The sequence below is a fragment of the Anomalospiza imberbis genome, chromosome 4 (genome assembly GCF_031753505.1).
Source record: "Anomalospiza imberbis isolate Cuckoo-Finch-1a 21T00152 chromosome 4, ASM3175350v1, whole genome shotgun sequence".
NCBI classification, from domain to species: domain Eukaryota; kingdom Metazoa; phylum Chordata; class Aves; order Passeriformes; family Viduidae; genus Anomalospiza; species Anomalospiza imberbis.
Window position 1 is genome coordinate 51322531 of NC_089684.1, and position 240887 is coordinate 51563417.

The 240887-nt window shown below is 39.5% G+C and overlaps 3 protein-coding genes and 3 long non-coding RNA genes across 10 annotated transcripts; 2 read left to right on the forward strand and 4 right to left on the reverse strand.

Annotated features, from left to right (window-relative positions):
- Positions 1–6223: 6223 nt before the first annotated feature.
- ZFYVE28 (zinc finger FYVE-type containing 28) lies at positions 6224–152643 on the reverse strand. Of its 3 annotated transcripts, XM_068188510.1 has the most exons (14): positions 152558–152643; positions 86433–86573; positions 67931–68068; positions 65211–65413; positions 63338–63427; positions 60848–60937; positions 58068–58169; positions 48767–50131; positions 37228–37332; positions 22947–23101; positions 22263–22379; positions 20616–20720; positions 9428–9531; positions 6224–8526 (listed from the first exon to the last, which is right to left on the reverse strand). In XM_068188510.1, exons 1-14 carry the CDS (start codon positions 152618–152620, stop codon positions 8395–8397), a joined length of 2910 nt encoding a protein of 969 aa, XP_068044611.1. In that variant the 5' UTR covers positions 152621–152643; the 3' UTR covers positions 6224–8394. The 3 variants fall into 3 exon arrangements, with proteins under 3 accessions (XP_068044611.1, XP_068044609.1, XP_068044610.1); XM_068188508.1 differs by lacking the exons at positions 6224–8526; positions 9428–9531; positions 20616–20720; ... (3 more) ...; positions 48767–50131; positions 152558–152643 and adding an exon at positions 152018–152287 and having other exon boundaries at positions 56908–58169; XM_068188509.1 differs by lacking the exons at positions 6224–8526; positions 9428–9531; positions 20616–20720; ... (3 more) ...; positions 48767–50131; positions 152558–152643 and adding an exon at positions 122310–122463 and having other exon boundaries at positions 56908–58169.
- On the forward strand, positions 151944–205132 carry CFAP99 (cilia and flagella associated protein 99). 3 transcript variants are annotated; one of them, XM_068188505.1, is made up of 16 exons: positions 151944–152022; positions 155573–155700; positions 166550–166694; positions 168902–168996; positions 174888–175000; positions 177159–177339; positions 181535–181615; positions 184642–184707; positions 185640–185699; positions 189567–189655; positions 191898–192102; positions 193849–193990; positions 194770–194921; positions 197082–197287; positions 203833–203992; positions 204599–205132. In XM_068188505.1, the coding sequence occupies exons 2-16, from the start codon at positions 155590–155592 to the stop codon at positions 204764–204766; spliced, it is 1974 nt and encodes a 657-aa protein (XP_068044606.1). In that variant the 5' UTR covers positions 151944–152022; positions 155573–155589; the 3' UTR covers positions 204767–205132. The 3 variants fall into 3 exon arrangements, with proteins under 3 accessions (XP_068044606.1, XP_068044608.1, XP_068044605.1); XM_068188504.1 differs by lacking the exon at positions 151944–152022 and adding an exon at positions 152813–152970; XM_068188507.1 differs by lacking the exons at positions 151944–152022; positions 203833–203992; positions 204599–205132 and adding exons at positions 152693–152970; positions 201697–201968.
- Positions 161249–176491, reverse strand: LOC137472957 (uncharacterized). Its single transcript, XR_010998529.1, has 3 exons — positions 175157–176491; positions 166037–166173; positions 161249–165680 (listed from the first exon to the last, which is right to left on the reverse strand). It is a non-coding gene; the product is annotated as an uncharacterized lncRNA (long non-coding RNA).
- LOC137472958 (uncharacterized) lies at positions 177156–183323 on the reverse strand. Its single transcript, XR_010998530.1, has 2 exons — positions 180154–183323; positions 177156–179255 (listed from the first exon to the last, which is right to left on the reverse strand). It is a non-coding gene; the product is annotated as an uncharacterized lncRNA (long non-coding RNA).
- Positions 204627–207350, reverse strand: LOC137472956 (uncharacterized). The gene is made up of 3 exons (XR_010998528.1): positions 207245–207350; positions 205992–206162; positions 204627–204757 (listed from the first exon to the last, which is right to left on the reverse strand). It is a non-coding gene; the product is annotated as an uncharacterized lncRNA (long non-coding RNA).
- Positions 207351–209929: 2579 nt separating this feature from the next.
- Positions 209930–225641, forward strand: RNF4 (ring finger protein 4). The gene is made up of 9 exons (XM_068189209.1): positions 209930–209975; positions 210040–210069; positions 215790–215950; positions 216429–216549; positions 217275–217354; positions 218598–218607; positions 219737–219902; positions 222492–222540; positions 222871–225641. The coding sequence occupies exons 1-9, from the start codon at positions 209930–209932 to the stop codon at positions 223018–223020; spliced, it is 813 nt and encodes a 270-aa protein (XP_068045310.1). The 3' UTR covers positions 223021–225641.
- Positions 225642–240887: the final 15246 nt, after the last annotated feature.

The following is a 240887-nucleotide window of genomic DNA, read 5'->3' on the forward strand; positions in this document are numbered from 1 at the left end:
GGCCACTGTGGTTCCATGCCTGGTTCCTCAGGCAAACCTGCTGTTCCGTGTCCAGTATTTGTGAAGGAAAACAAAGCAGAAGGATCATTTCTTCTCTAGCTACAGGCAGGGCGTGAGGAAGCAGCGATTCTACACAGCCATGCTCACCTCCCACACGTGGCACATTGATGGTACCCAGAGCCCAGCCTGGCCTGTGCAGGAGCGATGTGTTAGCATGACACCAGTATTAATGAGCACTGCAGGAAGTCACAGCCAGCTCACAAGGACAGGAGAACTGTTCTTGGCGAACTGGGAAGTGATTGCTGTAGCTGATTAGGAACTGCACACAGGGAGATTGATGTGGTCAGGGATTTCCCTTCCCTTCCTTTAGATATTGGGCTCCTAAATGGGAGCATATTCCCCCCTGTGTCTCTCTTCCTTGTGTTTGATCTATTACCTTTCTTTTCCTGCTGCTTCTAACAGCCCAATGCCAGTGTGACTCCAGCCCTGGTGCAGGATTAGCTCTGGGGTGAAACAGGAAGATGGAGAGCACTGGGTGGCTTTGCCTGTGCTGCTGCATCCCTCCTGCACATCAGCCCACAGAGTCTTGGTAACTTCCTGGACCAATTTATAAACTGAGGCCACCAGGACCCTGATCTCTGTCACAGGACAGCCCCACTGAGTGCTTATTTCTGCCTTAGTCCCAGCATGGGTGGCCACACCACTGTGCCTGTAAGAAACACCTGATGTTGTTTGTTAAAAATGCTTGTGCTCATAGGTATAGAATTCACAACAATCAGCTCAGTGTTCAACAGCTGGTTATGCACAGGAGATTTAACCTCTTCTTTCTCACCTGTGTTTGTTCTAGTTGACTCAGCTTCTGGCCACTGGTTCCCATTAGACCCCTGCCATGAGGAGCCCAGCCTCCCAGACCTGCGCACCCAGTGTAGGCATTTACTGATGGTGTCTGCAACCCTCTTTGATACATTCAATAGATTGCAACTCTGTGGGCTTTTCCCTCACAGCAAAACACACCAGGAACATTTCTAGCAGGACTCTTGCTCAGCACCTTCCCCCATTCAGTTCCATCCTCCTTTGTGCCAGGTGCTTTATCCATTTTATAAATACCACAAATAAATGCAACGCTGCAGAGGCTGACGGAGCTGAACACCAGCAGCACAAAAGCACAGAGCAGCCAAGAAGATAGGATTTGGCAGGAACAGGCTTCCTCTGGCAGCTAATGCTGTGACAACATCTAAACCTTGGGAAGGCACTGGAAAGGCTCCAGGAGCAGCACATGGGGCAGAGGGTTTTATCACATGGTGCTGGTGCTCTCGGCAGCTTCTGAGCTGTTTGTTCTCAGAGGAAGTGCTTTCATAATTGCTTGATTTGGGGTTAATGATTTTTCTGTTTAAAAACAAGCTAATATTAATTCATGATTGGTAGTTATTTGCACTCTGCAATTAGATAACACTATGAGAATTATTTGTTGCATGAATGGGAATTTGAGATTTTCAAGAAGTGAACACCATTTTTTCATTTTTTACTGCAGCATGTAAAAATAGAATCAACAAGCAAAAAGACAACAGCCTCTCTATCCCTTCCACCTGCCAAGAAAGTGTTTCTTCAACACTGGGTGGGAATAGACAAGTAGCACTCCCAATGGGTTTTTCTCCAAGCTCACTGGAAATACCCTTAATGCAGTAGGTAAGACAACATCTTGCATTTCTCTTAGGAGTTGCTTTTAGCAAAACAGCCTGTGTAAAAAACCCTTTGGGCAGTGGCCCTTGGGCTGTCAGCTCCTTGACTTCTTTCTCCCTCCAGCCTGGACAGGTCCCAGGTCCCCAGCTCAGGGCTGCAGCACCTGCGGCCTCTTGCCTGGCGGTGGCAGAGGCTGGCACTTGTGTTGGGTATTTTCAGTAAGCACTCAAGATACCCTTAAGCTTTCACACTTTACACCAGCCTAAATTTTGGATTCTTTACTGCTGCTTTACTTTGGAGTCTTTACTTTTTCTTGTTCCAGTGTAAGTTAAAGTTGCGTGGAGGCAGCATCTGGATGCAAGTCTGCATCCTCAGGTTTTCATGAAGCACCTTTTGAGACAGACACTAGACACAGCCATATTTCAAATGCTCCCTACAGGAAAGAAATATGGAAACATTTTCCCCGAGTCTCAGTTCAGACTCTAACTCCAATATCATTCCTTTTAAGAGAAAAAAGCAAGAGAAAGGGCAGAAAGCAGAATGTGAGGAACAAACGTGACAGAGAAGAACACCTGTCAGGTGTACAGGTGGGCAAGGTTTTCCTGCTTTGTTCTCCGAGCAAGGCTGATGTTCTGTCCTAAAAGAAACTCTAAAAGACAAGGCAATGAGAGGGTATAAAAGAGGTCACTGAATTCATTAGTGGTAGCTTTATATTTTGTTCCAAGACACTTGGACCAAGTTGAATTTTCTGCTTTGAACAGAGGTTCTTTACATGGGAAGTATAGCAATTTCCTTCATTATTTTTTTTTTAATTAAGGAAGAGTTATTTCTAGACAAAGAAGTCACAATCACTGGCTCGAACCTGTAAGTTTTCATCCTCAAAACTTGTAGCTTTCCAGCAGCTACAAGTCCTCCTAGACAAAAGCATGTGGTTCAGAGATGGACACCCAGGACTTTTTGGACTACTTGGGGTTCAGTTTTTACTGCATAATTTTCCAGTATTTGAGAGCATCATGGAGTAGTTTCTTTTAAATATATTTATGAACTTGAAGTGATTATTTTTCTGTTTATATCTTCAATTATTAATCTCCAGCTTTCTGCAGATAAGCCAAAGAAATTGAAATCAATTTAAAAAACCAAAACAACCCGAAACCAGCAGGCTTTACTGTTGCATAATAAACAGAAAAGCTGCTAGTGAAGCAGCAATCACAAATGATCTTGACCAGAAAAAATAATTATCAGGTGCTTCAAAATTTGATCTCAGAGGCTCCCCAAACACAGAGGAAGATGGCATGTTACAGGTCCTTTGGTAATAAACCCAGGATAATCTTACTGTTCTGTACCTACCAGAGAGTGACTTCTCATGACCAAGGATCTGACTGGGACAATCCATGCAGAGCCATTGCCCCAGCCCTGGAATGCTGAGGGACAGATTTCTTCAAATTGTCCAAAAAGACTGAGGCACTTGCACATAATTTTCAGACACACCTCTTAAGAATGATAGATATTTTTAACATGTTTTACAGGACATCAGCAGAGAGGCTACCAAATGCCATTCAGGACTCGTTCTTACCATCATCTTCCACTGTACTGAGAAGCCCATTGGAACCACAGCCTAATTCCAGCTAAAAACCTGAAAGCTGGCCATTGCTGAAATATTATATGGAAAGCAGTCACCTCAAACACCCTCCCTGCTGCTGTTTTATATCATTTTTATTAACTCAGTGAATAAAAAACTCATGGCAGTAACACCAACATTTTATTGCCCTGTGAAGAACTATGTAAAAGTGCAGAAATACATAAATAAGACTTTCTAGAGTAAGACATGAGTTTAAGTGCTTGCTTAAGTGGTGTGAGTGCCTGGCCTGGGGTTATTTTCAGAAAATAAAATCTCTGTATTATGTGAGGTAGTTACAGTTCAGTGCTTGCTGGCTCTGCCATTCCCAGCAGAGTGGTCCCTCACACCCTGGGCTGTGTCACACACCTCATGCTCCTGAGAAAGAGCAGATGGGAGCATCACTCAGCAGCTGGGCACGAGCAGCAGCCCCTCTGCAGTCACTCGTGCCCACAGGCACCTCTCACTGCTCCCCAGGGGTGGGAGGCTGAGAGGGTCCCACTGTTGGCTGCTTTGGACACAGGATTTCCCTTTTGCAGACAAGTTCAGTCAGAGCCCTAACAGGCTGGTGGTTGTTTGCAGAGAAAAACTGAGAAGAAAAATCAGCTTCATACCTTAGAGTGAAACATGAGGGAAAATCGTTCTTTACACTTCAGAACCTTCATGTTTAGTGAAAACAAGAAATGAAATGAGTTCATGAAAGACTAATTGCCCAGTTTGTTTTATGCATGAGCCCCAGCATTCCTAGCACATGCAGTTACAGCTTGTTTTCAAAGAGACCAATTACTTCATTAAAACATCATCTTCACACTTCCAGAGCTGCATTAGCAAGTCTTCTCCTCTTCATCCTTCTGGCCTATTATTTTACCATTTTTTTGTTTAAGAGCAAAGGAAAAAAGAGCCAAATGGCATTATCTATAATTTACTAACAGCTATTAACACCTGAGAATTAGGATCTATCCTTTCTCCACCACAAAGTAAAGGAATACTGCAGAACTTTAAACACCTTGGTGCAAGACCCATGGCATCTCAGGCAGCCAGGAAGGACCTGTGTGGCAGCATGCTACTGCAGGTACAAGGACACCAAGTGGTTTGAAACAAGCCTGTTCCTGGGAACTTGAAGGGTAAGATCAGGAAACAATAAAGATGAAAGCTTCTTGAGTTGTCTTAGTATTTCACTATGGCTAAGATATTCATGGAGGCCACAAAGTAAGTCTAGTTTATACACAGCAGAAACTGAAAGCTGAGTGAGGGGTGAGGTAAAGGGTGAAAGAGGAGAAGGAAAAAGAGCTAAAGAAGTCAAAAGGATGCCTACAGAGATGATTTCTTCCAGACAAGCAGCATAAAGCATAATTCAGTGAAATGTTGTCATTAAAAAATAGAGCTCACAGTAAGCTTTTGACTGCAGCACAAACCTTGGTTACAAATGAAGATATTTGAGCCATCACAGTCCCTCTGACGAAGCAGAAAGCAGGAGTCTCCATGCCTGCATGTGCAGGAGCAGAGTGCTGCAGTCTTGGCACTGGCAGAGAGATGCTATCGGGGGTTGCCACGGAAACCAGCAGCCCCAGCAGCTGTGACTTTGCATGAACTGAGAGTTCAGTGAAGCTCTGAGAGCTGGTTCCTCCAGCTACAGGCAGGACTGTGATAGGGCTGTGTTTGAGGCTTTCCTACAGTCAATCTCCTGCTCCCACAACCCCATCTCCCCACCTGAGTACAGGCACAACCATACACAGGCTGTTTCCCTCCTCCTTCCTTTCAGCTCAGACAACGCACACAAAGGTCACTCCTCACCCATCACTTCCATCCAGGTTGCCTCTCACTGAGATGCTGTGTGACAGCTTTTCAGTCTGTTTGAATGTTCTGGACAGGGATATTCTCTGGAAGCAGAGGTGTGAAGTTCCTTTCACTGCAGAGGAAGCCTTGATATCCACCTGCTTTTACAAACCCAGAGAGAGCTGGAAACGCTGTACGATTTGTACAGACCTTGAAAGGATCACTCCAGAGTTTACAGTAATTACTCTTTTCCCCCTAGAAACAGGCGTGATTCAGAAGGGAACTGCCACAGAGGAGAGTCCAGCACCAGGTGAATTATTGCTGCCTTTGGCAAAGCTGCTCTTACCTTATTATCCTCTTCACTCCCATTGTGATATCCCCAACAGGAAAACCGCTGTGAAACATGTTGTATTCTGGAGAAATCCCCTTTTTGATTAAAAAGTCCCTTTAGGATAAATTTATACTGTTCAGCTATTCATACACACCTGAAGGCAGCATTATTTGCCCATAAACATTATGCATGTTAATTCAAATACAATCTTACATTTGTGTGCAGGTTTCCCATCAAGTTTTCCCATTGTTGCACCACTGAAGCTGAGACCCCAATGTAATGGAGCTGTAGCATGTTTTCTGTTCAGTGAAATGGCATCCCAAGGCATGCAACATTAGGTCCTCTGGAAATGAAAATTAATTCCCATAAAACCTTTAACAGCTGTATCTCATACAGGGGGCAGAACAAAGCAGCACTGGGTATTTATAATAACCCAAGGATAACTGTGCACAGAGATCCAAGGAGCACTGTCTTCACTGAAGATTTGTATCCCCCACAGGAAAGATTATTCAGATGTGACACAGGCAGATCAAACATGCCTGATGACTGAAGTGGCCATTGACACAAGATATTTTGGGAAGGGAGATTTTCAGCTGGTGGCAAGAGATAGCACGAGACAATGCTAAGTGACAGGCTGGTATTCCAGCTTTGATTTACTACCCCTTCACTGTATGGGTGACTTCTATTTTCAAATGTAAGCTAATTTCTTTCATGTTATTTGCAAAGTGATAAAGAGTTAAGGCCGATTTGTTTGACAGGATGGCAGCTGTCACTCCATGTAAACAAGCCCCAAAATGAAAGAGCAATCCAGCACATGGAAGTAGAAAGTCCTGACACTTTAATTATCTGAAGAGATTACAAGATGAAAGTCTTTCTTGAGGCAAATGTATATTAGTATTGATATAGTCATTGTGCTTTTCAGTAAGAGAAATAGGAGTCTGTATTTACATAAGAAACTATAGTGTCTGAGATCTTTAAATATCATATTTATGGAAATGATTCTGAATTACAGCATTTACAAAATAAAAACAAGCTTAAATAAATATTCAGTGCATTAAATAAGATTTTTTCCACAGAAGCAAATTTTTGTGCATATTTATTTCACAATTGAAGTTTCTTGCAATTTTTTTGTCCTATAAAAGAAGCATTAAATTTCTTATGTGTTTTTCTGGTTTTTTTTTCCTAAAAATAAAACTGCAATAATCATTGCAATGTGAAGCCTGAGATTTAAGCCTGAATAAGTATCATTGCTTGCACCACATCACCCATCTCCCACCAATCACCCAACCCCATGCCTTTCCAAACTCTGGTGAATGTAGACACTCCAACCCAAGGATTTCATGAGAAGGATTTCAGGGATGTAATAATAATAAAAAATATAAATAAGTGAGGATAACACATCAGAGCTGACATATTGTCTACAAACAGCATCCTAAGGCTTGTGCATTACACATAAACTAAGTGAAGCTGTTTCATCTGAATCAAAATGACAGTAGTGCCAAACTGCAGCACCCTTACATGGCTCATTAGCACTGAACAGTAAACCACTGAGCAAAGGGAATGTCCCCCCCAAAAAAATAAAATAAAAAAATTAACACTGGCCAGTTTTGCCTTATCATTTTGAGTGATGATCTTTCTCAAGCGTGATACCGCAAACAACTTCCTCACCCATTTTTGTATTTATCACTTTGAAACACAGTGTGTAACGCCACGAGTCAGGAAAGGGGGCACAGCAAAGAGCTCTTGATCTCGTTTCCTCTGTAACCACAGCACACACTGCCTTGCTTTTCATGTGGCCAACTCAAAGCAGGTCCAAATGCCTTTGAAACCTCAGTGCTCAGGGAGCTCCTACTGCAAACAGTTTGTGCAAGATCATAGCATGAATCCCTGTGAATCTTATTTCTTTCCTCTCTGAGTGGAGATAACAATTATTCCCTGGTGTTTCAAATAACTACACATGTCTTCTGAGTTGTTAGCATGAGTGAAGTACCAGTATGCACTATTTCACATGGTTACTCTGCCAAATGTGGACAACAAGTACGCTTCTCTGGCTGACCATTCTGTAAGACCTTTTGGATATCTCATATATTTGCCTTTTAAAAAAACCTCAGTATGAGAGAAATAATTTGTCTTGTCTCCTAAATTTTGCTGCCAAACTGTCAAAAATATCTATTTCAATATGAATTCATTTATTTGGTAACCACTTCCTTTGAAGTTTGTTACATTTTATATGCTGATATAGAAACCAAACTTCTGTGTCAGACTTTTATTAACAAGATTTAGCATAAATTATTCAGATTATAAATACTTGCAAAACTCCAAACTATGGAACTGGTAGTTGGAAAAAAATTTAGAAGACAACTTGGAGATATTGCTCTGCTTGGTAAATAAGAGGCAACTGAAATATACTGTTGTAGGGCCTTCAGGGCTTCCTATGGGATTCACTGAAAATTTTGCCTTTGTAAATATTGAATACAGATCTGAAACAGATTAGCTTTTATTAATCCTAGCATAGGTAGCAAAAATCTAGACATGGGGAAGTTAAACGGCAGCAGGTGGGAGGGTGCTGATGCCCACAGCCATGCTGGGATTCCAGTGGGCACAGGAGTGTCTGAGCTTTGGGACTGACCCACTGGGGATGGATGAATTAACTGGCTACTCTGTGCCTAGCATGTAAGATAAGCAGCAATGTCTGTTCAACACTCTGAGCCCTATTTCCTTCCACACAGTGCATTTGTTCTGCATATGGCATCGTAACATTAATGTTAGAAATTTATGGAAGACTGTACTGCAGCCTTAGAGCTACAGACGCCTCGTAGTTCCCTTTAGCAGCTTAGTAAAATGCAATAAAAACTGTCTGTACAAAATTTATAATAATGGATGTCAAAGCCTACGTGCCTTCACTGGGTCCCTCTTTCAAGTTAATTCTTGGCTTAGGTCAAATATATCAGTCCCTGTAAGACTCCAGAAGACACACCAGTAGTTTAATATCTCAGATACCAGCTCTGTCACTATAGAAAGGAGTGACATGGAACATGTAACAGTGTGTGCAAACACGGACAGGCTTCATCTGGCCATAACGAGGTAATGGAGCAGAGTGGGAGGAACAGCGGGAACAGAAGATCTGAAAAACAAGAGGGAAAATTCAGTTCCTCTGAGGAACAGGATGGGACAAAATTGATTTCAAGGGAGGGAAGAGAAGATTGTATGAGCTGGCACCAGCAGCATCCTCAGCACAGCAAAGGGCCCCAGCAGGCAATCCCTACCCAGTTTATCTGGCCAGGCTCAGTCCCTCTAGTGAGGGTGCCCAGCACTGACAATAGCCAAGGCTGGCCTATTCTCCCTCCTCTGCAGCTCACAGGGGAAAGCAGCTCCATCACAGGTGCAAAGAAGCATCTCTCCCTTGGTTTTAAAGAAAGACTAGAGGAATATTTGTGAATATCTCCGAATTTCATACTCCTGCAAGTCCTCTACATGGTTAAAGAAAGCAGCTTCTTCCTTTCTAACTTGTACACCAGCCAGCAAGTGAAATGGGATTGCAGATTTTTGGCTTCCTCCGGTACATGGCTGCTTTTTTCTCCCTCGCTCCCTCTTCCACCCCCACAAACTTGCAAAGCAGAAGCCCTACACACCAGAGTGATCCTCCAAAGGTTTGGAAAGAAAGCAAAGGGACACCCTGTCCCTGCAGCTGAGCTGTGTGTGCATCACCCCTGGCAGTGAAGGCTGCTCTGGCTCATTAGAGCTTACAGCAGTAGTCCAGAGTGACTCTGTTGGAGTGGGGAGTGTTCTAGGATGCCAACAGGGAATTCTGCCTTTAGCTTTATACAGCTTATTGCTGTATAGAAGTCAAACCCCTCCCCAACCCTTTGTAAACATAAGCTGAGAGCTGGCAGCCCAGGCACACAGAAGCACCTGTGAATTGAGAACCCTGGGGCACATTTTGCTGTGCAGCCAGGTTTCTGTGGTGCACGTGAATTTGCTGCTGTCTTTGGTGGGAGTTCTCACAGGTCTGACTGAGTCATTACCTTGCCACAGCTCCGACAGTGGTGCTTCCTGCGAATGACTGTGAAAGGAGCCTTGCATGCGGTGCAGTAGCTGCAAACTTCATCTGGAACCCAGTCAGGAGGATCTGTCAGAAACACAGCAACAAAAGGGAACATGAATCAAAAGGGAATAAAACCAAACATGTGATTACCAGATCCACAAGGAATTCGGGAGAATAAAATATAACAGTAGCTGCTTTCATCTGCATTTCTCCAGGTGCTTTGCAAACAGCTGAGTGAGTTCAGGATGCCCAGGAGGGCTGAACTCCCCTCTTCTCTGCCAGGCACCCACCTTTGGCCACAGCAGATCAGGCATTAAACTGGCCCATGATAGCTTTGGACTCAAAATAAAATCTATCTTCGTAAAACACAAGTGGCAGGGAAAAGGATTTAAGCAAAATAAAGTAAGAAGATGAGAGATTATTAAAGCAGAGGTGGATCACAAGTTTTTGTCAGTGCCATCCACCATCAAAACAAGCTTAGGGCTGAGATCATTCCCAGCCTCTTCAACCTTCCCTCCAGAAAGGCCAACTGCTTTTCGGCAATTAGGCAAGCAACTGTACAGGTAATAAACCTGAAGCTTGATTACCATCTGTTAAATTATTAGGACTCTTACTGGAAGTCACCAGTAACTACAGCAAAACCACAAAATCAAGTACACATGGCTTAGCAGAGAAAGAACTTGCCCATTATCACAGACAGCATGTTTCTGTTGTTTATGTCTCCCGAGCTCTCCAAGCTCCCATAAAAGACAAGCAGGGAAGTGATTTGGTTTTGGCAAGGCAGAAGGTATCGGGCTCCCTTCTGTTGAGCTGTTTCTGCTCACGACAGGCTGACATGACCTCAAAGAGTCTGGAGTTACAAGTGCAGAAATAATGAAGCTGACTGCTTAATTAATCTGGTAAAAATCTAATGAGTGCAAAGGAAGTTCTGTCCAGAAGGGATCCATGGACAGGGTGAACATGAACTGCTGGGTGTATTTATCCAAGTTTCCTGTGTGCAGCTTCTTTCTGAGTATTATTTACAGTTTGCAAGCCATGCAATTGCTGATTTATAAACCTGACAAGCAAAATCCCTGCCTCAGGGAGCATACTATCAAACAACAAAATATATGATGCAGTTAATGAAAAGGTTAAGAGGGGTATAGCTACAGGCAGAAAGATAATTAAATGAAAAATCCACTGTTTTGTTCCAACATAACTATGACCAGTTTTCAAGTGTTTGTCACATTGCAACATTTGTCAACTTTAAAGTACAAGGATATAGCATTCTATGTAAGAAATTGTTCAAAAAGCAGATTAGTAAAAACAAAGAGAACTTAGACTTTGACTCAGCTGTTACAGGCTTCTCTAAACTATTCTAGAGGTTGAATTATTTTAAGGAAGCTATCCTTCACTTAATGAGCACATCAGTCTGATAAAGGTTACACCTACAGGGCCAGTAACCAAACCCAGAAGTTGATGTGCAGAGAAATGACTGATGTGGTGGAAAAAAAGGAGATTGCACATAGAAGAGTTCACCTCAACCCTGAGAACAGTTCACCAGAAAATGTTCTGTGGGGACACAAGGCTACAAATTCCTGGTTCAAAGGCAGGGTTTACTTCAGCAGCAGGGAGATACAGGACTGCCAGCTTAAGTCAAGCATCAATAACAGTGGAGCCAAAAGATTTTTCTTTCCACTTATTTTACTTTTCTGCATTCTCCCTAGGCACTGTAGGAATCTTGCCCAGTGAAACTTAGTCCTAGTATCAGTTTATGATGTAGATTTTGAAAACTTTGTCACTTTCTCTGATCTGAAACCATGGCAAGCCTGATGGAAAATCCCCATGTTCTCCATCCAGGAGGCCCCTTGGGTTATCACATATGTCCAAAACAAAAAGCAAAAGTATGAACCAGTATCAATGTCCCTGTTTAAAATTTGTCTCTATATAGATTATGTTTTCAGGGATTTAACTATGCATTGATTCTCACTCATTTTGAAGACAGCAACATTCAGGAAGTTATTCAAGCTCTGTGCCACCAGGTCTCCCTCTGCAGATCTGCTGGAAGCAGGCTCGGTAAGCTGCTCAATTTGATACTGATGCTTTATAAACTGCATTGCAGTGTTGGCTCCCAGGTTCAGATAGTTATTGACTTCAATATTCACAGAAAAGCCACAAAGCACAGGCCTTTTCTGTACCCCTTGGAGCATCCCAATGTGATGTGCCACTTGTGCAGCAGCTGGAGCCATCATCACTCCTTCCCTCAGATCACAGGAAGGTCACACACATAATAAGCCAACACAAGCCCACCCCAAAGGCTCTGGAACTCATCAACAGAAAGCAGCTTTCTTATCAGCTGCTTAGTTTTTGGTTTGGGTTTCTTTGAGGGGCTTTTTTTGTTTGCTCTGTCTTTTGTGGGTGACCCTAAACTAATAATAATCATTAATCCATAATTCACAGTTACAGAATCACTTGACTAACAGATGAATTAATCTAAAAACTTTGTTTTTGTAACTTCGTTTTCATAAAAAATAATTCACAACTTATTGGCAACACACAGAAACAGTACAACCCTCTCCACAGAACACCCTCCCACGGCACAGGGACTCTCTCTGCCTCCACACTGGTGTCATGCCAGCTGATTCACTAAATCTGAGTGTCACTAGGGTGGCTAAAGGGCACATTTCCCCCAGACAGTGACTCTTCAGCAGGGGTGCACAGCCAGTCCCGCGCCACGATGCCTCAGGGGTTTCGTGCCCTCCCAAGCGCTCACACCGAGATCTGCTGCACTGCAGCACACCCCCAAATAGTAACACTTGGTTATGTAACAGCTTTTAACATTCAAAATGCTGTACAAATGTAATTGCTTTAATCCTCATCACCCAGCTACAGTTAGTGTGTGGGGAGAAATCAGGAGAGGGATGTCTTGCACAAAATCAAAGTGGTGCAGCACTGAAGTACATTAGGAATAGGGAACTTTGGGCCACTACCCCATGCCTTTCCTTCCAGCTGACTGAAAATGGCCTTACACTGACTACAAACACAGAGCTGTGAGACTGTGCATTTAGAAATAAAATGCAGTGGGAGTGGGGCTGAAGTGCTCACCCTGGCAGGAAGAATGAAGTCCTGATGACTGGGTCTTTCAGGGATCCCACCCCTTGGTTCCCTTCCCCAGCCCCAGGGGCTGAAGTGTCACCCTGACAGCAAGGATGAAGTCCTGATGACTGGGTCTTTCAGGGATCCCACCCCTTGGTTCCCTTCCCCAGCCCCAGGGGCTGAAGTGTCACCCTGACAGGAAGGATGAAGTCCTGATGACTGGGTCTTTCATGGATCCCACCCCTTGGTTCCCTTCCCCAGCCAGGTCTCACTCAACCCTGGGAGTGGCCTCTGACTTACACACCTCAATGATTGAGTCACTGGGCTTTTTATAGACCAGGCTACGTAAATACTCTCTGAAGAACTCTCTCATGAGGGGATAAAGCTTCCATGTGAGGAGCGGAGAGTGCGTTAAACCCCGAGCAGGAGCCTGGAGATGTGCTGGAAGCAGGGCAGCAGCACTGCACCCACAGGCTTTTTACTCCTGTTCCACTCCTTCTCCAGGCTATGCTGCTCCATTAGCTCTGCATGCTGCAGCAAACAGCAACATCCAGTCTCTAAAGCATTATCTGCCTGTGCTTCGGGGATTTGGACAAGGAAGGGAGGGAAAACCTTGTTCCTGGGCTAATTGGCCCAGTGCTTTATCATGCAATGAGAGTTTGGAGAAGTCTGCTGGGAAATGGATGAAGTCCACAGCACAAACATCAAAGAGGAGGAGGAAGGGAAGGAAGGGATTAATGAGACAGACTACAGATGTAAATTTTAGAAGAAAACATTAAAAGCATGCACAGAAAAAAAAAGGCAGAGAAATGAAGAGAAACAAGTATTTATATGAATAAGAAACAAGTTTAGAGAAAGGGAAAAGCACAAGATAAAATTAAATAGTGTTAAGACTGGAAAAGGCTCTTAACTATTCAAACATCTTGCATGATAATTTCTCATAAATCATGAAATTTTACAGTCTTTTTATTTATTCTGTAGCTTTTAGCATTCACCTTTACATGCCTATGCTATCTCATTAGCTAAGAACATTTTCTGCTCCTGAAGTTAAAAGTCAGATAAATCCAAGATGTTGGAGCTTTAAGAAAACCATAATCATGGACAAAAAAAAAATCACAGACACTGTAAACTGTCAAAAAGAACACATTAATTAATTTGGCATTAAATATGTGCATTAGACCTAATGCAGTCCCATCTAATCTTAGAAAACCAAGAAAATCATCTCTCTGTCTCAGAACACAAGAGGGACGAAACATGGACCTGGGTCTATGAACTGTGATGACTGAAACACTAGCCCAGAAAGCTGAAGTTTTTTCTGTGGTGCTAAGACACAAGAGACTGATGCAGAGAGAGAAACAACCCCAGAAGTTGTCGGAGCTTGCAGAAGGCCTAGGCCAGCAAATCTGTTCTCTGGTAGGAGACAAATCAGAAGCATGCACACCCCAGCTCCCTGCTAAAGAGCAGCTGCTACCCCTAAGCTTGTGGTGGTGTTTTTGTTACAGACAGACAATTCAGAGAAAAGACCCCTTTCTGCATCTTTTGTTTTTATCCATTATTCCTAATGCAGAACTCCAACAGAAAGCTCCTCCTGCACTGATGTGTGTTGGATTTCTGAGCACATCATGCAAAATAACCCTGGTTACACTTCCACCAAACTGACCTGCAGAGGGCTGCTCCCACAGCAGCCTGTGGAACTGACACCACTGCAGCCAGCACAGCATTACCCTCACAGCTGAAAAAAGGGTCAGATGGGCTTGCTGGAGCTCTTCTGATCAAAGCAGGACTGTAAATTCTCACCGTTTTAAGCACAGAAAGTTGAAATCTAAGGTGACTTGACTTTACCCCTCACTTCAACTGCCACAGTAAAATGAACCTTTTTTGTCCGTCATCACACCTGATTTTCCACATGTCATTCTGGGCAATCTCTGACTTTGATGTAAGATTTCTAACAGGCAATTGTACCAAAGTAATTTTTGTTCTTGCTCAGAAGATTCAGTGCTGATTACAGCCAGCTTGACATTTTTCAAAAAATATATTTTTATGCTTAATATAATTTGATGAAAATTTTGGGGCTAAGGGAGAAAAGAGGTACAGACTTCTTAGCTTCAGCTCTGGTCAAATAGCTTTCTTAGGATGGAATTTCTGTGCAAATCTAGAAAGCTTTACTGAAAACACAGAGCTTTGCAAACTTGGGCTCAAGCCTCTGCTTGAGCATCACCTTGAATGATGTCATCCAGTGTCCATTCTGTCCAGGTACATGATCAGCAACTCGGTCTTTGGGCAAATTAATTATTTATATAAAAATGGAGCAACTCTCATAGAAAACACTGGTTTCCATTGAGATATGGGCCAAATCTTTACTTTAAATCAGATGGAGCAGAGACTTGGATCATCCATCTAACAATTAGTAGCACTATTCTCTCACTAATCTTTATAATATAAAAAAGTTGATAATATAGATCTACATAAAACATACCAGAACACTCAAAACATGCATTTATTAGACAAAACCTAATCAAAATCCCAGTTATGATGTTACAGAGTTGAATAAGCCTGTTCTTTACAGTATTTAGTACGCACAGAAGTCTCAACAAGTTCCACATAGTGCCAACAAAGAGGGATAGTCTTTGAGAAGGGAAAAGGCTCTGAGCAAGTTCTTAAAACCTAAGTCACATTAAATTATTGCACTACAACCTAAAACTTGTAAGAATCCTGTAATTCTATATGCATGATTAAATATATTCAGTTGATTATAAAGCATGGCCTCCATATGGAAATTTGATGCTAGATTCCTCTCTCACACAGTGTAAGCAGACTGCTGAAAAAGGAAAAAGTGAGAAGTTATGTGGACAGAACATGTTTGGCCACTGAAGTGTTCAACAGTTTAACTTCTTTCATTTACAAGGCGTTGCTGGTCATCATAAATAACAGAGTAACCATAGGCACATAGAGGACAAAAGAAAAACTGAAGCATTCAGCTGGGGCTGACAGCTATCTCTAGAGCCATGGTGATTAGATTCTGCACATACAGGAGCATGGGTGGGTTCTTCTGACCCAGTGACTTCTAAATGCAACAAGAACAAGAGGCTGAGCCTGGGACTGTGAACTTCTGAGTTGTGCTAGTGCTGCTTGTGGTTAGAGAGCAGTCAGGGCCTGTGACTGAACAGGAGTGGGTGGGATGGCAAGGGATCAGGGAGAAAGTGTGCTGTGAAGCAAACAGACGCTAACACTATTTGGCACAAGCAGGTATTTGTACTGGCAGTCACAGCAAATCCATTATGTCTGCAGTTTTAAGTAGGTGGTAGCAAGGAAGGCAGTTCTGTACAGATGCTGGAGGGATAAGGAGTGAAAATGCATGTATGGCTGCAGAGACAGCTGAGATGCTACAGCAAATATTTGCATGAAGCACCAACAGCTTCATAATGCTTGCTGGTTTCCTTGAGAAAAATCTTCAGATTTCTAGGTATCTCATGCTTATTCTAGGACAAGACGTGTAACTCACTTTCTTAGCCTGCCTTTAACTTCATTAAATGGATAATACAAAATATTCACATTTCCCTCAGTTGTAACAGATCAGTCCTCCTGAGTAATAAGCTATGCCAAAATACAGGTACAGTAAAACTCAGATTTGCCAAACTTGAGTATTAAAATCATCAAGCTCACAAGGTAAATGCAATGCTCCCAAATATGGTGAGCAGGGTCACACTTATGCTTTATCCCATTAACAAATGGATAAATGCAAACATAAAAAGGCAATAATTTAGAAGTCAAAAAAGTTAAGAAGTTACTCTATGTGTGTGCACACCTATGTACATACACGGCTATCTGCTAGCAAATACAAAGCAAGTTTTCTGTTTTCTGTTAGAAATATGATGCCAGATGCATAAATGGCAGAAAGACACCAAACTTCTACTTCCCCAGTGTTTGGTCTTTCTACAGCTGTACTGAATATTAAGAATGACACAGCCCTGTCCTGATCAGGGATGCATTTACACTGCATTAATAAGAGCAATTTTCTTACATTTTCAAATGCAGAGGCTTCCTTTACCTAGTGTGTGACCCATGCTGCCCACTCTCAGTCAGCTCTCATCCAACAGTGGTTTGTCCAGTCTTGGAGGACGTCTTGGATGGGCGCTGACTGAGAACTCAGGAACTTCCCAATAAGGTTCTTCCTGTGCTGGTTTGTAGCTCACCAGGGCACAGGGAGAAAGGCAGTCCCATGGAAGTTCCCAGCACACAGGCCCTGTCTGCTGTTACTGCAATTCAGAGCAAGCAGCACTGCAGACAAGAGCCCAGCCTTTCTGCCCAGCTGTAGCCTGCCACTGCAATTTCCTTTGAGTTTATGCACAGAACTTCGCACCCCACTGGCCATCACTTCCATCATACAACTAGGACAAGAAATTTTACTATATTTAAAAATTACTTATTGAATATTGCATAAATTAATATTCTACCTTAGGAAAATAAAATTTTTACACTCTCTCCCTATAAATATATATAATTTTTAATACTCTATGAAGTATAAATGTATATACTTCCTTGACAATAATCTTGGAGCACTAGGACAACAAAGATTAACACACAGACCACAGGCTCATGCTTTTGTTTTGGAATACCAATTAATCTGTAGTTTATTGTATTTCAACCTTCAGAAGGTCACAGGATTTAACTCTTAAATCCTTGCCAATGTCAGTTGGCTCATAATAAACATTCATATTTGTTTTATGACACAGACCAGCTGGTGGGTTTTATATACAATAAGAATGAGAAATCTGACAAAAACAAGTGATTCATCTTCATAACGTGAGTAGAGGCTAAAACCTTCAGTACAATCTTAAGGCCATTTATTTGTTCAGGTTGCTGGGCTTGGTTTCCATTTTTGTTTTTTTTTTTTTTTTTTTAATACCAATGATTGAATACAATCTAAAATATTTGCTACATTTGTTTAGATGGGTTTATTTGATAACAGGGAAGAGCTTTCCTGGCAGGACCTTCTCAATTTGATACGTACTCTGCCACAATGGCAGAAGGGAAGAGCTGTGATGTGCTTCTTTGCTTTAAATTGTTTTCATTTTCAGTAGGAATAATTGAGTGACCTAAGGTATAGAATTGACATAGAAAAAAGGAATTAATTAACTTTGATGCAATGCTCTCAGTCTTTGAATTGAATCTATTTACAGTGATAACTGTGGTGTATTCCTGTACTCCTGCTGATGGCCCGTGGCCCAGATTTGGCCTGAAGGACAAACCCACCAGTCACGCTGCAAGAAATAGGGAACAATGTTCAAGCAGCAAAAGTTGCCTTATCCACCAGACATCTTCCACCTGCACCCAAACATCACCCAAAATCAGGGGCTGCTCCTTTCCCAGTGGCCAGTAAAAACAAGATACATGGGGAGGTGTTGTAAGGGGGAAAAGGCACATGGCTGCTGAGGTTAAAATCTTGGTGGAAGTTTATGCCTCATCCTGGATGCCTTAGGGATGGCAAAACCATGTATCCCATTAGCAGTCCCTGCATGTCTAGGCAGAAAAATATCTGTACAGTGTTGCTAGCAATGTCAACTTGCGACCTGAAGGGACAGGGATTTGGCATATATTGGAGGTGAGGGGTGTTTCTAAAGTTCCCATACATTCAGCAAACTGACCCACTTCAGATGCCCTTCTTAGTAGACTTTCTGTGATTTCTTGTGTTTTGGAAGGTTGAGCTCATCTCCATACTCCTCAGCATCCTTTGTCTCTTTGGGATACATAAAATTCCTGCCCATCAGGCCTGCAGCCAAGTTACAGCAGACTGCACTCTTCAGTTTACACAGTCAGAAGAGCAGCACTGGTTTGTAGGAGTAGATATTTACAGCATAGCCACTCACACATAAGCCAAGGGAAGGAGAAAGCCTTCAAGGAGACTGGTGCAGACATGGCCAAGCCTCCCAGTGAGCCTGTGTGAGCACCAAAAGCAGAGCACCTGCAGAGCACCTGCTAACTGGCTCTAGAGGATATGTCAGCATGGGACAACATTGGGCCAAGGCAGCCAAGCTCATCCTGGCATCCACGTCTACTTGTTCAAAAGGGACTTGCTTATCCCACAAAGATCTGCTTTCTGCCCTGCAGGCACACGTAAAACACCTGCTATTCTGGAACAAAGGTGCAGGCAGGGGATTGTTTTTGTTGAAGCTATCTGCACATGCTATAAATACTACAGATCTGGTTTTACCCTTCACTTAGGGCAGGGACATTCATGCTGCCTGGGTGCTGCAGGGCCTTTTGTACCTCCAAAGATTCCCCTTGACTGCATTGGCCATAACATCACCTAAGTACCCGTGGTCCTCTTACCTCAGTAAATAACATCCCAGCTCACTTCTCCAAACATGAAACATTGGCCACGCCAATAGCAGCTGCCATGAAAGGCTGAAGTACTTTAAAAGCTGAGCAACATGCCAGGGAAGAAAAATGACTTTGCTGTGACAAAATGTACATTCACTGTGAGAGAGTTATGTAGCATCCTGCAGTTCAGAATAACTGTCTTTCAAGTTCTGTAAGTCAAATTCACCAACAGCATCAGCATCGATCCAAAACAGAAGACAATGAATTGAAGTGGTAGAGAAGCAATAATCTTGCACTCTTTTGCAATATAGCCTATACATGGTAAGGATTTTGTTTAAAGATTTGTTCCTTCCTGCACCTTCTGTGACATTCTGAATTACAGCACAATAGAAAAATCAATTAAAATGACTAGTGAATAGTTCTTTATCAGCCTCCAAATCATCTTCCTCCAGAAGAGATAATATTTCTACAGTGCATTATACATGAATTAGCCCTGCTGTTTTAAATAGATTAGATCCCTTTAGCCTGCAGCTCCACAAGAAGGGCAAGCAAGCAAACCATGGGTTGTATATAAGCACAAAATAAGTTATAAATATGTAGTATTACTCTAAAATCTAATCTTTAAGAGTTCTTTTTTTTTCCTCAGTGATTTCTGATCTTTATTACAAATGACATGAACCAGTATTTCTTTTCTGTTGGTCACCACCCTTCACATATAAGCAGAGGCACACACTGCTTTATCACCCAGCTCTGTCATCCTGCATTCCAAACCTCTCACTGGAAGGACAGTAGTGTACATGAACAAATACATAACAATACATCAAAGTTTTAAAGCACAAGGAAATTTCTGCACACTTTTGTTTCTGGGAAGCTCAGAGACAGTTTCACAGCTGATGGTTGTCTTGTACTTCTCACTTGACCACAGACATATTATGGCTCTGGTAACTGGGCTCCTGGTGTGCTGAAACCACCACTTAGCCTTGAAGATCAAAGCTGATTGCTTTCTTGTTTGCTCCATCTCATATATCTCCTTTCTTATTCTTTGCAAGTGCTCTGATATCTTTTAATCCATTTTTTATACTGAGTTTGCCATAATAGGACTTCAGCCCATAACTAACTCTGAAGAAGCTCAGATTAATAAAAGAGAAACAACTTGTGAGCTTTCAGAATACTTGAACCTCAACCAAAACTTTGAGATTTACATACATTTTTTATTCTTACCATGTACTCAGTGAGATTTGAGCAACCTCAGCAGACTTATCTAAAACTATGATTTTCTTTGAAATAATACAGTGAAGAATTGTGAAAATATTAGCCAAAATATCTTGATCAAAGACCAAAGAAAATATGAAAGGTACTTCTACCTTGGGATAAAGCAGCACATCCACATGCAGCAAATGATACAAAAACCCTTTCAAGATTTGGCTGAGAAGACCTTACTTAGAGCTTTGCATCTCACATAGCCCTCAGAAACTCGTCAGATGTAACATCATGCACTGTATTAAAGCCTTTACTATACAAACCATTTCTGCACTGATACAGAGGAATTCATATTGAATATGACAATTTGTGGATAAGAGTTTCACAAGGCTGTTAGAAAAAAACCTGAAAGAAATATGCTTGGTTTACCTTCTGGCTTTGACTCCAAAACAGAATGACAACATTTTTTACTCACTTTCCAGAGCCAAACATTAAAAGACTCTTCATTTTAATGATCACTTTTTTTATACATCAGTGTTATCTCAATTTAATTCTTAGAAAAAAGAAAATACCTTCAAAGTCCCCATCTCTGGCTTTTGCTGCAAGTTCTGAGGATGATATACTTTCTTGACATAAAGCACAGTCTTCCAATGCTGCATTCCTTAAACCATGATTAACTGTAAAATAATTCAAAAAAATACTCATATTTTTCCAATTTTCACCTAAAAGATTCATGTTAGAACTTCTAGGATTAGACCACAGTAGCACCTTCTTGGACTTCTTGCTTCTTTTCTACCCTGACACAAACAGTGGTTTCCAAGTCTCCTATTCTTCTTTGGGATGACAACAGAAATGAAAGATGCTGTTATTACAGGACATGCAGTCTTCTTACTGCTGCTAGTTTAGCTGCATCTACATTTTACTTCCCAATTCTTAACTTGGATCCTTTAATACAAGTACATGTTGAGAACAATGAGAGATTCCCAAGGTGAATCACACATATCAAAGAGAAACTTCATCCCAAAACTCCCTTTTTTCATTTTGTTTATGCCTACTTTTGTCAATACCATCTTTCTTAATGCAAGAGTTCATTCATTAGAAATTACATCCAAGTACTATTAATTAATACATATTTCCCAGTGATAGCTCTTTACAGCTCCAGTTTTTTTATTACTCTTACATGAAATTTCAGGAGCTCTTGTGTTCTCTTTCTAGCAATTCTGTCTAACCCCATTTATTTATTTTTTTTTAACAATAAAAAAAAACCCAGTCTATTTTCCCATCATGACAGGCTGCCATCATAAAACTGTTGTGGAAGTTTCAACTAAAAGTAACAGAAGACTGTAATGCATGCCGTGCGTTATCCCACTGCAGAACTGGGACCGGAGTGTAGGTTTTTTCTGCTGACTTGATCCAACTTTTTAACTAAGTGTTTCACAAAAAAAGCTCAATGCTTTTAAATGAAACTGGGAGAAATAAAAAGTTTTCAGTCTGGAGGAAAGGAAGCAGGAAAAAAGAGCTCTGCTCACTTTCAGATGCTGGTAGTTCTAATGATAACAAAGGACAAAGGTAACTGCAGCCTTCCTGGGATGACACTGCTAGTCTTAGATAAGTTAGCAGACTTCCCACTTGGAAAAGAAATAATAAAAATGGTCATAGAGGAAAAAAAAAAAATCTTTCATTGGTTCATGATCTAGTTCTGGATCCATTACTTTAATTATCTAGAAGTGAATGTGGTATTTTTCTGTCTTGAAGCCAAATTCTACAATTTCTTCAAGACAGGACAGATTTCAGCATCTTACTGAGCATTCCCACCTTATAGTCTGTTGTTTGGTAACTTAAAATGTACCCAGTGTGAAACAAATGGTGGGGGGAGGGGAAAGAAGCATAAATCATGGGCTATAAACTATACGGGCTATAAACACTGCTATAAATGGGCTATAAATACAGGAATATGGAAACAGCAGATGAACTCTGAAGACTTTAACTCTTTAGCATTTGCCTTAAGACAAACTCCTTGTTATATACAGTGACTTCATCCTGTTTACAGTCTGTTTCCATGACTCCTTTAAACTGAGGTGAAATCACTGTACAGTGAATCCTGTCAAAAAGATAACAATATGTTAGGGGAATTTCTGTCAAATAGTTTATGGATTCCCACTGGGAATTCTGCTACCAGCAGAAATTCATTATAGAAAACAAATGTTTAGATCTTTTACCTTTCTTCTGCTTTTCCTTGTCTTCTGTTTCAGGTTTGGTTGCCATGACTTCAAACAAGGTCTTTAAGATACTTCTCAGATCACTAGCATAGTTTGTCTGCAGCTGGTCAGCAACACCTTAGAGTTTCAGAAAATGGGTAAATCAATTCTAGACTGTTACACCATCCTTTAAAAAAGGATTTAAATCTGCCTGTTAGTACCAGTAATGCCATCACTCATTTTTAGGGGATCACTTGCTCACGTTAGGAATAAAAATTGAACATTTGATTAAACTAATTCTGCTTAATGGCCAAGTTACATTCTGGTTTCTATGCTACCTGCAAGCCAATACATACATTCCATATTCTTTGGCAGGAAATACTGAGAGATTAATTTTGTATGAAAACAGAACTGCTAAGTCAAATTTCCATCCTTGAACACAACAGGGCATCACCAGGGAAAAATCAAACCTGATACAAGTCCAAATTCTTCAACACTACAGGTCTAAGATGTCAGCATTTCTGGTTCTGAAAGATCCAAACAGGTAACAGGTCCTTCTAAACCAGACTGCAACTCAGCCCCAAAACCAGAGTTCTCCTGAAACTTCATCTCTAGTCCTTTCTACCACAAATTGATGTGCAAAACTCCAAAAAATAAACCAAAAACCCCCTGAAAAATAGTTTAATGATTCAGTGATTCTCATACCTGAGATACAGACAAAAAGGCGGTGAATAAGATCGTTACTGCCATGAAATCTAGATCTGATCTTCTCTCGTGTGGCAATTTTGGCAGCCTGCAAAGCCAGCTGGATTTCTTCCTGATCAATGTCATCAGATGAACAAGAACTTGTCATTAAACTGCTGTCAGAGAAAAAAATAATGTAAAGGAAAGTAATGTAAATCTTCACTCAGTTGTTCAGGATGTTCAGCAAATACTAAAGGATTTATGACTCAGGCAAGACTCTATAGTACCAGATCTAATTGCTGTAAATTCTTGTTGAAGTTAATCAGCACACAACCAGTCACCATCACATTTGATTTTCACTCTGTGACAGCTGCAAAAAAACTTGAAGCAGAAAATAATTTGTCTGTATTTTACTGCATTTTTCCTTAGCTGTTACAAAGTGCTGTGCCATTTTTCACATTAACTTCTTCTAAAAGCTCAGTCCTGAGACCATAACTCCACCAAAAATACTGAAAGGGAATATCAAACTAAAAATGTGAAGGTCAGTTCTGAAGTCAACTTGGAAATTTACGAACATGGAAATTATCTGAAAAAAAAAAAAAGAAATTCTGAATTATGCTATCTTAATATAGCAAGAACAGAATCTAAATATAACTTCACCAAAAAAAATTGAAAGAGCAGCAATAAAATATGATTTACACAGTAGAGGTAGGTTAATTCCCTTATAAATGTAACATTAGAAATAGCTGAAATGTCAAACTACTGTGAAGAATGGCTCATCAACTCTAAAGAGATTTAAATGTGCCACCAAATGTCTACTCAAACATTAAATTTTTTGTTAAAATCCAGATGCCAGACATTCCCACACTTTCACCACCACCACCCCTATCACTTTTCTCTTAGAGAGAAAAAGCTTGAAACAACCTGAGACAGCAGGGAAGCCTTGGAGAGAACCTTCCAGGAATCAGGAATTAACTTAAATATCTGTAAATCAAGATGTTTAAAACAGCAAGTATTTATGGGAAAAGCAGCACTTTGCCCCTAAAAACCCTTAAATGGGTCTAGAGCACAGGACGTAACTACATTGAAGTCCTACGGATTCACTGTGTTGACCAAAGGAGGCAGGAGCCTTCTTACTCCACTACATTCAAGTCAGAGGGAACACGAAACCCTTCTTCTGCACATATTGGAAAGAAATTAATATTGCCAATTATTACAAAAAACTAGACTATTTTACTTAAAATCATACTTTTGCTGTCCAAAACTTCAACACTCTTCACTTTACAGACAACTACCGTGTTAAAAGAGTTACTAACTGCATGTGTAAGTAGTATGCATAACAAAAATGTAATTTCTAACACATTTTGAGTTCAATCTGCTTTTATCAGGTGCAGAAACATTCACCATCTTGCAGATCCCATCCTTATGGCAGTATGCATAAACAGTTATTTTGGGAAAAGGCACATAGGTAACATTATTATTTATAACAAGATTTTATAGGATATAGTTTTCAAATTCTACCTGTAGGCTCCACAGGTAATCCTTTGAAATATAAACGAGAAATAATTATGCCACCCAATCTTAAAAGCCCTAGGAAAAACAGACTGAAAATAAACAAGTACTGGAGATGAGTTATAGAAATATCAATGGAAGATGCAGCATGAGTACCTTAACTGGCCCTTCATTCTTTCAAACACAGAGTAAAGACTAGGCTTGCAGAAGACTCATTTTATTCATGTTATCTATTGCTAACAAAAGAAAATTCTTGTAGGGAGATGTTATTTCTATGTTTACAGTTCCAGCAGCACCATGACTGACTGGGCTTATCAAAGACTGTGAGAATGAAGTGAGAATTCTCTTTCAATTTTCCTTTGCCTTTCCATGGGGGATATAGTAGATATATTATAAGAGCAAGCCTGTCAGCATGGAAAGGCCTGTGTTCAAGACAATGAAAAGGTCATGTACAAATGTGGCTTACAAAACAATGAACTGAGAGGCAGCAAGAGCCAGGAAGTGATTCCTGACTCACAAGGGTGTGCAGTCGGAGGATGCCTGTTCACACAAACCCTCTCACACAGATAAAGGACTCTGCCTTGCAACTCGGCCAAACAGGCTCTACTTTTTTTTTTTTTTTTTTTATATAAGGACTTTCTCAGTGATACACACATATGCACCATAAATTGCTCACCAAGGCAAGCATGGACCTCCTGACAAAGCCAGATGCAGTATGTGTAATTATATAACCCCAATACAAGGGTCTCTTCAAAACTCCCAATACTCAGAAACTTTAGTGCAGGGCCACTGAATCAAGGATGACTTTTCCCTCCAAATCACAGCTGAAGAAATATTTCAAAGGAAGGTGTTAAGTGGGCAGAGAGCTGTGAAGAGTGCTTTTCAAGAATATAAACTACTTGGTCCTTTGCTGTTTTGCAGAAAGGAAGAAAGGCTCATCCCACAATCCTGACCAATTTTAATAATAATGGTTGCCTTTCTGAGCCTCCTCCAGCTGGGAGGAATGCAGTTTTACCTTCTTCATTCAGGAATGTGGTTTGACCTACTTCTGTTGCAGACTATTCTCTTAGATTTTGTGGTGTGTCATTAAGACTGGTCATGTCACCACAAGATTGGCTGGGACTCTTTTTTCCTCAAAATCCCCAGCAGAGAGCACATGTGAATTGCTCCAGCACTGTGGGATGGAAGGTCAGCATGTCTGCACACTCCCATTTGTGACATACTTTCATATGCACACTCCCACGTAAACTGTAGTATCCACATACAGGAGGTTCAGAAAAGAGGATATTTTGTACTTGGGATTGCTTGTGCTACTACAAAGCAAAAAAATAAATACTCCAGAAAAATTTAAAATTGGACCTAGGAATTGCTACGGAGTCAGAAACACTTACTCTGCCTTTACCAACACAACCAAGTCCAACTAAGACAAAAATTACTCTCAAATAACATCCAACAAGCATCAGTTCTTTACTTAAAAGTATACGAACTGTTAAAGAATGTAGCCAAAAATACAATATTGTAGAGACAGTAAGAAATACTGTAAGAACAGAAACACTGCAATTGTTTCAGATAAACAGCAAGAGAGACAGCTTTTGTTTTTTAATATTAGAGTATCCCAAACAGCAGTGACTGCATCCATGCAAACAGATACTCATGATTTTATAAATTGATATTATAGAAAACAAACCTGAAATGTGATCTATAGGGTGAAGCTTACCTTTTTTTCTTCCTATAAAGAATATCTTTCCTACTTGGCTTATCTAACATGGATCATTTGGATCAACATTTTCAGCCAATACCAGATGTTTAGGAAGGATTTCATTAATGTCAGACCACACTTGGGTCTAGAATGTTTCACAGCCAGGATCTACAGAATCAATTCTCATTGCACAATACAAACAGCCATACTACTGCTGGAGACAAGTCCTCATTTTCTCAACTATTTGGTTGAAAGGAACCATGAATAACCCAATGAATTAAGTTACAAAGAGTTAACACCAAAATACACACGGATCTCCCCTTGTGAATTATTGTCATATACACAATGCTTATCATGCATTAATTTTTCAGACTGTAAAAACATTGCAAAGGTGAATATAAAGTAGTAAGATGTTATGTCAAAGGTTGATTCCATACAGTAAATCTGCTTATACCTCATAAAGGAACAGATACCCTGTGGCAGATAAAATAAATTAGCTTTTTGTTTAACTTGGCTGCAGCCACCCATTTTAAAATTACACTTCATTTATTACATGAGAAGAGTTGTAAGACTCTTCCAACACTTTCAAGGTGTATCTCTAGAATGGTTGCCTGATCAAGGCTTTACTGTGAAATTTAGCCAAATATGTACAAGCAAACAAAAGCCAATAATGTAATTGTACACAATAAAATCTTTCACCAAGGTGCAATCTGCTTGATAGCTTTTGTGTTTCAAAGGACATTTCTGAGCCAGTTTAAGTAGCAGTACTCATACATAATGGAAAACAGGACTGTGGAACAAGAAGGTTATGACAGACATTTTCAGAAGTGGACAAACATTTTAGGTAACCATCTGTGATACTGTAGGCTTTGGGCTAGGTTTGTTGGTCATTGACACTCATCCAAAACCAGTGAAAGCAGCAAAGTCTAAAACCAAACAACCAAAGTCAACCGATTCAACATTGGTCCAAATTTAAATATTTTATGTTTGTGCTCAAAACATAGCAACAGCTGTAGAAATCTGTGTCCACTCACAGATGTCTCTTTTCAAATTTGTCTGGAAATGTTTGGTTCTTTAAACCTGAAATCTGCTCCGCATGAATGCAGAATGTATGAGATTCTCTGAAAGAATTTCTCATTATTCACAAACCAACCCCCAGAGTATCTTATAAATGCATTAAATATACAGCAGTGACAGACAAGAAGAATTTAAAAGCTCTATGTTTGAAATACAATGAATACAAAAAAATCAACTGAATTTTCATGTTTTCAAATTAATCACAAAAAACTTTTAAAAATACATGGTCTGGTTTTGTTTCTTTATCTTTAGAAATCTTAAATCAAAAGCAATAGTGGATCACTCCTTGCAAAGGAGAAAGCCCAACAGACCCATTGTACTCTATATCACAGGATCAGAGAATGGTTAGGGTTGGAAGAGAGCTTGAAAATGATCCAGCTGCAACAGAAATGTATGATGCAATTATGTCACCAAATTTAAAAGGAAATTAAGACAACCCTTTAAGTCTCTCATTTCAGGCAAGGTCTTGAATGACAACTGATTTTCAGGAAAATATCTCAGAAGATTGTCAGTGGTGCCTGTAAACAGACAGGGCTCAAGTTTCAGCCACAAAAACTCATCCCAACTAAGTCTAAGAATAAAACTCTGTAACAGTATTACAAATGTTTACTAGTAAAGTCTTAATACAGCATTCAGTGACTAACCTTACCACTTACGTTATCCAAATACCTGTGACATTAGGGATTCCCATTCACTTTCTCTGGGAATCTCCAGCAAACTACACAAGCATGGGGAGAAGTAAGATGGAACTCTCTGCAACAAAGCAGATAACACCTTCCTGCTGTAGTGGGAATTTACAGCTGGTGAATCCACTTCACAGTGAATTTAAAATCCATGCAAGAATTCAATCCTTTACATGGTATCATTCTGATGCAGAGCTTCACCCAGAGATGCATTTTAAGACCAAGGTGCTCTCGAGGAAAGTTTGGTAAGTGATGTACAGTAGCAGGTGAGACCCTTGACAGTACTGAAATGTGAAAACTTTGCAGAAAGTTTTCTGTAATTTCACACATTCCTAATGTTCTATACAGAAGGGCATGACACTTATAAACCTTGTTGGAAGTTTTAATAAAGGATCAATAGCCCAATTCTTAAATATAAATTAGTGTTCATTTAAAAATTGATGAGAGACTGTCTACAAATTATAAAGCAATGCAATTCTTTGGACTTAAATGATATCAACTCATTTGCACTAGTTGGCCTTAACAAATCTCTCATGTCCACTATTTAACACCACATGTATTGAATAACTAAAGATATATACATGTGTAGGTGTCTCATGTATGTGAATTTCCCCATATACAGAGGTACATTAAAAATATTCCAGTTCTTACAATATTTCTCAAAACACATTACCATGAGCTCCCCAACTTTCGTTTTTTTGCTCATCCAGAGTTTAGCATAATGGCCACCTTATGCTCTGTGTACAATATCAATAACATACACTTTTTATCAAATCTACAGTATTTAAGATGCTTGCCCATTTGAACTTTTTCATCCTTATGGTAAATGAAAAAAACCCCAAACCAAAATGTTTGCAGGCAAATCTATGTTATTGATTGCATACAATTTCTAAAACAACTTCAGCAAGTTGGTATGTTGCTCCCGCTGATAATTGTGTAGGCTGTAACTGGAAATCTCACCACGAACCTGTCAGCTAAGCTCTGACTCTTACGCTTCTACTTCAGAAGGCTGTAGTCAACTCTGGGTTCCAGTTTGCTAAAAAGAACAAACAGCAACTCCAAAGGCCATGTAAAAGTTCAAACTCAATAGTTCAGGGAAGACAAAGGTTGCATCCATGAGAAATGACAAGAGAAAAATGACAGGGGTTTAGGTAAGAGATATGTAATTCCTGTATCAATAATAAAAACCCCAACCTACTTCCCATCCTGCTTTTTGCAGTACCTCTAGTCTTTCTTTTTGGATACTCTCACAAGAAACACAATAAACAGTAGGCTAAAAGCTGTTGATTTCTAACATGTGCTAGTTTTGATATGGTTGGAAAAGAAACTCTGAGAATCATGGCTTCTTACAATTATTTTAAGTGAAGTGGGTGGCTACACACTCAATTTTAGAGTCACTTAAACCCAAGCCAGAACATTATATGCTATTATTTAGGTAATAGCATAGAGTTTTTTAGCTAAGGACTATGCTTTAAGGAATGACCCCAGAAGCCACATTTAAAGGAAACTAAAAAAAGCTTTAATGCAAGACTTTATTTCTTGTCTTTTAAACCCTAATATTTTTTAAGTCAAGAGTGCTTTAAAACATAACCAAATATAACCCCTTAGCTATTTCCTCTCTCTTTTAAGAGAAACAGGTCAAGAGGGTATAAGAAAACCCACCAATCAACCCACCCACTTTTAAAGCACACCAAGGCTTCAGAACTTCGTCTTGAGAAACAAATAATGTAACTGCTTGGAAATCCCTTCAGCTACAAATCACCAAAAGAGCTGGACTTGACCAGACAACAGTATTACCACATGTATGAACAATGCCCAGCTCCATTCACAGGACATGTGCTAGAAACCCCATCTGCTGTCAACCTTCTGAATTCCTCAACAGAGGGAATCACTTTTCCTATGCTGCAAGACTTGCAGAAGCCTGTCCTTAGCTTCTCTTGCCCCTGTAGATGTGGGCAGTCTCAGGCTGGCTCAGTAAAATAAGGAATTTGGCTAACAGGATTATCCCTATGGCCGAGGTGGTATCTTCAGTCAGGAAAATGTCCTGAGCATTGAACTCCATTGAATTTGAAATCAACAGCAAGATCTTCTGCTCCAGATCCCAGCAGCTTCTGTAGCTCCCCACTCTGCTGGAAGAACATTTTGAATCTTTCCTCAGCTGTTCAGACTGCAGAGCATCCTCACTTGGGCTTTGCAGAATCCACAGCTCTTAAAGCAGCATCCTTCTAAACAGATCCACTGTAAGAAACTCAGCCTAGGAGAACTTATGGCTTACTCAAACTCATTAACACTCTGGACTGGGTTTTCAGATGAATGCAAAGAAACAGTATTTCAAACGGAAATTAAAATAAACAACACTGCCAGTGCAGAATTTATCAACTTCAACAGTGCTCTCTCCTAAACAGCTTTTTTGATCATTACAGATAAAACTTCAGTAAGTGTGCATATGAAAAAATAACTAAAGAGCATTAGCAATCAACAGCGGTGCTTTCTAACCATCAAATTTAATGTCAGATACTTGCAAGGTACCACACTTACTGCTTTTCCTAAATTAAACCAAAAAGGGATAAAACCTGCAAGATAAAGTTAGGGCAAAATTCAAGAAAAAACAGAATGGAAAAACCAAGAAGGTAGAATATTATTTGGGTTCTTCTATGACTTTTTTCAATTCCACCATGACATTTTTTCCACCACTTTCTTGTAATCAAACTTGAATTTAAAGCTCTCAATCATTCACTGACACTGCAAAAGGATAAATAAAATGAGATTAGAGAACAGAAATATTTAAACTTTAAAAATATGTATTGAACTGGAAAAACTGAAAGTGAAAATCATAAATAGTATAGAGCTTATGATGAAATGGTTTCTAAAACCAGCTCTGGTATCCAAGACAGGGACAGAGATATATCAGTCCCAGCTTTTACACTTTATGCACAATTTTATAAAGGACAGGTAGAACTTGGATACCTGATACTAACAATTTCAGGGCAAAGAGTAATTTTATACAGCTCATTAGCAATGTCCTCTGCCATAGGCAAGCCACAGTTCTGCATGGCATCCCAAGTGAATTCATGCATTTAGCATCCAGTTCCTGCAGATCCACTCTTGACTTGCAGCTCCTTGTGTGGCAGAAATGCAGATAGAGACACAGCTTCAAAACCACTCCCCAGTACAAGGAGCTCAGGGATATGGAAACTTGTTAGCACAACATTTTCATATTGCTGCCATCAGTTCCCTCAAAAATACAAAAATGAGCAGCAGAAACATTAATGCATCCTGGGGTCAAGGAGAATCCCACAGAAATTCCATATCCAGGTGTGGTAGTCAACGCTGAAAAAAGCTAATGAAAGTATTAGGAAAAAGATAGCTTTCTCTTTATTTTTTACCTTCAATACAGCTGTAAGTATGAGGAAATCCTCTCTTTTTTCCTCCAATCTAATTGTGGTTTTACAATGTATCTTTAGACATGGACAAAAATGCTGCAAAAACTGCAGTTACTATAGTGATTTTAATTACACATAATCTGAAAACTCCCAAACATGCCATTCTGAGGGTTTTACTGGAGGAAGAAAACCCTAATCTGTAAAATAAAACCTAATTTCTGAAAGCTAGTAATTTTCTTCTATTACTAGCACAGGGAACACCAAGTGACATTCAACAGCAGATTTTTGACACATCACTAAAATGAAAATGATTATAATTGTGGCCAAATTACTAAAAATGAAAATTGCAACTGAGCTATGTAGAAACAAGAACACAAGCCCATTATGATCACTTTGTGTCAGTCTCCAGCCATATGGTATGTTTGATATGCCACTTGGAAAACAGCCCCCAAATGGCAAATTTGGAGTGCCTACCAATTCTGCCAGAACAGTCTTATTGCCTCTGCCACTGATGCTAGCCAGCCTAAAACACTGTCCTATTTTACTTGATTTACACAGATAGAAATATATTCTATATATTTATTCTATATATTTACTTCCACTACATTGAACATTTTAACACCTCTAAAATATGAAGTTTATCATTTTAATAGGGAAAGACCAAAAACTTGCAACAACTGAATTTTTACCTTCCCACTGTAAGAAGCACTTGTTAACATTAGCTGCCTGGGTTATTCCTGGAAAAAATAAAATCTGCATCCAGTTACTTGTTACTAAAGACAAAGACATGCATAAAATATAAAATACCCTGCAGAATGTCCTAGAAAGGAACACTATAACTTCAAAAATGCTGCACTGTTTGGAGATTTAATTTTTTTTGTCTTGCAGGGTGAAGAACAAGATAGGCATGAAACACATCAAGAAGAATCCTGGCGGTGAAAACCCAGAGACATCTGCTTCAGTCACATATGTCTCACCGACTAAAATCAGAAGCAAAAGCTGACAGACCTCATCAACGCTGACTTTTTGTTTTGCTGGTATTGCTCAGCTGGTTGTTGGGGCAAGGGATTTAGCAGCTGAACAAAAAGACTCTATACAGCAACCTATTTATGACTGCACTAATACTGCCCTCACACTGCTTGAGTGACAGAGCTGTGCAAAACAGCACAGACTCTCACTGCCTAAGAGACACACAAACACTTTGCTGCTCAAAATCATTAGGCAGGAATAGCATCTATAGTGGAAGTGATTCAGATTTGCTCAAGGTATAAAACCCCTTTCTCTTCCCAGAACTCTGCTCACCCAGCTCTTTATTTCCAGGACTCCAGTACAGTACATGTAAAGCCATTACTAACAGCCTTTTTCTGGTTGTGAGCAATCTCTCCATAAAGAGCAGCTCTACAGAAAAAAAGGAGACAGAAAATCTACACTAATGCACTGTTCAGACCAAAAATGACAGTAATAAACATTAATGCAGAATGAATCTGTCGTTTTGCATAGCTTCAATGTAACCTGACCACGTTAACAAAGGTAAAAGTGCAAGACAGAAGAAATGGAGAGAGAGCTGATCAGGTAGACTGGTCAGTCAGTTAAAGAGCATTGTTAATGTATTTGCTGTCCTCCATGTTATGATCTACAAGATCCCCAGAGTAGCTGTGGTCTCTGTTAAAACCTGCAGGCATGTAATTTGTGCTGTGGCTTTCATAGCTTAAGCTCTGGACCATGAGATGAAAGAACTTAATACTCCTACTATAATTCACAGTCCTGGAGAATAACCAAGTTCTTTTTCCTTCTTGAATCCTTTTCAAGGCACTGAGTTCTATTGAGGAGAAAGCACTGTATAAAACCTGCTTCTGTAAGAAACTGTCCACCCACGTGAATTTTGCGTGGTCTGAGATATGGGCAAGGAAGTGGCTCAGAGCTCACACTGAGAGTGCTGCTCAATGGTCTGTACTTGGGCTGGCAGCCTGCCACGAGTGGGAATCCCCAGGGATGGACATTGGGCCTCACTTGTTCAGCATCACCAACACAATCTGGATGACAAGATTGTGAGCAGTACTGCCAGGTTTGCTGGTGACACCACACTGGGTGGTGAGGTGGACACGTCAGCAGGGAAAGCCATCCCACAGACCGGGACAGGCTGGAACAGGGAGCTGCCAAGAGGAGTGTGGAGTTTAACAGAGACGAGTGCAATGTCCTGCAGCAGTGATGACACCGAAGAGCCTGGCACAGGCTGGGATCCTTGGCTGGGGGGGACCTGGGGGTCCCGGTGCATAATGAGAGCTGAACAGGGGTCAGCAGTGAAGCTCTGCAGCAATGAAAGCAAACCAGATGCTGGCATCACCCACAGGGGCACCACTAGCAGAGATGAGAGATGTGACCTTCCCAAACTACCAAGAGCTTGTCAGGCCACATCTGGAGTACTCCTGTGTCCAGCTGTGGTCTCCACAGTTCAAAAAAAGGAACAGATGGAGTGGAGAGCATCCAAAGGAGGGCCATGAAGATGATGGAGAACCAGTCCTAGGAGGAGAGACTGAAGGAATTCAGTATTTTATTCCCTGAAGAAGGCTCCAGGGGACCTCATCACTGTGCATAAGAGGGGCTGTAAAAAGAGCACGGAGGCTGACTCTCCACAAGGAGCCACATGGAGGGGACAAGTTGTACCAGGGGAGGTTTCATCTTGATATAACAAATATTTTACCCTAGGAATGATCAATGTCTGCCCACAGATACACAAATACAGATATTCTAACTGAAATAGGCAGATAAATATCCCACTCTAGTTGCTGGCAGAGTCTTGCTGTTTTGGCATAAACTTGAGTCACAATTCATTGCAGATACTGCCTTTTACAGAATCTAAACAATGTGCTAAAACTTCACCACCAATTTTTGTAAATGCCTAAAATAGTAGAAAAATATACCAAAAACCACCAGTAGTTAGGCTGCAATGACATATCTCAAAAATCCCCAACCTGTTGACTAGGGAAAGTATCAAGTGTAGCACTAACATTAGTTTTAAGAATTATTACTTTTATTTGAAGTTCGTATTTATTGGCTCTTTATAACCTTAAAATAAAGAAGTAGAGTTTACCATGTGAAGTTTACTCTAGGCAGACAAACACTCAAATACAGATTCATCAGTATTTCTTTCTCCCTGGCACTCTTACAACAAAAATCCAATGAGACTTGAAATCAACAAATTGTAACTAACCTGTGCTTCTGTTGTCTCACTTATTTTTTCGTATTATTCCCAAATCAACCTTTTTCTTGTATTTTCTAGCCCCAGTCTTTCAGAGAACTTAGGTCCAAACTTTGAGCATATCCTATTATTCTTTGCTGAGAAAGCCGACTACTGGTATGGGCATCTCAAGTAGGAATACTGCTTAATGAACATTTTGTAAAAAATTATCTTCTGAACTGGGCTGAACATTTAACTTCTTGACCACCAGACCTCAGAGACTAGAAAGAGGAACATTTTACATAGATCAGGTACCAATGAAATCAAATTTTCCTTAGCAAAACGATTTGAGAACCCAAACCACTGGTTCGAATAGTGCTTTGGGATCCAAAGAGTTGGAATTTTCTCCCTGGTTCTCCATTGGGAAAACAATATATCTACATTTATATAGAATTCCATATATTCAGTACTTTGTTGTTTCAAATCAATTCCATCTGTGCTATTTAATACATTATTAGTTCAACTTTACTACTGCAGTTAAACTGGTTTTGCTATCACAGCTAAATTTTCTGAAGATATTCCCAAAACATGCTGCAATCTGACAACATGGCAGTACTGATTATTTAATAGCACAAAGGAATTGTTTATGTTTCAAAGGAGGATGAACGACCTCATAAACCTATTTCAAGAATTCAAGAATTCTATCTTTAGCCAATTATTTTTCAGATAAAATTGCAAATGTTACATTTAATGCCTAATTGTTGTTAAGTGTAAACATCAAGAAATTAGATACATTAAAATTGCATATTTCAGATGAAAAAGAAACAAACTCCCAAATTAGGTATTATTTTGGATATGCATATGGCATAATGGAAAACTTAGTTATTTCAGAAAAGAACATTTGCAAGAAACATGTTTGTTGCAGTAAACAAATAATACAACTCTAAAGAAGCTGTTTAATGGCCAAATAAAACTCTCTAAAGAGAGAACAGAGGAGAAACGAAAAATAACATATTCTAAAAAATTATACAAACAGATGCACTGAATACTGCATTTCTATGCACAAAGATCTAGGAACATACTACTGTGAAGCAGTTGGACTTAAGAGTTGCGTTTTTTCTTTTATTTCATTAAAATGAGTCATTAAAAGAAGTTTTAGCTCTTTTTAAACTAAGTCCTTCAGAAGGGGAAACTCCTGTCATTATAGTCAAGCAGGCACTTCACTGGTTTGTTTTACTGGACCACAAACTACAATAGCAACATGTCTGGCAATATCCATCTGATTGCAGGAAAATAGACTACTTAGATTTCATCAAGTCACCCAGGGATGATGCAGTGCTGTTTTCCACTGGACAAGAGCACAAAGGCACATGTACAAATACTGCCTTAAAAATCAAACTTTCTTTCACCTACTCGTGTGGCAACTGCAACCCTAACACACAAAGGCAGTCCAGTAAGGCCTTCCAAAGTGGTGCTGCATCTAATCAAGACCTATTCTCACTGCTCCAGTAATTCCTGAAGGGTCACTGAGGCTACATCTACCATCCATTCAGACAGCCCTGTGTGAAACAGTCTTCAATGTATACAGTACTTGGAACAGGGCAACTGCTGCATGCAGGTAAATGGGGTTTTGTTTGAAGAACAGTCAAAAGGAAATGTATTTCAAAATTAAAACAATGAATAACAGTTTTTGTGGTGTCTTTCTGCCCTTATTTTAAAAATACAAAACTCTCAAAAATTGAACTTAAAGACAGGTACATCCTAAAAAACTCCAATTGTTATTTGTAGTATTGCATCTATCACTATTAGAAAAGTCATCTCTTCTCCTCTTTTTATCCCCAAACCTACATGAAATTTGAAATTCCTGAAGCTCAAATGAAGTTCTGGGGAGAGAAAAACAGATGAAAAAGAGAGGACAAGAAGCAGTGGAGGACGACCTACATCAGCTGAAGTAGTGGTATTTAAGTATGTCTGTACCAGATCAAAAGTGTTATTGCATACAGCGTATGCAATACATCTCATACATGTATGTTATGCAAACAGTGAAAAATGCAAAGATCTCATTTTTAAGTTTTAGTTACATTTTTCTGCCCTAACCTTAATTGCATTATCACTCTCATTTAAGCGCTTTCAGTAAAACTAAAGTTAAAACTCCCATGCAGTTTCAGAAGATGAGAATATAAAACAGTATTGCTAAGAACACCAAGGTCATGATTTCAATCCCTGTGTGGGCCATTCACTTAAAAACTGAGCCCCACGACGTCTGTGGGGCCCTTCCAACCCAGAATATTCTGTGAAGTCAGAAGCAGTTCTTCACTGTATTCTTACCAGTGTTGGTTAGCAACAGGGTGTAAGTTAAACTGTTAACTGGAACATCTTTTATTTTACAAGGCAAAACAAAATGGAAAAGACATTTTTTTAGAAAGCTAAGGGCTGGCTAAGAAAAACATTTGTAACTTGTCAAGCTACAATCTGAGGTGTCTTCTAAGAACTGCTATATGGATAAATAAAAGTGAGATCATGGACATATGTAAGTGATTCCTGCATGCATTAAAAACTTTTCCATAAATAGTTGCCTCATTTGTCACAGCACTGAAGAAAGCTGGCAGGTTAAAAAAAAAAAAAAAACCAAAAACACCAAAAAGCACCTGTTGTTCAAAAGGAAGAATACTCAGAAGTGTTGCTGTCACTTGATTAATTCAATGAAAATTTTTAACCAAGCAAAACTCAATACCATTCGTCAAATCTGACTGCAAAGTGATGTTATTACCTCAGAGCGTATATGCTGGAGAGACTACATGTAGTGACAGAAACACTCTCATAGTCACTGCTGGAGATGGAGCTGAGGGGGGAATCACGTAAGCCATCCTGAGAACTGGAAAAACATATGGAAACAAAATGAACTGCTGAAGCGAGCAAAGGCAAAAACAGAGCATCGCGAGAAGTCACGGCTTGTCATGGGTTATTCAGAAAAAAGAATAAACTGGCAGTTGCATTTGTTTGCTTTTCAGAAGATCATACAAACCTATTCTGTTTTCTTCCCAAAAGGACAGGCAATTCAGCAAAGTCAGTGGGCACACATCTTACAATAATCTCCAATTTAATTCATGCCATACAGTTAAAATATTCAGGAAATAACTGCAAGTCTTACATTTTTATTGCAGATAGAGGGAACAGCTTGCCCATGCTGCTAAGTGTGGTATAACCTTAAACTGAAGACATAACAAAACTGAAAGTTCATGAAGTCATCTTGGGTTTCAAGCCAAGGCACAGTAATCCATACGCTTCAAAAACTTCTGAATATTGTGACAAGTCTGACCTACGTTGGCTCCCCACTGGAAGGAAAAGGTCTGTTAGAAAACAGAACTTTGGCACTTGGGTGATGGAGCTGAATACATTCACCCCTAAGTTTGCTCAGTCCCTCTAAGTGCCATATATGTACCACAAATTTTGTGCTTTGAGCCAACAGATATCCAGGAAGGGGCAGTCCCATGGCAAAGCACTGACACTTTGCTAGCAGAAATCCACAAGCTACTGAGTAAAAGGATATGACTAATTTAAATGAATGGTAGACAACTTGTCTCTGGCATCCCTGAACTAATGAAAAGCCTCTAAATAACACATCCCTTCAGATCTTACATCATATTATCAACATAAACTAGGATTAGAGGAGTAAAAACAGTTTCATAAGCACTTATAAAACTATCTTGTAAAGACCAATTTCTTGTTTGACTAGCAATTTACTGCTCAGCTACTGGAAATTCCACAAGCTGAGAAAAAAATTAAATTATATGAGATAAGAAAATAAGTAATCTTGAGCACAGATATCAAAGTGGTATTGGCTCTAGGCAGTGTAGAAGATTCACTCAAGCCAGCTGAACTCAAATGTTCAGTCAACAAATCTTTGGACAATACAAAGACAAACTTAAGAAACATCTCCAGTCAAAAGAGAGGTAGTTTTATTTTTATATATACATATATATATACATATATATACATATATATATATATATATATATATATACACACATTATATATAGAGTCGGGGTTATTTTATTTCACCTTCTCCACCATTATGAGCAGATTTTTAAATGTTCTTTTGCTTTTTAGATATATGCAAGCCAGTTATGTTTCAAACCCTTTTTTTTTCTACCAAATTTACTATTACAGCTATATTTTCAGCTAGAAGTCTGGAAGAACGCTTAAGGGGAATTCTTCAAAGCAGTGTATGGAAGGTATGTGCTCTAATCTCACTAAGAAATAATAGGATTTGTTTGCATACCTCCCACTAATCACTTAGAAAATGTACCCCTTCATGTTTCTCATTTCTGACTGCCAATCGGAAAATAAATCCCAAGTGTACCATGCTTTAGTTGAAAGGAGAGACTTCACTACTGGAAAATAATTTTATCAGACTTGAACAAAAATCTATTTAACTTTCATTCGTTTTATGTAATTTCCCTTGCTAATTCTGCTCATTATGAAGAGATATATGCATTTAAACAAAGGCTTACTCTTTTATAGCTCATAACCTTTAACCATCCAATCTTACAATATGGTCATGCCACTAAAATGTAATTTTACTGTCTGTTTTACAGCAGCTGAATGATATTAAAAAAACCATTAGCACACAATTTCACACCATGATTAGGCAGGTGTGGTGGTGTGCTCGCCCCCCCCTTTTCTTTTTAAACAAAAGCAAGAAATGGCAGTCTCAATGTCTGTACCCAAATTGGGCTCTGGGGAGACAGCTAACACCACAGGAGCCAAGGGCCATAAATCTTGCACAGCAGCTGAGGGCTACTTGAGCACCCACCAGCCAAAGTACAATGGGTATGCAAATATGACTATAAGTCACTCATCTTAGCCCAAAAATAGTGGACAGTCCAGGGCTTGTTGAGCTCTCCTGTGTGGCAGCAGGCTGCATGCCAGGATCTCCCCTGTAGGGATGCCTCTCATGATTATTCCTCAAGGCTGAGTGATCCTTATCACACCAGATACTGAGTAAGTGAAATTGGGAATAAGCATGCTGGAATGTTAAAATATTAGCTGTGTGACAAAAAGATTGACTGCACATACATAAATAATCCTTTAGACATAAACCATTCATCAGGTCTGGGACTAAGTCTGGATCCAGCTGCAGCCACACTCCTCTCTGAACCTCAAGACTCAGTGAAAGGGTCTCCCTGGCAGCTTTGTTTGACCCTGTTCTCCACGCACTAAATACTGAAGTGTACCTTGTCAGTGAACCTTGTTAAACTGCTCTTACACTTACCATGGAATTTTGTTAACTCATTGTCTTACAGCAAATACATAACTGCTTCTCTCTTGCAAGTGAAGCACATCACTCTTTTGTTCTAAATAAACAAATCTTTGAATAGCAGAACCAGGAAACAAGAACAAGTAGCAAACTCAACATCTTCTTTTATGCTATCCCACCTCTCCACCATTTCCAGATTTTTCCAGTGTAAAACTCCTGCCAGCCGATTTGGGTAGTAATATTTTTTTCTGAAAGATGTCAGGTTTGCTGTCCTTCAGTGCTTTCTGTGAAGCTCTGCCTGCTCTATTTGCAGTCCAATCAAAATATCTCAGGTATTTAAGCATTTAAATTCAGTTTGCTTAGGTTCTAGTTTTCTACTTTCTTGTTTTGTTTTAAAGAACTTAAGATTTTAAGTTCTTACACAGAGCTCAAAGGGCTCACATTTTTCCCAAGAATTCAAAAGTTCACAGATGTTTTTGGGGAGTTAAATACTCTAGGCTAAAACATAAACCAAACCAATCACCACCCTAAAGTACCACCTCTCTGCTAAGAGCAGATACTATTTACTGCCAACATTGTCCCAAGTCATGAAATCCCTTTCTATCATCAGCTACCTACCTATGTGGAATGCACATTCTGAGAAAGGAGGCAAAACAGTAAAGCACCTTCCCGATAAGTAAACCCAGTGAGCATCACGAACATGGCCACCACCAGCTGGCATTACCAACTATCTCAATGCTCTCTTTACGTTCATTTTCACAGATGTCTTCTGGACAGGCAATAAGCCTCACCTCATCTCTTATGCATACTTCTTTGCCTCTCATTTCAATCTTCTCTCACTCCATACCAGCTCCAATCAGCACAACTCCTTCTCACCAGTTCCACCATATCACCGCTTTTTAAGCCTTGTCTTAACCCAGTTTGCCATTCTAAACTGCTTTAGAAATGCCTTCATTTCCCACTTCTCCATTTTTCTCTTGGGACACAAACCTGACCATGCTGAACCATCTGCTGACTTCAGGATTAGATATCCATCCAGTCAGTCATCATTTAGCAATGCAAATTGCTTGAGCACACTTGACACAAACCACACTCACAGACATTTGTTTGTTGTAATAAACTATGTGTAGTTTAGGCAATTACAACATGGAAACATTTTTCTCATTCCTCTGTATCCATACAGACTGAATCATTGTACTGGAAACAGTATTTATGATTAACAGTGTTTAGTACTGATTCATATTCAGGCTGTAACTCTTCACATAAGAAGTTCTGTGTTTGTTTAGTACCAAGAAATGGGAACCCAATAATGGCAACTCTGTTTTATACTAAGTGTTATACTAACTAGCTTTAAAAAAAACCCTTAATAATCACTGTTTTCCCTCTCAGTACACACAGTCTCAGGATAACTGTAGAGTTTTCTTCTTATTAATGTCTGCCTGAAGATCCTCTCTGCTTTTCTAAGGTGCTGGTAGATCCTGAGGTGAATTGACCTGGTTTTCCCATCTCAAGATTCCCATTATCAGCTGATGATAGCTCAGCACACACATTCATTAGTAAAATTATAAGAAAATCCATGCATAAAGCCACATTCTGCAGCCAAGAGCTGCTAACCCTTCCTTCCCACATCAGCCCACAGGTGCCCTGAGCTTCACCACGTCATGCTCATTTGCAATAATGTTGTTTTGGATTGGGATTCATAGGACTGCCCAAACTGCGGAATGTGCAAAAGCTTCTTTCATTTGTAGGTCTTAAATGCCTACAGTGCTGTTTTAAAAATTACATTCCAGCACTGGAAAAAACCACTATCCATGCTCATCAAAACATAATTCTTCAGCACTTCTGATAAAATTCCAGAATAAAGATTTGAGGCAAAGTGACACGGGGTGATATGGCTGCCTCTTTTCATGGAATGTACTGAAAGCTGTAGGCCATTTTTTTGTAACTATTCTAAAAAGAAAAAAAAAAACCAACAAACTGAAAGCCACCTTTATTTCATCCATGTTTTTTTCTACTGGAATGTGTTTCTAGCCTCTTACATTTAATTAAACCTCTGTTTCAGGGGACAGTTTCTTCATGAATGCTACTGACTGAACACAATTACATTTCATATTACAATAGTTAATTGGCACAAGTATTGTTTGACTGGCTCACTACATGAGGGCTGACTAAAGCCTCATGTGACACACCAAATCCACTCAAAAATTATCTTTTAAACCTTTTTAACCTGTTATTTCAGGAATCCCTACACTGAAAGCTAATATGGTTCCCTGTTTCAATTGATATTTGGATCTAGTAAAAGGGAAGTGGTACAAAACAGTGGCACCAAAGCAAAGTTGTTTTATAGGATACTGCACAAAATCAGTGTTCAACAGGCAAGGTAAAACACTGCCATTTCAAATTTGAGACCTGTTATTAAAAAGAAGAGGAGGAGGGACTGAAAAAATTCATTTATACTGAATCTGAATTTGGCTAGCTGCACAAAGGCAATAAACAGAATACTAGAAGGGAAACAAAGAACTTCAATCAACAGCCAGATGAAGAATTGCTTAAGGGAAGTTTTGCAGTTTAAAGGCTGATGTTTGATTCCCAATCAAGTACTATTTGCTTTTTGCTGATGAGAATTTTTTGTTCTCTTGAACAGCTAGTTAAAAGACTAATCAGTACAAGACAATAAATAGACAAATTTTTGTTTATGTGAACTTGCACAACTGTCCATTAATTTTTAATGGAAAAGGCAACATTTTCATGTAAAAATATACACAATTTTCTTAAATCTTACTGTGAAGGGAGTATTATAGGAAAGTATGAAATTAAGACATTTAAGCAAGTTAATTTGCATTTCAATATCAATTAGTTTAGTTTTGATAAAGGAATACTTGTAGAAAAGCTGGAAACTCAGAGAAGCTAGAAAGGTATTTTGTGTAAATTTGGTTTTGGGTTTTTTAGCAAATATTAGCCATCCCCTAAATACAAATGGCTGAATGGCTGTTTTCCATGCATTTATAAAGGTGGAATGACTTAACATTGCTGTGCTGAAAATGTGCACGTCACATGTTGTTAAGGAGTGAACAAAATAAAGTACAGACCAAAAAAAAAAAAAAAATCAAAATTAGACACCAACTGTCTGAAACAGGTGTTAATTTTTTTACAAAGTTATTCTAATATGCTGAGGAAATACAATTTTTAATATTTCAATATAGACTATTGTAATATATAAATATTGTACAATATATACAACTTAGGATTAAGGATTGAAAGACTAAGAAAAGAGACATCTGGAATACCAAGCTCAAGAATAAATTATTCCCCTAATTCTAGAGTTGCAATATAGATCAACAAATAGCAAAACATGCTTTTCCAAGTATGCCTCATTCTTCCTCTTTACACTGCAAAAGCATATGGCAAAATATTCTAATTTTTAGCCCCCACAAGTAAATGCAAACATTGCCAGCATCCAACACGTGATGGACACAGCTAGAGCTTGCAGGAAGGGTGAAGGTAAGAAATTCTCTCTACCAACTGCAGCTCCTTTTGCCAACTGTCAGGTGCACTGCAAAAGGCTTCATCAAGAATACATTCAAACAGATCGAGGAAAATGCAAAAAAAAGTTGTAAAACTTAAGCTAGACATTTTAAACAGACCTGCAGTGGAAAAGCGAAAAACTACACTTAATAATCCTTTTTTTTTTAATATCAGAACTGTTTTGAGGTCAGTATGTAGATAAACAAATATGCAACAGAACCAGGTATTTAAGAGTACAACATGGAAATGCCAGCATTGTACGACAATATCAAACAAACTGCCAAACTTCATAAAGCATTGCAGGTTTACATGGACTCCTCCGCTCCAGAAAGAACAGAAACACAAATATTTACTAAACACCAAAAAAAATTATCATCCCTCTTTGTAGTTTTCTTTCTTCTGTGAAAGAGTACAAAGAATTTTATGTTTAAATGAACATTAAAAAAAATCTGTATAAGTTTGCTTCCAACTGAAAAAACAAGGAATACTAGATAGAGACTTAAAGATTGGTTTTGGGGTTAACTTATGTTCTTTTGTACCCCAAAACCCCAAATGCTGGGTTTTTTGTAGTTTTATCATCTTATGTTCTATTCTTACATGGCTTTCCTCCTTTAACTGTTTGTTTTGCTACATGACAGCCTTTATTTATCACCTTGTCCCTTCAGCAAATCAGACACTGCATCTTTGCTAGTGCTTTTCTCATATCTGCATCTCATTAGCACTGCTGCCCAAGACTTGTGTGCTGTTGGTGTTTTTTGTCTTTGAGATACAAGCAAATAACAAAGAAAGACATAACATCAGCTAAGAATTAAAAAGCCAAGGAGTAGAGACCTGTCAAGAGCCAGTGATGGTCTGTGATGGTGTGACTCCATCAGCAGACAAGGGAAGGGCTATGGGATGTCGTGTAACTGCACTTCTCTAAAGCCTTTGACACCGTGCCCCAGAACATCCTGGTACGTAAACTGGACAGAGATGGACTCAGTCATGGACTGCTATACATGGATAAGAAAGTGGCTGGATGGTCAGATCCAGAGGGCAGTGGGCACTGGCTCTGGACATCAGTGGCAAGTGGTTGTCCCTCCAGGGTACCTGCTGGGACCAGAATTACTTAATATCTTCATTAATGACACAGATGAAGGGATTGAGTGCACCCTCAGCACATCTGCAGGTGATACCAAGCTGGGTGGTGCAGCTGACACACATGAGGGACAGGACTCCATCCACAGGGACCTGGACAAGCTCGAGAAGTGGCCCATGGGAATCTCATGAGCTGTAACAAGACCAAGTGCTGGTGCTGCACCTCCCAGTGACAACACAGGCTGGGGATGAACAGATCCAGAGCGGCCCTGAGAAGGACTTGGGGGTGCTGTGGGCGAGAGGCTGGACACGACCCAGCCATGGGCACTCACAGCCCAGAAACCTCCCTGTCCTGGGATCATCCAAAGCACCGTGGGCAGCAGGTGAGGGAGGGGATTCTGCCCCTCTGCCCCACTCAGGTGAGACCCCACCTGCAGCACTGCATTCAGCTCTGGGACCCCATCGCAGGAAGGACAGGGACCTGTTGGAGCAAGTCCAGAGGAGGCCACCAAGAGGGATGGAGCACCTCTCCTAAGAGGAAAGGCTGAGAGAACTGGGCTTCTTCAGCCTGGACAAGAGAAGGCTTCAGAGTGACCTAACTGTGGTCTTCCAGTAACAGAAGAGAGCCCACAAAAAGGATGGAGACTTTTTACAAGAGCAGGGAGTGACAGGATGAGGAGGGGTGGCTTCAAACTGAAGGAGGGTAGGTTTTGATCAGATAGAAAGAAATTCTTTACTGTGAGGTGGTGAGGCCCTGGCACAGGTTGTCCATTCCTGGAAGTGTTCAAGGACAGTTTGGATGGGGCTTTGAGCAACCTGGTCTAGTGGGAGGTGTCCCTGTCCATGGCAGCAATTTGGAACAAGATGATCTTTAAGGTCCCTTCCAACCCAAACCATTCCATGATTCTATGAAATCTTTAGTAAAAGAGTGTTTAATCTGTATTTTAAACTCCATTGAATTTTGAGGCTAGACAGAGAAGCCTGAAATACCAGCTATTTCAGATACAAGGATTATTATGGTAAACCCATCTGGATCACAGAGATTATACCTATAATGTCACATTGTGTAGTAAAATAATTTAGACTTACTAAAGCAAACAGTTTGTATCACAACACACACATTTGAGAGCTGCTTTATACAGAAAAGGGAATGAAAATTTTCTTCTACTTGGTGACTTACAGTAACTAGAAAGTAAATACATTTATCAACTTGATAAATGAGCCTATCCTGCAGCTATTCCATGTGCATGAGATTGCTTATTGTTCTAGCTAATGGGTCCAGCATTCTGAAAATAATCTACTGTCTCCAACATTTCCCCTATGGTTAAGTTTGCATTCACAAGCATGTAATAGGGAGCAGTCACAGAAGCCTAATGTGATCTGCCAATTTAAAAATACCATCAAAAAGCAGTGATTAGTCATTGCCCAGGCAGCATGATTAAGGAAAGGTCCACAAAGTTCTGTTTTGTAACTGAATTATCTCTTTTCCTGATAACATGGCTAGTGATTCAGAGGCAAGACCCAAATCTTATATAGACACATTTAAGGAAAAAACAGGATCTGTACATATATAACTTTTTAATCTAGTTCTCAGTAGAACCCCAGCAGCTTCATCTTTCACAGAATATACCTAAGGAGTTGGCATTAGAATGCTTCCAAATAAAGTAGCAACAATCTAGTAACAAAATACCTCCATCCTTACTGCTCTAGTGCTGCAAAGGTGGAATACTTGACAACTAATAACAGATGTACTGTAGTCTCAAAAATGAATACAGCTAATTTGAAGTAATCAACAAGCTATCTGTGTAAAAGGCTATGGTGAAAATAGACACATCCAACTAACTTTTTAACAAAATATTCAAAAACATTCACTCCAGAGTTTTTGAACTCAAGAACAAGTAAGATGAATTATTAAGCTCTCTTTTAAAACTTCCTTGATGCCTGGAGTCTAAAAAAAAAAAAAGGACTCCACAGGGATTCAAACAGCTGTGAGCCTGATGATCATACCAAGCAAGTTAAAATGTATCCAAAGCTAAAATAAGTAGACAACAATATGAAGGTGACTTCTGCAGAGGGAACCTCTTGGGAACTCTGTGAAGGGGTCAAGAAGCTTGTCGAGAATGGTGATTCATCTGTCAAGCCTCTGGATTTCCAAACAGGTTCTGTCAAATTACCTCACTAAAGGCTTTTAAGGAAACTAAGAAGCTACAGCATAAGAGGGAGGGGCCCAAAAAGGATGGATAATTCTTAATCACCAATTGGGAGAAGCTATTAAACAATCACTTCTCAGAAAGGTGGCTGAGGTTCTTCAGCACCCTGGGAGCTTTGTTTTTGTGTAGGATCTGCAAACACAGGGAGAGCAATGAGCTCCGACATTTTACTATCAATGCAAAATTATTCAGGGTAACAACCAGAACAGACTGCCCAGGATCTTAAAGTCTGATCTAAAGTAACAGGTAATAAAATGGCAAGACCTAACAGGTGAACACATGGAGAACAATTTTAGTATCAGATACAGAACGACAGCCTCTGAGATCACAAGCAACATTGTGGGGCTTTAGCTGACAACTTCAAAAAGAACCTCTGCACACCACTTAGTAAGAATTCCAAGTCAAATACTGAAAACCATTGAAAAACAACTGAAAACAATTATGCCACTGTGCACATCCACAGTCTGCTCATATCTTGAGTAAGTGCAGTTCTGATTCACCTATTGCTAAGAGGAAATGGTATAATTGAAAATTGTTTAGGGCAAGAGATAAGGCATGATCAAAGATATAGACAATTTGTGGACAATTTCTGATCAAGTAGGCTCTGACTTTTCCAATCTGAAAAAGTAACCACATTGACAAAATGTGACTTAGGTCTACAAAATCACAACAGGCAGGAGAGGCCAGATAGGAATCAGGAGCAAACAAAAGCAAATGGGAGAACAGACTTACAGAACTCTCTGTAAAAGGACAATTCTCAGATAAAGTTTTTAAATAATATTAGTGGAGGCTGGACAAGACAGTGGAGAAGTTACTACATTCATAAAACATGGGAAGCTGAAATAGCAGCTTACAGATATATATATAATTTTATTATATTTTTCAGACCTGTTCTCAAAAATTCATTTAATATCCTACCCAAGGCAAAAACTGGTAGACAAATAGTCTGAATTTTGTATCATTTATGAGTAAACTGATTAAACATGGTGATTACTTTTACATAGTATTCCATTTGAAGTGTTGCAAAATCATGGAATGGCAAAGGGATTTGTGAATTTTACCTTAAAATGAAGTCCACTTAGAAACCCTGTTGTAGGGCCTTGAATATGACCAAATTTGCAAGCCTAAGATAGCAAATATTCAGAATAATGAGAAAGATAAGTTGAGTTTTGTGTATGCTAATTTGTATTTAACCTGTAAAAGCAGTTAGGTCCAGGCCAAAGAACTCATGATTCTATTTCCACTACCAGTAAAATCTTTCATAATTCAATTGGTACATTTATTTCTGTAGCTTTTATATTGTGGTTATGCTTTGTGGTTCAAGCTACCTCCACTGTGTTATCCTGAACTCTATGAACCTAATGAAATGAGAGAGCCTGCATCACACACACATAGAAAGCCAGCTGTCACAGAAATACAGAAAACAAAGGTAACTTATCGCTCATTTCTTGATTCTGCTTCATGATATTAATACTTCAGGAAACTGAGGACTCACTACAAAACAGGTTATCCTCTAAACAGTGAGCCAAAACGAAGTCAGGTTTTCTCCTGATCCGTGTAAGATCCCTCGTGTCTAATCCAAACTGAGCTGAAGCGTGGCATTTTCTTTATGACAAGTATTATGATGTTATCTCCCCGTCATCGAGTAAGTTCCTTATCGCCATAAAACATATGAACCTTAATCCATGACCTCTACTCTTCTATCAGCTTTGGCTGAAATGGTCCAACAGGCTTAAGAGCCACTTCTGCACTTTGTTAGGCTCCTTCAGCACACGTTCACAGAGACACCTGTGCCCACAGGCAATGTGGTCACATCAACCCCCTTCTCTCAAATGAAGCCAAGGTAAAGTGTGTTTGTTTAGGTAATTTAATCTCATGCACTGATGCAAAAGTTAAGTTTTTAGTATTTGCCAGACACTTCTATAAAACAGCAGAGGACAATGGAAGTAATGACCCAGGTACTGTTTAGCAGCAATGCCCTCTTGGATACATTAGGCAGGTAATGTAACATTGATTTCAATGATGATGATTAAAACTCAGATCTTCAAATATTTTGCAGAAAAGCTGACGTCCAATAAAAAGCTATCTGCATTAAAAAAATATATGGATAAATTCCTTAATCCTGCAACACTCTATTGTCCTCAAAACCAACATTAATGATACACCAATCACTGCAGTCACAGATACAGGAATTTATGTACATGCAAATTACTACCAAGACATCAAGTTGCTCTTACCTTGAACTAGATCTTGACTTTACATCTTCCTTTGCTGTCCTTTCACTACTAGAATCTTCATTGTAGTCCATGTTTTTATCACACAGTTGTTTCCTCTTCTCCCACTTCTTCTGCTGATTTGAGATGCTTTCTGCTTCTCCTTGGGAGTCACTTTCTACTCCTACCTGTGAACCTGAGGAATGTGCCAGGCACTTAGAGGAGATTGGCAGTTTTTGCTCTTCACTGCCAAAGTCTCTTTCTGCTAACAAAGCAGAAGTTTCAGGTTTTAATGTTTCCTGCTCAGGGACTGAATTGTCCAAGTTATCTACATGGTCCATTTCCTTAGATTTTACTAACGTGTATGAAGCATTTACAACACCTCCTGCAGAATGTTTAGTCTTTAAACCTTCTACACCGTCCTCCCTGCTGTCTTCACAGCTGCCACAACACACACAGGAATTAATTAGACAGTTTGTGGCAGCTATACTGAGTTTATGGGATTCATCCTCCTCCTCATTTGCTAATGGATTAGCAGATCCAGGAATACAACTAATAGCTGCTTCTGGGGTTGTTACTGGGGATTCTGAGCTAGAAGGAGATTTAGGATTGAATATTACAGTAGCAGATATTTTCATTCCCCCCGTCCTGTGCGCTATCACTTCCGCCGTTTCTGCATCATCGGCATACGCGTCCCAGCCATTGAGGTATAACTGTGAGTCTGGACCTTCTAGACAGCTGCATGAATTTGGAACTGAAATGCCAGACATCTGTTTTCCATCTTCAACATTGTTATTATTGCTTAAGTCACTTTCAGCATCTTTTAAAAGCAAAGTTTCCTCTGTCTGATGGCCATTCTCATAAAGCAAAGCATCTCTATATTGCAGGTTCTGTTTTGAATCGTGGCAAGGGTTATTCACCCAAGCAAAAGTATCACCTACTGAATCCAACCCAGCCAGAGCTTCTCCTGCTCCATCTAGGTCATCCATAAAAAACACTCTGTCCTCTTCATCAGTTAAGTTGTCAAGATGGTGTCTTGTTGGTGAAGCTTCTGTGCTAGAACTATTTCTTAGGCTAGGTCTGTGAGCTGGAGACTGACAGATGCTTGGAGGGGAAAGCAGAGAAGACATTTCATCGCCGACTCTGTGTACCATCCTGTTCAGCTGCTCCAGCTCCTGCTCATCATACTGCATGGAACAAGCCAGCTCAGCCTCTGTGTTCTCAGCTTTTGCTGAAAGTTCCTTGGGAGGCAAAGTCGTCGTTATGCCTGGTGCAATGACAGAGGGTACTTCAGGGTCTGCTCTGACAGGAAAATCTACGTCTTGAGAGATGCACAGGTTACGTTCCAGTGTGTGCAGTTCATCCTCGGTCAGAGTCTGGAGGAGATCCCTGAAAATAAAGAAATACACACATCACTTGTCATTTAGAATCATGAGGCATTGATGTTCCAGATATTAAAAAAAGCTTTTACTGTTAGTGCAGAAATCCAGAACTTGAGAGCACAGAATACTTTTGATTGTGTATTTCAGTGCATTTGGCATTCATATCCAGAGTGCGTGGCTACTGATGCCTGAATTTGAGATTACTCATGCAAATAGAGGGCATAAAATTATATACATGCTTGCAGTGAAGCCTCAAAATAAACCAAAACACACACAAAAATGGAACATTTCCCCTCCCCATCACTTATAGTGAAAATGTCACCCACAATTAGATTTATTTCATCATTTTATTTTTTTAATTCATAAATTTGACTTTGATTAGCAAACCAATTTTCCATCCTTCAAGTTGATTCAGAAAATTATTCTGCAAAAGAGTACTGCAGAAGTTTCACAGCATTACACTGTCAGATAAAAGAATTCAATAAAATAGTAATATTGCTTATGCAACACTGGTATCTGGAAGCCAGACCACTGAAACGGGGATTGGAAGTTGGCTCTTTCCTGCCTCAAACACTGAACTCAATCTTCTGGCTTTGTCTGGCATAAACTTAATTTTCTTCACAGTGTCTACTATGGGGCTGTGTTTTGGATTTGTGCTGGAAGCAGTGTTGATAACCCAGGGGTGTTTTTGTTATTGCTGCCCAGGACTCACACACAGCCAAGGCCTTTCCTGCTCCTCACCCCACCCCAGCAGCGAGGAGCCTGGGGGTGCACAAGGAGCTGGGAGGGGACACAGCTGGGGCAGCTGACCCCAAATGACCCAAGGATATTCCATACCATATATGTGGCATCAGGCTCAGTATATAAAGCTCGGGGAAGGAGGAGGAAGGGGGGACAGTCAGAGTGGGGGCATTTGTCTTCCCAAGTCACCGTTACGTGTGATGGAGCCCGGCTGTGCTGGCATGGCTGAACACCTGCCTGGGGAAGTGCTGAATTGATTCCTCGTTCTGCTTTGCTTCTTTGGGGCTTTTGCTTTGCCCATTAAACTTTCTTTATCTCAACCCATGACTTTTCTTCCTTCTACTCTTCTGCTCCTCTCCGCAAACCCATTGGAGGGGTGAGCAAGTTGGCTGCGTGGGGCTGAGCTGTCAGCTGGGGTTAAGCCACAACACTGGGTCACTAAGGAGTAAAGCTCCTGCATGATGTTAGGAACAAGGCAGGTCTAGAAGCAAACACTGAGCAATTTAGCAAACTGTGTTTTCCATAGACATGCAGCATCTCCAGTGTTACCAAGTGTCCTCAGCACTGCAGTTTAGGACTAGAGGCACCTGAAAACAAAGTGTTATTAAGTGCTTGATAACTTAAAAATAAATCTGCAGACATAGCAGCATGTAATTTTAGGTCTTATTTGATTTCCACTGTCCTTCTCAATTAGAAGTCACGCAAATATCCTCTGTCAAGACCTGCTGCCACCACTTTCAAAGATCAGTAAGTGCATTTTAACATAAAAGAATGGATGGGAAAAGCAAGACCTGTTCAACAGAGGTTAGGAGACATTATTCCTCATGTGTTCGGGAATAATTTGTAAGCAGGTGACATACAGCTGGAATAATAATAATAATAATCATCATCATCATCATAATCACATATTAAAAGAATTCCCTTAAAGGCGTAATTTTGGTATATAAAAGAGGCCAAAAACCACTGAAGAAACATTCAATATATCTCACATCTTGATTTCCAGTAAATGGTTTACATTCATAACTTGCTAACCCAAAGACCAAATATTTTTGCAAGTACTACCAGTTTTCAAAGAGCTCAAAAAATACATCACTAGTATCTGACCTGCATATCAGCTACCTACAGCTTGAAAAAGCTAACAGTTTAGATAAACATTCTTAAGTCAGAAAAAAAAATATGGCTATGTACATTCCAACTAACATTTTATTTCTTTTAAAAAATCTTGCTTTATATGAGTAATACGACCCTGAAAAAAGTTCTAAGCTCCCAGAAGTACCACTTAAAAGAATAATTGCACTATTGTATCCTCCCTTTTCACAATCTGTAACAGAGAAGTCAGAATTTCCTAGAATAATTCTATATGCATCTTCAAATCTAAAGTTTGACCATTTTTTTCCAGTCATAAATAAGTAGGAAAGGAAAATGGGCAATCTTTGTTAGACCCACCTGCCTAATAAGCTACAAACCAGTATTGCTATTTGGCACACTAGAATATTTTAAATACCTATACATTCCTTTATTTTGTCTACAAAGTATGTAATGGTACCATCTTATTATTACTCAGATCTTGTATTTAACCAGTGTCTGCAAGAGATTAAGCACTTGAACATCACCAAAAAAACAAACTGAGAGTGGCTTAAGTTTTAAGGTCAACATAAAAACAGTAGTATTATTATCAGTATTTTTGGAAGTAACTATACCAATAGGATGAAAAAAAAGCATAGAATAATACGATTGCTGCCATGAGGCTTTGTATTATAAATTTCCATTCTATTAGTGAAGAAACACTGATGTAGAACTTTATAAGCCTAAACAAAGTAATGTGAGATTTTTAAAGCAGTTGGGGTTTTCATTTTAAAAAAACACAACCAACAGTAAGCACACAAATATAACAGTGAAGGGTTTAAGCTTGCCCCTCACATATTCAAAGATATTAAAGACATAGGAAACTTCTGGGTTGGGCCAAGGTCCATCAAGTAGAGAATCCTGGCTCCTCATGGGTCCTAAGGAAGAGCAAAAGCACAGGACAGACCCACAGTGATCCCTGTGAGTGCATCCTCCTGGCTGCCAGCAGCCAGGAATCTCTGAACCAAGGCAGCATCCCTGTGCTCCACAATCCACAGTGAGCTTTTCTTGCATGGATTAAAAACTGTGTGTCAGCAACTGACCAACAGAAAAGTGCTTAAACATCAGCTATGCTTCTCCATACACCACAGTCACACACAGTTCTCAAAAAAAAAGAATGAGCAGCTTCTACAAACAGAGACTACACCAGCAGCATTCAAAGGAATTTGCTTTCCATCCAAGCCCATCAGCATAACTGAGAACAATACACTGGGCCAAGGGAAAAGCTAAGATTGAATCTTCAGACTTCCAGCATCTCTTCTGGGGTTTCACTCAGTACAGAACACCACATGGCAGCACCCAGGATTACTGAATGTCTGGGTGTCCAGAGCTACTCTGCTTCCTTTCCAAAGGCCCAGAGAGCCTGGCTGCTCAGACCTATCCAATACAGGTTTCACACATTCCAGTACAATTCAGTGCTGGAAACATATTTACTTTACACTGGCTAGCTCCATGGACTTGAGTAATAAACTCTATTTCTGCCAATAACAACACCTCTAAATTTAAGAGCAATTGTATGCAGTAACTGCAATTGTATGCAGTTTTGAGGATAGTAAATAAAGCCTGATTAAAAAAAAAAACAAAACAACAACCACCAGTGAAATCAGCTGACAATCCTCATGTCTTTTTAGGTGAGTCAGATCCATGGAGCCTTGGAAGAATAACATAACCAGTTGAATTACATGTGGTAATCTACCAGCCCTATAATTTCAGTAGAGAAATAATCCTGCTTTAAATTCAAAGGGAATATGCTCATTTTCCTAATCCAAACACTGGAAATTTTGCTATTAACAAATACAGCTTATTCTAAAAGAGGTTCAAGTAATTATCTTCACATCTCTGGTTAAAAATTCCCTAGATTGACCAGCCATTTTTAAAGATGACAAATATTTGAACAATAGTTACCTTTTAGATACACTGCACATTAGGTTATACAGGACTTACTACCAATCAGCCATGTTGTAAAATGACTATGAAAATACTGAAAATGAATGTTAACCAATATATGGAAAGAAATGTGACATTTCACCACTGAACATCAGGCATCATCAGTAAACTTTAAGCTTTAATTAAACTGTAGCTACTTCAGTGGTTCACTTCCTTTCTGCTGAAGAACCTTTAACTCATTGTGCTCATATGGAAAAAAGGATTTCTCCCTCTGCTTACATTATTCAGAAGCCACAGGCAAAGTCAGCTTCTGCAATCCACCCTGATGAGCAGCAGTGTGCTTTCTTCTTAGAGGGGCTTCAGAAAATACTGAATTTTAAAAAGTGCATGTTGAGGTTTCACCTGCTTTTTTACTCTTTTTGGCATTTTATCACAGAAAGGCAATCTAGCTTTCAAAATACAAGGAACATTTTTCTTTCAGTGGTTACAGCTACTGTCAGAAAAACAAAGCAAGTTCTTCAGATGTGCTCTGCCTGTTACAAGCAGTAGCAGAGATTTGCTCTGCCTACTGCAAAACCAATGAACATATTTTACTCTACTGCCAATAACCAGGGTACAGAAATGACAAAAAAACTTCAAAAACATGAGGCCAGATGTCTTTAAAGACAAGTTTGGCTTAACAGAGGTCAGGGCTACAAACCCTCTAATCCTGCACATTCCTCAAGCCTCCTCCATTAACTTTGCTCCTATTCTGACTGGAATTTTAAACTGCCTTGTTGTCAGGGAATAGCTTCATTGTTATTGCCAGCCTGTGCTTCAGTTCATGCTCCAAAGGGAGCACAACCAGCTGCCTCAATGGAGCTGCCACTGTAGGAGCCTGGTGCAGGCACAGGGATGCCACGTTCATCCTCCTGCTCCTGCTGTGCCCTGCTCACCAAAGTCCACAGATCTGCCTGACACAGCCGCACTGAGAAACCAACACTGAGATATGTAACAAACTGCACTGACACTCCTTTACTGCCACAGTTTGGAATCAATTCTGAGTTTTGAACACAGCCACCTTGGAAAAATGAACCCAGTTTTTCCCCAACCACTGTACATACTTAAAACAAATTTCACATTGCCCCACTCAATTCTTTAAAACACAGAGTATGCATACTGCATTTAATTTCTAGTCAATGATACAGAAAGATTTCAGGGTATTTAAAATGGTATGATCCTCTGATTCTGCACACCACCAAAATCCATAGGGACCCTGCTATCACTTGGAATGGTCTCAAAACAAGCACCAGGAAAGCCAAGAGCTCTGAAACAGGGCAGAATTAAGGAGTACTGCAAAATCCCAAGTTTGCTGACTTTTGAGAATCCCTGTACTGCAGCCTCAAATGCATATATAGTATAGGCAGTGTTTTAACACAAGAATGTTCAGTGTGACAGGCCCCTGAGTGACATTTCTGTGCACTGAGCAGATGATGTGAGCTGTGTATTTCCTAAGCAGATTGCAGCAGGTTGGCAGAAATGGTTCCAACACCTTCGTTTCAAAGGCACAGAGATAGCACTACCATATAATTATGCTTTGGTAGATGTAATGCTAATGTTTTACACACAAAATAAAAGTCAACACAAGCACCTGGCTTAGATATTAATTAAAATATTCAAAGCCATAATTTGCTGCTCAACCTTTCCAAAAACTCAGCAAGAACCCTTACTCCTTTTTTTCAGAGTCTCAACAATCTCTATTGTTTTCAAAGTTGTCAGCCACCAGTAGGACACCAAAAATTTTCATACCTAATAGATATTTATCTTCTCTGCTAGTTCTGATTTAATTATGTGGATAAACATAATTAAATACAGTACTTATCTTTGCCTTGTGGATATTTTAGGATAATACTGTTTAAAAATTAATTACCTGTAATCCTACAAAATAATCAGCTCTGTATATGATGTCACTCCATGAGCTAAAATACTTATTTGGCTAAAAAGTTATAGAAATTTACAGAGAAATTCACTGGGATGTGATCACATTCTGCAGTAAGATGTTCTATATTCTTACAACAGGCACACAACTGGAATACAAAATGCAGCTGTTTTTAACAGAAGACTTCTGAATCTATTTTCATGCCTTAACTATTGGTGCTAGAGACTGCAGAAAGACTCCAAGGAAAAACACTCTTCCTTTGCTGGGGAGCAGAAGTATTGGTATCAAATACTCCATCTTCTTCATAGGTTTCTATGAACCTTCTCACAGAGTGTGGACTGCAGCCGGATGAGTTAAAAAAAACCTGATAAGAAAAAATACCCTATACAGCTTAGGTACTTTTAAAAGTAATTCAATTTCTCTGTATGAACAGCACACTTATTTGCATCTCATTGTTATTTTCATTCAAGAATATTACTAAAGGATCTTTCTGCACTCAGTTCTTGCCAGTATTTGAGTTCCTTCAATTCAGAGACTGCCAGATATGGAATTTCATATTACTTCTTGCTTGAATTTTTGCTCTGATAGATGTTATCTCAGTAAGAACACTTTGCCAACTTTGTCTCCCAGACAACTGAATCACATTTTTAATGCTCCCTTTCCTTTACAGAATAAATACAAGTCTTACAGTATATCAGAACTTTTTCAAAATTGAATATGAAAGATTTCTGGTTTTTAACGTTTGCATTGAAAACTGTAGTTATTGAGCAAACAAGCATTTTACAAATTTGTTTTCAACCCCAGAGCTATGTTCGCAGTAAAAAATTAAAATTAAATGAAAATTAAATGGGCTGAGCAATACACTGACTTCATTGATTTTAATTTTCCACATTGTGAAATATGAGAATAAGAAAGCAGTAAATACAGATCATGAGAAGAATATTACCTTTTAAATATCTTTTTGGCTTTAGATAGTAAGTGGAATGCTGGGGGAAATATCTGCAATAGCCACATATTGGGAGTAAGGTATTTTAATGTAAACTTCATGGACTTTTCAAGTTGCAGTACCAATAAAGCTTTTTCCTCCTTCTAACTTCAGTTTTGCCCCTCAGTTCATGTTGTTATTCTTAACCCAGTGTTTTATAATACCATAATTACTCAGAAAACCCCAACAAACCAAACATGTTGATTTGTCAATTTTAATTCTCAGATTTCAATATGAATATCACTAATGTACCTAAAAATAAGACTTCTAGACAAAAATACTAGGAAGCTTTCAAGGGACATGAGGATGTGGTCTAGATATTTATAAAGGCTAACTTCAGAAATAGCTCCCCTCTGAACCACCCCTGACAGAACTCACATTATCCCTCAGGAGATGCCTCACCTCTAAGGGATGAGAGGAGATCAATCTGGATAAACTAAGTGAAAACTATTTTTGCATCAGACTGTCACCATGACATCCAGGGAAGGCAATAAACTGCTGAAAATTGGACACAGGAACAAAACCCAAACCTTTCAAATTATCTCCAGAGATTTCTAGGAACAAAAGTTGCAGTTGGTATATAAATCTGAATTCTAAGAAAATAACAGGGCTTATGGATTAAGAAAATTTTTTAACACCCAGATAAAATACCTGAAGAGTGAATATAAAGATCCTTTATAGATACAGCTCAATTTCTCCAAAGTAACAGATTAGTCTTCTAAAAACCTCAGCTAAGAAAAAAATATTTTAATGTTCTTTGTACTTGAGCCAAAGCCCACATCTCCAATGGTAACCAACACTGAAGCATTACAGAAAGAAGTATAAAGTGATTCATCCTGTAAAAAACAAATTTACAATATGAAAAACTGATAGTCAGTTCTATTAGGTTAGGAATTATCTGAGTATTGCATCATAGCATAACAAGAAAATGTAATAAGCCTAGTTAAGCAGAAACATTGATGCTAATTAGAAACAGAATCTCCCAAAAATAAACTCTAACTTTAGTATTTCAGGCATCATCTAACCAGAAGGAAAATGTGAAATGCTATAAAATGATAAGCAAAAAAAAAAAACAACAACCAATCACAGAGATTAAAAGTTCAGAAAACCACCATGAAATGAAAAAATACATTTAGTTCTTTCACAGGTATACCAGGCTGATGAGAGGAAAATGCAGTTTATGGTCAACATAGCAAACAGAGACACTTTTTTAAGCATTTATGAGTTCTCAGGACTCTGATTTTCACTCCAGAAGAAAAGCAATTACAACTATCATTTATTACTTGCCTTATTTTTCTTAGCAAAGTGTGAAAAGGTCTGAAGAGTTCAGACATATCTTCTGGTTTATGGTCCAAGTTTAATGGTCCCTCGGAGTAGACAACAAGGCCACTGTAATTCAAACACATGCATGAACACACAAAAATGAAAATTTTATTACACAGAGCAACCACTGAATAGTCAGAAAAGCAACTGTACATAAACATTAGAACAACATTTAACTACATCTCATTATCTTGTTTTTGTCTTATTCACCCACAGCTAGAATTAGATGCTATTTAGAGTAACAGGAAAAAGATCCCCTCCACTCTGTTGCCCTTTCTCAAACATGGCAGAAAAAAGCAATGGAAGCATAAAGGGAAGAACACACTTTTATTTCATTGCTGCAGCTGAATTAAAAAAAAAAACAACAAAAAAAACACACAAAAAACCCCACAAAGGAAACCTATTATCAAGTACATTGGGGGAGGTCCTCTGATTTGGGATACTGCAGATGGCTTTTCCTTTCCAGTCTATAATTTCCAGGTAAGGTAGCTGACTCCTGAGCTCCTAATTTTCTACCTCCATGATAAATATAACGTGGTATTAACATATGGTAAAAACCAGAAACAGATTTTTTTTTAATCACATAAAACATATTTTGAAGAACCCATGCTTTTAAATCAACTCAGCACTTGCACAAATTTCCCTGGAAAGAGGTAAATCCACAATCCTGAGAGCTTCCAGGTACTTCACTCTAGATAATTCAATAGCTCCTCCTGACCAAATCACCACTGCCCAAACCCGACTGTATCACGGATTAAACAAAATTCACCTCCAGATCTGCTATGCCACACCAATCCAGGGTCTGAGAGTGGATTCCCACCAGGCACCACTCTGCTTAAAACTATTTAATCCTCTGTCCACTGCAAAACCAATGTATGCTTCCCAAAAGCAACCTGTTCTCACAGCTGAGATTACATCACTTTTCTTTTTCCAAGGCTGTTTTCCCCTTCCTGTCCATAGTGCCAGTGCTCTGTTACCCAAGATATTTCAAAGGCATGTTCCTTTTCTTAAACTCAAATTACATATTGCTCCAGAGAGCTGTCCAGCATCCAAATCACCCAGAGTAACATCGACCCTTGCCCAACACGACTGTCAAAGTCTTTTGGCCACCAGCTCCTCCCAAGCAAGCACCTGTGTGACCACCAAAGACTCCCTGAGACAAAGCAGCAAAGCTGATGTCACAAGCTATATGGATTCCTCTGAAGTATGAAAAAAAAAAGACCAGGGGATTAGGGTTTTGAGGGCAGGAGCAGGGAAGAAGAGACGAGAGAAAAAGTTGCTTCCTTTGCAAGTCGCCTTTTTTTTTTTTTTTTGTGGCTTAAGACAAATTATCTTTTTGCCAGGGATACATAATTTTATCTTTTTCTCTATGCTTGCCAAGCTTCAGCAAGCAGGCTGCTACAGAATGAAGCAGTTATTGCTGACTCATGTCCTATGTTCTGCATAAGCAACTGTTACTACTTTGCTCAGTGAAAGCCCAAGGCTACTCTCCTCAAACTTCTACCTGATGCAAGTCACTGTTTCTTTGGCTTTCAGGCAGTTTGCTTGCCACAGAATTTAACTCTTGGAAGAAATTAAAAAAAAAAAAAAAGTGGGCTAGAGCACTACAGGAAAAAAAAATTATGAAAAGGCTTCTGTATATATGTGTAACATTTGAAAGAGCTCTGAGGAACTTCACGACAGTCATTTCTTTTCTTATCACTGGATAATTAGGAGCACTCAAACCTTCTCTTCATCTCTATCCTTCTTTGTAATTTAGGGTAGACAAGATCTATTTGCCAGAAAGCCCTGGTTTTCCAGTTAGTCATGATGTGTTCTCCTTCACTATGTCTTCCAGCAGCTTCAAACTGAGTTCTCACATTCCTGTTGTCTTCCAATAATCAGATTATTACTGTTATTATTTTTAGAATGACAGTTAGAGACAATATACTATTTAACAGGAACAACAGGCCACAGGGATTTCCTGAGAAGAAGTGTATTACACTCAGGATTTGTGGGTTTTTATTTCCCTCAATTATCCTCCTTATATTACCTAACTGTAAAATGTTCACAATGGTAAAATATTAAAAATATGCTGGCTTTACTCCAGAGAAACTGCTGCCTTAGTAAGCCATGAAGACTCATTAGGAAAAATGCATCTGTGATTGGTTCCATATTGCAAAAACTGCGTGAAGCAAAACCACTGTCAATTTAGCTGCCTTGAGTGGTCAATACAGGGCACAAAAATCTCCACAAAAGTTACACATATTAACACTTTCCTTCGAGAGAATTAAGCCTAACTCAACAGTTACAATGCAGTTTGCCATGATAATTCCTTCTGAACCTAGAGTCATTGAGAAAAACACACAAATTTAACTGAAAATCTGTAGTTTTCAAGACTTGTATCCTTAAGTCAGCCCATTTTTGAGTGTCACAAAATAAGTGCTTTCAAAAATATTTCTGACAACACGACATTACAAAGACTGATGTTCCTAATTTTTAAATTTTGCTGAAGGATGCCTGATCAATTTTTCCCGCCTGCTCTATTTTAGAGATCTACCATCTTTCTCTTTTTTTTTTGTCTTTATATTCTACATTAAACTGGTAATGATTTAGAACAAAACAATCCTCCTCTTTCATTTTTTTAAAGAATGTTAAAGCAAACTCAGGTGAAAGACAGTCCATCAAAATTCTAAACACAGCTTTTCAAATCTTCAATAAACCTTTAAATGAGGCAGAGCAGAGAGTAGTTAAAAATGACTTACCATACAATGGCTAATCTTGGAATTGTAAACATTAAAGCTGGTTCATAGTCATCTATCATATCTTGAGTGAGGTATCCAAGCCTTAAGGCTCTAAGCAGAAGAATAAAATTATTTAGTAAGACATCAAAATCTTGAGTACAAGACATCAAAATCTTGAGTACATTTCACCAAGGAAAAATTTGAAAAAATTGTTATAAGCCAAACCAAAACTGATAGTATTTAACTCATGCACTGTTTTTGTACAATCTAAACCACTATATAGATAACTGATTGCTTAAGTCTCTGCTTTAAAAAAATAGTATAATAAAAACATAAATGCAAGAAAAAAATCCCTTTAAGCACTTAAAGCTTTCATAGTCATTCAAAACCCAATTCAGCTTTATGAAATTTTCTCTATTTACTATTTCATGTCAAGCTTCAGCTTGATACTGAAAACCACTGGTGCTGACAATTTCTCAAATAAAATAAACATTTTAAAAGTAATAGCAGAAAGTACTGAGTTTCATTTTCAAATACAAATTGCTCTAATTATTAAGTTCAATCTCCCCCTTAACTAACAAAAAACCTAGAAAAACCACTCAAGAACAGCCTAGTTCTTCAGAACAACTCTTACTCAAGTCTAAGGATTTAGTATTTGGGGGAGACTTCATTGTCCTCAAATTCTCAAATGCCTAAAGCCCCTTTTAAACTAAACCCCATTTTGCTTGGATTTTTTACTTTGCTGTATTTTCTAGGTTTCTTCACAATTTTCAGATTTCCCCACATGTTTCATAACATCCTCAAATTTCTTCTCTAACTTGTTCATAGTAGTGTTTAAGATTGCAATGAAAACTGCACATGAGTCCTGCTTTTGGTCCCAAAAGAATAGAAATAACTTTTTCTTATTCCTTGTCAGCACCTGCCCAGCCAGTACTGCTGGTGGTGGACGGGACACGGCCTCAAAGTGAACCCTGGTTGGTGCCAAGAGTGGATGGACACACTGCTGTGTGGTCCATCCTCACTCCCTGCTCCTTCCTACAGCCCAGACAGATTTTCCAAAGCTACAAGTAAGAAACCATCTTTTTCCTCTTACTGGGCAAATACAGAATCCCAGAATTGTCAGGGTTGGAATGGACCTCTGGAGATCACCCAGTCCAACTCCCCTGCCAGGCAGGGTCATCTAGAGCAGGTGACACAGGAACACATCCAGGTGAGTTTGGAATGTCTCCAGAGAGGGAGACTCCATGGGCAACTGTTCTGGCACCTCAAAGTAGAGAAATCCTTCCCCATGCTGGTGTGAAGTTCTCTTGTTGTAATTTATGGCTGTTACTCCTTGTCCTGTCCCTGGACACCATGGAAGAGAGTCTGGCACCATCCTCTTGACACACACCTTAGAGATATTTGTGTGCATTGATCAGATCCCCTCAGTCTTGTCTCCTCTAAACAGGCCCAGCTCCCCCAGCCTCTCCTCCTAAGAGGGATGCTCCAGACCCTTCTTCATCTTTGTGGCCTCTGCTGGACTCGTGTATGCCGTAGGTGAGTACGTGTATGTGCGGCAGAGCTCTCTGACTGACGGAAGGTAATTCCTCCTACTTGTTGTGACCTTCTTTGAGTTGCAATCCTGTCTCCCAAAATGCCTGAAACACCTCTGCTCTTGGTGTCACGTGCAGATTGTGGCAGTGTGCTCTGCACTCCTCCATTCCTCGATGAAAGGATGGACTGCACCAGACCCAGGGTCCTACTTCACAAGTTCTCCTAACATGAGAGTGAAACCAACACTTACTCTAAGGGCCTTTTGCAGTCAACTGGTATCTAATATTTCTACACAGAACATGATTCACTAATTTTCTTTTAAGAACAGTGCTGCACTGCTCAAAACCTCACTTAGGCTGAGTATTTCACATGCTGCTCCCTTCTACTACCCATCTGCAGGCTAGTTAATCTGTCACAAGGGGGAAGAAAAAAAGTTGTTCAACACAGTACATGACAAATTCACACTTTTCTTTGCACCTTATATTTCTAGAAGAACTTATGGATTGCTGAATTGATTTCTTTCATCATCATCCCTTCATACATACAGAGCCAAAGACCAGTCCTTTGAGATTTTAAAGAGCTTTTATGAGTTCTTTATGAAAATCACTGGAGGTTCACAGATTATTTGAATCATCTCCCCATTTTTCTTGCATGAACTTGATGCCTTGAACAGACTAAGCTTATTTAAATTCTGAGTCTTCATGTACACACCTGTAACTAGGCATATCAACAATACAGTTATTGTTGGATTATTAACTCTTGTGTTTTGTTTTGTATTTTTTTAATGCAGAAAACAAAAACCCACAGGCTTGTGCCTGCCAAGCATGCTTAATACCTCTGAACTTTGAATTTGGATATTTACTAGAAAAGCAAAATACCTGGTGCTTTACAACAATTCTTCAACATTAATAGTTAATGCACTTTGATAAAAACTCAGACAAAGTAAACACAAAAATTAAGATCTAGTCCTTAACTTACCTCTCCACAGTTTCACAGAACAATACAATAACCTCTTGCTGTACATAATATTCTTTTGGAGACTTCACAGGTACCATGGCTGACACATAACTATAAAAATGATAAAATAACATACCACTGTTTCACATGCTTTGACAAATAAGATTATAAATAAAACCAAACCTAGGATAAATCGTCTTAGAAATCTAAGATGATTTCTTGTACCAATTTGTATTTCAATAGCACTCACTACAAAAACTGTACTGTGTAACAATCTGTGAGAAACACAGCCAAATTACTTACTGAAGTGGAATTGAGGCAGAAGTCAGTGGTATTTTAGAAATATTATGATTATATAGCACATTTATGATACAATGATATAATTATGATAGCATATTTAGCTATCAGAATCCTTTACTGTGTGGCACAGTGCATTCAAAGGATCTTTACAGCCCCATCTTAAAAGACAGAATAGTTTACTCTGACTTTCCTCAATTAATAAAAAAATCTGACTTAAACCAAACATTTTACCTATAAAGGTTTTACCTGAAATTAGATTAGTGAAACTCAGTTACCCAGATGAGACAGTTTATGAGACTTAAAATTTGGCCTCAGACAGTTTATGAGACTTAAAATTTGGCCTCATTTCTATGTGGAATTACTAGCAAAAGCACTAATTCAACAAGGTAAGAAATACTGGTAGAAGTTTAGTGGTTTTCTGTCACTGTATTACTTAATTGGTCATTTGGTAGAATCCAAGTAACACAGAAAGGGAAGAAGTTGTTTGCAAAACAATGGTGAAGAAAAATGCTGCGCACAGAGAGTTGGTATTGTCAGGCCAAAAACTGCACAGACACTGCCAAGAACCAGTTACTGATGTCATGGTGTCTGCACTCAAATCCACACTTAAAAACATGGTTTTAGACAACATTTTCAATTAAAGTGTTTTCAATGTAACAGAATAATGATGCCTTTTCTAATCAGAAAAAAAACCTGCTTACCTGAGTAAAAGAACACAAGAGAATAACAACTTTGAGGAAGGGCAAGCAGTAATGTGGGGCATGATAGTCTAGAGGTTATTCCCAGGAAATATTAACAGACTACCCAATCCTAAGAAACATGTTCTGCTAAGGGCAGCAGTGACTGTATCATATTAGATCCACAGATAATTCTGCCCATTATCTTGTCTGTGGTCAGCACCACAAACATCTAACACACAGGCAGGTCACTAACTACACTCTGAAAGCACAATGCAAGATGGGTCAATGTGACCCTTGATGCAAAAAAGCATCACCCCAAAAAGCAGTTATTTTTACCTAAGCATTAAACCTCCAAGTCATTTTTCAATCACAAGATTTCAAAGCAGTGATTTCCTGCGGTTAATTATGGCTCGTGTAAAAGCACTTCCTCCATCAGAATTCAATTTGCCTTCTTAAATTCACTGGGTACATCTTGCTTGTACCACTAAGCACAAGAGAACAAAACCCCAGTCTCTAGAATATTCGTTATTTTTCTTTTCTTTTTAAACATCTATTTGTTGCCTTTTCTCTGACAAAGAAAACATTAAGAGAAGAGATTTATGGCTTCCTTTTGTGTATTGGAAATTCTCCCTCAAATGCCATATGCCACTATGCAAATGGGGGATTATAGTTTAGTTGGAAAGAGCAAATGTTGATTGCTAAAAAGCTATTTAGTTTTCATTATTGCTACACTGGAAGAACAAATCTAACAATACACAAATTACTAAAGAATTCAAATACAAGGATAAAAAAATTTACATCCTTTTTCCACTCAAGGAATACAGAGTGACAGCCAGTTTCCAAAACCAACAAGCCAAAAAACAGCTGCAGCGGCCAAGACATGGCTCACAACACATTTACTTCGTATCTTTTACCTTAATTCAAACTCAGCAAAAAGGACATCAAAATGCTTGAGGGAATCTTTCATTTTTTCTGTGTAGAGGTTCAAATCCCTTAAGGCCTGGTCACGAATGATATTTCTGACTTCCTCTAGGCTTCGGGTCAGATCCTTGGCCAAGGGCCTCATAGCCATACTCTCAATTTCACGATTCATAATAATTGAGCCAGCAGCCAAACACTATGAAAGATATGAAGAGATAAAATATTAGTTTTTACAAACTAAAAATACTTCTATACTTAAAAACAAACCACAAGATGTGCTATTTAATAACATGTGCTTTTGAACAAGGGCAGTACTTAGCTCCAGTTGGCTGCAAATTATTAAACAAGTGAAGGATTTAAGGCTGGTATGTCAAGAGTCAAAAGCTTTCACAGAGAAGGTTAGGGAGCAGTTCAGCCAGGGAGACATGAGAAGCGGAAAAGGCTGAAGTACAAGAATATCTTAGGGTGACCACAGTGCTGACAGAAGAACTAAAGTTATTCTTCCTCCAGTCAGGCAATAAGCATTAGTAGGATAAATCCTCTATGCACACACAGATTCCTTGCATAAAACAGATGGGAATCCAGCAAATCTACAGTCTATGCACTGTTTTGATTTGAGGTTTGATTTGGATTTTTATTTTATTGTAAAATAAATCTGTTCCTTATAAAAAGAACAAGTTCTGCAACTGTGATGTCTTTTACAGCACATCTGCTCACACTGGCTATCACACAGGGATCCAGTTAGGCCAGTATCCTGCTTCCCACAGAAATCATGATTATACAAAAATCAGGTCACTGAGTGATTCTTCCCTGCAGTGTCTGGAAAGCAACTATTTAAGACACCTTGCCCCAGGCATTATACATGGACTCTGACCAGCTGACAAAGACATTAACAGAAGATTTTTACTGTAACACATTAATAAAACTTTTTAAAAATCTTGCCACTAAACACAACTGCTGGCTTTTTTCTTTTATGGTTACATTTGGAAGACAATGAGCACCAATATAAATCACACCTGCTGCTTTAATAGAAATACTTCTATTAACTGAGAAAAGACAAGGTTGCTCTGAAAGATCAGGGTTTTTATTTTCCTTTTTTAAATCTCCATTTGCAGCTGTGCCATCCCCCTCTCCCTGGCGTCCTGTGGATGGGAGCCACACCTGCAACTCAGTATAAGGGACCTGCAGTCCCAGAAGGGATCCTTTCTCAGCAGTCTGATGCATTGATTTGAGGGCACTCAGAGAAGATCATCTTCTTACTTCTTATCAGCCAAAGCAGTGCTTGTGGGAAGTATGGCTAGAGTAAGTGTTACCTGCTGATAGGTGTTCTCAGTCTGCTAACTCAGTGACTGTACTGACAAGGACAGAAGTGTGTACTCATAGAGCTCACGCAGCCTTCTTGCTCCATGAATTTACAGGAGGACAGTGCCTGCAGCAGTAGGAGCTGGCATTACATCATCACTGCACGTGTTACTTTCTCTGAAACCAACAGGTCTCTCCAGCCTGAGGGTTACACAGTGAAAGTTTGATTTGGAAACAGGTTTAGCTTATATAACACAGCAGTGAATAAAACAAGACTTAGGACAGGATTACAAAGCACTGACATACCAAATTAATTTTGTAAATTCTATCTATCTGAGACTTCTCTCACTCAGAGGAGCCTACAATTAACAACTGTCAAAGCAAGTTTCAGAAACAACACATGGAGGCATATTGGACTGAACAAGATGAGAAATCTTCATTGAGAATATGCACTTGAGAAAGAAAGGAAAAACTGGTAGAGGAAAAAAAAAAAAAAGGCTATTAACAGGAGGCCAAAGATTGCTTCAAATACAGGAGAAGCAACACTGAAAATGAGACCACAACATGCTGTTGTGTGGTGGGATGTCTGGACTAATCCCCCCTCAATTCTCAACAAATTCAACCTTAAGTTACCTTCAGGCCAGTAACGTGAAGAGTTTATCACTAAAGATGCCACAATATGAAAAATGCTACCAAAAATGTTGGTTGTTTTTTTTTTAAGCCAAAGACATCAGTACTAATAAATATTTTGCATATCACATCCTTTTTTTCTGACACTTCAGGCTTCCTTTGGTTAAAATAACACATGCTTATTCACTACAAAAATTCCTTGTTCCTACAGGTTTCTCTAGAGGCAAATCTTTGAGAGAAACCAGGTAAGAGAAGAAAAGTGGACTTCAGTGTTCTGCACAGGAACTATTATATTTTTGGCATAGGCATACACATGAAACCAGGAAGTTATGTGCAACATATTACAGCCTGAGGTTGAATATTTAGGATGTTATAGCATAAATAGCCATTAAAATAAAGTGACAGCATGCACTTCTATTTGCTGGAGATTAACTTTTGTCCTGATAAACTCCCTAATACACTTTCGTTACTAAGATCTTCAAAAGACAAGATGGTTGATCAGAAAAAAAAAAATCACTCAGATGCAAACCCACAAAAAATAGTTTTTCACTACAGAATACTGACAGCACAGTTATGAAAATAACCAGGTATGCTGTTAGCCCAACCAAACCACAGTTAAAGAACCCCATTCTCTGAGCACCCAGAGTAAGTTCTCTTGTTTACTTTGCTCTGTAGGGTTTTTTTTGTACCTCTTTCAGAAAAGCCTGAAAAGGTAACTGTGGCTTTATACAACAAAAAATGTGTCTATTAATCCCAAACAACAGAAGTATGACAGACCTACCTCTGCTCCAAACCAAAGCTGTCCTGCAAGGTTGTCGTGGCGTATTTCCTCTGGAAACTTAACACAAAAGTCTCGGTTGGCCCGTTCATGTGGAATGCATTCATCCATGATTTGGTTTATGATGTTCAAAACATTATCCTGAAGCAAAACACAGGATAGCATATATACTGTTTGCACAGAAAACATTTTATTCTTCTAAAATAGGCTTTATTACTGAGGTATCAACCAATTAAGATAGAAAATGCAGTATTTAACTCTCATGGTCTTCATACACACAGTGAAAACAGAGGAGAATACTGCACAGAAACGAGAGCAGCAAACTTCACTCTTTGTAGTTTTCCTAGAAACTGTTTCTCAGATTAGTTGCACTTAACTTTGACTACTTTAATGGGACTTCTGCTGAGGAAGCATGACAAAGATCTCGTTACCTTCAGCTATCTGTACCTATCAGTACATAAACTAGAAGTACAAGTGAATTATACTTCTTCCATTTCCTCTCACCAGTCCCAACAACACACACTCCCCTTATTCCCAAAAAGAGCACAGACAGGGTACCTTGCAGTTGGTAGAAACTGAGCTATACTGGGACCATTTAAGCTCATGCTGGTAATCTAAAGCAGTTTACACACCTGAATCCCAAGTGGGCAAGGGCTGGCACTCTCACCAACCACCTCATCCCCAGACAGCAGGAGGATAAGGGGACACCACGCAAATTAGAGCTTTAATAACTGCTCTGATCTACCTCTGCACCAGGACAATGATCAAAGACCTACATGCAGTTTCTTGATATGCAGTAAATAATCTGTATTCATTTATTTGAAAAGGTAATTTTCACATTCCCCTGCTGGGAACTGTACAGAATTTAATTAACATAATAAAGGTAGATTGAGAGCATGAAAAAGGCTGAGTGCTTTCATAAAGATGTTTTGTCTTATGCTGCTTCTGCTATGTACAGAATTCACATTCTATTTAAAGTACTTCTCAAACAAATACCACCACATCTGTCTGTACAAAATTGTTTAACAGACAGAATTGCTTTAAATCTACACTTAATTATTTTATTTTCACCTGCATTTAAAAAACAATAGAAGACGTGAATTTTGAAGAAACCTGCCCCTTTAATATGTTCCCTATCACAAAAGGCAAAACTGACTTTATCTACAAAGAATGATCCACATTTTCTGCAATTTCTCCACAGACTGCTGCACCTGCTGCTGCCATAAAATAATCTTAACATTAAGGCTGTAATTACAGTTGTCTTCATCCAAAAAAAGGAATAAATTAACAATCAGCAATATTTATTACACACTGGTATAAGGTACTTGATGTATTAACGATTAAAACACATTCACAATAAAGTATTTTTTGCAAGGCTGTCATGAGATAATACATTTCATTTCAATAAAGTTGTTAAAAACAAACAAAAACCCCCACCTCATACAGTTAAAACACATGAACAAATGTAACAATCAACCATCTTCTCTAGATATAAGACTGAAAATCAAATGCCCTGTAGGTCCTCCAGGGCATCCCAACACAGACCATGGCCAGCAGGCATGAGAAGAGAAAAGATAATTAGAATCACTGACACAGAATACCTGATTTGAGAGATGAAATCTCCCCCTCCCTCTGCTGGGCCTATTGTACTGCCAGGATCAGTGGGGCACTAGGATCCCTTAGAATCCAAAGAGATGCCCCTTGTAGGAACTGCGGGAAAAACCAACCTTAAATACTCCCTAGGGTCATTGCAAGGAGAACTGAAGTTCAAATCCTGGAAGAGAGCAGAGCAAAGATGCCCACACCCTGCTGCAGCAGCAGCATCCTGAACCACTGGCTGAAGAACACTCACCACCTCTCTCTTCAGGAGAACAGGGAATTAGACAAGCAACCACATCCAAATTGGCATGACACTTGAGGGTCAGAAAAAACAGGATAAGAGCAAGTTTCCTATTCTCCTTCCACTTCTTAATTCATGGAATTAAGTATACTTCTCTCACCAATATTTAGCTAAATCTACATGGGAACCAAAATATTTTGAAAGTAGATCTCAGAAGAAAAACTACACCTAAACTACCCAGCTCCTACCCAAGGTTACAGAGCCAAGACTGAAACTGAGGATGAAAACATTTACCTTGTAGAAAGGCATGAGTCACTCATGAAGTGTTTCACATCTGTTATTACTGATGTATTCTGAGACCAGGTGCTCTGCCTGTAGCTCTCACTTTATCACTACAGCAATATAAGCTGGTCTTTATCATTAGGATGAAAAGGCCAGATTCCTGTTTTCAGAGAATTAATCAAAGTTTGCAAAGGCCTTTTTGCATTGGAGAGATATAGTGGTAAAAAGCAATCTTACCAGTTAAAATTTTACAAAAGTTTCATGAAATGCAGAGAAATATTAAGGCACAAAACTCTGAGAAGAAAATTATTCAAACCTGGTTATATCAGATTCTAAGTAATCCAATTACATTTTATTTTAGGACATGATATTCCAATTTATTTTACTTGCCACCCAACTTTAATATGGGGAAATGCAATTTTTCTCCTACTTTTTTTCCCTAAAATGCTACACAGAATAAGAGGAAAAGTCATATTAAAAAAACTTTCCTCCCTAAATTTTATTTTACTTCAATGGATTATTTTTTAAATGCAATCTTATTTGACAGCAGCTACAAGACAGATTGAATTTCCCTTACATAACCCCCCGTATACATATTCAAAATTCTTGATGTATCAAAGAACATTTTACACAAACAGAATAAAGAAAGAGGACTCACAGCTGGCAAGCAACTGTTCCATGGTTTTGCTCTGTTTTTCTAATCATTATACCTGTTAAAAAGCTCTAAGATTCTACCTAAATCATCTCAGGAGATAATTATTACAAGCATCATGAAATTTTCTACCTTAATGCACTTGTATATTGCAGCTAAAGACACAATGATATAATGAAGATAATTCAACTTTTTACAATATACTAATGTTTAAGTATATAATTTATTTGTTTCCCACTTAAAAGACACTTAATATTCTTCCTCATTTCTTCAACTCCTATAATCTCTAGATGCTTCTGCTCCAGTGCACCCAAGATCTACCAACACATCTCCACATATGCCCAACTTTGAGCCAGGTATTTTTTTTTTAATATGTGCAGTACTACTAAGTTAAACTACAGGTAATTATAATTTTCATATACACTTCCCAATGGAGAAAAATCACAATAGCTCCATCTCCAGTAGCAGCTGTCTGTACAGAGTTACCTGGCTTCACACAGGCAGCTGGTTATTCTGTCAGAGAGCTCAGTGAAAAAGCCAATTAAGAAGATGGCCATCTTCTCCTGCCTAGTCTAGCAGGGATACAGGAAGATTAGGAAAGAACAGTTGATGGAACTTTGATATATAATGTACCCATACTGAAAGATTTCTACAAGGTAAACTTCTTTTGCTGTTTCAAGATGTGCAATTTCCCAAATTCTCTGTTGTTCTACAGGGTTTATTCTACAGAAGAAAAAAAACTCCAAACAAACCAACAATTCTCCATCACTTCCCTCTTCTATTTTTCTTATGACACCCAGAGCAGAGTAACTTACATGAGAAATCTGGAATATTTGCTCCCATAAAAATTTCAGATCTCAGATGCTTTCAAACTGGAAGGATGCCAGCCAATTTAGACAGACTATCCAATGCATTGTAAGCAAATTAGTCTTTTCTTCAGAAGATCCTCAAGAAACATTCAATTTATTTAATTACAGTATTCTGCTTTGTAAGCTAATAACGAATGGGTTTGGATACATGGTAACACTGAAATTTTGCTCTAATTGAAGCAACAGAAATCAATTAGTTGGAATTGAAGTAGTAAATCTTTCACTTGATCCATCTTTCTACATAAAAGCCTCCGGATTTTAATGCCTCTTTTGGTGGCTTTATCTGTTGTCTTTTGGTTTATCTGTACACTGGAATGTGCAGTTTTGTTTCAGGTGCTCTGTTGAGGCTTTTCAGCAACACAGGCAGCCACTGCAGAGATTCTGCTTTGGGATTTACTCCAAACTCCTAATTTCCTGGAAAACACAGCTCAGAGTTTCACATAACACACAGCACTTATATTTCATTTTGATAGGGTAGATAATGAGTGGTAGTGAGACAAATGTATGTAGGTAGCCACAGTAGAGGACAAAAAGTTGGTTTATTTTTGGCCCATCATTAATTAGCCATATATTAAATAATCAGAGCATAAAGCTAACATCAATTGCTGCATTAACTTCCAGAATAGGTACCAAAAAAATGCCAAGAAATTAATCTTCCATGTACTATGAAACATATGTTTAGAGCAACAAAAGGCAAACTTATCTATCCTTTTATACATGTCATTGATAAAATTTACACTGCTCTTCCACAACATTGAATTTAATATGACCTTTCTGAGGTCTTTTGCAAGACTTCTTCAAAGGAAGGTAAATTCCTGTGCTGTTCTGTACTTCTTTAATATCCATGTTTTGAATTACCAGCAAAATCTAGCTAAGGCAGTATGGTCTATGATGATATCACCATGAGCTTAATAGATGATATTTTAGCCTCTTCATTTAAGTAAGTCCATGACATTTTTTGTTACGTTTTCTAGCTTGATGTTAAGTTCCAGAACTTCTTCAACATCACATTATGGCAATCAGAAACCAAAAAGAAAGGAAGATTTTATTGTAATTAAAGCAACTGGCATGCATTTAGGGTGTTATGGGCTACTTTAAGAGAAGAATTCAGTAACAAGGTGGTGTACTCTGTGATGTAACAAATAGGTTTTCAACGTACACACAAAAGTTCTGGCTTCAGAACCCAGACAGCTATTTCACATTAGAGAGCCAAAGCCTCTCTACAGTTTTCCCTCCAGTCCATCTTGCACAGATCCCAAAGGCTGTGCTTTCAGACTCTTTTTGCCTCATCAGCTGATTATTTCCCACTGGCAATGCAGCACAATGGAATTGTTTGGGTTGGAAAAGACCTTTCAGATCCTCAAGTCCAACCACTAACCCAGCACTGCCAAGTTCACTGCTAAACCAAGTGCCCAAGTACCACATCCACAAATCTTTTCATTAGCTCCAGTGATGGTGACTCAGCCACTGCCCTGGGCAGCCTCTTCAATGCTTGACAACCCTTTTCATGAAGGAAGTTTTCCTAATATCCCATCTAAGCATCCCCTGGCACAATTTGGGCCATTTCCTCTTGTCTTATCAATAGTTACTGGGGAGAGGAGTCTGAACCCCACCTAGCTACAACCTCAGGTAGTTGCAGAGAACAATAAGGTCTTTCCAGAGCCTCCTTTTCTCCAGGCTAAACATCTCCAGCTGCCTCAGCCACTCAAAAAACTTGTGCTTGGCCACACCACTGCTGATCCAGGCCAGGTGCCATTGGCTTTCTTGGCCACCTGGGCACACCTGGCTCATGTTCAGCCACTGTCAACCAGCACCCCCAGGTCCTTTCCCATGGGGCCCTGTCCAGCCACTGTGCCCCAGCCTGTGGCACTGCAGGGGTTGTTGTGACCCAGGGGCAGGACCTGGCACTTGGCCTTGTTGAACCTCAGACCCTTGATCCACTGATCCCACTGATCCAGCCTGTCCAGATCCCTCTGTGGAGCCTTCCTGCTGTCAAAGAGATAAACTCTTCCCACCTCAACCCAAGTTGGTGTCATCTGCAAATTGAGGGTGCAACTCATGAGACTCCACTTTCTAAAAGTAACAGAATTTTTCTATGTATGAACTTTGGGGAGCAGCTTCTAGTTTAACCCATCCCACTAGAGAGTAATACCAAAATTCACCATGAAAAGGCAACTTGGATATGTAGCAATTTAAATTCTGTATTGCCCCAGCCTAGCAACAACAACTCTCAATAAATAAAAGAGGAATCCCCATTCACAGAGAGCAGAATGAAGGAGATGTCATCATGAATTACTGCCATCTTCACTTTGCCTTCCCCTGCTGCAGTGAAAACATCCTGCATCCCCAACACATTCATTGCTAAGTTGGCATGGATCCAGCTTTCTTCCCTATGGTTCTCTGCTGCAAATTAATTCCCTGACCTGCAGTGCACAGCATTTTCATTCCACTCTGACCACAGTCTTAGATAGCAGGAGTTTCTCACAATGACCTATTTGATCCATGTGAGCAAGTAGAAACACATAAAAAAACTTGTTAACAGGAGAAACTACAATTTAAGACTACAGTACTAAACATTATTAGGATCCTTTTTTCAAAGAAAAAATATATTTAAATATTAACCACTCCCTCCCTACATTAGATCAAATATGAAATGTAGAAAGAAAATACAATTCCTGTTAGTTGATGGAGTTGTACTGATGGCCCAAGTTACATTCAAGCATTTTATTTTTTATAGCCATTTGCTAATTATTCTGTAGTGACCAGAAGTTTCCCAAAATTAAAGAAAAGATGTTAAAAAGCAACATTTAAAAATTTGCTGATAATGAATGTTTAACTCTGCAGATTTGTTTTTTACCCAACTACAACATTCCACTGATCATTTGTCATTACTGGGGGGAAAAAAGGCAAATTTAAAACCTGTGAACCAAAGCCAACAAGACAAAAAAACCCAACTTTTCTGATACTTACAGGTTCCTTAGGTATTTAGAACAATCATATTCAAGTTCATTTGCAGTGAAGTACAGTGAAAACATATGAAAGGGCTGACAAGTCTGCCTGCTTGCTAAATAAATTAAGAGTTAAGAGCTTTCACTCAATGGCAAACCCAAATAGCAAGCAGGTACCTGCCACCAACTGTTTGAAGATGTCAGGCAGCACAGAGAAGACATCTGTTAGAGCAATGCAACTCACACAAGTCACCACTACTAGGAGTAATGAAATGACAAATGTTGCCATCAGTTATAAAACAACTGAACTGGAAATTAAACTCCAAAGGAAAAACACCCAAATTTACAAGCTGTATTATGACAGGAAAAAAGTAAATTAGATATGTGCATTGTCTCACATTTAAGCTCAATCTTGACATCATCACTTTAAAATGGCTGTTCTCAGTTTTTCTTTTTTTTTTTTTTTTTCCCTAGACTGGCACTATCCCCACCAAAATTAAATTGGAAGACATTGTGTAAAAGAAAATAATTTTCCTTGAATAAGTCTTAGCTCACTCTCATGACAAACAGCCTAATCCTGGCACACATTTCTGACTTTCCTACCTCTGCATCAAGTCTTTTAAATACAAACCTTATGAGAACTTTGTTCTAAAGTCCACCAGCTCTGTTCCAGTTTAGAAAAAGCCTCAAACACAGATACAATTCAGAAAACAACCACGATTCCCTCCTCACCACAGATCGATGAGGAACACCCAGCGGGTTGGACAGAGCCTGCTTTTGGTTCTTCTTCCCCCTGTTCAAAGACACCTGTTAAAAGGTATCTTTGTCTGCTACAATTTCTAAACTTTGTGAACATGAAGGTTTATTTCAGTCAACTTCCTCCCTTATCTCAGTAATTACCCTGCTGTCTCCTTCACTGACCTCTACTATCATAACTAAAGTCTCCAGGGTTGCAAATCAAGCAGGCAAGAAAGACCTGGTCATTACTTTAGCTAAAAGCACTCCTGGTTCAATCCACACTGTTTAACCTCTGTATCAATTAACAAAATAACATCAGGAATAGATTCTTGCCAACTTCTAACCAATCATTAGGTTTCAGAACCCAACAGGGAGTTTCTTTCACTTTTGGCTAATTTGTCTCCTTTAATGAGATCTATTTCTACCTAATTCTACACGAAAATGTTCTTCAATGGACAGATGCAATCAAACACAAAAACATCAAACCTCTGAACTGTCTCACTGTTCACAGTGATCATGGTACATACTCCCAGTTTGCTCCTGTCAAGAATGCTAATGATACAATTAGTATTTCATAGATAACTTGCTGCCAATTCACTACAGCACTGTCCTCTGAGTTTTTTAACATCGCTTCACAGGTACTTTCTCCATCAAGGGATGCTCATTGATGCTGACTTCCTTTGCAGAAATTGCTTCTCTTCAGCATGGACACAATTCCGATAAAGCATAAAATGAACGAGCATATATCTTCCTCCCTAGAGATTCCTCATTCTCATACCACTTAAACTTATCAGGTAGCAGGACACCTTCAGATAAGGTTTTTTTGCACCTGAAGCAGAAAGCCACTTTTCATTTCAGACTGGCGTCAGGCCATTTTGCAGTGTCAGCCTTTGGCAGCCAGGCCAGCTGGAGAACTCAGCCCCTTATCTCCCCATCTCACCCGCCCTGCAGTCCCTGTCCCCATGTGTCACCAGCACTCTCACTGCTCTTCTACAGGGGGCACCTGTGAAGGGTTTCAGTGCACAGATCCAGAGTAACCCGCACCATTTCACTGCTCAAGTTCACTGATTCTACAAATACGTGCATCAGTACAGCTGAGCAAGTGTTTCCAAGTGTAAAGCTGACCACAGCTTATTTAACCTAGCCTTGGATAGGGATCTAAAACTTCAAAGCTCTGTCAAAGTTGTGCTTTGAGGGGTGCCATGCATAAGTGTGGGAATAGGAACAAGAATAGTGTAAATTTGGAATGGAAAACTTCTAAACTGACGTTGCCAATGGACCATGGAATAATGCCTAAGGAACTATGTGTGATAACACAGAAATACACATTGGAACAGGGTTATTTTTATATAAAATCAAAGTTCATTTCTCTTGTTTGCCCATGCTCAACTACATAGCCAAGCAATAAAGTTAAGATATTTACTGAAACTAAAATGCTTATAACATTTCTACCAAGTGCCCAAGGGCTTGCTTGAATCAAAGACTGGGCAGCCAACATGCACAGCTTCTAAAGCTATCATAGACCTCTGACCAAAACCACTCTAATTTACAGAAATATTTCCTTCTAAAATCACTCTATGCCTTTCCACTAATACAGTTATAAAGCTCACTGGCAACCCACAGCACTGGTCAATTTAAAACCCTTTACCTGCTAGGAAAGAAACAACACACTTAGCATTAAAAATCAATGAAAAATCTGAATTCACTCAATACAGAATTAATTGAGTTATGCTGAAGTTGTGCAGCTGTAGACAAAAAAAAAAAAAAAAAAAGAAAGGCCAATGTGAAATTATGCCACACATACAGAGTTATAGCCAACAACAGTTCAGCTGAAAACCAAGGAGCCCAAACCTTTAGAGACTTTCATTCTAAGAGTGTTCAAGCTTCAAATAATTTCTACAGTCTGTGTATTTTAAATGAGTGATTTAAAGTTCTCCTAAAAATTTACATCAAGATAATGCTGCTTTCCTGATTGAGGAATCCCCTCATAATTTTCTTTTCTCAATTATAAATTATGATATTTGCATTTCAGAATAAGCCAGACAACCACAAATATTTTAATTAGATCTACTGAGAAAACTCATCACATTCCAGCTACAGGGTTAAAATATTTTACAGTCAAATTTGCAAAATCCCTATGGAGGACAATTGTACAAATAATAAACAAGGCTGGCACTGAGGCCAGAGGTTTGTACAACTGTATGAAAACAAAAAATAATTTTTCATACCAGTTATCAGGTAAGTCAAAAGTAAACGTGACTCTGAAAGCCTGCTAGAATTAATCTCTCATTATTTATGTCTGCATCAGACCCAAACAAAAAAGTGAACAAAAAATACACCAAAAAAGACTTTTCACAGTATCAAAACAATTCCAAAGCAAAAATTACCAGAGCTTACATCACAAAGGCAGCTTAGCTCAGTGGCTCAGTTGCACAAATCAATTCAACAAGCTTTGCAGCCTCAAGAGGATCATCTTCAACACCTCTACATGAACTATTACACTGTTTGATTATGAGCCCTGTGTATGTGGAATAGCAACAACTTCAGCAGCAGCCTCAGACACTGCAGGGCAAGTGAGAAACCAAAGAATACAAATATCTGTTGCTTGGTATTTGTGTAAGTAGTCTTCAGGCACAGAAACCTTGAGACCTCTAGAGAACTGAAAATGTATTCTCCGGGCAAACCTAAGAATTTCTATTGTGTACATCATAAGTTAGCATCAAGGGCACTACATTTTCTGAATTAAATTCTGGGCTTTTCTCAGAGCTGTGGAGCAAGGAGCAGTACAAACAGGTGAGAAGGATCTAGCTTTATCTCTTCACAGTGTGAAGAACCCTGTACGTGCGGTACTGCTCGGCTGCTCATCTCAACACCACTTTGAGAAGTGTTGAAAAATAGCACTACGCTAAAAAAATGGAAATCCAGCAGGAGAGAGTAGGTGGTATAAGCAAAAAAGGTAAGCTTCCCTAATCAAGAGCACATTTTCTGCATAATTAATTTTACACAAGTACAGATTTCCCAAAGCCTTTAAAACAGGAAGTTTTTATGAGTGCAAGCAGTGCAAAAGCATGCAGGAACAAAGCCTACTATCTGAAGCCTGCTCTCCAACAGCAAATTCATCCTTATCACAAGCTGTTTTCATATCAGTCATGTCAAACTTCTTCAAAGCAACACTAGCTTGCTAATACATGTAATACTTTCAAAAAGGAATCATATTTTAAATTATTTTCTTAAAGTCTGTGGGTTTTTTTTCACCAGGAACACTGTACAGCAATGAGTTAACACAAATTCTTTCAAAAGCATAAGCTGGAGGCAGAAGACAATCAGTGCATCTTTACTCCAAAAGGAAGTTGGAGTTGTGAGTGAACTATATTTAAGCTTCTCATTCTCTCTGGCTAATTACAAAGTTACAATGACTGAAAGGCTAACAATTGACTTTCTTGCCATCACCTTAAAGTCCAGCCATCCAATTAGTAGTTTATTGTTAAATTATACAGTAATAGTAAGGAAAGGGCAGTCTGAAATTAATCTATTCTCTCAAACTCCAAAATCTTTTGCAATCCCTCCTTCCAACACGTGGATCTCCTTGTTGTGCCCAATATTTAGCATACACAGATACGTATTTAACACCTAAAGGCTTTCATCTCAAGGTGCAGCATGAGGATCCAGCAGGAGGAGCTCAAAGCCTTGGCCGAGTCGCAGAGATGTGGCATCACTGGCATGAGCAAAACCTGGTGGGATGAGTTGTGTGACTGGAGTGCCCTGCTGGAGGGTCCCAGGCTCACCAGGAGCACAAGGCAGGGCAGGTGGGGCAGGGGCTGGAATGCACAGAGCTTGTAGCTGGCAATGGCACAGCTGAGAACCTCTGGGTAAGGACTAAGGGACAAACAAATGAATTGGGGATCTTGTTCCAGGAGGAGGAAAGTGAGGGGAGACCTCAGTGCAGTTATAACTTCCTCATGAGGGGAAGAGAGGGGCAGGCACTGATCTCTGCTCTGTGGTGACAGTGACAGCAACCAAGGAATGCTCTGAAGTTGTGTCAAGGGAGGTTTGTGCTGGATATTAGAAAAAGGTTCTGCCCCCAGAGGGTGGCTGGGCACTGAACAGGCTCCCCAGGGTCACAGCAGCAGCGTGATGGAGTTCAAGGAGAGTTTGGACAATGCTCTCAGGGATGTGGTGTGACTCTTGAGGATGGTGCAGTGTGGGGCCAGGAGCTGGACTGGATGATCCTTGTGGGTCCCTTCCAACTCCAGATGTTCCATTCAAGCATCTTGTTTAATGAAAACTTACTTATAACAACCTGACACATGAGAAAACCAGATTGCACAATATTCCACAAAATATTCTTCATAATAATCCATTATTATGAAATGAATTATTTCTTATTAAAAAACAGGTTTTAACTTTCAAGTATGTTAAGATCACAATGAAAATTAAATTCCACTGCTAAGAACTGTCTCGAAAAAATTACTAACTTGCCTTCTTGTCTTTCTTATCATACTTCCCCAGTATTAAAGGAAAAAACAAATAAATGAAAGGAATTCTTCTATATGATTAAGTGAAAAGGCTTCTAGCAGAAGAAAACAGACTTAATCCCCAAGTACAAAAACATCACAAAAATACCACGTCCATATGGAGAAAAGAAGGAAAATTGCAGCATATTTAAGTCATGAGACAAACAATTCAGACTACATAGACTACATAAAAAATTCAGTGGCTGATACTAGAATCTATCCTTCTTTGCAACAGTAAAAAAAAAAAAAAATTAAAATTTAGCCAATCACACTCTAGCAGAGCTGACAGCAATCCTCTGATGGCACTGCTGAAGAGTGTGGAAGAGCTATGAAGCCCCGGATAGTCAGACACGTCACTTTACATTAATTCCTACACAACTGGATCTGGTATAGTATCTTACTTCACAAATGCTGAGAAAAGTCAGGCTTAAAATGATCTGGCTCCATTGTCCTCATTTAGCCTTCAAATGCTCTGGGAATTACACCACTGTGTCTCAGGTCCACTGTCAATACTCATTCAAGGTACCAACGTGCCAATCATTAGCAATATAAAAACTATGATCAAGGGCAAATAAGCATACATTATGAAATGAAAAATCATTTTATCTTTTGAAGCTGAGTGTTAGAAGACTCCAATACCTCAAATTAAGAGAATTCTATAGCAGGGTTCTCTTTCACAAAGAAGACAATGTGTTTTTAAATTTGAGTAAAACTTGTGACCAAAAGAATAAACTTTTCTAATTAAAGATAAAATATTCATTTGCTCTCCTGTTAGCACCTCATGTTTTATATGGATGACTACCTCCTCCACCAAAGCCAGTGGTTTTCCACAGGAGTTTGCATGCAATGGTTGTGGCCATCATGAGCAGATGGTACAGCAAAACCTTGCATCACAGTCTCTTTAGCAACAACCTATGGCTACCCCAGCACGCACCATTTAACATAATATAATCACATCCCTTTTTCACTGATAACAAATTGTTTTGTATACAAAGGTAAGTTCTCTTTTCATTATTTAGCAACTTGTCAATCCAGATTCAGTTTCACCCTTGTGCATTATTGATTGCCACCTGTGTTATCATTTCATGCTACATCAACTTTTATTTATTTTTAAATACATGTAATAAGAAAACTCAAATGTCACACACTGAAGAGCCTTTCCATCTCCCACTACAGAGAAATCAACGCATGCTCTATGACAGTTCACTCAGCTCAGTCATGTTTCTCTTCCACTCTGGAAATGTTACTAAGCAATTTGCAAGCCCTGCAACAGCTTCACAGTTCTGTGTGACAGTGTTGGGTTGAAAGTTTTGTTTGTTTGGAGTTAGATTTTTGCTGGTCTGTTGTTTTTGTTTGGTTTTGTTTGGGTTTTTTGTGTTACTGTCGTTGGTGTCTTGTGGGGTTTTCTTAATTAAATAAAAAACCAATACAGAAATCTGCCCACATCCATGGTGTAAGGTGATGTGAAAGACAGCTGGACTGCTACCCCCATGTCAGGCTGAAACTGGTAACCACCTCCTGAGGTGACCCATTGTCAAACATGACCACTGCTTCGGTCAGACACAACACAGCATCAGACAAAGAGCTTCCCCACTCCTAGGCTTGTCTTATCCACCCATCTCCCTCTTCAGCAAGCAAATAACATTCCTGAGCTCTTAAGATACAAAAAAACAGATTTCAAAGATAAAGAGCATATATTTTCTTTTTGTGTTAAAAGTTTTAATTCAACAAGGCCAAGTGCAAGGTCGTGCCCCATGCTGGGGAAATACAGTGAAAGGTGTCCCCACCCATAGCAGGGGGCTGGAACTGGGTGATATTTAAAGTTTCTTTCAACCCCAACTATCCTGTGAGTGTGATTTTAGCATGTGACAAAGCAGATTCCCCAAGTATGCTCCCAGCAGCACTATTCCTTTACTCCTTGTTTGCCATACTCAATTTATACCACCTTTCACACCCCACCTTCAGCCTGGAACACATATTCCTTTATGAGGAGGGCAAAGCTTTGTTTCCACTGACTCTTGTATCTCAACTCATTTCATAGCGATGCTTTCAGTTGTTAAATTGAGCTTGAAGAAATAGGGAGATAAGTGTGGTTGAAATACAGCATTTTTGATAAAATTCACCATATTTTGTATCACTACAGAAACTGAGACAGACAAGTGCTAAAACACAACACTGAAATATGATTAGCTTTCTCTAGGGGCTCCAACTCCTCAGCAACATTTACTTAGGCTACAGAGGACAATGAAGTTCAGGTTCACAGGTGCCTCCTTCTCACACTATATAAAGGAATGACCTATACAGGAGGCTGTCCACTAAAAACTACATTTTAAAGCCTCATGTTACAGCAAACTGGAACTGCTGAAGCTGAATTGGAAACACTGGACTGCCAATTGCAGTAATGCAGGAGGTGCTTCCCAAGAAGGCAAATAGCAGAAAAGGAGTGAAGAACCAGTGTAATGTACTGCCAGTCAATGCAGTGTCCATCACTGCTACCAGCGAGCCAGAAGCAGCCATGTCTCACAAATATTATAAATTCCCCATTTTACTATGCTGTGCAACAGTGCAATTGGACAGCATAGCCAGAAGAGTCTATGGTTTGCTTCAGGTCAGAGCCCTGATGGGGCAAATTCCTTCCTCGTGCACTTCAGCAGATCAAGCGACACACGGCTGAGATACAATCTGCAGGAGTAATGCTGAAAAAACCCTGCTGGAGCTGACTCCTGTGCTATTCTGAGACCTCACTACTGTACACAGAGAAATAATTCTCAGTGTACTGAAACAGCAAGCAAGGACTATGACCCTAAAAACTTTCTCACCTGTTATGCACAGGTTTGTTACCAGTGAAGTCCTAACAAAGCTTTGCTTTAGAAACAAAGGGTTTTTTTACTCTTTACTCTTAAAACAAATGAACTTTTGTAATATTTAACAATAAACCCAACTCCATTTAAATAATCAATAAATAGTTTTAAACCAGTTTACCAAGCCAACTAACAGAATATTAACCAATGTGAAAACAGTAAGGATCAAAGCAAATTAATTTAGAGAATGATAGTGGATAACTCAAAAATGTATGTGAGTTATCCATCACTTCTTGTAATATTCAATACTGCATGATGTTGTGAAAAGCATAGGAAAGGACACCTTGTTATTCCATTATTATAAAAATACTGCAATGATTTGTGTTGCAGGGAAAAAACCTCAAATGAACAAGCACTGCATATTACTGAAGACTCACTACTGCAGAGATGTTTTTCTTAAGGAAAAAAAGAGAATTTTCCTTCAATAAACCAAAGTTGGATATTCTGCCTACCTTTTGGTTCATTTAAGAAAAATTTACACAGGTTTTCTCAGCACACTTTAGGTATTGTGACTCTTAACAGAAACCAGAAGAGAAGTGTTTTATTCTGTTGAATAGGTGTTAATCACACAATAAATGCAAGATATTGTATTGATAGATATGTTACAATTTCACAATATTTTACCACTGACATGAAAACAGCAAAGCAAAATGAGGGATGGCATTTTTATAATAGGCTACCATAACTGGAAAACAGTGTTACATCACATTATTGTGAAAATGAAAAGCTTTGAAAACCATTATCTTACTCATCTTACCAATCTTACTCATGGATTATGCTACTCAAGCATCCTGCTGTACAGTCAACGCACAGCATTTGAAAACCAAGCTGCAAGATGTTCAGAAATTTTGAAAAGTTAATTTCCTGTAAGAAGTGTGATTCTTATCAGCAGACAGTATTATGACAAAGCAGAAGACAACACTCAGAGTTGCAGTTCTTTACTAAGGAAGCATCAACAGCCTTGAAGACTGCAGTTCTCTGCTCATCCACAGGAACACCACAATGCACCTCACCTTCAACCTGCCTTGACTAATACTGCCAGTTTTGTTAAGATAGAAAACTTTCAGTATGTCCACTATAAAATATTGCATCCTTTAGGCAGAGACCTTCTGGTTTGTCTGAGTCTGTCCACACACTACAGTAAACTTGGAGATCTTTAACAAAACTATCAGAAGTTCAAAGCAGACACAAAGATTTAAAGCTTGGCTCTTCAGATATGGTTAAGATCCAACATAACACCCAACCTCTCTCCAAGAAGAATCACAGTTTGTAAGACTTGTTAGCATTAAAAAAAAAAAAATCACACTAATTTAAAGGCATTTTCACTCTCTAATTGATAAAAATAAAATTCAAAAGCATAATCTGTTAATCAGGCAGACATGAAAATAAGCAACCCAGGAACAATGAATTAATTTTAAAAACAGATGCCAAGATAGAAGGACATAGAATTTTAGAAATTTTTGTCCCTAAAAAACACTAAAATCTGACAGAAATGCTATATCTCTTAATTTCATGGAGATAAAAATTGGGAATAATCTGGAAATCTTAAAACTAAGGTTTCCATGGAAAAAACTAGCACAAAATAGGAAAAAAATAATGCAAAGACTGGGAGTGTGGTAAACTATGCTTTGTGGTCACAAAATACTTTTCAAAAGCATTGCTTGGAGAGTCAAAAGTGCACGTTTCTAAAGAAAAGGTCTCAGAATTGCATGACTGTTTTTGCAGATACCAGAAGTATTGCACAATGCAGCTGTTACCCTCCTTTTACATGCACAACCTTCCACCACAACGTTCTGAGCCCAGGGCTGGCTGTTGGTTCTCCATCATTCTCAAACCCCACCACACTTCAGGCTAAAACGAATTTTTCCTCCTACTATGTGATATTGGGTCAGCAAATATCTACATTTTGAATCCTTACTAAAACACTGTTGCTTCTCTTGTTTCAAAATTACAGGACAAATTCTTAAAAGAAACCAAAAAACATTGCATTTACACAACATACTACAAAATAATCTAAGATCTAATTAAGCAAAGCTGTTTTTGACATGACATGACATTTGACAATGACCTGACCTATTCTACAGAACTTTTAAAACTACAAATTACAAAAATAGCTACATTAAAAAAAAACCTCTATCTTTTCTTTTGGTTCTAGCAACAGATTGTTTTAGTACCAGCAATCTGTCTGACAAATTAAATTACCACACATCAGAAGATATTAAGAGTCACAAGGTAGTGAATCACTACAGAACAAGCCAAGCAAACTGTCCAAGGAGCAGTCAGAGTCTGCATTTCCTGCACTCTTACAGGTGAAACATTCAGAGAAGTTACTTTTTGAATAGAACAGTTCTTCAGGTCTGCCTATACTACAGGAAACACATGAGAAAGCCTGTGTGCCTGCAGGGAAACAGGGAATAAATTGTCATTGCCAGGGATAAAACAACCAGGGAGATTTGTCTTGCACAATGATAGTGTTAACCCACCTTTAATACAAGAAAACCTTTCTTGCCAGTCTGGAAAGAATTTGACTAGAAAGTTTGTGGAACATCCACTACTGGAGGTTTTCTAGAAGTCAGATAAATATTTGTGAAGTGTGGTTTAGGTACAGCTGCTCTGTCACACAGAAGACTGAAGTCTTCCTCTGAAGGTAACTTTCGCATCTATTTTTTTTTTTCACTCCAAGTCACAGCATTTTTAATTGTTAATAAACTTACAGCTTCCAGCTGGGTAATCCCTTAAACTCACATTTTTCTGTAGGAACAATACTGCAGGAAAGTGTGAAGATAGTCAAAGTCAACAGAAGTATTAAATTGTTTCTGACAGAACAACACATTCACTGTCTACTCTTTCTCTGTAAGCACTCTTCAAAAAGCTGAACTTCTAAAATTTAGTTTTCTTGCAAGCAAACACAGAGCACTTGACTGTTTTTCTTTTCAACAGACTCAGCTAACCTGATGTGAACACTTCCTACAATGATCAGGGCACTTTTCTTGAAACTCGTCGTAACATGATTAATGATGAAATTTTTCCACATAATGAAGTTTAGTACATTTTATTAGGAGTAACAGGAAGAAATTTTAGCAAGGGTGAATCAAAATACATTCTTTACACTTAACTGTATCATATTTTACTTGGTGGAGATGTAAATGTGTATTTATTACTATGGTCATTCCACTTAAAATTGTCCTGAGGTGACAGCAAACATCTACTTTTCATACAGAAATCCTCATACCACCTGAGCATCATGTATTTTAGACTTGAACCTACTTCAGTTTAAATTGTATTTCTTGGGTGTAACTGGGAGAGGAAATATCAAGGAATTCATGTAAATATGAAGGGTACAAAACTGTAGATTCTTTCTACCTCTAAAAATCTGAATTACCTAAACACTACATAACCCTCTGAATGTAGTTCATTTACTAATGAAAAACTCTGAGATTCATGAGGCATGAAAGCTGAGCAGCTACAAATGACATGGCTATTTTTTGCTGCTTGAAATTATGAAACATTTCTCATGTCCTGTAAGCTCTGTATGCTTACTTTATATAAAGGAAGCAAAGTTTATCATGTGCATTGTTATTCAGGGAAAGCATCAACGCTCTTAAATGAGATGTAGGAAAATTACTTTATGGATAGTATTTTCAAGAATATACCCTTTAAAGTAATGCAAGGCATGTATCTAACACAAGTTCATTTTAAAAAGCTCTGATGATAAAAACTAACTAATACAAAAAAATGAATGGACTGCATTAAAGGTACATAAAAATCCCAGTGAAATCAGGAAGTTGCCACATTGATTACCTGACAGGAGCGAAACTGGTTGACCAGCAGGGTACATCTCTGTGGGTCTTTTCTTCCATCCAAACTGTCCAGTTCAGCTGCTACTTGATTTAGTTCCTCATCAGCATAGTAGAACTGAGCAAGGAGCTGTGGGTCTGTTCTCTGTATTGGAGACAAGGACAATATGACATTACTATTGCAAAAAAAGCCAAATCAATCCCAAAAACTAAAACAACTTCAGCTGGTTGTATTTACTGTGATTTTATTGAACATATAAGCCAGATAAGCAGTATGGCAGCACAGACAAGAATGATATCGAGATTATTTACACACACTCAAAATTTTTTTCTACTTTGAAGAAAAAAAAAACCCTCTCAAAAACCATCTCACATAATAAATCTGAGACATTACTCAGCTACCATTATCTCCAAAACCACCCTGGCATTCTCACTTCTTGTGGCATTATTGTCTGGAGGAGCCAACAACTGAATCAGGAGGTTTGTTTATTAAAAAGAAGCAGACTTCAGCTCTAGGCAGAACAAGACAAAGTTGCTTTCCAAGTTAAAAGAAACAAACTATACCCCCCAAACCTATCAAGCAATGGAATAATCTATCAAGCACCATGGTAACCTTTGCAGCATGGTCTGGCCAGAATCCTCCCTTCGAGCATCACAAGAATGAAGCCACAGAAGAGAAAGGTACTGAATCTGCCAGATGCAAACACTTCACAACACATAATATCACTAAACAAGGCATTACAGAGAGAAAATTACATCACAAGCCTTTCAGGTGGCAAAGAACAGAATCATCCCAACTGATTTTTGGCCACATTAAAACAAAGCAGCAACTATAATAAAAAGACCAAACAAATAAAAGAATGCCTCCTCAAAAACACTGAGAAATACTAATAGTAAAGGTTTACACCATAAAAGGATTTTTAACATTAACTAGGAGTTCTGGTTCCAACATCTTAATTGTAAGCTGTCAAAAATCTACACTCTTGAATAATGTCTTCACTATAGTCCTGATATAAAGGTGCCCAGGGAGAAGAATAAAGCTTGTGATATATGGTCAGGGAAACAAACAAAATTCAAAACAAATGGTAATAAGAGGGAGAGCATGTACTCTACTACTAAATTTTATGTTGTTTATGTCTAAATTTCTGTATTTATAGTCAAGCTTAGAAAAGCATTTCTTTAAGCATTCTCTACCCGATGATTTTATTATTTCTGATTTTTACGTTTTCCTTCAGCATTTATCCGCAACCATTAAAACCCTCTAGACAAAGTTAATAAACAAAGATTCAGGAGTCTGTGTATGGAATTGTGACAAAGCATGACTGCTGATTTTTAAGCATCTAAATTGCATTGTAGAAGCAAAATAAGGCAATTTTTTAAGACTGGTCTCAAGCAAAACAAGTATGCCTGAGACACTTAGTTCCCATATGGCTGATTTTTTCAAATGGAGGAACAAAAGTTTTAATTGAGTTCTCTCAACTGTGTTATGTTTTGGTGTGGATTAGTAATGTGATCTTTGATTAATTGTATCAATCATATGTGGTCCCTGGCAAGATGAAACTGCATGAAACTAAATCTCTTCACAGGGGGCCACTTAAAGCAAATAAAACAAAAGTTTACAAATTCAATTTGCTGCACAAGGTAACAGAAAATTAGGCATAGTGCCATGTTCAATGCCAATTTTTATTTTCAGTTTATGCAAAATACGGTTTAAATAATTTAATCCAAATTCCTTACTATTTTCTGGCAGAATAAGAATTAGCAATTCTCATCCTTAGGTACTAAAATTAATAGAAAGACTTAATTTCAAAACATCTCATGGAGAACCTACCACTTACCCTGGTAGTTTGTTTCAGGAAATCATCCCATTTAACAACAAATTAGTTCATCCAAGTTCTTTTGATTTGCTGGACTTCACCAACACTGCTCATTTTGCCTTATTCAGCATTAGTTCTATTTGCCTATTTCTATTTTCACTGACTGCAGTAACCCCTTTAACCATATCACCACTGAGATGCACTCATGGGGTTGGGATTTCTGGGGAGAATTTTTGTTTGGTTGCACAGGAAGTTTTTTTGTATGTGGTGGTTCTGCTGCTATCCTCCCAACATCCTCTTCAGTATGAGCTCTCCGGGCAGGAATCTCATTCTGCAAGTACACCTTGCATTCCTTCTGCCTAATTTAGGGTTATATTCCACATATTCAGCCCAACAAATGGCCCAGGTTACCCCGAGTATCTTTACTGCCAGCACAACGTACCACACCACCGGAGAACATTCTCCACAGACTGGAAACCATCACTACATGGATCAAAACTTGCTATCCCCATTTGTATGCTACACACAAACTATCATTCCAGCCAGTACCAAGACAAGAATCAGCACACCTCAAATTAAACAAAAAAACCTCCCACCAAACAAAATACCACACATTTAGCCATGTTATATAATAATACACCATTCTTTTACTTTATGACAGATCACTCACTGAGTATTTATTTTAATGATTCTTACTTTTTAATAAACTCCACTCAACAGGTCAGGTACCAAAATCAGAAGATGCCTGCCTGTCACCCACAAAGTCAGTATAAAACTGTCCATATGAAAATGCTGTATTAACTATTGAACTGATTACATTCTGGCCTTACCCATCAAGTCCAACCAATGAACAGTCACCAGGATTAGGTTAGTTCAGTTTATTGCGTAATTAATTCTAATCTGATTTTTTCAAACAGGATTTAAATGCACTTTAACAGAATGTTAAAAACATCTTAATTTAAGAGACCTGTTAGCTAGTTACAGGTTATTAGGTTAATTACAGGTCTGTAGAATTATTTATTGCATGTTATCAAAGGAAAAAATGCTATTCTCATCTCTTGTAAACAGGCTGGTAGACCAAAACCAGAAACTGTTCCTAAAAATAGTGACAACTAACAGAGAAGAAAAATTCTAGCACAGACTTCTTAACATGGGACAGAGAACAAAAAATAAACTACCAACAAGAAGCCAGGGTGCCAACAGACCAATCTCAAGCCACCCAGTAATTCTTGAATCTAAGAATCATTTTGAAAATCACATTTACAGACACAAGGGTGGTTCTTATGGACACGTCCCCTTTTTGAAAGAAAATTGCAAGCACTTTTTGCATGATTTTTAACAGCAGCTTTCAAGTGTCAATACCAGCTCTGAGTAACATAAAATATGTGTCATCTTAGACCTGACAGCAGCCCATAATTTGAACATTAAAGGGAATGTTTTCCCCCAGGTTTCCATCATCCTTTGTAGGGAAGTACAGATTTTCTTCAGGCTTTTTCTTCTACTGAGATTGCAACAAGAATGCAGCTGCCCCCACAACCACCACCAGAAGAAGACACGATGATCCCAAATAAGCCAAAGAACAGACAGAAGCAAGGGAATCATGTAAATGAGCAAGATCCCAGCTAGTGATAGCACTGTCTTCTGAAGCCTGCCAGCTGTCCTTTGGAAAATAATACCCATAGTTTTTGAATTGCTGATCTAAAGTCTTCAGAACAACAGCTAAAACCCAACTCTGCTTAAAATAAGTTCCATGGACTTGAAAAGCTCCAGATCTCCCATTGTTCACTGGCACTCTTCCAGCACTAAGCATTTGTTTTTCTGCCACACACTCAGGAACCCTGACTTGATCCCTGTGGAATGAAACTATACAGAAAAGCAATAATTATATGCCTTTGCTGATGGTAAATCCAGATTGCCTTTTGACATGGGAACAAAGTAAACCTACATCCATTGGGGTAACTTTTCAAAGAGCACTTGGTAAAAGGTACATTTTACACAAATACATGTATTTTATTACACATTGTATAAAACACCTTCACAATCACGGGACAATATTTGGTGACAGACCATGTGCAATATTTTTAACTGCTGTGGGATCCAAATGACACAGCCCTTCCTTAACCAGGAAGGTTAAACATGAACTGCCTGCTCAACCATTCCTATTCTGCTACAGCTCTAACAGCTGAAGTGAGAAGTTTTAGAGAGAGGCCATCACATTCATACCAGCAGAACTGTCTTGCATCTTCCTTTATTTCCCCTGTGGAAAGAGTTGTTTTAGAAGCCTGGACAGTAAGGAGTTCATGCATTGTTAAATGGGGTTGTACAAACTTAGGGACATCACCTTTCTGAAGCTAATTTTCCCATTCAGGTCCATGGTGAGTGCACAAAAAGTGGAGAAGCAGGGAAGTGGGGTCAAGGAGTGGACAGGACCAAGAGAGGGCTCAAGACTACCCAGGACCCAGAAGTACCCCTCAGCCTTTTTGGGAATTCTCCTTCAGAACACCGTACATAGCCCACAGTGTTGCAGGAGACTTGGAGAATCCCCACCCGGGAAGGGATGCAGGCATTTCCATGCCAGCTTGAATGCACCTAACCTGACAAACTTAATTTCATGGGCCCCTACTCACAACAGATCACATCTATGACCACTAGAACAGCAAGAGTGATCAAGACTCATCACTGGATCCACAGGTGGTGACACCTTTCCTCTCAACTATCTACTCTTATCCTTTCCTTCTCCTTCTTTTCCTTATGTATTTTGTGATATTTTTATACTTTTATAGAAGAGAAACAAAATGCCCACATACTTTCCACTGCAACTGGATTGTTTTAAAATAAATCTGCCTCATAAATACACTGGTCACTCAATGTCTTCTCACTGTAATTCAGCCCAAGGATTTTATTAACAAGAATCTCAGCCTGCCTCAGAGGCAGGTCATAATAGTAAAGGGTCTCTAATGAGGGTCCAGCTGTTCCCAGTCTAAATCTGTTGCCTACTGTATTTTCAGGGAAAGGAAAGAGGCACAGGATCAACCTCAAACTTTCCAATCCCCAAAATAAGTACTGCCATTATCAGACAGTGCCAAATATGAACAATTAGTGCATAGCACAGAAATCTTAAAAAAGGGACTTCCCAAGTGAAACACATTCCCTTTAGGATGAGAATTCATGAAAGCTATAGGTTAGAAACGTGCTTCTACCTGCAGCGTACAGAAAATAATGCCTCTGTATTGGGAAACAACTCCTTGTACCAGTTGGAAACGTGCTCTGTGCAAAAGGCAGAACTAGGCCCTAAAAATTCAAATAAAGGCACTGATGAGCCAATTCAGTATTTTCAAAACTTACAAATTATGTTGCATATAACCAGTTCTAAGCTAATTAAATTTAACTAATACTTCCATGACATTATAAGGAAAAAAAATTTTGTTCAAAAGTGACAGGAATTAGGCACAAACTCTAAAGTGTACTTATCCCCATTATGAAAATGTAATGCACTTACAGCAACAGAAACTTAGTAAATTGACAACTTTTTACACCAGTCACAGCTGCAGTGTACATTTAACTGGCGGACAACAAATTCCAAAGACTGAAGGTACTTCTTCAAAAAGAGATATCAGCAAGTTGTTACATCTGCTTATTTTTCACCTCACATGTAAGGAAGTGTATTCACATCCTTCCTCTGGACAGGCACTTTGAATTTGTCATTAATTTCCAAATGCTGATAAACAGCAAGAAGTAGTAATTCTCTAACAAGCAGGTGAGTCAAAAATCCTGGCATTTAACTGTCAGAAGGTTTAGCAGCAAAAATTCTTCTTCATACTAAATGAAAAAGGAACTGCTGCTGCAAGTATATAGTTGTATGCAGAGGGGGGTTGTTTGGTTCTGGGTTTTTACTTAATACTTTGTGGTATTTTCCTTTTAATCTACTATCTGAAGTCATATCTGTTAAAGAAAAAAAGGGAAAAATTCCCTCAACAGTCATATTTTGTACAATGTCATGAAGTCTTACGCTAGTGTTGCACATGCATAAAAAGAAAAAGCATTCACAGATGAAGACAACAATTGGTAATTGGTCACGAGGATATGTAAAAAAAAGCACTGTGAAAAAAAGCTACAGCCTGGTTAAAGCTTTGCCAGCTGCTCTGTGTTTATCTATAGAATATCATTACACAAGCAAGAAAGACAGGTGAACAGCTTGTTAACACAATAAAATGCTAGCAGCACCTTAAGCAAAAAGACAAACAAAACAAACAACCCCAGTGAGATAATGATTCATAGGACAACAAAAATCACATGGATAATTTTTTCCAATGTTCTCTATATTGGGTGCAGTTCCAACCCCCCAAAAAGGAAGATCTTATAATGGTTATGCTAAGCTAGAGTACCAAACATCCGAGATGCCATGCTATAGGTTTTCACTCATGATAGATTAAGTCAGTGTACGTAGTTTCTATTTTTTGAGTGTTCATCATACTAATCTGGAAAAGCATGTGCTCAAATCCATATTTTCTGGGGGAAGCACATAAGCACATGCCAAACACAAATTACTGAACCTTTCGGACATCTATTCTGCAGAACAGGAGTGCTCCGCAGCCGAGCCACAGCCTCGATTTCTAGGAAAGAACATGGACCCCAGAAGAGAATGGGGTTTTGCTGTAGGGAAGTGATGGAGCAGCCACCTCTACCGAGTGAAGAGTGGGTAACCTTCAAGGTTGCCTTACCCATATTGCATCTGTTCTGCTCATGATGGCAACTGGTGAGTGATTTCCCTGTCTTTATCCTGAGCCACAAGCTTTTACATGCTATTTTCTTCCCCTGGTCTGTTGTGCACAGGAGTGAGAGAACAGCTGGGTGGACACCCAGCAGCCAGACAAGGTCAACCCACTCCTCTGAATTTGTAAAACACTTACATAAAGCCTCCCCCAGCAGCTAATGTCTCAAGAGTCTGACCTTAAGCTAATCAGGTTTCATTCTCAGCTGTTGCAAGAACAATCAAGTTTAAAGAACAAATATTTACTTAGAAACAAATTCAGCTTGTCAGGATACACACTGAAATATACAAATCACTCTTACATTTTTTTTTCCTAAATGCTTTTATGTAGTTTGCTTCAGATTTGTCTAGATTTTTGTATTTAAACATTACACTAAGCATCTCTTCAAACAAAATTGATTCTGCAGTGCTTTTAGTGATTTCTTACCTATCAAGAGGAAAATAGCCAATTTAGCTCCCTGGGCTTGTTGATTGATTACATTCAATTCCATATATACAGCCCCCACCTTGCACAGAGGAATGGTGTGGCATTTGGAAGTGGCACCCAGCAATTTGTCCTGCAGCAACGCAAACCATCCTGCCACACTATGTATTCACAACTTCCTGCACTAGAGGACTTTCAACCCACTCTAGTTATGCTATACCATGTCTAATGGATGTGTCTAAATATTTATAACAACTCCTAAATATTTGGACAAACAATGGCCTCTTCTTAGACATGCCTAACATATTCATTTCTCTCAAGTTATTATGTTGCTACAACATTTTTTCCTTTCAGAACCAGACTTTTATTCTAAAAAAACACCCAACTAAACCAAATAAACAAAACAAAACCAATAAACAAAAAAACCCAACAACCTCAAGCAGCCACTTTATGCAGTTAAAGGACTGTTTTGAAGACTCTTTTTGGCTGTCGCCTTTTAGCACACACATTCCTAAATTATTTTTTCCCTCCCAGGTCTACAGTTCCAGTGTTTTGGTCATGCTTAGCAGACCTGATAAAATATGAATTTTGCTTTGCTGTTCAGAACTAACTCATTTTGAACAATATGCCATATACTGGTTTTTATTTCTAGATCATAAAAAGAATATCTTAATCAGGGCAGAGACAAAGCTCCAACAAGAGGGAAAACTGACCCAGCGTGTTTGAGCCTGCTGACTGTAAAAGAGTTTTTCCACAGTCCTTCTCAGGTATTAACAGGCATAGCACATCCCTTCGTTTTTTCATGTTCAAAGCACATCTTTATTTTTCTTTGGCTCAGCAAACTTAGGATAAGTCTGAGGTGTTCCATATCATATTTTAATAAAAGCACCATCACCTATGTAAAGCTGCTCATACATAATCTCATTTGCCTTGTAGGAGACTTCCAATAAACTCAAGCTGAACACCTTGACAGATGTTTGGGATTTAACTACCTTGGCATCATATCAGTAGCACAATCAATCATTGCAACAAAAAGATTTCACCAAAACTTTGTTTCCAAGTGCATCTGTTCAAACCTGGTGATGAAAGAAACTGCTCCTACAGCCCTCAGCACAGAAACTTTTCCCAGCTTCTGCCTTCTGACAATAACTTCAAATGCATGTTTGCATAAGTAAATCTTTTGATCTTATTTCCACTATTTCAGCTAAATCACATACGCAAGTAGCTTTCCAAGTGCCATCATCAGTCACGCTGTTTCCTACTCAGGTTTCCAGGTAGCAGCAAGCTTCAGTGGTTGTTTGTCCCACGTTTAGCACAGCAGCCATCCGTGGAGATTCACCCATGTCTAACCAGGAAAACACTCCAGACACAGTCCTCAACCCCAAGGATTGAACACCATCTCTCCCTGCAGAAAGTCCCCACTTCCATGTAGGCAGCATCTACCTAAAGTTTTAGGGATGTTTTAGGAATTTCATTGCTTTTAACAACTTGATACTGTGATTAGTATCCTTTTTCCAAGCACACTTGAGCATGAATAGTGGCTTTGAAAATTATCAGAACATGAGCAAAAAGAAAGGGAGAGGAAAGGCACCAGGCAGACAGAGCAACAGCAGGACTTTAAACCATGTTTAAAATTTTTGGAGCAGTCCAACAACAAAAAAATATATTCAAGTAGACAAAAAGCATGTATTTGCTGGAGACAGGAAACTGACTGGATGATAGTGCATGGCAGAAGGCTCCCATGCATCCCTGCTCCCACTCCCTGCTGAATTGAATTTTTTTTTTGCTCAATTAGGCAGTCACAGGTCTTTTCAGACAATATCCTTAAAGTCTGTCCTTGGTCTCCTGGTCACGCAGAAAGTCTCTCCTGGGAGACAAATGGGTTTGTACAGCTATTGCTGTTTTCTGTGCTAGCTCAGCACACAGTTTGAGTTTGACCACTTCTCATCAGCATGCATGTTGGATAAGCTCTATTAGTCTTCAGCTAGTCTCCACCCCAAACTGCTCCTTTTAAATCAAGACACAGAATGCACAAAATCTAAGCAAAAGTTAAATGCAACCATGAATGCTTTTCAGGTTCATATTCTCTTAATATGAACAGTTCCATACCCATTTATTGAGAGGAACAATAAAACAAAAAATCCAAACAAAACACAAAACCCCCAAACCCTCTAGTCAACAAGTATAAGTGATTCATACAAGGATTTAACAATCACATATTGTTTCTTCTGGAAAGATCAAGCTCCTCTGACCTGGCTGCTGCCTGTTCAGGTACTTATAAAAAGCCAACATAATTATGGCACTACCTATTTAATGAATGGACACTTTTCCCACATTCTCAGCAACAGCTATCAGAGAAGCTATTACACATACACTGTATTGCCTATTATCCTTTATTGACCAGCACTATCACATAACTGTAGGTTGTCCCCAAATGCATTGTGCAAACTTCTGGTGGCCAGGTAATTCTATGGAATGCTAAATGGCAAAAGAGACAAAGGCATTAATTGCAGAACTGATGCTAAAAGGAAATTCATTACAGTAATGCTTACTGTAATATTCACACTGCCTTGGAAAGAATATGATTCCAACTAGTTTTCCTTTACTATATTTGATAATAGTATTGATAAACGACATTACATTGGAGACACCACAAAAAGGAGAAATGTGATGTTTGAAAAACAAAGCTAGCTTAAGTAATGCAAAAATATTAGCTCATATGTAAATATTCACTTCTATTTCAGTGTAAACACCTACTGCAGACTTTATCAGCAGACAGTAGAAACATTTATCTTCCAGCATAGCTGAATATCTTCTCTACCATCCCTGCACTATGCAGGCTCTACACCCCAGTCAGGCTCTAGAAATGAACACTAACTAGGAACCAGACCAAAATCACACAAGGACTCAAGATACCTCACATGTAACAGGGCAAAGAATTCCACTGCTTCCAAAGCCTTAAGGAAGGACACCTGCTGGAGTAGCTTTAGCTTTTATTTCAATCATGTAACAGGTTAAACTGTTCCATTGGTTTCACTGTGAATACTGCATTTGACAAAAGGTTCAGCATAAATGCAGTCTTGGATCAAAGCTATTCCTTTCTTTTCAGCTGCAAAACAGTGAATATTTTTCCCTAAGCAACATAAAATCCAAGCGCCAAAGGTTTCCTAAAATCCAAGTTCTTAATTATTGCCATTAATATCAAGACTGCTCTGAAAACAGTCAGTAACAGTTGCATCCAGCCTGACTTCCACAGCTAACCTACAGTCACACCATCACTTACTTACCTAAACCATGTCAATTTGCTCTAGAAGAGGCAATAACAACCACAGGCATTCTCCTATTCCTCATTTTTTTCCGTGCTCTAGCCTTTCTGTTTTGTGTAACAAATGCAAAGTGAAGGTCAGAACCTGGAAGTTCTTTCCCACAGTGGTCATTCCTACACCAGACACCAAACTCTCCAGCCCAATCAGTATTTTGTTGTTCCATTCCAAGGTTCAAAGATGAGATCTCTAGATCCCTCTAGATCTGCCAGGAGCATAATGGTTCAATTTCTTTCTGAAGGCAAGAGACACCAGCTAAAGCTTACTGAAATAAAAATCTCTTTTTTGCCCTTTCTCACTACCTTAGAGACAATCTGCCTTGCATCTGAATTTAGCTCCAGCTTTTTTTGTTTTTCTTCCTCCAGCATTGGTTACACCACACCTGAGCTACAGCTCTGCTTTAATTTCCAAAATCCAGTGTGTATGACACAGGCAAGCCTGCAGACTGAAAATGTCTGCAGAGCTTCAGGGACTACCAACGATGAGCTAAAAAAATCTCAATGCATTATTAAACACAAACCTCTTGCTTTTAATACACATGACCTAAGAAACTGTGGAAAAATACTTAAAGGAAACCTGTATTTTACACTTTTGTTGCATCCTGCAAACACAGTCAAAGCAATTAATTGAAAAAATCTTACAGTAAAACATTTTTGGTTATTGCTCCAAGCAGTTACCTCATCTAGTCAGGCAACAGCTTCCTCATGTACTGAATATTTTATGATTTCTAATGCTATATTGCTTTTCCTTACCAAGTTATAGGTGAAACACAGCATTTCTTTTCAAAGAAAATGGAGTGAAGACTGACAGGGAGGTTTTTTTTAAGCTGCATATATTCATACCACTATACCATAACTCAGATTTTTTTGCTATTTGTTTTCCTTGATATATTTTTTACATTATTTGTAATTATTAATGATATACATAGAAAATCATTACAAGACAGGCTAAAAGAGAGCACATTCAATTAAAGTTTCTGTTCAGGATGATACATTAACTTCAGAGATGTTATCACATCCCAAAATTGTGCTGTGAACACAAACACCACTTAAAACCATGACTAATACCCATAATCAAAGTATGTGTTGGGAAAAATTTTATTCATTTGCTTTTTTGTTTATTTATTTGAGATAAAAAAGGAAGTCCAGAATTTATCAACTGGAAATGACAGGCAAAAGAATATAACTTGGAACTCATGAAGTCTGGGGATATGCATGTATTTTCAAGGGCCATTGAAGATTATTTATATTCAGCAAAATGTAATTATGATTTTGAAATGGACTGAAAATAGAAATGTAAATCAAGTTGGCAGTGTATTTCTACTCTCCAAGCAGCTACTGCTTGGTTGTTTGTGTTACTACCAATACCAGCCTAAGGACTACTGAGGACACAATACAACCTGAGACAAAAATGGGCATTACCTGCAGGGGGGTGGGTGGGTCTAATTACAGTAAGATGGTAAAAGTACTAACTGATTACAACACAATGACTCATTATGGGCACATGTATTTATATATTAATTCCACATTCAGCAAAATAATCTGTCAAAAATTTATGGCAAAAATTCCCAGGTGTATCAATGTAGATTGTTTCAGAAAGACCAGTTTGAGACAGGCAGCTCCACATTTAAATTACACAAAACCCACGTGTGAAATATAGTGGTCACTGTTCAACATTGTCACTGAATGCTGGAAGTGCTGCAATGAGGAAGGCAATAAAAATCTGAGGTACAAGATACAAAAAAAGAACAACCAAAAGCATTAAGACAAAGCCAAACTCAGTACTAGTGTTGAGAACAGAGCAAATATAGGAAACAAAGATATAAGCTGAAAAGATGGATCTATAAACCCAACACAAGCTTTCTTCTTTTGAAAGCATCTTGAAGTTCCATAGTAAACCCAGACCTTCTCATTGGTAACTTCTGAGCATCAAAACACAAAGCTAAATTCTCAAGCTGATGAATGCAGGGCTCCTGACAAGACAAATCCTAGAGTGCCAGATCTTTTCAGTGGTACCCAGGGACAGAATAAGCAGTAATGGTCATAAAACAAAAACATCAAGTTTCAATCAACATGAGTTCGAACTTTACACTGAGGGTGGCAGGGCACTGGAACAGGCTGCCCAGGGAGGTTGTGGAGTCTCCTCCTCTTGAGACATTAAAAACCCACCTGAACACATTCCTATGTAACCTTCTCTAGGTGCCCCTGCCTTGGCAAGGATGTTGGACTGGATCATCTCCAGAGATCCCTTCCAACCCTAAACTATTCTGTGATTCTTAAAATGAAATAATTTGAATTATGAAAATTACATTATTAGCCCGTGTACATATAAAATTGTAATAGTAAAGGAAAACCTCAGGAAAGCTATGCTAGTTATTTTATTCCACAAAGGAAAAATTAAATTACCTGTGAAGTGAGACTTGCTAAATTATCAGAAGAGCTATTACAAACATCTTTATTTCCCATGAAATAATTTCATTATGCAAAATATGAAAAACCAGGAGACTGCTAGGCTTCCTAATGATTATATATAATGTTTCTTACCACAGAGTTGATTGCACTTGTGAAGTACATACACAGAGAACCTCTCAAACACCCCAAATTTCTGCAAAGGAGCTTAGTGAGGCTGTGGTGTGCCACCCTAGAGCCCACCATCATCAGGGTGCCATTTGTTCCTCTATGGCAGCACATGAGTGACTCTGCTCCTGCCCAGCTGGACCTGCACTCAGCCCAGGATGCCAGGTGGCCCAAAAGAGCCTTGTGATTCCCAAAAGAGAACAAAAAGGAGAAATTTCTCTTACACACTTAATTTCTCTCTGAACAAATAGTTGCATAAAAACATGTACAGCACTTAGAGCAAGATACACTGCAGGAAAAAAACTGAAAACCCCCAAAAATTAGAAATCAAAGAGAAAAGTTCCTTTTCTCTTCATTCTGCTCAGGCCAGCATTGATTCAGAATTCCTCTGCACATATTGTCCTATGCAACAGATGGGAAAACTCCCCAGCAGAGCAGTGTTATACACTTCATCAATCAATTGTAGAGGACAACATGACTCTCATACATTTCATTTACATGCTGAGGAATTTATTCTGACTTGCAATGGATGACACTCTAATAAAGCCTTGCCTTAGTACCTCACCACAAGCATTGCTCAGTACAGGAGACTGCAATTTGAGAACTGGCACTGCCCTTATAACTAACCCACTCAATCATGTTAACCTCCAAAAAACCCCCACTATAACAAAATATTATCACAAAAACTTACTGTTTAACAGCAACCAGAGCAAACCACTTGAAATTACATAAAAAAGCTTTTCACTTATTCTCTGCAACACCTCTAAGTCACTTTCATGCTGCCACAAGACATTCACTGAGTTATATAGAAGATGAAAAAATTTTGCTGGTTGCCATTGGAAAAGTTCACATAAAGCACCAAACAGACAAATTGAACTGATTTCTGATAATGAACTGATAAACCAGAAGGCCTGTTACAAAGTTGAAATAAAACTTCTAAACTCTTTGCTTATTCTATTTATCTCATACAGAACAGGTTTTCCTCAACATCTACTTTTTCAGCGGCATCTTGAAAGCGTGGCAATAAAAACAATTCTGAACACATTTCAGGTGGACCTCAGTCACTAATATTCTTCAACATACTTTGAAGACATATGAAGATATATTCTTAGTAAGAAATTGAATATGTCTGAGTTTCCTAAGGTAGTAGTTCATTGATTCACATTCCCACATGACTTACTGAGTCCTTTCAGAGGTTTCTAAACCCTTACCCAGCCTAAGCAGAAACTCCATCTAGACTGGAATAACATGCTCTGGGGATTATTTCCCCATTCATAAAATCAGCACAGTTCCTAGGTGGGAAAAGAGTCAAAAGTAGCAGTTTTTCAGACTACTTCTCTGGTTTGTCTGTCAGCTTGTGCCAAGAAAAATTTCACTTAGGCATAAGCAGCCACAGCACTCCAGAAAGAGAGAGGAAAAAAAGCATAACGCCAAAGAGCCCAGAGGAAAAGCAAATTTTGGTAGAGTCAAATCACAGCCCATTCCCTGAGAACTGGGCATTAAGAATCTGGTCCAGTTTTAATGAGTCCATCCCTGTGCAGGAGAAAGGCCCAACATGAGACCATGAAGGCAAAGTAAAAAGACCAAATCCTGCAAAGACAAAGCATAGCCTGGAACCAACATTCTGCAGACACTGCCTTCAGAACTTTTCAGTTCTATGCAGCAGATGGCTCAGCTATGCCAAAATACTTCTGAAGTACAAGATGTGTTCATTGATAGAAGCTCTTCTAACTTGATTTTCCCATTTGTCCTCTAGGATCAGGCTGCTGAGGCAGCCCTCTGCCAACATGTTATTTCTCCTCAGAAAAATATTAACAGACTGAAGGGGAAAAGCAGACATCATACCTGATGGCTCCAAAATGACACATGGATTAGCAGCCTTGGCTTATCAAAAAAAAGAACAAACCCCCAAAAAAACCAAGAAAGAAAACAATAAACCAAAAAAAACCCCCAAACCAACCAACAACAACAAAAAAACCACCAACAAAACAAAACAGCCCCAAAACAACAAACAAATTCACAAACAAGTAAAACATCCAGAAACAAGGCTAATTTTAAGAAAAAACAGTAGTCATGTTCTAGGGGAGATAAGATGTACTGGTTTGGTTGGCCACTGTAATAAGCTTGCCCTGAAATCTTTGCACCAAGAGAGAAATCTACAAACTGAGATCAAACCAGTCAAGATTAAAACACTGGTGGGACAGTGATACCGAGAGAAATGGCAGAGATGGAGAGAAGAATCTCCTCAAAAGCACATCTACTACTGGGGCAAAGTTTCTGTCAATTTTTTCCCAATAACTGATGGAGAAGCCTCAGATTAAAGCCATGTTCTGCCTGTAATACAGCTTCACTGAATATACAAAACACATTCCAAAAACACCTAATCCTTACTTTTATATTGGCAATACCTCATTCAAGACAACACCAATGTCCTTGCGTCGAGCCAAAACCAACAACCAACAGTCCATGATTATTACTGTGAATTCATCAAGAAACCAGCAATTACAACATATGTTGTTTTGATTATAAGAAAGACAGAAAAGTGAAAAGGACACTTCCCATTCTGAGAAGAAAAAATAATCTCATCAGTGGAATTTAATTAGTTGCTCTCAGTGTAAGTAGCTTTAGCAGCAACATATTGCAGGATGCATTCATTTGAGTGTACACTGGTGGATTTAGTTTTCCTAATGCCTTGAAATCACTGAGTCTACTGGACCTGATGGCAAAACTTACAGTGCAGCAGAGAAGGACTAAGAAGAAAAGAGAACTATAAATTCTCTAAGAGGAAAGAAAGTTTTTACATACATTCAGATTTATTCTCTTGGTAGTTTGAAATTTTTCTCCTAAAAATCAACATCTAGTAGATTCTCATTAGTATGTACATCTCCATAAAAAGCTGAATTATTTTATTGTATAAATTTCTGATATGATAGCTGCTAAATAATTTTAGAGAATCAGATGACCCACTAGCCCATCACAGCTCACATCTGCACCAGGAGAAATCCAAATACAGCACTAGGGCAGTGAGATGTTTCTGAGAATCCTGACATCTGGTTTCTAAACCCACAAAAAGCTGTTATGGTTATTTTGGCTCAGTTTAAAAACAAACTACTGAACCTCTGCAGCATACTGAGGAAAAAATGTTTAAAGCTGGTTTATGTGCAAGAGCCTATTATAATGTAGCATTATACATAAGGTTCCCCAGTGACTGCTTCACACAGAAAAGGTTAAATTGCTTAGAGAAACTGTTTTGCAAGATGCTAGAAAATGAATCCTGTTTCTTATTGTAAGCCATTGCCATTCAGACATCGTACCACCCTACCAAGATAAATATGAAATCATTTGCATATACCCAGGTGAAATTTTGCACAGAGTAATAACAAACTACAAAGAAATTTCAAAAAAATGCTAATTAGCTTCCACATCCAGCATTGCAGAACACGGTAAAATAGTTCTATCTAAGAAATAGCTGCATTCCTGTTCTTTCAGCATTCTGCAGCATATGGATGAACAGCCAGGCTGAAGGCAGACTTTGACAGATTTTCTGATTTATATACAAGGGAAAAAAAAATTTCTGGTTGCCATTGGAAAAGTTCACATAAAGCACCAAACTGACAGATTGAACTGATTTCTGATAATGAACTAATAAAACAGAATGCCTGTTAGAAAGCTGAAATAAAACTTCTTAACTCTTTGCTTATTCTATGTATCTCACATACACAAATCTGGTTTTTTGCAACATCTACTTTTTCAGTGGCACCTTGAAAGCGTAGATATAAAAACAATTCTGAACACATTTCAGGTGAACATGACAATGAAGTCTTAATACCAAAAAAAGTGGGCATTCCCAGGTTTTATGACACTGCTCGTAACTCTTGTCTTTCATCTTTTGGCTATTGGCAAAACAACAAATTTCATTCCAGCTTGGCAATAACCTAAGTAATTAGAGTTTTCAAAATACTGCTGTGTCCTTTTCTACAGTTTAATACCAACTTTAATATTTATATTACTGTAGGCTTCATCGTGATCTGGCTATGCTTCAGTGCTCCCAAATCATTCTGAGAAATCATCTCCAGCTTCAAGCCTTCAACTTCACAGCAAGTGTTCAAGAAAAAGACAGAAGGAAGAGCCCCAACAAAGAGAAGGCAAGAATCAGACTGCCTCAGCAGACAGGCCACCAGCTCCATACTGCTCTTCCTCCCTTGCCCTTCTGCAACACTGGGTGAATTCCTTGTCTACTAGTTCAGGTGTTCAGTTGTGCTTTTTTTCTGTATGACATGTAAATGTGAAGTCTAAGAACATATTATCAGACCTAGTAAGACATTCTGCTTTCAGAAGCTGCTTTCTGCTTGTAGGTACAGCCTTCACAACAATTTGTTGCAGAGAAACAGTTACTCAGATTTGACTTCTCTGTCAAGTGACTACAGACATGTTACTATTTGAATATTCAACAATGAAGAAGAACAAGCCAGAAAAGACAACCTAGAGTGGTCATCTCTGCTTTTACCCAAACTTCTCCAGAAAACAAACAAACAAAAAAATACAACAGCATATTCCAGTAGCATTTAGCACATGCTTGGTATCAGATTCATAGGTTCAATGATAAGTAACTTACAGAACACAGGAAGACAACTCAAGCTATTCCCCATTTTCTTTAATCAGACAGCAACCAGCATTTTTCCACTTTATAAAGCAGTGCTACCCTTTGACAAGGTAACCCACCTAGCTGATCGGGGAAGTGAGGTGACAAAGCTTTCAGTGCTGTCTCCCAGTATCCTTCTGGATAAAATGTCCAACAAACAGCTGGTGAAAACATCATGTGATGGACATCTTCATTAATGACCTGGATGCAGGACTGGAAGGGACCCTGAGCAAGTTGACATATGATACAACATGGGAGGAGCTGTTGACTCCCTTGAGGGCAGAGAGGTCCTGCAGAGAGACCTTCACAAATGTGAGGGCTGGGCATTCACCAACCATGTGAGGTTCAACAGGGGACAGTGCTGGATTCTGCACCTGGCATGGAGCAGCCCTGGGTGTACGGACAGACTGGGGAATGAGGGGCTGGAGGGCAGTGCCAGGGAAAGGTTCTGGGGGTTCTGGTCAGTGGAAAGTTGAACCTGGGCCAGCAGTGCCCTGGCAGCCAGGAGGGACATCCCTGTCCTGGGGCAGCAGGCCCAGCATGGCCAGCCGGGCAAGGGAGGGGATTGTCCCGCTCTGCTCGGGGCTGGGGCGGCCTCACCTCAAGTCCTGTGTGCTTAATACTTGGCTCCCTCCAGCAAATAATGAAGAAAATTAACAAAACTAAGTGTCTGCTCTAGTAAACCAATCTTTATTGGCATCCTCTGCTAAAAGGATATTGAAAGGATGCTGCTGCATTTTGTTTACATCAGAGGCAACATAAATAATAAAAATTTTTAATACACACTGAAACTTAAGACAGGTTTTTATTTGCAGACTAGAAATTGAATAAAAAACCCAAGGAATCAAGACAAATTACTGTAGCATACAAAGTAAAGAACCCATTAAGTCTTTTTTTTAAAGAATCATCACACACCAAATCTGAGATAAACCAAAGGCACAAACAGTGTTTAAGCAGGGAGAAGTCCAACCCGTGACTTCCCAGAGAGATGATGCCCCTTCAGCCCAACATCCCTGGAGGCCTCAGAGTGGTCAGAGGTGACCTGTTACCCCGTACGAAGACCCAGGCAAAGCCTGCATGAACCAGCAGAAAGCACCACTGTGAGCCTGGCACCTTGGCTTTTTCACCCCTGGAGCTGAGTTGCACTTACACAGTTTAGCAGCAATCATACCAAGTGTTTTGCAGCAGCATTTGTTACATGCTTGAAAGCACAAAAGAAAAATCATGACTCAGGAAAATGAGGTAAGAAGCAGGCTTTCACAGTTAATGTGTGGTAATTTAATGCACAATAATCTTAGTTCATGATCATATATTTGAATTAAAATGAACGTTCAAGACAACAAATATTCTAAGAAATTTGCATTTTTAGCACAGAAACCAATAGAACTCAGAATTGCCACTAAATCGCAGAACTGGAAAATCCCATTTTCCTCACTGTAGGTGAAAACAGAAAAAATGTGGACTTATTCTGTGGAATGTGACTATACAGTAGGAATTACAAAAGAGAAAATATTTTGGGCAAAACAGTGAGATAAGTCTTCATATACATTGGAAAATAAGGTTTCAGGACAGAAAAGGAGCCAAAATCCAAACCTGAAAATGGGTAGTCAAACTTATTTTCAGCTTTATCTAAGTGTCACTATCCAGCCAAAGTGGAAGTATGGAACCAATCAAATTCACAATTCATCTTTACAATGTTACATACAACTTTCCTAATTATTTACTCATAAAAGTAAAGAACAAGAAAATGGTATGCCAACAATATAAGTAACTGAATTAATTCAACCTTCACAAGTAACTTTTTCCTCCTTGTAAAAAAAAAAAAACAATCCAGTCTAAGAAATCTAAGAAACCATGGAACCTCATTTTTTTAATGTTCTGCAGCATGGCCATGTTTTTTTCTTTTCTTGAATTTTTCACTAGAGTCAATTTTACAGATGTTCACAGATACAAAACTGTTGATGCAGCGTGAGGATTAGAGAAAACACAACCAACAGAACAAATAAGATATCCAAACAAGAAGCCTTCATATCTGTATTGGCTCTCCCTGTTTATACAGAGGTGTTCACATGCCTCTAAGGAAAAGCAGATCCTTTCAATCAAGAATATTTCATGGGAGCTTTCTTATTCTTTATTCCTTTCATAAAAGCTTGGTTATAAACGTCTGTGTTTCACAGTTCTCAGCTTTATTACACAAGACCTCCCCCTTTGCTGCAACCATGCCTGCAGGAAACTTGCTCTACTGATTTCTCATTGAAATAAAATTGTTATTCCACCAAAGGTTGCCCAGTTTTGGGGGAAAATGCATCATTAAAACATTGCAAATGATAAGTTCTCAGCTTTTCACAAGCACATTATTAAATGGCCATACTGGGCAGGTAGGAGCAAAAAGCAGTAACCCTAGCTACAGTTTTAGGCGGCTGATGTGATATAGATTGTAACCTGAAGCACTGCTAGGCTAGTGACATTTTGGTAAAGAACCATGATATAAAGAAGCAGTAAGCTGAAAACTATATTGATTATATATATTCTAAAAATATGTTGATTAAATAAGACAAGGGGAAAAAAAGGAAACAGAAATGAGGAGGCTCCCAAGGAAATGGCAGAACTTGCATCCTCTTAACTCTTATAGCTGAGATCTGTAGTATCATTCAATTACTTTGTCTTCTCTTATTGTATTTCTTTTAGGTTTCTAACTTCTATTCAAGTGATTAAACACTGCAGTTCTTTAAAAGCCATTTTACAAACTTTTTCATTACTCAGAGGCTGTACAAAATAGTATTAAAAAATAAGATGAAAAAGCAGGATGAGCCAACAAATGGATTAAATAAGGAATGGATATCTCCGATTTTAATCCTATTTTAACTTTCATGTCTGGTGAACAATGAGAAAACTATCAGCTTTGGACCTGGCAACTGCTGTATCAATGCCTGCTACCAGCATTAGCACTGAATCTGACTGTGGAACAGTTCAAGGACTTTAACAAAATGATTACAGCCTTTAATTTTCACCTGCAACTGTATGATTAAGTTTAATAAAACTGGTCTGTACTGTGATTCACATTCTCGTGTCATCAATGAACATTTATCGCACTAGACACATAACATGCTCATCTCGTATGTAGAAAATTAAGGTAACATTTCACTCTCACAGCACTCCCTTATTGCAAAGCACTGCAATACAGAAGAACATTTTGAGAATAAAGCTGTAAGTGTTTGTAAAGCACTTGGAGATTCTTGGATAAAAGATATTATAATTAAAAATTAAATTACTCCAAACTAGTGGGAGGCTTTTTGCACCTTTCCCTAACAGAACTCCCGCCCCCACACACAGCACCACTGCTACAATGCTCCTGCACAGACAGAATCTAAGCTAATTCCAAAGTTCAACCCTGCCTGAAGTTACAAATCTGAAACTCTTGCAGATAAGGAAATTCAGCTCTTTCATGTAGCTAAGTCTGAAATATACTAAATCTGAAGCTTTCAGCCTCAGTTAGATGAGGAATCAATGTGGTAACCCTTCAATGAGCTTAGAATGCATTGCTACCATTACTTTTTTATAATTTCAAACAATAAATATCTACAGAAAAAATATCATAAATAAGCAGTAAGTTTCTGAGACATTCAAATAAAAAAAAATTGTGAGCACCTGTTCACAAGATTTTTATTATGATCTGGCACTTTTATTACTTGTGTTAAAGAAGTTAAAGAAGTTAAATAAGCCCAGAAAGCTTTGCTGAAATATTTTTCATGTACACAGCAATCATTTCATACAACAGAAGAGCTATATTCCACATCATAAAGCCCACTACATCTGAAAATCCACATACACATTGTAATGGTCTCTACACTGAAAGTAAAAAGGTTTTAAGGTGGCACTGACATCAACAATTTATTCCACAGCTACTCATATGCATATTATGTTTTGTCCTAAAAAGACAACTCTAAAAAGAGACTCTGGGCATTACTGAACATGGGGAGGGCAGCAATAACCATAAAAATAAAAGTTACACACACCAGCTGTTGCATAATTTGGAAGCATCAAAAGTTATCCCTTATTTGCTTTCATCATCAAAAGAGATGTCTGGGAAAAAAGCAACTTCAGAATCAGTTCACTGAAGACCTCACAGGCAGCTGAAAGTGAATGGGGAAGTTGATGTTGCACACTTACACTAGAATTACAGCGAGGTTTGGGTTGGAAGAGACCTTGAAGGTCATCTAGCCCAATCCCTTTGCAATGAGGGGGGAATATCTTCAACTAGACCAGATTGCTCAGACGCCATCCAACCTGGCCTACAGGATTTCCAGGGATGGGAGCATCCACAGCTTTCCTGGATAACCCGTTCTGCTCCACCCTCGCAGTATCTATTCCTTACATACAACCTCAAGCAAAGCTCTTTTAGCTTAAAGCCATTACCCCTTGTCCTGTCACAACAGGCCCTGTTAAAAAGTCTGTCCCCATCACTCCTCAGGCCTCCCTGCTGTACTGAAAAGCTGCCATGAGGTGTCCCTGGAGCCTTCTCTTCTCCAGGCTGAACAGCCCCAGCTCGATCAGCCTGTCCCCACATCAGAGTGCTCCAGCCCTCTGAGCATCTTTGTGGCCTCCTCTGGATCGCTCCAACAGGTTCCTGTCCCCTCTGTGCTGGGGACCCCAGAGCTGCACACAGCACTCAGGGTGGCACCTCTCACAGGAGCGGAGCAGAAGCTCAAAGCCAGAGCAATGGTTTGCAAACATCAGGATAGCTAGGAAGTAATGGCTCCATGTGTCACATTGAGCTAACTCCACTGGATACCTGGTTACGAAGCATCCTTCAACAGTGGCAAGTGTTCAGAAATCCATGTTTGACAAGGGCAATCTAGATGCCAAAAATCAGAAAATCCACCCAAGACAGAAGATAATGATTTCACCATATAAATCTGTGGCAGTTCTAACCAGCCTTTGTTTCCCCTCCTAATTGAACATCCAAAATTTGCAGAACAACCTTCAGCTTACACACAGCCAAGTTTTAGGCAGACAGGCTCCCCCTTTTCTTTTCTGGTTAGGCAAAACAGGAGATCTGCCTGTCTTTATAATCTCTATTGGCAAGAGAAATCTACCCTGAAAAAAGCTAAAGCATCCCTTCCCAACAGTCTTCTAGATGTTGCATACAACAGGGAAAGTAAGCTGCTGTGCTGAATACAGAACTAAAAAAACCCCAACCAAACCCATATATGTCTTCTACAATTACATAACATTACATTCTGCCTCTAAAAAAACCCAGAAAACAAACAAACAAAAAAACACTACACATAAAATCCTAGCAGATTTTACAAATACCATCTCCCTCCCTTTGCCATCTAAATAGGAGAGACAAGTAGTAAATTGTTTCAAAACATGTACAATTTGAACATATTAACACTTGACAGAATCACAAAACAAGCTGGGTTGGAAGGGATCTTTAAAGGACATCTGGTCCAGCCCCCCTGCCGTGGGCAGGGGCATCTTTCACTGGATCTGATTGCTCAATAGATTTCCCTATTTTAAGCATTAAATTCTCTCCTAGCCTTGACTGGGTCTCTCATGCTTTTTCAGAGTGTATTATTGCTGCCAGTGGTTGCATAAGAGAATTACTGAGATTTTCAGAAATGCCAGCAGAAGTAAAAATCACAACCTTAGGAACAAAATAGAAATTCAATTATCTGCAGCTCTTCCCAGATACCTGATTTTTCACAAGCAATAACCTGGAAATATCTTTAATTTTAAGACCCACTCTCTAAAGCAAAATTCCATTTGAAAAAATATATTAAATATTTGGACAACTTCACGTATTTTTAAATATACAACTCACTTCCTACAACATCTGGCAGATAAAAACCAGACAAGTAATATAAGGGAGCATTTGTAAAGTTCCCTCCATCTTCTGCTTAAAAAAAAAAAAAAAAAAAAAAAAGAAAAATAAAAAGATCAGCTGTGCTCCAAGCAGAGTTCTGCTGTGAGTGTGAGGCAGGCCCTCTAGCAGCGAGATTATGTGATTATTTTGGGATGCCGCAGTCATGTGGCTGCACAGCAAAGCTTTTGTGGGAAACATGACACAATCCCAGCACACTCCAACTGCTGCCAGCAACTCGCCCGAGAGCATTTCCCTATAACACACCCACAGGAAAGAAATTACAGATTCCAGTGCTACGGCCTCAATGAATCAGGGAGGTTTTATTCCCTGTTGCAGTAAATCTAGAAGCTCCTCTCTCATTTTTCACTGGGTATCACTTCATGATTATGTACCCCAAAAAAGCATCTACATGGGTATTGCATTTATTCAGTGTTAGTCCTTCTGCCAGACAGGTATGGTTTTCAAACACTGTCATATAGTCTCTCATTGTACTTTTCAGAAAAACACCAGACTTGCTAAAAACATTTCACTGGATTGACCAACTCATTGTTTAACTTCATTTAAATAATTCTGCCTCTCAAGCAGTCTTGAACTCAGAAATTTCCACATTCAAGTGCAACAGTTAAAGCATATACAAAATACTAGCCTCTAGGTAAGACAGCCTCTATAAGAACTGACTGAAAAATTAAGTATGTTAGATGTTAAATAACAAAATATTTTTATAATAGGACCAACTGTGGAAATTCACATATTTACCTCCTATCACATGACTCATCACTAGTTTGCTTTTACCTATAAATATGACATACTCACTGCCAGGTACACAGAGTACTGGAAAACACAATGTAATTACCTGACTTCAGGATAATAGGCATTTGACCATTAAAAAAAAAAATCAAACCTTGTAATTCAATACTTGCATGGGGTATTTTTGCAGCAGGTAAGTCCTCCTTCTAAAAGCTCATATGAATAACACTCAGCAATCAAAACCAACTCCTGTCTAACAAAAATTAGCAAAATGCTACTAAACATAAAACCTCATATGAAAAGCACAGAAACACACAGCCACCATAGAAGTACTCCAGAATATCTGGGAAAGAAACTCCTATTCCCATATTCAAATCAACTCATTTAACCACCTCAGGAGTGAGCTTTCCTGTGTCTAGGAACACATCTTACTCATTTGCTGTGGAACTTAGGCAATCCAAGAGCACAGCTCAACCACAGCCACTACAGCCCTGCTACAAGAAAATTCCTCAGTTCTGGCTGAACACCTGCCAGGGGGGCTGAACACCTGCCAGGGGGGCTCTAGGCTGGAAGTGGAGTCAGAAGGGATTTACAAACTGTAATTCTAACACAGAATTTCTATTCCAGCCTTTGCCAATTTCTGCAACAAAAGTTTGTCATATTAGCAATATATGTTCTTTGCTCTGTTTGTGTGAGCCAAACAGAAGGACATACACATACAGCTCAACTCTTTCCCTGAAAACCTCCCCAAACCTTTTACAAGTGTTTTTTTTCTGCTATTTGTTAAAAGCACAAGGTGTGTGAATTCATCCCGTCACAGACAACATCCCCAGGACATCAAGGCTTTGCTGGTGTACCTGGCTGAACTCGGTGCCTGTCTGCATGCAGAAGCTCAGAATAGCACAGGGGGTGAGGCAGAGTTTAACGCACACTCCACCACAGCTGAACACAGCAATTCCCTTTTTTAACTTGGGAACACACTAAATGAGCCAAGCTGTAACATGCAATTCGTTAATAATTTCAGAAGTTAAAACCTTTCAAGTTAAAAATATGCAACAAAAAGCATCTTATTATTTTGACCTGTCCACAATAAACCTCAAACTAATAAAAATATTTTTTAAATCGACTCACACAGTTTGGAGAAACACTTTTTTCCCCAATAAGCTGAAATAATACTTGAGAGGGGAAGAAAAAAAACCAAGATGAAAACCAAGACAGCTGCATTTTGAGAGACGAGACGACATTTATTGATGCCTCATTAAATATAAAGATTCCCTTAACATTTTTAGGATGGACTGTGTTCTTAAATCTAAATCTTTTCATATGCTTTGCTACTTCTTAATCACACATTATCTTAATTCTTACACCTAAGATTTTTATCCCACTATAATTACATGAGCAAACTAAAGCTTCTTTATATCACTTCCTGACTTGCTGTTCGTACCTTCCTAAGGTGTCAAACAGAGTTTAGGTATTTACTGTGCATTTCAAAGGCTTTCAACTTAGAGTACAACATCCAAATCCACTGACATGACATTTTGTAAAACCCATTCTGAACTGAAGTACAAATCTGAAGATACAGTCTCTCAAAGCAGGTCACCATGGAGTCTCAGGCAGAACTCAGAGAGAGGGAGAACTAATGCTGACTGATGCCATAAATACCATTTTGAAAGAGAAAGACAAAGAGCAGGTGGGACAATCTATGCCATTTTTCAGGGCTGGTTATTAATATTCTTCTCAGCATCCTAAGGTGCTCTTATTACACATAACTTGAATAAAAAATTAAGCATTAATAAATTGGCCAGAGATTGAGAAGTGAATTTTTAAATCAATATGTAAAAGGTATTGATAGTAAACAAGTGAAACAGATGAAAAATGTTTATGATTTAGCTATTATGGACTCATTTGATGAGCAGATCAGTTCTGTGTGACTCTCAGCCCTTCCCACAGCTCATTAGAGCCTTGTAACTGCCCTGTTTGCCAACCAGTAACAGACAGTATAAAACTAAACCAAACAAGTTCATTTCAGACTTCCTTTTCTCACTTTCAGTGGCTTCTCTTGACTTTGCTTCTGCCAGATTAAGTCAGCTATTTAATTCCTGGACTTCATGGCTATAGAACTGCATTTTCATCTTGTAAACATACAATTTTAGCATCACTGAGTATCCCTAATTATGCTGATAAGTAGCAATATGATACAAGCCTCCCAAGTAAAAACTGATGAAGCTGCATCTGGCTAATTTTACAGGGAATTTGAACAGAACACTAAAATGCATCAAGTATCCTATTTATCTCAGGTGTTAAGACACTGAATGAACTGCATTCTGTATTAAACATTCATTTGATGACCTAATAATTTTATTTACTATTGAAATTGCTTACCAACTTTAACTTTTAATTTTTCCCATCTTGAAGTAAAAGGTCTGATACATCTGTTTATAGCTTAATGCATTTGCTTACCCATGCAGGAAAAAAGCTCTACAGTCAGATTATATCAATTTGCTCACAAGACATAGTCTGTAATTAATAATTCCCTACACTGACAAGTCAATACAGCAATCTTCCATTCTGTAACTCTCACTCTGTAAATACAGATTACAAAGACACAGCATTCTAAAGAAACGAACTCCAAATCCTCAAGCACAGTCTCTCCAATAGTTTTGTTTACTCATTCAGCTGAATACAAAACAGTCTGACAGTCACCAAGTGACATCTGCTCACTACATAAACCCTTTCAAAAAGCAACAGCAGATACCACTAGCATCAACTTCCTCTGAAGAAACCAAAACAAACTGAAACCAAACCAACAAGCCTCACTTTGTTGTTTTCTTTCCAGAGAGCTTAGTTTAAAAGCCTGTCTTACACCTTCAACACCACCACCTGATCAGGGCTTGGGCTGGGGATCACAAAACAAGTGATCACCCATACTGGTTTCTATCCCATGCATCCTAACCAGCTACAACCAACTCCCTTAAGCATGCTTAAGCATCCTTTGTCTTGCAACTCTGCTGGTAAACCCTGCCTCTGAGCAGCAGACTACATCACCTCACTTCACAGAACAGCTCTGGCCTCATATTCATCCTCAATTTGCCTTTTGAGCCTATTCAGTGCAAGTCACCAGTGAGGGAGTTTGAAGTGAGTTGATTCCAGACAGCTGCTGAACACCCACCTGGCACTAACCCACTACCCTCTCCCGTGGGATGAAGAGAGAAAGGAAGGTAAAAGCACCCATGGATCAAGATGCTGACAGTCTAATAACAGCGTAAAGGAATTCATTCACTACTCTGAAGAGATGTCCAGCAGCTTCCTGGGAAGAGGAGCCTCAGCACAGCTCACACTGGACTGTGAAGACAAGTATCATAGCCAGAATCTTCCTCTGCCTTGCTCCTCTTTTCCCTGAGTTTTCACTAGTGAGCACAGCATCATATGGCACGGCATATAACACCCCTTTGGTCAGCTGCCCTGGCTGTGAATTCTCACAACCCCATGGCCAGCACTGCTCTAGCCACCAGTGTGAGACACAGCCCCACAACTGCTCTGCAGACAGAAAACTTCATTATACCCGCCAGCCAGACCCAGCACAGCATTTTTACTAGATTTCTCTGAGATTCCAACTGTAAGACCTTTTTCTTCAGTCCCAGGATCCTGGCTACAAAATGACTTCCCATTACTATCCTGAAAAACAAAAGAATTGGATGGGAACCTTTAAAAGGGTCTCCCCATCTTTACAGGCATTTTCAGACACTTTTTAACATGTTCATTGTGCATAACTTTCTTAGCTAGAAGTCAGTGACAGATTCTTGAAGTCACTTCACGTCCTGCCCACCACCAGAGGACCACGAATGGCAGAGGTAGGCATGAGACAAAAAGGTTCACAGGAGCGAGCTATGACTTGCAACATGTAGGGTTTGTTTTGTTGGAGGAGCTGTTGCTTGGTTAGCTTAAAAAAAAAACATACAGCAAGTTCATCACAAGATACATAAGTATTACTAGGCAGAAAGCAGAAGAGGAACACATGCCTTTATTCTATTTTCCTTTTTTGTTTCATCTTTATTCTGCTTCTTTGGGCAGCGAAGGTACCCCAAATGTGTATTAATCTGGTTGCCCTGGTGCCCATTGGTGCTGCACTCAAAATGCTGACAACAGTTTGCACAAGCATTTCTTGGCTGGAGGAGGTAAATATTTGACAGTCTGACATACAGTCAGTCTTACTTGGTTAAACACAAGTTACTCAAAACCATTTTGTTATTCACATTCAATTATCCCGAATGCAGTCACTGTTTCCAAGGACCTGTTGAATAGCAAAAATTCCAAACTTGTGCTCAGCACTAAAGCCATGTGTTAATGCTTGCTTCATGAGACAAGGAATGCAGAGAACCAACCATCTGTAATATTCAAATTCAGAGTTTTGCATTTATTTTAAAGAGTCACTTTGTTGTAACTGTCTCCATAAGTTAATACAAAAAAAATTAAAAACAAAACTTGGAAGACTTTAGGCACCATCTAAGATCAGTATTAATGAACACCTTACTACAAATCTGGGAGAGACTCAAATTTCAAACGAAATTTCACACTGTCAATTACTAATATTCAAGTTAAACTACAACATTTACATTCAAGATTTTGCAATCAGCTGCCATGCAGCTAATTCCCAGGATTTTAATTAAAGTGGATTTGGAAGAGAATTCTTCAATCCAAACTGACAATTATCTCTTACATAAACTAACCAACTTTAGGCAGGTTTCATTATGACAGACACTAAAGATGATGAACAAGCAGAGGCTCTTACTTTTTTATAGTGTACCTTTGCATCTTTTGTTTTCTTCCACAGAACTGTGAAACCCCGAAGACAAACTATAAGATGATAGGACATCATTCTAAATCAAGTTTGTCAGGACACTTTTTCTTTGTTAAATTCTGCTTAGCTAATGACAACCTATTCCCCACCATTTCTTCCCTGAGCCATTACCATAATAAAACTTGGTGACATTTAGCACCAAGGAAACCCATCTGCTAACACATGGACAGCTAGTATCTTTGACAACCTAATTTTCATCAAGGACAGGAGAAGAAATGATCTCTTGCTAACACTTCATCTATCACAAATGAGATCAGCCTGTGCTTTTCATCATTCAACATGGAGTACAAGTGGAAAGGAAAATGTACTGCTGCATTAATACATCTCACTGTGCAAAACATCCTTTGCAATTGTACAAGTCTGAAGGCAGAAAGAAGTACATAAGGGAAAGGGATTTCTTTAGGGAAATCAGGAAATGACTGAAGGATGACTCAAACTGATGAACTCAGATTTGTAACTCTTTTTATGTATAAATTAGAATAGACAATTCAAATTTCTGTTTTATGTTTAAGCATTTGGAAGAGATGACTACACATGTAGATGACCAGTCTGTAACAACTGGTCATCATCCTAGCACTGTTTACAAACTCCAAAAGTACTATAAAGGTTACAGTATAAGAGACAAATCTTCACAGAAGTGATAGCAAAGCCCCAGAGCTGACTCTGTATATACAAAGATAAGAGCTATGTAAATTCTGTATGTTTCTATAGAGAAAACAAAAAAACATATTAAGAAGTGAAAGCAAACAGATCTATTGCACATTCTATCATACTGCAACCATAGGAGGCCATGCACCCCCCTGCTTCACCCAGCTCTGGGATAGGGGCAGTGCCAGGCTCCCCTTCACATCCACTGAGTATCCTGGGTCTCCCACAAGAACATCGCATGCATTAAGAACAGAACAAAACAAAAACCCAAAAGAACAACAAAATAAAACCAACAAAGGAAAAAACCCTCATAAAATACCAGCAAATCTAGCAAAGACAAAAGGATGAAAGATTTCACATCTCCCTCCTCAGCTGCCTGTATAAATTCCTGAGCATATCTACAAGGAACCTGTTAATTGAATACATTTATTCATGTTACCATAGATTTTAGAATAGTTATGATTTAGGAAGCAAGATTTTCTTTCCCCTCATGCATCAATACCATTATTACCATACTTCAATTACAAAATTATCTGCAGCTCATTTTCAAGGTATCAAGTATTCAATACTTGAGAATACTGACCTAAGTCTTGGTTATATTGAAACAGGAACAAATAAAGTATGGTGATAGAGAAAGAGACTATCTCAGTGCAAGTATGTGATTAATACCTTGTTTTGTTTGCAGACTACTGTATCCTGTGGCCTCTGCTTTAAGCTGCTGCAGAACTTCCAGATCACCCTTTAGTAAGTTTAACCTTGCATTTCATTGCACTGTGCCAGAACTCACAATGAGGCAAGTAAAAATACTGTGCTGCTTTATAAATCAGTTCTTCATGGACAACAGTGGCAATAAAAGCCCACTAAGAAAACTGATGTGAGGATAAATGCATTTTTAAAAGCCCAAACACCTTTAAATCCCCTTTAAAGAGACCACAGACCACACAAATTTGTATTACTCAGTTTAGTTCAACTTGAGGATCATCCTTCATGCCTATTCACAAAAAAAATGCCTAAATAAAGAATGGTAGAGATCTCTTCTGTCTTCTTTTCTTACTGCCTCAGTAGACACTAAAGAACACAAACCACATTTACACAAAATCCCTTTACCTCTTTTCACAGAAAAAAATATAAGAGACAGGGATAATTGAAGAAAATATGAGGCATTCAAGAAGCACACAGAAGGAAAAAAAACACCAAACTAACTTCTGATGAAAATATTTTCTGTTCTCTTGAAGCCTCTGAACTTACATTCACTCAAATGCTCTGGTCCTTTTTCAGTCTTGACAAGAGGCTTGCTTTAGTGGCTGACACTCCACAAAACACCCCCAGAATAAAGGAGATGCATCAGGATGGTAAATGTCATTAAAGTAAAATAGAAGGATGAGAGATAAAACAGGCAAATATTTCTAGCTAATTTTGGTACTAAATTTTTCAAGTGAAATTTTCCGTTCTTTAAGTCACCAACTGTTTTGAATTCCTCCTTACACATCTTATCCCTTCTCTCACACAACAGTTTCTCCAGATGAGCAAAATACAAAAGGTTAAGAAGAAATTAAGTATCCTTAGTGTCCTGAAAAAAAAATTGATACAAAATTTAAAAAAAAACCCAAAACATGCTGTCCTACTTGGAATTTCCTTTAATCCTGTAATAACCAGAGTTACTACCTATTTGAAATCATCCTTGTGCCAGTATGGTACAGAACAGCAGATTTGAGCAATTTTAAAACAAACATATTCTAGGCTTGTATTTCCAAAGTTATAATTACATGAAACACTGACAATTTTTATGACTGACATCATTGTCAGACTTGATTTATATTCCAAAAATCTCCAGTGGCTATGGACATGCAAATCCTTTTTCTTATTCAAGTACGTACACGAATCTGGAATTACATGAACTATGCATGCAGAATTCTCTGACAATCACTTGCAGGTTCAAAACAAGACTATTCAATGTTGTTCCTCTACTTTGTGATGTCTTTAAGATACATGTTCCTTACTGCAGGGTTAAATACTCTCCTGTCTCATATTCTTACATAATTACCAGAGTTTAATAGAATTCTGGGTTTTTTCTAAATGTACTTTTAAAGTTGCAAATGCTGGCACTGATTTTTTGGTGCATGTTCTCACTGAATAGCATGTCAAATATGCCATTTGAGCTTTTAAATTTTTAGCCTTACAGTTTAAATTATTGGCCTGCAAAAGCCTCCATGTGGATTTATAAGTGCTGTCTGAAGAATTCACTTGAGCAGCTTTAAAATACTCAGAAGGAGACAGCACAACATCTGTCCCTGACAAGCTGCTGAAAACCAGGCAGGAAGCCAAGCACTCCCCAAAGTTCCAGCCCAGCAAAATCAGGCAGTCTTGAGCAGCTGCAAAGCAAGAACTGCTTTTAACATTAAATCAAAGAAATCAAAGCTTGTGATAAGCATGCAGCAGTTGTTCCTTGAAGTTAACCAAAGAAAGAGAGGCACAGCTTAACTCGCCCATATCAACGTATTACAGCTTATTATTATTTTACTGATGAAGTTGTTTGTGTCTTTTAAAATTACATTAGATTTAAAATACAGGGAAGGCTTCATTGCTTTGCAAAACTAAACAAATCCCCCTCTGAGGACTTTACTATGCAAATTCACAGGAGAAAATAGAGGGAGCAGAACAGTAGAAGAAAGAACACTACAAATTAGACTTAGGATGCTTCTGTTCATCAGCTTTATGTCCCAAGCCTTCCCACAGATTTCAACTGGTTTTGGGGATTTATTTTGCTCTTAAGGAAACAAGGATAAAAATAAACAATTAACAATTAAAAAGTAACAATGAAAACTACAAAACAGAGTGAAAAGGCTTATAAAGTCAAATGGAGATAAGCAGAAGTCCAAAGAGGTGAAAGAAAGGTAATTGGTAATTCTGAAAGTGGAATTCTAAAAGGAAATTCTAAAAGATGCTTAACTCCAGGTGAATGCAGAAAGATAAAAATGAACAAACAAGAAAACCAGTCTGTTTTATTACTTAAAAGAATGCCAGAATGTTTCAAGAAGAGAATAAAAGGATCAATTCTTTCAAGATCAAAAAAGAAAACTCAAAAGGCTTTTTCTAGCAATAAGCAACAAGTAACCTGGGTTTGAACATGGTGCATTAAAAAAAAATCCTAAAGCATGAATTCTTCAGCTACAAAAGAAGCAAAATTTCACCTAAACACATGCAGTCCCGTGTTTTGAGTCACTCAAAAGTGTTCGTCTTTTTCTTATGTATAATAGATTTACCTACATTTTTCCTTTTTCTGCCTTCTTCCAGAAGGCTGCCAAATCATGCAGGATTGATGTTAAAAGAAAAAAAAATATAAGCCACACAACGTTCAAGTGCCTTCTGATTTTATGCATGGTATGATCTATTAGGTTGCACGACAGTCAAGGGATGCTGCACAGGTAAACCAGCTGGGGAGAAGCTTACCACACTCCCCTGGAGGGACAACCCTTAAGCAACAACCTCAGGGGTCATGGTGAGGAAAAAAAATGCTTCCGCCAGAATGCATTGTTGCCATCTATTGATTCTATGTACCCCACTGGCCCTTCCCCTTTGTTCCACCCCTGCGCCCCCATCTCATTCGTTCTGCCCCCCACTAGCCCTATGAAAACCCCTGTTCTCTCTGCCTGGGAGAGTTCTTCATCCCTGGAAGCCTTGGGGTAGGAGCTCAATAAAGACCCTCCATGGAACCCCACCTGAAGGCTCCATCCCTTCCTCCTGCGTGGCTCGTGGCCGAAGCCACCCAAGAGCTGCAATCCCGTGCCCGTGCTCCCAGGACATCTTCTCAAAGACGTGTCTCCGGCAAGGTCGCGGCACTCTGCCACCTCCGCCCGCGCGACAATGAAAGGCTCAGGGCCACGGGGATTGCTGCTAGCCAGGCACAGCTGGCACCACACAGGCTCAGCCAGAACAGCTCCCACAGCCCAGGCAAACAGGAGTGCAGAGCAGAAGCCACGTGAGCGACCCCGATGTTCAACGTGCAGGACACGGGAAGCCTGCAGATCTACAAAGCCGAGTCTGTGGAAGAAGCTCACTCTGGGAAGAGCAGAGGGAGGAACTGAAGGAGATCCCTGCGCGGCTGGGCTGATGGCAAGTGCAGTGAACAGGTCTGACAACTTTAATTACCAGAACCATGTAACCAAGTACCTTTCAGACACACATCCTGACTTCCTATTTACTTCCTGGTGCTTTCCAAGCACTGACAGAGCCCTGTCCCGTTACCTGTCCATGCTGCAGTAATAGGGTGAAGTGAGGTTTTCAAACTGGTGCTTCCAAAATGCAAATGCCTAGTGACAGGTTGCATGCTCAGAAGGAACCTGTATGCAGTAATTACCTTGCCCATCAGTCTAAAACAAGTCAAGTATCATCCTTCAAAAATCATACAAGCCCACCAACTTTTGCTGCTCTTTTCTGTTCTCGTTACCTTTTGTTTAAGAATATGTGATACTTAAAAGGCTGCACCATTGTTGCTCTGAATATACTTCCTTGGTTTTACTATCATCATGAAAGTTTGTGGTTGAAAATTTCATACCCGCTCTTGTCTGGATATTTGAGTAAATGAAAACTACCTATATTTTACTTATACCATTTAAAATATGAAAGAAGAGGCTTGTCCAAGCTTACTGACAACTTGAAGAAAAGCAGAATTACTAGATAATCAGAAGGACACAGGAGTGATTTCACATTAAATATAAGAATCATCTAATTTAACTTGTGGCTGCCATGCAATAATGTCCTGGAGAATAACTCTCGGAACATCATTCACCTTAAAGTCAAATTATTTATCTTAGAGTGCCATGGGAAACAACACAGCCTTGAAGCACCACAGGGAAAATAGAAATAGCATCCACAGCTTTCCCTCTAATATAGCAGATATTGACAAACTAATTTTTTCCATTATTCTTCACAGGTTTGCACCTAATCCGTTTTTTAACTTCAGTTGCTCTAGGAACCAGGCCTATACCAATGCTGAGAAAGAACTGAATCACAACAGGCAGCCTTCAATCCTGCTCAGAGAAAACACAAGCTAAATGCTCTTTAAAAAATCACAGAATTTATACCAGAAGCTTCTTTGGTAAAGGAAGATTTAAATGACACATTTTCCTCCAATGATAGCTACATATCATGTGATACTCCAACTGCACATACAATGTACAAGTTATGACTTTTTTTTGCATTTAGCCCTAACTAAAATTACAATAAACATGATTTTATAAGTTGCTTTAGAAAGTTGCAATTAGACTATTCAAACACCTTTACTAAAGAAACATAACTGAAACATGAAACTCCACAAAACTAGAAAATTTCACGAATAATAACTTATCCAAGATTAGAAAAGGGCACTCTTTCTCCAGCCCATCATGCTGCTGGTTTGAGAAATTCTGTATTAGATTTTCAGGGGCTGGTAGAAGGAGTGGCTGAGTGAGTAAACAGAAAATACCAAGAAATATTTGGAAGATATTTCTCATGTAAAAACACAGGTGTGACAGCAGGGATAAGGACACCTGGGGCCAATGAATGGTCTGCAATGCACACAGAGAGCTCACACTCAGCTGCTGTGCTCTGCTACCTTTTGGTTTAGGCTTTATGAGTAAAATGCTGATGGGAACTTATGACTTGTTTATTTATCCATCAGAAGACCTAAACTCTTGTCCATGCATGCAACATGATGATTAATTATCACCATCTATCATCATCTTGAGCCTCCAAAACTTGGTACAAATAAACATATTAGTAGAACTGCAAAGCAGGCTGTCTGGTTCTTTTGAAACAGCATTAAACAAAATTACTTGGAAAAGAGTGTGGCTTCTACAAACTCCATTATGGTGGTATCTGGAAACCAGTATTACCAGTATGATTCAAGATGTTACAGAATCTTACTGTTTCAAAGGGAAAAAACCCACAAACACAAAACTTCATAAATATTTGTAGCTAGACTAGGGGAGATGAAAAGTGCTAAGATAAAGTACCTACTCAGACACCTGGGCTCCACAAGTGTTTTGTGTTTATTTGTTTAAGGAAAAGGAAATAAGCAAAATAAGCAAGGCTCCTCTTTCTCCAAAGATCTGCCAGCAGCTGCAGAATTCCCTTTGCCCTGAGCTTCACCCAGGTGATGTTTCATAACTCTGGTTATGAAAACATGGAATAAATTCCCTTTCCCAGCCAACAGTACCTGTTCTCACCTCTCCAGGATGTCCTTTTCTCTCCCACCTTACCATCCACCTCAACACTGCTGTGCATTGATCTGAACTTTCTGAATATTTGGAGAGAGAAAAAGCTTTAGGATTTTCACATATAAACTAGGGAACAAGATATGCCTAGCATGCTAATTAATCCCAGAAGCAGTTTAGCTACAGCCAAGGTTTTTATGATTACACTGCAGGAGAAAAAAAACCAACAAGGAGTTCTTGTCAGGGAGCTGCAGGGAGGAAAGCAAAGAACACAAGCTGGGTATTACTGTCCAACTGCAGAGCTGACCTTTCAGTATTAAACAAAACCTCCTACATATGCTGGAATTAGGTGAGGTAGGTGGGTCAGGCAGGAAAACAAAGAAAACAAAAGAAATAACTTATGCATCTGCTATATTAGGGAAGAGGGAGACAGTGGAAAGCAACTCCATTTAAGTATCCATGGTCACAGTAACCAATCCAGGTACTTAGGGTGACCACATGAATCTAAATGGAAAATGAAGAAAAATATTTTAAGAAGTCAAGCAAATTAATGATGAATGAATTAAGACACAAATATGGCAGCAGTCTGCTCAACATGTACAGGAACACTGTATCATACTGATCCTAAGGCAAAAGCATTTGGAGAAAAGGACACACAGATTAGAGGCAAAGTCCATGTGGAGTCTGAAATAGCACAGCCAAGAGAACTGGGGGAAAATCAGGATGGATGGTCGGACTATCCAAAGAAAGATCAAGAAACATGGCAGGCAAGAACTCTTCTACTAAGGTGGAAAAACACTGGGAGGTACTGGACACATGTTGAACCTGAACTGAAATGCTCAAAAAAGCTTTTTAGAGGAGTGAGTTTATGCACTCATCCTCTACCCAGGACAGAGAAAGCTACAGGGAACAACTAACCAAAGAAAGGGCATGATCTTCCTTTCTAGGTCACCCCAGCATTCCCATCCAGCATGGTGTCATCGTCTTGCAGCCACACTTGGAGACATCTCCCAGATCTGAGCTCTAGATCTCTCTGAAGGTGGCACAGCTGCCTGTCACCTCTCTGTCAATGGGGCTCTCACCTGCACAAGCTCCCAGCAAATCCTGCATCCTCCCCGAGCCAGCCAGGCTCTGGCATGGGAAGGGAACTCCTCTGATGCCTCTCCCAGCAGCGCAGGGCTCAGGGCAGGTGTGTCAGCACCATGCTCCCCTGCAAAACAGGCTCTCTCCAGCATTTCACCTACATTTAAATACCAAACTACTTTTCACTGCATCGTTTCAGTGACTTGAACTGTTAGACAAATAGAAGAGTAAAACAAAAAAAGCTGCAAGACAGGCAGGGTTTTATAATACAGTGAAATTTCCTCTTTATAGCTGGGTGTAGTGTGCCAAGTTTATTTTTAAAATGCCTTCAGGGCTAAACTGCAGAAAATAGAGCTTTGCAGATAAGAATACCACTAGTTCCCTTAAAGGTGAATACAAGAAGCTGTGTACTATCAGGAGCCACATACAGAAAAATACAGAAGACACAAAATCATTTTATCATTAGAAAAATGGTACTGTTCAGAAAGACTAACACTGCCTTACACTAGAGAGAACCTACCACACTATCTGCCAGCACTAAGGGAATTTCAGGAATATTTCTATTATAATACTGATATTTTCTATTTATCACAACTCTCCACAGCAAGCTTACAAATCAATATTTTTCAAAGACTATCACTCATGTAAACAAAATTACTCACCCCTCCAAAAGAAAAGGTTTAAACTAAAGTTATGTTAAAGCAAGTGAGAAAAAAAATAACCTTTTCTCACAAAGAAAAACCTTGAAATGTAAAACAATTACAAGCAGTTCTAGTCAGTCATAATTCTGAACTGTGAAAGATCAAGTTTGGCATGTTAATATCTACCTCTGGGAAAGCCAAGAGACAAGCAAATTGCTCCATAAACACCTCGATCTTATTGCTGGCTATGCTGCTTTTATGACAACTTACTGCAACTGTGTACTTCTAAAAAGCACAGAAGCTACTGTAAAGCTGTAATAGTCACAGTAACATCTACAATACTCTGGAACTTTCATGGTCACACTTCACCTGCAAGGAAAAGCCTGCCTGGCATTTGGACTTTACCAAACCCACTACATTTCAAGGTTCACTTTTAGGGTATTTTTTCTGTTAAGCATCTCAGTTTTCTTACAGATGTTTCTATGAAATTTAAACCCTTTAAACAATAACTAGCAGAAGGTTTCTGTCACAAAATAAAAAAAAATCAACATATATCAGAATTAGAACTAATTCCTCAGTACTTTAGACAACTACATCTGATTGATAAAAGAAATGACAGTGTAAGCCTGAACACATCAAGCAAAGGTCCTCAGAAGAGAACTCAGAAGACCTTTACTACTTAAAATTAATGTCTGACATCTCTAAAAAGGCCTTATTTTGTATCAAGATTAGCACTTACCTTAGAGAATATGATCTTTAAGGGAAAGTCAGACATGCAACATTAATATACCTGGGTTTTCACAATCCTTTTTCATCTCCTCACCTATTCACTGGACCAAAAGTTTTCTTTTTGGATCCTCTCGCAGTTATTTATAACCAAAAGCTGATTTAAAAGCAAGCATTCAGGAATCTTCACATTTCCTCAGAAAAGTGACCACTACAGTTTTCAGGATAACAAGGGGGAAAAAAGTACTTTCAAGCCATTCTGTATATTGTCTCAGAATCATTCAAAATGCTGTTTTATTGAATTCTTGCAATGGAACCATAATTCCATTTGTCTTTATTCCCATTGTCATAGAAATGTCAAGGCCTTAAAAACATACATTGAGTCTGCTAACTTTTACCACCCTTTTTCCTAAAAGGAGGGTCAAGGTTTGGTATTAATCTCTTACTCAATACTCAAAACACTGCATTAAAAAGGTAACCATAAAAATGGGCTCAGATGTAATGTAAATGATCATATGGTATAACATTATTGCAAGGAGATTTCTATACCTAATTCCAAAGTGTATGTTCTACAAAAAGCCTAATGTTCTTCACAGCACTCACCATGAGATTTGAACAAGAAATTCCAAGAAAAACAGCTTTTCTTATCAAAGAGCCTTTTCTTATCAAGCAACACACAGGATTTTAGCTGAAGAAAGTTCTTTCATCAGCCAACCCACAGAGGAGGCAAGATTGTAGTCAAGGTAGTAGGGCAACTTCTGTGTCAGACTGAGTTAAAGGATGCAGGTTACAATCTCAGCTCAGCCCCAGCAAGCCCTATAGCCTCCATTTCAGTTTTCCACTGGAGATTAGGTCCATCTTCACCTATAGAAGTGAAAGCCTTTCAAAGGAGATACTGTATCTGTTTTAAGCAATAAGAGGCAATTTAAAACTTGATTTCTCTGAAGTACATCAAGAAAGCACAAGAAAGGGGTTTCAGTTCTTCAAATCTAATTGCATACATTTTTACTCCAAACTCAAGTCTCAATACACAAAATAGGATTTTCCAAAAAGATTGCAGACTGCTCTCTTACCTAACAAGCAGAGCCTACTAAATCAGACCCCTAAGGAAAGTAAAGAATAAAGAACGATTTAATTCCTTTTTGAAGCTTGCACAAAAACAATAAAAAACAGCAGGCTAGCATCAGTACTGAAAAAGATAATTCAACTTCAGATATTTTGTATTCCTCCTTATTTCTGTTGCAGACTCATCTTTTAAAATGAGAGGGTTTATATATTCATTTCTCTGGAAAAAGAAATTTTCCTTTAAAAAAAATTACGTTTATAAGCACTTTATACAAATAATAAGTTTTTAATCCTCTGAATCCTAAGGCAGCACAAGGTTTCAAGTGGTGACATGGAAGCCAAAACCAGAACTAGACACAGAAGGTGTAAATGGCACTGAACCACACCTCACTTTTCCTGAGACCTAAAGAAAAGCATGAACAGCATGAGCTGCTCCCAAACATCAGAGTTCAAATGCTCCTAAGAGAAAAGGTGGAAAGTCAGAAAAATACCTGAACAAACCACAGGAAATAATCAAAGTATCTGACTTCTTCAAACAGATTTAAATCATAGTACATCTATAAGAAATCCGTATTTATTTTAGGAATTTCTCCTATGAGTCCTTATTAACATGTTAATCATGTTAATGTAGATGAGTGTACATCATGTACAGTTAATCATGTTACCTGTAGATGACTACAAGTTAGGAAAAGTACAGGTATAAACATTATACCACAGTACATAAACTGCCATTCAGGCCATAAAAATCCTGCCCTGTCATCCTACATCTCCTTAAAACCAGACAAAAGTTTCTTTATGAACTTCCTGAACATTTCCAACAGACAGCTTCAGAACTCTAAAAAGTGTTGGTTTTATTTACTCTGTTGTGTTGTACCTTTCTTGCAGCATGAAAATTTTAGATGACCTCCCAAAATTTTCCAGGGTTTTTATTGAGGCTGGGTACTTTGGATTTATTTTGTCACAGTTATATTGTCTATTAATAATAAAAAGAAAGTACACAAATAGTTTCAGGGAGAATGAATGAAAAAGAACCCTTGTGATGATGCAGTATATTGATGCTAACAAATCACGTTATTTCCAAAACAGCTCCAGCTGATCAAGTTTTATGCTATTCATGCTATTCAGAAAGCTAAGGAAAACGTGATCACTGTATCAGTCATGATAAAGCCAACACAGAACCCGACAAAGAATATCACAGAACATCATTTTGTATTTAAGCTATTCCAAAATTTTAATAATCATAGAAGTACAAATTGCTTATAACAGCTAAAGCTGGAATAAATACATGAAATTCCCAGTCGCCCTGCTGCAAAGCTGCTTATTCAAGTTACTCGTGCATCATTCAAACTTCCAGCTTGGTATTTCTTCAAGCATCACATTCACTGCTTCTAAATGTAGTCTACTTGTCTGAAACTTTTCACCAAGATACAAAAAAATCAACGTTATATAAAGCACTCTTTCCTGATACTGATGATGCACAATATGAGTCACCACTTCAAAGCCTCCAACACACCACAAGACACATTCTTTTAAGTCACGAATAAAGCCTAAAGTGGTTTCTTCTGTCTTGCTTCTAATGAACCATCCTTGGTTCCCAACAGCAAACTGAAACTCTGACAGTCAAGAGAATATGAGCTCCACAAGCAGAAATGAAAACTTCTTAACAATACATATATCTCCTTTAACTCATTATTTACCAGACCTGTTATTTTTAAAGCTTTTCTAAAAACGCTGGAAAAACACAATCAGCAGTGAAACATTAGTGTTGTATCTTTGTTCATTTCTTTTCCAGACTCTTTACAGTAGATTTGCAGTGTGGTTCCGTGATCTGTAACAGAAGGGGGTGGAGGGGAAGAGAGGGTTTGAAAGTTTAGTGTACACTCTTTGCCAAGAGCCAGGCCATCAGAGGTGAGGATTCACTCAATATAAAGACAGATAAGCTAAATAACTTCACAAGAACTGCTAGACATTTTTTTTGATGTGCAATAACCTGTTGATATTACTTGGCCCTGAAAAATAAGACGGGAAACCCTATATTTGAAGAGGAAAAAAATCTGAAAATTTTTCTTGCTGAGGAAATGGTCATTCTGTTCTGGCTGGTGCCAGCTTCATTCAGAAAAGGCTCTACTCAAGCACTTGCACAGCCAGCCCACATGAGCTGCACACACCTGCACGTGAGGGGCACGAGTGTCAGCCAGACACCTCCTTCAGCCCAGGCAACAAATGCTGCAGGTTGGGCCACAAAGAGCCCAGCAATAAGAAGCCACTGCTGCAATAGCCCAGTTAGGCATAGAAAAACCTCCAAAGTAGATAGTCCACCTCAAGCATACATTGCAACTCCTAAGTACCACTTTATTATTACAAAACTCTAATGATATAGTCAACATATGGGTATAGATAACTGTGCACACCTATATAGATGCACATGTATGTCTACAAGCAAACACACCCAAGGAAGTCACAAGAGAAAGGCAATAATTAATAATTTGGGTTATTTCCGAAAAATAAAGTGCCAGTGGAAAGCACACAATGCCAGGGATCGCCCCAAATCCTCAAAACTGGGTGATGCAGCATGAGAGATGACTGCCCCACTGCAAGAAGTAAATCTCAACAAAATAAAGGAATTTCCTAGAGAACTATTTTTGTTGTCTTTTGCCATGTTTTCTGTTGTCTTTGCCAGGATCCACAAAGAACATCTCTACAAGCAATGACCCAGAACTAGTGAGGTCCTTAAAACTATCTGAATTTATTCACCACCAGGAATCATTTTAGAAGTATTCATAGCAGTACAACCATTCCATCAAAAAGATGTACTACCACATTTTCATCTTTTTCCTTCCTTAAGAGGAATATGTCCAATTGGTGGAAGGTCACTATTCCTGTCATGATTCCCAAGATCCCAATCTTGAAAGGTCTTTGCTTTTATCACTGAAGCAAAAGCTAAAAAATGTTATTGATGTACCTTGGATCATCTCAGATAAATACTGACAGCGTTTTGCACTGTAAATGCAGCTTTATTCTCGTTTCTACTTAGTCTGCTTTGGAGAGGAACAATTACATTTCTCAGCTGTTTTCACATGATTTCTGGTAAGGCCATCATGAATGCCAAGCGAAATTTTAGGCTATGGAAAAGATTGCTTTTCCAAGAATGCAGTGTTTTGTGATGAAATACAGCCTTGTAAACTATCGCCGATAATTGTACTTGTAATTCACAAGTATGATGTGAAAACGTGACTTTTTGGTCAAATAATAGTTTTTCACATCCAAGTTTCTATTGCAATTTAGTCAGAACAGCAAGAACTAACACAGATCAGAGCTAAGCTCTGACAGTATTAGCACCTTGTGAATAAAGCACACCATCAGTTCTGCAAAAATAATTCCATCAAAAATAGCAAGCTATGAATATATATATAAAATTTGTTGTGAATGGTAGCAAATGTAGGTATTCAAAAACTTGCTGACTGCACAAAATTTTACAAGGAAACTCCCACATTTCTAGCCAGGGAATAGGGTTTTGCTCAGATTTTTTGTTTGTTTTAACTAAGACTTAAGCATACACAATAGTCTCTTATTATAACTAGAATACAGGTGAAAGCTAGCTGAGATAGCTAACATGCTTCTCTAATACAAATTCATAATTTCAAAATCAGAAACAGGTTAAGGTACATTCCTGCTCACTCTTTTCTTGCTTGGTTTCTTCCTCAACCCTCATCCTCCTCTTTTTGTTCTGCAATTTCCATTCCAGCACAGTGTAATTGCAACATCTCGAGAGAGATGCAAGGCGCAGGGAAGATAAAAATACAAGAAGGTTAAATAGATGTGAATAACTCAGGACCCCAAACTGCCTTAGGAACAGAAGTTCTTAGTATGCCTGAAAAAAAACTTTCAACACTTCTCCACATAGCAGAAAGCCCAACTCATACCACTGTCCTGAACAATCACATGAGCATCAGCCTATAAAACATACGAAGCTGGAACTTGCTGACACAAGGGTTCAGCTTCCTTCCACTGGGACACAGGTAAACCAAGGGGCAACTGGCTGGGCTGATGTGAGCCAGCTCCAGAGTGTGCTCAGCGAGACAGGCACTCCTCATTGCAGTGCAGCAACGCAGAAATGCCACCTCTGCTCCTCTGAAGTGACCTGTCATGCACAGCACTGAACTCCAGGTCCTTGGAACTCAAGCAGAAATCTGAGAGGTTGCTAACAGCTGTAACAGTATCTGCTGAGGAACCAGAGATAAGCTCTGCCAAGGGGCAGACCTCGCTCCATCAGAACCTGGTACATGTGCACATGGCTTTTTCAGTTCTGATTTAAATAAACTACAGATAGATAGCATATTATGGATTAAAAATGCCACATGAAAAATTTTGCCACTACCACACTTCTGCAACAGTTACACCATATCAGAAAACCCTCTGCAGAACTATGCTGTACTATTAATTTATAATTTTTTAGGTATATATTTAAATTCTCACTGAATGCTGGCTGGCACTGGTTCTGCTAGATAGCAAGAAAGCTTCTGTCAGCTTCTCACAGAAGACAACCCTGTAGCCCCAATGCTACCAGAACTGTGCCATGCAAACCAAACCAAGCCCTAAAGCCACTGCTGAACAAAGCTAAAGATTCTCTTCACAACATGAAAATGGCAGGTAATAGTTACTGCAAATGAATGATTGTGTCTTCCTGCAAGGTTTGGGTCTAATCATTCATTGACATTATTGCAGTGTATCACTGATGACAGCTGAAAGTTAGCACTAGTGCTGTCCATAAAGGACAGAGCACTCCAAAAAGAACAAAGTCAAAAAGCATATAGAACAATAAAACGTGCTCACATATCACAACAAAGCTCATACTCACTTTTTTTCTGTTGAAACCTATTCTAAGAAAAATGTTGATATCAGTTTTACTCAGAGGTAGAATTTCCCTCTATTCACTAGTACCTATTTTGGAAAGGTAGATCATAACTTCTGGGGTTACACTGGCCAAAGATTTTTAGAAGGTGAATCCAAACAACTCACCCTGATTGAGGCTTTAGGAACCTACCTTCAGCAGTGCCTGATCATCACCCCATGCACTAGTTAGTGATTTTATGTGACTTGCCTACAACAAGCAAAATCCCTTATGAAACCAAACACCAGTGCTCAAGAACTTCTGGCTTCCGGACCTGTGTAAAAGTTCAGCAGTTTTAAACCCTGCCATAACACCAGCTTTGGCTCTTTGTTAAAGAAAACAAAAGAGCACAAAAGACTTGATGTTGAAGAACATATTCTACCTTTAAAAAGAAGCTACAAATCCTTTCAATCCATAAATACCTTATTGTAAGCTTACATGGTGACTCTAATAGTCACATTTTACACAGAAAAGCCATGTTGTTCCAGGTAGTTTTCAGGTGGATTGCCCACATGCAGGTACCAACAGCAAGTTCAGTAAGTAGCACAAAACAATGCACATTTCAACAGCAGATGTTCTGTCTACATAACACAAGAGAGCGATTTTTCCAGCAAAAAGCACGGTCATTCAGTGGATAGAATCAAGCATTAGGAGGTTTTGCATACTCCATGTACTTGACATGATGAACCTCACTGTGACCAAGTCACCTCCTCTAGATTATCACCTATCATCCCATTTGGTCCAAGTTCCACAGTGTCTGCGTGCTTAAAAATTCCCAGGCATACTGCTCCTGAAACATGAGAAAATAAGGAGCAATTTCAGTTCTTTGACATCTTGCTTATCTACCTGTAGTGGCAAATTGTTTTGGGCTTGGAGGCCAAGTCAGACCTATAATGAAGCTTTGAAGATCTTGGTTTGAAGACTCAGGAGGTACCAACAAACTTCAAATTTATTTCTTCAAATAAAACAGTGAGGAAGAAAATGGATTGCAACTAAAGGATTAAGGGCAGTGGAGTGTTGATGTTTTGGTTTCTGTAATTTAATTAAAGAAGTCATCAGGCAAAATGAGAAAGTAACACAGATATACCTTTGCCATCGATTGACCTTATCAACAGGTGGCCTTTAACACTGCCCATGCACCAAGACTATGATCCTAGCCAGCTATAACAATATGTGCTGCTTATTGAAACAGAAAAAAAACTAGAAAAAAGACAATTTATGAGTACTCCTTATCTCCATCTGCTGCTCAGCTAAGAATGAAGAATTCCAGGAGAAACTAGTAGAAATCAGTTTCATGGGAAGTTTATATATTTACAAACCTTAAATTACCCAATTCTATTGTACACTGTTTAAGCAAGGCAGTACACAGATTAAAATTTGCTAGATTATGCGGTGTATTCAGTTTATACCCATAATAATCTGTTTACCTAGAAATGAATAGTATTAAAATGTATACCAAGAAATATAAAAAACCTGTTAAAATTTCAAAGGAAACAGAAGAAACCTGTACCCAATTCCCTGCACTCTTTGCTACACGTACCAACCACAAGCAAAAGCAATTTCAAGCAAAGATTCACTTATGGAGTTGCTGGAAACACTTCAAATATAACAAAACCAATAAAAAAAACAACCCCCACAACACATCTGACTGATTTTCAGTGAGGTTATTGTTTTAAAACACTCTGTTGATTTATAATGCCTAATAAGGGACTTGTGGTATTAAAATACAAATGAGACATTCAGCTTTTTTTCTACCTGATGCATTATACTTGTTTTAAAACACATCCCTAAAGCCTACTAAAATCTGCACTTAAAATGCTAAATTGTAAGACTGAAAAAAAGTGATTCAAGATTACATTTTCAGCTGTTTCTAAAAGTTGCCTAGTTTCCTTGCATGAGTGCATGTCTGAAGACGTATAATTACTTTCAATAAAACTAACAACTAAAAATCCATGTTAAAGCTGACATGTTGCAACTAGAAAGCATTTTAGCAATTTATATGTCAACAAACAGAACATGCAAATTACGTAAGCAAATAGTTTTTAGACATTCAAGTGTTCCAGTTTTACAAGTTATGAGAGTTTCTTTATAGTGAAATTTATTCCGACAACTGGTGATAGGCAACAGTGCTTTTCAGCTCAAACTGCATAGTACAGCTAGTAAGAAAACAAGAATATTTGATTAAAAGTATTGCTGCTTGCTGAACTAGCTCAGACATATTTCACGTTCAGTTGTCAACACAGAGTCGCCTCCACTTAAGATGTGCATTCAGTTTTTGTACTAAGTGATTTTATGAATTAATTACTGCATCTAATTTATAATTACTAATTACCTACGGGGATTTACACGTGCAATTATTAGAAAACGCCTCTGAGAATAACTGAAGCTGTTCAATCTCACTGCCACGGTCTGAAGAATCAGTTTCTGCACACTACAGCAACTCTACCTGATGCTATGAAATTGATAAATTGCAAAATACTTCGACTGGCTGCACCAAATCTTCTATGAGCTGCATCAGGGATACCACAGGGGCAGAAAAGCTACCAAAAGCTCAGCTGAAGGCCAGGTAGATTACACATTATTTTATTTTTTTAATAAATAAAACATTAGCTAGGCAAGCCTAGCCTCAAAGCCTTAGCCCAAGTACCTTCCAAAAGCTGGGTATGAAATTTTACCTTCAAGTGAAGTGAATGACAAGAGATTCCTGTGACTTTGAAGAGGCCTAGGATATCACTCAAAATAAATACAGATTTTTTCAATTGTTTAGCACAATTTAATGTTAATCTTGTGCTAAATTAGGGCAAACCAAGTCTTGCTGGAAGAAAAGAATAGGCCATGACTCCCAAGAAACTAAATTCATTAAGAAGGGCTGATCTGATCGCTTTAAAGAGATCAGTAGAAAACTGAACTCATGAACAAGGTAGATAAAAGACATTTCTAAAGAATAAACAGCACTACATTTCCATTAAATTTGTTGAAGGGAAAAGCAGAAGTAAGCAGCACCCATAAGTATTCAAATTTAGGATGATTATTCTATAATCAGAAAAATTCCAATCTAAGAGGCAAAAATTCTGCATCTTCCATATGACAAACCAAGGGCTCTGCTTTACCATATTGTTAATTCAAGCAGCAACTCAATTTTAGTGTCCCATTCTCACAAGATATTTTGCTCAAATTTAACAATTCTTTAGAAAAAGCTGCTAGAAATATCAGTTAAAACTCAAACATTGGTGATGCCCAGAAAAGTGAGACAGTACGACACAAGAGGGTCTAATCCAGCCTTTTTGCATAATCTGCATTATTCCCCAGGGTGGTTATTTTACCCTGAAGGTTTACACATTAAATACATGAATGCAGAGAACCATTCAATATTGAAATCAATACAATTTCAGGTAGCTCTGCTTTTAGGAAAAAATCTAAATTGTGCAGGAGTCTTGACCTGGACACTTCTAAAAGTGCCTTTTATGTGACATTCATCTATCCAGGCAACGATCAGAAAGGTCAGTGCAACACAATCTTGCTACCTTTAGCCAAACCACCACAGGCAATGGAAATCAAGATATTGAGCACAAGAAACCCCAGGAGATGCCCAACAAATCCTGGCAACTCTCTTAACCCTCAGCAACTCAATATTCATGCTATAATATAAGCCCTAGTAGAGCAATTCCTTTCCTCTGCTGGGGGATGACAAACAAGAGCATGATAAATGTGGCCTGACAACCCTAACTATCTTTCTCAAAAAAGCTATTTTGCCTAGTTCTGGTATTAAGAAGAATCTGTCACAAACATTTTTAATTTAATTTAAGATGATGAAGGGACTGGAGCACCGCCCCTATGAGAAAAGCCTGAGAGAGCTGGGACTGTTCATCCTGAAGAAGAGAACAAGGTCTCATGAACATCTGTAAATATGTAAAGAGAGGGGGCACAAAGGATGGAGACAGGCTTTTCCAGAGGCTCCCAGGGTCAGGACCAGAGGCCATGGGCACAAACAAAAACATAGGAGGCTCCCTCTGAACATCTGGAAACACTTTTTTACTGAGGGTGACTGAGCACTGGCACAGGTTGCCCACAGACACAGTGGAATCTCCGTCTTTGGAGATACTCAAAAGTCATCTGGAGATGACCCTGGGCAACTGGCTCTAGATGTGCCTCTCTGAGCAGTGGGGTTTGACCAGCTGACCTCCAGAGATCTCTTTCAACCTCAGCCATCCTGTGATTCTGTAGTTCAGGTGAGGAAAAAAATGCTTATAGACAGAAAACAACAATAATGATCCTTTCTCAAAATTTCTCTGCAGACATGGCAAAATTAACAAGAAAAATATACCTACTAATGGAATATAATTTGGAATTCTACAGTTACATATTATTAAAATTATAAAATACAATATTTTAAAATACAATATTAAAGTATTGTAGTCATGGAAGGATATTTTCTTTCAGCCACCCCAACTAAACCAAAAAGTAACCTTAAAATAGATACAATATTTTCTAGTCCCTAAACAAAAAATCAGCCAAAGTGTGAATTCTCTGAAACAGTAACTGGATTTCACCTTGAGGTAGTTGCTGCCATTAAAGCATTCTGGCACCAACAAGAATACCATTATTAAAAAACTGTAAAGGACTCCAACCAAGTTTTGGTGAATCTCACTAAAAAGCTCTTCTAGCAAACCTTTTCTTTTTGGAAGCCATTATACCTTTAAAACAACAACTCAGGATACCTGATGTTGCTCTCGTGAGACAAAAGGACAAAGAAGAGAAAAACAGACTAAAACAACATGATTGTTATTGTGAACATTCTCTAGAGTCAGGCTTACTCAAATTTTTTTCTTACAGAAGAATGGGACTTCGGGAAAGGTCAGAAACTGGAGGAATCCTATGTAGCCTACACAAAGTCTCAACTGATAGCTATGACATTTCCATTCTCTGATATCTCCAAATTTTTTTTTTTTTTTTTTTTTTTTTTTGTGCAAAACACAGAAGTACCTCTTCTGGAGAAAATACTACTACAACTGCTGAAAGCAGATTTGCCAACTCTACTTTAGGAATTCCAAGAGGAGCATCCACAGAAACAAGACTTGCAGGAATGTGACTTGCCATGCTTAGCAGTCAGCAGAAAGAATAAGAGACAAGCTCTTCTAGGAGAAAAGTCACCGTAAAATCTAGCTACAGATGCTCCAGACTGACTCCCGAAGAAGCGTCTTTCACTTCCTCGATGTGGGAAGCAGACAAGCCTCACCAGGCTAAAGTTAGCCTTTGAATAGCTTGGCAGTACCTCTTCCCTTAGAAAAACAGAGTGCTTCTCCCTCTCTGCAACTCTTGTAAGCCTACATAACTGCAAGTACTCTATTTGCAAAGGGAGAAGACAGAAAAAGTCAATGTAGCTTTATTTTAAAGCTTTATGGTTCTGCAAAATGAGGCTGTTCAAGGTGTGCTCAAGGACAGCAGCACTCAACGTTGAACAGGAGACTGGCAGAGGCAGCAGCAGCCCTGGCCCAGGCTCTCCTCACGTGCCACCATCTCCAAAGGAGCCACCGGCAAAATGACTCAATTCTTCATTCTTTCACCAACTCACAGGTACCTTCTGGAAACCTCTATCACAATAACGTGTAAGAATAAACAGCTCCACTCTGGATTTTGGTTACTTTTATTATAGAGAGGAAGCCATAACTGTCTCTTCAGAGAAAACCTTCTTTAGAGACTTCTCTAAAAATAGCCTAAAGCCTACCCAACCTCTCATGAAAAGAATACCTCAAAATGGCATTTTAGAAGCCAAAGCAGAACAAAACCCAAATCAGCAAATGCAGCTATATTCCAAGTATCCAGCATCAAAGCTGCTGTGTAAAAAAGTTCTTTTCCCAGGTGAATTTTCCCCACCAAAACTGAAGATTCCTTATGTTCATCGTCAAAAAAACCACCCACATGTAAACCTGCCAAGAAGACTTAGAATGAAACAGAATAAACACTTTTTCAAGGTGTATGGTCCAATAAATAAGTATCAGTCATTGAACATGGAAAGTTAACTGTCAAAACCTGTCCTTCCTCAAAAAAGGTTTGGGGGGGAAAAAAGACAATCAGCCTTTTTATTTTCTGACTTTTTTTTTTAAGTAAAAAGAAAATATATTAACTTCACTGCCTCTTTCAATAGCTTTAGTCACATCATGTGTATTTAGGGTCTCTCTCAGATCTTTGCTGATGTTCTGCTTTTGACCTAAGGCAGTGTCATTCAGTATGGAAGAATGTGAGGTTTTTAACTGCACTTTGTAAGAAGTTCATGAATCCACAGGCTTGGAAATGTTCGTTTCCCCAGTATTACAAAAGACTCAGTTTCACAGATGAACTTAACTGAGTTGCTGTCGCCAAGAGTAATCCCACCACCCCCACCCCTGCACACCTGGCTGCCTACCACTCAGTTCTTGGATGACTACAGCTCATCTGGCCCTCCACTGTCAAACTGATTTCATCAGCAAATGTGGGGAGAGAAGCTTTCCAAGGGGCAAAAAGAGGAGTGGCAAAGAGTTCAGTTCTCCTTACACATGTCCAAACTGCTTTCTTCTAGGCTGAGTCAGCTCACAAGGGTTCCAACAAATGCCACGGCCAAAGCTGGAGTAGCATTGGAAAGAGGCCAGAAATGGTCACAGTGCTGTCAGGCTGGTCTAGATTGGCATTGGGGGTTGGAAGGGAACCAGTTACAAAGGCAGAGCAATAGGTTGTCCAAAGAGATGGTGAAAACCACTTTTGCCAAATTTGAAGAATAGGTCAGCAAGAGGCCCTTGTACCACAGGGGCAAGAGTACATCCTGAGCACTGCTGGCAAGGAGAGGGAGGAAAGCCTGCCTTTCCAGTCAGGACTAGGGAGGCATCCCGAGTGCTGGGTCCAGCTCTTGACCTCTTAGTACAGGAACAGTATGGACATACTGGAGGTAGTTTATCTAAGGCTGATGATTTTGGCCTAGAAACATCTGTCATGCTAGGACAGAAGTAGAACAGTTCAGCCTGGAGAAAGCTCAGAGTGGATCTTATCAATGTATACAAATATCTGATAGGATGATGGAAAGAATACTCATACAGACTTGTGGTGATAACTAGTGAGAGAAAAATAGGCAGTAGAAACAAACTGAAATATGAGAAACTTCATCCAAACATCAGGAAATGCATTTTTACTCTAAAGGTGACTGAGCATTGTCACAGGCTGCTCAGAGAGGCTGGGGAGTCTCCATCTTTAGAGGTATTTGAAACCTGACTAGACCTGGTCCTGAGAAGCCAAGGGGCATGGACTAGACAGTTTTAACAGGTCCGTTCCAACCTCACCCTCTGCCTGGTTCTGTGATTATCATAGCTACAAATCATCTATTGTGTACAAAAAGCTATGACAGTATCACCCAAAGCCAGATAATTCTTCACAGACAATTCTTCTTCCTATATGCTCCATTTATCATTACATTTCAGTTATCATTACAATACCCTGAATTCGCAGAACGACTCCTTTAAACACACTGAAGGAACACAAAGAAGACTGGACATGATCCTGGTATAAATACTATGACTGAGATAGTAAAAAATTATAGACAAAAATTCAATCACTGTTGTACATTAAGAAGAGTGTTCACCTATAAAACAACTCACATGTTCATGGTTTAGCTGTGTAGCCTCATGCCTTGCTACACTCCTGTGCAAACTACAGCAGCTCACACTAAGGAGGGTCAGACTGTTCAACAGCAAATTAGAAGAAACCCAAACATTTGCAAAAAGGCCACAGCACTGGAAATACATTCAGTCGCATGCTTTCCCAACCTGACCTGAACCAATACCCCAGCATGACACCAGCAATTAGCCTGTTGCTGAACATGGAGCTGTGATGTGACTCATAGGTTACCAAATCCTGGAAACTTGAGATCACAAGTCAGCAAAGTGGCAGTTCAAAAGGCAGCAGTCTTAAGCTTTTCTCTTCAATTTGTTAAATAGCATTGTAACTTGCCTGTCACACAGATCTAATTCTCACCCCATTCCCACTGGACATTTTACTTTTCAGTCTGAACTTCAGTGAACCTACAGGAACTGCTGAGAGTTTTCTTTTCAGGAGAGGAGCAGTAGGATAACAGACACAAAAAGTCTACAAGATGCTAATTAATTCTTTTCCCTACAGATCTACTATCATACTTTGATGGGCCTAGAGAGCAGCATAAAGCACCTAGATACTTAATTTTTCTCTTTGAATATTCATTCCATTAATCTATCACCAGAAATGTACAAAGCTCATTTAAATATTATTATGAGGCTGCAGAGGGTGCTCCAACACCACTTAATAGACAGTTTCTATTCAATCCCCATATTCCTCAGCAAATCCCTCACTGAAACAATTAGGATTTGGAAATAATTCCAAAGGCTGGTTAAGAATAGACTTCCCTTAACACCTTGTTTTATCCAGAGAGAAAAGTGATATGAATCACAAAAGAAATTCTCCTCCCCCACACCAACATAAGGTGTTATCAGTGGAAATAACATCAGGAATGCAGCCCTTCTCCATCACATTGCCTTTTTCCTGCACTTAATTGCTCCACATGGATCTCATGGACTGGGGACCAGAGAAAGCAAGCACACAGATATGGAAACACATTATGTAATATCTTCCATATTGATTTCAAGTTGCTTAAGCAAATAACCTCCTTGAAGCAGCTTCTGCTGCTTTAAGAGTTGGTCCTCAAGAACAGCAAACCTTTCAGCTCTTTTTGTGACCACTCAGAGCCACTGTAAAGCGGTGCAGTGCCACTGAGTGCAGAATGCAGTGCCTTGTGCAGGTACTGCTTTCTTTACTGGAGAAGTGGGGGCAGGAGTGTACAAAGTAAGAGTACCTCTATTTGTGTAACCCAGATCTTACTTTTTTATTTAGCTGTGCAGAAGTTTTATTTGCTAGCTTTCAAAACACGAAGTGCAAGGAAAAAAGGGAAAAACCAACTGCTTTTGGTTACAATTAACAAGGACTCGTATTTTCCTCTTTTTTACAGTTTTCTAAATCTCATTACAGTAAGCACACAGTGAAAAATATTACAGGATCTGACAATACTGTCATTTCAATATATTAATTCTGAGCCAGCTGATGAAAATTAAATAGAGGAAACACTTTTAAAGCATTTACTTTTTTTTAATGTTTAAATAGTGTAATTAGCTGATCTTTTATTCTACTGGTTTCAAGCCCAAAATTAACAAGTTTCAGGTTTGACAATTCATATATGGAACTTGAAACAGAGAACAGATATGCCAAACTCACAGTAAAGCATTTACCAAATACCTTCAGAACTCTTTTGTTAAGAACAGCTAGCTCAAACCACCATGCAGTTCAAGAATGAGAACCCTGTCCTTTGCGTGGCTCACTGCCTTGCCTCACTAGTCCTGCAGAGGTTTGCTTCCAACACTGCTATCTGTGCCTCTAACACTGCAAGATTACTTGCAATAGCATTTTATACAAGGTCTGCACCTTAATGTCACCTAAAATAACTTTGGGTGAGCCTGTTTTATGCTAAAGAATTGAATCAGAAGCCCCAACTCTCAGTCCCACATGACTTCACCTGGGTTTCAGACTGGCCCTGTGCGTTACAGAAATTAACACCTTCCATACAAAACACAGAGCAATAGAATTGTGCAATTTGGGTTGGGGTTTCATTTTACCAGTATTTATATTACAAGTAGAACATAAAACACAAGCCCTAAAGACACTGAAGGTGCAACTCCATAGCTGGTACAAGGCAATATAAAGACCATCCTGCCACCAAAGGAGGAGGTTGTGCTGCCCTTCTCCCCAGTTAAGCTGGTAGCTGAGCCTGTAACACTGTATAAACAAAGCAAGGAACTTTCCACCTGGGCTAGAAAGATGATCCGATGCAAGACACAGGTACACAATTTCCAACACCGCCATCAGGGAGGTAAGACAGGAGCACATGGCTGCAAGTTGAAAAACCAGCTGAGCACCAGCAGCATTTCTGCATTTTCATTACTGTCCTGGTTGACTTAAAATTCACAAGGGGAGCGCACAAAAATTCTTGATGAGAGTCAGGTATCCTGGACAAAGGCAAATATGTATCTCTCTGCTCTGAAGCGATCACTACTGCACTAATACATTTGACCATATCTTATTTTACAAAAGATTTCAGTCATTGCAATAGAAAAGTTGCCTAATAAGCAGTAAAAGAAGGGAGTAATAAACAGTGTGTAGTAACAGGGTTCAAGTAACCAGACTGCGACCAAGTAACTAAAATCCATATCCTACCATGAGTTTGCAATGAACAGGTCCAAAGGTTAAGATCAGTCATTGCTTTTATCATAAAAAAAGTCATAAAACTTTTATCCAACACTATAAAGCCTATTTACATCACAGGTACCAGCATTTAGCATCCAATTCCTGTTTTACTATGCAGCATTACATCGGCAATTTGATTTCACAAAAAGCAAACAAAACAAAATCTGGAAGTAAAAGGCCCCACCTCAGTTGAGGATTCACACCCTCCAAATTACAGAAGCATTTTAGTGGAAGGAAATTTTTTTTTCCCCCTCAGAAGTTTTGCAAGTCCACATACACCAGAGATGCTACCACGAGGGGGAGATGAGAAAGACAGAACTAACTGGAGGGATGGTTAGTGAAGCATCATTTTAACCATGACTAATTAACAGTTGAAAATCACCATTACCTATCTCCCATATGTTCTCATTTGTAAGAAGGAGTTGGACACTAAATCTAAACATATGGCAACAGTAAGTTGCACTCCAATCTTTGAATAGCAAAGTACATACAATCTGGTGTATTGCTTCAGCTATAAAATGATATTGCAGGGTAACCTAAAAGGAAAAATCATCTCATAAAAAGCATTGGATAGGAAGAAGAGGCAAATAAGAAATAAAATGGTTGAGAAACCCCCAAAATAAGCTTTTCTGGCTAGTTTGGCTATTGACCTACATTTAGGGCACCAAATAACCTCTTCTCACCTTCATGCCTCAATCCCCCATTTCAGAGACAGGAAGCATGACTATTGGTATTTGAAAGATGCACAGATGATACACAGGTTTTGGATCACACACAACATGCAGGCACACGTGAATATATACAGCCTGAGAACTAACTGTAAAAAGAGCTGGAACCAACCTCACAACATTTCACTGCTTGACCTGACTGATTACAAATGACTCTGGGCTTAAGTAAAATTGTGCTTATCCTTCTTACAGTAAAACTAATGTTTCCAGGAGAAAGGTTGTCACCTCTTAACTCTTCAGGATTACTCATGAATTGTTGTCTTACATAGCGTATGATTTCTCACGAGTACGAATTTCTACTAGACACATTTCTTTTCTACATTATAACCCAAAAGCTAATCAAGCTAATCAAATGCACTGAACAAGTCAGATGACATTATACAACAGACAACCTCTCTCTTTCACACAGGAAATAAACACAATGAGGCACCTACAATTCACCAACACCACTTTGTTAACATCAGAACAGTAGATTTTATATATATATATATACATGAAGACAGATATACATATATTACACCAAGAAATTAAGAGAACATTTCTAATACAGAGCAAAACATGATTTTAATGTTTTCATTCTGAAAAGCATGTCATTTTTTCAAAGATTCATTCATTTTTTTAAAAAATGCATCCCAGTTCCATATCTAAAAATACTCCAAAATTCAGAAGAGTTATTTTAACATTAACTTATTGGTTTATTGTACCAATTATACACAGGACTGTCTACTATGAAACCGCCAAAAAGTAACTCTCAAATTTCAAGAGAAAAAGAAATAAACTGAAAAACAATTACAACCTAAGACTAAGGCTTCCTGAAATAAACTAATTGTCAAAGGAAATAGTGTGGCAGATTAATTGAGAGAATATAAGTTTAAAAATCACTGGACAAAAAAATTGTCAACACAATACAGGCTAAAATAAAGATAAATGCCTAAATGCCCAATAAGAAGCCTTGCTTCCTTGTCTCTTCTAGTGAGAGAAGTGAAGAGAAAAAAGCCTACTGCCTTTCTACTTCAGTCCCTGTCTTCCTACTGTCACCACTACTATCAGGTCTAGTATTTGTCAAGTATCCTGACTGAAATCAAGAAGGAAAGAAAATTATAGCAGGTTTGCAATTATGCACAAAACCCTACCAAAAAATCTAGGTGGAAGTAACGTTAGGGAAACAGAAGACATTGCAAGCAGTAAACAAAACTTTTGGATACAAGTGTATGATATAACATAGGGGGAAAAATTTAAAAGAAACCCACAAAAATTTTAAAAACCCAAATACCAGCAAAGCAAACAAAAAACCATCCACAAAAACCAGTCTTACTGAAAATGAGAATACCTGCTGTGGATGTAATATTCTCTTCAAATACACTTAGTCAGCCGCTTCAACGAAACTATTAACAAAGGAATTATCAAAATACAATAAAACTACTGAAGATACCCTTCCATAAAATAACTCCAGAACACCACCACAATAGCTGAAACCAGACTCTCCTACATGAACACAACAGTTCTCAACTACTTCAATATAAAGAAAATATTAGCCAAATTAACAATTAACACCAGTGAGCACCTGTCAGTGCACAATAAGCACTTTTTAACATCAGGCCTCTTCCAATTATTTCCTCCTGATCATGACATAACTTCCTTATGCTCAACTTTTTACAAAAAAATTAAGATAGCTGTGCAGTGCACAGGAAGATCATTCCTCAAAAGAACACACTGCTACCTATGGTCTTGAAAACAAACATTTAAATCCAGCCAAACTCTCCACCATGAGCCTTCATATCAAAGAGAAACAGACAAAGAAAAATCACTGCAATCAAAATTACAGCCACACAAACAAGACCTGTGTTGTACACTTGCAATAAGCACCCATGGCACCAACATGTCCTTACAGGACCTCATGTAACCAACACTCATCACCAAGGGACACAGAGAAAGCTAGCTGCCATTCCCACTTCATCTCTTACACCTTGGTGAGGACCCGCAAGAGTCCTTAAAATACATAGCAAAATAAATCATAGGTTCCAGATGAGATTTCAAGGGCCTCTGCATTTTTGCCTGTTCCTTACATCATACTAACTCTTGCTTATTCTGTAAGGGCTTCCATCCATCTTGCACCATAAAATGACACCAATTCCATCAAGACATTTTAGTAAGGCTGTTGACTAGACCAGATGTACTGGGCCAGCTTTACAAAAAATGCTTAGAAAAAAACATTAAATATTTAGCAATGCAGACATCCACTCCCTATACAGGCATCTTGAAAATAAAGTGAAAAGCAGGCAGTGCTTTGAGAGGATTTGGAGGGTTTTACAGGCAGAATGCTGGTATGTTCTCATTTGTATGCTAAGAGCACACAAACTTCAACAAATGGACCAACACAGGTAAAATTTCTGCCTGGAGATTGGAGCTTAGAGAAGGAGAATTAGACAAAGACACATTACTGTGAGAGCCCACACAATTCGTAAAAATTTATTAGATGACAAACATCCAAAAGCCATTTCTAGACAAACACTCGAGACCCCTTTCAAGCTCAGGTCATTTCTTGGCAGGAAACAATAGCCTGAAAAAACGGTGGTTTTGAACATCTGATGAACTTCAGAATGTCAGGAAACGTTTCCTACATTTAAAGGCTACAAAGGAAGGTGAGAATTAGAAGAATGCAAAGCAGAAATGCAGAACACCCTGAGCATCCGGTTAGTTTAGCCTCAGCCACCTATGATTCTCAGAGATCAAAGTGCCACTTGATGACAGGAATTGACACATTCCAGCATAAACATCACCCTGATTCAAATTAACCTGTGCTCCATTTCAAAATAAAAAACAGGCATTTTGAAAGACTAAGAGAGTCATCCTCCCTTTTTCCTCTTTCAAACTATTTTTCTAACATTTCTATGCCAAGTCTTTTCTTTAACCCCATCTTCTTTGCCTGTCTCCTCCCGTTTCTTTTCCCCCATTTGCTTCCCCTTCATTCATTCACCCAGAATGGCGTACCCAGTACCGATATGACGCCCACTCTTAATATTATTCATTCTGAATGACTATCAAGTATGAATAAAGACCCTACAAGAGAAGAAAAATAAGCTTATGACCTACCAAGACTAAGCCAAGTAGAGGCACAACTCAGCTCCTGTTTATCAGCTTTTCAGGGCATCTTATTCTTAAACAGTATCAAAAGCAGTAACAGCAACGGAGGAGAGGGTGGTGAATGTAGAAGGACCAGAGGAAGAACCACCATCTATGGGATCAGGAAGGTCAAGAGGAATTGTCAAGCTAGAGGTCTAAACAGTAATGCAAAAAAGCCACTGACTACTGGAGTGACAAGCAGGAAAAGCCTACAGGCTGCAGGGTAGAACAGACAAACAGGAGGTTGTAAGTCTGACCCTCGTCATCAAAATAAATAAGAACAAGATCTTACAGTCACACCAGCAAGGTATAGTGAGCCAGGAATGTTTTATATTTAAGTTGTCTGAACATTCTATCTCCCAAAAAATCTCATTCCTTGCTCCACCCTGAATCCAGACTTCTAGAAAAGGCATTACAACTTCTGTCACTCACCTGTTTTCAAGTAGCAGGCAGCTGACACTGCCTCAAAGGAAAACCATATCCTATTACACTGAGCTGTCCACCAGAGCCAGGCTAAGTGCTCTGCTTTAGCTGACTTAAGGGCAGCTGGAGTTCACAGGATTCAGGAGCCTCAGCTAGCATGGAATGCAGCAGCTCACTCCTGAAGGCAAGCAGGGGGCACATGGCCATTACACCAATGATCCCAGCTTGACATTTGAGACACAATGAATTGTTGGAATATTGAGTACGTTCAAGATGAAAACAAAGACTCAGCTGAGAACAAGTAAGACAGACTCAAATTTAGCATCATCCTCCAGTAAAACAACCAAGCTGGAGAAACTTGCTCTTTCACATGCACTATGAAGGTGGGTCAGTCTTCAAATGTGAGCCAAATAAACATACACAGCCTTCAATTAATTTATTTTTAAACACCATTATTTAAAAATAGTTTTACTGAATTAATTTAAGTCAATGTTGCCAGCACAACTGCCAGGAAAGTAGATCATCATAACCATTAAAGCAGTTTAATGCAGCACATCAACAGCATTTGCACTGTTTATTTTTCAGTTAGTTCAGTAAGAAAATGGTCTACTGTGGTCCAGTGTTGAGGATATTCTTAGTGGGATTTTTTTTTTTTTGGTCATTCCTCTAAAATAACCTAGGACAAATTAATTGTGATTTTTAAGGAGTAATTTTTTTCTAAGTTATGTTAAGTACCATCACATTGTGGGAGGATAACAACAGAATCTAAACATCCAAATCAGGTTTCCTGGAGAAACATCAGAAGATGAGTCTGCAGGACAAGGGACACACTAGGTAAAACTCTTTGAAAAAGCTTCTAGAGAAAATGTTTACTCCCCTGGAATCAAACTCAGCTTTAAGCACTAAGAAGTCAGCAGTTATTATGGAGACCAGTAATATGAATGAATTGAAAAATTATTAGTCATTAAAAAAAAACAGTTTCATGAGCTGTTGAATTATAAGAGCACAATCTGTAGCTCAACAAACTCCTATGCTGTAGATGACCAAATTTATTAAAAGAGCCCAGAGGAAACAGCAGTTTACATTCATCTCTTCTTTGTCCCTAGGCATCTGCTGCAGGACAGAGAAAGAGATAACCACCAGACATCACACCAGGCTAGATGGACCTTGGATCCGATATATTATGATTCTGCTTACAGCAATCCACATCAAAAATAATTTCACAAGGTACAAATACATTTCATATCAGAGTAATTAAAAACAAACAAGCAATTCTCTTCGACAATTGCAATAGTGGCCTCCTCCCCTTTTTCAGCTACAGGTAAACCAAGGCTAAGAAACAATATGACTGCAAGTAATTGTCTTGATTTAGCTGCAGTGCTACAATACATCAGCAAAGAATTATTAACTCCCACACTTGTGTTCAAACCACTAGATGGTGCTTCTAAAATGAAGCAATTCAATATGCAAAACTGAATAATGCATGATGATTTATAAGTTGCCATCCCCAGGATTGTTATCAATAACACTGATTAATGTAGTTAAATAGCTGCAGACTCTGATCAGAGAGGGGCAACGAGAATAATTACACAGTTAAGTGAGATCAAAGAGCTGATCATTAAAACAGTGACTTTTCAAAAAGCCAGTAACAGCTGTTTTCTCAAGTAAGAAAAACTCCTCAATCTTCTGTCTTGGAAAGTCATTAGTTGCTGATATAAATATTACAGTAAATAATAAATTGTGTTCACAAACTGCTGTGCCCAAAGGTTTTGAATACTGTATGGCACCAGTCAAACGAAAGTTATAAATAGCATTTACCTGTTCTTTCACTGTTCATTTTAAGACATTTCTCCCAAGAATAAACTCACTCTAATTCTCTTCTGTGAATAGCAAACCTTTCACTTTTAAGATTTGGAAGTCATAGCTAAAAATAAGATGCTAGCTGTTTTCCATGTATCACTGGGAAATCATCCTTCTTTTTCTATTCACTCCCCCAAAACTAGTATCAATAGTTGTTTGGCAACTCCAGCAGCTTTGTCCTTTTTCATTTCTGACCATTTCCATCCATTTAAATGCTGCTTAAAATAATTCTCTCTTCCTGCATCTCAATCTACTGACCCAATTTTAAAAATGCTTTTTGCATTATATTAAGCACAGTTGACTGTGTACTTTTTTACTATCTTCCATTCTTCTAATAAACTTCTATTCATATTTAAAATCCCTTTTTCTACTTACAGTCTTTTCCTACAAAAAATCCTGCAAACATGTTTCTTCTCATACCGTTCAAAAAACCCAATCAGCTATTTCCTATTTTATTTCCCATCTTTTACTTTTTGGATTCAGGTTACAACAAGGCTGCTGAGAAATATTACTCTTTGTGAAGTTTTTGGTGTTCAATATTCACCTAGGACCTTTTTTTTCTTTTTCTTTTTTTTTTTTTTTTAGCAGTTCTCCAAGTAATACAGAACCTCCTAGAGGTTATTTGGCTATTTTTGAGTTTTGCCACTGGCTCTCACTTTTCAACTTCAAGTGATTGCTCTAGATTCCCCAGGCATACTCTCTCCATCTTACTTGCTTGTTCCAAAATACTCTTTTACTATCTATTAAGCATTTTTTTTCATTAGCATACCTATCTGCTGTTCCAAGTCCTTTAACAACTATAAGTAGCAACAATTATTACTAGCTATGGCTTACTTTCATAGAAATATAGCTAAGATCCTTAAAAAAGGTAAGAAAAAGGCACTATGCACAGACATAGAAACAAACCTTCTCCAAGTATGCCATTCCACTTATCCCTAAATGCTATTTCTGATCACAGAGCACCACTGCAGACACAAATTAACAAGCAGCAAGAACCTCTTGAAGATTTATCTGCTAATCCGGCTGTAGAAAGTAATTATCAGATTTGAGAAACCCATGAACAGTATTTCAGAACAAACACAGGGGAAGAAAGTAACTACAATTCTCAGCATCTCAAGCACTCCAGGGGGAGAAGATGCTCAGCCTCTGAAGGGTGTGAAAGAGCTGTGCTGAGTACCCACTTGGCAGTAAGTGCTCACTCCTAGCTACAGGCTGGGGCCATTTCCCTGAACCCACCTCCACAGCCCCACGGGAGTCGGACAGCCTTTGTTTTAAAAGTCTCCGAGGGCACAGCTGCCCTTCGGCCAGTCTTAGAGAAGGGGGTGTTAAAAAACACACCACAAAACCTCCAGACTTCATGCATACTTTGTGAGCATCCTTTCACTAGGGCCATTCACAAAGCAGTAGCTTTACTACCAACGACTACAAATTTTGACTGAATTACAGGAACATAAGAAATTCTTTACCTTAACTGCTACAAGTTCACATTCACTTTATTTACATTTCACTTATGTGAAACAAACTAAGAGCAAAACAATTCAGAGATATAAACAGCAAATAAGCAATATTTTTAAAATAAAAACATGAAAAATAAACATACACTGAAGATGTTTCAGTCTGTTATGCTAAACAGATTAAAAAACATATTCAAGTTGTGGTTAGAGACAGACTTTTTTTCCCCCATCATACACAAAACAGCTTTTTCAAAATATCAATAAATATGAGCTCAATTCAAAGCAGGTACCCCTTTGAGCTAGCTACCCATGCATTTTTCAAGCTAGTCTCCAGATTTAAGCAGCAGCATTCACAGAAATTATTCTGAATTCTTTGGACATCAAATGTATTTCAAATCTCTGCAGACCCAGCCCAGTTTTGCATTTCTGCTGGACACTAAGATCTGCCTGGGAGCAGGTTCTGACCGGACACCTGTGGAATGCTCCAGCAGGTACAAGATAAGAAATTCCAGAAGTGGCAGGGAACGTTTTTATTATATCTGTGCACACAGACAAATATCTCGATTTAGACAGGAACGTTCTTTTGTCTCAGAAAGGTGGTGATGCCTGGGAGGTCTGCAGTGTCCAGAGGAGGTCAAACAGAGTAACTATTGTTCCACCGATGTGCTGCAATTCAAGAACACTACTGCTTCAAATCGCCCCTCTGCAAAAGTGCTCAGAAGCAAACACCATCCTCCCTCCAAACACTTAAAAACGCATTGAATCCACAGTCCCAAAAGCAAAACACATATTACAGATAACATTTTAAAAATTAAACAACAATCGATGTGGCACAGGAGGCTGGAAACAAAATCTTGTCTCTGCTGTGTCTCCAATACATCAGTTAAAATCTGCCTCCCGGCAGCTCTACAGATCACGCCACTGCTATTTATTTCATTCTCTGGTTACCTCTACCACTGGCATTTGATCCAGTTTATCAGAATCTGGCATATCAGCATACCTGAGAACAGAGCTGGGCAGGAAGAGCACTGACTGACCAAGGATCTCAGGAAGTCTTGTTGTTCTCGTGACACGCTCACAACATTAGTCAAGGCTTTCCACTTCCTACACCCACATTTCTCTCCCATTCTTGCTATGTTCAAACAGATGCAGCAGTTACCAAGTAAATACCCCTGCCTCGATGCAGGTCCTGCATCATGATTACCCCAAGACTTTCGTGATTCCACCTTGTTATGCACTCTGTTCTATTTCGTTTCCTCGTCTCCACCATTTAAAAAGATTAAGCTGAATTAATTTACATATTTTGGGGCTGTGTTTTTTAAGGGATGAATTATGAAACAGGTCCCCTAGGATTAAGCTAAACCATATATTCAGGTTTCTGAGCAGGCTGTACTATGAATTTGCTGCACTCTAATGTCCTTCAGAAGTACCTCTGAACAGCCATCAAAGCTCTGGGCCAAACATCCAGTGGTATCAAAATCTGCTGCCACGCAGAAGTCCTATTAAATGGCAGTAGGACCTGGAATACTTCAGAAGAAGTATTCCCCATCACTGGGAGAAGCAAAGCCTAACAGATAAAATGCACCTGGAGCCCACAGTACCTAACACAGGGCTACAAGTAACATAAATCCTGAGACCTGAGAGCCCCCACCAAAGTATTCAGCAAAGTCCTCTTCAAAATGCATTATATTCAAAACAGACTCTGGAACCCACTGGCCTTATGGGAAGGAATCCTTGCAAATTCCTTTAAATAGCAAAGCAAGCAATACAACCAGGAAAGGTACAGTCCCTACATGCGAGATCCTCTGCCTCCCCTTCTATAAAAGAAGTGTTACTCAAACCTCTGTGTGTTTAATGACAGGATCCACGCCCACTCAACAGGCACACCAGGAAAAATGCCTTTTCCTGCAGCTCTTACAATTCGCCAGCAACCCATTCTGAATACCAGAACAAAAATGATGTTGTAAGCTACTGAAACTGAGAAAAACTGTTGGCAAAGAAGGTATAAATACACAAGAAAAAGCAGTGGAGCTGGTTCTAAACCAACAGCAATCGGTGCTCCTGATTTGTGAGGCCCAGTGTCATGCAACAGGCTTGAAAAGTTCCTTCACCCCAGAGAAGTTCCACAGAACTTTAAGCATACATTGTTTGACACAGACCCTGAATGCCAAACACACACCTTACAACGAAGGGATAGTATATTAAAAACCAAGTTTTATCACAAAGTGATAAAATTGCCATTAGAAAATAAAACAATGTGAAGTCTAGTGAGTTTTTTTTTTAAAAACAGTGACAAAGCTGTATTAACAAAGATTTCCCCTGCATTTAAGATTAACAGTTTTCCTTTTTGTTCATTAACTATTCTTCCCTTGTATAAAACATCTAGAAATACGAAAATCCAATTAAAGTTATCTATAACTTGTTACTGTATTTTTGGTTGCTCAATCTCTGTATTACCTCCCTTGCAGTTATTAGCAGCAATATCTGACATTTATGTGTTCTTCAGCAGTACTCAAGAGTTAGGACTACATGTAAAATCCATAAAGCAAGCATAATGTGAACTTTTATTTTGCAACATCACCTCGGATTTTTTTTTTTTCACCGCAACCTACTGGCCAAAATTCAGCCAAAAGAACGGAGTACACGGAAGGTTTACAAACTCAGACCCAACACTGACAGCAAAGCACAGGAAAAAACGCCTGATAGTGACCAACAGAAACCAAAATTAAATCAAATACTTCAGCAAGTGAATAACTATACTGACTGCTGTAACGGCCGGACCAGAAAAAGATGCTATAGATGTTCAAAACCAGTAACGTCCTTGATTTACGAGCCGAACATCACATGCCAGACAAGATCACTCTCCAGACAGTTGTCACTTAACTCGAGCCAGAAGATGATAATTTCGTTGCAAAGCAAACTGCGATTCTTGGATTCCTTCCAAGAATTTCAAAGCGAGAAGGGCACAAAACACTCACCTGGAGAGCACCTCCCAATAAATCTCCCAACTCACGAAGTTTCCAGGTGCACACACACAGCGTTAACGGCACAACAGGAGCGCCCGAACATCTCCCGGGTGCGGGCTCGGCGCAGCCCGCAGCGCGCCCGGGAGCGCTGCCCGGGCGCCGCCGCCGGCTCCGCCGCCTCTCCGCGGTGCCGGCAGAGCCCCGAGCCCGGCCCGGGCCGGAGCGGCCCCGCGGCTCCCGCTCTGCTTCGTCATCCCCCGCCGCAGCGCGCCACGCGCTCCGCGCCGCCGGAGCCGGGACCCGCGCGAGCGAGCGCCCGCGGGCTCCGCTCGCCCCGCGCGGCGCCGCCCGGCCGCGGAGCGACCCGCGGCTGCGCGCCGCGACCCGCCGGGAAGCGCCGGGAAGCGCGTCCCGACTTCCACCCGCGGGGTGACGGTGACCCCGGGCAGCGGCGGCTCCTCGCAACTTGCCTTGGGTTTGTACAGCCACTTTCTGAACCTGTTCATCATCACCGCGGCCGCTGACACCCCGCCGCCGCCGCCGCTGCCACGGGAGCTGCCGGCTCCACACCCGCGCCGCTCAGAGGACCGAGGCGAAGGCGCGCCCCGCGCTGGGAAGCTCCGCCGGGTCGCGTTCTCCTCCTGCTCCGCCGCCTCTTCCCGCGGAGCGGCCGCCGGGCGCTCCCGTCAGCGCAGGGACCGTCCGGCGGCTCCGCGCCGCCCCGACCGCCCCCAAAACATTGCGCGGCCGGCGGCAGCGCCGCCCCACCGCGCATGCGCGACACCGCCCCCGCGCCCTCCCCTCCCCGCCCCATCGGGTGGCGGCCCGGGGCGGGCCAGCGCGGTCGCCCCGCCCACCGGCCTGCTCATTTGCGTAACACGTGGAGGGGGCGGGGAGATGCGTGCCGCGCGGGCCGCGCCTCGGCGACCGCCTTGTTGCAGCGGCTGCCGGGAGTTGTAGTTTTCCGCGGGCCGCGCTGCGCGCGTCCTCTCGGGAATCGCAGGCTCTGGCTGCGCCCGCCAGCGCTGTCCCTGCCCCGGCAACCGGCGCGTCACCGACCGCTGGCTGCCCATGAGCGGAAACACCCGGGGGGGCAAGGCACTAGCTCCGTGACAACGGCAGCAAACAACCGCCGCCATCTTGTTTCCCTGCTCGTGTAGTTCCGGGTCCCCGGTGGCGCCGTTTCGCAACACTGAGGTGGGCTCGCAGCAGGACTACAGCTCCCAGCAGCCCTCGCGCTCCCCAGCAACGGCGCGCGGGGTCCCTGCTGCCGGAGGCTCCGCGCCGGGACACGGACGGCACGCGCCCGGGGGCACCGCTGGGAACGCGATGGGGAGCGCCGGGAACAGCCGGGGACGGCAGCGGCAGCGGCGGGGAGAGCCGGGGACGGGAGCGGCAGCGGCGGTGCAAGGCAGATGTGGCCGTACGTGACACCTCCGCAAAGAGCCGCGTGCAATTCCCGATGCGTGAAAGTGGCGGGTGCCCTGGGCAGGCTCGTGGCTCCTTCGTTCCTTTATTGTCCTACAGTCCTAGAGTCACAGCATGGCTGGGGTAGGAAGGAACCTCATCCGTTCCTTCCACTAGAGCCGGTTGATGTGAGCCCCATCCAGCCTGGCCTGGAGCACTGCCAGGGACGGGGCAGCCACTCCGGGCAGCCTGTGCCAGGGCCTCGCCACCCTCACAGGGAAGAATTCCTCCTTAACACCTAATCCAAACCTGCCCTCTTTCAGTGTCCATATTTATTAGGTGTTTGTAAGCACAGTGGAAAGCATCAAGGGGGATTACAAGTGTGTGACACTGTGGACAGGGTTGCTGGGCTTTGCTCCCTGAAATTTTGGGCAAGTAGCCAGCCTTGGTGTCCATTTGCTAACCCGCCTCATAAACACAGTACAGCTCATTTGCAGAAGGTTTTGTACAATAAGTATTTAATTGTAAAGTTCTACAAGATAAGAGATAAAAAATACCATGTCATGTTAAGGAAAACACTTGCAGTAGGTATGGAAAACATTGAAATAAATGAAAATTAAAATTAAGATCCTCAAAGTGAACATCTCCCATCTGATCTGAATTTTGCAGGGAGGCTTAGTTCAGCTCTTTTTAAGGACAGCTTTCGTTAGAGGAAATGCAATCACAGTCTTTCTAGGCCAGGAACGTTGGGGGCAGATGCAAAACCTGAAAGAACCTTTCAGGTCACCAAAACCAATTCCTACAATTGTGGCCACTCTTATCCTCTGTAATTGCTTTCAAAATATCTCCAAGCTCCACCATAAAATAAGGTTAAGTCAGGTTCTCACTTCCTTTAACTGAAATCTACAGCTGATAATGGAGGAAAATTTCTGCCATTTTATACACAGTATAAATTTATATCATTTTTATGCATAATAATTGGAGTAGTTTTCTAATCGATTGTGTGGAAATAAGGGTGCGTATCATACAAAAAGCATTTTATTCCTGATGCGTATGTTTTAAAACATTGGCAAAAATAATAGCAGCTTCTTTAATTACAAGTGGGGTCCTTTCTATTAAGACCCCCTGTATGTTCAGAGATCTGAAGGCATCTTAGTTTTCACATTCCAGTTTTGGGGTTTAATGATTGTTATCTGGGGGGAGGTGTGGATATTAGAGCATGAGAGCTCAAATTTCTTACTGGTATGCCAGAACAAAAAGCATTTATTACTGGCAGAGCTGTTGGAGCCTGAATGATTCACTCTGAAGTACACAGATATTTCTCCCTCGCTTATCCAAAATCCCTTGTGAGTATAAGAACCTTGGCAGGTTCTTACCTGAGAAAAAAATGATTCTCAGAGGAGTGGAGTAACAGTGATTCCCTTGCACAGTGGTGCCTCTTTCTGTATTTGCCATCCCTTGTCATGTCCAGCCCTCTTTTGCTGGACTTTTTTTTTTTATTTGGACATTTTGTCTTGATCAAAACAGGTACCTAAATGGCTATATTGAACATAATCACAGACAAACTTTTTTTTTAGTTCTTTGAGATTAGTAATGAAAAGTGCTATTTAGGCAATTACTGATTAAGATGGTGCTGTAAGGCAGAGTACAATACCACTGTGTCTGGAAATGTTACCATAATATTTAAAAGCAAGAAATTAATTATGTTTACCACAGTGGGAATTAATCATCTGGATCAGGCATTCTTTTCTGACATCAAAATATTGTGATATATAAAATACAAGAACTATTTTCAAAATTACATTTTTATTTTCACCATGGAAAGTTACTTTTTTTTCTCTTTTTTTTCCCATTGCTAAACCAGCTTAATGACTTAAAGGCCTGATAATTGCTGTGATTGGTCTTTCATCCACAACAACATGTGTGTGGAGGAAAAAATGCATTATAGTTCTTGTCATCTGAACATTAAAATCGAGGTAACAAGTCCTACACATTCTCAGACATATGGGTAAGGCTTCATTTGCAATAGACAAAATCCAGTCATTTCACAAGCAAAGCATCAAACATAAATACCCAACTGCTGTGTCTTCAGAAACCTTGGCAGTGGCCCAGACCACTGAAATGCTGTGATCGTGGCCCAGCCTGCTGACCAACAGTCACTGCTTCCTTATAATTCCTCTCTGCTCCTGTTCTTTTGTTGCTTTTGAAAAACAGGCTGCTTACAGCAATATGTGATGAAACTTAAGACTAAAATTTTACTTTCTGATGCATCTCACTGAAAAGAGCACTGTGTTAAGTAGGACCTGTATGCACACAGGCAAAAATTCGTGCTTTTTTCTACATTATCTTTAATTATATTTTGTCAAATTACCTGGTGCAGTAACATTTATCCTTAAGATATTTTGAGATATTTACAATATGTCATTTTGTCTTCTATTTTCTTGATGTTTGTACTGTATTTTCATTTCTCCTGTCAGCTGTTCTGAGTAACTGTGATTTTGAAAGCTTGACCTAAATGTTCTCTTCTACATTACTGCAGTGTCTGTATGAGCCTATCACCATGCATTATGCCACAACTGAAGGAGGCACGAAAAAATAATAATTTTCTGTATTTATAGGATTCTCCTTGGTGAAGATGGTCAGCCACAGAGAACTTATTGCACTAATTGTGCAACAACTTAACAAATTTAACCCTGAAAATCAGAGCATGGAGGATTTCTTGAGTGAATCAGCTATGATATTGCAGGTATATTAAGTTTTGGTTGATCTTACACAGTTTGCTTTGTTACTGTGCGATTTTAAATGCAAAGGTATCTGTTTTCTAACGTGTTGTTGTAACTTTCATTGATTTCCCTTACAGTGACATTTTTTTGTTCATGAGTAAAGTCCAAATTTCATATGGTTATCACCAGAAAACAAGGCAGTAAAGATCAGAGGGGTTGAAAAACTGCTTGGATAGCAACAAGAGGATGGGGGGGAAAAAAAGCAACAATCTTCTAAAATTGATGAGCTAGCCATAGGGAAAACTTCTGTTCCACTTCTGACTAAGCTGTTTTGAAGATTCTTATTCTTTTCTTCCTTCCAAGCAGAAGTTTCTGACAGCACCACCCATTTGTATGTACAAATGCAGGTCAGAAGCTGAGTCACAGGATCAGGTATTCTTGCTTTGAGGACATAAGTGACCATAACAGTGGGATAGAAGGACAGTGACAATAAATCAGCCAGCAGATTCTAATTTAATACTGCAAGTAACCAGACCATGCTTTTCCCATTTGTATCTGTTCTGGCTGAAGCAGTTCCCATCCTTTCCTGACCATAGTGTGTCACCTCTTCCCATCTCTTTGTCCTCAGTGTCACCCTGACTTGTGCTGAGGCAGCTAGTGGAGTGAATCAGCTTTAGCAAATCACTGAGGAAAGACAGTGATATTGTTTAGACTGCTGTTGTCTGTGTGTGCCATGTGTTATCAAATGGCATTGTTGGAGCCCTGATTCCACACTGCCATGTGGCTCCAGTGCTCATTTCCCCTTCTGACAATAAGGTATAAACCACTGCTATTCCACTCAGATAGTCTTTTGCATTGATTTTGCATAAATACAAATGACTAAAAGAATATAAAACTGTGGAGGTGTGATAAGAAAGCCAGGGGCTGAGCAGTGGCTTCACACCCATTCCTTGGGTGCTTTCCTTCTCCAGCAGTTGCCACTCAGGCCCCTTCTTTCTGACCCTGCCCTCCTGCCTTGTAGTACTGGCATAACTCTTTGTGATTCATATTCTAATTACATCAGGGAACTGATCCAGTTCCAAAGTAATCATTTTTCACTGGGCAGAGAGCAGGTAAATTCAGTTACCACTGCTGCCAAAATAAATGTTTATAAAAATGAGTCTTCAGATCATTGTTCTTCTCAACCCAGGAAAGGAGATACAAAGACAGAAGAAGGAGTAACTCCATTAGTGAAATATGAATCTAAAGTTTCATAATAAACCCTTTCAGAATGGGAAGGACAGGGAGGATAGCTGAGGCCAAAGGTAAGGCCAAAATCTTTCTCGGGGCTAGTTTCAGGTCTCATAGGATTTAGCAAAGAAAGTAAAAAGTAAGACCTGTGTTTATATTAAATTCAGCTTTGTTTCAGTACCAAATGGGTGATTGAAATTCATAATGAAAAATTCACTTAATTCTTTCTTTTCTGTTTCATAAGAGGCAGATAATCCTAAAAATATTGAAGCATTTTTGTGCACATGATTTTCAGGCTTGGTAATTTACCAATTAGCCAATATTAACTAATCCATGCAGAAACTTCCTTCAGTTTGTATCCTGATTAACAGCCTGGCTCTAAATCACAGACTAGATTCATACCTGTTTGTCTCATGCCAGCAGCATAACAAATAGCAAACCTCATGTTGTCTACTGACCAGAAAAAAATCAGGAGAGTGAGATTCCAAGAGACGAAATGTAAGTAATTACAAGACACAGCTCTATATTTATTTATTTGCTGACTTAGGTGTGCAGTATATCACACTTGACTTCTCTATAAGTCTTCTGTTCTTTTAAACTCTTTTAATAGTTTTCCATCCCCTTACAATGCATTCAGATATTAACACTGTAGGTTTCATTCATGATGTATATCTTTATTGTATTTGGATGGTTTAGAGTCTTTATGTCTTCTAATGTGATATCTGAGGTGTCTTGTTTAGTTCTTTGTTTACTTGTTGATGGCCTCCATAAAATATCCACCTTTAACCTACTGTTCACCTGTCTGGGGATGTTTCTGGTGAAACCAACAATTTTGGGCTAGACTTTTCCCCTCAAAATAAAAACACAGTACACATAAGTCATTCCAGAACATGTTCAAGGAGTTCAGCACCCCACTGGCAGGGGCTGCAGGAGCCACTGTGATGCCAGTCTTGTCAAATGCCAGCTCCTCAAAATAAGTACCTCTGACAGCCACATACTGTCACCTGAACTGCCAGGAGCCGAGGACATTTTGCAGAGCAAAACCTCTGTCAGAATAAAGTAGATTTTAAGAGCAATATAAGTATATGTAGGAACTGATTGAAACTAAACAAAATTACTCCTTAGGAAATCTAATAGAGGAAATGAAGAGATGGGCATCCTTGGCTGATCAGAAATGGGGAAGACATCAGTAAAGAGTAAGAAATGAAATGCAGAATGGAACTGAGTTTTGAAGCATCTTGACAGGCAGCTTTAGTTTTATGTGCTAGAATCAACTGTGAGATGGTAGGTGGAGTAAGTGGGCCAAATCAATGGACTCGCAGGATGAACTTAGCAGCAGCATTCCAGATGGTTGGTTTACTAAGATGGGGTTGGTTAAACCCACGACAGAGACACTTATTTCAATAAAATAGAAAATTCTGAGACACTACCTTAGATTTTTAGCTAGGAAGTGATAGGAAAATACTATTTGAAATGTACTGTTCAAAAAGAGTGAAGAAGATGTGCACATAAACTGGTGATGATATCCTGGGGAGTAATCTGCATGAAAAATGACCTCTGGAGTTATGGGTTTGACTGACAGACAGGCAGGCAGGGTGGCAATAGAACCAATAACTGAGGAAAGAAGTAGCACGAGAGTGCTGAAGCTTTGTCTTTGCACTGTTGAAATTAAAAAATGAGAAGGAAATGTCACAGGCAGAGGTTAGCATCCTAGACTGAAGTTTAGGGTTCTTATTTGTTTACATGATAAATGGGAATATGTTATGAAAGGAAGCTGGCTGCAGTGCTACAGGAGGGAGTCTGGAAGGCACAATCTGTCTTGATCCAAATATCCCTGTCAACCATTTACCAACAGCAGGAGACCATTCTTGTGGGAATCCTTGCAAATTAAAGCAATAAAAATAGCTGGTGAACTGAGGCACAGGAAAAGAAGTGAAAGTGGGCAAACAATTATATTTTAAAATTAAGGACTTAAAATATGAATGTATATAAAAAAGAAAGGCAAGAAATAAATTGGGTTGAAGCCATCAGTTTGAAAATATACTTGCTTTGCAAATGGTAGTAAGAAGGAATTCACAGATTTTCATATTGTATCTTTTGCTAAGTATACAATCAGTCCCTGTTGAATATTCTGATCAAAATCCAATTCTTTTGGTTTCACTCTGCTGCTGCAAAGGTGACAACAGTTCAAAACACAGTCAATCTTCAGCAAGATTTTATTTTTAATTCCTAGATGCACATAAGGTTATGTAAATAATTAAAACAAAAGTCAAAATACATGATTATGTGAAATAGTATATTTTGGTCTTTCATAAAAACTGGGTAGAAATGTTTCTATTTTGACAGTGCACAATGGCTGTACTGTAGAGGTTTGCAATACTCTGCTAGCTAAATATTGAGTGGATGGCAGAGAAGGATAAACTGAGTTCTGTTCTATGCTCCAGCATTTTTCTATCCCTTTCCTTTCTCTTGCCCTCAAGTTTACTTTCTCAGGTCTCTTTATTTAACCTGTCCCAGTTCCATCTCTTCAAGTGGTTGGTTCCAGTACTATTGTCCCTGTGCAGCAAGTCCTGCTCACCTCTTTGGTATCGTTCTGCTCACCTCAAAGTTCTTGCACATTCAGTTCCAATCTCTACTGTACCTCAATCAAGTGATAAATCTCTCTCTTTTCAAACTGAAGCCCACAAGAGGCAGATGCCACAGAGAAAACAGGTGAGACAGGATCTCTTCTATCAGTTTGAGCTCCCAGACCGAGCCAGCACGGCTTGTTCCAGGCTCACTCTGTACTGTAGTGAAAGCTCCGCTTGCTCTGGACTGGGCATGGTAAGGGCACACACAGTCCTCAGGGGAGTTCACTGCTACAGTTTAAATTCACACAAAACACATGCAAATGGCTATTTTTCACTTGGCAAAATGTGCATGGATTTTCATAAGAAAACCAAAAGTACAACTTTGTAAGGCACTGCTGACCCCTGTGTGCCACTTTGACAATACATCCCCAGCTGTTTCCCTACATTTGCTTTGAAACTACCTAATGTTTCCAAATAGGTAAAAACCTGAAAATTTGACAACTTCCTGTGAAAAATCAGTTACATTTATGAGGTCATGTGAGCTGCTCTCCACTTATTCCTCTCAAATAACATAGGAGGTTATCCATTCACTTCAGCAGAAGCAGAATCAACCTCTTTATTATTATTTTAACTTCTTAATGCATCTTTATAATTTTATTCACATGTCTGTTCCACCTGAGCATATTCTCTCAGTGTAGGAAATCCTATTTCCAGCTTTTAGACAGAAATCCCTTGGGAAAACATTTGGCTGTACGGTCTGCTTCTGACTGTATTCCAGAGGGGCTGCCCAAAGTTAGCAGCATTACCCTGTACATACCTTGGTGTACATGAGAAAAGTAGTTTATTTGTAGGAAATGATGGCATTAGATCCTGCTCTCCAGAGGTTTTTTTCCTAGTTGTATGTGGGATTTAGCTTTACACAGCCCATTTACAGCAGCAACAGCTGCACACCTAATCCCTGTGTGCTGCTTGAAAAAAGCACCCATCTTTCCCGGCATTTTTGTAATTGAGGTAGATCAAGAAGATACCACATCAAATAATCACTGCACTTTGCAGCCACTCAGTGTTTCAATATGCAAATAGGAAATCAGAAAATTAGTGCCAAAAAAAAAGAAAGTGAGGTTAAAAAAGGTAAACTATTACTGGGACAGTAGTTCAGGTCTGACTCAACCACTGTATGTATAAAGATAGAATGTTTTCTGGTGTGATGGAAATGCATAAACAAACTGCTGAGTGCCAGGGAGCTGTCAGTGTTTAAAACCAAGGTGTGAAGAGAGAACATGATCTCTACAAGGCCACTCAAGAAGCAAGAAAGATACGTCCAAATCTCAGTTCCTATCTTCCAACTCCTAGTTCAGGCTTCTATATAAAATTTGAGTTAGGAAAACTCACTGATTATTAGGCTCTTGTTTTAGAGAAAAAGAGATAAAATATGGAAGGATTTTTAATTCTTGAATAACGGGACATGAATAACACAGTTTCCTCTAATTAGAATGTTGTGATCAAAATCAGTCTAGAGGTGTTAAACTCCATATATTTTAATTCTGCTACATGTAAACTTTATGTTCTTCCAGGAACTTTGAGTTGTAATTTAGTTATTTATAGTCTTCATATTTATTGTACTGTAATTTACAATGTTTATGACATAATATTGGACTTGTTTTTCACTGCAAATATTTTCAACAAAACCACAAATTCATTAGCAATATGATGATTGGTTCCTAACTACAACAAACAAACCTCACCTTCAGTCACAAAGAATCATATTATTCCCTCAAACCTCCTAAAAACAAATAAGTCAAATCAAATGTTTTTGCTTCAATATTGTGACCTTGTTGCTGTTAAAACAGAATTCAATTTGAATTATACTGAATAACACATTAACTTAAAATAATTCCTAAGTCTCTCTCAAATCTTTAAATTATTATATATTCACATTCAAATTTACATCTGTTCCTGTTTATATTGTTCTTCATTTGAATGGCCAGATTTCTTCTCCTTTTTTATCTTCCTAAATGCTTTTTAATGCTCCTTTTATCAGACTGATGCCATCCAGGTAAGATTTTCATTCCTGTGTACTGAACCCCCTTCTTTTTATTAAGCATTCTTCACTTAATTCTATCAAAAATTATCCATATCCAAAGGTGATCTTTCATCCAGTGCATGTTGTACATAAGGCTATAATTTCATCTGACCTTTTATGGGAATGGACTGCATCTGTTCATTTTGAAAAAAGATTAAATTTTGTGCCTAACTGAAGTGTCCCAGGTATTGTTCTTCCTTGTGACTGTCAGAATCAAGCTTTGGCTGTGATAACAAGAGACAGATTTTAACACAGGAGTTACCACGCAATGTTTGTGCCTTTCTCTATGCACATAACTCACTTTATTTTCAGTGGAATTATCTGCTTCAATCAGAGCTGCAGGACCAGACCCATCCTATTGACTTTCCTACATACATCCCAGCTACAGAAGAGCCTGTTTCTGTAAAACCAGAACTGCCACCCCAAATTCACTGTTCTGCTCTTTTATCCCTCTCATGCTGATAGCAAGATATGTTTATGAGCTTCCCATTTCACAAGAACATGGTGTGATTTGGCACAACTCTTCATAGTTCTCGTTTGTGCTGGTTCAGCTGTGTCTCACACATGCCCACTCAACTGATTTTACTCAATTGGGAGTAAAATCCTTAAATGTCAAAAGTCATAGATTTAAATATGAAGACAAAGTAATGCAAGAATGATAGATTTGGTGAAATAAAAAATCCTTCTAAATTATATAAGTCTAATTTGTATTTTTAGTTACTGACATAAATGCAGATTAGGATCTTTGTAAGGAAATGATGGAATCAGTTTTCTGCAGTGTTCTGGGATTTAATATTAAGTACAAGGGAAAATACTGTTCACTGTACTTTTAATACAGCATTGGTCAGCACTGTCTGCTCTTGATGAAAAATACTAGCTTGTGACTGCAACACAGACTGTGAATAGTAGAAGCAGGATATTTTCCTACTTATATCCAAAGATCCCAGGGGTTTTTCCCACTGACTTCAGAGAGAAAGAAGACTGGGTTCTGGTGACTGACTCAAGCCCTGGTGACGTCAGTAGGAATATTTTCTTTCATTTTTACAGCATTTTGATTAGACCCTTGGAGAGGACTAGCACTGATGACTGAAGCACTCTAAACTAATCAGACTGTATCTGCAAAATGTGCACGTTCTTCCTAGAAGTTCACTACATACTATTGCACAGTTCTCTCAGGAGGTGAAAGCTATTTTATCTTTTCATCAAATATTATCTTCTTTCTAAAATGTTTGTTTCACCTAAATTATATCCTTAGCCTGAGAAGTCTCAAACAGAGCATGGCTGATATTTCTTTCCCTTTTTCACTCCAGAGAGAAAAGCTTTTCTTTCTCTCCTTTTCGGATCTCTCTGGCCCCTTCAAACAGGTCCCACTGTAACCAGCCTTGTTATGATACACCTGCGGTGGAAAAGCTTCCCTTTTGCAGATATTTCTCTATTTAATTCATGCTATTTCTTGTTCTAACCCATGCTGGAAGTTATTTGTGTTCAAAGCCCTTTTTACCCAGTCTCTTCTCTCCTTGAGGAAACTTGACTGATTGCCAGCTACAGCTGTGTGCCAGAGAGCAGGAAAAATACATCCATGGAAGCAGGCTATAGGTATTAGGGTTTTCTCAAAGGGGGAGGTAACACCAATCAGCACATAATTAGAAAGGAATCACATTTTTTCCTCAGGACCATTCAGCATAAATTCAGACAGAATCAGGGGGTTTTTTGCAACTTAAACACTTAGTAATCAGAAAAAGCTGGAATTCAATGCCATGGAGAGAATACTGTCAGATATTTGTATCTGTTCAAGATCTGTTTTGTCTTCTGATATTGTTAATATTCAATGAACAGAAGATGATCACTGCATGTGTTACTTTCACCTGTAAATTATCTGGCCTTCCTTATGCTGAAGGGCTCAGACATAGCTGCAAACTTAGCTAACTGCTAGTTGTTTCAGAGAAATATGTGATTAAAGTGTACTTAAAAAGGTAAAAAGTTGCTCTGATGGACAGAATAAATGCTCACAAATTAGTGTTTATTAATTCTTGTTGGCACCAATGACTTAGTGTGCTGCTTGGGGCAAATCTCTTACCTGCTCCATGCCATAGTTCCTGCATGTACAAAATGATACTGGCCAAAAGCAATCTCATTAAATGCAATTAATGCTAGTAAAGTATTTTGAAAACCTCATACAGAAGGTGCTATAAACCTACAATCTGTCATACTGTACCATTTCAGGACCACTTGACCCTCTCTGAAATGCATCCCACTGACATAAAGCACAGCACAAAGCCCCACAGAAAGAATGCATTTAGGAATTATTGCTAGAAATTACACCTACCCAACATACTACTTCCCCAAAGCCATTATTATTTCAGATATACAGATAAACTGTAAATATCCTAGATGAACTTTGTAGAGGACACAATGCACTTTGTATTGAGGGAGTATCCTAACTGGTTTAAAGCACTGGCTCAGGTTTTGATTCACTAGATTATCTGCAAGGCTTAACCAACAACTGGCTCACCTTTGGTATTTCCTATCCAAGTACTCCTCCTGCCCAGTCTTGTTTAGCTGATTGAGTGGTAATGAGATCACTTCCTTAGGTGACACAGCTGCAGGCTGCTCAACTAGTCTTGATTTTTTTTCTAGAAACAGAACATGTGGTACCTTCTGAGGCTGAAAGCAGATTCAGCTGGTTATGTTTCATGACAAGACATTTTGTCCTGTGGTCCCCAGAACTGCCAGTCAGTGCTGACGTTGTGGAGCACAGCTGTCCCCAGGCTGCACCTCCTGTCACCCTGTTGCTTGTCTCAGAGCCATGTTGTGGTTTTGTACATTCCTGCTCAAGGTGTAAGCAAGAGTAAGAACTTCTGTGTTCGTCCTAACACTTGCTGACTTAGTTGTTAACTCAGGGCAGTAAAGCAGAGTACATGTAGACAGGCAATTGCATTTTTATGCTGTAGTCTCCACTGTATAGGACCTGAGTTGGGCACAAGTGGTGTCCTGTTGTAACCTGTTTGTCTATTTTTGGCCACCTCTGCAAAGTACATTTGAAAAGCACAGGTTTGCCAAAGCACTTCATATCAAATTACACAAAACATGAATGCAAAGATTCTAATCTAATAAAGATCTTGAAAACAACTGAAATTTTAGCTTTCTAGTAGAAATAGTTGAGACAGTTTCTGTTGGGCTTGTTTCCAACAGGCTTGACCAGTTTTATGATGGACTTTCTGTTTATTAACCGAGCTACTATTTTTTGCAATTTCTTCATAAGTAACACCATTTGCTCAAGGGAACAATTGTTTCAGATTCAAAATGTCACAATCCTGCTTTCACTGGAACTACATCCTCTCTGACTTTGCCATTCAGTTTTTTAGGTTTGCTTTGGCCTTTTGTAGTAAATTCTTAGAGATCTCATATCAAATATTATATATATGTGTGTATGTATGTATATACATATATATTTCATCATTTAGTGGGGGCTTAGATTTATGGGTTTTCTTTGTTAGTTTCATAAAAGAACTTACATAAATCTTCATCCATAAAAGGTGTATTTGGAATGAACTGTGTGCCTCACAAGAATCCTCAGTGCTTAGCAAGATGGAGTCCATACTTTCCTTTTTTTTCTTTTTTTTTTTTTCATATTTTAAGATTTTTTTCAGTCTCTTTCCTCATTTTTCCTGGTGACGATGCACAAATCAAAAGGAACTAAATCGGGGTTTTGAACGGGAGTAGTGAAAAAAAATTATGCTTGCTCTGAATGACAACCTGAGTAAATGCACTTTGAATTCTTCTGCATAAGTTTTTACATTTAAATACTAGAATGGCAATTTTAAAATTTTGCCTTATATTTGCTTGATCTCAAAGCCCTGTATAGTGTCACTCATGAGAAAACTCACAGACTTCCATCCAACAGCCTCTAATAATACCCATAAACTAGAAATGAATCACATTAGGGAAATAAAGCAATCAAGAGGGTAGCAGACAGCCTACTAGGCAGGGTGAACTTCTCATCTGATACGTTCCATTGCTCTCACACCTCTGAGCTCTGGGAGAGATCATACATCAAATGTGGACTACACGTTTTCAGAAGATGCACTTAGCCTTTTTTCTTGGCTTCCTGTCTAACCTCCTTAAATCAAAGGATCATTATTGTTTGTCATTTTGTCATAGCTCAGCTGGCCATTTTCAATTCATGTAATAACAAACTGGTCTGGGCCTCAGATTTTAGTGCAATGTTTAAAGGTGGTTCATCCTAGAAGTTTATCTCATGTGGCAGCAGATATTGCATAGCTAGTTATTGTGATTGAAACGCTCTGTGAAGTTGAGGAGCATTCAGACTTTTTAAAGGGATTATGGGGTAGGATCCAGAAGGAAGCGAGCACCCTACACTCCTGTTCTGTTGGGATACTGCATGAACATTACAAGTGACCAGGAGCATTAGCTGGATAAGAAACAGTCTGCATTAAAGAGAACCCTGGCACTCACTGGTTTAGCTTAAATCACTCATGTTCTCCAAAGCTAGGTTTCAGTAGCAGTTAAGAGTCTTTTCCATAATCTCTGGCTTCTCCTCTCAGTTTAGTCTCCTTAAGTAGCACAAACTTCACCCACAAAGAAGAGGTTTCCTGAGGGAAAACAAAATCTTACTGAAACTTTCTCATACTGTTGACTAAGTTAATCATTGCTCATAGCTCAGAGACTTCAGATTTTCTTTGCATCAACTGCTGACATTCACACATTAAGGTCATTTGACTCAATGCTTATGTCAGCAGGTAAAATGAACACTTAACATTGGAGAAAGTTACATTTTACTTAACAAGGGCCATTAGTTTGCTAGCACTGCCCTTATTTGATAGCATTAGAAGGGCAGCAGCCCTACCAAAGGCACTGCTGTTCATTGTTCATGTTTTCCAGTTACTTCAAAATAATTGTACTTTTTGTACACAAAAATTATTTTCTTTCCAGAATACATTAATCATTATTAAATTTGTATCTCTATAGACTCTTAATGTGACAGAAGAAAAATTTGTATTGGATACACTAGCAGGATGCACAGAATACAAATCCATATTGGATGTGGTGGTCAATGCCTTTTACGTTCAGGATGGGAGATACTGCCCCATTTCTGAGCGTAATCTTTATATAGGTAAGATGTCTTTACAATACCAAATGTGTTTACCACAAAATTTTAAAAAATATAATTTTACTAGTGTAAGTCTTGGTATTGTATTACGTTGGAAGCACTGTCATTGTGTCTAGTGCAGTGTGAAGTACAGGACCTTTTCTAATGTCCTAATGAATGTGAAGTCCAAAATCTGAAATTGTTATTTAGTCTGAAATCTTTCAGGTGTAAACTGGAATTTTACCTAAGAAGGGTAAGATGCAGTTGGAAAATAGCAGCAGTGGCTGGAAGAAGCTTCTTGGAAGTTTAACCATCCTTTTAAAAAAATGTTCTTCAGTGATTTCCCTTTATTCTTTTTTATGCAACCCAGTACTTCTGCCATTCAGATACAAAAATGTGCAACAATGCTCTGTGTGCTGAAGGACACAGCACATCTCACAGTATGCAGACATAATTGTCTCTCTCCATGAGTGGGTTTCTTCATTCACAATGACCATCACAATGACAGAAGTAACTGAAGATACTATCTTAAGGAGTAAGATAGTATCTATCTCCAGGAGTGAGGTCAATTAGCTCCAGGAGTGAGGTCAATTATTTTCATTTTATTAGTTACTTGGTTAGAATCAGATCTGCTACAATTATATCTGATAGTATCTACCCAGTTAATTAGGGTAGTTACTATTCCCAAAGTTATTTCAGGTATTGAGAAGTACATGAAAAAATTAATTTAAAAAATATTTTATGCTATTTATTTAATACACACATGCTGAGGTTGATCTGTTAAGTCCCTAAATAAGTTGGAATCACAAATACCTCTGTCACTGGTTCTCTAAGTCAGTTAAGTTCTGAATCTTTGTGAGTATATTCAAAAATCCATTTAATTCAGAGTGGTTGAAAATTACAAATAAACTTATCTAATATAAATAGATCTACATTTTATGTTTTAAAAGCTAGTAAATTTTAATTACAGTTCTGGTCGCTTCTGTCTCAGTCTGGAAAAGTACAGAAATCTAAATCAAACAACAAACAAAAGGGAGCCTAAACTGTCAAGGATGAAATTATTAGTGTATTGAGTTTATTTCTAAATGGTAATGCTTCATTGTCTCCATTTCTCCAGAGCCATGTTTTTCATTGTCTAGGGCACATAAATTATACCTTTAAGCTGAGTGATGCTATAATTGGATTGTCAGGACTGGTCCACTCAAAAGCTTCCATTAATCATAGGCAGAGGGTAGGAACAGAAAATTTTCCTTTATCAACAAGTTGAGAGTCTAAGGTCATTGGCTTACATTTTTTTTAAGCTGCTTGTGATTCCCTTTGCCAAGCTGCATTGACACTTAAATGATCAAAGCTGCTTATAAAGGCTGTTGCTATGTGTGAGCAGATTTGAATTTAATAAAGCTTGTAGGAGATAAATGTATATTCTGCTAAGACTGATTAAATATGTAGCTGTACTAAAGCACATGAGATTGAAGCCTAAAGATACACTGAGTTGGCTGCAGCACATTGGCCAGAATTTTCTGATTTTACCATTACAGTTTGGTGGCGGCTAAAACACTGCACTGTAAGTGAAGCCTGATTGATCAAAGTGAGTGAGGACAAATGAAAGCTGATACAGGAGCCCATGAACTTTACAGGTCTACTAAAATTTCACAGTACTGATTGTGCCTCTTCCTGTATCATAGAACAGAATCATAAATCATTTAGGTTGGAAAAGACCTCTAAGATCATTGAACTGTGTACTTGCCATAGAGAGTGCAAGATTCAGGTTTGAAATTTCACAATTTAAAAACTTGATTTTATTCCAGTTCAGAATAAAAACAAAGGTTACAACATTTTACGCAATATGGTCACTTGGGAAAAAAAGCGAAGTAAATACAGGAACTATTAAAAATTATGTTTGATTTTTTTGTTGTCTATAATGTTGTTATGTGTAATGATCTATGAATTTGTAACAGAAGAGTAAGAGCTGTCCTCTCAAAACATTAAAACCAGAGTATGTTTAAAAATTCATTATCAAAACTGTTTAAAATTAAGGTAACAGTCTATATCACAGACTATGTTGAGTAAAGGGTTATTAGATATAGTATAGGTTTACTAGAATTGAGTATAGGTTTATTTAGTATATTGAGTTTAGTTTTATTAGAATTGAGTATGGGTTTATTTAGTATATTGAGTTTAAGTTTATTAGAATTGCCTGCTGCATTTTAAATGTATGCATCTTTTGATAGTTATCTGTTATCTAGCTACTTTTCAACTAGAAGAGATTGGTCTTCGGCACTTCAGTAGAATTGTGAAATCCTTGGACACTGCAAAAATGCAACAGGTACAAAACATGTAAAAAATAGCTGTTCATTGTGTTTGATTAATCAGATTATTTTTCTGAACTTTGAGAATAAATTAAATGGAGAAATTACTGTTATTTTCTGTTAAAATTCAGAAATTTAATTTGTATTTTTTTACCAAAAACCCTTCAATTTCTTTACTTAGAGGATGATTCTTATATTCAAAGATCAATTTAAATGTATTTTGTATCATCTGAGAAGGTCAAATAATCACATAATTTACAGTTTATGTCATTTACAATTGTCCCTTTAAGTTGCACACCCACTCTTGCCTCTGCTCACATTCTTTCTTTGACTTTAGACAGGAGATGTATTTTCCATATGCAATGAACCTGTTGAAACTTGCAGTTCCTGATGTTTAGTGTTCTTCTTTTCCTGAACAATCCACTGCCACTTTCATTATCAAACCTATTGTACTTCCATCACTTTTTCTCCTTCCCAAAAACACTGGCTGGCTGGGAGCTATGCATGTACCAATTGCCCCAGTACAACATGCAACTGACCAAACCACTGCTGCCAAATAAAAAGTGGGACGACAAAACTCTGCTTCCCTGTCCTTTTCTGAAGTAATGAATTTGGGGGTTGCTCCACCATTTGTTTGCTATTTTTCATTGTAACTGTAGAAATATAATTATCTTCTTCTTCTCTTTCAAAATCAAAGTGCTAATTATCTTAAAAGCTATGTTGTACAGAGGAGCAGAGGGATAAATTGAGCAGCAGTGCTTTCTCATAAGCCGTGTTTTCTCAGGAAAATGGGCTAAAAATTAAATCACTGGTGACACAGCATCTGCAACCTTTGATTATCCAGATGTTTCAAAGCATAGTTCAAATACGCTGTTTGAATAACAAAGATGGAATTAAAGAGATAGGCAAATTTTAATAATTAATACTCAAAAGGCTAAGGTTTATCCTTATAGTGATTACTTTGAATGTTCATGTGGATGCCAGTGTCTCTTTAATGAATAGAGTTGCTTTGCAATAGGGACAGAGTAGGTTAAGTTGTCTGGTTTTAGATGGACTTACTATGGAATGCTTATTATTAATTCCATTCAGAGACAAAAATTATATATTTCATTAACAGTTAGAAAGAACAGAGGAGTGGCTGGAAGAATTATCATAATCTGGTAGACAGACAAATCACTCTGTCTAAAATGCTCTCCCAGCCCCTTCTTTGGTAAACATCTTAGACACAAGCTACTGGATTGGATGCATCTTGAGCTCATTCAGCTAGCAACACAATTTTCCCACATCATGCCAATTATCTCTTGTTGATTCCATTCATCTAGCTTTATGTGGCTTAAGCATCAGTGCCCTGATGTTCTGGTTTAGATTATGCCTCCTTCCTTCTCTGGAATAACTCTTGTCTGATAGGGAAGTACTGCATATTCCAGTGTTGTACACCTGCTATCATTGTAGCAGGTGTGACTTGGTTTGTTTAAGTATCTTACCAGATCCTCCATGGTACCTAGATTTCCTTTTCTTGTATTAGAACAGTTTCTTTGTCTCCAAAGTGATGCTAGATGAAATTAATGCACCTGCAGCAGAAGATTTAGAAGCAGCATTTTGTCCCCCCAGCAACAGAGACAAAAGAGCAGAAGGCAGATCTGCAGCCTTAGCAACAAAGGTTATCAGAAATTTGGGAACCTCCTTCAGGATGCTGACCTCTAGGCTAGATTTTGCCTGATGACTATTGTGTCTGAGTTCAGTTAAGACACTGAAAAATATTCACATATATTTACATAGGACAGATTTACTTCAATTAAAAAATAAATTCAGCACATCACAGGATGAGTGGAATTTTCTTCATCATGCAGATAAACCTCACTCAAATGAATAGTCTTCAGGTGAATGATGTCGATGTATGGGAAGATTTAAGGCCTTTCTCTTAAAGACCTGTATGATGGAATCCATTCAACTCACAGTGTTTCCTTATGTTTGATGAATGTTCAAATATTTTCATTTAGGCAGAATAACAATGCTACCTCACTTACACATGTTCGTCTGCTTGAACAGCAAATCACAAGCTCTCATTCTGTAATATTAATAGTACATGTAACATTTTTTATGGTGATATAATTATGGAACCATAGGATAAAACCCATTCTTGTAACTATAGTGTGATTATTCTTTTAAGAAATTAGCCATGCATTGCTGGCTCAAATCTATTTTTGTATTCTATTATTCTACATGCTATTCTTCTACATTTATTTTAAAATTTAAGGGTTTGTGTGTTAGAGAAAATACACTATTGAAATAAAAAGTTGAAGTAAACAGCTTTGTAATTTCTGAATTGTCTTGTAAAAAATACAAAATACAAAGTGTTTTCTTTCTAGCAGTTAAGAACCTGTTTTTTTCTGCTTCATATTCTGATTGCTTCTAACAGCAGTTCTACAGAACTTCTGAGATAATCAAAGGAATATCACTACATAAGAACTGGGCATTGTAATAGAATTTAAGATGAGGTAGGAATAGCAGAACATGATCAGCCTCATGGTGGATGGTGGGTAAAACCAGACCAAGCTGGGTCAATGTTTCCAGGTAGTGGCTGATCTGTATGGAGAAACAGAACATGCTGTTTCCTGCAGTTATTCCCTTAATTCAAGAGTCAAAATCTTATATTCTGAATGTAAGCATTTCAGCTTTGCAAGTGCCTCCATGGATGTAAAGATAATACTAGATGAGGAAATTTACCATTTTTTATTTATTTTCTAGAAATCTGTATGATCCCACTGTGTAAAAGTGTCTTAAGAATATTAAGTTCAAATTCTCAAAAGTAAGGTATTAATTCAGCCCACCTGTAAAAGTGCATTACAAAACAGTCTTTGATTATACACACTTGTGTTACTACTGCCAGAGAATACACTAAAATATAAACATGGGTACAATTCATGGCTGGTGTAATTCCATCACTTCCAGAAGGGAAATGGTTCTTCATTATCATGCTGTCTGAGTAGTGAACGTTTTGGAATGTTCAAGACAGCGGAGTAAGCAGAATAATGCTGTTACCAAATGACTGCCAGTGACTTTGCTAAGGAGACAGAGCCTGGTAACATCCAAACAGAAATCTGAGAGAAGCCTCATTCTGCTACTGTAAAAGCAATCACTGCTGATACTGGGTTTTTCATCTGTGTCACGTGGTGAAAGACAAAACAGAAATATTAGGAATTGTTCCTAGCAATTCAGTTCACAAAACAGAAAAGTTTCTTTTGTCTTATCACCATCTGTGATAGGGATTATCCATATGATTGTGGACTTTGGTTCAGGTACACTCTGGTAGAAATGATGTCCAGTCATCCTACATTGCCATTTGCAATCCCTGCAGTGCCTGAATGACCATTCCAGGGCTGTGTTCCAAGAATTCTCTGGTATGATGCATATTGTGGCATATCCTTACTGTAGCATTTGTCTGGGGACTGTGACTAAAACAGTGTAAAAATATACATCACAGTGTTGATATCTGATTACACAGTTCTCTGTACCTCAGGAGTACATAATAGCATTTATCAATCACATCATTACCTATTTGTTTTAATATGGAGGGAAATGTTAGTAACCAGTACAGGACCGGTGCTGCTGTAGGAAGCCTCAGGCTGTAACAGCCAGCTCTTAAATACAGCAGCTAGAAATCACTGTGTGCCTTTATTATAGTTTCATCTGCCTTGAAGAGTTAGTTGAGTTGCTTTGTAAAAGATAGTTACAGCAAATGTGACAGAGTCAGTGAGAGCTGAAACAGCAATTCAGAGGTTTAGTTTCACATGGCACTGTAGTGGACAGCTGACTGAAGCCTTTGAGGATGGACTAGGCTGTAGAAGAGGACACAGAGAGGGAGGAGTTCAGGTTAATGGAAGCTAGTGAAAAAAAAATTGAATATTTACACATCACCACCTGCAGTATTTCTATTTCTGTGAGCTCTGTGAATACCTAGAAATTTGAAACCAGCTCAAACCTCAGGGCCTGTCATATTTTAAGTGTATCAGCTCATGGTCAATACTGTATTATAATCCTTGTATACACACTTGTCTACATGGGTTTTTATAAACTTCATGTATAGTCAGGGTTTCTCATAAGATCAGTGCCATGGTAGGGGATATGTTGTATGTAATCACACCGACTGCTGGGATAACTGGATGTACAATTTTGTTACAATCACTGGTGGAAATAGTGTCTACACCGTGCATCCTTTCTGCTGGGAGGTATGAATTCAGTCTGGACTTTTGACATTGTATTTACACATTGCAGAAGTACAAATTAGCGTTAGGTGACAAATTTAATCCAATATGCTACAGTGGAACATCCTCTGTAAGGACAATGAATGACTTTCTAGACCCCTGGGATGAAATGCATCCCTCACCATATGCTTATTAAACACCATGGAATCTGGAAGCATCAAAAACCCCAACTTCTTCACAATTCAACACTTAGTTTATAATCAAGTTTTTAGGGATGAAAGAACTTCTTTTGGATGGTATGCTGATAAGCTTACACCTGTAAATTTAGGGAGCAGAAGTAGTTTCTAGACGAGAATGGAAATCCAAAGGGGTAATATCCATTTAGTCCTACATACTGATCAGTCTTTTGACCACCAAAAGCACAGTAGATTAAAATATGGCTAAATTTAAAGGTTAATTCCTTAGAAATGGTCACATCAAGACTATGGATTTCAAATAGCAGGTTTTCTAGATCTGTTGAACATCTGCAGCAAACACCTTGAGTCAAATCTCAGTTGTTTGTAGCTGAATTAGTCACAAAGTTCTGAGGTACCTTGGGCCTGGCACCACATTTGAATTAAGAAGCTCCCTGGTAGTTCTGCAGAACTAAGAACTCGATACAAAGAACTCTATGGCTCTGTGTAAAACAACTGCAGGTGGGGCTGATGCCAAGTCTAATCTAATAAGCTCTACAAGTCTCCATTTAAAGCTTCTCAAAGTGACAGTGCACTGCTTCCCAGTATGTCTCATAATGTCAAAATTATTTAGTGGACCTTTTTGCTTTTACTGTGATTATTTCAGTGTCGTACTTTCATTTCCAATAATTGTAATGGAAGAGCTAAGGTTCAAGTTTGGAATTTATATTGCTGTAAATGATGCAGGCTGAATCTGAGTGCCATTTTTCAAGAGTGTTTCAAAAGGCCAGTTGAATATTTCAAGATTTAAAGAAAGGCTTTTGACCTTCTGGTGAACTGGAGTGGCAAACAAAAGTTCAAATGTCAGTTGTTATTTCTCCAGCATGTAGACCCCTACAATGCATAAGTGTGCCAAATTTCAGTCTTTTCTTTTAATGGGAATATGCCAAGTAATTATATTTCAATAAAAGAAAAAGCCACATTGTATAGCATTTACTATAGTTTTCAGCAGTTCTCTTCTGCCCAGTTCCCAGGGAGCTGAAAAGAATTTAAGTCATTCAGGTGCAGTGTCTGGCCTGACATATTTCTGGGCTTCATGAGTCATCCATTTGTAGATAATCAGAAGTCCACCTTAGGTATATTAGACTCTGGAACTCTATTGTAAAATTATACTAAAATCAGTGTATTCCACTAGTAATTAATTTTGAATAAAATCGTTGTTTCACAATGTTTGAAGTAAATTAAAGATGAATAAACACATCTCTGTGTTGTAGCCTGTAATTTATTTTTTGTTTTGCCACAAAAAAAAATTTAGTATCTATTGGTGTTTCACAAAATAGAGCTAAAAAACATGGGACTGTCCACCAGCTAATAAGAATCTAAAAATACCAAGCATCTGTGTTCGTAATTACAAGGTCAAATACCAGCAAGTTCTTCAGTGGTGTTTGTAGTAAAAGCAACTATCTTTTTGTAGTCTTATATGCAACATGTCTCTAACATTCATATTTAAAAAAAACCACCTATTATTAGTTTCTTAGGTTCTTCTTCAATGACTTGTATCTGAACACATGGATAAAAGATGAATGGAGTCACTTCTACGATTCAGTGTATGTAAAAGAGAACTGGATTGATCCACTCCTAAGGTAAGTAGTACTTAAGTAGCCTGTGGCCACCTCAAAGTTTAAAAGCTGGGGAAAGCTTCCCCTGAAAGCTCACATTTCTGTTAAAGTGTTTCTCCTATTGAAGTCACTCAGAACCCTTCTTGTCTACACAAGTCTTTAGCAATCCCTTTTACTTACCCAGAGGCAAGGTTCTCTCTCGGAAAAGTCCTTTCACAGCTGTTGTACATTTGCTTCCTGATGCCCCAGAACAGATAAAACATGGTACTCTGAGAAAAAGTAAAGTAGAAGGTTCAAATTATCTTAAGTCATGCCTCATCAGTCACTTCAACATCTGTATGACATTAGGTATTTGAAAAAATGTTTGACTTCCCTGATTTTGGCTTTATGCACAGACTTGTTTATACTGATGGTCATAAAATCCCTTCTGAGCAAATCAGATAAGCATATAAGCAAGTCTTTTAAAGTTATTATTTATTTACACAGTTGCAGCACCATTTAACAGCTTAAAGGCTCTGAGGTGCATCAGCTCATTGGTTAGGTGGTGATATGGTAGCAACTGTACCCTTGCCAAACTGGAACATTTTCATGTGGAGAAACAGTAACTCTGCAGCCTACTGGGTCACTTTTTACTCTAATTTTTACCCAGAACAGATTAATTACACCAGTGTGGCTTCAGTCACACATCCTTCTCAATGTAATATAGATTTACCCAGATGATGGCAAACAATGTTAGACAAAAACATGCTATGAACAATATCAGCTGAAAAGGAGTTTTGCATCTGGTTCTGCCCTATCGAAGTCCCTAGAATAATCCTTTCACACTGTGGAGTTTATTAGCACTTCAGCAAATATATAACATAGATTTGGCTTGCACTACGCTGAATTCCACTGAGTTCTACAGGGACCACAGGGATATATCTGAAGCCAGAATTTTACTCAAAATATTCCATTGTAGTGATTCTATTGATAACAAAAGCTTAGAATAGTATAAAAATACAGACAGAGAGATATGGAGATATACATCCATACCCACACAGTTCTTGCACATACACATTCATGCAGGCTAAGGCTTAGGCCACTGCTTGTTTCATTAGCACCAAGTTTATTGGAGCTGTCCTTCACAGTCAGTTACACTCAGTGTAATGAATCCATGTTTTGCCTGGAAGTGGCAAATGTAAGTTATACAAGAATGTTCAAGACTAGATTTAGTTACTGGATTTGAAACATCCTTCGGGGGTCTGAGGATGCAGTGATGAATTTAGTCAGTTCAGTAGCTGAAATTCTTTTAAATGTGTCTTTGTGTTCCTCTTTCTAATATTAATAGAAATAGAATATTAATTAATATGAGGTTAATATAAAGAGTCTTATTTATTTTAATGGAGCTTCATTACTTGCATAAGTTACTTGCAAGCCTTACCCTGTAATGACAGTACTACCTAAGATAACAGTCATATAAACAACTTAGAGTAAGTTTGCATTGTCATCTGCTTTTTAAGTCCTGGGGAAGCTCCATTGCATGTGTAATATGTAAGGATATAACATATATAGAGGAAGAATAACTGGCTTGAAGCTATCACTGTAATTAGACTGTGATACCCTGTTTCTGTTTTACCTTTAATCTGCATCTTCCTTAGAAGTAGTCTGAACCTTGATACAAGCCCAAAGCTAGAGAAACCAAAATCTTCTTGACTGCCCACTGGGCTCACTAAGAGTTCATTTGATAATTCACCAAACTCCTTGGATCTTTCTATTTTTTTCTATCAGAACTGCCTGTGCTTTAAGATTGATCTGCATGTGCTCTGTTGGTACATGTGGCAACACCCAGACCACTATTCATAGTCTCTTCATCTAAGTATGTAAAGTGTGAAATTAGCCTATGACAGCTGCTTTTCTGACTCCTAATCTGGTCCTGCCACAAAACCAACTGGCCAGATAGTTGTTTATTCCATAAAAACTGTGGCTATTTCACCACTAGTAATCTGGGTGGATAGCATCTATCAAGAGGTGAAATAACACAGTGTAGCTAAATCCTGAGAACAGATTCATAGGTCAGTTTTATTAAAATGGAATGGCAGAAAGCATTATAGAATTTGCACCAATGCCAACCTCATCTACTGTTTGTAAGTCTGTATGAAAGAGACAAACAAAATAAAATTGAAAAATCTGCATTTATTTGAAGGTGGCAGCCAAAAGTGCAGCAACTGATTGAAAAACTCACAGACAAATTAAGTAATCGTACCACCACTGTCAAGACTTCGAGAGTCACTCAGCCAAAGGAATTTAATTTGACTGTACCCAAGCCACGTGCCATTCCTCCACCTACACCAGCATCTCTGCCAGTACTGCCAAAAAGACAACCTGTAAGTTGGTTTATTTTTTGAAAGACATTAAATTTCATGTATGCCTGTGCACAAAATCTTGGTAGGGGAGTTAGTAATCTAAATTTAGGGTTTTTTGTAAATGAATTCTCATTAAAATAAATGGAGAAGCAGTTTCACTGGAAATGAGATGAAGTCTAGGTTTGCAGCTCCTCCTTGAAAGTGGAATTTTATTTTTATCTTAATGCTGAATATCTAAAATTAAGGCTTTCAGTTTAAATTCAGTGCTCATGTAAAAATGAGATTATATTTGCCTTTGAAATGCTAAGTTATTTTACCTATTGTCTCAGATTGTGATTTAGTTACACTGGTACAAATCAAAGACCCACAGTTGATGTTATCTCACTGGAGTAAAGCAAACAGGATCTGGGATCAAGCTACAATGACTAACTTAATAAAGACTGCAAAATCATCTGTATTTAAAAGCAGTGGGAAGTGAGCTCAGAAATCATAGATTTGGGCATTATCTGCCACCTTGTATTAGCACTTCAGGTTTTAAATAATACATGTGTTGAATGCTCTTAGAAACCATTTACATCATAGGATGGCAGAGCAATTTAATGTTAGTGTGTTATACAGTTAATGGGATTTTACATTGAAACAGCTTAATACCAGGCTCTGAAAAACTGCATTTAATAACTACTTAATCAGTATAGGAATGAGTCATGTTGCTGTCATTTTAGAACTTTACGCTGTGCAGCCCCTCTTAGAATAAATTTGCTTTAATGCAGATGCATTTAGTGAAGTTCGTTTGTGATGTTTGGATTATACTAAATTTGGTTTACATTCTGGACAGGTTTGCAAATTTAGAGCTTTTGTGAATCTAAAGCCATTAGTGTAGTAGTGACATATCTTAATTTCTGTACCTCTCACAGCAAATTAAGCTTCACTTCACTTTGCCACTTGTTGCCAGTATCACCAATTTACATCCTGAAATGAACAGGCTGAAAACACAGCTCACATGGCAGGAGAGGGTCAGTAGGGTGAGAGCCAGCCATGGTGTGGCTCCTGTATGGTGGAGGGTTGTCTGTAATTCAGAGGAACACAAAGAAATAAAGCTCTTCCACATTACATCCCATAATCTGATCTCATCCATTATCTCACAAAAGTGTTCGTTTTATGAGATATCAGTTTTTTACTCATGGTTCTCATGTACCTGTCAAAGAACTTGTCACGTGGTTTATCAGCAGGGACTACTGTAGCCACGACCCATAGTTACTGCTCCACATTGGAGCAGCTGTACAGAACTATATGGTGGCATCTGGAATTTGAGCAATAGGTTATTGCATCCCTGTGCTGCAATTAGTTCATTCTGATTAACAGAATTATTATTTTAGGTATTGCTTTCTAGCATTATTTTATTCCAGGCATTTGTTTCCAAGTAAGATGAGCTGTGTCACATACATTGGGTCAGGAGCTGGGATGGCACTGCCATCCTGTGTGCTGAGCACACTCTCTCTTCCCAGGGGAGGGCTGGGCTGTGGGTTATTGCAGAGGGCAGGGCAGTTGTCCTATAATGAGATGGGATTTCCCACTGGCCTTGGAAAGTAACTGCCCTAGAAGCTTAGGATAATCATTCATCATCATAAACGTTCATCAAAAATGGGGGTCACTAAGTAAAAAGGAAAAACATTTTAGTTTTGAGATGTAATAATAATTCACTCCAAATATTTGGTCGAAAGGTTATAAATTCATGTGTCCACTGGCCTTGGCACACATGCACATGGATGCAGACACAAGAGTGCCCATATGCATGCACACATTCATAAATACAGTTCTGCAAGGAAAAATGAGTGCTTTACTTTGAGATTTGCAAAGGAAACAAATGGAGACAGGTGCATAAACCTGATAACATGCAAAATTATTTAGACACATTCAACTTTCTTGGATATCTTGGCCTAGAGTAACAAAATCCATTCTTTTAATATCAGCACTATACTAAAGTGATAAGATTATGCAATTATTTTATTTTAAAATTTTCTGTAAACCAATCGTATATTTAAAAAAAAAGGCTGCACTGGGATGTTATTGTAACACCATTCAGCCAAATTTAATGTATTTTTAATATATTTTTCTATTATTTCAGCTGTGCTTCATGAGTGAAGCTACTGATTGTTTAAAATAATTAAATGGGTGAAATCATTTAGCCAGTAGAGAGGATTTTGTTTGCAAATATGCAAACCCACCAATATATTTGTGATTTTATCTATAAAAATAGAAACACATAATACAATAGCATTGCATTAGCTTTCCCTTGTCCATCTTATGACAGTAAATTTAAAAAATAGAAGAATGATGAGTACCAAAGTTCAAAGTGACTATTAATTTTTTTCTTCCTTAAACTTCTTGTGGTACCTACTGCCTAAATAATCCTCTGGTTAAGGGATGTCACAGGCTATGTGAGGCTGACCACTGCCTGGGAAGGGAAAGCAAAGTTGGTGTCTCTTATCTGCGACCCCCTTTTTCACATTTGGATTAAGTAGGTACAGTCTGGCCTTTTTTGATCTCTCTGTTGCTGTAATTTACAATTTATTTATAGTGACTTTTTATCCTCTTCCAACAATTGGGTAATTGCTGTATTGTCTGTCTGTCTATCTGCTTGTACTCATCCCCGTGGGTTAAATCACAAGGCAAAGAATGTTTTTGAAACAGCTGATGGAAAAGGCTCCTCCTTCAATTACTTGGAATAAGCATAGCAGTTTCTGAGGAGACATTTTCAGTTTAGTCTGGCAGATGAGTGCAGTTTGCAGGTAAAGCACATAAGTAGGAAGAAGAGTGAAATAAACTGATACTCACTGCCTGTGGAACCCTGTGAAAATATTCTGGGTTTTCATTTCTCAATCCATAAATGCATAATAAAAATTCTTAGATACTTCTGAGAAATACTTTCACTGCTACTTCACTTTAAAAGCTCACAAAAATACTTGAGCAGTCTCACCAGTTCATTTAATTTGTATCTTCTTCTGTTTGTGCATTTGTTTTACCTGTAGATAAAGATGTCACATAGCAAAGACAGTGTAAAGTCCATCAGAGTCATGATTTTTTGAAAGTGTAGTTCATTATATAGTACAATAAAGCTAGATGGGATTCCCATGTTCCCTGAACTGACCTCCAGTACAAGAGAGAATATATATTTTCCCCATTAATCCTTGCATTAATTCTGTAACTTCTAATTGATCTAGCACATTTTTAGCAAGATAAATATTTAGGCAGATGTCCAGTAAACTGTCAGACTCTCTCACCCACTCCTCACAAGGAGACATCCAATCTTTTTTCAGAGCTTACTCTGGGTTAAATTTATTGCTCAAGCAAATACAGAAATCAGCCTGAAGTCCCTAATGTTCTGCTGATCCAACTGACAGCCAGTCATGGCCTGGTCATTTTAGCTGACATGTGATTGCTTTCCCAGGTCTTTGACTAATGCTAGAAGGACCCTCTGAGTCCTTTACCTCACAAACATTTAATTCACACCTCCAATGGTTTTCCCTTACCAGGACATTGGGACAGCCATGGTAAACCAAAGCAAAGGCCCATTTTGCCCAGTGTATTTTTTCCAGCAGTGCTTTAACACTGAAGTCTGGGAAGATCAGAGGGATGGGACATCTGCTGCTTTTCTCCAGCTTCCTTCTCAGGGTCCCACCATTTCAGCTCAAAGACCTTCTCAGTTACAATGAAGGTCCTGGGTATTTATTAAACTTCAAAGGATTTCTCTTCCCTGAACTTCTTTGGAGTCTGTAACTTGTTTCTACTACCACACATGGTGCCACAGCTTAACTTTATTCAGCTGCCCTATCTGGCTGTTGTTGCTGTGAAAGTCAAGTTTATGAAATGCCAAACAGAACTGTTCCCATTCTGGAAACATTTTTCTCCCTTTGATAGGGCCTATAGGATTTATTATTGCTTTAGCCTTTCTTGTACTAGTTCCAATATTGTCTTTCTGGTCTTTTGAGCAAGGGTTATGCTATATTAAACAGAGCTGAAAAGCTAGGCAGTTCCAACTAATTGGAATCTGTCCCTGTCTTCTAGAGTGGCACAAATAGAAAAGAATCAATATTTTAAAAAATTAACTGCTGCTATTCTACGGTAAAAGTGGATGAGCTTTTTTTTTGCCTGCAAGAATGTGTCACTTGGAATGTTTTATATCCCATATTCTAGAGATTTTGGTCTTTTAATATAGGTTCCTCCAAGCATCTATAAGCCTCCAAAGGAAAGAAAGCAACTAGAGGAAATCAAAACAAAAAATATCCAAAAAGCAAAAGTAAGTGTATTTTGTTGTTCTTCTATCCTTTCCTTTCTTCTAAACTGGTTCTTCTTTATTGTGTTATCTTCACAAATCTTAGAACTTTATCTGAAACACATCTGCATTTGCAAATAAATAGCTCATGGCTTTTTCTCTAGAGTCATGGAGTTTGTATCCTCTACTCTGTTTTAGCACCCTTTTCCCACCTTCTTTATTTTATTACTAATTGTCCAGGACAATGTCCACCTTTTTCTCACTATAAAAGTACCATACATGAAATTTTGCAAGCAGCCATGTAAAGTAGCAGAAATACGATACTTTCTTTTCTTCATGATGGTTCTTCTAATCCCATGGACATGTGGATATATAAGGTATTCATTTATTTATTAAGGCTTCAAATTACAAAATAAGTTAAATATTTTTGAGGTTTTCTCTGTAATAACTGAAAAACAACCACATTTCATTCACTGTTTTAAAATACCAGCAGATTCTGACTTCATATTCTTACATATTCTTCATACATTCCCTTCAGCAGACTGAGAGAGTGTGAAACCATCCTGGTTTGTAAAGAAACAGAGTACATGGTCTGTGTGTAAAGACAGTTGGAGAAGGGAGGGCCTGGAAAATACAAACAGATCTAACTGCTTGATCCAAACTTTGACATGAATCTTGTTCAATGAGGTAGCTCATAGTTAAAGCAGATTTTTGTTGTCTTCTCCTTGGAAAGGAATTAATTAAATGTCTATTTCCACTTTATTTCTCCATTCCCACACTGTAGTCACCATATCCAATCAAATAATAATATAAACTTGATAAAAGGTATGCCATGTGGCTTCTTTTTATCAGTACTCTCCCACCCCCATTCTGAAAATGCCTGACTCTAGTTTTTACTAGCCAGTACAAGTCTATTCTTTACTAGCTGTCCTCATGTCCATGTGAAAGGGGCAATGGATTCTGTTCCTAAACTATGGTGAAAGCTTTAATGTGTGACAGATTCGAAGGGGATAAACTTTGCATTCCTTCTGCTGGCCTGTCACATTACCTATGCTTGATATTTCATTACAAAACAATACAACATTATTTTTTATCATTTTATAGTTTCCATATTGTAAGGAAAGCACATCTATTTGTCTCCGTGCTTATTTGCATGTTAAAAACTTTCTAGAAAAACTGGGAAAGAAAAGCCAAATATCATAGTGCTTATACCATCAAAAATCTATGACAACTATAAAATCACTTAACAATCAACCACATTCATCAGTAAAGAAAATGCATCAATACAAGAAACAAAGATAAACCACCACAGAAATTATAGCTACAATAACAGCAGTTTTTGTCACTTCTGGAATGCTATTAAAGGCATCCGAAGCATTCACAAAGGTCAATTCCCTAGACTGTTTGCTAAGCAAGCTGAAATGATGGGTCCTAGCAGAAATATGTATGAAAAATGCCATTTGTTTCATAGCATTTTTGCAGAAGCTGTAGCTGTAAGAACCACATCTGTGAGGAATGAGAACACTGGAAGCCACACAGTTATAGAAACACTGATGTTATCAGCTGCTGCCCAGAAAGCTATTAGAAAATCTAGTCTGTGTTTCACAGCTTTGATTAGAGATTTGGTTTACAACCAAAATAAATATAAAAAACAGTAGAAATGTGGTTGCCTGTATTTCCCTATATAATGACTTGGTCATTAGTGCCAGGGGTGTGCTTATTGAATCAAGCCCTGGTGATCTCCTGATCATAATTCTCTAATGTAACTCAAAACCAAAGCCATTGTTTGTCAGCTGTCTGTAAACAGTTACTGCCAGTGGTACTGATGTGCCACTGATAATTATGATACTTTTAAGCTGATATCTGGACAAGCAACATGTTTCATATGGGTAGGCCTATCAAAGGCCTGATGTCCTGTGCAAAGGATACATCCAGGCAGAACTGTGTAGAAAATCAATACTTACTTACTTCAGGTCTTGAATCAGGAGTGAAAATTTATGTAAACATGAAGTCAAGCTTTTGGAATCCATCTCGGGACCAGTGTTGTTTCACATCTTCATTAATGACACAGATGAAGGGACTGAGTGCACCCTCAGCACATCTGCAGGTGATACCAAGCTGGGTGGTGCAGCTGACACACATGAGGGACAGGACTCCATCCACAGGGACCTGGACAAGCTCGAGAAGTGGCCCATGGGAATCTCATGAGCTGTAACAAGACCAAGTGCTGGTGCTGCACCTCCCAGTGACAACACAGGCTGGGGATGAACAGATCCAGAGCGGCCCTGAGAAGGACTTGGGGGTGCTGTGGGCGAGAGGCTGGACACGACCCAGCCATGGGCACTCACAGCCCAGAAACCTCCCTGTCCTGGGATCATCCAAAGCACCGTGGGCAGCAGGTGAGGGAGGGGATTCTGCCCCTCTGCCCCACTCAGGTGAGACCCCACCTGCAGCACTGCATTCAGCTCTGGGACCCCATCACAGGAAGGACAGGGACCTGTTGGAGCAAGTCCAGAGGAGGCCACCAAGAGGGATGGAGCACCTCTCCTAAGAGGAAAGGCTGAGAGAACTGGGCTTCTTCAGCCTGGACAAGAGAAGGCTTCAGAGTGACCTAACTGTGGTCTTCCAGTAACAGAAGAGAGCCCACAAAAAGGATGGAGACTTTTTACAAGAGCAGGGAGTGACAGGATGAGGAGGGGTGGCTTCAGACTGAAGGAGGGTAGGTTTTGATCAGATATTAGGAAGAAATTTTTTACTGTGAGGATGGTGAGGCACTCACACAGGATGCTTAGAAAAGATGTGGATGCCCCATCCCTGAAAGTGTTTAAGGCCAGGTGGGATGGAACTCTGAGCAACCTGGTCTAGTGGGAGGTGTCTCTGCCTATGGCAGAGGCTTTGGAACCAGATGATCTTTAAGGTCCCTTCCAACCCAAACCATTCCATGATTCTGTGAATATAGTGGTTGGGGCTACAAGACTTTTTGAGACATAAAATTATTCTTAGAGAATATAAATGTAACATACTCTTTAAGACAATTGTTTCAATTTTAGGATCTGCTCCTGGAAGCAAATACTAAGCAGTTCAGGTGTGCAGCCATCAAGCCTGAAAAGAGAGAGGTATGGTGCAAAATACGTGCCAAAAAATTCCCCAGAAGGGAGATGAAAGATGACTGGAATATTTAAAGATATCTTAGAGTATTTTAAAAATATGTTTATTTTGGCTTAAGAATTATGTGCTATGATTTATAGCTATACTGTCATTTCACATCCCTATACCAGCATTTGCCTCTTTGTACGCATCCCTTTTTTCTTATACTTCTGGTGCTGCTTTATTATTTTCCTAATTTTGAGACAAGCAACCTTTCTATGAAACTGCTCCAACAAATCTCAAAACTGGCAATATTTCTCTAAATCCACATATTATTTTTCTATTAACTTTGATGCCACAGAGCAGCCAAGCTGTGGGAATAATGGTCCCGCTCATACAGAATCCTTGCTTTGGTTGATTCCCAGTTCACAGTTATGTCACCAAACTATGTATGTAATAAATTCATTTCAGCATCAGTGCTGCATATTCTATTCACTGGGTTCATCCCCATGATACCAGACAGTTTCACATCAGTATCTATAGCTAACATCATTAAATTAATAAGCATCAGTTGAATTCTACCACTAATTAATAATTCCATGAAGTGTGTTTGACAACCTATTTTGTCCTCTCAGTATCTATTTCAGTTGAAAGATGAATATATTCATATATATATATATAAGTAATATTTCAGAGTCAAAGAAAGAATCAGTATTACTTCTTAGCATTATTTTAGTCAATATTTGGACCTACCTTTGTATGTTCATATTCCCACTAGGTTGGGTATACATAGCAAGTTTTTGTGTACCTTACAATTCCAAAATATGTGGAATTTGTTACTCTCCAAAAAATATTTGATGACTATTCAAGTGTTAGTTTTGATAAACACCTAATATCTTCTGCTGAGTAATTGAAAATTTGTTTCTGAAATGAAATAATGTATTTCTGGTTTGAACTGCAGAACATACATGACAGTATGGAGAGTAAACCAGTGTTCAAGGCTCAAAAGATCCAAAGCAAGGTGAGTAACCTTTAAGGGACTGTTGTCAAATGTACTTGAAAATCTGACACGTGCAAATCTTGTCATGTTGGAAACTCAACTTGGAATCATGTTTTTATACTAAGATCTTTGGCCAGGAGCATGGGATGGATTGGGTCTCTGGTTCATAGATTTTGTCCTATGCACCATTAATAATCCACAAAGACGTGGTCAGGGCTACTCCATGATGGAAGAGAAATAAGGAGCCAAAGGTGATGAAAGCACAAGCAGTGCCCTCACCAAGCAGGACACAGTATCTGAATGTGAAGAGGTTGGTGGCAGTGATGGGTTCTGCAGATAGCAAGTCACCCTTGGAAAAAACAAGGTAACAAGTCAGGTCTGGGGTCCACCCAAAAGTCCAGTCAGGAGACAAAGCTGCAACAGCAACCGAGGTTCCTGACAGCAGGAGACAGAAATGGAGACGCAACCAGGAGTAGAAGAATTCCCAGCATAATGGAAACTGAAACCCATTTCTAAGTCCAACTGGGGCTCCCAGGTCAGTGAGCAGATGGTGTGAGTGGAGGTTCTGGGTGAGACTGGTCAGGGTGATCAAAACCTTTTGGTTCCCTGAGGTAAATTGTGTGCAGTTGCACAATGTAACCATATTGCCTTAACAGTGTTTTTAGTACAAAGGGAGAAGATTTTATGTAAAATAGTATGACATTAGAATTGTGCCTAGCAAAAAAAGAATTGTGAAACCTTGGTTTAAGAACTTGGCATAAGGACAGAAGAATCTTGCATCAGTACATCACTGTTTCAAAATGAGATCCTAAAGAACGCTGAGCAATCATTCCAGCTAATGACTGTCTGCTACACAATATACAATCAGGTTGGATGTTTGCCTTGTTTCCTTCAGACACATACTGAGGTCATGAAATCCACTATCCTGATTGCTTCTCTTGTAGAATTTTCAAGGGTCAGAGAATTGTAAACATGAGAAAAGAGCTGTTCAGCCTTAACAATGGAACACATGAAAACCCACATTGCTGTTTCTGCAATAACTGCACTACAGATTATCTTCAGTCTTACATTGTTCAGTCTGGCACCTTTCATTTGTTTCAAGTTCTTATACAGAATGATTTCAGCTGTGCTTGTATTGTGGTCTCAAATATCTTGTGAGCAGGTTTGCCTACTCTTTAAACTACATATTTAGGTAGAGCTCATAAACACTGTGAAAATATTGATTCTCTTCTTGGAGGACTGGGCATCTGTCAAGTATTTCTAAAGCCTGACTGGCATTTATCACACACTGAAGTTATCTTTAGTAACAGTATCAGCTACTCAGTCTTCTTGCTTACAGTCCAGCAGCATTTAAATTACAGGAAGGTAATAAGACCCTAGTTCATTTTGCACAAAAAGAAAGAGAAAAAAACCCAAACCAGGAAACATTTCCATAGTTAAAACAAACACATGTGACCTGTAATTACATGGGCTCAGTTCAAAACTCTGTATATTCCATTGCCCTTTCTGATAATATAAAATAATACAACTTTAGTGCACACTAACAGGAGTCAAGCCATCTGCCTAAATTTCATTAAAAAAAATATGGATCTAGCATCCTCTGGCATTGATTAGGGCCACTTCTAAAACGTGCTGGTATCTCCTCTAGATGCATAAACAGTTTTATCTTGTCTAAACACATTTGCCTTAAGGCTGGTTAGGTGATATTCAAGATGCTGCTGTAACTTTCAAGCAGAGATAGGCATATTGTTATTGACCTTTAAAATACTTTCCATTCCTGTCGCCTTCTTGCCTGTGCCACTCTCTGAGTAGACAAATCCTAAGAGGATAGCTTATCCAAGATATATATATAAAATTTTAATCTATCTTCAAATTAATGGAATTATATAATGTTATTTTGCTTTCCTCATTTTAGAACACCCACAGTATATGAAATCTTTTTTTTTATTATTTTAAAGACATATATTATGTGCAGCAGCAATTATTTCTCTTGCTGTTCCAAAGAATTTATTCATCCTTTTCACTGGAAGAATGAGAGAGTACAAATGCATCATGACTCTGTCTCAGTCTGCCTCTTGCTCATATCATATTTGCCCTTTACATATTTATTAGTTTTGGTGAGTTGTTGCATGTTCATTAGGTGGCAATAGTGAATATGATATTTTCCCACAAGAATTAGTGCTCTGTAATTTTCCCATTTGCTTCCATTTTCTCATTTTGAAAAAAGGGAAGATATCTCACGACAGGAAGAAAATTAGTAAAAATCATAACTTCCTTGATACTGTATGACAAAGAAGAATTCAGTTATTTTACTTATACCTGCCTGCACATGTCTTGGAAGTCCTGGTTATTTTAACTATATTGCCACATTTCTGTTTCATTGTCAGTCAGATTTCTGGTCAATAAACTGTGAAACTGAAGTTTAAGGTATTGCCATAATCAGTCTTAGTTCAGTTCTCTATCCAAATTGTACTTGGTAAATACAGAACATGAAATCTGTATACACAGAAAACTGTCAAAAGTATGGAAACATCTACATGTGTCAGAGAAAATTTCTAAGGAAACATTTTATACACAGTACAGGCATAAAATACAAACTATTCATATAATGCAGAAGGCTTTGAGATGTGTTGAGATGCAGATCAAAAGGTAGAACATCATTGGACATTAAGAAGTCATAGTAAGTCAAACAAAAGAAATAAAATACATTGGTTTGGATTCTTTTCCTAAATTCTTCAAGTTATCATCATTTTGTCAAGACACTGACAGGTAATTAATTTTTTTTGCATTAAAATATGCTATCTGCATAAAACCAGTAATTTTACTTAGTGAATTCTAGGTGAGGGAATGTGTTTGCTATCCTCAACCTACCTAATTAACATAATTTATAACACATGCTTTTTCCAGTTATGTATTTCAGGAGACTTCATATTTCTGCATACAATATTTGCAGTATGTAGCTTGAGTGATTCTGTGCATGTGTTTCTCAGCTACTCATTAAGTTCTTCATATGGAATTTAAATACATGTTTGAATTCTGAACACAGAACTTCCCTGGATTTAAGTCAAACCTGTTATAATTAAGCTTTGTTTTCTGCAGGAATGATCCCAGTTCTTATTTCAGCAGCACTGCTTTGTCTTGGTTCAGATCAAGTCTCTTACATGTGTCTGCAAAGGTGACCCATTTTCTCTGAACACCCTACCTGTGCAGGGAACAATTTTAACTGGCAGAGAAATTGATCCTTTCCTCCCTCAGTATTTAGAAGTTGTCTGGGAGTCAGTCTTAACACAATACTTTGAAGAGTTAACAAAGCAGCCACAGGATCTAGTCCAAGTTACACCTTGAGGCCTGAAAGTCACTGAGAACTGTTCTTCATTTCTGCTGTCTAGAAAATGGATATGGCAATGGGTGAATCCACTTGTCTTGGAAATACTTCTACATTGTAATAGTGATTATTTATAAAATGCTTCAAAGATCTTCCTATGAAAGGTGCCACTTTTGTTTTACTTCACTGTTCTGGCTAACTGAACATCTTTCAGAGAGGCAGTTTATTGTCTTTGTCCAAAACAGATCAAATCCTTTTGCACAGTGTATATGAGCACTGGAAAATATGAAAGGAAGTGAAGACATTCTATGGGATTTGACATGGTCCAAGACTGATTACAAATGTATAATCCACTTGGGGGACTTTGCAGATTTCTTAAGCAGCTTGAGTGGTTTATGAACAGCATGCAATTTCATTGTGAATGTCAGATTAATGCTAGATGAATGCTTTAAGCAAAATTTATGCTGTCTTGGGTCAATTTATTTAACCCACTGAGATGTTTTTATACCCTGTTTCATGGTTTACATTACTAACTATGGAATATACATTCCCTTTCCTGACAGATTGACAATATACCCATTAAATTAAACACAGCAGCTATTTTGAGGGAGGGCGCCCTCTACCAGCGGAAATTGGAAGAGGAGCTCAAAAGGTAGGACCACGATCCACCTGATTGCTTTTCACATCCCTGGATACAAGATATGGACCACGTAAAAATAATTAAGTGAACTCCAGGTAAAATAAACTAATGGATCTGCTGTAGGGCATGCTACTCTATAAAAACAATTGACAAAAGAAGAGAGAAGTGGATTGAAGTGGACTGAAGAAAAAGTCTAATAATTCTTTTTGTGTAGATGCTGTACAGCGTTACTGTGTTCTGATATAGAACTCTGGCTAGTGTCCACTTGCAAAGTCCAACAGGGATCACTTTTATATTTATTCCAGTTCTCCAGACTAAATAATGACCTGAATACACATCTATTTCTGTGTCCTTTGTACAAGATGCATCTATATTAAGCCAAATAATTTCCATGTATCTCTATTTTCTTCAATGGCTGTGGTCAACTACATGCCAAGTTTGATACTTGAATTTGTTTATATGTACATAAAAATACTTGTCCATTTCTATCACAGTAAGATATAGCACTCTAAGAACGTGCTGTTCCTTAAAGCAAGATAAGCCAAGAGCTGAGTGACAGCAGGACAAGTAGGGACAGCGTCCTCACTGACAGCAACTCCACGGCCCCCTGGCAAGCAGCAGGACAGATTCAGGGACAGACAGCAGGGTGCTATGAGAGTCCAAAGGGATGAGTCTGGGCCAAGGTCCAGCCAGGAAGCCAAGTCAAGAAGGCAGAGTCAACTTGGCCCTGGGCTGGCTGCAGGCTGCTCTATGGAGTAGCTTAGGCAAGGACCAAGGCTGTTAACCCAGGCTTAAATGTGTCTCCTGGGAAGAAACTACACACACACCTACCAGGATTTTCATAGCTCTTCTTCAGATATTTCTTTACAGCCCAGTTCCATCCAGTGTTGGACAGTCACACTGCAGCAGAGCTGTCTTTGAACACAAGCACTGAATCCAGGGTGGTGTGGAAGGGGGGTAATAAGAGGTTGCAGGTCCTGTCGTGCATTTAGCACTCTAAGAAATCCTGACTTAAGGATTCCTCCTTATTCAGCAACACAGGTTTTCAGAGGATGTTTACTAGGGAAAGGGTGACTCCTGGATGGCCACTGAAGGTTGTGTTCTACAGCTAGAATCACATAACATTTTCACCAAAAAACTTCACAAAGATAAAACTTATATCATGTCATCCTGCTTTAGTATTACTTCTAATCCTGTCTTAGCAGGCTAAGCACTAAATATTGATAGCATTTTAAGACCTGGAAAGACTGTGTAAGTTTGGATTTATCTTTGGACCTAACAGGTTTTGGTTTATGCATTCAGGATTTTAGCAGGTAGATATTAAACATCACTCAGGTTCTGTTATCAGCTGTTCACATATATTGAGGTTCTTCCATATTACATATGCACTCTAGCTAGCAGAATTTGTTACACTCAGCAAAGGAGGAGTTCCCTGTAACTTGACACTATTTTATCTTAATGAGTTTTAATCTTCAGCTGCATTTAACACCCAAAAAAAATATAGAGAGAGAGATAAATATAGATATATATTTAGAGAGAGAGAGATAGAGATTGATGTGTCATATGTATATGCATTGGGGAGCAGCAGTAAGAGGCACTTCACTCCATGTTTGTGTCTCTGCCCTAATTATTGGCTCATTCCCTTCTCTGCTGCAGGACTTTCATGGGCCTGCCCCAGGGCTTTGCTGTGCTCTTCTTTCTCAGCTGAGCACAAAAAATAGGGATGTGGCTTTGCTTAAGAGCTGAATACTTCTTTGCCTCATTACAGCAATATTATTTAATTGACAAAATACACAACAGAAATGGTGTTAAGCAGAAGTTTATTGTTCTCTGTGTTAAAGTGTGGGGACAAGAAGACTGTCAAAGAGGAAAGTTGTTTGTTCTTTCTACCTCTAAGCAAAGCAGTCCTCTGAGAAAATGTACATCCCCTTTACCTGATTCTCTCTGCTCCTTACAAGAATCCATACACAGCTAAAGTTTGCCCTCTCTTGGGGCTTTGTTTTACTGAAAACTTTCAGGTCCATTCTCTCATGCACTTTCTTCCAGTATGGCTTTCTCAGGCTTTACACATAGTAGGAACACCTCTTAGACTGGAATTAAAATATATCTGTGAAACGACTTTGTGATGAGTACGTTTTTCCTTGGCAGAGACCAAACACTTTTTATCAAAGGCTACTGGAAATGCTTTACAAACCAAGGAAGCGCTACGAAGCCAGATCCCTAAAATAGTATACTCTTTTTTTCTCTCTTGCAGAGTTGAAAACTTGCAACAAGGGGCTGGAGACCCATCTGAATTCTTGAAATGGCAGAAACAGATGCGTGGAAAAGATTTGGAAGAACAACTGGCTGAAATAGAGTGTAGGAGGCTTCAAGGAAAACTGAGTTATGAAGAGGCAGTTCTAGCCCATCAGAGTGTAATCCAAGAAAATAAGAAGAAAGCTGATCTATTGAGAGAAGAGGTAATACATACAGGGATGCTCAAATTTTGCTGATTTCCAATCCTTGCAAATCATAGCACAGATGATACCTGCTATTAGAGGTGTAAAATTCTGTGCAGTATCTTTACTCACTGGAGTCTGCAAACAAAGGAAAAAGAGGGCTATAACTTCCAGATACAACAATGCTTATACATTAAAGTACTTTATACAAGTTTTTTTGGTTTTTTTTTTCATTTGATTAACACTTATGAAGTAAATTGAATAAAAGCAGAAGGTCAAAGAATGGTCCCCTATATTCTGTCATTATGCAAATTCTTTTTGAACAGATATTGAGATACAAAGCACCATTAGCATTGAAATCAACAATATATAACTGATTTCTTTATCTTGTTAAAATGAGAGCCACAAATATGAAAGTATTTGTTTTCTTAAACTGATATAATTCAATTTACTTCATACTATCTGACAGACCTAGATTTCTCGTAGGTGAAAATTCAGACAGACAACCCTCTTTGGATCCACCTATATGGAAAACTGTGTATTTATGCCAAGAAATATTTTCACACTGTTTTCAATCTGACAAATCACAGTTTCTCAAAATCATTGCCAGATCTTTTTGTTATTTTCACAACTCACATTACATTTTCCCAGTGCTTTTCTTATAAACTAAACAGGTGATCAAGAATCACCAAATACTACAGATTTGAATCTTTTCATAGCCACCATCACATTCTTTTCTATTTCTCCAGTTTGTTGCTATAGGCCAACCTGTAGGCCAATACCTGTCTCTTGACCATCTCACAAATGTCAGTGCAGCATCTCAGCAACATGAGACCACAAATGTACAAAATTTTCATAAAGACCATGCTACAAAATTAAAATTTGCTTAATGAGTTCATTTTCTGTCCTATAATACCATTCAATCTTTTTTGGCATTGAGTCTTCATGTTTGTTTAGAAAGGCTATAGCAAGAACTTATAGTGAACCCCAGTGTGTACAGCTGAGCATAGTGTGATGGCTCATACTCATTCCAAAATCATTCCAATTGTTATATTCACTTCAGCTTCAGAGCAAAAGTGTTTTATTTGTTAGCAGAAATGTCCCAAAATGAATAGATTTGGGGATGTGCAAAGAAGACTTGCTCTAACCTGACCAATTCCACATATCTCGCTTTGCTTGTCAACAAGCAGGGCATGTCATCCACATGCAGATCTCCAGACATTCTCCAATGTTCAGCTGTCGTGCTGACCCCCCTCCTTCTTTTAAAACTCTGGTCTTCCATCTAAAACAGGAAGAGAAGCAAGGAATGTAATCTAAGAAAATCAATTTTCCTGCTGCTTCTTCCTTTCCTCTGACAAAGAAAGGAACACGGTACCCAAAAGTGGACTTGACATTACAGAGCTGTGACTTGGGCCCAAGAAGTTCCTGCAGGCACAAAACTAGCAGTGTATTAGATTAGCACACTTCTTGCTATCTCACAACCAGATCCAGAAATTACTCTTTCTGTCTGCTCTTGGAAACACGTAGGAGGGGATAATGGAAAACAGCAGTACAAATGTCATGCAGGGCATGACACTTTATGTAAATAAAACACAGAGGGGGGAGCTTAAATCTGGGATGTTTTCTTGTCCCCAGCCATTATCCTTTACTACTTTTGTGGATGATGTAATAGTTTGAATCCAATTGCCCTTACCCTGTTTCAATGATTTGAGGCACTCAGATCACCACTTATCAGGAGTTGTATTCACCTGTTCATTTGTGATTTAGAAAACAGAGCTGATGCACCTGTATGCAGAGAAATGTCTACAGGAACAGAAAGAAATGAAAGAGCTGGTGGAACAGGTCATGGAAGGACACAAGAATGTAAAGCAAGTAAAAGCAAAGATCCAGGAATACAAACAACAGATAGGTATATATATTGCCAGAAAAATGAGAGGTGATGCTAAATATCCCCAAATTACTTCATCTTTCTTTAGTGGGTCAATTACAATTTTTACAGAAGGGAAAGTGAAATTGAGGGAAAGATCCAGGCTGTACATTTCCATGAATGTATGAATATGAATTCAGGAATCAGCTGGCAATGGGCAGATCAGAAATTCTAAGCTACTGGTCATGGGAATTACTCTTAGTTTAAACAGAAGAAATATATCATTAATGTTCTGCAACCAGTTTCCCTTCCATCTAAAAGTAGCAGATGATAATGACTCTACTTCTTTGTCAAATGCAGACTTCTCTGCTTGTGTATCTCTATACTTGCTTTCATAAGGATTGAGGCAGGCAAAGAGTGTTAGTCACTCAAAATGGACTAGCAGAGCCTACCAGCCTTTGCAATTCAGTCATTTCTAGGATATACATAGCTTGGTAGACTATGGATATTTTCAATTTTATAATATCCTTTTATTAAGTAATGAAACAGTATGTACAAATGAGAATAGAAATTACAAAGCAGTAATTCAAAGTGTCTGTGTATGTATATAGTACATTTAGGTGCTGAATAGAAGGATAGATGGTGGAGGTGGGAAGTACTCATTTGTTTCTTTAATGATTCTTCCCACCAATACCAGACTGTTCCCTCAAGTACCTTTAGATCAGTATTATTAACATTATTCATGAATGCATATGAATTTTCCTCCAGATGGACTACCTGTTAAAATAGGCAAACATCAGAGATTAATTCTCATCTTTCAGTTCAGCAGGTTTGTGAAGAAAGTGGAGAACTTCTCCGGCAAGCTTTAGAAGAAAAGGAGGAGAAGAATAGGAAAAGATATGAACTAATTCAACAAATACGAGCTATTGAGCGTACACCTAGCATCAGACACAAGTTTGTTGATTTAACAGAGGTAAGCTCAAAAGGAAAAACTACTGGTTTTACATAAATGTGTACTGTATATGTTTCACACATTCAGAGGGATTGTGTACTGCAGAGATATCACAGTCTGGATGGATGAAGTACAAAGTGACCCCATACATGTTGCATTTTGTCATATTGCATGACAGAAGTTAGATATGAAATGGAACATTGACAAAGTCTATTAAATGAAAATTTTATCAAGAAGAATATTCTGATGGCAAGCGAAATCTTAATCCTCTTGAACTTTCTTTGAATTTTGCCAATAGGATCTGGGTTTGCCAATATCTTACAAAAAGAGTCTGGACAGTGATTACAAGATGTTCTGTGCATCTTCACAAATTCAGAGATTTGTCAGTCAGGGTAAGAACTGAATCAACACAAATTTGGACTCGTGTATACTTAGTTATATTGCTGTGGTGATGGCCATGGTAATTAGCAAGATTAATTTCCTTTGCTTTCAAAACTGTCAACATTCAGGTATATGAAAGAGATTATCAAGAGAACCCAAAACCTTCTGAGCTGTTACAATTCTGTGTAAATAACTTGTGTGTGTAAGTCTATAATTTATAGTAACTGTATTAACTGTACCTCAAACTTCTTGGATTTGCTGTTGCTGCACAACAACTCTTATGCCTGTGATTGGCTCTGCAATGCCGACTTAGGCAGCATCCAGGAATCTGTTATCTTAGTTGTTAACTTAATCAGAAGAAGATTAGCAAATTGGACATAAGGAATACATTTTTTACAACGAGTGTGATGACCCACTGGCACAGGTTGTCCAGAGAAGTTGTGGATGCTCCATCCCTGGAAGTGTTCAAGGCTGGGATGGATGGGGCTTGAAGCAAACTGGTCAGGAGGATGTTCTTGGCCATGGCAGGGCATTTGGACTAGCTGGTCTTTAAGGTCCCTTCCAACTCAAATTGTTCTCTGATTCTATATCACAACTTCACTGTTCCATTTTACTGACTATTACAGTAGCACTCTAGTGAACTGGCACATTCTTGGTGAAAGCTTGCCCTGGTTTTCTTTCTACAAAAGGCTTTTTCAGGCTTAGTGCAATTAAGTATTTGTCCATAAAATTCCCATTCATTCTCCTAATTTTTAATGTACCAGTTCTTCCCTTCATGGTACTTTAGTTGCTTGAATACCAGCAGTATCTACTGAATGAGTGTAGAACTTTTCTTATTTTAGGAACTACTTCACTGGCTTCACTGAGCATTTTTGATATGCAGACACTCAAAAAAGATTCAGCTTCTACCACTCTATGCCTTGAGCAAATTCTCTTTCCTAGACATGTTTGATGTCTGCTTGTCATGCTCAAACACTACCACTGAGAAAGATAGATAGATAGATAGATAGATAGATAGATAGATAGATATAGATATTGGTATAGAGATCTATAGATATCTATATCCTGTTGCAAAACATTTCTCTTTCACTTCCTGTGAATACAACTCTACGGTCATTTCAAGTTTAATGGTGGATTTGAAAGAAAGAAAAAGTGTATATATAAGAGCAGGGGCTAAAATTTCAAGCCTTCACAAAGCTGTTTGGAAATGATCCATCTTTGTTTGCAAACTAAAGTGCAGAAATCTCTAGATTATAGCATCTCATTATCATTCACATTGCAAAGTGGATATTAAAAAGCCTTCATTAAGCATTCAGGTTCAAATATTTTAAATTTGGACATTATTATCTGAATTTTCTGTGTACAAAGCATTGTTTAGTCCTAATAATCTCAGATAAAAACAGTAGATACCATTATAGATCAAATCCATATTTTGGAAATATATAAATTAAAAAATGCATATTTTTAGTGTAAAGTCTGTTCTGGTTTCACACATTCAAAAATTCAAAAGTCTAATTAAAACTAAAAGTCAAGTAGAATTTTTTTGAGAGCAAATATATTGTATTTATGATTAATCATATATATTTTTCAATGCTTTTTCTTTAAATGTTTTATGAAAGATATGCTCTAGATTTTAAAACTAGTTTTTAAATACCAGTTAGTTTAGGACCATCCCTATATTTCAGAAATCAGAATATATCCAGCGTGAATTGGACCACAATCAAAATATTCCGGTTTTACTCATTTACTCTCCCCTTGGTATTTACAGTGTTATTTAAACCTATATTTCCTCTTCTCTAGACTGGTGGCCATGGTTTATTTGGTGAAATGTCAATAGTGGAACTACGTGAACGCCTCGCCCTACTCAAGGAAGCACAGAAGGCAGCAGAGGAAGAGAAGAGAGATCAGATAATTCATGAAAAACAAGCTAAGGAACAATTTATTCTAGACAAACTGGACCAGATTTCTCAATTCAGAGCAGAACTTGGACGAGCAGCTGCTTTAAAGTCAGTATAAAACAGCATGTGACATTTAAGACATTGCAACTTTGTTAATATTTTGCCAGCCCTTGAGGAGAAGAACAAGCAGAGAGCAAAATGCAGCCCTTCTGTAAATCAGTATGGCTTTTGTCAAGGATTACACTGGGGCCAAGATTTACTTTTAATTCTTGAAAATAATTTTCATCAGATTTAACAAATCTTTTTCATCATTTTTGGTTGAGGACACTCCATAGGCTAGTGTTGACAGTATTGCCCCAAGATTCAGAGCCAATAATGTAAATTTAGAAAGAAGTTTTGCCTTTCTTCTATTCCTTTTCAGCTAATCAGAACTAATTTGATGTTATTAGAATCATTCTAGCTTGACACTTAAAGTTGTTTCTCATTCTCATCTAAATCAATATTAGAGCTGTAGTTTTCTTCCTTGAATTTCATCTGTAATGTTAAAAGAAAGGTCTTATTCTAGAAGTTAAAAATATTTTAGGAAGAAGATTTTGTGATAGCAATAATGAGCTATAATTAAATACATTATAGCATTAGATCAAAAAGGAAGTTTTTTGCTTACAGGCTGAGCAAATTCTGCATTCATGACTAGTATTTATTATTCATTATCAAATTTATTAATCATTGTCATAAAGGATACATAACCATCACAGATGCTTCACATATGCAGAAGACAGGTCCCTTCCACAAGGGTTTTAAAATCTAAGTTAAAGCTATTGACAAATAAAGCTGAGCAGGAAGAAAGCCTGTGTAAAAGTATACAGCATGGCACACCTCTTGATCTTATACCATTTTTACTGCATCTTAAATATTTGCCACTTTTTTCTTTCAAATTGTCTTTTTTCATTTCCCTTTTGTGGCTTTGAGAGATAAGTCCTTGTCTTGCCATATTTATTTTGCAAACTGATGTTCAGGCTGATATTCAGAAGACATATTCTATTAGGCTACAAACACATGTTTTTAGACATGTCTTAGATTCATGTTTATTGCCCTAGGTGGCTTCTCAGAGTTCAATTCATGTTAATCATTTATCATCCAATTCTACATCTCAGTTACAGAAGGCAGTATTGATGTATTCTTTTAGTTTTCACTCATCTCAGCTCTAATTTGGTTTGTTGCTGATAACCAGTCTCCAAAGACGGGGGTTTTACTATGTTAGCACTTGAGAAGACAGTTTAATGCATTTAATGAATCGATAACTGCAGCTGCAGTGGATTGACTGCACAGAGCAGTGGCCTTCTTTTCTATGGCATGTATCAAGAAAAGATTTTAAGACTTAAGAACCTGAAATGGAGTTGGAGTTGGAAATATACTCTCATTGCTAAACACTCAGTATTGTGAAAGCCTGTGGGAATAACTCAAGCTACTGCTTTCCACTAGAGATGCAAACTAAGCATTAAGAACTTGTGTACTACATAAAACCTGTTTCACTGGTACCTGCTTAAAGAATCATCTGTTCTTCTAGATGTGCAGTCTGTGAATTTTGTATAGGGCTGGGTTCCTTTAAACTAGACTCTTTGGCTTAATTCAGAACTAAAACTGTTCTGATTCCGAAATAAGCTGTGCTTGAATGAGAAGCTTTGATTCACTTTTTGTTCTGTCATTTGAAATGCTTTTTAGAACAGACCAACATGCCAAAGATAGTAGAATCCAAATTAAATTATACACTAAATTTCAAGCCTCTGACTCAATCAGTCAATCTGGTCAGATTCTTGATAAGTTATACAGTAATATTATTGGAGCCCTATCTGCTTTCTAAATAAAGAAATATAATGTTTCATTATAGATTTTAGAAGACATTTTCCTTTCATGGTTTCTAAGCAATTTATGTATGTATACAATTTATGTATATGTTGGAAGTAACTCCTATCAAAAGGCATCCTCATAGTATACCAAAAATGTTTTTCTTTGGGAGTGTATTTCATGCATTTTCATACAGAATCCAAATCTCTGGTGTTATTTTTGTTAATACAGAAATATGGCATGCTGGCCATGGCATTTACAAATGCTAGACACTTTCATGCAGTTTTTATTTCTCTCTATAGAAACTATGGGCTTTGTGTATTAAATCTTATTTGCAGATCTTGAATACTGAAATACCTCTCAAACCAGTGTGAGTGATTAATTGTTTGGGTTCTATTCTTGATATGTTGCACAGAAGGTGTAAAAAGCTAATTTTTATGTTTACAGAATTGATTCATCATTATAGGGATAGAATAGTAAATCTTACCAATGGTCCTCATAAGTTAGCCTCATGCCTCAATATAAAATTATGTGTTACATCCTAAATTGCATTATGTTGAAGGCTACTACTAATCAGCTAAAGTATGGCAGCTAAACTATGCTAAATACCTGCTTTAGTGACAAGCTGGGGTTTAATCAGGTCCCTACCAAGCAGGTTCCTTTCAATAACATTCACAGTCATACATCAACACAAGAGAAGCACATTGTGCAAGTATATAATGAGCTATATTAAACAAAGTAGGAAATGGAACATGAAAAATTACAGAGACATTGGCCTTTAATAGACTGCAAGCCATGACATCTATCACAGCAGTGGCTTTCTGAGTGCTTGCAGGATGGTACGTATGCTGGACGTCCCTTTAATTGCTAGAATTTCACACAGTTTGAAAATCAGCACTGTCATTTGAAGTGGACAAGCAATTCTGTTCTCAGCTTTCAAACTCGAGCACCAGCAGATTTGTGTGTGTTTGAATACATGCTAATGTACTCAAGTTACATTCCTGTGTACTTGAGATACAAGCCTTTCATTCTAGTGAGGCTCATGTATTACTGCAGTCTAATGTCCTGAGAATCACACAATAGTTCAAACCAGTTGGTCTGTGGCTCCCTCCATCCACATTATCTGTGGTTTGGGGGGAGAGTTACTTTGTGTTGGACTGGAAGCCTGGGACTGCAAGCTCTCACCATTCACATGGTTTAAAGCTGTCAGAGGAGAGCAGCACTGATCCTCCCTGACTTCCTTGTATGTGAGGAAGATGTACAGACTCCCACCAAGTCAAAAGCCCCCTAGATCCCCATCTCACACTGTGGTAATGCGGTGGCACACTGGGCTTCCAGCACTGCATCACACATGATGGTGTGTTTGCCATGATGGCAGAGCAATCCTTGCTCTCCATGCCACTGCCAGTGCTCAAATCCCTCCCTGACAAGGGACACTGACCACACACACTGAGAGAAAGGCCTCTCTTGGCCTGAGGTGGGGAAGGATGGGCATAGTGTGAAGGCAGCCAGAGCAGGAAAAGGAGGAGAAGGAGAAGGAGGAGAAGGAGGTAATGAGTTATTCGCTATCATGGAAACAAAAGGGGGAAATTGATCAGAAATATGAAGATGTGAAGAGAAGCTGTGAAAAAAAGCCAGTCTTTTCTCAATGGTGGCCACTGAAGGGACAAGAGGAGTGTCAGGAAACACTTTTTACTGTGAAGATGACCAAGCATTGGCACAGATTTTCCAGAGAGGTTGTGGAGTCTCCATCCTCGGAGGTGTTCAAAAGCCATCTGGACACAGACCAGGGCACGCAGCTCAAGGTGGCTCTGCTTAAGCAGATGGGGTGGTCAAGATGACCCCCAGAGGTCCCTTCCAGACTCAGCCATTCTGTGATTCAGTGACTGAATTTTGATGATGCAACTTCAAAATTTTTACTTCACATGAGGAAAACACTGTTATGAATAACAATCATTTCCCCACCTAAAGTTAGGTGCTTAATAAATTAATTGTTGGAAGAGAGTCAGATTTTGAGTGCTTAAATCACCCACATTAGTACAAAACAGTAATCAGTCTAATAGTGTAGTGTTCTTAAATGTCAAAATAGTAACTGCCTTAATAGTGAACTGTTAACAGTTAGATACATTCACTTTGCTAACTGCAGCAATTCAGAATTATACGGTGCAGGACAGAAAAAGGCAAGCTACTGTGAAGTACAGACAGCCCCACTCACTGAGGCTATGAGAAATTGAGAATTTTTTTTTAAAATATTGTTATTTTCACTATAAGTAATTTTGCTTTTAAAAAAATATTTGTGTTTTTGCACAAGACTCCATTTCGTAGTGTGAGCTTATAAATACAGTCCTAGCTGCTTGATATTTTGGTGCCTAGAATGGTCAAGTGGTCATTTTTACTCAACCTCCTACAAGTATTGAGTCAGTTAAGACCTGACTACAGCTCTTAGATACATTTGTCTTTATACTTTTAATGCAAAGCTGGAGTTTGAAAATGTAAATGAAGAGCCAAATATAGATTATAGGAGGAAACCTCTGTACAAATCTTCAAATTCCCCATTTTTTAAATATAGCTGAGAAGAATTTTCATAAATTATCACATAATTTTCTATTGATCTGGAGAGGATTTTTCTGTGTACTAGCTCATTCTGACTGGCTGTTACCTTACTTCCTTAGGAAATATGTGATATGAGGTGAAAGAGATCATAAGAGGCTTTTCTATCCTGAGCCCTCAAAGTTCTCAAGTGATGACAGAAAACCAGAATTTTAAAATTTGTTTTTTCATTCCTTGCTCTCTTGGAGTTTCTGTTATGATATGGTGTGGCATCTGAAAATCTATGGGATTGGCAGCTTTTTGGAATAGTGTAGATGACTGGCACAAGACTACATTTAGAAGAGGAATGAATATTACTCTGGAAATAACCAATATTTACAATGTTAATATAGAAGCAGCTGCTGCTACTTCCTGATGTTAAACCTCTTGCTATATTTCCTTTAATTGTATTTACAAGAATCTGGATTTGCATGTAGGGAAAGATTTTGTTGTTTATTCTCACGGACAAGACTTAATCATCATTTTCTTAAAAATTATATTTTATAATTTATAAAACTTATACTTGTTATATTCTTCTATAGCCTTTGGAATGCAATGCCTTCATACAGTGCACATAGAAATAAACCATGTCCTCAATTAGGTTAAGTGATAGCAGACAATTTTTAGAATTACAATATAGTGTTAAAAATTAATCTCAGTGTAGCAGAGTATATCACAGTCTGAAAGAGGATAAGGAAACATTATCCTAACCAGATAGCATGACACATGGAGCAGAGGGGTTCAGGGAGTGTCTCAGGAAAGTAACTGGAAATGAGAAGCCAAGCTTAACTGTGTCCCTTACTTAGAGATCACAGTCACATTTCAGAATGTGACACAGGTCATATTTCCCCTTCATCCAGTTCCTAAGGATGTGGGGACCTCTAGTCTGGAATGGCTGCACTGAAGAAAACTTGTTATCACAGAGAATTTCCTATGAGATAAAGCTAACAAGGCAGGCAAAAGCCATCTCTCCCAAGATGAAAGAACTGTTTGGATCCTTGGATCCTTGATACAGACACTTTTTAAAAGCAAATTGGTGGGTTTAGCATCAGAAGGTACTTCTTCCTTCTTCCCCATCTGCCAGCTTGAGAAGTGTGTCTTATACTGAAACCACCCAAGATATAAGAAAATAGTTCAGTTGTAAAAGACTGCTTTTCAAAAGGCAACTTGTCTGTGAAACTAGTCCTGCCACTGACAGAATGACAGCTACAGAATCAGTGGACAGTGGACAGCGCACTCTGCTCTGGGTCATTTGGAGTCTTTATCAGGTTTCAAATAAAAGCAATTACAATGTTGCACCACAGCAACAAAAAAAGACACTTTATAAAACTGTCCTTTGCCTGCTGCTCCTAGCAGATCTAACATGGCTATACAATTGTGTACATTCCTTGGAAGATCTGACACTTCCTTTAGCTCTGAATTTAGCCAGAGAATCACAGCTGCTCGTGACATATTATTAACTCTACAATTTGATCTTACTAAGCTAAATTCGAGGGCAATGTTGAATAAGAGAAAGTTGGATATTAAGTGAGTCACTCTGTAACATGGTGTAACCTACATGGAGAAGCTGTGAGTAAATTGGGCCAACTGGGTGAAAGTATTTAAAACCAGGTAAAATGTAAATTCCAGGGGACAGAAAATTGGCTACAACAGAAGGGGAGGAAAGGAAGACTATTCAATAATGTCTCTGGTATGCCTTACTTTCAGGGTGCACATGCTGCTATCAATTTATGATCACACAGAGCAACTAACTTAATCAATATCATCCCATTGATTCTGTATCTGGGCATTGGGATTACACAGAAAAAATATCTTTTATTTGCCAAGGAATACAGCAATCAAGATGAATATTAATGATCATATAAGGCAAACTCCATAGTTCACACAAGCAAAGAGCTGCAGTATTATCCCAGGTTTTGCACGTTTTTTTCCTAAAGAATGTCATGTCAGGCTTGAAATACTCCAGATATTGTCATCATGGCATCCTGTGGGAAAAAATTATTCAATGTGGTTTAGTAATTTTGTTCTGTAAACAACAAGAGCCAAATTGTGAGTACCACATGCAAGTTATATTTATATGATTTAAATCTCTTTTGAGTCTAACTGGTTTTCAGAAGCAAGAGCAAATTCATTATTACCAAGGTAATATGTGCTCAGATGAACTTATTCTGTGGGATGATAATATTTTACCTTCTTATTGTTTCTTTTTGACTTTTCAGGCAAGAAGAAAAGAAAAGGTCCCAGTCTAGTGAAAGGCCCATGAAAGATGAACGCATTTTAAACCTGCAGAAGAAGATTGTAGAAAAAACAATGGAGCGTAAAAAGCAAGCAGGACTCTTGCAGATTAGCCCCCAGAAAACCAGAATCGTGTCAAGCAAGGTCTGGTTATTACATAAGGAGAAAAGATCTGCAACAGACCTGCTGTTCACAGACCTTTGCTCAACTGCCAGCACTGGCATGGGGGCAGAGGCAGATGGTGCCATACATGGCTGGCAATAACAACACCCTGCCTCCTGCCTAGGCACAATTTCTCTGGCCATGGCCTTGACATCACCTTCTTTTCACACGTTGTGCTGTCACAGAGCGGGACTCATCCATTCAACACCTGCCTTCCCACTCTTACCACTACACACTCATCCCATCAAGACAGCATCTTACCCCATCTCCAACTCTTGTCTTTCCCAGTTTCCTATCACACACATCCCATCGCACATACTGGGATGCTCACCCCTCTCCCACCCTAGGCATGTTACAGTTTTTCATTCCCATGGTTTTGTGGGAGTTGCAGCAGTGTTTAAGTCATCTCAAACTGGGCAACCCACTCTGTTCATCACGCCAAGTTTGATGCTAACAAGTTTCCCAATTATGTGAGCAAACAAACAGTGTTGTCAGCCAGCAGGATTTATCAAATAGAAGTTTACTGTACTCACTAAAGAGAACCACTGTATCACCTGCAGTCTGATCATATCTGTGTCTTTTCTGCAGGATTCTTTTCAGTGGAACCATTGGAAAGAACTGGAAGAGAGTCGGGAAAGACAGTTCAGAATCCTTCAGCATGGCTTCATGGACAGAGAGGCAGCTCAGAAAAGGGAGCTCATTGCAGCAGCAAGAAGTGGAGCCAAAGCCTGTGTACTGCGCTCTGATCTGAAATAAGATACGCCTCCTGGATATATCCCAGTGTACCTATTTACTACAAGGCTGAATTGTATTCTTTATTTCACCTTTACAGTGTGATTAGAAAAATGTGGATCTTACAGGCACAATAGAATAAAAATGTGCAGGAGGTTTTAATATAATTTAATTTTTAATGTTATTTTATAATGATAAAATGATTAATTATATAATGATTTTTCTGCTAGAATCAAAAGCTTTAAGAAACTTTATCATCAGAGCTCCTACAGCATAATATCAAATATCTGTGTAAGAATGTTGAGACCTGTATTTCTGGTTTTGTATACTATGCCATGGTTTGCTACACTCATTTTTCCAAAAGAATAAAAATGAGGGCAAACCCCAAGGCATATTCGTTTACATTATGAATCTTTTCAGAAGGCATGGTCAGCCCAAGTTCCTAACATGCCTTCTTACATGACAGTAACTATGTAAGAGGATTGCCAGTTTCAACACTGTTTTAGAGGATGAGGGAAAAACTGTTTAGAAGGTTTAGATGATGTGAAAGCCTCCAGAAGTCAGTCTAGATTCAGTGACCCAGGCAGGCCATCTCTCTATTTGCAGACGTAAATTTCTTCAGTCTTTAAACAGTAAAAGGAGAACATAACATTGATCTCTTTAGGGAGCTGCTTCCAGAAGAAGTAAAAATTCTGTTACTCACCTAGAAGATAATTTGCCCTCTGACAATTTCTATACTGTGTAAAACAGCCTTTAAATCACAAAACTTATCCAGGCACAAAGCCAAGGAGGATATAAATCAAAATTAAAATCTGCCCAGCAGTAAGACTATGTAATGTATTTCTATTTTAACTCTATGCCAGTTACTAAGTGTTTAATTATGGCTATTGCAAATATTTAAATTGAAGGAGACTGTCACTGACATTAGAGCAGGCAACTGCTTCTAATGCTCTCACAACATTGCATTTCTCACTTTTTATTGAAGGAGGTCTAATGGAATTCTTTTATTGCCATCTAGCTGTGAAGATCACTTCCACAACCCACAAGCTGATAAAATGTGCTTTATTTTTCACTCCAGGTAAATGCTCTAATAGTCCAGAAAGGCAATGCAGGTAGGGTACATGCTCCAGAGCAAGAATTAAGGAAGACAGGAGAGTGAAAAGAAGGAATCATAGAACTACACAGAAAAGGGAACTATGTAGTCTAGTACCATGCCTAGTACAGTATTGTATATCTTTAAATGACAAACCCTTGGTGGCAGGGAGTTTGTCTTCCTTTGTGGTTGTTCAGCATTCTTTTACACTGCATTCCAGAGCAACAAAGCTAATGGTGACTCTTAACACCTTGATTTTCCAGAAGCTAGCAATTAACAGCTGACACTCATGGTCTAGGATATTGCACAGCTGAACAGTTCTCAAACCTTTTCATAAGAATTTTAAAAAGAAAAAAGCATCATTAAGCAGATATTGAGATTGTGGAAATTTCAAATCCCCATCACACTGCAGGCTTCTTCCCCTGTGATTTTGGACCAAGTTTTCAAAATTCTTATTGAATTGCAATCAAGCTGATTCAGAATTATTTCCTTCTCCATATTTTCTTTGCTCTCAAATGAAAGGACTGAGGAATAGAGGAATCTCAATAATCCAGCTGTGGAATGTTTGCCTTCAGACATCACAAATAGCCCTATTGCTACTTTGGGATCTGATGCATAAAGTCATCTTCAGAATCAACATTTTGAGGAATGTAAAACAATGTGTTTTGAAGAAAATACCAATATATTCCTATATTGGTATTTTTGTATCAATATAGCCTATTGATTTTTCAGTGATGGCAGGCCTTGCAACAGAATACACAGAATAACATAAAAAACACCACCTTGCTCCTGACAAATGTGTATAACTTGATGCTGAACACAGCAGATCCTATCCAGAACCACTCTGCCTTGGCTTCTAGAGGACATTCCCTAGTATTCCTGTGTGGTACATGGAAACCTGAGGTGAGCAATGCAGAGCAATCAAAGGTCTGGTGGGACTTGTTAGCCTTGTGTTACAAAAGCAGCTGCAATGGCACTGGAGCCAGGTGAGCTGTGAAGGCACTCAGCTCACTGAGACTTGCTGCCTCAGCTGGTGCCTGTGGCAGGGACCATCCACCACCTGCTGCAGCCATGCACAGATAACTGAGGGAGCAACACCTCTACACTTGCTTCACGGAAGCACAGGTGGATGAATAATTCATGATTCATTCATTTACACATTTGTAACACCATTCGCAGCCAAGAAGAGGAGCCTGAGTGAACAAGGCTGACTCTGAAATCATCCATCAAAAGAGAGTAACAAAATCAGAGGTTGCACCTGTCTGATCGTAGTGACAGACTCATAAGGAACCATTTGTAGTGCTGGAAGCTGCACATTCAGAGATCTCTCATTCCAGCACAAACAGCCAGACCACAGAAGCCTTCACAAGCCACTGCAGTGTAAGGAGGTGATACAAAGCCCAGATTACCTGAGGAAGACCAAGGGGTTTTGCCATGTGACAGGCACTGGACACAGGGCGCTCCCCACTCAGGTGACATGGTCACTGCTAGTGGCATTTGGCTCCCTCTTCCACAAACTCAGTGACTGCCAGGCCAAGTAATCCAAACTGCCCTAGAGAACATAGGTGTTTTATTATTTAAATGAAATTAAAGACATAGAGATGGTTATGTTGGGATGGCAGGGAAAAAAAATCCCTAGTACAAATTTACAGTACTCCTCTCCCAGAGGAGGAGAAGGGAAGACAAGTCACTAGGGGAAGCTAGTGACTTGTTCATCTATAAACAGCCAAATTGCTAGGCACAGGGCAGTAAATCCAGAGAAGGACAGCTGCTTATCGTGCTAAGGTAAAACTGTTGGAGAAAACCCTTTTTGCTAGTGACGTGAGGGTCTTGAAATACCTCTGCAAGTGTTTATGAGTTAGACATTGGATCTGGAGTAATTATTCCATGGGTAAGAGGTAACTATCTCCCACACTGATGGCTCTGATGAATTTTGCTCAGTCTGTTGGAAACACACTGAGAAAAATAATTTCTTCACAGAAAGGGTGTTTTGATATTGGAATGGAATGTCCAGGGAGGTGGTGGAGTCACCATCCCTGGGGGTGTTTAAGGAAATACTGGACATGGCCATGGTCTTGTCAGCGAAAATCAAGACTAAACTCCTTAACACCAGTACAGTGTTAAGAAGCACGCATTACTTTAGTACAACACCAGATGCACAGGGGATAACTTGGCCTAATGTGCATGCCTGGCTGAAGATGATATATGCGTTTATTAGCCAGAGATCACAGAATCACAGAATATGCTGAGTTGGAAGGGACGCACAAGGATCATTGAGCCCACTTCCTGGCCCCGCACAGCTCCATCCCCAAGAATCACATCATGTGATTGTCCTGAGAGCATTGTCCAAACACTCCTTGAGCTCTGTCAGGCTGGTGCCATGACCACTTCCCTGGGAAGCCTGTTCCACTGGCCAACCATCCCCTGGGCAAAGAACCTTTTTCTAATATTCAACCTAAACCTCCCCTGACAGAGCTTCAGGCCATTCCTTGGGTCCCGTCACTCACCAAAGAGCAGATATCAGTGTCTGTCCATCTTCTTCCCCTCATGAGGAAGCTGAACTGCAATGAGGTCTCTGTCTTCTCAGGCTCCTCTTCTCCAGGCTGAACAGACCAAGTGCCCTCAGATGTTCCTCACATGGCTTCCCCTCAAGGCACTTCACCATATTTGTCACCCTCCTTTGGATGCCCTCTATTAGTTTAATATCTTCCTTATATTGTGGTGTACATTTTAATCAGAGAAGTGTTAGATATGAAGCTGCCTGGGTTTGCCCAGTGAGCCTCAGAGGGGCCTCTTGAGGGTCTTTAGGAACCCCTGGTGGTCTGCCACATATGGTGTCGGTTTTTGCCCTTGGTATAAAAGCTGCACAGTGTTTCTGAAGGAACTGGATTGGGCTGACATGGCTTGTTAGAAGGTGCAGTAATCACCACACAGCTCCATTAAGTATTCCTTCTGCATGAGCAGTTTATAACACTCTGGTTGACACAGTGGTGTTCAGTCATCGGTTGGACTTGATGATCTCAAAGGTCTTTTCCGACCTAATTGATTCCACGAATCCGAGATTCTGCGAAACGTTTCCAGAAGACGGGGAGGGGGAAGGGAGGGGAAGGGAGGGGAAGGGGGGGGAAGGGGGGGGGGGGGGGTTAGGGAACCCCACCCCAAAGCTCACACACACTCCACCTCCAGGTACAACAGCTCCGGAGAACACAGCAAAAGCACGGTCTAGCTTCGGCCGCCCTTTTCGGGGTCTGTCAGGGCCGAACTAACCCGAGGACCAGGAGACCTTTCCCGAGGAGTGGCGAGAGGACTCAGCGGGCCTCTACAGCCCAGCTTAGGCCCCACGCCGCGCGGAACTACAGCTCCCGTCACGCCCCGCGGCAGCAGAGGCGGGGCCGCCCGTCTAACCGCTGTCTGATTGACGTACGCGTCGGCCACTCCGCGAGCGCAAGGCCGCAGCTCAGCCAATGGTAAGAGCGCGGGGGCGGGTGCTGCCGTGGGCCGCTGCCGGCCGGCTCTGAGGTGAGCGCGGCGGGCCGGGGGCTCGGCCGGGGCGGGAGCGGCGCTACTGGGTCCGTCCCTCCCGCTTGCCCGACGGTCCGGGGCGGCAGGTGAGGGAGGGGAAGGGGAAGCGGAAGGGGAAGCAGCCGTTCCCGGCCGCAGTGGGGGGAGAGGAGGAGTATGCGGCCGTTCCTGCCGGTGCGCGGGCCTGGGCCGGCGCCGGCCCCGCTCCGGCCTGAGGACGGTGCCCGAGCCCCTTCCCCGGGTGCGGCCCTGTCCGAGGGGCTCCCCCGCAGCCTCTGCCGAGAGCCGCGTGGCGAGTCCGCCCTCCTCGGCCCGGCCGGGTGCTCCGGGGCGGCTCCGCCGCCGCCCGGTTCGCGGGGCGGCCCCGCCGCTTCTGCCCTGCCCTGCTCTGACCGGCGGGCGGCCGCAGCGCCGAGGTGCGGGCACGGCCGGGCAAGCGCCGGTCCTGCTCCGTCTTCCCGGAAAGACGGGTCTGTTCTCCGGAGGAACGGCCGGGGCTCGGTGGATGCAGCAGCATGAAGTTGTCGCTCTGCCCTGCCCTCCCATTTTGTGTGACAGTAGGAGTGGGGGGAATGGTCCTCGCCAACCTCAGCCCGCACCTGCGCTTCATTACAGGATGTGGAAAGACTCAACTAATTTTTTTTTTTTCCTGTATTCTGTTTTTGGGATGATTGAAACTGAGTTGTGGCGTCTCGCGGAGAAACTTGTGCAAGTAAGAGCAGTGAGCTTTACTTCTGGCCAGTATCCATTTTTCTTTGCTGTGTCTGGAATAGGACATACGGCCGATGAAAAGGTTCAGTGTGTTGTTTTGTTCTGTGGGTGGGTTTGGGGGATTTCTTGGTTGTTTTTGGAACTGTTTTGGGGTTTTTAGGTTATTCATGAATATGTCATATTTGTCTGTAGATGTAACTGCCTGCGTAAAGCAGGCAGACTGGTGCATTTCTGTTTATAAGCTGGTCATCTCTCATCTTTACTCTTTTTATGGTGCCTCTCACCAAGGTCTTTTAGATGGGAAAGTTTTACCTAATTTGGGTAACAGAGACTCAGTTTCTTTTTTCACTGACGGTTGAGAAAATGAGAGCATCTTTTAAAAGTACTGGAAATTCAGGATAGGAAAGTTTAAAAGAGTGAAAAATTAGTGTTCTCCACGGTAAAAAAAAAAAAAAAAAACTGAGACTAGCACTTTGTGCCTGGTATGTGTATTTTCTGAGGACAAATATGTCATTGTGCAGATGTATCTTTAATAGTGTTCCCTGTTGTTAGGGGTACAAAAAGACGTCTGGAGTAGACATGAGAAGCAAAGTCTTTAAAGGCATGGTGATGCCTTCAACTGGCTACCTAGAACAGAGGCTAGACAGAGTTAGAGAATAAAGTGGGTATTTATTAAAGGCTTTGAACAGATACACCTTGGGCAGTGCAAGAGCCTCACAGAGGCTACAAGCAAGATGGACGACAGTCCCGAGTTTTTCGGGCAGATATATGTTTGGTGTGTTTGCATATCGGGGGTTAATTGTCCAATTACAGCTTCAGGTAATGAAGTGACATTCCCCTGGTTTACTTCCCCCAGCTGATGTTTGTTTATACTTTTCGGGTGTCAGGCTGTGATGGTGACCTTGATTTTCAGGCCTGTAAGGATTGTTTTGTCAGACTAAACTGTGATGAGAGCTTACTAACAGTCTATATGAAAGTTCAGAGTTGAACACTAATCCAGTATGGGATCTGAAAAATATAAAACTAAAACTTAAGGCATCATTCAGATATCCCATTTTGAGAAATTCAACATATAATGGTGGTATCAGCTATGCCTTGTACATTCCCAATGTTTGGATTGGCATTATAGATTTCTTTAAGTAGCTACTTCAATGTATTTGTCATGTTTAGGATAAATATGAACTTGTTTATGTTAGTGAGACAGGGAAAATGTCTATCTCTTGCTCAGACAATTTGATCCATTCATGTGGGAGACCAAGACTTCATTTTGAGAGTGGTGCAAGAAAAGTTTTTCAGTATTCTAGAGAATTAATTGTTTTTGAGTGGTAATTCCAACATGTTTAGGAATGCTCAGCTCAGCTCGAGCTAAGTGAAAATGTTGACTTTTTTGAAGAGGTAAAAAAAAAAAAGAGACTTAAATGATGAATAGCAGCAGTTATCATTCCTGGTGTAAACATTCTTAATTTAAATAGCTTGATTTTTTTTTTTTTCAAGTACAGAGAAAAGTTGGTACTTGTAGTCTTTGAAATGTTACTTGTTCTGAGATCAGCACTGTTTAGGAACAATAACTGCATGTGCAGAACTCTGCATAGGACCGGAAGGGGAGTGGCCTTTTCTGGTACTGTACCGTCCTGCAGTGAAGCAGTAGAAAGTCTGTAAAAGCTAAAAGTATTTAATGGCTTGCTAAGTTTTTACACAAAGAAAAGTGTTTTTACTTCTTAAAAAGTCATCATTTTAGAATTTCAAATAGATGTCTGCATGCATCTTGCTAGAAGTCTCAGGTAACTGCAGCTAAAGCTGAGAGTGAGGTCACTGGATGTCTATGGGTTGAGGGGGGGAGGTTGCTGCAGTAATTCTTTGTATTAACAACTCCTGGGAGTCTTGGTGCTGGGTGGTTTCTTAGTGACTGCTGGAAGAAGAGTGTTATAGGCTTTATCATTAACTTGGGCTGTCCAGTCCTGTGTAACAAACTATGTTATTAAGTTAAATGGTCCTGCAGTTTTGAAGATTTTTTTAAGGAATTCTTCCAGATGAGTGTATCTCTTAATGTGCAATGTGTATACCCTGTTCCTGTACATTGCTAAACGTGATCTATAGTGTATTTGAGAAATTGAACTCTGCTTTGTTTTCAGAGTGTTTGGGCAGTTGATGTTTAGTGAGGTTTCCCAAGTAAGCCAATAACATGTAGAAATCTATATCCCCACAGAAAAGGTTTATTCTTAAAAAACAAAAATGTTACTGGATCATAAGACTCTTTCTATAGTCTTAATAAATTCCAGCAGTCTGATTTTCTTAGTAAACAGGACTCTCCTGAGATGAGCTCTGTTGATATTGATGAACCTACTGGTGATGATTTGAGGTAGTTTTACAGTGATGAGCTTCCCTGTGGCTGTCTATTCTCAACTTATTTCTTCAGAAGCAGCTTCTGAAGAGGCATTGAGCCATTGGCAGCTGAAACATTTGTGCCTTTTATGTACTCTCTGCATTAATTATAAAGAAACCCAGTTGTCAGTGTTCTAAGGTTCTGAAAACTAAACCATTTAAATAGCAACAGTGTGCTCTGTCACTTATGTCAAAAGGTGGTTCTGTCCTCCACTGCAATTGAGGGTTGACATGAGATCCTCTTAGACATTTCACAGTAATCCTATGTTCACAAACATTACAGTAATCCTGTAAATAATCTGTTTTTTTGTGTCTGGATAAAGAAGCGTCTGAGTATTTAAAGTGGATAGGATGGTCTTAACGTGTCTTCTATTGTGTGTTATTTCTGTTTTCACCATAACTTTAAAATTTAACTTTGTTGGTTGGTTGGCTTCATTTTTTTCTTCTGTTACGGCTCTTCTTTGGCATTTAAGCCACTCATAGCCCAAAAGAATCTGTGCAAGTTTTTGTTTGGAGTCATTACAGGTGTTCCCTGCAAGGTTTTTAACCCTTTCTAAATATACCATTGCCCTGGGTTGTATTGAGTACTAAGTTTGAAAAGCAACAGGTCTTGTGAAACTTTCTGGGTATTTTACATTCAAACCCATACTGCCTGATGAATACAATAGGCTTATTTTTTGCTGTCTTTCAGCACTGCAGATATGTCAGTGTTGTTGTTCTGAAAGATTCTATTTTAAAACAGTTCTGACAACTTGTAATTTAAAATAAGCTTATATAAAGATCATTTATTTATATTTCTCAGGTGTGTGCAACAGCTAACATTTCCTAGCTTTTTAATGTCCAGGAATTTTTTCCAATTCAATACCTGAGGAGAATCGAGGAAAACATGTCTTGGCTTTCTTGATGAAATGAAACTAACAAATAATCTAATGGCCTAACTTCTTAATATACCTCATGTGTTGCTCACTCTTGTTCATCCTCTTGCTGTGTGCAGGAAGGTGGTTTACCAAAGTAATTTTTCATTTCATTTGTAGCTGGTCAATGAAGATGGTAACTTGTCTTGAAGCAATTATTTTGAAAGAGCAGATATGTAAGGTTTAGGGATGGTTGTCTCCCTTGTCTCCATCCCTCATCGCTTGTGCTGTGTCTCCTCCTTCCACTCTCTCTTCCTCTGGTCTCCTGAAACCTCCAAATCCATGAATAATAGTTATATGGAACTAGGAACTTGTATAGCACCTAGAAAATGTGCTCACAGAACAGTCTTGCTGTTCTTCTGTTTTTTCTTTGGTTGGGTTTTTGTATGATTGCAGCATTAGTCATGGTCTGGTTTTAAAAGTTCTTGTCTCGTATCCCAGAAACTCAGTAAAGTGAGTAAAATAGGATCTTCCCAAGAATATTGATAAGGCTCACAGAGAAGCTTTCTTTCTTAACAAGTGAAATGAAATCTAGACCTTAAAAACAGTGGGATGAAGTGTTAAAAAGAGAATTCTCATTACCTGGACACAAAATGTTATGGAAGTGATTTAGATTTCTAAAAAAACTTGGGACAGGGTGTTAAACATAATAGTTCCGAAAATTAGATCAGTTGTGCCCATGGACTCATTAAGCATTAAGTCTGGCATATGTAGTTCAACTGTGGGGGGGGGGACTTTCATTTTGGCTTTTGTGCTGGTTTTAAAATGAAAAAAATATGAGAAAATTGATGAGTGGTGTATTGTGTTGCTTAAAACTATACATAAATATATCTTTGGGCTTCGTAATTTGGTACTTATTGAGTGTAAGCATTTTTCTCAAGCATTTTTTGTTTTAATAATGTCACAGTTCAGTGTTAACAGGTCTCTTAAAGTGATTTAAGAAATGGAGTAAGTTGAAGCAGAAAAAGATCAGTCAGGCTTCCTTTAATTGAAGGCTAGGATTAACTACCAATGCTGTTGCATCCCACTGTGTGTTCACATGTTTCCCCATCTGGGAGTAGGCTACAGAGTGTGTGCTGGTCTTTGTGGCAAAAATCAGTCAGCTCTGGAGACAGTTCAGCAGTTCTTGTTTAACATAGTGTTTTGGTTTTGGACAAATTTAAGAGGAAACGTCCTGAAAGGGTGTCTCCTCTAATAAAAGGCTGGTTTTAGCAACCCCTCCCCCAAAGGTTCCCACAGGTTCAAAAGGAATTCACTTGGAGAAAGTGAAAAAACCCCTGTTTATTTAACAATTGGATTGCTCACAGGCATGAAAAAAGGAGTGAATAATGTGAAATAATAAAACCTCTTGCTTCTCTGAAGAAATGGTAGATTCAGAGTCCTTTCTGTAGGTGTGTGTGGCTCAGCAGCAGGTGGTCCCCGGGCCATGTTCTAGTGTTTTGGACCGGAGAAAAGCTTAACAGTTCCAGAAGAAGAAGCCACAGTCCCAGGAAAAAGCTTACTGTCTCAGCTAAGGAACAAGAAGCTAGCTAAAAAAAAAAAACAAGGAAAAACTCTCTCTTTCTCTGGAGAAGGAAAACCAAGAGCTGGGAGAAACTGAGACTCTTAGCTAATTCCACTACTGCCCCCCCCCAGATCTAACTTGAAGCTACAGGACTCATATCTGAGCACAGAGCAGACGACAGCGGATACCAGAGTGTGCAGTCACCTCGAGACACACAGTTGTTCTCCTGGTCCCTCCACTGTGTCCACTCATGCCCAGCCCCAGCTCTGCACTGTGCATTGGATAGGTGGTAACTGTACCACAGGCAGGCTCCAAGATGGGACCTTCAGTACCCTGTCAGTTACTCAGAGCTGCCTTTATGCTTTTCACCTCTCCTCCTTGGCAGGTAGCTGGGCGTGCACATGTGCAGGTAACAGAGCAGCTACAGAGAGTTCATATTCTCCTGCATGTCAGCAAATATTTTGAAACTGAAGTTTGTCTGCTTCACTTGCTTTAAATTCCTCTCAAGCTGTTTGTCTCCCAGCTATTGGAATCTGGAGATGGGTTGCAGAAGAAAGTCGGTCATCTGGAGTTTAAATTCTCTGAAGATGGCTGTTTATGACAAAATTCCCACTGATTCCTGCCCACAGACATTGCCTGAGTATCATTCAGTTGCTTTTCAGTTAAATGTCATTGGGATTTCTTAATATTATTCTAGTTTGCTGTCAAACTCACTTTTCCAGGTATTTAGTTAATGGGTGAGAATGGCTGAGGCTTCAGGCCCAGCTGCAGGTGTCTGAGGCTCACATACTGAACTTGGGGACTTCCCTCCCCTCTGGCTTTGGGCAGAAACTGGTGGCTCAGGAATGGGAATCTTGGAGCAGGGGGTATTGGAGAGTACAAGCATTGCAGACAGGCAACCTTCTCTCTTCTCTTTGATAGATTTGGAAGAACATCATCCTCTGGTCTTCAGAAACCTGGAGTTTTTATCAGAAGATCTAAAGGAATCTAATGAAATTATAGCTGTAGCTTCCTTGCCATTACTTTTTTGGTGTTTGTACCTCTTTTTCAGTGGTTTTAGATCAAGAAACACTATGAGCACAGTAAGTATTTTGCTACTCAGTGCAAACCTGATTCTTGAAACGTATTTTCCATTGTATTTCTGCAAACTGTTTTAAGAGTATTCCTGTGTAGCTAATACACAGGAACAGAAGTATATTGAATCTTCATGTAAGTTCAGTAAAGATTTTTAATCACTCTAGGTGCTAGCAGTAATACAGAAACGCTCACAATGTCAGGTCAGCAAAACCTGATAAACTGTGAACTAGTTTCTCATTTGCAAACCATCATGATAGGCTTTTTCTCAGTGAGACAGCTGGTAAGAGATCTGGATCTGGGCTGATGTTTTTTTCCTTGCTGAAATCAATTCAGGTAAGAATGACCCATGCCACCTTTTGATGACTATTACAGCCATTCCAGGAGTGTTTTCTGTACCCTTGTGTGCTTTCATTGGTGTTGCAAAATTGAGGGCTATATTAATACTGCTTGCACAGAAAATGCTAGGTCTTTGTTCTCTCTTAGACTCAACGGAAGCGCCGTGGAGGAACAGTTAGCTCTAGGCAAGCTCGAAAAAGAAGCAGGCTCGTGGCTTCTACTGCAGAAATGGCTTCAGAAGCAGAGCCAATAGAACTTGAAGAAAGTGGTAAGCTTTCTTTTGATAAGAATAGAAGGTGCTTCTGGAGGGTTTGGGTCTAACTGAACATGTGTTTTTGCCAGTTTCTAGGCCTTTTACTGGAGAAGAAGGGAAACGTGATTTTAGGAAGTGCCTAGTGGCACACACTATGACATGGCTAAACAACAAGCCTGCTGAAAACCAGTTTGGTTTGTTACTGAGCTACAATGCATTTGCCACTAGTGACAGATGAGTTGCACAGAAAAAGCTGCTCAAGAGCTGCTCAAACATCTGCATGTCTGCTCAGATGAGATGGGAGTTATAACAGCTGCTGCTACGCAGAGTGACAAACTAAATTTCAAAACTCTCGGTTTTGAAGAAGATAAGAAAAACTTTTAATTATTACTTGTGCCCAATCCCTCAAGGGAATATGCACAGGACAGTACTATTATATCCTCTATGATTCATGTTATATTTCTGTGTGATAAACATTCTTCATCCGATGAATTGTCTGTTGCTGTTGTCATCTGACAGAACTGTGTGAGGAGCTTAGCTGCTCTTTTGCATTTCAGCTTGCTGAAGACAGGGCTGGTAAAGCTCTCTATGGATTGCTGATGGCAAAGCTTGAGTGAAATGTTGGACTCATTCCTGAAGAGAAGATGGACAGGAGATGGTTGAATCTTAGGCTGTTGCACAGTGGCAGGAAGTTTTCCTCCTCTGCAATCTCTGACCTCGATTCTAACTTTGTTTTTCAGCTGGTGAAGAAGTAGTAGATCTCACATGTGAATCTTCTGATCCTGTAGTTGTTGATCTAACTCACAATGATTCCATTGTGGTAAGTAGTGAATAGCACACTTGCCTAAATACTGTAGTCAAATTAGTTTTCTCATGTGTTGCCTGATAGAATCTGACTTTAAGGGTAAGTTTTAAGTTCAGATTTGTCTTGTCAGGGCCTGAAGGGCTTGTGTTACAGCTAACAAAGAAGCTGCTCTGGAGCTGTACTTGCAGTTAGTGATAGGGTAGTATAAAACACCTTTTTGTTCCAGAACGTGGAGTTTATATAGATCAGTCATAAGTAATGTAACATAGAGATGCAGTTGATAGTTGAATCTTTTCTAGATATATCAAAGATAGAATCATAGAATTGTTGGGTTGGAAAGGACCTCTAAGATCAAGTCCAACCATTCACCCAGCACCACCAAGTCCACAACCAAGCCATGTCCATACGCACCACATCTGCGTGTCTTGTGACATCCATTTCAGGCCGATGCCACTGGGCTGCCCTGTGCAGCCCCTTGCAGTGCTTGACAACTCTTGGTGAAGAATTTTTTCTAATTATAGGCCAATGATTTAAAGAAAATGCCAATGGCAAGAAGAGTAAGTAAGATAAGTTCAGGTTAATACTCCCAGAAGTCTTTGCAAAACCTTATTTTTTTTCTGCTCTTTTGACAACTTGAATAGCCTTTGATCCAGCTGACTGTGTTGTTTATCCCCTCAGTTTTGGGATGCCACTGCTGCTGTGCCAAGCAGAAACAAGCAACAGGAATAGCATAGGGGGTATTTTTTCCTGGGATTATTACTGAGCCTTTGCCAAGGAAGGGCCTCCAACTTAACAACAGAATTTGCATTTACCCTGCTCCAGTTCCACCAAGAGCGGGTTGGGGATTGGGTTTCTTTTTCTTCAGCAGCTGCTGTAATTTGAAGTGTATATGGACATCAGTGCTGAACTGGCCTGTTTGAGGAGAAAGAAGAAAAGAATCACCTGAAACCCTAAACCATGGAACTGAAATGGGGGAGTAGGGAGGAGTGGGTTCAGGTGGTTTGAGAAGTTGCTTCTATTGCTACCCTATTGGAGCTGTGGGAGCAGAACCTTCAGCATCCACATAGTTGTTTACATTGAAGCATTTAATATACTACTTTTAATAGTCCTAATCAAAATAAGAGTAATAGCCTATCATTCTTAGCTTGTTTTCTTGGAACTGCTATGTCTAGCTGGTCTTTATATGTAAGACTAGGGGTGCACAACAAAGTCTAATTGTATTTTCTTTTCTCTCCCTTCCCATGTGTATTGCTGCAAGATTGTTGAAGGTGAGTTGACATTTTAAAATTGATAATGGAATTCTCCTAAATGTAATAATTATTTTTTGTTTGCCTTTTCCATTTAATTTTAGCAGTATTTATTGAAACTGCAAAAGGCCAAGGACATTGCTAAAGCATCTGGCCAGTGCCTTAGAGAATGAATCCAGTCTCTGTTTAAGTTAGTATCAGAGCTTGTAGAAAGTATCTGAAATAAAATATATCAAAAGATGCTCTAAATACTTTCTCTTATTTTCTAAAGACAGAATTTCTTTAAGCCCCAAGTTGACAATAATTTTAATTAGCACTAGAATATATTGGTTGTGAATGAAAAAAAAGTCGGAAGTTTTGTTTAACCCGTATTGCAGTAAAGGAACTAAAGAAAGTGATTTGTGCTCATAGTATGCACTAGTCTTACATGCCTCAAATTTTGGAGTGAGAAATATTAACTTTTTTTTCTACTTTAGATGTTAAAATAGTTACAAGGTCTAAAGAAGTTCATCTTTTACATCTTTCAGATGTAGTTCTAATTGCATTGTTGAGATGTATTAGTATGTTGTCAGCTGCTTATCTAGAATGTAATCTGTTCTGTGCTCTGAATGAAGAAAGAGTAAGTGAAAAATGCTTGCAATAAAAGTTGTAGCTGAGCACTTAGGCAGGAAGTGGTTTTAATTTTGTGACTTTGTCATTTTATTGTTTAGTAGCTTGGTTATTTCTACATGGATACTGGAGTTGCAGAGATAAACTTGTGTTCAGTCCTCTCTCTTCCAAATCACAGCAATTGTTGCAGTTCCTTAACATAGGATTGCAGCAGTTTCTGTCAGTAAGGATTGGGAGAAGTGTCTTCCCTTTATAGGGGAGATTAATTCACAGGTAGTATAATTACATGGAATTCCTCAGTGTGACACTGAGGATCTTCAAGATTAAATTTCAGCTGTTTGTAGGGTGAAGAAATCAAATTATTTGTGTTAGTATGTAGCAGAATATTCACTGTGTCTGGACATGTTCAGCCTTAATATTTGGAAACTAGTTTGTTTAAGACTGCTTTTAACCCAGCTGAATATGGTCTAATCTTGCATTTCAAGGATAGTTCCAGGGAGAGAGATAATAGTACAGCTAACTTAACAAAATTAAATTACAGAGAACCAACGACAAAGGAGAAATCTGAGATTAAGAAGCCAGCGACAGGCAGACAGCTGTGTACTGAGTAGTGATGACGAAGATGAAACGAGAGATAACGATGTGTATGTGGCTGATAAAGCATCTCGAGAACTGGGACCACTGGAAGAGGAAACTGCAAGTTCAAAGTACGTATGCCTCATGAGCTACCGAACATGGAGTTGTGCTTCTTTTGAGACAGACAGGACTGAGTTGTATTTGTTATCACCTGACTTCCTTTGAAGCCTTCACTTACTCAGTTCCCTCTTTTAATGAGTATGACATCCCATGTGGCATGATAGTCAAATGATCCCGTTTTCACTTTAGGATGAAAAGCCAGCCCAAAACAGATATACAGCTTTGTATACAGCCTTAAAGATGAGTGTGGGGTATGGCAAGGAAGTGGGAATTAGTCACAGGCCAGAGCTCATAATGTGTTGCATTTCGTTTTCTTACAAAGCTCCAGTAGTTACGTTAGATATGAAATACTTCTGTGGGTGTCTGTGAGGTTTGGTATCACGAGACTGGCAGGCAGCAGACTGGCAAATTCCAGTAAAAACACTTATGCTTTCCCTGCTGTTTTTACATACTGTGCCAGTTGCTGCCTTTCTCAAAGAAGCCACTGTGCTTCCCAAGGTATACTTGCAAGATGATCCTGGAGGTCATGCTCTCATGGTCAATTCTTGTTCTGTCCCATGGATGTCATGGAGCCCTGATATGTTTGCATCTGGGATGGGAATCTTGCTGTTTGAGTCAGTAAAGACCCCATACTGCAGAGAAAGAGTAAATCCTACTTCAGTGTGTTACGCTGAGGAAATGAAATCCAGTGTCTATGTGACTAGGCAAGTTGACATGATGCCATAAGTTTCCTTACGTTTTTAGCTTTTGTATTTTTCAGATTCTGTACTGCATTAGTGTATATAACTTTGAAGTCTATATAGAATGCTAGTTAGAATGCTTTCTTCCCATTTTGGTCAGACTAAACAATCCTTCTGGGCCTGGGAACCAAGGTCACCCCATTTGCCTTGGGCCCTGGAAAGTGTGAACAAAAATGAATCAGGGGGGAAGCAAACCAGGGGAATGTGACTTCATTACCTGAAACTATAATTGGACAATTAACCTCTGATATGCAAACAGACCAAACTTACATCCAGCTGAGAAACTTGTGACTGTTGTCCATCTTGGGTGTGGCCTCTGTGACTTTGTACTGCCCAAGGTATATCCTTTGAAGGCCTTTTAATAAATACCTACTTTAATCTTTCAACTTTGTCTAGCCTCTCTTCTAGGTAGCCTCTCCAAGGCATCACAAGGACATGAGAATTGTGGAATAAACTTTTTTTGTGAGGAGCAGGGGAAATACAGGGTTAAATGAACCTGATGTGCTTTGAGCCTTTTGGATTACTGTAAAGCAGTGTAGGAGAGAGCTTGTATATGTAGCTTTTGGGTGCCAGGTCATAAATATGACACCAGAAAGTCCTATGTTATTCTGATCCATAATGTGCTTTGCCAATGGAGTTGTAAATGTTTAAATATTGGTTGTTAAGTTCTTTAGAGAACAAATACCACTAATTGGATAATATTAAAAAGTAATAGTTCATTCCTTTAGTCTTCTCTGTTAAAGATTGCACCTTCCTGGTCTGTGTAGGTAAGGCTGAAAGAATTCAGTGCTGCAGCATTTAACATTGACAAAAGAGTCCTTCCTGGTGCTGAGGATTGCCAGAGCCATCTGTAGTGTTGGACTCTTCATCCTTCTAAGATTATCATCAATTGGAATTTGTTACTGAAGTGTTATAGCTAGTGCCTCAAGAATTTGAGGAGTAAAAATGGGAGAATTAGTGGAGTTAAATTCTGTAGGTGAAACTAGGGGTAGATGTTAGTGTGCTCCCTCCTTGAATTTAAGATAATGGGATAAAGGCCATGTCATGCTTTCTATGTCTGTTTGATTAATAAATTACAAACTGTGGTTCAGCAGGGGCAGTGACCCAAGAAAGCCAAGTGTTTAGGTAAAGAGTTCTGAAGGTTTAAACTAGAGATCAGTTTGTAAAGAAAAGTGTCAGGAAGCTGTTTTTGTTTCTGCTAGCTGATATTATTCAGCCCTTGGGCTGGGACATGATCCCTTAGCAGCCGAGCTGTGTCTGTTGCTAAGTGTGTGTGCAGTTCTGCTGTCCTGGAGGCTGAAGGCAGCAGAGGCTTGTGTGTGCACAGCTCAGTAACAGACACTGAGCTGGTCTTTCTGCCTTGGACCTGGAAATTTGGGGTTGAGTACTTCCTCATGTTAATGTGCTCCTGACCTACATTTTATAAGGAGGAGTTCTTGGAATGCCTATGTTACTGGGCTGTTGCTAATTTAGAGCAGGGGATTTTGAAACTTCTGACAGCCCTTTCTAGAATGACTTGTTCCCAAGGCACAGCTCAGTGCTTTTTTTACAGAGCTGTCATTGATGAGCTGTTGGAGATTAGTGCTGAACAGAACAAGAGACTGCTGTGAGTTCTTGTGCTAGACCAGGGTGACCGAGTGCATCATCCCCCTAGGGAAAACCTTTCCTTTAGGACAGAGAGATCCAATCTTGTTATTACATGCCACAAACCGAGGAGTTAAAGGTACACAGGAATCTTGAAAAGAAATGCATCATGGTGCACTCAGATGACAACATGACATTTTGTGTGTGGGTAACCCTTGATGCGCAGTGAAATTAACGGCTGCATGTTCTTTCTTGTTCTGTTCTCTGTACCACAAGGCCGTCTGGTACTGTTAGCTGTCCAATTTGCATGGATGTCTACTCAGAGGTAAGGATCCACATGCTGTCATCATTTGTATGCTGTGTGAGGAAGAAGGGGGGCAGAGGGGGAGCGTACAACTCATTTGGCTGATGTGGGATGTTACAGAGAGCTGGCTTGAAGCACAGAGCTTGCCTTGAAGCTCATAATAACTTGTCAGTCTAAGTCACTTCTTGGTGGTGGGGGTAACAGGATGGCACTGGAAGATCTTCAGGTTCCTTACTATTCTAAGAGTAAAGGACAATTCCAGATGTTCTAAGTCCTGTTTGTGTGATGGCAGTAGACCAGCAAAGTTGAATTCTTTACTTCTAATGTCTGTTGTGGTTTCTTTTCTTCCAGATTGTGCAAAGTGGACGACTGATTGTGTCAACAAAATGTGGCCATGTCTTCTGCAGTCAGTGCCTCCGTGATTCCCTTAGGAATGCCAACTCTTGCCCAACCTGCAGGAAGAAACTCACTCACAGACAGTATCATCCCATTTATATATGAGTACTTCTATTTCTCAGGACAGACTCAACTGGATTTTGGGGGAAATGTTATATTTTCAGTGCTCTGAAGATTTAAAGAGCAGCAGGTTGTGCACAAATCCAAATAAAACTGTTTTTTTTGCAGACCAACTTGAACATATCTAGACAGCTTTTTTATGGTCCAAGTTGCTTCTTGTTATGTTCCTGGTTATCATGCTACATTGATGACCGTGTCTAAACTAGATCAGCAACCTAGACCAGGAAGGAAGCAGTTAATCCATTTCCTTCTACTTTTTTTTAATGCTTAAATGAGGGAGTGTGAATATTTTGGTTTTTCTTACTCTATTAATTATTCCTACCTTCACATACAGTTATGAAATAGTTTCCTTTCAGGAGACAGATTAGCAGTTCACAATTTCATTACGCCTTTTGTTCATCCTGTAAGAAGCTCATGACTCTTGCTTTCTTGCATATCATCTTTGCCCAGGTAGATTGAGTACTGTACTGAAGGGTGGTTTTTTTGTAAATCAGTCTTGAATTGACAACAAAGGTTATGCAATAAAGTAAGCTGCTGCTAACCAGCAGTCAAGTGTTTTGAGCAGAAGACTTGAACATGCAGATGTTTTTATGAACTCCATGAGATCCCAAGTACACAGCCACATTGCAGCATGTACAATGTGAAAATAATTCCTTGATTGTTTCAGCTGCCAAGAATTCCTGTATTTTAATCCCAACACTGAATTTATTTTCTCACATGATGAGGTGGTCTCTTGAGTTTACTTGTGCTGTAACCTCTCTCCTAATAACTGTCAATAATACAGTCTTCTCTTGGCTTCCTAGTGAAGAACAAGAAGCAGATTCATCTGTATGCTGAATACCAAACTACCTACAGATCTTCTTTCTGTATCAGCTGATCCCAGTGTAATGCTTTAAGTTCAGTGTGTTCTCTTTGCTGTTCTCGCTGGTTGTTACACTGATACCCAACTGGATGTAGCCTGGTGAATAGGGTTGAAAATTAAATAACTGTACTGCCATTATGGAGTGGAAGCTTTAAAAAGTGCTTAGTAACAATATTGACAGCCAAATAGAGAAAAGTTTAATCCCCCTTTGCCCTGAGGGTTGTCCATTTTTTTTAATACAGTTTAAAAAAGAAGTCAGATATCTCCTAGGAAAGATAACTCTTCTAGCTGAGAAGGCAGGAATACACCAGTTTATGCACTCTTACCCAGTCATTTTTTCCACTTAGAAGGACTAAGTTCTAAATGTCTATTTTAAGCTTACAGCTAAAATGTCCGAGCTGATCTGGAATCCAGGGTGAGCTGATACAAACAGGTTGATGTAGACAAGATGATTGAAATCGGTGGTTTATGATCCACAGCTGTGGTAGGTGCATCTATGAAAAACTCCAGAATTAAACTTGGCCACCTCTCTGCAGTTGGTTGCTTATAGAAACCATTATAAGAACCATTCTACGCCCTGGTGCAGCACAACTGAAGGGTATGTTTAGTTAATGTTGGTATCACAAGTGTCTTTGCTAACCTGACCTTATCTGTAGGAAGCCTTTAATTACAGAAGCTCTTCTAAATTAGCTGTCTCAAGCTTCCTTGTAACCCAAAGTTGACTTTTTTTTTTTTTTTTTTTTAATTGCAATGTTTCTGGATATAGTAGTAGCGAGTTTTGTTACATAAAGGCTGCCTGAAGAAATGCAGTACCTTCCCCACCCTGGTTTGGACTGGCTTTGGTTCAGTGCTGTTAGCAGGAATATGCAGTTTCTGTATTGTGGCAATAGGGTGACTCCTATAAAGTTACACACAGGTGGTTCCGGTGTGCTCCCATGGGTAAGATAAACTACAAGCAAAGACTACAGCTGTCTCAGGATACTGTGGTGACAGTGATAGCTGCAGTTGTGTCCCAGAAGCAGAGAGTTAATGTTCTGGACTCCAGCAAGTTAATGCTTAAAGTATTAATTGTGTGAGGAGAAGCACCCCAACATTACAACTGTAGAGACCCACAGGGGTCACAGAAGCTACTTTGTCCCAGTAGCTTAACAAAGAAACAAAAAATTATGGCTGGTTTTCCTGGGATGGCTGCTGTGTGAAAGGAACAGTCAGAAGAGGATTTGAGGGATTACTGCTGAGGATGAGGGTGAGTCACTTAACCATGCATCTTTCACAGTCTACTAGCCATGGCCTAAATGATTTTGCACAACTTCCTCCATGTAAATACCACTTTAGAGTTAGTGTCTCAATAAATAGATCTAATTGAAATTTAGATATCATAAACTATAACAAAGAGTTTTTAGCTTTTGTGTACCCTGTGAAGTGCCACAAATTTTGTGCATCTCAAAAAGGATATTATGTCTCAGTACATGGGGAAAAATTGGAAATTCATTACATGCTTTTTTTCTTCAAGGGGAAAAAAAAAGTCTGATATGTTTCAGTTCCAGCAATATTTCACATTGGCAAGAACTCAGAGAAAATGAAAAAAATCTTTATATTAAGTAGATGTCTGTCTTGTTGTATATAGTTCAATTTTTCCTGTATTTAATTGTATTCAAGTCTGCCCATCTATGTTGAACTCTGCTGGTAGGCAGAGGGTTCTCTTAACAGGTGAAAATAAAATGATTGGATTGATCAATCACAAGTGCTTCTTTTCATTGTGCTGGAGTCATTGATCTGGGGGGAAATAATCCTGAAGGCTAAAGCCTTTCCGATGCTGGGACCAGTGTGGGTTGTGTGGGGCAGAGGAGAAAGGCACTGCCTGGGGCAGGAGGGATGTGGGGATGAGAGGGTGAAATCCTGCTTGGGGCAGGGGCAATGCAGAGGTGGGCTTGTGAGTGGGGGGAGCCTGGTAGCCAGTGCCAGACAGCAATGGAGAGGGTGGGGAGGTGTTGGGCCACCTCCCTGGGTGTCCCTTTGCCTGCGGGATCTGAAGCAGCCACTGGAGAGAGGGCAAGGAGGAATGCTGAGGAGAGAACTGGACACAGGGTAGTTTCAAAGTCATAATAAAGCTCAGTTGATTTTTTTTCTCCAAAGAAACTAAAGAGATGCTGTTTCCTGAAGGTCTTGGCTTATGCCTCTTAGTTGCTTTTATTGTATTTTGTTGTTTTTTACTCTTTATATTGTACACATACAGAGTAGCTGCCTTTCCAAATGCTGATGAGTAATTTGTTATTTCATTACACTTTTGTTCTTATCCTAAGATAAGCTTATAACTTTTTTGCTTTCTGCTGTACTGTGTCTTTGCCTTATTACACCACATTCGGTAATAGTGGATTTTTTTTACAAATCAGGATTAAAGTGACAACCTCCATCATGCAATAATGTAATCTGCTGTTCAGCAGCTGTCAGATGTTTTGAACATAGGGCTGTGTGGACAGGAAGACTGTTGTTATGGGGAGTCCTTTCTTCAGTTAAGCCCTTGATCTGCTTCTGGTGGAGGATTGGATCTGCTCTCTGATTTGCAGCCAGATTTGGCACTTTGGGTGGATGAAGCATGCAGCAACTGCAGAAAGCTGTTCTCACTTGGGATTTGATTCTGTATCACAGTTTTGGAAAGCAGAAGAAGGGGTGGATATGAAATATGAACCAGATATAAAACCAGGTCTAAGAAGCTGGGTATGAACCATGGTCCAGTGGCTGGGCTGAACATGTAATCTGGGTAATGTTTGCAGTGCTGCAGTGTCTGAAGTGAAGGCTGAGACTGGGCGGATGATCCTATGGGCTGGAGTGGAGACCGTAGCTATGGATTGGGGACCAGTGCAGGAACATCACACACTAGAAATTGGAACTACAGAGGAAAGTGTACAGAGGTGTTTGCAGCTTTTTTTGTGTGAGCAGACGCTTGGCAAAGGGCAATTGCCAAGGGTAAATGTTGGTGTATGGCAGGTCAAACAGTTTAGCAGGGCCATAGCTGCATTCTGGTTGCAGAGCTCAAACCTCCATTTGCCTGGGTTAGGATGGTGACACAGGTCTGGGGCTATGCTGGCAGGTGACATGATGCCATCTATGAAATTTTGTTAACCTACGTTAACAAATGTAGGTTAACAAAATGTAGATGCGTCCTTGCATTGTGTCTGATTTACACTTGCTGGCAGTGAATGCTAATTTCATATGTTCTGTAAAAATGTAATTTATTCTCTAAGTCAAGAGCATGCAGTTGAGCACTTGGGCTTCTGAGGATGGTTTTACCTCCAAATACTTTGTCGTTTTTATTGTCAGTGTTGCCTGATGATGCAAAATACAACTTGGTTGTTTGTGTTTCATCTAAAGACCAAATTCATTGGGGTTTCTACAGTTGACTTAGGGCCTGTGAACAATGAGATGCTTTAGAGCTGCTTCATATTCTTTCTATAATCCTAAGTCCTCCTACAGTTTATCTTTGAGAGTTCTGGGAAGGTAAAAGGAACAGGAATATCTGGTCTGTGGCTTTCCTCCCACTGCTACCACCACCATCACCACCTAATGAGGTTTCTATATCCAGCACACAAAAAATTAGGTTACACAAGAACTGTTATTCCTTTTTCACACTTTTTCTCTCGATGCTCTCATGCGTCACGTTGGGCACCAAAATCTGTCTTGGTTTGAAAGACAGATGTCTGCTAAGGAAGGCAAGAGCCTCCCTTGGAATGGAAAATGTAAACCCCTTCTGTCTGAATTTTTATAATTTTGAAATTAAGGGGCTGTCGGGCAAAGATATGAGAACGGGAATAGAAGCTGTTTACTAGTATGTAAAATAAAGCAAACGAACCACGACAACTCTGGCGTTGACAGCAAGCAGAGCCCGGAGCCCAGGTGCGGCCTTTCAGCCGCAGTTCCGGGCACGGCCGGCAGGGGCGCTGCTGGCTCCCGGCGGGCAGGGCAGGGGCGGTGATTCCCCCGCGCCTGCAGGGGGCGCTGTGGCGCAGGCCAGGGAGCGCAACGGCGGCTCGGCCGAGAGGGGAAGGGAGGGAAGAGAGGCTGTGTTCCACAAACCCCGGGGCCGCCGATGGCAGTGCCCCCGCAGGAGTCTCGGGAGCAGCAGGCTGGGCTGGCAGGACATCTCAGCAGGCAGGGTGTGCAGCAGAAGCTCAGAGCAGTGCTGAAGGGACAGCAGGGGCGGGACAGCGGCGGCCTGGCTCTGAGCAGGGCAGAGAGGCGAGCTCAGGATCCTGGGCGCCCAGGCAGCTGGGGACAGGTCCCTCTGTCAGTGAGGTGGGTGTTAATGAGCTCCCAGTTCAGTGGCTGCTCTCACGGGCAGAGGCTCACCTCACAACAGAAGAAGCAGCTCCGGGCTGGGCTCGGGCAGCAGAGGCAAATTCCCTTCCCAGGCGGCAGCTCCGACCGTCCTCCTCCGAAGCCGAGAGAGCGAGCCAGCAGCTGCCCCAGCCCCGTCTTTTACCTGCCCTATCCTCACGGTATCTCTGCCCCTCGGAGAGAAACTCCAGATAAGAGGAGTGCAACCACATGCCCTCCTCCCCTGAGCTTGGCCACTTCTTGTGTTTTTCTTAAGTACCCAGTTGTTAGTGTTTCCCAGCAACTCATGGGAAAAAATTCCATAAGTAAAGAGGAACAAAAGGAAAGAAACCTAAACCTCAACACCAGAGGATAGGATTGCCATCTCTGTCAAGGAGAGTTGTTCGTGCTGTGTCCAAATGCAGTCCAAGAGTCTGACGTGTCCCTTCAGAGAGGGGTCCCACCCATGTCGGTGGTGCAGGATGAATGCAGAGGTGATGTGATATGTACTGGTTTTGTGAGGAATGACATGGAGGTCTCAAAGACCACTCCAAAAATATTTTGATTGGTTGCCACATCTTTCACTCAGTAAAGCTCACAAGCAATGTAAACCTGAAGGTCTTACTTCCCCCTCTCAGTAACTCTGCTACTCACAGATTGTAGATTCAGTCTTTGTATATTTTTATTTTCCATAGTAGATGTTACCTTGAGGTTTTGGGTAAGCAGTTAAAAGCAGATGCATTAGAAATTGGAATGGAGAACTGCTTATTTCTAATCCTGTTTCTCATATTTCATGAAGAAGATATTAGCATTAAATGTGTTACACAGAAAAACGACAGGTTATGATATTGATTTCATGAAGAGGTTACAGAGGTCAAGGGATTAATGGTCACAGAGGTGTGTCTGTATGAGCACTTGCAGATGTCAATTTTAAACACATTCTAATTCTTTATGTGGAAACTTTTTTCACAGGCAGTACACCAAATGTATTCATACATGGTAAAGGATTCTTCTTGCTTCCTGGGGAAAGAGAAGGGCCTCTGCTTTCTCTAGCAGTAGTTTATCCCACTTAGTGCCTTATGGGATGGGATAGATAGAGCAGCATTATTTTTTTATGTAAACTTCTGCGTAGCTCTTTTTGCATATCTTGATTTGCAGCATCATCACAAGTGGGCAATTCATAATTAGTGGGATTAAAAGCACTTATATTGCAGTGGAAAGGAATACAAAAGTTAGTCATTAAAACTCTGCTGCAAGGAGGTGGTGTGCTATGGCTTCTTTCCTTTGCCAAAAATTCCTCCACAAATCTAATTTCAAGCCTTGCTCAGCAGAGGAAGGGTATGAAACTGTGGCTATTTCCATGATCAGTATTACAACACCATTTCCCCAAATAATTTGTTAGTTGCCACAAAGATTGAAGTGTATTTCTAATTCAGAAACCAAAATTTTAGACATGGATCATGCATATATTTGTGCCTTCCTTCTTGCTGGAGTGCAGACAAATGAATTTGAAAAATAGCCTGGGGTGAAGGTTTAAGTCATTCGTTTTACAAGGCTCTTTAAAAGCTTCTTTTCTAACCTGCCAAATTATAGGATGGCTACAATTTGTTTAAGTCTTTCAACATTTAAGAAAATGCCTGCTGCATATTGAAGCATTAACTCCCCTTAGCTGAGCAAATTGAGCGCGGGGCTGCAGGAGCAGCCAGGACTCCGCTGGGAAGGAGCCGTCTGCTCAAGGCGAGGCCTCATGAATTGTAAAGAGCTAATTAGAAGAAATTCTCACAAAAGACTGATTTTCTGACACTTCTGCCTCAAAAATATTTGAAGTGCTTTGGGCATTCCAAGGGTTCTCTGTCTGGAGAGACAGTTTGTTAGACTTGCCATCGGTGTTCCTTTTATTTTTGTCTTCTCCCACCTCTCATATCTGAAGGCAGAGAGCATTGCATGGAACAAAGTGCTGCTCAGCCACTGTCAACATCATTCAGAAAGAAAGGGGACTTCTAGCTGGAGGTGCTTGGACCCTAAAATTGATTTTTTATTATTAATTTTATTTGATCAGCAAAAATCAGCCAGTTACATAAACTTTTACAGCCAGCTCCAGGAGCTGCAAATTATCCCTCAAAGATGTTTTCGGGGGGAAGCAGAGACGAGAAATTCAAGTAGTGTTGGAGGCTGGGGATTTAATAAATGCCACCAGGGTCCCAGGCATGAATTCAGGCAGAGCCTTCATTTTGGACCCTCCTTTCTGGGGAAGCAGGGCTGTTGTTTGTCCTGTGTTCAGGGATGCCAAGGGAAAAGGCTGCTGCCCAGTTGACTGGATTTGCTGTGAACCTACCACTCCCTCTGGCAGCAATGGGGTTTCACTGAGCCACAGCAGGGCAGTACCTACTCATCTGAAGAGATGAATGAAATAATTGTGTTGTGTGCACAGCAGCTCCTTGGAAATGCAAGGGAAGTAGAAAGAGTTTGCTATTAAAAAATGGGCAGGAAAGCTGCATATACCCTTGTTACACCTCAACATTGCTACCTAGATATTTTATAGGATTTTATTTGTTTTAGTATTGTTTTGTATCTGTTAGGATGCCTGGAAAAAGCTTTCTGGACATTATTTTGAAAACAAAGGTTTATGTATTTATCTATCCTACACATTGATTTTACAGCTGGACTTGCAATGCTTGGATATCTTGGACAAGAGTGAGACTAAGTCTAAGCTCCTCAGTCATCCCTCTGGGCTTCCACATCTGAAATTGCAAATATCCACAAGGCTGCATCCTTAATATCTGAAACATCCCTTGGGTAAGGTGTTGTGTTTGTAGGCTGGGAAATACCTTGTGGTCCTCAGCTTGTGTCCTCATCCTTCATTCCCTGCCACAGTGTTGCCCAGACAGAATTATGGCAAGCCAGACCAGGACACGAGGCAGTTCACTAGGATAGAAAACACTTTGTATCTGATTTAGGTTAGGTCCAACACAGAGTTTGAGGCTTTTGCTGGGAGACACCTGGTGTTTGGCACTGCAGCTTTGGCTGGTTCCTGGACAGGCAGGAGCTCACGTCCCCAGACTGAGTAATGTGGCTCCTGCCTCGTGCTGCAGCCAAGATCCCATGGGGGAGACCACCCAACACTGACATACCTGGAGTGACTTGGGAAGCAGTGCCTGCTGCCAGATTTCTTCTGGAAAAGGGTTTTGTGCCAGGTAGGAACATGTGGAAATGTCCTCTGGGATGCACTGACCTCAGAGACAGGAGGAAGTGACAGTGCACAGGAGATCTGGGTTTATGCCAGTCCTTTGTGTGGGGTTTTGTGCCATGTCTCCCTGATTTCTGGTTGTGGGATTAATCAAAACTCACAAATAGGATAAAACCAAGGTGAGGAAATACAATGTTGGCTGGTACTGCAACATCTTGATCTGGACACACACCCTGACAAAGGTCTGGGATAAGTGTTTCTAGCCAAGTCCAAAGCATATGTGCATGTAAGTCACCATTATCTCTATTCTTCTTATGGTATTTATTCTTCTTATGTGCCAGCTTGGAAGGAACCCTGGTCCAACCTTTCTTGGCAAAAGCATAGTCTAGACAAGATGGCCTAGCACCCTGTCCAGCTGAACCTTAAAAATGTCAAGTGTTGGCGAGTCCCCCACATGTCTGGGGAGTTTATCCCCATGACTGACTGTTCTCTGTGTGAAAAAACTTCCCTCTTTTGTCCAATCTCGCCAGGAGTAACTTGTACCTGTTACCTCCCCTCTTTTCCATGTGACTCTTTGTAAAAAGGGAGTCTCCATCTTCTTTGTAGCCACCCTTTAAATACTGGGACATGGCAATAATGTCTCCCCTAAGCCTTCTTTTCCCAAGGCTCTACAAACCCAGTTCTCCCAGCCTTTTCTGTTATGGCTGGCTTCCCAATTCCCTGATCACCTTTCTGACCCTTCTCTGGACCCTCTCCAGCCTGTCCATATCATTTTTGTGTAGTGGGGACCAAAACTGAACATTGTATTCCAGGTGTGGCTTGACAAGTGGGATAATGACATATTTATCTTTGCTGGTGATGCCCTTGTTGATGCAACCCAGAATCCTGCTGGCTTTCTTTTTATATTGTGTTGAAATATTGTTGGAACGCTGAGTTGCAGATTTTGTTCATTAAACAACGATAATGAAAATGATTAAAAATGGATGTCTTTCTAACTAGTCTATTTTTGCTTTATGCATTCAGTAATTTGAAGAAATTAGTGGTGAATAGCAAATTTTGTCAGTGCTGTGAATAATTACACCTGCAATTATTAAACACTTGTTATTAAAGTTGATGAGGAAGCTGGCAGTTCCTGTTTAAACTGCATACTGTTAATACTAAAGAAGCCAAGAGGAAAACAATGGAGATTATTAGGGATCTTGGTGGGACATATTGAAGAAATCTGACTTTTATTCAGCCTAACAAGGGAACTATTAGAGAGGATTTAACTCAAGTGTTTAGTATATTGAAATGTATTGCAGTGACAGGCCCAGTAAGAGGGAAGCGATTATTAAAGATTATTAAAGCAAACATTAAAATGTGTAGTTGGGGTTCTCCCCTTCAGCACTAAGCTGTGAGCCAGGCATCTCACCAATATCTTCCCTTTTTAAGGTTTTACACGTGAGACAAGAGGAGAAACCTCTGACCAACACACAGGTGGACCGATGGAGAGAAAAACACACAGCTCACAGAAGGGCAGCTTGGATTTAGCAATGGAGTCTGCTGGGACCCTGTCAGGAGCTTCCCAACCCTTGGAAGTGTCCGATGCTGGAAAGGGAGAAGTGCTGTAGTGAACCAGTAAAAAGCAAGCAGTGTTTCTCCATTGCCTCTTTGAACATTGAGGTTTGAAAGTTAAAGCTTTGAACTGCTTCATTTTAGGAAATGAGGCTGTGTGAGGTCATTAAAAGGTCTTGTAGTTGATACTTCAGGCAAACAAACAAGGAACACTTGGATACATCACGTGAACTTCGCCTGGATACCAATGAGCAGCCAATGAACTTTGAGGGAGCAAGGAACTTCTCCATTGATGTGCTGTTGCTGTGAGGGGGACGTGAGGATTCCACTCTCAAAACCCTCCATAAACAGGTGCCCAAGCTGACACAGAGGCTGCTGCAAAACCTACAAAGTATTGGAGTCTTTGCTGTCTGTGCTGCTGCTGCCCTGCCTCACCCTGCTGCTCTGGCTGCCTGGGATCACACCCAGCCCAATCTTCCCTGCTGCACTCTGTGAGCCAATGCTGGGCCCTTGGTGCTGGTAACCCCCTTCCTGTGCCTCCTGTGGCATTTTCCCACCTTAGTATTTTCTCTCTTTCCCTCCTCTTTTATGAAAAAATAAAGTTGAATTACCACTTAGAATACCAACATTTAACCTTGTTTGTGTTTCAATCTTTCTTTTGGGTATGTTTAGAACCTGACTCCTTTCTGCAGCTGAGGATTGAGGCAAAACTTACCTCTCCTCATCTTCAGCAGATTGGAACAAATGCAGCCTTGTGCAAGCCCTGAAGGGACATTTGGGGTAGGCAGCCTCGCAGCATAGTGTTGGTCACTCGTGCTCTTAATGCTGCCCCTCTTGGTTGGCCATCCCACTCACCAACGAGGAAAAGAGCTTCCTACCTCTTGCTGAAGACAAAATCTTGAAAATATTTCTATGGAGAGTAACTAAGGCCCCTCTCAGGGTTTTCTGGGCAGCCTAGAAATTAAGAATTACAAAGAATCGTCAAAACCAGAAAATATTTTTCTTCAAGAGCTAAGTATTTTCTTGAAAAACACTTTTATTTATGGTTGTGATAGTAGATCAGTGCAGGATGCTGATACACAGCATGCAGCTCTTGCTGACTACCCCACACCAAAGGACATGGGCCTTTGTGAGCTCCTGTGCTGAGCCAAGAGAGGAATCCCTCCCCTCCTAGTACAAATTTGTTTCAATTCATGCTGATTTTAATTCACATTAATTTTGTTGTCACAGTTAATTTCTCTGTCAAGCAGCTGAGCACCCTTCTAGGTGGTGACTGGTGAGGCAGCATCTGCCTCTGGGGCTGCTCCCTTGCCGTGGCGTGCTGGCAGCTTGGCCACATGTGAGCTAATTGTGACTGCCAGGTGCACTTCAGCGTGGAGCAGTCCAGGGGCAGAGGCCAGATGAGCCATTATTCACATTTTCTGGCTGAAGAAAGGACAAGAGTCTGCCAATAGCATAAAATATTGGCACTGCTACTTGAAGAGGCAAAGACAAGACCCTTTTCAGAACTGAGGACCACCTCCAAAGCTATTTTTTCAAGGAACCTTGACAACTGCTAGCACATTTGGTTGGTACAAGGCCAGCTGGTGTTGTAAAAGGGTACCAAAAGGTGGGAAGATATAGATTTACCTGACACAGAAGGTGGTCACTGGTGCTATGGTGAACGCCACTACATTGGTCACCTGCGGGCCAGCAAGGAGTTGAGGCTCCCTGAGTTATAAATTCACATCATATTTTTGCCCTGGAGGAAATGTGCCTGATGTGCTTAAACAATGATCATCTCTGTGTGCTCCAGGGTCTGCGAGGAAAAAGAAATTAATGGCTCAGATTAGAGAGGTGAACAAAGTAAACACTCATATTTTTCAAATGACCTCAGCTCCAGAGGAGAGATTAGCAGGCAGCATTGGGATGTCTCCATTAAACAGATCTCCACCTAATGGTTTCAGCTAGACAGAAATATTTTTTTTCCCACTGCTGTAGAGCAGATGAAACTACTAGAGGAAAATAATGGATATTAACTTTCAAAAGCATGGTGATTTGGACTGAAATAAAATTCCTGTGGCTGACACTATGTACTTGAGTTATAAGATCAAGTAGTGATTTACTTATGAAATTGCTACGGGGAGGTCTTTGAAGTGGTGAATTGGGGTAAAGCATGCCATAATATATTTAGCAACAGATAATGCAAATTGCAGAAGAAGAGAAGAGGAGAGGAAAATAAATTAACTCTTTAAAATGTTGTTGAGTATTTATGGGGAGGTAATAGGTTTCATGTGAATCAGAACATTAATCCTGGAGTCCTGGAGAAGTGCCAGATCCAGTAATTGCATTTTGTCAGCCCAAGTCACGTCCACAGCAAGGTGCTGCTGGCTTGCATCTACTCCAAGCCCCTCTACCACACAGGGAAATACTTCCACCTCTCTCATGCCCTCCTCAGGGTTCCCAAGCCTCCTCTGAAGTTATCCTGATGTTCCAAGACCCTTAAAGATGAAAAGTAAAGTGTCTGTGTCCTCACAGGAAATATGTCAGTGCTGCTGCCACAGCTCCCTGCCAGCAGTGGCAGTCTGTGCCTCTGCACAGCTGGAACCTGGGGATGGCCACAGAGGAGGCATCATGTTCCTTCACTGACCTGACGTGGACAGTCAAGAGATGGGCTGAACAGCCCCAGTGCCAACAGCTGCTCCTTACAGGACTGGTGCTCCAGACCCTTCTCCAGCCTTCCTGCCCTCCTCTGGACACGCTTCTGCACCTCGGTGTCTTTCTCGTAGTGATTGGGCTCAAAACTGAGCGCAGGTTTGAGGTCTCACATTTCCCAGTGAAACAGGTGCACCCCACTCCTGAGTGGGCAGCCAGGTGCCCAAGGGAGACTGGCAACAGCCCCCCAGGAACAGGGCAGGGCATCTTCTCATCCCCAGAGCTGCTGCATGGGCACAGCCCACGGCATTGTGTGATGTACCCCAAGCTGAGGACAGCAACTGCTTCCAGGCAGGGGACTGCAGGCAGCCCTTGCTTGCAGCAGCCTCTTTCCCTTCGCCCTCGTCTGCTTTGTTGGACCCTTTTGAAAGCCCTGAATGCACCTGCAAGAACTGTAAATCAGCAACAACGAGCACGTTGCAGAAGTTCAGCACATCAGAGACAGATTAAAAGACCATAACTTTCATGAGCAGATGCATTAAGGGAGATTTATTTTGAAACAGCTTTTGAGCTCTTTGGTGCTCCCTGTGCCAGTTAGAAGAAATGTCTATTAAGGCTATAATCTGCCAGCACCTATATACACAAAATGCACTGAACTGATGCTTGTAGCCTAATTGAGATGCCTGATGTGCCCTCTGGATGTATCAGTGCTGCCTGGAACTCAGCACAGTAAACAGATATGCATGTTCTTACACAGATGGAAAGCAGAGCTGCTGTATGCCAAGGATTTGCACAGCATAGGTGTCAGCGTGCTTTTGACTTTCCATGTGTGTTTCATCATTTTCCACGGAAAATAAACTTTCACTATTTCCCTACCACGCCCTAGCCCAATTCCTCTGGGTAAAAATAACAAAAACATGACCTAATGCAGTGCTGTGCTGCTGGATGTGGAGGCAGAGGATTTGCAGCATCCCATGCTGATGCTCAGGCACCATTCCACAGCTGCCAGCAGCTCTTGCATGGGTGCTATCCTGCTGTTGGGACAGCCAGGGTGGGGACAGCCCTGAGCTCAAGAGGGGCAGTCAAGCCATCTGTGCCAGGCTAAGCAGTGCTAACAGAGTTAATCCTGAACTATTAAACTGGCCTCAGGATGTCTCTCCTGCAATAGAGGTCATGCCTTGCATCTTGCCTACAAAGCAGGAGAGTCCCCCTGGTCTTCCCTCTGCAAAGCAAATCCTGCTGTGGGAATGGTAGTGCTCCCGTGGGATTGTGCCTGAGGAGGGGAATAAACCACCCATCTCACACAGACACCAATACACTTGTAGTCTATCACATTTTAACATCCAGAATTGTGCTTCTGTGATGGATGATTTACTTATCCCTTTTGCTTCCTGAACAATCAGACACCGGTCCAGCCTCCACAGGTCTCCATTGCATCAGAGGCCGTGGTTGAAAAGACTTCCAGCTCAGTGGGTGCTTGTTTGCATGACCACAATTGTATTATGCTCCTGGTGAGGACTGGAGGGAGGAGGGGAGATGACCAGGCTCTCTTCATCTCTGTTCATCCTCCCCTTTCCCAGTTTTCTGGACCTGGGGAGTTTCTTGGTCAGCCTGGGGCAGACATTGCATGGTTCCGACCACCAGCGCGTTTCAATGTGCTGACAAGTGATTCAAGTGTCCATGATGTATTTACTGCTCACCATCTCCCTGCCTTCATTTCATAGAATATCCTGAGATGGAAGGGACCCACAAGGATCACCAAGTCCAATTCCTGACCCTGCACAAGACAGCTCCAAAAATCACACCATGGGCCTGAGAGCACTGCCTGTGTTCCAGGCCTGGGACTGGCTGTAGAAGGAGCGGCCTGAGGCAGCCATCCTGGCCTTAATGAGAGTCCTGTGTAGAACAGCAACTTGTTACACTTACCTTAACTTTGATAAAGACTCTCTGTTCTCTTGGGAAAGGTGCATACCAGTGAAATGATTGCACCATAAACACCATGTGTGAATGTTTTCCTTTGCCTCATGTTTGAGTGAATGGCCACTAAGGGCAGAAACATCTGCTCTAACGAGTGCCTGATGGTGTGGCTGTGGCTGTTTGTCTCTCCCTCTGTGTGTTCCCAAGACTTCCTTTAAACTTTCCCATAGTAGAAACATAAATACCGGATTGTGCGTAATAAAGATGGATCCTGCTGGAAGAAGCAGTGGTCTCTGTTTGGTTTTTTCCAAGCTGTTGCATTGGCTTTATCAATTATCCTTTCAAATATCTGGCATTGATTTCTCAGCGGCAGACAGCAGCCTGGATGAGATGCTGGTCTGGCTTTGCTGGACATCAACACTATCCTGCAGGAACAGACTTTCACATTTTGAAGAAATGCCCATTTTACCCAAGTGTGTATGGTGGTATATGCTTATGGTTCCCATAAGGAGCTACTAGAAGGAAAACCAGAAAGGAAACCAGCATCTTCTGGTTTTCTTAGCACACTGACTGAAATGTGTCTATTAAACTGCTGCTTGCAAAACCAAATGGTATTGTGAAATTTTGAGCTGAAGGAGATCAGTAGAAAGACTGCAGGGAATGTAAATCAGCCTTAAAATAATGTAATTTTTGGATTGTGGCAAAACTCTGAGAGGAAATTCCAGAAAGATATTTTAAAGTTTACAAAGTGTTCCCCAAGGTTTCAGGGAGTCCCAGGGCAGTAAGGGATGAAGTGCTGTACCCACAGCCAGCCCTTCCTCTAAGCAGACCTCATGAAGGTACATCTACATTTTGATTTATAAAGTCAATCCTCCTCAAGCAACTCAAGACTTAATACTAGGTATAAACAACATTTGTAACCATTATCTTACAGGACAAAACTAAACCAGAATCAAATGATTGATTTTGTTGTTTACAACAGATACAATACTCATTCCTAGGTGCAAGAACTTGAACTGCATTAGAAAACATAAAATAAATATCCTTATTTTCTTTTTTTTCTTACCAGTCTTTAAAAATTGGTTACTAATAGATCTTTCTGTCTTTTTCCTACCTCCTTTCAAACAATTACCCATCCAAGGGCATCTCTCAGCTACAGCTGCTGTTACCTGCAAGAGAATACATAACAGGCTTCACTTCCAGGCATCACCTTGGAAACGGCGGAGCGGCTTTGTGCAGCGTCCAGAGGAGAGTGGGATGCTTTGCAGAGAAATTGAAAAGGCATTGCCCTTCTGCAAAGAGCTCTTAATCTGCTGTTTATGGTAGCAGCAGTACCCAGGTGGAGGCAGATTGATGGTGGCCAGTGTCAGCCTTGACCCCACAGCCCCGGGCACGGTGGGGCAGCGGGGTCAGAGCAGTTTGGTGCACAGCTCGTGGCACCCAGGCCTGGGATGCTGTTTCAGGACCTGTGTCAATATCAGTGGTGCAGGTCTGGCAAGCACATCTCTCAATGTCTCTTTTGTTATCGCAAGGAGGAGTCTTTGCACTGCGTCAAAATGTTCTGCATTGTGGAGGGAGCCTCTGGCCACTGCAGCAACATTACTCTGATTACAAGGAGTTGCATCGTGCTAAAATAAATCACATTCTCCACTGGCTGATGTCACTGTGGAAAGGAATGGCCTCACTGCCTGCAAATCTGTGATTCTTAACAGACAAAATGCATGCATACATGGAAAGGGTGTATTCAGAAAAGACAAAGCAGAAAACCAGTAGCATTTCCTGTAGAAAAAAAAAATAGGTGAGTGACACAGACACTTTCAGAGCTGTAGAATGAAGTCAGGCTGTTGGTTCTATCTTCTTTCAATCATATTGTATCCCAACAGCCCAGTATTGTCACACACCCTCACCCTGTGCATGTGGAATAGCACTGCTGGCTGCTGGAGTCAGCTGCAAAGTCTCTTGTGATGTTTTGGCCACCGAAGAGATCCCCTCCAACACATTGCCATAAATAAAACAAAGTAAAGGCCTGGGAAGGCACCTGTAGCATAGGTCAGCATTTGTCCTGCTACAAACAAAGGGGATCCTGCTTGTTTTATCGCATTACTAGGGAATTTGGCAAGAGCTATCCTGTGAAAAGCATGGAGTGCTAGGGCAGATGCCCTGTGCTGGGGGAGTGCTGCAGCTTGCAGTGACATGAAAGCTACACGTGCTCTGTGTTTATCATGAACTGAGCTGCTATTTGTAATTTTTACACTGCAAAACACAATATTGGGGATTCTGGTGAGACTGAAGCAGGAAAAAAGGCAGAAGGGCAGCAGAGTGTGGGTCACCGAGGGTCAGAAGGAGCAAGCACTAATTGTTTTCAGCTTGTCAGCTAGCTGTGATATTTGTACACACCTTTATTCCTCAAGGTGATATGGGGGTGCTGTAAGAATAATGAGCTCTTCAGCATGCAGACAGAAGGATGCTTTTACTAAAGGTGAGACATATTGAGAACACTCCTGACACTGAAAAGACATTTACCTTCATGCTTGGTCTTGATGAGACAGAAAAGTCACTGGGTAAAAAGTGGAGAGGCTGCACCTGGGGTGGGAATCAAGCTTTTCTCTGCTCACTGCTTTCACTGTCCACCCTGGGAGCTCACATCACGCAGCCTTCAACACTCAGCACTGCCAGCTGCCCAAAGAGGGAGGCAATGCCTCCTGGTGCCAGTGGCCACACAAAACCCAATGCACAATTTTCACCATGGATGGAGGCGAACAGGACTCAGGACTCTGGGCACAATTTCATGGAGACAAAACCAGGAGAATCTGTCACCAGCTGATGTACCAAGGCTGTGTGTGTGGGGGTAGTCCCTCTGCATCTCCATCAGGCTCAGAGGAAAGATGTGGCCACGCAGAGCAATTTGGCAGCCAGGCAGGATGGCTACAAACCATAAAGCAGATGAGTTAATTTACTACCTGTACTCTTGAAGGCTGCCTCAGGCTGAGACAATCAAATCTTCACAGAGAGTGAAGCAAACGAAAAAAACACACACATCTGTCTTTGGTGCTGCTGAGAGTCTGGGAAAAGAGCTCACCTGCATCTCAAGATGATGGAGGTACCAACAGGGCTTCAGGCTTTGGGAAGTGATTGCTTGTCACAGTGGGAATGAAGTGAAAACCATTAATTAGCATTGTAATTGGGGAAAACAGCACTCTATTATATGAACAAGGGGAAAACAACCATTTTATTTACAAATTTATAGGTTTTTCAGCTGAAGGCCTGAGCTTGAAGACATGCGCAGCCATGCAAAGCCTCCCAAGTGTTATGACAAATCCAGGACTTCCTTCCCTTACAGTGATCATGAATGGGGAGAAAAAATAGAAAAGAGATGTTTAGTGT

Bases quoted from the DNA above. Each gene is read 5' to 3' on its own strand.
- ZFYVE28 (XM_068188510.1), bottom strand. From the start codon at position 152,620: ATGGGCAGCCAGCGGTCGGTGACGCGCCGGTTGCCGGGGCAGGGACAG. The intron at 86,574-152,557 runs CCAGAGCCTGCG...TCTCCAATACAG, and splicing joins GACAGCGCTGGCGGGCGCAG to AGAACAGACCCACAGCTCCT. The intron at 63,428-65,210 runs GTAAAAGATACG...TCATTTTTATAG, and splicing joins TTTGCTGAGTTTGAATTAAG to TTATGTGTCAGCCATGGTAC.
- CFAP99 (XM_068188504.1), top strand. From the start codon at position 152,877: ATGGGGAGCGCCGGGAACAGCCGGGGACGGCAGCGGCAGCGGCGGGGA. The intron at 181,616-184,641 runs GTAAGTGTATTT...TTTCAATTTTAG, and splicing joins AAAATATCCAAAAAGCAAAA to GATCTGCTCCTGGAAGCAAA. The intron at 194,922-197,081 runs GTAAGCTCAAAA...CCTCTTCTCTAG, and splicing joins AGTTTGTTGATTTAACAGAG to ACTGGTGGCCATGGTTTATT.
- RNF4 (XM_068189209.1), top strand. From the start codon at position 209,930: ATGGTCCTCGCCAACCTCAGCCCGCACCTGCGCTTCATTACAGGAT. The intron at 216,550-217,274 runs GTAAGCTTTCTT...TTTGTTTTTCAG, and splicing joins AATAGAACTTGAAGAAAGTG to CTGGTGAAGAAGTAGTAGAT. The intron at 219,903-222,491 runs GTACGTATGCCT...CTGTACCACAAG, and splicing joins GAGGAAACTGCAAGTTCAAA to GCCGTCTGGTACTGTTAGCT.